We start from the raw sequence: 284,039 nt of genomic DNA, 5'->3' as shown, positions 1-284,039 counted from the left end.
GACTGGTATGAGGTGATATCTCATTGTGGTTTTGATTTGTATTTCCCTGATGCTGAGGATGTTGAGCATTTTTTCATGTGTCTCTTGGCCATTTGGTTGTCTTCTTTGGAAAAGTGTCTGTTCATGTCTTCTGCCCATTTCTTGACTAGATTATATGTTTTTTGGGGGTTGAGTTTGATAAGTTCTTTATAGATTTTGTTACTAGTCCTTTATCTGATAAGACATTTGAAAATATCTTCTCCTATTCTGTAGTTGCCTTTTAGTTTTGTTGACTATTTCCTTTGCTGTGCAAAAGCTTTTTATCTTGATGAAGTCCCAATAGTTCATTTTTGCTTTTGTTTCTCTTGCCTTTGGAGACATGTCTAGCAAGATGTTGCTGCAGCCAAGGTCAAAGAGTTTGCTGCCTGTGTTCTCCTCTAGGGTTTTGATGGATTCCTGTCTCACATTTAAGGTTTTTTGTCCATTTTGAGTTAATTTTTGTGTATGGTGAAAGAAAGTGGTCCAGTTTCATTCTTATGCATGTGGCTGTCCAATTTTCCCAACACCATTTGTTGAAAATAGTGTCTTTTTTCCATTGGATATTCTTGCCTGCTTTGTTGAAGATTAGTTGACCATAGAGTTGAGGGTCCATCTCTGGGTTTTCTATTCTGTTCCATTGATCTATGTGTCTGTTTTTTGTGCCAATACCATACTGTCTTGATGATTGCAGCTTTGTAGTAGAGCTTGGAGTCCGGAATTGTGATGCCTCCAGCTTTGGTTTTCTTTTTCAGTGTTCCTTTGGCAACTCGGGTTTTTTCTGGTTCCATACAAATTTTAGAATGTTTGTTCCAGCCCTATGAAAAATGCTGGTGGTATTTTGATAGGGATTGCCTTGAATGTGTAGATTGCTTTGGGTAGCATAGACATTTTCACAATATTTGTTCTTCCAATCCATGAGCATGGAATGTTTTTCCATCTCTTTGTGTCTTCCTTCATTTCTTTCATAAGTGTTCTGTAGTTTTCAGAGTACAGATCCTTCACCTCTTTGGTTAGGTTCATTCCTAGGTATCTTACGGTTTGTGGTGCAGTTATAAATGGGATCGATTCCTTGATGTCTCTTTTTTCTGCCTCGTTAGTGTATAGAAATGCAACTGACTTCTGTGCATTGATTTTATATCCTGCGACTTTGCTGATCTCCTGTATCAGTTCTAGCAATTTTGGGGTGGAGTCTTTTGGGTTTTCTACCTAGAGTACCATGTTGTCTGTGAAGAGTGAGAGTTTGACTTCTTTGCTGATTCGGATGCCTTTTATTTCTTTTTGTTGTCTGATTGCTGAGGCTAGGACTTAAGTGTACTATGTTGAATACCAGTGGTGAGCGTGGACATCCCTGTGGTGTTCCTGACCTTAGGGGAAAAGCTCTCAGTTTTTCCCCATTGAGGATGATACTTGCTGTGGGTTTTTTGTATATGAGGTATGTTCCTTCTATCCCTATACACAGAGAGTTTTTATCAAGAAAGGATGCTGTAGAGGCACCTGGGAGGCTCAGTCGGTTAAGCATCTGCCTTCGGCTCAGGTCATGATCCCCAGGGTCCTGGGATCGAGCCCCGTGCCAGGCTCTCTGCTCATCAGGGAGTCTGCTTCTCCATCTCCCTCTCCATGCTACTCCACCTGCTTGTGCTCTCTCTGTCAGATAAATAAGTAAAATATTAAAAAAAAGAAGAAAGGATGCTGTCCTTTGTCAAATGCTTTTTCTGCATGTTTTGAGAGGACCATGTGGTTCTTGTCCCTGTCCTTTCTTTTACTAATGTGGTTTATCACATTGATTGATTTGCGGATGTTGAACCACTCTTGCAGCCCAGGAATAAATCCCACTTAGTTGTAGTGGATAATTCTTTTAATGTACTCTTGCAGCCCAGGAATAAATCCCACTTAGTTGTGGTGAATAATTCTTTTAATGTACTGTTGGATCCTTTTAGTTAGTATCTTGGTGAGAATTTTTGCATCCATGTTCATGAGGGATATTGGTCTGTAATTCTCCTTTTTGGTGGGATCCTTGTCTGGTTTTGGGATCAAGGTAATGCTGGCCTTATAGAATGAGTTTGGAAGTTTTCCTTCCATTTCTATTTTTTGAAACAGTTTCAGAAGAATAGGTATTCATTCTTTAAATGTTTGGCAGAATTCTGCTGGTAGGCCATCTGGTCCTGGACTCTTGTTTGTTGAGAGATTTTTGATTACTGATTCAATTTCTTTCCTGGTTATGGATCTGTTCAGGTTTTCTATTTCTTTCTGTTTCAGTTTTGGTAGTTCATATGTTTCTAGGTATGCATTCATTTTTTCCAGATTGCCTAATTTGTTGGCATACAATTGCTCATAATATTCTCTTATAATTGTTTGTATTTGGTGTTGGTTGTGATCTCTCCTCTTTCATTCATGATTTTATTTATTTGGGTTCTTTCTCTTTTCTTTTTCATAAATCTGGCTAGGGGGTTTATCAATCTTATTAATGCTTTCAGAGAACCACCTCTTAGTTTCATTGATCTGTTCTGCCATTTTTTTTATTTCTATATCATTGATTTCTGCTCTAATCTTTACTATTTCTCTTCTGTTGGATTTAGTATCTTAAAAATAAAATCTTAAAAAAAAATTTGTTACCTGAATTTTCAAATGTATTGACATGAGGTTTTGTGTATTTTTGTCTTACATTTTTAATGTCTGTGAGATCTATACTGATTCTTTTTTAAAATTCATCATATTGGTATTTGTGCTTTAGTTTTTTTCCTTGACCAGTATTTCTGGGTCAATAAATCATTTTTTTCTCATAATTTTTTCTTATTGCATTAAAATTTTAAAATTATGGTAACATACACATAACATAAAATTGATCATTTTAACCATTTTAAAATGTACAGTTCAGTGGCATTAAGTACATTCACGCTGTTGTGCAAACATCGCCACTGTCCATCTCCAGAACTTTTTCATCCTCGCAAACTGAAACTTTGTACCCATTAAACACTACACAACCATTCCATTAACCCCACAGCCCTGGAAACTATCATTCTACTTTTACTCTATGAATTTGACTAGTCTAAATATTTTTTAAAATTTTTTTTAAAGATTTTATTTATTTGAGAGAGAGAGAATGAGAGAGAGCACGAGAGGGAAGAGGGTCAGAGGGAGAAGCAGACTCCCTGCTGAGCAGGGAGCCCGATGTGGGACTCGATCCCGGGACTCCAGGATCATGACCTGAGCTGAAGGCAATCGCTTAACCAACTGAGCCACCCAGGCGCCCCTAGTCTAAGTATTTTATATATGTAGAATCACAGGGACGCCTGGGTGGCTCAGTCGGTTAAGCGGCTGCCTTCAGCCCAGGTCATGATCCCAGGGTCCTGGGATCGAGTCCTGCATCGGGCTCCTTGCTCAGTAGGGAGCCTGCAGCTCCCCCTGCTTGTACTCTCACTCACTGTCTCTCACCTGTGCTCTCTCTCTCTAGCAAATAAATAAATAAAATCTTTAAAAAAAAAAGAATCACATAGTGTTTATCTTTTTGTGATTGACTTATTTCACTTACTGTAATGCCCTCAAGGTTCATTCATGTTGTAGCATGTGTCAAATTTCCTTCCTTTTTAAGGCTGAATAATGGTCCATCTTTCATAATTTTTTATTTCAAGTATGAGCACATAGTAATTCATGTTAAATACTTATTAATTTGTTAGTTAATATATTTTTTAAGTTAGCAAGGGTATTAGAAATCACTTTTTCTATATGCATGGAATCTCCTTTTATGGATTAGAATCAGTGAATAAAGTTGCCCTTAATTGCCTTGTTTTGTTTTTGCCTAATAGCTGCCTCCATTCCCTTGAGCTACTTGCACATCTGTGCTTTGGGGAGATGGGAGGAATGGAGTTTCCATGTGTCGGGGGTGGGGGGTGGGGATGAAATGATCAGTATTGTTTAAAACCATTACTGAAGAATTTATACAGCTGAGGATAATTTGGCTTGATTGGGTTTGGGTTACAGCCACCTGCATGAGGAGGAGAGTACAGACAACTCTAACCACCCAGCTGGCAGTGAAATGGGAAGAGACAAACATATATGTATTCCTGCTCTACTCCTTTCGAGTCCCCTCTACTCCCACACTTACAGCTGCCTCTGATGACTAATGTTAAGCAATTTGGAGGGTCCTGTGTCTTTTAATAGTAGTAAAGAGGAGTTGTATCACATGGTCTCTGATTTTCCACTTAAAATGTGTTTTAAATTTCCAGAAATTTGGGGTGCCTGGCAGTTGGAAGAGCATGCAGCTCTTGATTGCAGGGTCATGAGTTTGAGCCCCACCTTGGATGTAGAGATTACTTAAGTAAATAAGCTTAAAATAAAATAAATTTCCAGAAATTCTATTTTGTTCCAATATCAAATTCTATGTTGTTCCAAATTGAGGTTTTAATTTTTTTAAAAAAGAATTTACTTGTTTGTCTAAATGAAAAGCTCATTTTCCAAAATAAAATTTATGGTGATCAGGCCTTATGGTTATGGGAGAGTTTTTAGATTAGAGTGGCATATTGATTAGAAAGTTAGTGCCAATGAGTAGACATTTGTTAAGAAAACAGACTTACGGAGAGGTCTTACATTCACTTTTTTGACCTGAGGATATCATTTTTGTTTTTAATTATTTTTTAGAATATATCAGTATATTATTTTGGGTCTCCTTTTTCATATTCATATATAAAGCTAATGCGAATGATATTTATTGGTAAACTGATGACATTTTGGAAGAGGTTACTTTTTGCAACCAAAACCCTTTAAATATCAGAAAAAAGTTTTTATTTGGAACTTCCCATTTTCTTGTTTTTGGTTGGTTATCATTATGCAGGTCTAGAGAGTTAAGTGTTTGTAGGTTCTTATTGACACATTTCTTTTTTCTTTTTCTCTTTTTAGATTTTATTTGTTTACTTTTAGAGAGAGCACACAAATGGGGAAGAGAGCAGAGGGAGAGGTGTAGAGAGAGAATCCCAAGTGGACTCCATGCTGAGTGGAGAGCTAGAATCGGGGCTTGATCCCATGACCCTGAGATCATGACTTGAGCTGAAACCAAGAGTTGGCTGCTTACCCGACTGTGCCACCCAGGTGCCCCTTGACACATTTCTTGAACCTGTTGATTGGGTTACTGAGTTGGAATAAATATTTAGATTCAACTGAGGGTTTTCAGCTTTGATTTAATTTACTGTAAAGGGGTCATTAAAAAAAGGTATTAAAAATTTTCAAAGAGATGTTTATACAGTTACAGTGTCAAAATATTAAAGATTTGAAAACTTAGTTTCCTATTTTTTTGTTTCCATTCCTCAATGGATCATCACTGTTGCAAGTTTCTTTTTATTCATTCAGATCTACAATATTTATGATTATGCAATACAGTATAAATATAGTCTTCTCCATCACATTCCTTTAACAATATATTTTACTTATAATAATAATTTTAAAAAAACAGTCCCTACCCCTCTCTCCAGCCCATTCCCATTTCTAGCTTTCCATGGATGTTCATTAGCATTTCTTCTGGTATTAACCTCCGTATTTCTGAATAACATGGTTATACTGACTTTTTAGTCTTTTCAGGGGCAATCCTGTTATGGAAGATGAGGATTTAGTTTTCTTATATTTTCTTCCTTCCTCACCTGTCCTCCCTTTTCCCTTGGTTTTGTTGACAGATAGATTTTGTAACAATCTGTATTTTAAATTCAGACTAATTATAAGTACCTTCATGTATAGCCCAGTTAATCCTTTGTTAGTCCTTATAATGCTTGCCAATGTGAAAAGTTACTTACCCCAAGACTTGAAAATTATACCCACTCTCTTTAGAGTGCTTCAGATCATTCCAGTTTCCTAATTGCACATCATCCAAATTTAATGGAGTTACCGTTCTAAGGCTCTAACTACACCCGTAATTATGACCTGTTGCTTGTAAAACCATAGTATTAGTAAAGTTTCCATTTGTTTGTTAAGTAACTTGTATAAGCTAGATTCTTGGAACCTTTTAGTTTTAGGGGACACATCTTTTGTTGCAGTTAATGTCAGCCAGTGTTTATTGAGTGGTTTTCAGTAAGTATTAGGCATTGTTCTAGTGCTACATCTGTATGAACTCATTTAAACCATGTAACAGCCCAGTGAGGAAGATGCTAGCATTATTTGCATTTTGCAGTTGAAGAAAGTGAGACATGGAGAAGGTAAGCAGCTTGCTTGAAGTCATTTAGCTAGGAAGTGGTGGAGCTATGATAGAAACCCAGGCAGTCTGGCTTTATAGACCTCACTTACGCACTGCTACACTGCTGTATTAATGATATACTATATTAATGATAGACTGTATTAGTGATATACTCAACCTCAGCAGTAGAGCATGTGCTTCAGTTGGGTTTTCCACTAGTGGTGATGGATTATGCTAATCCATCCACGTTTAACATTTCTCGTGGTTTGTTTTTCTTTCCAAATCACTATATTTCTGAAAATGTTAAAAATAAATTTATTTTTAATTGTGGTAAAAAATAATATAAAATTCACCATCTTAACCATTTTTAAATATATGTTAGTACTGTTAAGTATATTCACGTAGTTGTGCAACAGATCTCCAGAAATTTTTCATGATGCAAAACGGAAACTCTGTACCTACTAAACAATGTCTCCTTTCCCTCTTCTTCCCTTGGCAACCACCATTCTGCTTTCTGTTTCTATGAATTTGACTACTTTAGATACCTCATGCAAGTGGAATCATTACAATATTTGTCTTTCTTTGTGACTGACATTTCATTTAGCATAATGTCCCCAGTCACCATGTTGTGGCGTGTTGACAGGATTTCCTTTTTTTTTTTTAAGTTTTATTTATTTTAAGCAATCCCTACACCCAACACAGGGCTTAAACTCACGACCCCAAGATCAAGAGTCACATGCTGTTCCGAGTGAGCCAGCCAGGCACCCCAGGATTTCCTTCTCTTTAAAAGCTGAATAATATTCCATTTTGTACATATGCCACATTTTGTTTATTCGTCCATCATTGGATATTTGGATTACTTCCACCTCTTGGCTATTATGAATAGTGCTGTAATGAATATGGGTATGCAAATATCTCTTTGATATCCTGCTTTCAGTCCTTTTGGTTGTATATCCAGAGGTGGGATTGCTGGATGATAATGGTAGTTCTGTTTTTAATTTTTTGAGGAACCTCCATACTGTTTCCATAGTAGCTGCACTATTTTACATTCACATCAGTAGTGAACAGGTGTTCCTTTTTCTCCACACCTTTGCCAACAATGATCTTCTGGGGTTGTTTGTTTGTTTGTTTTATTAGCAGCATTCAAATGGGTGTGAGATGATATCTCATTGTGGTTTTGATTTGTATTTCTCTAATGATGAGTGATGTTAAGTAATTTTTTCATATATCTGTGGTCCTTTGTTTATCTTTGGAGAAATGTTCAAGTCCTTTGACCATTTTTAAATTGGGTTGTTTTTTGTTAAGTTGTAGGAGTTTTTAAAATATATTCTGAATATTAACTGCTTATCAAATATATGACTTGCAAATATTTTCCTCCATTCCATAGGTTCCCTTTTCACTCTGTTGTTTATTTACTTTGAGGTACAGAAGTTTTTAAGTTTGATGCAGTTCCATTTTTTTTGACTGTACTTCGGATGTCATACATAGGAAGTCATTGCCAAATCCCATATCATGAAGTTTTTCCTCTGTGTTTTTTTTCTTCTAGGAGTTTAGGTCTTATGTTTAGCTTTTTAATTCATCTGAGTTAATTTTTGTTAATATAGTGTAAAGTAAGGGCCCAATTTCACTCTTTTGTATATAGATACCCAGTTTCCCCAGCACCATTTGTTGAAGAGAGTGTACTTTCCCTATTGAATGATCTTGATACCCTTGTTAAAAATCATTTGACCAGGGGCGCCTGGGTGGCTCAGTTGTTAAGCATCTGCCTTCAGCTCAGGTCATGATCCTCGGGTCCTGGGATCGAGCCCCATGTCTGGCTCCCCACTCCGCGGGAAGCCTGCTTCTCCCTCTCCTGCTCCCCCTGCTTGTGTTCCCTCTCTCACTGTGTCTCTGTCAAATAAATAAGATCTTTAAAAAAAAAATCATTTGACCATATATGAGTTTATTTCTAGGCTCCCTATTCTATTCCATTGGTCTAAATGTCTGTCTCGGGTGCCTGAGTGGCTCGGTTTGTTGGGCGACTGTCTTTGGCTCAGGTCATGATCCTGGAGTCCCAGGATCGAGTCCCACATCGGGCTCCCTGCTCAGCGGGGAGTTTGCTTCTCCCTCTGACCCTCCCCCCTCTCATGCTCTTTCTCTCTCAAATAAATAAAAATCTTTAAAAAAAAAAATAAATGTCTCTATGCCAATACCACTGTTTTGAATACTATAGCTTTGTAATATATTTTGAAATCAGGAAGTGATTTTTCTTCTTTTTTAAGATTGTTTTTGGCTGTTTGAAGTCTATTTCTGAAATTGAAAATATATATGCAAAATATAATATTTGTTATTTTAACCATTCACAAGTGTACAAATCAGTGGCATTGAATACATTTACAGTGTTCTAGAATTATCACCACTATCCCCAAACTTTTTTTCATCATTCACCACAAAAACTTTGTATACCCATTAAACAATAACTCTCCCTTTTCTTCTTCCCCCTAGCTTTTGGTAACTTCTGTTGTAGTTTCTCTATTTCTCATCCCTTTTTAACCCATGTTCCCATTCTGATGAATAGAAAAACCTTGTGCTCTCTTTTGTTGTGATTTGAAGTGAAAAATAAATATAACAATAAGTCAAAGTAATTGGTTTTAAAACTGTGTCCACCCTCTTCCCATTTTTCTACCTTGAGAGCCACTGTGCTGTACAGGGTGCCTGCAAACCAGCAGCATATGTCTGTATAGCTGGGACTAGGGGTGTGGTCTGTGACAATGGACTTCTTTAGGAGGAGATGAAGATGAAATCTGGTTTGTTGGTTTTCTTAGCTTTAAGCTGTAGCTAATCCAAGACTGACCATTTTGAATTTGCTTTTCTATTTAATAAGCAGCAATAAATTAATATAAACATCCAGATTTAATGTTTTAAAATTTTCTTTGATTACTAGTTTTCCCACATTTCAAACTAAATATAATATGATATTCCATGCCTCTTGTTCCCATTTTGGATTTTGTTTTGTTTTGTTTTGTTTTTTAAGATAGCGTGGTGGGAGTCAAGGGGGAAGGAGAGGGAGAATCTTAAGCAGACTCCACGCCCAGCATGGAGCCCAACCTCACAACACTGAGATCATGACCTGAGCTGAAATCAAGAGTCGACACTTAACCGCCTGAGCCACCCAGGTGCCCTTGACCTGAATGGTTTCTTGTGTATAAATGACTAGCTTGGCACCTGGGTGGCTCAGTCGTTAAGCGTCTGCCTTCTGCTCAGGTCATGATCCCAGGGTGCTGGGATCAAGCCCCCTTGATCTCCCTCTCCCACTCCCCCTGCTTGTGTTCCCTCTCTCGCTGTGTCTCTCTCTGTCAAATAAATAAAATCTTAAACAATATATATTCTTTGGGTTTTTTCTAGTTTTTATAGAAAAAAATTATGTTTTTGAGGTTTTCATAAGGTAAAACACACAAATCTTAAGAGTAAAGCTCAATGAATTTTTACATATGTATGCACCCATGTGAGTACCACCTGGATCAAGATATAGAACATTTTCCTTCTCAGAAAGTTCCCTCATGGTTGTTTTCAAAGGGACACCCTCCTTCCAGAGGTAACCATTCTTCTTCTTCTTCTTTTTTTTTTTTTAAGATTTTATTTATTTATTTGACAGAGAGAGAGACAGCAAAAGAGGGAACACAAGCAGGGGGACTGGGAGAGGGAGAAGCAGGCTTCCCGCTGAGCAGGGAGCCCAATGCGGGGCTCGATCCCAGGACCCTGGGATCATGACCTGAGCTGAAGGCAGATGCTTAACGACTGAGCCACCCAGGCACCCCGGTAACCATTATTCTGATTTCTATCACCAGATACTATTTTTCCCTGTTCCTGTGCTTCATATAAATGGAATCATACAGTATATACTCTTTGGGTTTGGCTTCTTTGCTTAATGTAATTCCTATGAAATATATCTGTGTTGTATATAGTAATGGTTTATTCTTTTTTTCTTATTGCTGAGTAGTATTCTGTTTTATTAATATACTAAAATGTATATTTTTCTTTTTTCCATATTGGGGCTATTATGAATAAAGCTGCTGTTGATATTCTTGTTTATAGACATATTTACTTATTTCTTTTGGGTATATAAGCCTAGGAGTGAAATTGCTGGGTCATAGGGTAAGTATATATTTAAATTAGTTAGTGATTTACAGATAGTTTTCCAGTGTTTGTACCATTTTATATTCCTACCAGCATTATGTGAGAGTTCTAATTGGTCCACATCCTTACCAAACTTGGTACTGTTTTCAATTTTAGTCATTCCACTGTAATTCTTTTTTTTCAAAAAAATTTTTTTATGTATTAGAGAGAGAGAGCATGAGTTGGGGGGAGGGAGAAGCAGACTCCTTGCTGAGCAGGGATCCCGATGTAGGACTTGATCCCAGCACCTCAGATCATGACCTGAGCTGAAGGCAGATGCTTAGCCATCTGAGCCACCCAGGCGACCTCCACTGTAATTCTTAATTTTGCATTTCTCTGGTGAATAACATTAAATCTCTTTTTAAAATAAACCTTTAAATATAATACATACAGGAAAATGCACACATTGTAAGTATACAGCCTAATGAATTGTTTAATACAAAGTGAACTTTCCCATGTAGCAGTCATGGTCAGGGGTACTCTTCATTCAGTCAGCCAACAAACTTTTTTCATATCTACTGTGTGTTAGATATAGTTCTAGGCCCAGAGATACAAGAATGATCAAGACAGGGGCGCCTGGGTGGCTCAGTCGGTTAAGTGTCTGCCTTCAGCTCAGGTCATGATCCCAGGGTCCTGGGATCCAGTCCTGCAGCGGGATCCCTGCTCAGCAGGGAGCCTGCTTCTCCCTCTGCCTCTCCCCCTGCTTGTGTTCCCTCTCTCTGACAAATAAATAAATAAAATCTTTAAAAAAAAAAAGAATGATCGGGATAGTAAAAATTGCAGTCCTCACGAGGTGTACATTCTATTGGGGAAGAAAGACAATAAAGAAATAAATGCTAGGTGGTAAATAAGGTGTAGAAAAAAATAGGACAGGGTAAGGGAACGTGAGTGTCAGGAACTACTGTTCTAGTTAGGGTGGTCAGAGAAGGCCTCCGTGCAGAGATGACTCACCCCCCCCAGGCTTATTAGGGTGGTCAGAGAAGGCCTCCGTGCAGAGATGACTCTCCCCCCCAGGCTTATGCAGACTGTTGGCAGAATTCAGTTTCATATGGTTGTAGGACTGAGGTTGTAGGACTGTTTCCCTGCTGGCTGTTGGCCCCAGTGTCATTCTTTTTTTTTTTTTTTTGCCCCAGTGTCATTTTTTTTTTTAACTAACATCTTTTTTTTTTTAATTTTAATTCAGTTAGCCAACATACAGTACATCATTAGTTTTTGATGTAGTGTTCAATGATTCGATAGTTGCATATGACACCCAGTGCTCATCAGATCACGTGCCCTCCTTAATGCCCATCCCCACGCCCCCCTCCCTTCTGCAACCCTTAATTTGTTTCCTGGAGTCAGGAGTCTCTCATGGTTTTTCTCCGTCTCTGATTTCTTCCCATTCAGTTTTCCCTCCCTGCCCCTATGATTCTCTGCACTATTCCTTATATTCCACATATGAATGAAACCATATAATTGTCTTTCTCTGATTGGCTTATTTCACTTAGCATAATACCCTCCAGTTCTGTCCATGTTGATACAAACGGTAGGTATTCATCCTTTCTGATGGCTGAGTAATATTCTATTACACACACACACACACACACACATACACACACACACACCCCACATCTTCTCTATCCATTCACCTGTTGAAGAGCTCTAGGGACCACCTGCATTTCCTGCCTCATGGCCCCTTTCAAAGCCAGTAATGACAGGTCACATTACTCTCACACTTTAGATCTCTCTGACATTTCCTTCTTTCACATTTCTCAGATGTATCTTTCTTTCTTTTTTATTTTTAAAGATCTTATTTATTTATTTATTTGAGAGACAGTGCGTGGGAACAGGGGAGGAACGGAAGGAGAAGGAGAGAGAGAATCTCAAGCTGACTCCCGCTGAGTACAGAGCCTGATGTGGGGCCCAATCTCACCATCCTAAGATCATGACTCGAGCCAAAATCAAGAGTCCGAGGCTTAACTGACTGAGCCACCCAGGCGCCCTTCTCAGATACATCTTTCTGAACTCCAGCCAAAGAAATTTCTCCCCTTCTAAGGGCTCATGCAATTAGATTGGGCCCACCTGGATAATCTAGGTTCATTTCCTTATTTTAAAGTCTGTGACCTTAATTACATCTGCAAAGTCCCTTCACAGCAGTACTTGGATTATATTTGATAGAAAAACTAAGGGAAAGGAATCTTGGGGAGATCACTTTAGAATTCTGCTTAATACATAGGCCTTATTAAATTAATTAGGGAGTATTCTTTCCTCTACTTTCTAAAAGAGTTTGTGGAGAATTAATATTTCTTTTTAAAATACCTGATAGAAGTTCTCTGGCCTTGTGCTTTGGAGTGTGGCAGGAGGAGGTTTTAAATTACTGTTTTGGTTTCTTGCTACGGGTCTGTTGAGATTTCTATTTCTTCTTTAGCTAATCTTGGTAATTTATGTCTTTCTAGGAATTTGTTCATTTTATCAGAGTTGTCAAATTTGTTGGCATAAAGTTGTTCATAGTTCATAATCCCTTTAATTTTTCTAGGGTCTGTAGTAATGTTCATTCTTTTATTTCCAATTTTGGTAATTTGTATCTTTTTTATTCTGGTCAGTCTATCTAAAGGTTTGTCAGTCTGGTTGATCTTTTTAAAGGAACTAACTTTTGGGGGCACCTGGGTGGCTCAGTCGTTTTTTAAGTGTCTGCCTTTGTCTCGAGTCATGATCCCACGTTCCTGGGATCTAGTCCTGGGATAGAGCCTGCTTCTCCCTCTGCCCCACCCCCCCACCGCTTGCTGTGCACTCTCTTGCTCCCTCTCAAATAAATAAATAAAATCTTAAAAAAAAGAGAATGAAACACAACCCTGGATGCTCTGACTTTATGGGTCTCTGTTTTTCCTCCAGAAAATAAAAAGAACAAAGTCACCACTCTCACAATAACTGGAAGAAAACTCAGTAGAAACTCAACACTCTTTTTCAATGAGAAGTACCTGATGTATATTTTGTTTAATAAAGACTGCTAATATCTGCTTAGTGTGTCTATACACTAAGCCAGTTTAAGAATGTGATCTGTAATTTGCAGTCTTAATTACATGGAGAAAAAGTGAATGGGATTATTAATGCTGTGAAAAGCAACAGCGACCTACCCACCAAGTGGCAAGGTGGAGATAATTAATCTGGTCAATTAAAAAGAAATATATAATTTAAAATGCAGAGGCTTCCAGATGGTGAGTTAGTCTCTTAGTTGCCTGCTCTGGACATTATAAAATGCATCTTAACTTATCATAGTCTGCTTTAATACGAGTTTAATTCTATAGGTTAGCTCCCCCCCCTTGTACAATTGTTGCCAGATATGTTACATCTATATTTGTTATAAACTGAAAAATACAGTATTGTTATTACTGCTTCATACTATCTTTTAAATAAATTAAGAGAAAATAAAAATATATTTATTCAGTCTTTTATATTTACCAATATATTTACTTTTTCCAGTGCTCTTCATTTCTTTGTGTAGATTTAGGTTACCATCTGATGTCATTTTCTTTCAGCCTGTGAGATTTTTGGTAGTATTTTTTGTAAGTCAGGTTTGCCAGCAATGGATTCCTAAGTCATTGGGGTGTCTTTATTTCACTGTCATTTTTTTCACCTTCATTTTTATTTTTTTTCCTTTCCCCTCCACCTTCATTTTTTAAAGATGGTTTTGCTGAATATAGAATTCTTGCTTTTTTCCATTGCATGTTTTTTCCTGCTTTGTTGAAGATTATTTGACCATAGAGTTGAGGGTCCATATCTGGGCTTTCTATTCTGTTCCATTGGTCTATATGTCTCTTTTTGTGCCAGTACCATGCAGTCTTGGTGATCACAGCTTTGTAATATAGCTTGAAATAGGGCAATGTGATGCCCCCAGCTTTGTTTTTCTTTTTCAACATTTCCTTGGCAATTCGGGGTCTTTTCTGATTCCATACAAATTTTAGGATTGTTTGTTCCAGCACTTTGAAAAATGTCATTGGAATTTTGATCGGGATGGCATTGAAGGTATAGATTGCTCTGGGTAGCATAGACATTTTAACAATGTTTATTCTTCCGATCCCAAGACAGTCTCTTCAATAAATGGTGCTGGGAAAATTGGACAGCCACATGCAGAAGAACGAAACTCGACCATTCTCTAACACCATACACAAAGATAAACTCAAAATGGATGAAAGACCTCAATGTGAGACAGGAATCCATCAAAATCCTAGAGGAGAACATAGGCAGTAACCTCTTTGACATCGACCACAGCAACTTCTTTCAAGATACATCTCCAAAAGCTAGTGAAACAAAAGCAAAAATGAACTTTTGGGACTTCCTCAAGATAAAAAGCTTCTGTGCAGCAAAGGAAGCAGTTAGCAAAACAAAGAGGCAACCCACAGAATGGGAGAAGACAGTTGCAAATGGCACTACAGATAAAGGGCTGGTATCCAAGATCTATAAAGAACTTCTCAAACTCAACACCCAAAAAACAAATAATCAAGTCAAAAAGTGGGCAGAAGATATGAAAAGACACTTCTCTAAAGAAGACGTACAAATGGCTAACAGACACATGAAAAAATGTTCATCATCATTAGCCATCAGGGAAATTCAAATCAAAACCACATTGAGATACCACCTTACACCAGTTAGAATGGCAAAAATGGACAGGGAAAGAAACAACAAATGTTGGAGAGGTTGTGGAGAAAGGGGAACCCTTACACTGTCGGTGGGAATGCAAGTTGGTACAGCCACTTTGGAAAACAGTGTGGAGGTTCCTCAAAAATTTAAAAACAGGGCTACCCTATGACCCAGCAGTTGCACTCCTGGGTATTTACCCCAAAGACACAGATGTAGTGAAAAGAAGGGGGCCATATGCACCCCAATGTTCATAGCAGCAATGTCCGCAATAGCCAAACCCTGGAAAGACCGAGATGCCCTTTAACAGATGAATGGATAAAGAAGATGTGGTCCATATATACAGTGGAATATTACTCAGCCATCAGAAAGGATGAATACCCAACTTTTACATCAACATGGATGGGACTGGAGGAGATTATGCTAAGTGAAATAAGTCAAGCAGAGAAAGTCAGTTATCATATGGTTTCACTTATTTGTGGAACATAAGGAATGGCATGGAGGACGTCAGGAGAAGGAAGGGAAAAATGAAGGGCGGGGAGAATTGGAGGGAGAGATGAACCATGAGAGACTATGGACTCTGAGAAACAAACAGGGTTTTAGAGGGGAGGGGGGTGGGGGGATGGGTTAGCCCGGTGATGGGTATTAAGGAGGGCACGTACTGCATGGAGCACTGGGTGTTATACGAAAACAATGGATCGTGGATCGCCACATCAAAAACTAATGATGTATTGTATGGTGACTAACATAATATAATAAAATTTTTAAAAAAATTCTTGCTTGACAGTTTTTTATTTCAGCATTTTGAATATGTCATTTCACTGCCTTCTGACTTTCCTTGTTTCTGATGAGAAATTAGCAACCGGTTATATTGTTGCTTCCTGGTAAATGAGCTGTTTTTTTTTCTTGCTTCTGTCAAGACTTTCTGCTTTAGGTTTTCATCATTTTTACTATATGTCTCGGTATGGGTCTCTTTGTGTTTATTGTAGTTGTGGTTCATCGAGCTTCCTGAGTCTGTAGATGATTATTATTTTTATTTATTTTTTTTAGAGAGAGAGGAAGATAATCTTTTTTCTTTTTTAAAAATTTATTTATTTGACAGAGAGAGAGGCAGAGAGAGAAACAGGCTCCCCATTGAGCAGGGAGCCGATGAGCGGGCTGAATCTCAAGAGTCTGAGATCATGACCTGAGCTGAAATCAAGAGTCGAACACTTAACCAACTGAGCCCAGGAGCCCCTGTAGATTAATTTTTTAAAAAAATATCAGTTTGTGGGGCACCTGGGTGGCTCAGTCGGTTAGGTGTCTGACTCTTGATCTCAGGGTTGTGAGTTGAAGCCCTGCATTGGGCTCCACACTGGAAGTGTTGGGCTCCACGTTGGGCATGGAGCCTACTTTAAAAAAAAAAAAAAATCAGTTTGCATTGTTTTTGGTCATTATTTCTGTCCTTTTTCTCCACTTCTGGAACTTTAAATTGGAACTCCACAATTGTTATACTCGCTGTTGTTCCTTGGGTCTCTGGGGCTTTGTTTTTCTTTATTCTTTTCTCTCTTCAGATTAGATACCAGTTTTTCTGATATTTTTTTCTTCTACTCCAGTGTTCAACTCTAGAATTTCTGTTTACCTCTTTTTATGTGATTTCCATCTTCTTGTTGAAATTTTCTGTTTAAGGCACTGTCCTCATATTTTTCTTTAGTCCTTTAAAGCAGTTTGAAGATTTTGTTTAGTTTGGCATTTGGGGCCTACTCACAGATATTTTCAATTCCATGATAGTTTTTTCCCCCCTCTTCAGTTTGGGTCATACTTCCCTGCATCTTTATCTGTCTCATAAATTTTTGTTGAAACTAGACATTTTACATAACATATTGTAGCAACTTTGGCTGATTTGTTTTTCCCTTGGTGTTTTGTTTTGTTGCCTGCACTAAATCTGTGGAATGTTTTTCCTGAGTGTGTGGCTGCTAATATCTGCTTAGTGTTTTGCATTTTTTAAATTTGTTTTTATTTTTAAGTTTGTCTTCCTGGAATCACACCTGTGTCTGTATAGCTTAGTGGTCAGTTAGCCACTTGTCAAAACTTGTGCTGAACACATTGACCTAGTAGAGTTTCCACTTTCTGCGGGTAGAGCTTTGTGTGTGAAGGGGAGCGCCTTCAAAATTCAGACATTTTAAAAGTCTGCTCAGACTTGTACTTTCCACTGGGCCCTCTCCTGTTTTTTCTTCCTGTTTTTGCAGGCTCCTGGTGGATCCTCTCTGGTCTCTCTAGTATGGATGTGTGAGCACTTATCCTTTATAGTCTTGTTTCCAGATTTCCCTTTAAATTCTGTCTAGTCTGCTGGCCCATTGCTTGTACCAACTATGACAGCATCCTCAGGTCCTTTGTCTTGCTTGTTCATTGCCATCAAGAATACACATTGTTACTGACGGTGACGATGGGTGTGGGATTCTGTGCTTTGCTTCAAATTAAGTCATCCGTCTCTGTGAGTGAAGCTGCTGGTGTTTATGGCTTTCCCTACCTTTGTAGAACTACCTTTCCCACTGACCTGGGGGTGATGGGAACAGCCTTGGGCAATAATGCCCCAGAGTCCTGCTCTTCTTACCCCAAATTCAGTAGTTTTTCTTGAATAACCACAGAGCAAGTAGCATTTGAGAAAAGACCTGAAGGAAGTGAGGAATTATTTCATGTAGATATCGAAAGATGAACATTCCTGGCAGAGGGAACATCTTAAGGGCCTGAAGGGGAGAACATAACTAGGGTATAAAAGGGACAGTAATGAGGCCAGTATGGCTAGAATGGAGTACCTGAGGGGGAGAGTAGTGGGAAATTATGTCAGAGAGGTAAAGAGAGGCAGATGAGACCTTTTAGGCCACTCCCTGTAAGGACTCTGGGTTTTACTTTGAATGAAATGGGGAGCTGCTGGAGGGCTTTGAGCAGCAAAGTTGAGACAGTTCATCTTATAATTTTAAAAGCAGCTTTAGTGAAATGGAAGCTGAAGCGTGGCGGGATAGAAGACTCAGGATGCCAGTTAAGAGACTCTTACAGTCCTGGTTATAACAGTGCAGGGGAAAAACGATCATGGCTTAGATGAGGATAGTAGCAGGAGAGGTAGTAAGAAGTGGTCCAGTTCCTTCTGGTAGATTGGAGGTGGGGAGTGAACAGATTCAGATCCCTTATTTCAAGGGAATTTTTCTGCATAGTATCTTTGAGTGCTTTTTTTTGGTTCCTTTTATTGAGTTCTATATTTTTGAGCCCCTATATTGATTCTAATTATGCTCAGATTGGATCATTTTAATGCTCTTGCAGTCTCTTTTTTTTCTTCTGAAGGCTTTCCTCCATTCCATTCATTCTATTTTTATCTTTCTTTTTTTTTCTTTTAAGGAGGCTCCATGCCCAGTGTACAGCCCAATATGGGGCTTGAACTCACAACCCTGAGATCAAGACCTGCGCTAAGGTCAAGTCGAACGCTTAACTGACTGAGCCACCCAGGTGCCCCTCATCCTTTCTTTAAGCTGAGGACATGAGGGTAGAGAAGAGCTTGCCATTGAAGAATTTAATCCGTTGTGATAGATCTATCTAAATTCTGTTCTTGGGGCGCCTGGGTGGCTCAATTGTTGGGCGTCTGCCTTCGGCTCAGGTCATCATCCCAGGGTCCTGGGATCGAGCCCTGCATCGGGCTCCCTGCTCAGCAGGAAGCCTGCTTCTCCCTCTCCCACTTCCCCTGCTTGTGTTCCTTCTCTCGCTGTGTCTCTCTCTATCAAAAACTAAATAAAATCTTAAAAAAATAAATAAATTCTGTTCTTGGCGCCTGAGTGGCTCAGCTTGTTAAGTGTCTGCCTTCAGCTCAGGTCATGATCTCAGGGTCCTGGGATCGAGCCTGGCGTCATCATGCTCCCTGCTCAGCAGGGAGTCTGCTTCTCCCTTTCCTTCTGCCCCTCCACCCACTTGTTCTCTCTCTCTCCAATAAACAAAATCTTTTTTTTTTTTTTAAAGATTTTTTTATTTATTCATTTGCGGGAGAGACAGAGAGAGAAGAAGCAGGGGGAAAGGCAGAGGGAGAGGGAGAAGCAGACTCCCTGCTTAACAAGGAGCCCGATGCGGGACTCGATCCCAGGACCCTGGGATCATGACCTGAGCCGAAGGCAGACGCTTAACCATCTGAGCCACCCAGGCGCCCTCCAATAAACAAAATCTTAAAAAAACAAAATAAAATCTCATAAAGTGTTTTTATCAGATCCACTCTATGCATTGGTAAATTCCATGTAATTCCATAGGCTTTGGCTGATTCTCCCAATTTGGCTCAATTCTCTGAAAGATAGTAAGCCCCAGAGGTTCAGCCTGTCTTTCCTCAAGTCCCATAGTGGTTTGTAGAGAATCTTACTCTTGGAGTATAATTGATACAACATATTAGTTTCAGGTGTACAATCTAATAACTCAGTATTTGTATATATTGCAAAATGATCACCACGGTCCAGTTAATATCTCTCACTATACAAAAATTTTTTTCTTGTGATGAGAACTTTCACGATCCACTTTCCTAGCTACTTTCAAATATGGAATATGGTATGAACTAGTCACCTTGCTGTATGTGACATCCCTGTGACTTACTTTATAACTGGAAATGTGAATCGTTTGACCCCCGTCACCCATTTTTTCTACGCACGCTGCCTTGGGTAATGACCTATCTGTTCTCTATATCCACAGAGACTCATTCTTTGTGGATTTTTTTTTTTTAACTTTACCAGGGCTGTCTACTTATTCATTCTCCTCCATTCATATTGGAAAGTATTATACATAAGGTTGCTCTCATTTCCTTCTTGGGTTGCACCTATCAGGTGTCCAGATATAAGAGTCCTTTGATCATGCTTTCTTTACCCAGAAATCTTGGTCATATATTTTTTAAAGTTCAGTAATATATGGAAAAAAATAGCATTTGTATCTTTACAACTTGCTTCCTGTACTAGTGACTAATTGAAATTTTGCTGTTTCCAGTTTTTCTTATTAAAATTCCTTTGTGATCTCCCCATTCACCCACCCCCTTCCCCAGTTTTCTTGCAGCTGTATTTGAGCTGGGAAATAGGAAGAGAGGTTAGATACAGGATATCCTAGAGGCAGAAAAAAGACCCTTGATTTGGGCAGGAAGAGCAGGTGGTAAGAAAGTTCTTAGGGAGTGATAAGAGGTAATACTTTGTGAAGCAGAGTTGGGGATAAGATTTTTGAGCTAGATACAAAAGATAAGAGTAAGACAATTTCTTTCTGAACTAAGAAGATGGTCTGATTTTAAGATTAAAGTTTCTCTTTTAATTCCAGTATAGTTAACATACACCGTATGTTAACTTTAGTTTCATAACATTAGTTTCAGATGCATGGTAGAGTGATTCAACAATTGCATGCAACACATGGTGCTCATCACAAGTGCCCTCCTTCATCCCCATCCCCTATTTCATCCGTCTCCCCCACCCACCTCCTCTCTGGTAATTGGCAGTTTGTTTTGTATAGTTCAGAGTTTGTTTCTTGGTTGGGTCTCTTTCTCTAAGATTAAAGTTTCTTATGGAGCAAAATAATGCTTTTAATGTGACTGTATTCTTTCTAGAGTACTTTCCTTTTAATAGCTAGTTTTGTTTAGAAAAAATACAAAGTAAAACCTGTGGGTATCTGTTAGAAATTTTGTACAGATAGCTGTTACTGTAATAGTGAATGTGTTTGTGTGTTTTCCCTCCAGAATCTCCCTGGAGAAAGAGACATGAATATCTGCAATGATATTTCCTGACAAGAAGTTGATACAAAAGAAGGAAAGGAGATCAACAGCAAGTGAGCAGAATTTCAGATAACCACAATTTGGTATTTACCACCTCCAACTACAGACTTCCGTTGCCTACTTTTAAATCAGAGATAACTACGGTCAGAACTCAGACAAGGCAGAAGGATACTTTTCATCTATATTTTTTGAGATCAAAGAAACCACAATGTCTAGGAAACAAAACCAGAAGGGTAAGACTACATGCGGGCATAAATTGTAACAGCATAGTTGTGAAATAATGATCTGTATATTTTTAAAAGGTTCTCTTAATGTGTTTTGAATGGTTATATTTTCCCTTTCCCAGGGCAGTACTACTGATAGGTATGATTTATCTCTTTGTCTTGACTGCAGTTAATTTTAGAAGAGTATAGGACATTCACAACTTTATCTGTTGTCTCTTTAATTATCTAAGTATTTGTGGATATTAGATTATAGTTTTGTGTGTTACTAGTTTGGGAATTAATTCATATAACAATTGCTTTTCTACTTCTATAAATGTATTAAATTGGAATATATTTGCAGGAAAGCCAACTGCATCTAGAAAATGCACTCTCTGGAGTGTGAACATATGTTAGGGGGCATGGCGGGAGATAACTTATTGCAGGATAGTCTATATCCTGTGCGTTGATGTTTTTTTCATTGGAGACAGGAAAAGAAGCAAGAGTAAATGTTTCAGCTTTAGATTCTTTCTTTAGCTTTCCTTCTGGGATTATTACTCTAGCTTCTTGTCTAAAGTAAAATATAAGATGCAAAGATCAAGAAATACCAAGAATAGTTACAAGAAGGGCAAAGACAGTAAAGACTATAAAATCACTTTTTCACCTTTTTTAGAATAGCTACAAAAATGCAAAGGGACAAATTTAATGGTAGCACTAGAACTATTATACATAACTGGAATATAGTTGTTAAAAGAATGACCATAGCTATCCTAGTTTTTTTTCCCTCATTGAATTTAATTTTCAATTTAAAGTTAATGTTCTTTAATTCAAAACAAAGGTGTAGATCCAGGTGTCATGTGCTAAGTATGAAGGGAAATGCTTTTAAACTTAATTTTGACTTAGTAGTTCACAAACCTTATTTTAAGAAAAATAACGTACCAGAGCTGCTTGTGGTTTTGAAAGTATGTGGTTACTATACTCATTGTATAGTAAGTCTGTATAAAGGAAATCTGAATTCTAGGGAATGGTTAGATTACTAAAGAACTGTTTTATAGAATGAGATTATCAACTGAAAAGCTTTTATAACCAAAGTTTTTTTCTTCTTAGTCATCATGATTCAGTTTGCTTTCTTCCCAGTTATGTTTGAAATGTTGAATATGTTTTCCTCCTACAGATGAGAAATACTATAGTAAAAATAGCACTCCAGATTTTAAAATAAAACAATTTCATCTGAAAAGTTTAGTTTAATTTTTCCTTAAAAAGTTAACTTCAGAAGATTGCTTCGACCTTGTTAAAACTAGAGTCTTTGTTTAATTCATGTCTGTATTTTGCCAGAACTGTAAGAAGGATTCATTGCTTTTTGTAGTTGGTATTTAATTACTATAAAATGAATTTGAATTTTTGACCATATCATAGGCATTAAGTGCTAACTAATTTTGATTTGAACATAGCCAGGATTTACATGTAGTTGGAAACAAAAGAAAGCTTATTGGTTGTTAGGATTTTCTCTGAAATAAATCTATATGTATAATTTGTTGAACAAAAAAAGCACAAAATACTTATAAAAGCTTGGAGAGAAGCATTTAGTCTCTCACTGTTAAGTATGATGTTAGTTGTAGGGTTTTCCTAGATGTCCTTTATCAGTTTGAGAAAGTTCCTTTCTATTCCTGTTTTGCTGAGTTTTTACATGAATGGGTGTTGGGATTTTTGTCAAGTGTTTCTTCTGCATTTATTTCAGTCCTCCTCAGACAGGGATAATTTTGCCCCTTAGGGGATATTTGCCAATATCTGGAGATGTTTTTGGAGGTCACAACTTGCAGGGGCAAGGTGCTTCTGGCATCTAGTGGGTATAGCTCCAGGATGCTGTAAACATCCCACAGTGCACAAGACAGCCCTCCACAACAAAGAATTGCCTGATCCAAAGGTCAATACTGCTGAGGAAACCCTGATCTATTAATATAATTATGTAATTTTGTCCTTTATTAATATAGAATATTAATTTTCAGATGATAAACAATTCTGCATTCCTGGTATAAATCCCATTTGGGGGGCACCTGGATAGCTCAGTTGGTTAAGCGTCTGCCTTTAGCTCAGGGTCCGAGGATCGAGTCCCGCATCAGGCTCCTTGGTCCGCAGGGAGCCTACTTTTCCCTCTGCCTCTGCCTCTCTCTCTCTCTCTCTCTCTGTCTCTCATGAATAAAATAAATAAATAAATCCCATTTGGTCATAATGTATGATCCCTTTTTTATGTTACTGGTTTCTGTTTGCTAATATTTTGGTATAGAGTTTTAAAACTAATATTCATGAGGGCTATCAGTGTATAGTTTTCTGTTCTTGTGATGTATTTGTCTGGTATATGATTTGTCCTGGAACATACCATGTATGCTTGAAAAGAATGTGTATTGATCTATTGTTGGGAGATTGTTCTTATATATGTTAGATCAGGTTGGGTGATCATGATCTAAATTATCTATATCCTAATTTTCTGTTTAATTGTTCTGTCATTTACTAAGAGAAAAGTATTGAATCTTCAACTACAATTGTTGAATTGTGTATTTTTCCTTTCTGTTTTGTCAGTTTTTAATTTACGTATATTGGGACTCTGTTATTAAGTATATACACATTTATGATTGTTTTATCTTGTTGATAGATTTATTTTCTTATGAAATATTCTTTATAGGAATATGTCTTTGAAGTTTTAGTTTTTCTGATATTAATATAGCAAATCCAACTCTCTTATAATTACTGTTTTCAGGAATTATCTTTTTCATCCTCTTTTTTTTTTTGGTGGGGGCTGGTGCTGAAACCCTCATCCTTTGGTTCCAGTCTATTTGCGTTTTGAACTTAAGAGGTGTCTCTTGTAGACACCATATAGTTGGATCTTGCCTTTTTATCCAGTCTAACAACTCTACATTTTGATTAGTTAGTCCATTCAACATTTAATGTATTTATGAGCATGATTGGGTTTATGCCTGCTATTTGCTGTTTTCTACATCTTATTTTTTTGTTCCTCTGCTACTGCTTTATTGCCTTTTTTATATATTTTTTATATTTTGTATATTATATATTATTTTATATTTTATACTTAGTGTATTAATTCCTCTGATTATTTTAAAGCTATTTCTTTTTTTTTTTAAGATTTTATTTATTTATTTGATAGAGAGAGACACAGCGAGAGAGGGAACACAAGCAGGGGGAGTGGGAGAGGGAGAAGCAGGCTTCCCGCTGAGCAGGGAGCCCCATGCGGGGCTCAATCCCAGGACCCTGGGACCATGACCTGAGCCCAAGGCAGATGCTTAACGACTGAGCCACCCAGGCGCCCCTAAAGCTATTTCTTAAATAGTTATTTTATTAGTGGTTGCTCTAGGATTGCAATATGCATCCTTAACTTGTCACAAGCTACTTCCAGTTAATACTGAATTCCAGTTAAATAGGGGCACCTGGGTGTCTCAGATGGTTGAGCGTCTGCCTTCAGCTCAGGTCATGATCCCAGGGTCCTGGGATTGAGCCCCACATCAGGCTTCTGGCTCAGTGGAGAGCCTGCTTCTCCCTCTCCCCCTGCCTCTCCCCCTGCTCATGCTCTCTCTCTCTCTGTATCTCTGTGTCTCAAATGAATAAATAAAATCTGAAAAAAAAAGAAATCTAGTAAAATATAGTAGCTTTGTTCCAATATAGCCTTGTTTCCTCTCCCCTGCTTTTGTACTATTATTTCACATATATCACATCCATATATAACCACAACAATATGTTGTTATAATTATTGTTTTAAACAGTCTTACGCTTTTTGAAGAAATTTGGAGAAAAGAAAAAAATATACGTTGTCTTTATATTTACCCAAATATTTACCATTTTGAGTACTCTTAATTCCTTCCTCTGGATTTGAGTTACTGTTGGTTTTCCTTTCAGCCTGAAGAATTTAGTTTTTCTTGTACACAAGTCTGACAGGAATGGATTCTTTTAGACTTTTCTTTTTTTAATCTGGATATCTTTACCTTCATTTTTGAAGGATAGTTTTGCTGGCTATAGAATTCAGCACTTAGAATATGCTTTTCCACTGAATATGTCATATTGTTGTTCCTCTGTTTGCAATGAATCATTTTTTCTTGTTTTTGTTCTCTTGTTGTTTTCTTGTTCTCTTTGTCTTTAGCATTTGGACTGATGCAATTTGGTATGGATTTCTTGGGAATTTCCTTAAATGTTCGCCATTATTTCATCAAAAAATGTTTTTCCTGCTCCTTTCTCTCTTTCCTCCCCTGCTAGGAATCCTGTGATGTGTATATTGGTAATCTTAATGTTATCCCACAGGTGACTGAGGAACATTTTTCTTTTGTCTTCTAAATTTTTTTTCATATTGTTCTTCCTTTATTTAGATTAATTCCTATTGATCGTTTTTCAAGTTCACTGATTTTTTTCTTCTGCTATCTCAAATTTGCTATTAAGTCTATCTGGTGAATTTTTCATTTGGGTATTGTATTTTCAATTAGAATTTCTTTTTAGTTTTATCTTACAGTTTCTATTTCTCTATTGAGATTCTCTATTTGTTGAGTCAGTATGACTATATTTTCCTTTAATTCCTTGAATATATTTTTATTAGTTGTTTTGAAGTTTTGTTGGTTAAGTCCACCAACTTGTGGATGCTTTCAGAGTCAGTTTCTATTGACTGGTGTTTTACCTATGTATGAATCTTTTTTACTTTCTTGGCTTTTTTTAAAGTGGATAGTTAAGGTAATATATTAACTCTGGGTTCTTAATTTATTTTCTTGAGGGTATTTTAAAAATAATTAGCCTGGACATAAATTGAGGCATCTACCTGTCCCCATGTGTACATCACAAAGGTACCTGCACATTTTTTTAAATTCTGATTTTTATTTTTTATTTTTGCTTTTTAGGGATTGTCCCTGTGTCTGCAATGTTTATTGGTCAGCCAGTGATTTGGACTGTTCTGTTAAACATCTCAAATGCATAAGCTTTTATCCTCTGCTGATTGAACTATGCAGGTTGAGGAGGACATTCAAAATTCAGGCAGTTCTTAAGTTTGTTTTCACTTTTACTTTCCACTGGCCTCTTGGGTTTCCCCGTGCATGTGCATAGTTTCTCATTTAGCTAGGGATTTGTAGAGAGCTAATCTAGCTTTTCTATGGTTCTTTCATTTCCAAGATTTTCCTGTTAAATTTCCTATTTGTTTACCACTCACCTAACCAAGACTCCAACTTCAGGCTAGCAAAGCAGCAAGTTTTTCAAAAAAAATTTTTCTGAGTTCTCCACTTTAGCCTACTTTAGACAAACCCCCTCCTCTCTAGTTAGCCTTCTTTGGCAATAAAGCTGCTGGTTTTTATGGCTAGCCTTGCCCTGGTAAAGCTGTTGTCCTCCACGGAGCTGGAGATATGAATGGGAGCAGTCCTAGGCAAGAAAGGTAGAAACTTCATTGTTCTTACTTAAGGCTCTAGCAGTTTCTCAATAATTTGTTGTGGCCTTTGATTGATTTCTAGAGCCCTGAAATGGTTGTTTTTGACAGTTTTGTTCAGCTTAATACTTGTGTTTTAAGGAGAGGACTTGCCCAACCTCTTCCCACCACCCTCAAGCCCAGTTTTATTGTTTTATAAAAGCACTGGTCTTCAAAGATTAGAAATTAAAACAATAAAAACAACAACTAGTTCTTTATACCTGGTGGTTTGAATAGCTCTGAATTAAATAGTGGCAACAGGGGGCAGGTCTTTAGACTTAAGTAGCCTACTGGTTCATGTGGCTTACTAGTTAATTAGGTAAAAAATGCTTCTGCCAAAAAATCTCTTGTGGGCCTTACCCTTGGATTACTTGAACCGTTTGTTGGGCACCCAAATGTTGAAAATCAAATAAGAGAACTTTTGAGTAGAACCCATAGCAGGTATTTGGGAACCTATGAGGTTCAGGATATGAATTTATAGTGGGATAATTACGAATAACTTTTTTTCCTGACTGATGTCTGAATTCAGCACTAGATAAAAGAAAACCAACTCTGGAGGTAATCCAAGGTTGGGAATAGGTTTAGTTCTGATTCCCACAGATTACTAGTGATCCTAATTTTCTCTCTAAATAGTCTTTAGAGACCAGAGAAGGATGAGACCAAACGATTGTAATTTTTAAAATTTTAGGTGCCCTGGTTTTGGTCAGGTAATCTCTTTCTCTCAGACTTGACTGTATCTCAGAATCATCATGGAAATTAAAAAAAATTTTTTTTGGGAATCACCATCTCTGGGTTTGGTACACTAGACTCTTTTCAACAGTCAGATTTGCTAATATTTTTCTAGACATAAAAACCGTGTTTGCCTGTAAGTGTCTAACTCTATTTATCAAGTTACAATGATAAGAGCAAGTTCACAAGTACTGTACTTTTTTTGTTGACTTCATTTTGCACTTAACTTTAGTTCTCTCTCTTCCTCTTTTCCCACTTATGAAGCTATTCAGCTACAAAACACCTTCACATTTGATATTTAAACCTCTGAAACATTAAAATAGCTGACTTAAATTTCATAGTTGATCATGCATTAACAGTTTCTCTATCTCAGTACTGTGCTATTGCTTAATTGCTTCACTACTTCTTGTTTTATATAGATCTACCTAAATGTTTCTCTCTTCTTTTCCTCTGCCCTCCCCAAATTTTTTTCATTTCACAAAACTGAAACCCTGTATCCAATAACTCCCTACTCTTATCCTAATCCCTGGAGACTACCATCCTACTTTCTGTTTTTTGGTTCTGTGAATTTGACTATTCTTGATAAGTCATACAAATGGAATCATATAGTATTTGTCCTTTTATGACTGGCTTATTGCACTAAGGATAATGTGTTCAGAGTTAATCCATGTTGTAGCATGTGTCAGAATTTCCTTCCTTTTTAAAGCTGAGTAATATTCCATTGTATGTATTATCACATTTTGTTTATCTGTGGATGGGGCACTTGGGTTGTTTCCACTTTCTGACTGTTGTAAATAATACTGCTGTGAACATGGGTGTACAGATATCTTTTGAGATCCCTGCTCTCACTTCTTTTGGGCTTATAGCCAGAAGTGGAATTGCTGGATTAATGGTAATTCTGTTTAATTTTGTGAGGAACTGCCATTTTGTTTTCGGTAGCAGATGTACTGTTTTACATTCCCACCAGCAGTACACAGGGTTCTAGCTTGTTTACATCTTTTCCAACACTTGTTTTCTGTTTGTTTGCTTTTTAAATAGCTATCCTAATGGATGTGAGGACTTCCTTTTAAAGAAAAGAGCTACAACCTGTTTTTATTTTTAAATTTTAATTAAAGAATTTTTTCATGGAATACTTCGTGAATTGTTTTTTTAAAGATTTTATTTATTTATTTGAGAGAGAGAGAGAATGAGAGATAGAGAGCACAAGAGGGAAGAGGGTCAGAGGGAGAAGCAGACTCCCCGCCGAGCAGGGAGCCTGATGTGGGACTCGATCCCGGGACTCCAGGATCATGACCTGAGCCAAAGGCAGTCGCTTAACCAACTAAGCCACCCAGGCACCCCACTTCGTGAATTTGCATGTCATCCTTGCCTGGGGGCCACACCAATCTCTTCTGTACCATTCCAGTTTTAGTATATGTGCTACCAGTGTTAGCACTACAGACTTTTTATAAAGTCATAGAATTTTTAAATTTAAAGGAACCTTAATAACTGTCAGAACTGACCTCTTTATTCTTTGTGCCTCCCAGTTCATCTGTGATACCTACAAACATTCACTGTATGCCTGTCTTTCTTTGCCTATTAGACTCTGAGCCTGTTGGGATAATAACTGGGTTTTATTCTTATATGTCTTTCCAACAACTAGCTCATTACTTTGATACACTGTAGATTGTCTAGAAACAAATTATGTTAGTTTATAATTTAAAAAATATTTGATTTTTTTAAATTAAATTTTTTAATTGAAGTATAGTTGATACACATTGTTACATTAGTTTCAGGTGTACAACATAGTGATTTGAAAACTATATATAATGCTATATGTTCACCACAAGTGTAGCTACCATCTCTCACCATCTTCAGATGGGGAGATTATCCTGGATCATCCAGGTGAGCCCTAAATGGCAGTCACAAGTATCCTTACAAGGGGGAGGCTGAAGGAGATTTCAGGTAGAAGAGAGGGCATTATAACTATGAGGGCAGAGATTGGGGTGATATGGCAAGCCAAGGAATGCTGACACCTACCAGCAACTGGAAAAGGCAAGGAACAGATTCTCCTTTAGAGCTTTCAGAGGGAGTGTGGCCTTGCCATTACCTTGATTTCAGCCCAGTGAAACTGGTTTTGGACTTCTAGGCTTTACAACTATGACAGAATAAATTTCTATTGTTTGAGCCACCAAGTTTGTGGTAATTTGTTATAATGGCCATGGGAAGTTAATACAGAACCAAAGCAAGTCTTTGGGCCTTTTAGGTTCATTGTTCTCAACCACATTCTTTTTGTTGAAAGTCATTTACTCACTCTTAATACACTTTTTTATAGAAATCTCTTTTTAGAAATTCAATAAAGAGGATATTTTATTTTAGGCCGTAGCTGACTGTTCTACAAAAGATAACTGGAAATAATTGGCCACATATTTCTCTTTTTTCTTTCCTTTTAGGGATAAAATATCTAATATATCTAAAATATCTAATATAAAGGTGAGAAACAAGTAAGTAAATGTGGCTTATCTTTCTACCCTGGGCAATTAAAAAAATAGGTTATTCTTAGAACCAATTTAAGTTGTTTCTTATACTGCTCATTTATGTGCTTACTACAAAAAAAAGAAAACAACAACAAAAACTCCCCCCACATTTTTCAAACGTGCATTTTTTTTCAAAATTAGCCCAGAAGGGTTTGTTTGGTGCATGCAAGAATCTGTTAGACCAAAGATAGGGAAGGTAAACATTTTGAAGGGAGAATAACATAGGCAATTACTTGGGTGAAACAAATAGGCTAGAGCAGTTGAAAAGCTGAATGGTGACACATTCCTGGAGCCAAGAGGACAGTGATGGATGTTCAAGGCCTTCTGGGATGTGAGCGGGGACTGGTGACCATCCCCCTTTGCTCTTGCATAGGACCCCAAGAGACTTGAGTCCTAGTAATAAAGATGAGTGGAAATAGACTCGCCCTTGTAGGAATTGCAACTTAGCTTCAAATTATTTCAATACCTGAAATTGGTTTGAGGTAACATAAGTGCCCTGGTACAAGTAAACAATCCTCTCTGGATATCCTCACAGATTACTTTCATTATCAGTTTTTTAAATAGGTTGTTTAGTACACAGTAAAAAAATAATTAGAAACCTGAGGGGATGAAACAATAAGAATATGGAACAAGAAACATTAGACAATAGAACAAATACACAGGAGGTCCAAATATTGGAGTTATCAGATTTAAAATAACTATTCTTAAAAGGTTCAAGGAAATAAAAATAAGTTGGGGAAATTCAACAGATAACTGGCAAACTATTTTTAATGCATATTTTAGATTTGAAAAATACGGTAATTGAAACTGAACTCAATGTATGGTTTTAAAAACGGGTGTCTGGGTGGCTCAGTCACTTAAGGGTCTGCCTTTGGCTCTGGTCGTGATCCCGGGGTCCTGGGATTGAGCCTCGCATTGGGCTCCCTGCTCAGCGGGGAGTCTTGTTCTCCCTCTGCCCCTCCCCCGCTTGTGCTCTCTCTTGCTCTGTCAAATAAATAAAATCTTTAAAGAAAATGAAAACAGATTGATAGTATATGAGAAGAATCACTGAACTGCATTATAAGTTAGAAGAAACTAAATCATGCATGAAAATTCAAAAGATTAGGAAATACAGAAGAGTAGGTGAAAGACTTAGAGAAAACAGAGATTAGATATGTCATATGTGTAATGGGAACTCCAGAAGAAAAAGAATAAGGAAGAGTATTTGAGGAGATATTGTTGATAACTTTCCAAAATTCATGAAAACCATCAAGCCACAGATTCAAGAAGTGCTACAAATCGGGGCGCCTGGGTGGCTCAGTCATTAAGCGTCTGCCTTCAGCTCAGGTCCTGATCCCAGGGTCCTGGGATCGAGCCCCGCATCGGGCTCCCTGCTCAGCGGGAAACCTGCTTCTCCCTCTCCGACTCCCCCTGCTTATGTTCCTGCTCTTGCTGTGTCTCTCTCTGTCAAATAAATAAAATCTTAAAAAAAAAAAAGTGCTACAAATCACAAGGAGAATAAATGTAAAGAAATCCACACCTAGGAACATTATAGTAAAATTTCTAGGAAACAAAGAAAATCTTAAAAGCAGCCAGAGAAAGAAAATATACAATTTTGAGGGTGCCTGCGTGGCTCAGTTGGTTAAGCGTCTGCCTTTGGCTCAGGTCATGATCCCGGGGTCCTACAGTCGAGCCCCGCATCGAGCTCCCTGTTCAGCGAGAGCCTGCTTCTCCCTCTCCCTCTGCCATTCCTCCTGCTTGCACTCTCTGTGTGTCAGGTAAATAAATAAAAGCTTAAACAAACAAACAATTTTGAAAGGATCACAGAGCTAGAGCTAACTTCTTAACAGGAACAATAGAAGACAGAGTACAGTGGGATGATATCTTTAAAGTTCTGAGTTAAAATAACTGCCAGTCTGCAATTCTACACACATCATATACAGTGAAAATATCCTTCTAGAATGAAGCGAAATAAAGTTTTAAAAAACAAAACACAAAAATAAAACCAAAAAGAAGTCGTCACCATTGGAATCCCACTGAAAAAAATCCTAAAGGTGTTCTGAAAGATGACCCAGTTGGAAGGTTGGAGATGCAAGAAGGCATGAATAGCAATGCAAACCACAAATACATGGTCAAGTCTAAGTGAATATTGATTGTATAAAACAATAAGAATGTTTTATTAGGATGTTAGAATTTTAAAACACATAGAGAGGGCGCCTGGGTGGCTCAGTCAGTTAAGCGTCTGTCTTTGGCTCAGGTCATGATCCCAGGGTCCTGGGATCGAGTCCTGCATAGGGCTTCCTGCTTAGCAGGAGTCTGCTTCTCCCTCTGCCCCTCCCCTCACTTGTGCACTCATGCTCTCTCTCTCTCTCTTACAAAAATAAATTAATTAATTAAAATACATCTTTCATAAAAAAAACACACACACACATAGAGAATGAAGGAGTACCTGGGTAGCTTTGTTGAGTGAATGTCCAACTCTTGGTTTCGGCTCAGGTCATGATCTCATGGGCTGTGAGATCAAACCCCATGTCATGTTGGGCTCACTCCTCAGTGGGGAGTCTACTTGAAGATTCTCTCCCTCTGCCCCTCCCCTGACTCCCTCTCCCTCTCTCTCTCTCTCTCTCTCAACTTTAAAAAAACACATAGAGAATTAACATACACAGTAGTCATGGCCTGTACATTAGGAGGGGCCTAAGCTCCCTTGCTTTATCAAGGAAGAGGGGTAAAACTGCCAATCAATAGAATTTTGCAAGTCAAAAATAGGTGTTATAATCTCCAGGGAAGCTGTTAAATTAAGAGAATAGTCACGACATGCTGCAGCCTGGATAAACCTTAAGAACATTATGCTATGTAGTGATCCAAAGGGCCACGTGCACCCCAATGTTTATAGCAGCGGTGTCCACAATAGCCAAACTATGGAAAGAGCCTAGATGTTCATCAACAGATGAATGGATAAAGAAGATGTGGTGTATATATATACAATGGAATATTATGCAGCCATCAAAATTTGAAATCTTGCCATTTGTAACGACGTGGATGGAACTAGAGGGTATTATGCTAAGCGAAATAAATCAATCAGAGAAAGACAAGTATCCTGTGCTCTCACTGATATGAGGAATTTGAGAAACAAGACAGAGGATCATAGGGAAAGGGAGGGAAAAATGAAACAAGACGAAACCAGAGAGGGAGACAAACCATAAGAGACTCTTAATCTCAGGAAACAAACAGGGTTGCTGGAGTGGAAGGGGGTGGGAGGGATGAGGTGGCTGGGTGATGGACACTGGGGAGGGTATGTACTATGGTGAGCGCTGTGAATTGTGTAAGACTGATGTATCACAGACCTGTACCCCTGAAACAAATAATACATTATATGTTAATTAAAAAAATTTTAAAAATTATGCTAAGTGAAATAAGCCAGTCATAAAAATACAAATACATGATTCCACTTATAGAAGGTATCTTCAGGAGTCAAAGTCACAGAAAGTAGAATGGTGATTGTTAGGAGTTGGGGGTTATGGGGTATAATGGGATATGGGGAGTTTAATAGATACAGAATTTAAGTTTTGTAAGATGAAAAAGTTCTGGAGAGTAGGTGTATAATAATGTGAATATACTTAACACTACTGACTATATACACTTAGAAATGGTTAAGATGGTAAGTATTATGCTGTGCTTTTTTTTTTTTTTACCAGAATAAAAAATAGAATTAGACACTTAACAAAAGAAAACTGTTCTGAATGTGGATATATTAATATTCAGCCAAAGTAGATTTTAAGGCAAAAAAACATGATTAGGGATAAAGGAGGGGCACTTCATAATGATAAACTATTTAATTTAACAAAAAATAATTTTAATAACAGATTTAGATTTTTAAAAATTATTTATTTGAGAGAGAGCACAAGTGGGGGGAGGGGCAGAGAGGGAGGAGAAGCAGACTCTCTGCATAGCAGGGAGCCCAATGGGGTTTGATCCTAGGACCCTGAGATCAAGACCCTAGCCAAAGGCAGACCTTTAACTAACTGAGCCACCCAGGCACCCCTCTAATAACAGATTTAAAACAAAGATTTACAGAACTAAAAGAGAAATACATAATTATAGTAGGAGATTTTAATACAGATCTCTCAGTAACTGACAAAACAATCAGATGAAGAATTAATAAAGATATAAAATAAAATATTTGAATGATATGACTAGCAAATGTGATGTAATTGTCATAATTAGAACAGTATATCCAACAACTAAGTATATATATGTTTATTACTTCTTTTTTTTTTTTTTTTTTAAGTAGACTCCATGCCCAGCATGGAGCGCAGTGTGGGCCTTGAACTCACAACCCGGAGATCAAGACCTTAACTGAGATCAAGAATTGAACGCTCAACCGACTGAGCCACCCAGACACCCCTGTTTCTTACTTCTTAGGTGTGTCTAGAACATTTTCAAAAATTAACCATATACTGGGCCATAAAGCAAATTTCCACCATTTTTAGAGAATGAAAATCATACAGATTGTTATTTGACCACAGTGCATTTAAGCTAGTTATCCAAAAGTTGATTTGAAAATCTCCAAATATTTGGGTATTAAGAAATAATACGTCTAAATAACAGATAAAAAAATCAAAATGGAAATTAGAAAATATTTTAGCTAGAGCAATAATAGAAATTTATACAGAAGAACTTATAATGTGCAGCTAAAACCATGTTTAGAGGGGTTTTTAAAGTTTTTTAGGTTTAAATGTATATATAAGAAAAAGAAGATAGGCTGCAAACCAGTGAGCTAAGTTCTAAGGAAGTTAGGGAAAAAACAGAAAATTAAATCCCCCAGAAAAATAGAGAGGAAATAAAATGATTCTTGAAGAGTTGGATTCCAGTATTTATGATATTCTTCCCTTTTCCTTGCTTTGTTGTAGTTGTTAGATTTCCAGTTGTCGAGAAGTAATGAAGCAGAAGAGTTAACTATGCGAGGTGATGATTAATTGTTTTGGTCTTGGTCATTATTCCAACAGTAGATATGTATATCAGCTCATTACATTGTACACTTTAAATATATATAATCATATTTGTCAGTTATTAGTAAGGTTGGGAAGAAAAAAAGTAATGAAGCAAATATTTTGGTCTTGTTTTCTGGCCTTAAAGGAAAAGGTGTAAGCATTCACCATTACATTGATGCTTGCTGTATGATTTTTGTAGATACCCTACATAGAAAGCCCACAGAATATTAACCATTAGAATTAGTGATTTTAACAATGTCGTTGGATATAAAATCATTCTACAAAAAACAATCACACCTACTTATACCAGCAGTAAGTCATTAGAAAATGAAATTTAAAAACAGATGCCATTTACAATTGTACCAAAAGTATAACATAGAAATAAATTCAATGAAAGATATGTAAAAACACTATTAAAAATGATAAAGCATCATTGGAAGAAATGAACACTTAAATCGAAGGGTATACCATATTCATGGATCAGAAGACTCAATATTTTGAAGACAACTGTCCTCCGAAATGGATTTATAGACTTAGTGCAATCCTAATAAAAACCCCAACATTATTTTTTTTTAAGTTTTTATTTTTTTTACTAGTAATCTCTGTACCCAATGTGGGGCTCAGACTCACAAGCCCAAGATCAAGAGTCGCATGCTCTTCTGACTGAACCAGCCAGGCACCCCACCACCAATGTTATTTTTTTGTGGAACTTGACAAAGTGATTCTGAAATGTATATGATAATGCAAAGGGCCAAGAATAGCTGAAGAATTCTTAACAGCATAGTCAGAAAACTTGCCGAATTCGATACCAAGACTTATCGTGAAGCTACAGTAATTAAGACAATATGGTATTACCATAAGATGGAAATATAGATAAATGAAACAGGCCCGAAACAGAGCTATTCATATATGGAGATTTTATTTACCTAAAAGGTAGTACTGCAGGGGCGCCTGGGTGGCTCAGTCGGTTAAGCGACTGCCTTCGGCTCAGGTCATGATCCTGGAGTCCCCGGATCGAGTCCCGCATCGGGCTCCCTGCTCGGCAGGGAGTCTGCTTCTCCCTCTGGCCCTACCCCCTCTCATGCTCTCTCTCTCTATCCCATTCTCTCTCTCAAATAAATAAATAAAATCTTTAAAAAAAAAAAAAAAAAAAAGGTAGTACTGCAGAACTTTGAGGAAAAGGTTATCTTTTTTCACTTAGAAATCCATATGGAAAGGGGCGCCTGGGTGGCTCAGTTGGTTAAGCGACTGCCTTCGGCTCGGGTCATGGTCCTGGAGTCCCGGGATCGAGTCCCGCATCGGGCTCCCTGCTCGGCAGGGAGTCTGCTTCTCCCTCTGACCCTCTTCCCTCTCGTGCTCTCTATCTCTCATTCTCTCTCTCTCAAATAAATAAATAAAATCTTTAAAAAAAAAAAAAAAAAAAAAGAAATCCATATGGAAAAAAATACAACTCTTTTCCTTTACTTCATACCTGTAAAGCAATTCAGGGTTTAGATGATAGACCTAAATGTGAAAGGTAAAACAATAAAGCTTATAAAGGATAATTTAGAAGAATATCTTCAAGACCTCAGAGAAGGAAGTATTCTTGTGTTTTTAAACATTTCTTATTTATTTATTTATTTATCTATTTTAATGATTTTATTTATTTATTTGACAGAGAGAGACACAGTGAGAGAGGGAACACAAGCAGGGGGAGTGGGAGAGGGAGAAGCAGGCTTCCTGCTGAGCAGGGAGCCTGATGTGGGGCTCAATCCCAGGACCCCGGGATCATGACCTGAGCTAAAGGCAGACGCTTAACGACTGAGCCACCCAGGCGCCCCTGTTTTTAAACATTTTTTAAAATGTCTTAATGGAGTTTGTTTTTTAGAACAGTTTTGGGTTTACAGCAAAGTTGAGGAGAAGGTTCAGATTTCCTGTATACCTCCTATGCCCAAACATACGTACCCTCCCCCATTATCCATATTCTCCACCAGAGTGACACATTTGTTACAGTGGGTAAACCTACATCGACACAGTATTATCACTCAAAGTCTATAGTATACATTAGGATTCTCTCTTGGTGTACATTTTTTGCATTTGGACAAATGTTTAAGGACATGTATCTGCTATTATAGTATCGTACAGAGGAGTTTCACTCCTCTAAAAATCCTCTGTGCTCTGCTTATTAATCTTTTATTCCACTTAACCCCTGGAAAATACTGACCCTTTGACTGTTGCTATAGTTTTGTCTTTTCCAGAATGTCACATAGCTGGAATCATACAGTATGTAGCCTTTTCACATTGACTTATTTCAATTAGTAATAAGCATTTAAGTTTCCTCTGTGTCTCTTCATGGCTTGTTAGCTAATTTCTTTTTAGCACTGAATAGCATTCCATTGTGTGGATGTGCCACAGTTTATTTATCCATTTACCTACTGAAGGACATCTTGGTTGCTTCCTATTTTGGCAATTATAAATAGAGTTGATATGGGTATTAAAGAGGGCATGTGTTGTGATGAGCCCTGGGTGTTGTATGCAACTAATGAATAGTTGAACACTACATCAAGAACTTATGATGTACTATATGTTGGCTAACAGAACATAATAATAAAAATAGATAGGTAGATAGGTAGAGTTGATATAAACATCCATTTGCAGGTTTTTGTGTGGGCATTAGTTTTCAGCTCCTTTGGGTAAATACCAAAAAGAGTGATTGCTGGATATTATGGTAAGTTTTGTAAGAAACTGCCAAACTGTCTTCCAAAGTGTCTGTACCATTTTGCTTTTTTACCAGCAATGAATGAGAGTTCCTGTTGTTCCACATCCTTGCTAGCATTTAGTGTTGTCAGTGTTCTGGATGTAGGCCATTCTAAGAGATGTATAGTGGTATCTCATTGTTTTAATTTACATTTCCTTCATGACATATGATGTGAAGCATCTTTTCATATGCTTGTTTGCCATCTCAGTATTTTTCTTTGGTGAGGTGTCTGTTAAGGTCTTAGGCCCATTTTTTAAATTATGTTGTTTCTTATTGTTGAATTTTAAGAATTCTTCGTATATTTTGAATAACAGTCCTTTATCAGATGTCTTTTGTAACTATTTTCTCCTAATCTGTGGCTTGTCTTTTCATTCTCTTGACAGTGTCTTTTGCAGAGCAGGAAGTTTTAATTTTAATGAAATTCAGCTTATCAATTCTTCCTTTCATGGATTGTGCCTTTGGTGTTGGATCTAACAAGTCATTGCAAAACCTAAGGGTATCTAGATTTTATCCTGTTATCTTCCAAGAGTTCTGTGGTTTTGCAGTTTACACTTAGGTCTGTGATCCATTTGGTGTTAATTTTTGTGAAGGATGTAAAAGTCTGTATCTCGATTCATTTTTTGCATGTGGATGTCTGGTTGTTCTAGCACCATTGTTGTGAAGACTTTGTTGCATCCATTGTATTGCCTTTGTTCCTTTGTCAAAGATCAGTTGCCTTAAATCCATGTCAGTCTGTTTCTGGGCTCTCTATTCTGTTCCATTGATTTTTTTTTTTTGGTCTATTTTTTTTCCACCAATACTACACTGCCTTGATTACTGTAGCTTTATAATATGTCTTGAATACATGTAGTGTCAGTTCTTCAACATTGTTCTCCTTCAGTATTGTATTGGCTATTCTATGTCTTTTGCATCTCCATATACATTTTCGAATCACTTTGTCGATACCCAAAAATATGTTGCTGGAATTTTGGTTGGGATTCCATTTACTCTATAGACCAAGTTGGGAGGAACTGACATCTTGACAATATTGAGTCTTTCTATCTATAAACATAGAATGTCTTTCATTTATTTAGTGCTCTCCTTTTTTTCCTCAGAGTTTTATAGTTTTCCACATATGGGTCTTATGCATACTTTGTTAGATTTATATGTAAGCATTTTGGGGGTGCTAATGTAAATGGTATTGTATTTTTCATTTCAAATTCAAAACACTTCTTCGTTGTTTTTATATGGGAAAGTGATTGACTTTTGTATATTAACCTTGTAGCCTGTAACTTTGCTATAATCACTTAAAAGTTCCAGGAGTTTTTAATAACATTTTTTAAATTTGTTATTGAAATTTTTAAGCTTATAAAAAATAGAATAATATAATGGACTACCAAATACTCATAACTCAGGTCCAATAATTAACAACATATGGCCAATCTTTTTTGTCTGTACTTTTATCCACTCCCAGTGGATTATTTTGAAGCAAGTTTCTGACATCATCTCAGGGCAAGAGTTTTTAAGTAGACATAAAAAGCACTAATCATAAAGGAGAAGATTTAATATCAATGCAGTATTACATTAAAATTAAGAATTAGGGACGCCTGGGTGGCTCAGGTGGTTAAGCATCTGCCTTCGGCTCAGGTCATGATCCTGGGATCAAGTACCACATCGGGCTCCTTGCTCAGCAGGGTGGCTACTTCTCCCTCTGCCTGCCATTCCCCCTGCTTGTGCTCTGACAAATAAATAAATAATTTTAAAAATAAATAAAATCTTTAAAAAAATTAAGAACTTCTGTTCATCAAAAGGTACAGTTAAGAGAATTAACAGGCAAGTCACAGAATGGGAGAAGAAATTTGTATCATGTTTAAATGATAGAGAACTACTACAGATCAATAAGAAAAAGACAATTCTCCCTCCAAAAACTGGACAAGAGTAGGAAAGAGAATAATGAAATGGCAAATAACATACTGTGAAGGCGCTCAGTCTCTTTACAAATAAGTGAAATGCAAGTTGAAACAGTGAGATACTATTACTCTTGCACTGGAATGGCTAAAATTTAAAAGATTAACGATACCAAGAATGTGAGTATATGGAGTAATAGAAACTTTCAAAAACTGCTAGTGGAAATTTAAATTGGTACAGCTACTTTGAGAAGCTGTTTGACATATGTGCTAGAATTAAAGATATGCATACCTTATGACTTAGTTCTGTTCTTGAGTATTCAATAGAAATGCATTCCCAGGTACACCAGGAGATTTGTACAAGAATATTCTAAACAGCATTTTTTGTGTTGGCCAAAAACTAGAAGCAACCCAGTTGTCCATCATTTGTCTAGCAGAAAGCCCAACTGTTCATCATTTATCCCTCGGTTGTCTAACAGAATAGATAAACAATGACATAATCATACAATGAAATATCATTCAAAAATATGCATGAATCTTACACAGTGTTGAGCAAAACAATCCGTGCACCAAAAATAAAATACATACAGAATTATTCCTAAGATAAAAGTAGAACTGTACCTTAATATTTAGATATATCTTTTTCGGTGGTATCAACTATGAAGAAAAGAAGTTTGGAGGGTGGTACCTTTGGCGAATAGGGAGATAAAATGAGAGGGGGGCAATGAAGAAGACTTCTGGGGTACTAGCAGTTTTATTTCTTAACCTGAGTAGTAGTATTTGACTGTTTGTTTTGTGATAAATTATTAAGCTGTGATACTTTGTGTGTGCGTGCTATAAATATTACATTTCACAATAAAAATTTTTACTTTTTATTTTTTAAAAATATGTATTTATTTATTTTAGAGCAAGTGTGAGTTGGGGAGAGGGCATAGGGAGAGGAGAGAGAATCTCAAGGAGACTCCGTGCTGAATGTGGAGCCTGGTGCAGGGCTCGATCTCATAACCCTGAGATCATAACCTGAGCCAAAATCAAAGATTTGGATGCTTAATCGACTGAGCCACCCAGGCACCCCCACAATAAAAAATTTTTTTAAAAAGATGTTTTATTAGGACAGAATGAGCTTAAGTGTATTATTTAGGTAACATGTGCCTTACCTTCACAAGTATAACACTTAAAAGCTAGTATCTGCCTTGTGGTAATTGTAACAATTATTTGGAAATAGAAATATTTATAATCAAAGTAGATAACTGATACATTTTTTTTTTCAGTTTAAGAAAGAAGAAACAGACAGATTTAATTCTTATTTGCATGAAGGCTAATGAGTAAAGAGTGACAGATTTTGCCGTGCTGTGGTTTTTTGAGACAGGTTGTTTTGTTAGAGATAGGTTATGCAATTAGAATTACTTGTTCATTTCTGTACTTTGAAGCACGGGGATTGGGATGGGCTGGAAAGGGAAGGTATTCACTGTTTTACAGTGCTAGCAGGAACATCTAAAGCAAGGTCTTTTACAGTGACAAAAGAATATCTCTCAGATCTAACTGAAATTAGTTCTACATATGAAATGAAACACACTGTTTAAAAAATTATTTCCTTCTCCTCGCTCTTCTTCAGATTCTCAGGAATTCTGCCAGCTAGTCTGTACTGAGCTTAGTAATTAAAGATTTGTTTGACTTTTAAATAATCATGGCTCTTAAATATTTTAATTACATTGACTTATTGGAATTGAGTTTCTTTCCTAAGATAGCTGTTGAATTCTTTTTTTTTTTTTTAAGATTTTATTTACTTGTTTGACAGAGAGAGAGCACAAGCAGGGGGAGTGGCAGGTGGAGGGAGAGGGAGAAGCAGACTCCCCGCTGAGCAGGGGGCCCGATGTGGGGCTCCATCCCAGGACCCTGGGATCATGACCTGAGCCACAGGCAGATGCTTAACCAATTCAGCCACCCAGGCACCCCAAGCTAGTAGAATTCTTGAGAATCTGAAGGACAGTGAGGAGTAGGAACTATTTTTTTTTTTTTGATTGTACATTCAGTTCACCCAATCCATCTTAAAGCCCAGAACTATGGCATATATGGTAATAATATACAGGAATTAACAATCTCATTAAATAGAGAAATTTTATTGAAATCTAAAAATGAGGATTTGACTTGTAAAAGAGACAGAAAATAGGCCATTGGTAGCTAAAACTATGTTTTTCTTCAGACTTAAGTGACCAGCTCACACAGAGGCATTTTATAAGACTTGATTCATTTGCAGACTGATTTTCTAATTTTTAGATTATCCAGAATCCTTGCTTTCTCTTTTTTCTCCTGTTTTTACTGGCTGTTCATCTTTTAACCATGTCACTACTTTTTTCTTTAAAGATTTTATTTATTTATTTGAGAGAGAGAGACAGAATGCTTGGGAGGGGTAGATGGGGAGGAAGAGAATCTCAAGCAGACTCCACGCTAAGTGTGGAGCCCGATGTGGGGCTCAATCCCAGGACCCTGAGATCATGATCTGAGCCAAAACCAAGAGTCGGCTCCCAACCAACTGCACCACCCAGGTACTCCACAATTTATTTTTCCCTTTCCCCAAAAGCAGGGAGAGATTAGCAAGTAGAAACATAAAACTCCTGACAGTCTTTCTCGCTACTTGGAAATAAAGATTTAACTAAATATTTAATTTTTATTCTATTTTAGTGCCCCATTCCATTAAAAAGTTTGCAAGTTGGCTGTAAATAGATATCAAAATAATCATCATGTGGCTTCATAATTTTTTAAGTAACTTTGAATTCATGTAATCTCTGGAACTATATATAAGATATTGTGAATAAGACATTAGTTCAGAGATGATCTAGAATCAACAAAGAATGTGTAGTGATCTCAGTAATTGATGATTTATTTGTTCTTTTAAAAAAAAATCACAGTTCTCAAATGCTTTAATTTTCTTAATTTATGAAATTGAGTTTTTTTCCTGGAAAAGGTGGTAGAATTCCTGAGAATCTGAAGGACAGGATGGAGTAGGAAAGAATTTTTTTTAAGCTATGCATTTAATTTTATATGTGGGAGAACTAATTCCAAACTAATGGAAGATGGCATTAAGATGGAAGAGTTTGGGTGTTAAAATCAGTATCATTGCCCCCTGGCAGTTCTCTAGAGTACATTACTAAGAAGGTTTTTGAAAGGTGGATAGAATTTCCTATCCAATCACCATTCGTGGAGGAATTTATTATTTGAACCAGTAAACCTTTTAAACAAGACCCTCAAGAATTCTTGGAACTTAAAAAAAAAAAGAAGCTTATTCTGTTGCACTTGATGGAAACCTAGGAAAATCTATTGGTGAGAGTAAGATAGGCTTCAGTTGCTTGTTTGTGTCTTTAATAAAAACCCTGACTTTCCAGCAAGCTCTACCTGGAAAAATCAAAACTCATTCTAGAAGTTTGGAAATTTCCCAGTGTAATTGCTTTGTCTTATAAGAAGAGTCACAACATCCTTTAGAATGTAGTTGAAGAAGCACTCAAAGGGGCAAAGTAAAGAAAAACATTAACCAGCTGTTAAGGCTGTATGACAAATAAAGGAAAATAAAGCAGGAAAATAAAAGGCCACTTCCTTTCATTGAAGAGCCACTTAGCAGATGACTGGTAGTTGAAGTGTGGATTTTTCTGAACATGTAAAACATAGCAGTAGTCATCTGAGATGCCTAGGAAGGCCAGTTGATAAAACTGTAAGTCTGTATCCTTGCAATCTACTGAGAAGATTGTGTTTGGCCATCAGCAACCAAGATGGAAATTTTTTTAAAGATTTATTTATTTGAGAGAGAGAGCGCACGCACGCACGCATGAGCCAGGGGAGGGGCAGAGGGAGAGGGAGAAGCAGACTCCTAGCTGAGCAGGGAGCCTGACACAGGACTTGATCCCAGGATGCTGGGATCGTGACCTGAGTTGAAGGCAGACACTTAACCTACTGAGCCACCCAGGCGCCCCGCACAAATAAATTTTTTAAAAATTTCTGATTTTTCTCTCTGTCAAATAAATAAAATCTTTAAAAAAAATTTCTGATTAAAAATGATGTTAAGAAAATAACTTTTTCTAAGGTAAACTTAAAAATTTTAAATAGTAGGGATCCCTTACTGAGATTCCAAATTAATTCCTGCAATAAATATTTGGTAAACACCTACTGTGAGCCAAGTTAGGCATTGAGAATACACTGGTGAACAAGACAGCTATGGTTTCTGCTCTCTTAGAGTTTTATAGTCTAATGCAAGAGACCAGTAAAAAAAAAAAAATCATCTCAGTAGGATAGCAACTGTGCATTTAGTTTATTAAATTGCACAGTACTAAATACATATAATAGCCCCCCACAATTACCTACTATGAGGTGGAGATTATTAAAAGCTCTACTACTTAGGGTCCTAAAAAGGTTTAGCAGAGCTAATATTATGAACACACAGAGAGGCTCTTTGAAAGTACTGAAGTGAATTCAATCTGATTATGAGCAGGTTGTCTACTTTGTTGGAAAAACCTATCCCCAAAATTCCAGGTTGCTTACAGTAGAGAGAAGTATAGAGGGGACTCAAACCCAGGCATGGATTCTTACAAGAGCTACTGAATTTGTATCTTTGAATTTAACAACTAAAAATTTACAATTTTAGATTGCTTATGTGTTTTTCCATTAACATAGATGATGGCAAATTACTGTACTACCCCTTCTGACAAAGTAAAAAAAAAGATGGAATTATAATCCCTCCCAAAATACTTCAACTTAATTTTACAGTTATGAAAAATCAGTCATGGTACCATTTCTTACCCAAAGTCACACAATAAGAAACCTACAGCAGAATCAAGGATAGAGTCCAAGCTTAATGCTATATAACCTTAGTGCTGAACTCACCAAACATACTAGTTCTCAAGTTGCCATTATTTTAACAGTACGTTAGTATATCACCTTTCTTCTAAGGATCTCAGATTCTTGTTATTACTCACTGATACTCCTTACACATGCACAAAACAAGCTGGATAACAAAATTATTCATATTTCACCATGGTCAAAGAGAGGCCATAGAGGTAAGATCCTCCAATTAAATGCAAGTAAGCCCACAGGTAAGAAAGCCTAGATGTACAGATAACCTAACAGGGGTGATGATCACTTGTCATATTTTCTCGAATTGTATCAACTTCCTCTTAAAAATTAAAAGGTAGACTCAAGAGAAGAGGTTAAGTGCCAATTCTTACAGAAATGTATCTCATGAACAATTAAATAACTCCTTTAGCCTGAACACAGCCAATCAATACTCAACCACCTAAAAGAAAATAAACAGTCTTTTTTGTTTTGAAGGTTTTATTTATTTATTTGACAGCGAGAGAGACAGCAAAAGAGGGAACACAAGGAGGGGAGTGTGAGAGAGAGAAGCAGGCCTCCCGCTGAGCAGAGAGCCCGAAGCGGGGCTCGATCCCAGGACCCCGCGATCATGACCTGAGCTGAAGGCAGACGCCCAACAACTGAGCTACCCAGGTGCCCCGAAAATAACCAGTCTCTTGAAATTGTTTTTTCTCATGACAGTTTTGAGAATAATCCACACATAAATCACGAATAAAATGACAAGTGGAGTTCAGTTTCTTCATGTGCACTAATGACAAATATGGGGACAGGGGTTATATTATATAAATGTGAGTGCAAGGAGAAGAAAGTTACTGTCACAGACATGACTAGCTAAAGTTTAGAGTGTATTCACAACTTTGAAACTGAAGAGGTCACCAACTTCAGTTTCCTAGGTCACAATTTTCTCTTCTGCCAATTTACCACCTAAGCTTGGAAGAATTGTGACTGTTTTTGTAAGAAAAAAGATACATATATATATATCATATATATATTATATATATATATATATATATATATATGATAAAATGTGTAGATAATGAAGAATCAGGCTTGGAAGAAGAGCAAATCCTAGATGGGAAATTTAGAAAAACAACTATGTCAAAATGCCGTTTTGTAAGATGTCCAGTACGGGTATAGCCTTCTGGAATGCTAACACTTTTTTATATTTATTTCTTGAAGTTATTTAATAAACTTCCATCTTGGGTCACCTGGGTGGCTCAGTCAGTTAAGCGTCTGCTTTTGGCTCAGGTCATGATCCCTGGGTCATGGGATCGAGTCTCAGCTCCCTGCTCAGTGGGGAGCCTGCTTCTCCCTCTGCCCCTCCTCCCTGCTTGTGCTCACATACTCTCTCTCTCATTCTCTGTCTCTCTCAAATAAAATCTTTAAAAAATTTTTTTTAATTATTTGTGGTAAAACTTACATAAAATTTACCATTGTAACCATTTCTTCATGTACAGTTAAGTGGCATTAAGTACATTCACATTCTGTGCAACCATCACCACCATCCATCGCCACAGTGTCTTCATCTTGCCACACTGAAACTCTATACCTATTAAACAACAGCTAACCGTTTCCTCCTCCCCCATCCCCTAGCAACCACCACCCTACTTTTAATTTGACTATTCTAGGTATATCATATGAATAGAATCATACCGTATTTGTTATTTTATGACTGACTTATTTAGCATGATGTCAAGGTTCATCCATATTGTAGCATATGCTAGAATTTCCTCCTTTTTAATGCTGAATAATATTCCTTTGTGTGTGTGTGTGTGTGTGTGTGTGTGTGTGTGTGTGTGTGTACATAAACACGACATTTTCTTTATCCATTCATCTATTTATGGACACTTAAGAGTTGTTTCTGTATCTTGGCTAATGTGAATAATTCTGCTATAAACATAGATACATAAATATTTGTTTAGGTTGCTGCTTTCAGTTCTCTTATGTATATACTCAGAAGTGGAATTGCTTGATCTTATAATAATTCTATGTTTAATTATTTAAGGAACCACCATATAGCTTTCCACAGCAGCTATACCATTTGAAGTCCCCACCAGCAGTATATGAGAATTCCAATTTCTTCACGTGCTTGTCAACACTTGTTCTCTTTCTCTCTCTCCCTCCCTCTCACCCTCTCTTTTCTTTTGTTGATGGTCATTCTGATAGGTATGAATATAATCAGAACTTTTAACCAAATGAATTATAAAACATTTAATACAGTATGGTCTTCAGGTTAAATTATAGATTATCAACAGAATCAGACTGTGTTTCAAAGTTTGTAAAGATAATGTATTTAAAAAAGACACAGGTTCAGTTCCAGAGAAGACTTACAGATCGATGGTCAACAGGTACATGAAAAGGTGCTCCACCTACTAGATATCTACTCCAAAAGATAAAAATGTAGTGATCTGAAGGGGCACCTGCACCCTAATGTTTATAGCAGCAATGTTCACAATAGCCAAACTATGGAAAGAGCCCAGATGTCCATCGACATATGAATGGATAAAGAAGATGTGATATAGGGGACTAGGAAAGATGGCGGAGAGTAGGGGACCCTATTTCAACTGGTCCCTGGAATTGAGCTGGATATCTACCAGACCACTCTGAGCATCCACGAAACCAGCCTGAGATGTAAGAAGATCTGGATCTCTACAAACAGAATATCGCAGGCGGTTGGTTTCAAGGTACGAAGTGGGGAGCCGTGATTCCGCGGGCAGATATCAGAGGATAAACGGCAGCGGGAGGGTGCCTGGCCATGGGGATCCTACACCGCCTGTGAGCGACAGCCTCGTGCGCTGGGGACGGGGCACAGACTCGCAGACCAGTAGTGGCGGGGAAGGACTTTAGGGCAGCCCCCGGGGCGGAAACCCAGAGGGGCGGAGTGACGCGTGCGAACTGGGAGCAGCTGGCAGTTTTAGAAGCACAAAGGGCAGAGACGTGCCCCAACCTGGAGGCAGGACTGGGGGCACTGCGGAGGGGCACACAACCCAGGCCGCTGCAGTTTATGTCAACATGGACAGAAACAAAGACAGTGTGGCCTGGAGAGCTCACTGAAGAACAGACTGCAGTCTCTCTGCTCTGAGGCAGAGGGCTGGAAACGGTCTCTTCTGCTCTGACTCGGGGAAGAGACGCGGGAAGCCGCCAGAGAACAAAAGCCCCAAAACTGATTCCCGCTGAGCCCATCCCCCGCTACAGGGGGGCAGGGCAACTCTGCCCAAACAGGGTTGCCTGAGTAACAGCGCAGTAGGCCCCTCCCCCAGAAGACAGGCTGGGAAAACAAGAGGCCAGCAACCCTAAGGTCCCAAGAAAACAGGTGCATCTTGCTTGGGTTCTGGTCAATAATTTGGACTCTATACATTCCCTCAAACACCCATCAACAGAATGACTAGGAGGAAGAACCGCCAAAATAGAAAAGACTTAGAGATTATGACTTCTGCTGCAGATTTACAAATGGATGCAGATATAACCAAGATGTCGGAGATGGAATTCAGGCTAGCAATTGTGAAGACAATGGCTAGAATGGAGAAATCAATTAATGGCAACATAGAATCTCTAAGGGCAGAAATGAAAGCTGAATTGGCAGAACTTAAAAATGCTATCAATGAGATCCAATCCAATCTAAATAATCTAACAGCTAGGGTAAGTGAGGCAGAAGAACGAATAAGCGACCTGGAAGACAATATAATAGATAAAAAGGGAAAAGAGGAGGCCAGGGAAAAACAACTCAGAATCCATGAAAATAGAATCAGAGAAGTAAGTGACACCATGAAGCGTTCCAATGTCATAATAATTGGAATCCTGGAGGGAGTGGAGAGAGAGAGGACTAGAAGATGTATTTGAGCAAATTATAGCTGAGAACTTCCCTAATCTGGGGAATGAAACAAACATTCGCGTCCTAGAGGCAGAGAGGACCCCTCCCAAGATCAAGGAAAACAGGCCAACACCCCGGCATGTAATAGTAAAACTTGCAAATCTTAGAACCAAGGAAACCATCTTAAGGGCAGTTAGGGGGAAGAGATTCCTTATGTACAGAGGGAGGAACATCAGAATAACGTCAGACCTATCCACAGAGACCTGGCAAGCCAGAAAGGCCTGGCAAGACATATTCAGGGTACTAAATGAGAAGAACATGTGGCCAAGAATACTTTATCCAGCAAGGCTTTCATTTAGAATGGATGGAGAGATGCAGAGCTTCCACGACCAGCAGAAACTGAAAGAATATGTGACCTCTGAGCCGGCCCTGCAAGAAATATTAAGGGGGGTTCTATAAAAGGAGAAAGACCCCAAGAGTGATATACAACAGAAATTTACAGGGACAGTCTATAAAAACAACGTCTTCACAGGCAACATGATGACAATTAATTCATACCTTTCAATAGTCACTCTCAACGTGAATGGCCTAAATGCTCCCATAAAACGGCATAGGGTTGCAGATTGGATAAAAAGACGGGACCCATCCATATGCTGCCTACAAGAGACTCATTTTGAACCTAAAGATACATCGAGACTGAAAGTGAAGGGATGGAGATCCATCTTCCATGCCATTGGACCTCAAAAGAAAGCTGGGGTAGTAATTCTTATATCAGACAAATTAGATTTTAAACTAAAGTCTGTAATTAGAGATACAGAAGGACACTATATCATTCTTAAAGGGTCTATCCAATAAGAAGATCTAACAATTGTAAATATCTATGCCCCCAGCATGGGAGCAGCCATCTACATAAGCCAACTGTTAACCAAAATAAAGAGTCATATTGATAACAATACGTTAATCGTAGGAGACCTCAATACTCCACTCTCAGCAATGGACAGATCACCTAAGCAGAAAATCAACAAGGAAACAAGAGCTTTGAATGATACACTGGACCAGATGGACCTCATAGATATTTACAGAACATTCCACCCTAAAACAGCAGAATACTCATTCTTCTCGAACGCACATGGAACTTTCTCCAGAAGAGACCACATACTGGGTCACAAAAATCAGGTCTCAACCGATACCAAAAGACTGAGATTATTCCCTGCATATTCTCAGACTACATGCTTTAAAACACAAGAAAAAATTTGGCAGAAATTCAAACACTTGGAAGCTAAAGACCACTCTGCTCAAGAATGTTTGGGTCAACCAGGAAATCAAAGAAGAACTTAAACAATTCATGGAAATCAATGAGAATGAAAACACATCGGGCCAAACCTATGGGATACTGCAAAGGTGGTCCTAAGGGGGAAATACATAGCCATCCAAGCCTCACTCAAAAAAACAAAAATCCCAAATTCACCAACTAACTCTACACCTTAAAGAACTAGAGAAAAAGCAACAAACGATGCCTAAGCCATGCATTAGAAGAGAAATAATTAAAATTAGAGCAGAGATCAATGAATTAGAAACCAGAAACACAGTAGATCAAGATCAACGAAACTAGAAGTTGGTTCTTTGAAAGAATTAATAAGATCGATAAACCACTGACCAGACTTATCCAAAAGAAAAAAGAAAGGACCCAAATTAATAAAATTATGAATGAAAGGGGAGAGAGATCACGACTAACACCAAGGAAATAGAAACAATTATTAGAAATTATTATCAACAACTATATGCCAATAAACTGAGCAATCTGGATGAAATGGAGGCCTTCCTGGAAACCTATAAGCTGCCAAGACTGAAACAGGAAGAAATTGACAACCTGAATAGGCCAATAACCAGTAACGAGATTGAAGCAGTGATCAAAAACCTCCAAAAAACAGGAGTCCAGGGCCTGATGGATTCCCTGGGGAATTCTACCAAACATTCAAAGAAGAAATAATACCTATTCTACTGAAGCTGTTTCAAAAAATAGAAGGAAAACTTCCAAACTCATTCTGTGAGGCCAGCATTACCTTAATCCCCAAACCAGGCAAAGACCCCATCAAAAAGGAGAATTTCAGACCAATATCCCTGATGAATGTGGATTCCAAAATCCTCAACAAAATCCTAGCTAATAGGATCCAACAATACATTAAAAGAATCATCTACCACGACCAAGTGGGATTTATCCCTGGAATGCAAAGGTGGTTCAACATTCGCAAATCAATCAATGTGATAGAACACATTAATAAGAGGAGGGAGAAGAACCATATGGTCCTCTCAATTGATGCAGAAAAAGCATTTGACAAAATACAACATCCTTTCCTGATTAAAACTCTTCATTTTGACAAAATACAACATCGTTTCCTAATTAAAACTCTTCATTTTGACAAAATACAACATCCTTTCCTGATTAAAACTCTTCAGAGTATAGGGACAGAGGAAACATTCAAGTTCATAAAATCCATGTATGAAAAACCCATAGCGAACATCATCCTCAATGGGGAAAAACTGAGAGCCTTTCCCTTAAGATCAGGAACACGTCAAGGATGCCCACTCTCGCCACTGTTGTTCTACTAGAAGTCCTAGCAACAGCAATCAGACAACAAAAAGAAATAAAAGGTATTCAGATTGGCAAAGAAGTCAAACTCTCTCTTTTTGCAGATGACATGATACTTTATGTGGAAAACCCAAAAGACTACACCCACAAATTACTAGAACTCATACAGCAATTCAGTAATGTGGCAGGATACAAAATCAATGCACAGAAATCAGTTGCTTTCTTATACGCTAACAACACAACTGTAGAAAGAGAAATTAGAGAAACGATTGCATTTACAATAGCACCAAAAACCATAAGATACCTCGGAATAAACCTTACCAAAGAGGTAAAGGATCTATACTCTAGGAACTACGGAACACTCATGAAAGAAATTGAAGAAGACACAAAAAGATGGAAAAATATTCCATGCTCATGGATCGGAAGAATAAACATTGTTAAAATGTCTATGCTACCCAGAGCAATCTATACCTTCAGTGCCATCCCAATCAAAATTCCAATGACATTTTTCGAAGTGCTGGAACAAACAATCCTAAAATTTGTATGGAATTAGAAAAGACCCCGAATCGCCAAGGAAATGTTGAAAAGGAAAAACAAAGCTGGGGGCATCACATTGCCCGATTTCAAGCTATATTACAAAGCAGTGATCACCAAGACTGCATGGTACTGGCACAAAAACAGACATATAGACCAATGGAACAGAATAGAGAACCCAGATATGGACCCTCAACTCTATGGTCAAATAATCTTTGACAAAGCAGGAAAAAACACGCAATGGAAAAAAGACAGTCTCTTCAATAAATGGTGCTGGGAAGATTGGACAGCCACATGCAGAAGAATGAAACTCGACCATTCTCTAACACCATACACAAAGATAAACTCAAAGTGGATGAAAGACCTCAATGTGAGACAGGAATCCATCAAAATCCTAGAGGAGAACATAGGCAGTAACCTCTTTGACATCGGCCACAGCAACTTCTTTCAAGATACATCTCCAAAGGCTAGTGAAACAAAAGCAAAAATGAACTTTTGGGACTTCCTCAAGATAAAAAGCTTCTGCGCAGCAAAGGAAGCAGTTAGCAAAACAAAGAGGCAACCCACAGAGTGGGAGAAGATATTTGCAAATGACACTACAAGATAAAGGGCTGGTATCCAAGATCTTTATAGAAAGAACTTCTCAAACTCAACACCCAAAAAACAAATAATCAAGTCAAAAAGTGGGCAGAAGATATGAAAAGACACTTCTCTAAAGAAGACGTACAAATGGCTAACAGACACATGAAAAAATGTTCATCATCATTAGCCATCAGGGAAATTCAAATCAAAACCACATTGAGATACCACCTTACACCAGTTAGAATGGCAAAAATGGACAGGGAAAGAAACAACAAATGTTGGAGAGGTTGTGGAGAAAGGGGAACCCTTACACTGTCGGTGGGAATGCAAGTTGGTACAGCCACTTTGGAAAACAGTGTGGAGGTTCCTCAAAAATTTAAAAACAGGGCTACCCTATGACCCAGCAGTTGCACTCCTGGGTATTTACCCCAAAGACACAGATGTAGTGAAAAGAAGGGGGCCATATGCACCCCAATGTTCATAGCAGCAATGTCCGCAATAGCCAAACCCTGGAAAGACCGAGATGCCCTTTAACAGATGAATGGATAAAGAAGATGTGGTCCATATATACAGTGGAATATTACTCAGCCATCAGAAAGGATGAATACCCAACTTTTACATCAACATGGATGGGACTGGAGGAGATTATGCTAAGTGAAATAAGTCAAGCAGAGAAAGTCAGTTATCATATGGTTTCACTTATTTGTGGAACATAAGGAATGGCATGGAGGACATCAGGAGAAGGAAGGGAAAAATGAAGGGCGGGGGGAATTGGAGGGAGAGATGAACCATGAGAGACTATGGACTCTGAGAAACAAACAGGGTTTTAGAGGGGAGGGGGGTGAGGGGATGGGTTAGCCCGGTGATGGGTATTAAGGAGGGCACGTACTGCATGGAGCACTGGGTGTTATACGAAAACAATGGATCGTGGATCGCCACATCAAAAATAATGATGTATGATGACTAACATAACATAATAAAATTTAAAAAAAGATGTGATATATTTATACAATGGAATACTATTCAGCCATCAAAAAATGCAATCTTGCCATTTGCAACCGGTGTGGATGGAACTAGAGGGATTATGCTAAGCGAAATAAGTAAATCAGAAAGAAAATTATCATGTGATCTCACTCATATGTGGAATTTAAGAAACTAAACAGAGGATCATAGGGGAAGAGACGGAAAAATAAAACAAGATGAAATCAGAGAGGGAGACAAACCATAAGAGACTCTTAATCATAGGAAACAGACTGAGGGCTGCTGGAGGGGAGAGGGGTGAGGGGTGGGGCAACTGAGTGGGCATTAAAGAGGGCATGTGATGTAATGAGTGCTGGATTTTATATGACTGATGAGTCATATGAACTCTACCTCTGAAACTAATAATACATTATGTTATTTAATTGAATTTAAATTAAAATTTTATTGGGAAAAAAAAGGTGCTCAACATTACTAATCATCAAGGAAATGCAATCGAAACTACAATGAGATAACACCTTACAACTGTTAGAATGGCTATTATTGAAAAGACAAGAAATAACAAGGGTTGGGGCGCCTGGGTGGCTCAGTCAGTTAAGCATCCGCCTTTGACTCAGGTCATGATCCCAGGGTCCTGGGATCAGGCCTCATGTCAGCAGGGAGTCAGCTTCTCTCTCTCCCTCTGCCCCACCCCTCCCCCTGCTCGTGCTCTCTCTCTCTCTCTCTCTCTCTCTCAAATAAATAAATAAAATCTTAAAAAAAAGAAAGAACAAGTGTTGGCTAGGATGTGGAGAGAAGGAAACCCTCACATACTTTTGGTGGGAATGTAAATTGGTATAGCGACTATGGGAAACAGTATGGAAGTTCCTCAAGAAATTAAAAATAGACCTACCACGTGATTCCACTTTTGGATATTTATCCCACAAAAACAAAAACACTAACTTAAAAAGATATATGCACTCCCATGTTTAGTGCATTATTATTTACAATAGCCAAGATATCAAAACAACCGTTAAGCGGCCATAGACGGATGAGTGGATGAAGAGTATGTGTACACACAGATACACACAATGGAATATTATTTAGCATTAAAAACGAAGGAAATTCTGACACAATGGAATATCATTTAGCCATAAAAAGAAGGAAATCTTACCATTTGTGACAATATGGATGGACTTTGCAGGCATTATGCCAAGTGAATGTCAGAGAAAGACAAATACCCTATGATCTCACTTATATGTGAAATCTTAAAAAGCAAAACCAAGCCCATAGGTACGGAGAACAGATTGGTGGTTACGGGGGGGGGGAGGGGAGTGAAACGGGTAAAGGGGGCCAAAAAGTAGACTTCCAGTTATAAAAAAATAAGTTGTGGGGATGTGATATACAGCCTGGTAACTCTAGTTAATCTGTGTTGCATGTTTGCAGGTTGCTAAGAGAGTGGATCGTAAGAGTTCTTGTCACAAGAAAAAAAATTTTGTAGCTATGTATGTATGGTGACAGATGTTAACTACAGTTATTGTGGTGATCATTTCACAATATATGTAAATAGTGAACCATTATGTTATACACATGAAACTAATATAGTGTTTTATATATATGTCATTTATACCTCAGTTAAAAAGAAAAACTTGTTCACGTTTGGTTTGACACATGGTATTATCAGACTCAGATATTTCTGTGTCATCCTCAGTGCCTAAAACAACTTTTGTCTGATTTTTTAAGCCAGCAAAAACAATAATAACAAAGCCTGCAGCATTTGCAAATGTCAGTGATACTGTAAATAACATACTTTTTCCAAAATGTTCTTAAATGTGTTATTTGAAATAATTCCAAGAAATTTCCGAGGTGGTTCCTAATAGAGTGAAATAAATGCTAAGAAAGTTCAGATTTCCTTGTATCCTTTATGAGCCTTGTGTGAGAGTAGTATTTAACTGAATTGTTCTTTAAAGATTTATTTCTTGGGACACCTGTGTGGCTCAGTCGGTTAAGCGTCTGCCTTCAGCTTCGGTCATGATCCCAGGGTCCTGGGATTGAGCCCCATATAAGCTCCTTGCTCAGTGGGGAGCCTGCTTCTCCCTCTGCTTGCCACTCTCCCTGCCTTGTGCGCTCTCTCTCTCTGACAAATAGTCTTTTAAAAGAAATAAAAAAGATTTATTTCTTGCAGAGTATACGTGCTCTCTGTCATAGGATAGATATCAAAGGTTGAGACCCTGTCTCATTTCCTACCAATGGAATTAAGTAAATCTTAGGCTTTCTTTGCATGAAAAAATAAGAAAATTGTTAAATTACTAAATATTATTGATGGGAACAAAAAATGACTTTATCTGTAATGCTGAGAGGCACTTAAGCACCAGTTCATTGAAGCAAGGTTTTGAATGTACTTGAGTTGTTGGTTTTAAGTTGAAAGAGGCAATATTAGCTGGTGAGTAGGCAAGTTAAGATGTTGAATTACTGCTTTACCTTTTTGGAGAACTTGTGATTTAGACTATAAATATGAAATTGGCATTTGTGCTGTGAGAGGCTGACCTGTATGCACTACCTCAATGGCTCTCTTTTGGACTTCTAGTTGGGTTTGGCCATTAGTCAGGCAGCAGAAGCAGGAGATCAGAGGCAGGGAGGAGAGTGAGGTAGTGGTTTTACTTCCCAATCTTTCCCTGAGGGAGGTCACTGTGGGCTTACCTTGTGCTTTGGCCAAAGGTCATAGCTATGGTCCTGTGGCCCGTTCCATACCAGATGAAACAAAGATGAAAGAGCCTTGTATATTCCAGGAATTGCTTTCTCCTTACACCTCTTTAAAACCTCAGAGTAGCAGGGTACATTGCTATTATTAGCCAAGGGTATTGCACTATATCTTTTCGTTTCCCTATTCCTACTAGCATCTTTGAAAATAGTCCCTTTATTAAACTCTCCTCAGATTTCCCAATTTGAGTGAGCCATTTGTTTCCTTCTGCGATCCTGACTGCTTTATATATTTTTAATCATTATCCTAACCGGTATGTATGCCAGATAAACCTAATAATACTTATACTAATTGGGGGGCAACAGCTGAAGGTGTTTATAGAACTAACCTTTGTTTTCCTGGTACTTTGTCTAATCTAATGTGTTGTTAAAGGAAAAAAATAAAGTGTTAGATGATGTGTAAGAATACTAATAGTTCATTTAAATACAGACCCAAAAACAAATAAATACAGATTCCAAAATGCTGTTTTGCTTCCACCTTAAAAGAGGTTGATGGTTTGATTCTTTATTTTTATTTTTATTTTTAAGGATACACTTTTTTAATGACAAAATTTGTCTTAGGTATTATGAAATAGCTTTTCCATTGCATTAGCAACTTTCAAAACAATGTAGATAACAAATTATTTTAGAAGCTAGATTCTTTAATAAGATTATTGACATCCTTTTGTATCATCTCATTGCTCATTAATTTGTCTTTAGGGGAGAGTACTTATAACATCCAAGTTAAATCATTTGGCTATATATGGCTATATCATATAGCAATTCAGTAGGTTGCTGGATAATATTTTGACTATATAGGATTTTTGACTATATAGGATTTTCAAAATGTATCTTTTTTCAATTAATAAAGATAATTGAGAGTTAACCATTTTATGTAGTCATCTGGAAAACTCAGACTTAAATACTGAGTGTCTTAAGTGCAGCCAATTTTTAATTTAGGTAACAGTCTGAAAACTGCCAGTATTACAGAGGTTAAATCTAAATTAATTCACAGTTTTGGGGCGCCTGGGTGGCTCAGTCAGTTAAGCGTCTACCTTTGGCTCAGGTCATGATCCCCAGCGTCCTGTGATCGCAGCTCTCTGCCCAATGGGGAGTCTGCTTCTCCCTCTGCCCCTCCCCCTGCTCGTGCTCTCTCTCTCTCTCTCTCTCTCTCTCTGCTCTCTCTCAAATAAATAAAACCTTAAAAAAAAATTCATGGTTATATTGGCAATTGGCAATCACAGTTTTTCTTGGAGTGACATTGACTCTCGTCATATCCTCTTTAACACTTTTAGTACCAAAATGCTGTTAACCATTCTAGCTTTTGAACTACCAGTCTTCCATAGGAACTAGGAAGTATTTGAAAACCCAGGATTAAGCTGTAAAAGAGTCTTTATTTATTATTTTTTGATTGAAGTATAGCTGACACGTTACATTAGTTTCAGGTGTACAACATAGTGATTTGACAACTCTATACATTATGCTGTTCTCACCACAAGTGTAGCTACCATCAGTCACCATGCAACATTATTACAATACCATTGACTATATTCCCTATGCTGTACCTTTTATCCCTGAAAAGAGGCTTTAATTAAAACACATCTATAATAATAGCAAAAGAATTTGGAAAGTGTACTAGAATATTACTGCATTTTTTATACCCCTGTTTTATTCTGTTCTAGCTGCCATAACAGACTGGGTAGCTTATAAACAACAGAAATTTATTTCTCACACTTTGTGAGGCTGGAAGTCTGAGATCAGAGTGCTAGCATAGTCAGGTGAGGGCCCTCTTCTGGGTTGCAGACTACTTCTCATTGCATCCTCCCCCGGTGGCAGGGGCTGGAGAACTCTGTGGGGTCTCTTTTATAAGAGCACTAATCTCATCATGAGGACTCCAGTCTCATGACCTATTCACCTCTCAAAGGTCCCACTCCTAATACCATTATGTAACACTAAAACTTAAGGATTTCAACATACGAATTTAGTGCTGGGTGATGGCAGGCGGGAGTAGGGGATGGGCACACAAACATTTAAACCATAGCAACCTCTTTTCTTAAAATTTCTCCTTTTGCTTGCTTTGTTGAAATTCTAACCCCCAAGCTATTCCCAAGTATGGTGCATGGATCAGCAATGTCGACACCACTGGAGAGTACAAATCTCAGGCCACAAGCCCAAACTACTGAATCAGAACCTGCATTTTAACCTGAGATTCCCCAGATGACAAGTATCCACATCAGAATTTGAGAAGTACTCTAACCATTTCCTGCCATTGCATCTCATTAGATTAAAACAAAGTTGTCAAGTGTTAAAGCTGAGGTAATTTATGGATTACATAGTCACAGGTAAAGAAATTGATTAAATTTACAGATAGCCTTTTCTTTGTAAGCATAAGAAAGCCAAACTCTTTTTTGTAATCAATCGCATTGTACTGTTTTCCCGTGTTGTGCTTGTAGTGTAAGCTCAGGTACGTTGCTTTGTCAAGAATTATGTTGGGGATACAAACATGAATGTATTCAGGGATTTTGATAGTCTAAGAACGTGCATGGTGCAATCTAGAAGATGGAAATTAGTTTCATGTGTTAATAATGGTACAGAAGCTCATATTCACATTTTCAGATTCATTAGTGTTAAATTTTACCTTGGGGAACTATTGTAACATTTCTAAAGGGCCTTTTAAATTAGGATAGTTAACAAAGATGTCAAGGATTACTGGACAGTCTAATATCGTTGATGTATTGTCTTTCTGTAGCTTGTGACAGTTTCTATTAAAATCAAATTTTATAATTTTAACACAAGTGTAGTTACCAGTTATATATAGAATAGAATTTACAAAATAGCAACTAAGTTGTTCACTGTTTATGAGAGGAAAGCAGATGGTGTGGCCCTTCCATTTGGGGAATGGATCACATGTTAGTTTTGGATCTTGTTGAATATATTTTTTCATTCTTATTCTTGCAGATACATCAGGATTCATTTTTGATTTGCAGTCCAATACTGTATTGGCCCAGGGAGGAGCTTTTGAGAACATGAAAGAGAAGGTATGACTAGTTACTATGGATAGTAAGCTTGAATGTCAGTAAAATTTAGATGCTAATACAATCAGTGGCTACACAAACTCATTAAGAAAGTGAAATATGATTTTGTTTGCATAACTAATATCATAAATATTAGTTAATATTATAACAAATAATATATATGTGGCTAAGTGTGTATCTCATTTGGCAACGTTCTTTAAGGAATAAACTGAGTAAGATCGTTCCATTCATTTGGAGAGTTCAGAGCAAGAAGAGAAATAGATCTTCCAAGTAATATTCCTCTGGAAGAAAACGAAGTGTTTTTAGTAGTATAGCCCTTAATGAGTTTTATTGAGAAACACATAAAAGCTTTATGTGCTTTCTCTGTGTTATTAAGAAAAGTGTATTATTGATTATGGAGTCACAGATATACCATATTGGTTGAATAATATAAACACTTTCACATTTTAAGTTATCAGAATCTTACTTTTATCATTGAATCTGTAAGTTTTGCCTAAAGTCCATTTTGTAGTGATCAGTACTAAGTTTTTTGCTCATCTCAAAAATGTGTATTACCAATTAGCCCTCTTTGGATTATACATTATATACCTTCCCACTTTGTATGGTTTTAAACCTTATCATTGTTCAGGTAAGCCTGGAAAAAAAAGGGTAGAATGATATAAAAGTAAGTGTACTAAAGAAGACTTAGATTCTGGGCGCCTGGGTGGCTTAGTCATTAAGCGTCTGCCTTCGGCTCAGGTCGTGATCCCAGGGTCCTGGGATCGAGCCCCACGTCGGGCTCCCTGCCAGGGAGCCTGCTTCTCCCTTTCACACTCCCCCTGCTTGTGTTCCCTCTCTCTCTGTGTCTCTGCCAAATAAATAAAATCTTTAAAAAAAAAAAAAAGACTTAGGTTCTAATACAGACTCTGCTTATTACTTAGACAAGATACTTTATCTCTCTTCATATATAGAACTTCCTTTTTAAGCAGTATGGCTAACTAAAGAACCTGGAAACATTCCTGTTATAAAATACCTAGAAATACAGAATGAAAAATAACATTTATCATTTAAAATGCATATACCGTAACACAAAAAGTAAAGGATATCTCTAGGGACTAAAAATATAGAGGGCACTAAAAACCAGAGTGGTAAGCCTGAGCTAGGTAACTCTGATGTGTTTTGCCAGTCTCAATAAAAATTGGGTTTTACCACGCAGGGCCCTGAAGCCCAAGGCTTGTCCTGGGTTAGGATTTGGGGCTAAGGTCTTTTTTTTTTTTAAGATTTTTTTTATTTATGTGAGAGAGAGAGAGAGAGATCACAAGTAGGCAGGCAGGCAGGCAGAGGGAGAGGGAGAAGCAGGCTCCCTGCTGAGCAGGGAGCCCGATGCGGGGCTTGATCCCAGGACACTGGGATCATGACCTGAGCGAAGGCAGACGCTTAACCAACTGAGCCACCCAGGTGCCCCTGGGGCTAAGGTCTTATATAAAAGTGAGATCCTAAAAATATTTCACCTTCAGGGAATGGGTGAAGTAGAACAAATCTTCCCACTGACTTTTGAACACAATATTCTTCTGTATGTGTTTAGAGGGATATTTTAAAAGACAAAAAGAATTGCAAATCTTTAATTGTATTCAGTGTTTTATCATTAGTAATATGTTGTAGTTTATTAGTAATACTTTTTGAATATTATAGAATAAAGCAAGTTAATAAAAACTTATAGTATACAGAAAAGAAATACATGTTTAAAATTATTTAAGAAAAAGCCTTTTAATGTTATATTTGAATTGAAGATGTTATTATGAACTCATGTTGTAAAAAACAAAATCTCCTACCTCTATCCACTGAAAAAACCTAGAAATAATGACTCCCCAATAACAACAAACACAACCAGCTCCTAGATTTTGGTTTCAAAGTACTACTCCCCACCAAAAAGAGCCAGGAGAAATAGTCAATTTCACATTATGCAGTGAGACGAGAAATGAAAATTTTAAGGACTGGAAAGAAAGAAAAAAACTTATTATTTATAGACAATACAGTTATTTTCTATCTACATAGAAAAACCAAGAAAGCAAGAAATTATAAGAATTCATCAAGATTGCTGGATATTAAATTGATATACAAAAATGAAAACAGAATATGCAGTTATGGGCGCCTGGGTGGCTCAGTTGGTTAAGCGACTGCCTTCGGCTTAGGTCATGATCCTGGAGTCCCGGGATCGAGTCCCACATCGGGCTCCCTGCTTGGCGGGGAGTCTGCTTCTCCCTCTGACCCTCTTCCCTCTCGTGCTTTCTATCTCTCATTCTCTCTCTCTCTGAAATAAATAAATAAAATAAAAAAAAAAAAGAATATGCAGTTATTCTCAAATCACCCAGAGCAGAGGTGGGTGGGGGGGAGAATGGGTGAAATAAATAAAAAGTATTAAGAGTACACTTATCTTGATGAGCACTAAGAAATGTATAGAATTGTTGAATCATTATATTGTAATTAATACAACGCTGTATGTTAATTATACTTGAATTTAAAAAAAAAAACCTTAGGAATAAATCCAGCAAAATTAGCATATCTATTTTATTTAAAAAAATTTTTTTAAAGATTTATTTTATTTTAGAGAGAGCATGCACGAACAGGGGGGCATAGAGAGAGGGAAAGAGAGAACCTCCAGCAGACTCCCCACTGAGAGCAAAGCCTGCTGCGGGGGGCTAGATCCCACAACCTGAGACCATATCCACATCTGAAATCAAGAGTCCTCCAACTCAACCAACTGAGCCACCAGGCGCTCCTTGGCATATCTATTTTAAAGAACAACTTGGTGTTATGTAACGAATTTGTAGATGCCCTAATATTCAAGAATTCTAGTGGTTATACACACTGGAGACCTTCTCTCACTCTTCACAGAAGATGTGATTTTTTTTCTTTTTTAATTGCTTACAATGTGATAAAGTTGTTTTAAGCACTGACGATTCAGCAGCAAGTAAGCATAGGAATGTTCATTCCCGCATTTTTCATAGTAGCCAAACATTGGAAACAATGTAAGTGGCCATCAACAGGAGAATGAATAAATTGGCTATTTTCATACCATGGAAATGTTACGTAGCAGTTAAAATAAATAAGAGATGCATTTATCAATGCACAAAAAAAATCTAAAAAAACGATGTTATGTGAAAAAAGCAAATTGAATACAGATAAGTATGATAATGATATTTATGTAAGGCAAAACAATAGTATATATTACCTATGGATATATATATATATACATCATAATAGTGCAAAAACATGTATCAAGATAAACCAAATTCAAGGCAGAAATCTCTGTGAATAGGAGGGGATGGGATTTATGAGGGACTTCATGGGGGCTTCAACTGCCATCTATTTTATTGTATTAAACCGACTATCATGTAGTGAGTGTTCATTATGTTTTATATGCCTGAAACAGTTTATAATAACTTAAATTATAGTGTTATATTACAATTAAATGTTATGAAGTAAAAATTTTTTTTGAAGTAAAAATGATTTGAAAAATACTACTGAAAAGTGTAAGTTGTTACTGTTGGTGCTTCATTAAACTTTCTACCTTTCTCAGTAGGCTAAGATGAGGAAATATTGATGCTAAATTAATACCTGATACTTAATTAAACCACCCTTTCTTGAAATAAAATCTAGCACATACCTTCTATTTCTAGAAATGTTCTGCTTTTCTAAATTTTGAAATTAATTTTTTATGTGCTGTTATCACTCGTGTATTAATCATTCCCAGTGAGATGGTTGTATGGACTCTCACTGACACTAAAGAGTGATACATACCATTTTTTCCGTTACTCTCTATCATAGACGTCAGTTGCCAACTGACAAACTGATGCCAGAATTAAATGATCCTGTTGTCTTTTCCAGATAAGTGCGGTGCGTGCAATAGTTCCCAATAAGAGCAATAATGAAATCATCCTGGTTTTACAGCACTTTGATAATTGTGTGGACAAAACAGTACAAGCGTTCATGGAAGGTAATCCTTGTTCGGTTTTTAAATAAGTTTGTGTTTGTTCAAACAGAAGTTCCTTCAGACTTTTGTAACATTCATTCAGCAATCTGGTGTTTCATAGATGATATAGCAGACCCCATGATGACGTGGCATTTTTTTTTAAAGATACCTCTTAAAGATACCTCTTTCAGCCCTAGAAGTAATTCATTCATAAGCTGTATGATATCTTAGAATGAGACACAAGCTGAGAAAACGCCACCATTTTATTCAAAATGTTCTCTATTGGTTTTAAGAACAAATTGTGTGGCTAGTGGTATAAGGGACTTGATTGGAATTGGGTTGAATAAGAATTTAAGAAACTCCTAGTGACAAACCAGTGATCCAGCGGCCCAGCAACAGATGACAAATTCAGGGATTCAGCATTCTCTTCCAGGATCCTATACCATTTAGTTTGGTTCCTGCAAGTGACTAGAATGTTTAGGGTTTCAGTTTCCTTATCTAACATATAGAAGAATGGTGTGTTTAGCCAAGCTTTCAGTTTATAGAGTTGAGGAGTGTTTTATAAACTTCTTTCTACATAACTTGTTTGGGAAAAACTTTGCCTGAAGCTATTGCTTCACTGAACAGCAGCACCAGATTAGGTCTTCCTGTTTCTGTTCTGAATTTGTCCATGTATAAGAAACAGACCCAAATACTGTAAGATTTTTCTTTATCATCATCTGTTTTCTTTATCATGTTAGTATTGGGGTCTAGGGTAGTGTATAGCTCTCTCTAAAACAACATAGCCAAGGTGATATGTGATCTTCTAGAGGGGAGGGGATGGCATATTTGGGCTGAAACCAGTTATCTTTGTATTTGGTCTAAACTATATAAATAAAACAATCTTCAAAATGTTCAGGCTACATTACTCTCTTCTTAGAAGAACTTACTAAGGAAATTACATGGAGAACGGGGATCTAAATGGACAGGTGTTCCATAAGTATAGTGTGATTGTCTTACTACATTAGCTCAGAGCCTTGAACCTTAATTCTTTCCCTATTAGGAACTTTGGAAATTGTCCAGCAATTACAAAATGCAGGGACACTAATTCCTGGTTGACCATGCATGTGGCAGGAGAGAAAATCTGTAATTGGTTTCTTTTACAGGTAGTGCCAGTGAAGTACTCAAAGAATGGACAGTAACAGGCAAGAAAAAGGTAAAAATGAATTAAATTTAAAACCATGATATTGGCATTTGTATTATTAAAAAAATTTAGGCCCTGCAAAAATATTTGAAGAAAAGATTTACCTATGCCACTTCACTTCATCTGGTTTAAAAAAGTCTTCAGTGACACTGAAACACAGCTGTGTACGTAGAGTACCACACAGTCTCTTCCATGTGATTTAAGGCTTGAACTGACGACCCTGAGGTTGAGAGTCATGCTCTAAAGATTGAGCCAGCAAGGCCCCCCTCTGTTCACTTTTCTTCCATATTTTTTCTTTCTGTTCCTCAGACTTGACAATTTCCATTCTCCGGTCTTCAAGTTCACTGAGTTTTTTCTTTTGTCTGCTGAAATATGCCTTTGAATCCCTTTAGTGAATTTTAAAATTTCAGTTACTCTACTTTTCAGCTCCAGTATTTCTTTATTAATTTCTTTTAGGTTATCTATCTCTTTATGGATACTTCCATTTTGTTCATACTTTGTTTTCTTGATTTTCTCCACCATCTTCTTGTAGTTTTTTGAGCAACTTTAAGACAGTTATTTTCTTTTCTTTTAAGTTTTCAATTAAATTCCGGTTAGTCACCATATAGTGATTCGACACTTCCCTACAACTCTCAGTGCTCTCATCACAAGTGCTCTCCTTCATTGCCATCCCCTATCTCACCCACCTTCCCTCTGGTGACCAGCAGTTTGTTCTCTATAGTTAAGAGTAAGACAGTTATTTTCGTCTTTAATGTATCTGCCAAGAGATCTTTTTCAGGGGCAGTTTCTGTTGATTTTTTTTCCCTTTAAATAGGCCATACTTGTTTTTTGTGTGGTTTTTGTGCCTTGGGATTTTTTGTTGAAAACTGGACATTTGAATCTAACAATGTGGTAACTTTGGAAATCAGATTCTCCCCCTTCCTCAGGGTTTGCTTATTTTTTGTTATTGTTAGTTTTCTGGGGCACTGCTCTTTGTATTCCCCTGGCAGTCACTCAGCCCAAGAGGGTGGGGCTTGCAACAATGGGAGGAGGTCCAGCTGTGGCTGCCTGCCTCTTTGTCTGCACCTCTGTAATCAAAAGCGGTAGTCAGTGATCAGAGCCTAGATCACCAGTATTTGGAGGACGGGGTTCTTTTTGTCTACCCTGGCTCCCATAATTTGTGCAAGCTGCTCCAAGAACAGGTGTGCAGCTGCTTGTCCCCTAGGGTAACTGCTTCTATACTAGGAGCTGATACTAACTGAAATTAACCACAGTTTACTATCCAGGTCTTCACCTGCAAATTGCAAGCCTTCAGTAGACTCCAGAGTTCCAAAATAGTTACATCAGATGGGTCCTGCCAGCGTGGTTGTTGTCTAGGGAGACAGATTACTGGTGCTTCCTCCTCTGTCATCTTCCCAGAATCCTCTGCAGTGCAGTTTTAATTTATGTCTCTTACTAGACTGAGGTTGCACTTCGTTCCGTATGTTTCTATCCTATACCATTTTTTTCTGTTGGGTTATTGTTTTCTTTGTTTTTTGTTAGAACTCTGTATAAATTTAGTTCTTTGTATATAGGTTGGACATTGTTTTTCACATTTTAAAATTTACGTTTTGATTTTGCTTATGGTAAGTTTTACCATGCATAAATTTTTGTATTTATGTGTTTGAATTCATCCAAAGCATTTTACATAGTTATTTTAGTCAGTAGCTCAACATATGCAAAAATGTGTTCAATTTCTGGAAGAGCATATGAGAAATTGGTAACATTGATTATCTTTGGTAACTAGAGTTACCTCTCTGAATTGTGGGCGTCTTCTTTTTCTTTTCTTTTTTTCAAATCTTTAATAATCATTAGAACAAAAAGAAGAAAAGCAAACCCAAGCCTGCAGCAGAACCAAGTAACAGTATCCCAGATTCCGGTAAATCAGTATCCATTCAAGAGGAACAGTCTGTGCCTTCTTCAGAGAAAGGTGGTATTAATGGTTACCATGTCAACGGTGCCATCAATGATACTGAGTCTGTGGACTCTCTCAGTGAGGGTATGGAGATACTTTCAGTAGATGCCAGAGAATTGGAAGATCCTGAGTCGGCCACACCACATATGCTGGATAGAACAGGTGAGTTTATTAACAGGTCTTGGAAAGTTGCCTTCTGTTGAAAAATACAAGGGCTTCCTGGTTGAGAAAGCAATCAATAAATTACATTTAGTTTTAGTCTTTTACTTTTTAGTTTTTGTTGCCTTTTATGTGAAAGAGTCTCATTTTGTACAGTTGATTCTTGAACAACATGGTTTGGACTGTGTGGGTTTACCTATATGTGGATCTTTTTTTTTTTTTTTTTTTTTTCAAAAAATACAGTACTGTAAATATATTTTCTCTTCCTAATGATTTTCTAAATAACATCTTCTTTTCTGTAGCTTACTTTATTGTAAGACTACAGGATATAATACATATAAAGAATAAAATAAATATGTGTTTATCAACTGTTTATGTTACTGGTAAGGCTTCTGGTCAACAGTAGACTATTAAGTTTTGGGAGAGTCAAAGTTATATACAGATTTTCAACTGTGGGGGGCTGGGAGGGTCAGTGTCCCAACGCCCATGTTGTTTAAGGGTCAAATGTAATTATCAAAGGCCAAGAAAAATATAGGTTTTATTACATTGTCTCATATTTTAATTTTAATTTAAGTCAATCTTGTGGAAATCTTCTAACTTAATAATCCCTTAGTAGTTAGAGATTACAGAAGGTGACCTTAAGATTTTTTTAATTGTGTACTTACTAAGAAAATGATGATGATGAGATGATGTCGATGGCGTTATTCTAAGACTCAACACAGTGAGGAATGTATAATAATAACTGCAATCCCATGGCTTTCATGAGAAGTAGATTGTTGGTTTTTATAGTCCCACATTTGTTTTCTAGTAAGGATTTAAGATTAGTGTTGTAAATTCACGTATCTTGCACATTTATTAATTATTTTGAATGTTGGGAAGATATTGGGAATATCTCTTTTATTTTTTTTTAAAGATTTATTTATTTGAGAGAGGGAGTGCACACATAGAAGAGGGGCAGAGGGAGAGAGAAAGAGAAACCTAAGCAGACTCGTGCTGTGCTTGGAGCCCAACATGGGGCTCGATCTCATGGCCCTGAGATCAGGCCCTGACCTGAAACCAAGAATCAGATCCTTAACCGATTATGCTACCCAGGCACCTCAGGAATATCTCTTTTAAAATTGGTTTTTTAATTACTTATTTGTTAATCTCTTGCCCGTTGCTCTGTTGCTGCTAGCCTTATTAGTGTAATGACAATTTAAGAATTATTCCATACTTCTTAGATGTTCTTTTATTGATTAGTTTGCTCATACAAAAAGACTTAGAGAAAGATATAGCACCTATGCTGACCTCAACCAAACCAAAGATAGTGGCTTCCTTTTTTTTCTGAGCTGGCTCTCTTCTTATTTCCTCTTTGCCCTTTTCCTAAAACATTTAAAATTCTTCGTTCCCTGGAACAGTGTAAAATTCTTTTTTCCTCAACGTAACTTACAGAAGCTATCAGAAATTAGTGCTATTGACTCTCTTCACTTCCTTGTGCCCAGAGCTACCAAGATAGAGGGAACAAGCTAGCTTATCTAGCGATGTGTCATCTTCATTCAGGATGCAGCTTAGGGCTGAGCCAGATGCTACTTGTAGCCTCGTCCAACTGCTTCTGTTCTTTGTTCTATTTTGTCAGTTGTTTTTGTTCACAGCCTTTAAGAGGCGTAGTTTTGCCTGAAACATTTTTACCTTCCTTATTTGTTTATACTTAAGACTGCTTGATTGATATACCCTAAATTTTACTCTAAAAATACTGGCCTCTTTCTTTGACAGGGTCCATGCTGGAGAATGGCATCTCTGATTTTGAGCCCAAGTCTTCGACTACGCAGTCTACTCAGAATTCTCAACAAAATAGGAATGCTGCCAAAATTCTTTCAAGACCTACCACAGCACCTCAGTTTTCAAATCTGGGGATGGAAGATGTTCCGCTCTCCTCCACCAACAAAAAGCTAGGTAAATCAGAAGCCTACCTTTGAAAGAAAACAAAAAAAATCTGTTTTTGGCTAGCGAGGGCAGATTATCTCCTTGTTCCCACAGATAAGGTCTCAAAATGGTAGCAGGTAATGCGTTTTCTGTTTTTAAGGCAGTAACTACCCCTCTCTAACTCCATGTGCACAGTTGGAGTTTGGTACTATTTTAGATGTTCTACAGTCTTGTTACAATGACAGAGATCCTTTTAGTGAATGAAAGTCAAACTCTACTGGTCAGGATGACTTTTCTGCTAACATTAACTTGTTTCTTTTATTTGCTTTACTGCAACATTTTTGTACCGTTTCCTTCCTTTTTATCTCCTGGTTGACTTAATAGTAAAAAGATCTGCCATCTCTGACATGACATTTTAAAAAAATATTTTCATTTCTCTTCACAACTTCGTGCTCTTAGTAATATCTGTCAGACTTTAGCTTTAAACAAGATCATTTCCTTTTAAGTAAGTACTCAGCATTGACTTGTGGTAGCTCTTTGCCTTTTTTCTTTAACTGTAATAATCATTTAAATAATCAGCCAATAATTAAACAGGTAGAGATGATAGAGTGTCATACATCTAAGCAAGGTGGTCCACTCCACTAAACAAATGAAACATAGAAATGTAAGACACTTGTAACCTGTAGCGCTTTATTGAATTATTTATTCCACACGAGCTAAATTTAGTGAAGCTTTCCTTTTAAATCTAATGTAACCCTCAGCTTGGTGCAGAAAAGCACATCAAAAATATTCAGTCATACAAAAAGAAAAGGATGATGCTTGAAAACTTTTAAGTAGATTTGGAAAGAAATGAAGAGGAATTTAAATAAAAAGTTGAAAATCTGTATCTTGGTACATTATAAACTTCTTAGATCCATGATCCCACCTATCAACTGTATATATAACTTTGACATTAGTGAATATAGAGAGGTCAGTAGAACTCTTAGAAACTGGTTAGAGGGCGCCTGGGTGGCTCAGATGGTTAAGCATCTGCCTTCGGCTCAGGTCATGATCCCAGGGTCCTGGGATCGAGTCCCGCATCGGGCTCCCTGCTCCTTGGGAGCCTGCTTCTCCCTCTGCCTCTCTCTCTCTCTCTCTCTCTGTCTCTCATGAATAAATAAATAAAAAGTTTTAAAAAAAAAAAAAAAAAAAAAAAAAAAGAAACTGGTTAGAATGTGTTGGGTAGGTAAATATATTTCATCTTTATCTACAAAGTTGGCTTATCCACATATAATGCTTCAAACTGTACTACAGAGAGAGAATTTTATTAATTTTGTAGTGTCTACATGGTGAATTATATTCTACTGAATCCTGTCACTTAGAGAGTTTTGAAACTTTGGTACCTATTCAAATACTTATATTTTAGCCTTTTTTCTATGTTTTATTTCATTTTGAATAGTTTTTGAAGTTGCTGTCTTCAAATTCATTAACCTTTTTTTTCAACAGTTTCTAATCTGCTGTCAGTCCCATCCAGTGTATTTTTCATCTGAGACATTGTCTTTTTTTCATCTCTTAGAGGTTCAGTTGGGGTTTTTTAAAGTATCATCCATGTCTGTCCTTAACATGTTTATGCTTTCCTCTACCTTCTTGAACATATGATACCTGATTATATAGCTGTTTTGATGTCCTTATTTACTTGATTCTACTACATCTGTGACATTTCTGCATCTGCTTCTGTTAGTTGATTTTTCTCTTCACTATGGGTCATATTTGTCTGCCTCTTTGTATGCCTAGCAATTTTTTCTTGGATACCAGACGTGAATTTTTCTTTTTTGATTGCTAGAAATATTTTTTTTTTAAGATTTTATTTATTTATTTGACAGAGAGAGACACAGCGAGAGCGGGAACACAAGCAGGGGGAGTGGGAGAGGGAGAAGCTGGCTTCCTGCTGAGCAGGGAGCCTGATGTGGGGCTCAATCCCAGGACCCTGGGATCGTGACCTGAGCCAAAGGCAGATGCTTAATGACTGAGCCACCCAGGCGCCCCATGATTGCTAGATATTTTTGTGTTTTATTCAGGTGTTCTTTTTTTTTTTAAGATTTTATTTATTTATTAGAGAGAGAGCACAAGCACAAGAAGGGGAGCAGCAGAGGGAGAGGGAGAAGCAGATTCCCCACTGATCAGGGAGCCCAACTCAGGGCTCCATCCCAGGACCCTGAGATCATGACCTGAACCAAAGCCAGACGCTTAACCCACTGAGCCACCTAGGCGCCCTATTTTAGTATTCTTATGATTTGTTCTGGACTGTTATTTGGTAACAGTTTGAGGCTTGCTTTTAAGTGCTGTTAGGCAGAACTAGAGTAGCCTTTAGAGAGAATTTTGCCTCATTACTGAGGCAGTACCCTTCCAAGTGCTCTACTGGTGCCCCATTCTGGCTGGTGTGAACACGAACTATTTGTGGTCTGGGTGAGGTCTGGGGATTGTTCTGCCTGTTCCTTTCTACTGGTTCTTTTTCCTGTCTCAGTAGTTTCCTCACACCGATGCATTCAGAATTCTCTGTAGATTCCTGTACAATTTTCTCATCTTTGTATAGCTCTCTCCTCTCCAGTATTCTGCCCTTAGAATACTCGCCACCTTGGCCTCCCTGGTTCTCAACTCTGTCCCCTCAATTCAGGATTAGGATTTCTCCTCCTTGCACTGCAGCCTGGAAACTTGCGGCAGTAGGTTGGGGCAATCATAGGCCTCACTTCGTTTCTGTTTTCTCAGGGAAAAAGTACTGCCTAATGTCTGTTTTATGAAAACCCAGTTTCATATGTTTTGTCTGTGTGTATGTGTTTAGTTGTTTAAGACAGGAGGATAAATCCAACTCCTATTACTCCATCTTGGCCAGGATACCTTTTTTTTTTTTTTAATTTTATTTATTTACTTGAGAGAGAGAGAGCATGAGAGGGGGGAGGGTCAGAGGGAGAAGTAGACTCCCCGCTGAGCAGGGAGCCCGATGCGGGACTCAGTCCCGGGACTCCAGGATCATGACCTGAGCCGAAGGCAGTTCCTTAACCAACTGAGCCACCCAGGTGCCTCACCCCTCTTTTTTTTAAATCTATGAAAACATCAATTTTTTGTCGAGGAGGGTGGCCACTTAGGGAACTTTCTTAGTCCATGTGACATGTGTTACGTGACATGCGTGGGTGTTCATATCCACCTTTCAAGTTACCTGTGCTCCTTTTTTATATTAATTCTTGGGGCTTTTTTCCCCAAGGTTCCAATATTGAAAAATCTGTGAAAGACCTCCAGCGCTGCACAGTGTCTCTTGCACGGTATCGAGTTGTAGTTAAAGAAGAGATGGATGCTTCCATTAAGAAAATGAAACAAGCTTTTGCTGAGTTGCAGAGCTGGTAAGTTAAGTTGCCTTTGATCACAATGGCACAAAAAGGATCACTTATGAAGATGGTCAGCCACTCCCAGGTTCTTTAATTCCTGACTCTTAACTGCTCTATATAGTAGGGAGAAACTTAGAAGTCCTATGGTATATTTAACTTTCTGCTTCATTCAACTCCTTTTGGTTGCAGTGTGGGAATGGGTGGTACAAAGAACTCATGTTCTAGGAATGGGCCTGAGGTTGATAGTGTTCGGAAAGGGATAATAATTATAGAATAGATCATGCATCCTTACTTTAGGGTCTGTCTCTTAAACCAAGAACCTGCAACAAATGACATGATGTTTTTGAACAAAGTTATGAAGTAGAAAAGATCTGTTTTTGCTTTCCTACCTCCTGTCATCCTTCCTAATTGAACCTGCCTGAATTGTCTCTTCTGTGCCTTATTATTAGTCATTGACTTATTTTAATTTTGTGTTTTTCAAACTATGTTCTAAAAAATACTCGTATCTTAAAATATATTAATATGTGTTCTATAGGGGAAATAGGGTTTGGTAATTAAAGAGATTTGAAAACATTTTACTACTGGACTTCTTCAGTGCTTTTCCAATGCTGATGTGCGCTGCAAAGCTGCAAGAGGGAGCTATACTGTGCTGTTTCTCAGGTGTATTTGATTATAGAATCTTTTGGGGGGAGAAGTATATTCTAATGTTTTTGAACACTGCAGCTGTTTTAACTATCAGATATTAAGGTGTTAACTAATACTGAAACCATAACTCCTTTCTGGGGAGGTATTTGTATTTTATAAGGGACTTTTTTGAAAACAGAAAAGCCCTGAGGACCGAATTCAGTAAAGTGGTTGAAAGACAAGCAGCTAGGTTGATGTTTGGGGATTTAAGACTGTCTACTCTGCTTCTTTGTAAAATATACCTAGATCTGAAATGTGAGAGGACGGGTTCATGAATACAGAGAACCCTACCCCACTCTTCCTCCCAACGCTCCATCTATTTTCTTGCCTGTCTGTAGTCATATTCAGCCATGTCTCTGTTCATAAACTTAGTTTGGTCACTTCATGCCACAGAAAACAAGAGATAGAGGAAATGTAGATAGCCTCAGTCCTCCAGCAGAATTGAAGATGGGGTGAATTAACGAAGATGTAGAATAAAGCCTCCAAAAAGTTGCTGACGCCTACTTTTATCATTTGCAAAATGTAGAATGGTCCACTAAATCATCATAACCAAAAAGTACTTTTAAGATAGATAATTCATCTGTTGATCTACCCATGCTTTGTCCCGAATCCTGAGTTTTCCCTTTCAGGTTTTATAGCTAGAAACTTAATGTTATATCTTCTGTTTTTCTTACATACATGTTTACTTCAGCCAGATTACTTGTCTCAAGACTTAACATTCACATTTCCTCTTCCATATAATTGTTAATGCCCCTTTTCTATCCTAATATGTTCTTCTATATCTTTATACTTCTCTAAATCCAACCACTTCTCTCAAACTTAAATTAAGCTCTAATTCTTCTGGAAATATTTCTAAGTAATTGGCTTCTACTCTTTCTGAACCATCTGGGAGGAAGCATCATGCCCTTTGACCTGGATTATTATCATATCAGATATTATTGACTCATTTTGAAAAGAATAAAGAGCTAAGAGTAGGTCATCACAACTTTGCTTTGATAAGCCTCTGGTCTCCATCATTGTTTAGCTTACTGATTATTTAGCCACAGGATCTGATTCTATTCAGAACCAGCCTGAACCAGGAAACACAATTCCGGGAGAGAGATTTGTGAGTTCCTGTTGACTTGGAACCCAGCCAGGAGGAGCCTCCTTCAATAAATGACAAATGAAATGGTTTCCTGTCTGGGAACTGTGTATTTAGGATTGATTAGCAGACGTGGCAACCAGGTCAGTTTAACTTGAGGAAAGAGATTTACCTGCCCTTTCCTGCTGGTGCCCTTCTCTCTGGCTGATTGGGTTTTATACTACCTTATTTCAATGCCCCTTGTAGTTACTACTTCGAGACATAATTGGCAGGTGAGCTAACTCCATTTGGCACCGAACCAGAGCTTGGAGTTATTGTCACTTAGGAAGCCATTTTTTTGTATTGGTTATAGTATAAAAGAAAAGTAAAGTGTTTTTAACAAATTTGCAATGATAAGATTCCATTACCCCGATGAGGCACTAGGGGAATTATATGGATAACTGCTTTCATTTTGGGGCCAAATGAAAGCTGACACATACCTGTAGGATGGTAAAATCAGAGGCTTTCCAGTATATAAAAACTATAAAACTTAAAATCTGTTTGTTGGTGATCCAGTAATAATCTAGACCCAAGTTTACTTTTCTTGTTCATTCATAAAATTTGTCTGACTTACCTTGTTGGAGCTATTAGTTGACTTAAATTTAAGGCTATTAAGGAACAGGATATGGAATGGAACATGAAGCTAAAGTAGATAAATTATTTTTTTTAAAGATTTTATTTATTTAAGAGAGAGAATGAGAGAGAGAGCACATGAGAGGGGGGAGGGTCAGAGGGAGAAGCAGACTCCCCGCCGAGCAGGGAGCCCGATGCGGGACTCGATCCCAGGACTCCAGGATCATGACTTGAGCCGAAGGCAGTCGCCCAACCAACTGAGCCACCCAGGTGCCCGTAGATAAATTATTTTGGATAGTTGTCATGTAATATGTTAGTGAAAATGCTAACAGGAAACACACTCAACTTGCCTTTTAAATAAAAACTTCTATTTTATTGAAAGTCAAAAGACTCATTTAAAAGGAGAAAATGCATAAGAAATTTGAAATTCTACAATACATAAAGTCAATGTAAATTTATGCTTAAGATGGAAATTTTTCCTAGCTGATTCCCCATTTATCTTAGAAAAGTTACTTCCTTTTATTTGAGCTTCCCTTTTCCTCTCATATTAAGCTACCAGTAGTCTTACTTAAGGCTTTTAGATGCTTAAATCTAAAGTCCATATAAAGATGGTGGAAATTTAGGTATCATTTTATGAACCAAAGCATTTTCAAAAATGTCTAAAAAGCATAGAAATAAAGGAATGGGCTGATATAATAATGTGTTACCAAAAAATGTCCATAGCACTCTATAGGTTTAAATTATTCTTCAGTTTTTGCATGTTTAGTACAATGATACCTTATTTCTATTAGTACTTGGCCTGCATGGTTTTCGATGTTCTTTAATTTAAAATTTTAACTTTTTAACCATCTGTGAAAATAACTAGTAACATGAAAATTACAGTTTACCAAACATATTCAGTCATATATGATTTATTTATCTGGATTTCTATCCTGCAAAGTAGGAATTTTAAATTTAGCTCTACTGTTTAAAAGGGATTTGAGTCTTAGGTTAAACAATTTGTCTAACGTGACATCATAAGTTGCAAACTGAGTGTTTGAATCTCTGTATTCTAACTCCCAGTAACCTGTGATTGTCATCCCATCACTGATAGCCCACTTCTCACTAAAGCTTGTGAAGAATGCTAGAGACTTGGTACTTGTCATATATATTATTTCCTTCTCAGCTTTTATAAAGTCTATGTGATAGAATGTAGGGACTAAGGAATTTTGTTATTATGGAACAGGGTAGAATGAGTAGGACCAAGATTTTGACTGAGCCTGTAAAAGCCTTTGTAAGTATTTTTTTAGTTCAATAAAATAAATCTATAAGAAGGAATAGTCCATCCAAATACTACTTTGTAATTCAGAAGCCCTAAATCACTCTTCTTAAGTCACAACTTAAAATGACTTATGATTCACATATCCTTCAGGTTGGATCCTAGTTGTGGGGAAGGTATGAAGATTAAGGGAAAGGTAACTATGGAGTGGGGTCAATTAGAAAAGATTTCTAAAAGGAAATGAATCATTATTAAGCCTTGAAAGACAGGATTTACGTTGGCAGAAAGGATGGGACTAGAACACTGCATTTAGGAGGCCTGATCTAAGCAGAGAGAGGCACAGACGGGACATGTAGGGACTCTGTATCGTGTAGCTACCGCTGAGGGACGTGTAGGGACCCTATACCGTGTAGCTACCGCTGAGGGACGTGTAGGGACCCTATACCGTGTAGCTACCGCTGAGGGACGTGTAGGGACCCTATACCGTGTAGCTACCGCTGAGGGACGTGTAGGGACCCTATACCGTGTAGCTACCGCTGAGGGACGTGTAGGGACCCTATACCGTGTAGCTACCGCTGAGGGACGTGTAGGGACCCTATACCGTGTAGCTACCGCTGAGGGACGTGTAGGGACCCTATACCGTGTAGCTACCGCTGAGGGACATGTAGGGACTCTATACCGTGTAGCTACTGCTAAGGGGGCAGTAGTTGAAAGTAATAAGGGATGAAGTCAGAGACCAAGGTAAAACGAGAGCATTTGATGAAAGAATCTGAATTTTGTGTTTCTTTTTTTTTTTTTAAGGTTCCATGATTCCTTTTTATGTTTACTGTATATCCCATCATTATAACAGTTTTTAAAAATAGAAGCAAAAGTCCTATAACTCTACTAACTTAACACGTAATTAATTTTTTACTTTCTGTGTTTCCTTGTGTTGCCCATCTACATGCATACATAATCTTAATAATTGTAATCATAGTGAGCATAATTTTGTAACATATTCTTTTCACTTGAAGTCATCTTTGATTCACCTCTCTATAACTGCCTACACTGTGCTAGTGTGTGTGCATGTTCATTTAAGAATTTCTAGACAATGGATCTGGAAAGTATAGTGATTTACCAAAGTTAATATGAAAGCATTTTACTGAGTAGATATTCTGCTGAAATTGAGGAATCAAGATGAGTACAGAAATTAGAGTAATAGTTGCTGCTGCCATTTATTGAGCCATTATTGTATGTCAGAAGCTTTTAGGCACATATTTCTAATCTGTTTAACAATATCACTTACAGTATTATGCTCACTTTATAGATGAGAAAAGATGGGCACAGAAAAAAATAATCAGCCCAAAGTCATATTTGGTATTAAGTGACACTTTTCTCCTATACCCTGCTTCCTTTTTCTTTGTCTTACCAGGTATCTCTGTTTGCCTTTATTTTTCAGTCTTTGCCTTCCTAGGCTATACCTGTCTCCCTTTAGACATTGCTATCATAATTTGAGAGAGAGGATTTAAAAAAAAACATACAGCCATACCGTTTCACATGAGGATTTAGTCAGCTACTGGCTAGATGGCTTAACACTCTAACCATTTTTCCTTACCAGCCAGAAACTTGAACAATAAACTCCTTGGTAATCTGGTTTGCTACTGGTTCTTTTTTTCCTAAATATATTGTAAAATATCATTGAGTTATATGGTCTGTAGTATTACTTTAGAATTGAGACACTTTTTACCACTGGAAAAGATGAGAAAGAAAAGTTATCCATTGAGGTCCTGTTCCAAATGAACAGCTTGTATTCATATCCTAACTTCTTAAAAGCTACTTCAGACGGTTGAAATATGAAATCGCATGTCTACATGCTTTGTAAAGGACTCCAGACAAAGAAGAACCCACCACAACTTTCACAAGATCCAAATTTGATTTAGTAAGGTAGTTCTTTGAATTAATTTTACCTATTTTGTTCAACTCAGTATGATGACCTGGCTACTTAGCTGGGGTTTTTTGTTTTTGTTTTGAGCCTACATGTGTGTACCATACTCCACCAAGGCCAGTGCTTGGGAGTATGGGGTTCTACAAAATCTATGAAACAATCAGTTTTCTGCTAATAAAAACTACTGACAGTTCTCTCGATTGTTTTTATGAGAAGAGGGAAGTGTCTTTGGAGAAATAAAGGTGTTTGCTTTGACTTCTGCTTTGATTGGCTAGTGGAGTTAGAATAAACAAGTTTTAGGTTTTCAGCAAATATAATCAAGTACAAATATTTTCTAACATTATTGAGTGGTTTAGAGTATTGTCCCTTAAAATAATTAGCTGTGGAATTGCCAGAGATGTGTTTCCATTATAACATTGTTTTCTAATGTAACAACCATAAGCAAATGATAGTTAACAATTTTTTGGTACCAAGGAATACCAAAGGCAATAGCTAGAATCAGTAATCTACATGTTAAATATATTAATCAAAGGGTTTGCTTCAAATGATGGACATACAATATATCTGAGAGATATGAATGGTAATACTACAGGAAAAACTATTCTGAGCAACTAAATAAATTACATAAAAGCTGTAGAATAAATTGAGCAAATGGGAAGATAGTAAAAAGTCTTGGTAAGGAGGGAAGGAGATACAGAACTTCAGACATTTACCAATCTTTTCCCTTAGTAACAGTGACAAATCATCTAAAACCATTTTTCATGATTGAAGAAAAGATATGGAAGTTCTCAGCACTGTTATGAGGCTCGGGCTTAATAAGACCTGCTGTCTTTCTAAATAAAGTTCCAGCCGTATTTAGCTGAATTTCATTAGCAGTTTCAGAATCCAGTGTATCAGATGTTTATTGTGGTGTGTTTCCATTCAGGAGAACCTTGAGAGAACAGTTGCAAACTTAGTGCCCTCATGTATTGGCAGGAGCAAGGTAACAGAAAGTCTGACCTTCTGAGTGAGCCTCTCATCACTCTCTGAGAGGACTCCTTGCTTGCATTTATGGCCTCTAAAACTGTTACCTCAAACCACAGGTACTTTTGAATCTCTTGGCCACAGATCTATTCAGGGACTACCGTTTAGCTTAGGAACAGATGAAAAACTTGAGCTTAAGTTTCCACGTTGTTAGAAAGCTGTATTACAATAAACTATAGTTTTTAATTCTTAAAAAAGCCTCTGATATTTATCTTTATGCTTAACATACTTTCCACTTTTGAACTCTTCCCACCTTCTCTGTTTATTTGGTAATGTACATATTTCCCCAACTTTTTTTTTTAAGAGTTTATTTATTTATTTGACAGAGACAGAGAGAGAAAGAGCTTGTGAGAAAGCACAAGCAGGGGGAGCCACAGAGGGAGAGGGAGAAGCAGGCTCCCTACTGAGCAGGGAGCCAACCAGGACCCTGGGATCATGATCTGAGTCGAAGGCAGACGTTTAACCGACTGAGCCACCCAGGCACTCCCTCCCCAACTTTTTATTATGAAAACTTTCAAAGATACAAAAAGGATGAAAGGATAGTACTGTGTGTGTTTGTGTGTGTTGTGTTTTTGTGGAACCATTTGGAAGTTGCAGACATCATGACATGTCACCTCTAAATGCTTTAGCCTGGATGACCTAAAAACATGGTCATTCTACACAATTGTAATACATTATGTGATGTACTTTTAATTAAGTTGTTATTATATTGTTTTGTGTTGGTCTCAGCCTATCTGTGGTGATGCTGTCAGCTAGGAATGCCTGGGGGGCACTCACCTGGGTCCCACATTACTTGTGATGAGCCCGTATTTGAGCTAGTATTGTGACTGGATCAGCCCTGGAGGTTCTTATGATTGCAAGACACACCTCAGCAACAGCCATCAGGGAACTTTAAAAAAAAAAACACAAGGTTTATTACTTACATGTCCTAGAGGGTGCATGGCATGCCCAGGGCCACGTGGCAAGGTATGCTAAAACAGAGCACAGATTGGGGTTGACAGTGGGTTGCCTAAGTTTTTGTGGGTTCACTCTTTATTGGTGAATTTAAAATATAAGAGCAAGATTTAAAGAATGGGAAGAAAAGTAGGGCCACTCAAGTTATGTGGGTCACTCAGGGCTTTCTAAAAGAGGAGCTTCATGTGTGGGGCAGCCTGGCTGTGTTGTATAGCTGGCAGTCTGTTTATTTGAGATGTCTTTGAAATGGAGGTCTTGGCAATCAAAAGCTTTAATGTCAGGCGCTTACATCCAATCAGAAAAGCTAACTGTCAGGCATTTATATTTTAACATTGATTCATTTTTATATATTAAAGACTTGTGAAAATTTTAAGGAAAATTGGAATTTTCATCAGGCTTTTTTTTTCTGAGAAAATATCCCAACAGCCTGAGTTAATGAGTGGATTTCTCTGTTTAATTCTTGGCTGACATCAGGACCTCTCAATAAATGTTATCAATAGATGGCAAGACATTACAAACAACAAACAAGCAATAGAAGCGCTTACTCCTTTTCAGTGGGGGTTTTGGCATGAGAAAGTTAAACTTTTTTTAATGGCGTGGTTGGATGGTTGTCTGTGCAACTGCCTCTGGATTTCTTATGATCACCAGTGAGTCAGTTGAAAAACAGAGTTTATTTAAATGGATACTAGTCATTCCTGCAGGGGAAAAAAAAGCGAACACGATGTACTTCCTAGCTCCTACTGCCACAGAAAAGTCTGATTGTGACGGTGCAGAACTTTTTTCTTGCTAAATGTGTCACATGACATTCTACTTTTTCATAATAAAGCTTGTAAGCTGCAGAAAGCTTACTTGTTTGCTGAAGTCTTTTAATAAATATTTTACAAGCTTTGCCAGAGACATATTTGTCATCTGGTGGACACAGTGTCTGCATCTTAAGGTGATTCAGCAACAGAAAAGAAGTGTCAAAATCGAGGCCTGGCAACTCCTGTCTCCGTTGTGCTTTTGTTTTGCTTTTAGGTATTCCAAATGCTGCTAGAGTTCTTGGAGCAAAATATTGTCAAGGTGTGGGAAGTGCTTTCTTAGCAGAGTATTGCTACCCTACAATAGTCGCATCTTCTCTCCAGTCTAGTGCTTTTGGATTAATATGCCCACCAAATCTGTTTCATTACAAGTCTGTTTATTAACATCATGCGTAATGATGATCAAACCTATGTTCTCTGGCACTTCACTATAAAGGATTTTGCTCCTTGAGGGGATGACCCCGCCTTATCCTTTTTTTGTGCCTCACACTGTAGTCTCTGTATTAACTACTTTGTGCTAACATCACTACATATTGAGCTAAGTTGAATCAGTGTTCATATGTATGTGTTTATATATATATGTGTGTGTGTTTATATGTATGTGTGTGATTAGTTTTACAATGAGAAACAAGAGTACAACTTTTGTTAACCCTATAGATATATTCCTATTCAAAAGGAGAAATGGGAATGAATAGCAAATTTGAAGAAAGTTGGAACATTTCATGTCTATGTAGGTATTAAAATTTTAGATTTTTTTTCACCACTGATAAAACCTATATGGTAAGGAAAATTACTTGGTTGAAAACTAGGGCAGACTATTGCCTCTCTATATGTTGAAGGTGGTGGGCTCTTTTATAAAGACATAGAAAGCTTTATGTGCCTGCAAACCGTTTACATTTGCAGTGGAGAAAATTCTAATTACCCATTTAATATTCTTTTTCTGTAAAAACCTACCAGAAACCTTTGATTTCCTCTTTTCTGGATTACTGTTAAATGTTGACCTGGAACCAGCACAATGTATATATACCTTTTAATTATTTTTTCTTCTAAAGACTAAAGCACCAGAAACAAAACAAATGAGCAAAGGGAAAAAAATAGAGGGAGAGAGAGACACACTCAGAAACAGACTCTTAACTATAGAGAACAAACTGATGGTAACCAGAGGGGAGATGGGGAGGAGAGGGGGTGGCTAAATGGGTGATGGGGATGAAGGAGGGCACTCGTAATGAGCACCGGGTGATGTACGGAAGTGTTGAATCACTATATTGTACACCTGCAACTAGTATTACATTGTATGCTAACTCACTGGAATTTAAGAAAAACTTTAAAAAAACAGACTAAAGTGCCAGTGACTTGGCACAACTGTGGTAAAATGTTGAGAATATACAGATTCTTATTGTGAATAAATTTACCATGCCCCAGAAGGGGTATTGCCTTGTAAAATATATTAGAAGCAAAGCTGTCCAATTTTATAGACCAAAATAAAAAATATGTGAGCACAAATGTGGAAATATGTAACTTCCATAAGGACTTTTGCTTTAACACAAATTTAGTGAGAATTGTTCTGTAGCTTGCTACTGCCACCTATTGGTTTTCAATTCTTGGTCTTCACCTACTGGTTTACTGTAATACATAGAGATAAAAGGAAATTAGGTCTATTTATTGGAATCCTTAAAATATTCTTTGCTTAGGGCGAGACAGAATTTTTATGTGGTCCACACAGGGTTTACTTGGTAGTATGCTTTTAGTGAACAAACTCATAAGTCTCTCTCCACTGTTAACAATGTGCTATTTCTGTTTGAGTTTCTGACAAACCTTTTTCCCTTTGTCATCTTTTCCTAGTTTAATGGATCGAGAAGTGGCATTGCTTGCTGAAATGGACAAAGTGAAAGCTGAAGCAAGTAAGATTGATCTGTAGTTAAAGCTATTACCAGTTAGTACGTATTTGCCTTTTGACCCTCATAACAAAAGCTCAATATAAATGCCACTAGAAGAATTTATATATTTATTTAAACAATCTTGAGCAGTTGTACTGCCCTGGCATATGAATCCTTTCAGGTGAAACAACCTTACAAGAACCTGTTTCTTAATATTTTTTAATTTTAATATTTTGAATGTAAAATTCAATGTCTAAGGGAGTACTTCATGGTTTCTGCCACCACAGCACCAACTTAGGAAAATAAAGTATCCTTGCAGGTGCCTGGGTTTTGTTTTATTTTGTTTTTAGCTTCCAGTGAGTGAACAATTCCATCGGGTTTTTTTCTACTTGGCAAAAAACGTTTGGCATAATCAGAGGAGACTTGACTGGGTTACCTACACGTTAGTATAAACATTCCTGTCATTACCTATCCCCGAACTTTCTCTGTTTTCTCGGTTTTAGAACAGTCTTCACTCAGTGGCTGTGATCATTAGGTAGGGGAATTCAATGAAATTAAGTTTTAGGATATCATGACTAGGGTTCCTTGAAAGCCTACTAAAAGATTCTGGAAGAATAGACTCTAACTTGGGTAATTTGTGGGGTTTTGTAGCAAAGAACCAGATACGTTTTTTGTCCTTTCTGTTAAAGGTTAGGTAAAAGATACACAGCTGTAGGGAAAGAAGCGCATGTCAGTTGCAGCTTCCACAATGGCACTGACTGGGGCTTTTCAGCAGTGGGTTTTACCTCCATGTGCTGAATGCTAGATTTGTAATTAGGAGGGTGTTTCTTTTAACCTGCTCTCAAACTGGTAAGAATGGAAATGGGTTGAGATGATGACTCACAATTAAATCATTTGTGTTTATGGTCATGGGCCAGAGGAGACACGGAGCTGAGTTCAGTTTTGATCTGAAATGTTGAACAGGTACTCTCCACTGTTTTTCAGAAGTGAGATTTCATTTAAATCGAGTGGTATATCCTGAAATGTCTAAATGTGACAATTTCGATCCATTCATGTACCTTTGTGTTCTATTTTGAAGAAGTTTCAGATAAAATAAAACTAGTGAGAAGACATAGTCCTTTTGAGAAGGTGCTTTTTAAAAACAGAACTTTTACAGAAAATTCCAAACATATTTCAAAGAGATAGGCTAATATAATTAACTGCCCTCATCCAATTTCAACTAATTATCAATTCGTGACCAATCTTTTTTTATCAAATTAAGAGCTACAGAGTTTTACTTAATTTCATCAATTGTTTATCTGTATCTCCTTTCTCTCATGCTAAAAATCCTGGTTTTCTCTCTCTTTTTTTTTTTTTAAAGATTTTTATTTATTTGACACAGAGAGAGAGCACAAGCAGGGGGAGTGGCAGGCAGAGGCAGAAGGAGAAGCAGGCTCCTCACCAAGCAGGGAGCCTGACCTGGGGCTCAATCCCACGACCCTGAGATCATGACCTGAGCCGAAGGCAGACGCTTCATTGACTGAGCCACTCAGGCGCCCCAAGAAACAGTTATTGTTGCAGTGCCCTTCCACAGACACTTAGTACGACAAAATCTTTGGTTAGGGGCAGCCGGGACAACCACACTGATCAAATTAATTATATAAACTTTGTCACCCTGATTTTCTACTTTGATATACAGCAGGCTGGGGTGGAGTTAAATCCAAGTGTCCCCTTACACACTCTTGGATTTTCAACCTCTGCAGTGATAGCACAGTCCTCTTCCACAAGTTACGCTCCTGCCCATAGAGCCCCTTCCCTTGTAGCCCGCCCTGCTTCGATGGGCTCATCCTGCCTGGGCAGTGCGGCTCCTCCAGTAGGCCGTGCAGAGCCTTCTGGCTGCACCGATGACCGTGCTCCCTCGGGGTTTCTAAGCCCGCTCTCCCCAGTCTTCTTGTTTCTCTGACCAGCCCTCCTCCATCTCCTGAAGTTCTGCCCTCAAGCCTCCGCTCTTTCCCCTACACATTCCTCCTGGACCATCTCCCTCCTGTTTGAAACCCTCCCACCAGCTCCCCATGACCATGAGGACAAACAGGAACCTTTTCTTCCTGTGCCCTAGAAGACTCTGCACACCTGATTCCTGACCCCTCACCAGTCTTCTACACGTCACCTTTAAAAATCCTCGTTCTCAGGGCACCTGGGTGGCTCAGTCGGTTAAGCAGCTGCCTTCAGCTCAGGTCGTGATCCCAAAGCCCCAGGATCCAGCCCCGCATCGGGCTCCCTGCTGAGGGGGGAGCCTGCTTCTCCCTCTGCTCCTCACCTCTCTCATTCTTTCTTGCTCTCTCGCACTTTCTCAAGTGAATAAATAAAATCTTTAAAAGAAAATCCTTGTTCTCAGTGTCACTAAATGTAATTACTCATTTACCAATACTTTCAAGAATGTGCTTCTTTTTCTTTTTTACACATAATCGTTTTATTAATTTATATGTTCACAGTACTTCACAGTTTAGAGTTTTTTCACTCATTCGTCTATGATCTTCACATTAACCTTATGAGATAATTGGGTTTTCCTATTTTTGTTTTCATTTAGTAAACGAAGAAACTAGTCCTTTGGAAAAACTGTGACTGATCCCAGGTTATGTAATTAGGTCCTCCCATATGTGTGGAGATCTTGACTTGACACATTTCCTCCATGTTGAGATCTATGCTTTTGTCTTAGAATCCTAGAGTGTAGGAGCTGAGAAGCAAGTGAATTTGGCAGACAGGTTTTATCTTGGGAGCCAGATCAAGTAGATCATTTGTAACTGTTGGGCCTCGGTGTCAAGAAACTTTTGTAGGCACATTCCTCACTTACTGGGAAAGTTCTTACTGATTAACTTGCTGTGGATAGGGGTACCCCATAGGTGGCACACATGTGGCAATCATGCTCAGTAAAATTGCTAAAGACATTCAGCTCTCTGGAATACCTGATGTAGCTCTTGGAAAATTCTATTTATTTTCTAACACAAATTTGGCTAATTTCTAAGTAGGTTACAGGATTCTATGTATAACAGTTAGGAACTGAGTTTGACTGCATGCAACAGAGTGGCCTAAATAAATGTGAGTTTATTTTTCTCTCATGAGATGAAAGGTCTGGAGGTAAGTGATCAGGGCTGGCAAGACATCTCCAAAATGACACGAGGGACCCAGGCTTCTTTGTCTTTGTACCCAGCCATCCTTAGAGTGTGCTTATGGTCAAAAGATACCTCCTAAGGCTCCAGTCGAGGAGAGGCAAAATGTTACCTGCTGGCTAAGACTCCTTTAAAGAGATGTCCTGTAAACCCCGCCCCATGAGTTCTGCTTAGATCTCAGTGACCAAACCATGTGATAACATAACCAAGTCATGTGATAACACAATTATCTTATCTGTAGCAAAGCCAAGAAATGTAGATTTTTACCTAAGCAGATTGGTACCCAAAACATTGGACTTCCAGTAGGAAGAAGAGGAGAATGGATATGCAGTGGCTAACAGTCTTTGCTACAGTCCACCCCTCAACTACCCGACATCCTTCTTTTTTAAAAAGTGGGAACACACTCACCTCCTCCTCAATGGCAACACCTCCAAAGACTCATCTAGTTAGAATATTCAGCTGAAAGTCCAGGACTGCTGGGTAATTTCAGATCTTTCAACAGGTCTGAATATGGCATGTTGTGGTCTGGGGTCCCATAAGTTAAAAGACAAGTTAAATTCCCCCTCCTCCAATGTTATACAGATAGAGAAAGTAGAGGATAATTATAGTAAAAAATGCCCACCTGGAAAAGCAGTGATCCAATCTTACTGGACAGGAATAGCAGAGTCCCTGCCCTTCTAATAGAGAAAGTTCCTTGGTTCATATGGCAGCTCCTAGTTCTGCTTCCTTGGAGGATTTCTTTTGCTCACATCCTCTGTAGCCCCTGGTTCTCTACTCAGAGATTTTTTCCCCCCATATTGTCTCTTGTCCTCCATGGCCATATCTGAGTTATATATCCAGGAGCATGCCAAAGAATATACTTCTTACGAGGCTGTAAACCATCTAAATATCCACCATTAGGGGACTTGGTAAATAATGATAGTATAGCCACATAGTAGAATACAATGTGGCTGTTAACCAGTGAGGGAGATCCAGCATATTAATAGCGAATGGACTTTGAGATATGTTAAGTAAAAATAGCTAAGGTAAAGGAGAGGACCATGTGTATGATATACTCCCATCCATGAAGAGGGGGAAAAGGGAAGAAGATTTGCTGTGTGTGCCTAGAATACATCTGGAAGAATGCATACGAAATTGTTAACATTGGTTTCTATTGGGGAGGCAACTACAAAGTCAGAGGTAGGAGGGACACTTTTACTTTTCGTCTTACACCCATTTATTCTAGGTGAATTTTTTTTACCCTGGGTACATATTTCTGTTTTAATTCATAGGTTTCTTGATTCAAAGAATTTTTTTTGACTGGGAAGAGGAGAAAGAGAAATGACAAATGATATATGAGTCTTTATGATTCATAAAAAGTGTTTACCATTTAACTGCCTTCAGAGTCCCTCAAGAAGGTGGAAACTGGACCTTTGGTATTTTCATTTTCTGGATGGGTGGGCAGCTAAGGCTTTGGCTGTCCAAATACATACTGCAAGGCCCATATTTCCAGTTCTTCTTTATCCTACTTAGCAGAACATAAAACTCATACTCTCCTTTTCTCCACAGTGGAAATTTTGTTGAGCCGACAAAAGAAAGCTGAACTTCTAAAGAAGATGACTGATGTGGCTGTTCGAATGTCAGAGGAGCAATTGGTTGAGCTGAGAGCTGATATCAAGGTAAAACTTTCTTCTCCTCTCTGCCTTTCTTCTTACCCTCGGGGACTGAAGCAGCAGATCTCCATAATTCATGGCCATGTCTCATATATTGAACTCAAGATCTTCCCTTTTCAAACCTGGCCCTCTCAATGTTCCCTTTCTCTGGAAGCGGTACTGTCATCTACCCAGGTGTCCAACCTGGAAACCTTAGAAAATTTCTCCTTTCCCACATTATATCTATCAGCAGACCCTGTCCATTTGACCTCCTACCAAATCTCAGCTCTGACCTTTTCTCCTTATCTCCACCACCACCGTCATGGTCAAGCCACTGTTATCTCTCATTTGGCCTTCTGTCATAGCCTCTTAACTGATTCCACCCAGCCACTTTGCCACTGCCCCACTTTCCCCAGCCCTCTGTTCCTCACACCATAGTAACCTGCTTCAAACCTTCCATTGCTTTTAGGATAAAGACTGTAATCCTTAACATGGCCTATAGGGCTCTGCAGGGTCAGGTTCTGCCACCATCTTATTTCACACCATGTCCCCCCTTGTTCTCTATATATGCTGGCCATCTTTGCTTCTCCTTTCCACAAACATATTCTGTTCCCTCCTGCTAGAGGGCTACTGCATATGCTTTTCAGTCTGTACAAAACACACCCCCCACCCACTTCCAGCACACAGATAACCAGGACCTACTCATGCTTCCTAACTTTCCTGTCATATTCCCTATTTTGTGCCTTCCTAGCATAGTTACCATTTTGTGTTCATCTGACTGATCTGTCTTTCCAGCTAGATGGTGAACTTTACAATGGCAGGAACTGGCACGTCTCCAGCACCTAGCATAGTGCCTTGGCACATAGTAGATAATCAGTAAATATATATATTTTTTAAGATTTTATTTATTTATTTGACAGAGAGAGAGACAGCGAGAGAGGGAACACAAGCAGGGGGAGTGGGAAAGGGAGAAACAGGCTTCCTGCCGAGCAGGGAGCCCGATGCGCGGCTCGATCCCAGGACCCTGAGATCATGACCTGAGCCGAAGGCAGTCACTTAACCAACTGAGCCACCCAGGCGCCCCATCAGTAAATATTTAAATGGTTGGTTGATTCTGATTTTTTTTTTAAAGATTTTATTTATTAGAGCACAAGCAGGGGAAATGGCAAGGAGAGGGAGAAGCAGGCTTCCTGATGAGCAAGGAGCCCAATGCAGGGCTCGATCCCAGGACCCTGGGATCATGACCTGAGCCGAAGGCAGATGCGTAACTAACTGAGCCACCCAGGTGCCCCTGATTCTGATTTTATAAGAAAAATGAGCAGTTTGATTACATTGTAATCTGTTTATAACGGTGACCGAGGTTCAACACTCATACATTTTAAATTCTTGTATAAAGAGCAAGTGTTTCTGAGACTAAGGGTGGAAACGTGAAAGAGGTTGAGGTGTTCATGGGTAGTGGTAGACATTGGCTTTCTAAATGATAACCTGTGAGCTGTGGGAACAAGGGGAGTTGGCCGACCCTCTTCCTAAGCCCTTAACCTCTGCTCTTCTGGAACACGTGAGACTTTCTGCTATCTTTAAGAGGGGCACTTGCTGTAGAGGCTGTTTCACAGTCTTTGTAAAGTGAAAACAGGTGGAAGATCAAGTAAGCCCTTCCAGGTATCCTTGTCACCATTCTGAGCCAGTCTTTCATTCCTTCCCCCTTAAACTCTATTGGGGTGAAATAGCAAAACAATGCCAATATGAAATTACCGTTTCTGATTAACTAGAACTATATTACTAAAAATTATAGAAAGTCATCTTCACATTGATGCCAGTCAGTCTCATTCAACTATCTGGGAGAAGCCGGAAACCCCTTTGGAATTAGATGAGAGTTCTGGCTCTCACAGGCTTCATCTGTTCTCCTTCCCACGTGGTTAAAAAGCTGCTAGAAATATTTCTGCAGGCTGACTAAGGATCTGTTTCTCTCCACGTTTTCAGTGTACCGAAGTGGGTGTGGTGCAATTTAAATGTCTTATTTCCAGATCATTTTATTTCTGTCATTCCTGTTATGTCTCTGGCTCAACAAACCATAGAATTTGTTTCAGAATTACTCTCCGACTAATATTACATGTCTGAAGGCTTTATGTCACAGAGGTTCATGTTTCCTAAGCCACAGTGTACTCTGAAGCTTTAGGACTTCAAGGCTCAGAGGGAATTTTGATGTCTCCTTTCCCATTTACTGCTTCTAGATCCATCCCAAGGATTCTGATGCATTTGATTGTACCCCTTGAAAATACAGAGTGGAATTAGACCACCTGCCAGAGGGCTGCTCTGAGGAGTTCAGTTCTTGTAAATTATATCTAGGCCTTTAACTTGTCTTTTTCACCTCCTTTTCATCTGGGGAGAAAAAAAAAAAAGATCCCAGGCTACCTTGGAGATTGTTTACTGAAAGACACCCCCAGAAGCACTTTATTCCTGACATGTTTCTTGTCCCACAGTCTCTAGTTAGTTTTGACCCAAGGGGTTGATTACTTTTCAGCTCAGTCTGCTCAAAAGGATTAAATTACTTGCAGCACAAACCCTTCTCATTTGCAAGGTTGGCTTTTCACATGAATGATTTTCCATCTCAGGAAGTTGTCCCCATTTTGAGGACCATAACAAATCCTACTTCATAAAGGGATGAAGTGGATTTCCTAAGGAAGTTCCTATTAAAGAACACCAAGCCATCTGTTTACATGGAATCACTGTTGTAACTTATGAGCATTTTTGCTGCCTCTGCCTCTGTATAAAATGGAACAATGTGGAGAGTAGTCAACAGTGGAAAGATGGCCCTCTACTATAAACTTTTTCTTCTATCTCTACAATTTATTTCTCTTGATTATACCTAATGGGCTTTGGCCATCATGGAGCATTTCATAAAGCTCCCCAATAGATTTCTCTTTGGGCCTTAAGAAAATGACTGGATTTCGTCGGTCACCCAGCATAGGTAATATGATGGCCATTTTGCAAAATTTGAAGCAGTAAAAAAAAAAGGCAGCAGGAAATAATTCGATTTCATCTCTATATAGCAAGCTGTGGGTTCTGCTTGTCTTAGCGCTTGTCTCACCTGGAGGTTCTCCTTTGTCCTTTCCCCAGCACTTTGTCAGCGAGCGTAAATATGATGAGGATCTGGGACGAGTAGCCCGGTTCACCTGTGACGTAGAGACCCTAAAGAAGGACATTGAGTCATTTGGACAAGGTAAGATGGTGAGGGATTCTGGATGCTAGAGATGGTGATGAGAAGACCCTGCTTGTCAGAGACTGAAGTTGTGGCTTCTCCACTGATTCATCTTTAGTGCCTCTTGGGTTTTTATTTGCTTGTTTTTGTGAAAAGTAATTCTGAGATACCTAAGAAGTCACCAGATGCAGAGTCTTTGAGCTCAGAAGATGGGCGTTTTCCAGCTCTCTAAATCTGCAATGTTAGGGGGCTCTGGAGTCAGACCAAGTTTGAATCGTTGCCTTTACATTAACCTCTAGAGCTTCACTTCACTCCTCTCCCAAGTGGAGATAACAATATCTGCCTGGCCTGGCACAGAATAGGTGCTTAAATAATGGCTGTAAGGGTAGGGGGATCCCTCCCCTAACTTGAGAGCTTATAGGGACACATCAGTCAAACATTGAGCTCAGCTCCTTTATTCTTTCTGTGTCAGTAGAAAAGTGAAAGGTTGGACCTAGAGCAGTGGTTGTGAACTCAGCATCAGTCCAGGCTTAAAACCAAGAAAAAAATGTAAGAGGTAGTTTTAAGTCATTGAATTCTGACAAAATTTGAAGTGAAAATATTCATATTTTTCAGTTACATTAGTATTTTGAATTTGGGATTATTTTTGCAGAAAGAACCTTGGGAGGATACATGTTTGTTATAAAGACTAGTTCTGTTCATGTTTAACTAATCTTGATTATTTATATCTTGCATCATACAAATTTTTTTAGAAAACGATTTAGCTTTTTATTCAGCTTTTTCTTTCTTTGTGAAGTCAGTACTTCAGAATGTTCCCTCATAGGAAACTGAGCATATGGCCCATACTATTGTTCCTAGGCTTAGTCAGCTGCTGGAGCCATAACCAGGAGTTTAGTAGGAAATGCTGAGAAGTCATTAGTTGGTGGGGGAACGATTACTCTGCTCTTACACTGTTCTCCTGTCTCTGAGCGTTCCTTTACAAACCAATGGGGATTCACTAACCGGAATTTAAATAAAAACTTGAAAAAACAAAAAACAAAGCAGTGAGGATTTGGAAGGAGTGGAAGAGGGCAGAAGGGAGATTTTCCTTCCTGTTACCCATTTTATAAGCTTACCTTTACAACTACTCAGGTAGACAGTTCTTTATCTTAAATTGCTTATTGTGAAATGAAGAAATAGGGAAAACCTTACCCATCATGCTCATCCATCATATGACAGCATACTCCTCATGTTTTCATTCAGTGTCCCATCCAAAGAACAGCTATTCAACCAGATCCCGATGCAGCTCAGTTACATCTGTGTCCTTGAGTAGCCCGTGTGACGCCTCTGCTGCTTCCTCGTCCACCTGGGCCTCTGCTCCCAGCCTTACAAGTGCTAACAAGAAAAACTCGGCACCAGGAGAGACTCCTGCAGCCACGGCAAACTCCAGTGGCCGACCCTTCCAGCCTCATCGAGAGGTAACCCAGCTGCCCCACTAAGCCAGTGATGGAGAAAAGTTACCAGATTGTCACCATTTAAATGCTGACAGCTCAGTCCATTACCTTCCTCTCTTGATGCCCATTCCACACCTATTTTGAATCCCTTCAGCCCCAGTTAGTTCCAGAGAAAGCATTTGGTATGTCTGTTCCGAACCACCAGCTAGCTTAGATTTCCTGTTGCCAGGACTGCTGACTTTCTCAAGTTGGTGGCAATCCTAGCTATTGTAGGTAGTATTGCCTGGTAATTAGCCGTGCCCCCATCTCAAGGTGGAGGAACAGCATAGTGGCAGGCTCTGCAGAATGTGTCGGTGGCAGCAGCTCTCTGGAAGCACAGTGTGGAGTATCTCAGGGAGAGAGCGTGAACCTAGTGGTGTGGGGGGCGAACACCAGGAAGTTGAAACATAATCCGTAGTTTCTTTTCCTGGTTTGAAGAAGATACACAAGAGCAATCCAAGGCAGTGCTGTGCAGAACTGGGATTACATTGGAAGAGGAGGACAAAAATAAAACCCTGGGCCGTAAGCCTTCTGGGTTGTAATGTGAAAGATGTCCTAAATATCACAGCAGCAGGATTTAATCTATGGCTGGTGATGTATAGCAAAGCAGATTATAATGATGTTTCTTTTATTATTCCAGATGTTCATTATCCCTGCAAATGGCTTGTGATCCATAGAGTTCAGCCATGTGATAAGATCCTTGCCCAATTGAGGGTTGGAACAGCCCAAAGAATGTTCTTTCTTCCTTCTTAGCTTTCTTCTTGTGCCCAGCTAAAGAAAAGTGAACTCTCCTTTCCAGTGGACAGCCTAGGGGTGAAAGGTGGGGCAAAAGTAGTGAAGGATTTCTTAATTCTGGGGTAGTGGCTAGGTTGGATTGGCTGACACAATTCTGGGAGTCTTGAGAGATAACTGAGTCCCAAGTGTGGGATACCACAATTTAGGCTTTCAGAATACTCCTGTAAGCTGAACTGGAACAGACAGGGTGTCATAATGCCAGAGTGTTTTGAACACTGTAATCTTTTATTCTCAGGTATTGCCGGGGAACAGACGAGGAGGACAAGGCTACAGGCCACAAGGCCAAAAGTCCAATGACCCCATGAACCAAGGGCGACATGACAGTATGGGTCGTTACAGAAATAGTTCATGGTATTCATCTGGTTCCAGGTATCAGAGCGCTCCATCCCAGGCATCAGGAAACATTAGTGAACGGGGCCAGGCCCACTCTGCAGGGACCAATGGAACTGGAGCCAGCATGGAGCCCAGCCCACCCAAGCCCTCATTCAAAAAGGGGCTCCCCCAGCGCAAACCTAGGACCTCTCAGCTTGGGGCTGTGAACTCTTGAGGTTCCAGTTGGCCTCTCTCCTCTATCCTACACAATTCAACTTGGTAACTGGACTTATTAGGAAACTTATAGTTAGATGTAATAATAAAAAGAAGTTTACACATATCACTTTTTATGCCATTCTAAATATTTTTGGTTTTTTCTCTCCTCATTTCCTCTTTACCATTTTTGGAGGGGAAGCTGTTTCTTCCCTTGACCTTTCCCAATGATATGGATTGATTCTGATTGGTCATTTCCACCCGGAATCACAGGCCACTGATGCCAGGTTTCCCAAGGGTCAGCAGTGCCTTTCCCGGTGCACAGGGCCTTTCAGTTGCTGGAAGAGGCCTTCCTCAGCACCTTCCTGCTGTTCAGGCTCTCAGGAGGAGGAGGTGGGTCAGAGCTCGTCCAGCTGCCTCTCCAGGCTAAGCAGAAGCCACACGTTCCTGTCAGGTGCCCTCTACCTGGCAGTGTGACCAGGAAAGGCAGTGAGGGGATTGTGTCCTGCACTGAATTAAGCCAGAGAAGGGGACATTTAATTGGTGAAACGGAAGGAACACTAGAAAACGTTTGAGAATCTGCCTCCGCTCTCAGAACGTACCTGAGATTGACCCTCAGATCAGGGTTCCAGTCTCTGGCTTGGCCCCATAGCTTTACCCGCTATCTCTTCAGAATGCCCAAAGCCTTGTTTTCCTATCGCCTTAGACTGCAGACCAGTCTAAGGAAATCGGTGGGAGAGTAGCATTTAATTAAAGGAGAAAACAAGTATTTCTTGGTTTCAATGTTTGAAGATTTTTGTTGTTATTGTTCTCCCTTGTTCCTGAATCCTCTTCTGATCCTCAACCACATTTATAGCAATATAATTAGTGTTGATCTAAGGTGTTACCCATCAGAAAATTGCCGCAGTCTTTATAGTTGAATAAATAAAAACAACTGCATAAATGTTCCCACCTTTGTCTCACAACAGCGAATGCCTTCATTTCATTAGCCGGGTTTCTTTGGGCCTCGTGGGGCAGAAGTCACTTGGGCAGCTTGTTTGGGCCTTAAATGAGGGTGGCTGATTCCTAAGTCATTTGTCTACCGCCTAGCTTCGGCACCAGACGAAAATGTGAAGGCCAGCATGAGCAAATGCAGCTGTTCCCTGTGGGAAAGGATTCTTGTATAGGGAACGGTGACTTTCCAAAGGAAGCTTGCCAGTTGAGAAAAACCCCACTGCCAGCAACTCTCCTGGGCAACCCCTCTCCTCCGAGGCCTGCCTGCCCCTTGACAGGCATAGCAAGTGTAATGGTGTAATTGAGCGCCTGCATGTAGCAGGTAGCACTGGGGCCAGACCCCTCCACCCCACACCACCCCCAGCATCTATGATTGAGTAACAGCAGAGCTTTTTCCTTCTCCGGAGTCTGCAGGCCGGCCTGCAAGCGGCAGTGGGGCAGAACTTAGCCGCCTCAGGGCTTCCCTTGGCTCTTTGGCTGCAGCTCAGCTGCCGGAGTTCAGGTTGGTTGAACAGATTGAGAGAGGGAGAGAGAGAGAGAGAGAGAGAGAGAGAGAGAGAGAGAGTGTGTGTGTGTGTGTGTGTGTGTGTGTGTGTCAGTAAAAAAAACAGTAGTCAGGGAATACTGGGAAGCCATTTTCTTTCTTTTTTTTTTTTAAAGATTTTATTTATTTATTTGAGAGAGAGAGAATGAGAGAGAGCATGAGAGGGAAGAGAGTCAGAGGGAGAAGCAGACTCCCCGCTGAGCGGGGACCCCCCCCCCCATGTGGGACTCGATCCCGGGACTCCAGGATCATGACCTGAGCCGAAGGCAGTCGCTTAACCAACTGAGCCACCCAGGTGCCCGGGAAGCCATTTTCTAAAGGGCTGATCACCTCATTTTGGGGAATTTGTCCAACAACACCATCAGCCTGCTGGGTGTCAGGGAGAAGCCTTCCTTTTCTGATTAATTGCTTCCCTTTCTATACTTGATAGAAAATCCAGAGATTGAAGTGACCTTGAAGGATTATGAGGTCTTTCCCTGTATCCAGGCAAGACTGTATTTAACCTCCTAGGTGGATGAGGGGCCTCATGTTTGTCAAAACCACCTTGAAGAGGGGCACTGGGCTGGCTTAGTTGTAGAGCATGTGACTCTTGATCTCAGGGTCGTGGTGCCTGGCTGGCTAAGTTGGTTGGGGCTCCTCCAACTCTTGGTTTCAGTTCATGTAGGTGATCTCATGGGTTGTGGGATCAGGCCCGCATTGGGCTCCTTGCTCAGCGGGAAGTCTGCTTGGGGATTCTCTCCCTCTGCACGTCCCCCTACTCTCTCCCTCCCTCTCTCTAAAATAATCTTAAAAAAAAAAAAAAAAAAGGTGCCTGGGCGGCTCAGTCTTTAAGCATCTGCGTTCAGCTCAGGTCGTGATCCCAGGGTCCTGGGATCGAGCCCCTCATTGGGCTCCCTGCTCAGCAGGAAGTCTGCTTCTCCCTCTCCCACTCCCCCTGCTTGTGTTCCCTCTCTCTCTGTGTCTTTCTCTGTCAAATAAATAATTAGAATCTTTAAAGAAATAATAAAATTTTAAAAAATTTTTAAAAAGAATGTATACAACTTAAATCTCTTTCCATGTCAGTATTCATAAATATACCTTGTTCTTTCTGTGGCTACATAATATCCCATTGTATAAACTTAACATAATTAACCAGTCCCTAATGATGGTTTTCAGTTTTTTGTTATTGTAAGTATTGCTGAAATGAGCATCTTATAATACATGTATAATTTTTACTTGTGAGTATATCTTAAGGGTAGATTTCTAGGATGGAGTTGCTGGGCCATATAGTTATTGAAAAAGGCCTTTTAAAGATGCATGGATTTACACTCTTCATCAACAACGTTTGGGGGTGCTTTGTACAGCTGCTAAGCTGGAAGCTAAGGAGAGGTAAAGATAAGTAAACTACAGCCCTTCAAGGGGCTGATACCCTAGTTGGGGCGACTGACACATTGAATAAGATACTAGGAGGTAGTAGTGTTACATGAAAGAGCCCCCCTGTCTGGTGTGAGTACAGTGGAGGAAGCACTGTGCTGAGGGCTGGGGCCTGTGCTTACAATAGGACTAGACCAAGGAATGGTCAGGCCTTTGTTCAGTGACTTAGAGATACGGTGACCTCATATTTCAGAATCCCAAGCCAGGGTGCAGTCATGTGAGTACGAATGTATGTATGGGGAAAGGCAAGATAAACTATTTTAGGTTGGGAGTGACCTGGAGAAGCCAGCCAGCAGTGATGATTACCAGTCTGTGAACGAACCTGTACTTTTGGAGATCAGTGAAGTAATGACATGCTGCCCCCTGGAAATTCTGCCACTTGATCTAACAAAATGAGGATCTGTCTTGCCTGATTTATAGGGTTCAATCCACCTTCTTATCCCACCCGGTGGGGTTATATCTATAAGGCAGCACAGTTTGTGGGAGAAAAAGTTGTTCAAATCAGTACATATTTGGAGGTCACCCACCAAGAAGCTCTTGTCACTGTTTGGCCCGCTCGGAGTACCAGAGCAAATCCTGGTAGCCGGAACAATGTGACTGTTCAGTCAGTCAGGCCCGACTTCTGGTTGCATTAGCCACCTGAGCACATTCTTTCCTTCAAACATTGGGGCACCTACTGTGTGCTGGGCACTATGCTGAGTTCTGAGGCAAAGATAAATGGTTCCAGCTTTTTCCTCAGCCACTTTGCCAGTGAAGGAAACAGAGCTCTTAGCTCTTTAAACTCTTGGAAGCCATGGGGCGCCCGGATGCCTCAGTTAAGCGTCTGCCTTCGGCTCGGGTCATGATCCCAGGGTCCTGGGATCGAGCCCCGCATTGGGCTCCCTGCTCAGCGGGGAGTCTGCTTCTCCCTCTCCCACTCCCCCTGCTTGTGTTCCTTCTCTCGCTGTCTCTCTCTCTATCTCTCTCAAAATAAATAAAATCTTAAAAAAAAAAAAAAAACTCTCGGAAGCTGTGCCTGGTGGCTACACAGTGTGGTGGAGGTGAAAGACACGGGACTTCTGAGACATACACTTGGATTTTAATTCTGGCTTCCCAACTTGCTAGCTATGTGACCCACTAGCCTTGGGCAAATTACGGCACATCTTCCTGAACTGTAAGTGGACACAATGGCAACTACTTCCTGGAGGGGCAGGAGGGGTTCGCTAACAAGGTGCTGCAGGTCAGCACCCTGGTGCCTGAGCTAACCAGTGACAAACTGAACATCCACTCAGCAGAACTCCTTTGCTTTTCTGTCTCTCCTGCCCTGTTAAAAAGAGTATGAAAGACTTCCCCTATCTCCAGCCAGACAGACCTAGTAAAGAAGGTAAAGAATGACTCCGTTATCCTATCCCTTCTGTAGTTTTTCTCCTGGGTGCTTACCCTCCCCAGCACGGTGTGCTCTGTACCCCTTTTGTCTGTCTGCCATACCCGTCAGAGAAGCCCGCCGTCACCTCCTGTTTCCGAGCTCTCAGGGGGCTGGGGGGTGCATGCCAGAGACCGACGGTGCTGACCTGGGTAAACAGCAGCATAGCAGTGCGTGGGAGTGAGGCAGGAGCTGGGGCTGCCCAGCGAAGAGCCAGGGAACGTTCTTTCCGTCCAGGTGCTGAGGCCGCCTTGTTACCCACTCTACTCCTCACCCAGGGGGAGACGCTATCTGACGATGTTACTGGGGAAGGAAACTCACCCACCATCACTGCCACCAGCACAACCATTCCCCAGCCCGCCCGCCCCTTCACTGCCGTCAAAACAGCAGGAACAAATACCACCCACTCTGATTCCTCAGGGAAAAGTCAGGTCTCCTTTTTATGTCTCTCTTCAACTTAACCCAGTTAGGCTTTCTCTATAACTTGATTTCAAACAAATCCGTTTTCTGGTGTTGCTAGAACGCGCAGATTGAGATTGAGATTTCTCAGACTCACTCCGTTGCCCGCCACAGGTGGGACTGCTGTAGACTCCCCTCCCCACAGGGCTGGGGAGCCAGCAGTCAACCACAGTAGCTCCCCATGGTTCAGGGGGGTGGGTTGCTGGGCACTGTGGGCACTCACGACAGGTCACTATCTGAACGCTCGTCAAAATGACCATGCTGTCCCCTTTGAATAGGCTTTTTGCCAAAGGAGAGGACAAAGCACTCCAGCAAGATGGCACAGTAACAAACTGTCAACATAGTCAAATCTTGATTCAGATCTGGTTCCTCCACTTACTAGCCGTATGATATACAGCAGCTTCCGTATATGTAAATAAAACCATGTATCTTCCAGGATTCCCTCGTTTGAAAATGTATTATGGTTTACTCACCCTAGCTAGGATCCTCCACTAACAGAAAAGGAATGACCTAGAATGAGATCACCAAGGAGTGGCCAAGTACTGGAGGCCTCAAAATTTTCCAAAATGTTTGTTTTGGTGGAAATGGGGAACCTTCAGTGAGGCTTCCTCCTGAGCTCATTTCTGCATTCCCAGCACCCACAGCCAGGGCAAGCACTTAGGGGGACTTTGATAACAATCCCAACCATCTACTAAGCTCATCTCAACAGTCCTTTGAGGAGAGATCATTTCACAAATGAAGGAACTGATGCTCTTGGAGATTAACACCCACCTAACTCATATCCCCATCCAAGGTCATCAGTGGCAGACCTAGAATTCAAATCCAGACTCGCCTGACTTGGAAACTTGAGATTTTCCCACCGTTCAACACAGCCTTGGAAGCAGAGCCTGGCCACATTGGCTGAGAGAGCCAGGCTGGAAACAGACCTGGGGACCTCCAGAAAGGAGGGAGAAAGTGGGAAGAGGAGAGGGGAGGGGCCCAGGGCTCTGTTCCTCGACAGCCACCTGCTCTCACCCCCTGCACACAGTGACTGACTCCGCCTGCGCTTTGGGGGATGGGGTGCTTTTTCCATCTTTTGTGTCTTGAGCGGTTTTTCCCTTGCTTTGCTCTTCTCTCTCTCCTAGTTCCTTTTGTAGATAATACTCCCACAGGCCTCCCACGGCAGCTCCAAAATGCAGCCTCCTGAATTTCTTCTTTTTGATAATGGCTTTGAGCTGTCTCTGAATAGGGCTCCCTCAACCTTCCCCTCCCTGTGACTTCCCACTATGGCCCAATGAGTCAAGAGTTGGGGAAATGGAAGAGGAAAGGGGCTTACTGTGCTCCCTGACCTCCCAGTACCCCTGTTCACTTCTCAGCTCCTCCTCAACCCCCATCTGTCCGTCTCCTAGACGTGGGTCCCCACCCCTCATTGTATATGTATGGTGGGGGGGGCATGGAAGGAGGAGGCAAGGAATCCATTACTGTTAGCTGAGGGGGCCTTAGGCTAAGTCCAGCAGGAAGACCTGAGAGACTAGGTAAAGTGGAAGAGGGAGGAGAGCAGGAGGCCCTATGCCTGAACACTTGCCTCTGGGCCAAAAGGTCACCTTAAATCAGGTCAGACTGAAGGACTTGGGCAGTGTCCACACCCCCATCCCATACTCACATTCCCACAAATTCTTTGAAGGGCAGTGGGGGAAGGGGTTTAAAGTCCAAAACATTATAGTTTCATTCTGGTATAAGAAGAGTGATCGTAACATTCAATAAAGGTTAGTATGTTTTCTAGTATATTTGGGACCAGGGCACCAAATCAGTGATTCAGGCATTGATTCTGGAGCTGCTGGAGGAGGCAGTGCATCTTATTTAACCTCTCAGCCTCAATCTTTTCATCTGGAAATTGGCAATTATAACAGTAAATGCTTCATAGAGTTATGAGGAACATTAATCCAAATAAAGCATTTAACACAGCACTTGGCGCAAAGTTAATGCTCAGTAAACGTAAACTATAATTCTTTGCAGCCCCTCACATTCCATCTACCCCCTGCTCACCCCGACCCGAAGTGTCTGCTTTGGGTTTGTCTAAATATCTAAACCATTGTCTCTAATAACCCAAGTCAGACTAGGCTGACAAGCTGGAAGCCTGAAAATCTGAACACTTAAATGGGTGACTGCAGGGCCACCCGGATCTGGTGCACAGTCCTCATGAGTGCCCACACAGCTAGCCTGAGGTTCTGGGTCCCCGGTGGGAGATGGCTGTGCTAGAGTGAGGCCGACTCTGGACCTGGGGGTGGAAAGCTGTCAGGGTTGGAACCCTAGTTCTGCCAATTACCATCTTGGTTACCTTGAACAAATACCTCCCCTTCTCCCATTCTTTCTTTCTCTCTCTCTCTGCCTCTGTTTCTCATTTGTGAATGGAGTGTAAGTAGTATCTACCTTGCTTATTTCAAAATTCAAAATCAGATGACAAACTTTTACGTGATGCAAATGCCACACGCTGTTCTAAGTCCTTTACTCATGTCATCTTCCCAACAGCCCTCTGAGGTAGTTATCATGTATTACCATCCCCATTTCACAAAGGAGAAAATGGGGCCCCAGAAGGAAAAATCACACAGACAGCAAGTGGCAGGGCTATTGTCAGACTAAGTTGGGCCCTTTCAACCACTGCCTTGTCTGGTCTCCAAGTGAGCTGACTGCTAAACTGCACCCTCTCCTAGTAGAATGTTTGAACATAGTGGAGGGCACGTTGATGGGCTCGGGGGGAGAGCTGACCTTGCTTGCAGAGGTGGGCTTGGGGAGCATGATCTGCAGCTTCCTTGGGGTCATTCTTCCTGGGAGCGGGATTCCGGGATTCAGAGGGTTTGGGTAGGAGAACCCTTCCTCCCCTTTCTCCTAAAGTACCAGCTCGTTTAAATACAGGTGTCTGGGGTTTTGGCCCTTGTAGCAGCTGGACAGAGGGGTGGGGCAGGTGACACTCCTTTCTTTTCAATGCTGGTGGCTGTGGATGTGTCTTCTAGAGTGGTGGTGGTGCTGGGCCTCCCGCTTCCCTCGGGGAACAAATTGCTGTGTTGGCCCGGCGGCTCCTCTGGGCGCGGGCGGTAGCCGCGCTCCCTGGCAAATCGTGGGAGGGAGGAGGAGCGGCGCTGGCAGAGCGAGGCTGGGGGCACCGACGCAGCGCGGAGACGAGCTGCAGACTGTCGCCGCGGCCCCGCACCACTCCGCCCCGCCCGGGCCCTCCCCCGAGAGGGTCCCTGCGGCCACCGCGCCCCCTACAGCGCGGAGCCCAGTTCCCCGGGACTGGAGGGGGTGGGGCAGCGGAGGCTGGGTCCCTCTCACTCCCCGCTCGCAGGCACCCACGCACGGGCTTAGGAAGTTCTCCCAGTGTCTGACGTCCTACCCGTCCGCTCTATTTGCAACCCTGACCTTCTGGAGCAGCGTGACAGAGGCCAAAGGTGACAAATAATAGAAATAGAGGGGCGGGACCAAGGACCTAGGGCTACTCCCCTCTCTCCCACACCCTTCTCTCTCTCTCTCTCTCTCTCTCTCTCTCTCTCTCTCTCTCTCTCTCTCTCACACACACACACACACACACACACACACACACACACCGGCACTCACGGAGAGCGTCTCAACCCTACTTCCAGGGCTGCCCACCCTCCAGTCTCCTGACAGTTCCTGCCTGCAGCTGTACCTCCCAGTGATGAGGGTCAAGTTGAGGCTGAGCATGGCCTGGATGCCCAGAGGCTGTGTTTAGACACCGCCCTCCCCAACTCCTTTTAGACTTTTATGTACAGTTGGGGCCCCTCCAGGGGCCGCAACCTCCGCCAACTACCGGCCTCCCCCACCTCCGCCCAGTTGCCCAGCCCCCCTTTCCCACTATATTTTTCCTCGGGGAAAGCGTCTTCTAAAACACCCCCCACCCCAGCCGCTCACCCCCCGCCGGAGCTCTCCTCTTGTCCCTCCGGGGGAGGAGAGTCTGCGAGGCTCAGTGCGAACCCCCATGCTGCAGAGAAAGATGCCTCGCCCCTGCGCTGAGTCAGCCCGAGCGGGACCAGGCGCTCGCCGGTCTTCTCCGAGGGGCGGGCGGGGCGGCTTGGGGCGGCTCGGGCGGCCGCCGCGGCGGGGGGTAGAGGGACCGCCGCCTCCCCTGCCCCCCACCGAGGTCCCGAGGGGAGGAGATCCCTAGGCGGGAGGCCTGTCCCTTTAAGGAGGCGGCCCTGCCTGGGTGTGCCCGTCTCCATGGTTACCCCGGTGCAGGCGGCGGGCGCCGGAGGGAGGGAGGGAGGCTGCCGCCTCTCCCCGACAGACGGAGGGAGCTGCGGGAACCCGGCGCCGAGCGGAGCCCGAGCGGGAGCCGACCCGCAGCCGAAACAGGAGCCGCTGCCGCTGCCGCTGCCGCCGCCGCCGCCGCCGCGAACGGAAGGTGCAGAGAGCGCAGCGCGCGACGAGCTCGGAGCCCAGGATTCGTGGGCGGCCAGGACGCGAGAGGCCGCGCGCCATGCTCCGGGCCCCGACGGCGGGGACGCCCCCTCGCGCACCGGCTGCTGGCCGGGCCTGCGAACCCGGGGTGGGCTTCGGCCTCCGACGGCTTCACTAGGGGGCGCGGGGCCGGGCGGGGGGCGGCCGAGCTGGGCGCCCTCCCCCGGTGCTGAGCCCCCGCGCCCCGGAGGGATGGGGCGGGCGGCTACGGCCGCCTAAGATGCCGGCCATGCGGGGACTCCTGGCGCCGCAGAACACCTTCCTGGACACCATCGCCACGCGCTTCGACGGCACGCGTGAGTCTGACCTTCGCCCCACTGGCTCCCAGAAAAGCCGTTTCCTGCCAGGGTTCCCGCAGGTCCTGCACCCCGACATCTCGGCCTGGCGCCCTCTGTTCTCAACTTCCCTCCCCAATGCCCCGCTTTTAGCCGGGACCACCATCTCCTTACAGACGCCGTTTCTCAAAGGTTCAGGGTCCACTCTGCCCCAGGTTGGGCAAAAACAGCCAGAAGTCTCCGGGTTTGGGGCCCAGGATGCCATTTGTTGGCGAGGGCGCGAACCCCGACCTAGTCAGTCTAACTGACCCCATCCCTGTGTCTGGCGCTATCCTACCGACTACCATGGAAGTGGCGGGGCGGGGGGGTGGGGTGGGGGCAGAGGAGCGGTGCTCAGGGATACCCGGAGGGTTCAAAAGACGGATTTAGAAAAGAGGTTTGCAAAAGGAGAGAGTAGGCGGGATTCGGAGCGCAGTGTTAGTCCAAGCTCACCTCACCGCCTAAACTCACCACCCAAACCTACAGAGCCCCTCTAGACCCAAAAAGCTAGGTTTGGGTACTCCCACCAAGACTGGGGAAGTTTGGAGTAGGTGACCAGAGCTTCTGGATGCTGGGTTCCCAGGGCTCTGAACACCTGGAAAGTGGTGCAAACCCCCTCCCTTCTTCTTCTCCCTCACACTCACCCCCCAGTGGGGCTTCCCAGCTCTCTGCCTATCCTCCTCTCTGGTCTTGCATTTCCTGATAGGGGGTGGGAGCCCATCACTGAGCAACCCCTCTACACACACACACACACACACACACACACACACACACACACACACCACACACCACACACCACACACACACACACACACACACACACACACACACAGGCTTCTCCATCTGCTTTGCCCTGCGCTTGGCTCCTGCAGCCTGCTGATTCAGTGCCCTCCACTCCCCAATACATTCCGGTTCCAGGCTGTGCTGTTCAGCTACCATTCTTACACCCCCATTCTCAATCACATCCACTAATTCCTGAGCCAGGTCTGGCAGCTGGGGTTCACACAGGGGGTGCAGAATGGAAGGTGGCCTGGACTGCCTCCCATCCAGGTGGGTCCCAGTGAGAGGAGCCAGACAGCCACCCTGGGTACCTAGCTGATGAGCAAACCTGGCAGAAGTAGGAGTAGGGCTGAGGCTGTCTAGAGCTGGTTGTGCAGTTCTCCCTGGGGCATCTCAACCCTACCCTTACCCCAAGCTGCTCAGGACACAGTCCAGAGGACACAGTTCCCACACAGGGCTGTATTCACCAACCTCCGTGTTCACATGTGTTGAGTCCTGAGTGCATACATACACATACTGCTAGGAGTGGACTCTGTACATAGGTGACACACTGATTCCTGTTTATAAACAGTGCCTTCCCGAACCCCCAGGCTCACACATACACACACACACACACACACACACACGCATACACACAGGGTTCTTGGGCTTTGTGACACCCACCCTTTGCTTGCAGGCATTTAGGAAAGGAGGGGTGGTAGACCCTGGGCCCCTTCACCCCATGCCTCCTCTGAGAGGTGCTCTCTTGCAGACAGTAACTTCGTGCTGGGCAATGCCCAGGTGGCGGGGCTCTTCCCCGTGGTCTACTGCTCTGATGGCTTCTGCGACCTCACGGGGTTCTCCCGGGCCGAGGTCATGCAGCGGGGCTGTGCCTGCTCCTTCCTCTATGGGCCAGACACCAGTGAGCTTGTCCGCCAACAGATCCGCAAGGCCCTGGATGAGCACAAGGAGTTCAAGGCTGAGCTGATCCTGTACCGGAAGAGCGGTGAGGGGCCACCTGGCCAGCCCACCTCACTTTTGAGGTCTCACCCAGCCTGGCACCTACTCCATCTATGGTCCCTGTGTTCCATCCCCATCATCTCTATCTCCCCATCTCCCCCCATCTTCCCACTTACCCATTTCCTTCTCCACCCCATCCACTGCCCCTGGCTTCTCTCTTCCATCCTCACCTTAGCCTCAGCCTCTACTCAATTTCCAATCTTGGGTTTCTCACCCGAGCAGAGAAATGTCCCCGTCTCAGCAGGACAGATCTATGGACACACATGTCTGATGGTCATCTCTGCTCTCCTTTGCTTTCCCCGACCCTGTTCCATCAAGCCCTGTCCTAAGTGGAGCCAGGCTGCCGCCCACCCCAGGAAAACCCTGATCCTGCCTGTGTCTTGGCCAGGGCTGGCAGTGGGACCTCTATCACCTCGGGCAAGGTGACGATAGGAGCTGGGCTGAGTCTGTCTTTGTGCCCAGGGCTCCCATTCTGGTGTCTCCTGGATGTGATACCCATAAAGAATGAGAAAGGGGAGGTGGCCCTCTTCCTGGTTTCTCACAAGGATATCAGCGACACCAAGAACCGAGGGGGCCCTGACAACTGGAAGGAGACAGGTGGGTGCCTGTGGCGCTATTCATTTAGCTGCTGTGGCTGGCTGGCTGGCATGTTGGGCACCTCAGGCCTGGGCGGGGCCTTGGCACCCAGCTCGAGCTTGTGGGTCCCCCCACCCTGTTGCATTCATTAACTCCCGCTTTGCTGGGTGAGAGGCCTATGCTGCCCTCATTTCCAGGTGCCCAGGTATGGAAAGCTTGTTTCCAAAAGTCCAGTTGAGACAAAGTTGGGAGTTTTAAAGTCCGCTTTGCTAAGAAACTGAGAGCAAACAAACTCCCCTAGTGCCACTGAGGTACCATTTTCTGATCAATTCTTGGGGCTGAGCGCAGATCCACCTGGTTCCTTTCCCTCCCACAGACCTGACTGGGAGCCCCAACCAAAGCCTGCTTTTTTTTTTTTTTTTTAAGATTTTATTTATTTATTTGTCAGAGAGGGAGAGAGCACAAGCAGGGGGAGTGGTAGGTAGAGGCAGAGGGAGAAGCAGGCTCCCCACTGAACAAGGAGCCAGATGCGGATTCAAGACTCAGTCCCAGGACCCTGGGATCATGACCTGAGCCGAAGGCGGATGCTTAACTGACTGAGCCACCCAGGCATCCCTAAAGCCCGCTTTTATCCTCCTAAAAGGCATCCTAAAGCCCTCTTGTATTCTCCAAGGGCTGGCAGAGGCCTTTGACCAACTCAGAAAGCTGTCATCAGAAGCTGGCTTTGCCACTGGGGATGCCGGGGGTACTCTCCATTCCCCACTCCCGACCCCCAGCCCTGGGAACCATCTCCCTACTCCTCTCTCAGGCCTTTCCCTATGGCGATCCTCTCCTGCCTTTGCCTTGATCCAGACCTCCTTCTGCTGGAAGCAGGCATGGGGAGGAGTGTCTATAAGTACCCACAGGACTGCCCATTGCTGGGGCTGGCGAATGCCCCTAGAAATGAGGATGCTGGAGCCCCCAATTCTAAACAGACTAACTGGTCCATGAGTCAGACCAGCTCATGGGCCAGCAACTGGTGTCCTACACCCAAGACCCTGGCTGGGGTGTGCAGGCACTCCCGCCATCATCCTCATGGGCCCCTCTTTTGCAGGAGGTGGCCGGCGCCGATATGGCCGGGCAGGAGCCAAAGGCTTCAATGCCAACCGGCGGCGGAGCCGGGCTGTGCTCTACCACCTGTCTGGGCACCTGCAGAAACAGCCCAAGGGCAAGCACAAGCTCAATAAGGTGGATTGCGCACAAGGGTGTGTGTTTGGGGGGCAGGGTAGGGGCAAGCTGAGGAGATGGAGGAGGGGAACAAAGCCCACCAGAGAGAGGATGTCCAGGGGACCACCCAGGCCCCACCAGCGCTTTGGGGGTTGTGAATGGGGGAGGGAAGGAATGTCACATGCCTGATCCATCAAAGATACAGTCTTGCCCTGGTGGCAGATGGGCCTTGGATCAATATTGGCTCCTCCCCCAAGCAGTGGTGTGACCTCAGCTAAGTCTGGCCTCCCCGATCCCCAGTCTTCTGATCTCTAACATGGGGACTCTAATGCCTGTGTCAGAGGTAGCTTTGAGTATGCAGGGAGAGAAGGAAGGTGGATGCCTGTCCCAGGCCCTATCCAAACTCAGCCTCTGCCAATTTCCTGTCCTCCCGGCCGGACCTGCCCTGCCTCACTCAGGGGGTATTTGGGGAGAAGCCAAACTTGCCTGAGTACAAAGTAGCCGCCATCCGAAAGTCACCTTTCATCCTGCTGCACTGTGGGGCACTGAGGGCCACTTGGGACGGCTTCATCCTGCTCGCCACCCTCTACGTGGCTGTCACCGTGCCCTACAGCGTGTGTGTGAGCACAGCCCGGGAGCCCAGCGCTGCCCGTAGTGCTCCCAGCGTCTGCGATCTGGCCGTGGAGGTCCTCTTCATTCTTGGTACGTGTGCCCTGTGCCTCCCACCCCATCCTGTACTGGGCACCCCTCGGGCTCTGATGGGGAGAGTCTGCATGGCTTCTGTGCCTGCTGACGAGTGTCCCCCATGCCCTCCCCGTTTGAGACCTGTGGGCTTTGACATCAAACCTAAGTTACAAACATGTCTCTACTGCTAATGGGTTATAGGACCCTGAGCTGATCGTTGCCTCTCCAAGGCTCAGCTTCTCCCTCCATCAAATAGGCACAACAATGTCCACCCTTTAGAGTTCTGTGAGAAGGAAGATGGTCGGGGGCCCAGGACAATGTCAGATACTGAGCAGGTGCCCAGTAAAGTGTGGCTCCTCCTCTACCCCATGCTAAGTCCCACCCGGACTTCCTGCAGACATCGTGCTGAATTTCCGCACCACGTTCGTGTCCAAGTCCGGCCAGGTGGTATTTGCCCCAAAGTCCATCTGCCTCCACTACGTCACCACCTGGTTCCTGCTGGATGTCATTGCGGCGCTGCCCTTCGACCTGCTACATGCCTTCAAGGTCAATGTGGTCAGTGCGGCCGGGCTGGGTGGGCTCTGGGGCAGGATAGGTGGGGCCGGCCCTGGGGTGACCTCCCCGCGTGCCCCCCACCTCAGTACTTTGGGGCACACCTGCTGAAGACGGTGCGGCTGCTGCGCCTCCTGCGCCTGCTCCCGCGGCTGGACCGCTACTCCCAGTACAGCGCCGTGGTGCTCACCCTGCTCATGGCGGTGTTCGCCCTGCTCGCCCACTGGGTGGCCTGCATCTGGTTCTACATCGGCCAGCGGGAGATCGAGAGCAGCGCCTCGGAGCTGCCGGAGATCGGTACTGGAGGCCTCTGGGGCGGTGGGGCGGGGAGCTGTATGTCCGTGTCAGGGGAGCATGTCTGCTCAAGCATATATGTCAGGAAAACGTGAGTCCAAGTGTGTGTGTGTGAGCTGATATGAGCAGTCAGGGATATGTGTGCCAGTCTGCCTCTGCGGGGGTATCTGGGGCATTCGGGCAAGTGCGGATGTGTTTGTGAGGGGAATGGGGGCCCGGCGCGCACGCACGGGTGTGAGCGTGACAGAGCCACCCCCTTGAGGCAGGCCTGCTCTTCAGCAGTTGGGTGTAGTGGGGAAAGCCCAGTGGGCTGCCCAGGGGGGTCCTGTTCACCCATCATGGCCTCCTTGTGGCCTTAGCATTCCCCAGGCCCCTGCCCAGCTGAGAACCGCACCCCTCTCAGGAGAAGGCTGTTCGGGGAGCCGCTGCCCTCCTGGGTGCCTCTGATGCCTGGTGCTTTGCCACCGCCCTCTCGGAATCTCAGCCCGCGCGCCCCGCTGCTGAAGCCCGGCCCCGGTCTCGTTACCTCTAGGCCCGTCTCTCTCAGCTGCTTCTCGGCCCTCCCCCAGGCCTCAAATGCAGCCTTTCTCTGCGTCCCGCTGGTGTCTTCACTCTCCTTCACTTCACCTCCACTGCCACTCTCCCTCTGCTCGCCTCCCACTCACATCTTAACTCCTGCCAGGAAGGCTCCCACCCCCACCTCTCCACCCAAAATGGCAACTGGCAGGTCGCAGGGACCTTCTGGGGCCAAACCCTCATCTCCTTGAAGTCCTGTGGTACCCGACTCTGCTAACCACACTCCTTTGAGCTGCTCTACTTCTCTGCCCTGAGCAACGCGGCCCTCGCCAGCCTCGCCCGCGCCGGCCCTCACCTTCCCCTCACCTAGTGCCCTGTGATCCCACCGGAGCCCCTGCACCGTCTCAGCTTCCATCCTCCCCCTAACTCCAAACCCTTCTGTTCCAGCCTGTTCTACTTCTGCATACCCTGAGGCCCCAAAACCGAACACACGTCCTTCTTCCCATGCCCTCCAGCCTTCTGGTGGCTTCCCAGTAACTGGCCTGTGGTGCCCGTTCTAGTCAGCAGGCAACAGGCCAGCTGCTCAACGGGCCTGGCATGACCATCGGCTCCTTGGTGGGATCATCAGGAGCGCAGGTGGGCCTTAGAAATGTGCTCTGATCGGTTCCCAGGGACGAGGAGGCTCCTGCAAATCCTCTCTCCCTCGCCAAGCCCACGGGGACAGGTGTGTGGCCCAGAGGCCCAGTGCATATTCCCCAAAGCTCTAGTTGCTGAGCACATGGAACCGGGATGCTCCCGGCAGTGTCAGCTCCTTGGCACCTGCCCTTCCCAGAGGGAGGCTGTGGTGGAGGCGGCTCTGGGGTCAGATGGCCACCCAGCAAACACGGTCAATGGGCTGGAAGATAAATTGTGATGCAGGACCCTGATCCCAAAGTGGGCTGAGACACCAAATCCCCAGGTCAGTTTGCTCCCAAACAGGACCCAGATGCTCTGAGTCATGCATCCGTGTGGCTCCTTGTTCTGACCCCCTTACAGGGGCTGCTCAGCTGACATGAAGAGTATCTTTGGCTCCTGGAGGGGCTCTGAGTCCCACCATGAAGAACATGGGCAGGTGGGAGGCAGGCTGTTTTGCAGATACACATGTTAATTCTAGCACCCTTGAACCCTAAGCTTTCAAGTGATTTCATTCTATTTTGGGCTGATTCGAGCTCACATTAGGGGAGTTTCCAAGTCCTTCATATCATCGGCTCCTCTTTTCTCCAGAGAAACTACTCCCCAGCGAGGTCAGAGCCACACCCAGACCTCCCAGAGTCCAGCCCCAGAAGGGATGTCTGGAGGGCGAGTGGCGCCCCCTCCTGGTCCAGCCCTGGTGGGAGGCGCCTTCTCCTGGCTTCCCTGCCTTGGTTCTGCTGCTCCTCTGGCCATGGTGTGGACACAAGAGTCCCTTCCCTCCATTCCCATTAGCCCAGTGGAGATGGGCTGGATTTTCAAAAGACGGTACTAAATACTGAGGGAGATCCCTCAGGGCATTTCTCAGTACGAAAGCCACCGGCCTCCAGAACAGCCTCCCCACACCACCAGCTCCAGGAGCTGCCAGTGCCCCACAGCCAAAACAGAGAGGACAGCCCCCTCTGCCACCCTCCCCTCATCCTCCTGCTTCTCACCCCTTGCCCCCGACCCTCCTCACCTGGCAACTGGCTTCAGGTCAGGGGCCCAACTGAATAGCGGCTGAAGAGTTTTTGCACAGGAGGACGAATCCTCACCTTGGCTCAGGCCTTAACATATCTTACCAAATTCCGAGAATTTGACGCCCCCAGTGTGAACCCCACATTCTAGCTAAGTGGAGCGATTTGCCTGCACTTGTCTCCATCTCTAGGGTTGGCCCACTGTGGCCTTTCCCTAGGTCAGGAACAACCTTCTCTCAGTTTCTTTGAATCAAAACTCTACCCGTCCTCTGAGACCAAGCACCAGTGTCCCCTCTTTCGGGAAGCCCTCTAGCCCTTACCCATAGCATGTCAGTTTGAGCCCTATCATATGGTCCTCAGGTTTGTGCATAGGCACGTGTTTGTGAGACTGCTGAATGAACGGCTCCGGGGGTGAGGAGGGCTGTGGAGATCTCGGGGAGCAGAGTGTGTAAGGTGTTCGGGAGAGTGTGGAGCAGGGAGGCTGGGTGTGTGCAGGTGGGAGGCGGCAGAGTGCATGCAGAGAGGCGAGTTCCACTGCAGCCTGAGGTCCTGAGCCCACCTCTGCACTTGCCCTCTGTTTCTCCACTCTAGATCTGCCCTCTCTCCCTTGCTCCCCTGACTCCCGGCTCTGCCAGGACCCCTGGGACCTCTGTGGACCCCAGGAACCCCCATCCAACACCCAAGAATTCCCACAACCTTCCGGCTAGGCTCCGAGTGACTCTGAGTAGCCAGAGCTCCTGAGAGGCCCCAGTACACAGCCCCACTTCCTGCCAAGGCCAGGCCAGGGGACGTGGGATTCATGGCGAGACTGGAGCAGATGTCCCAGGCTGGCCCGTGTGCGCAGGCATGCTCAAGAGCCTCTGTGGGTGCACAGGTGCCTGCCTGCCGGTGGCCTTCGAGTGTGCTCACCTGTGTGCTCGTGCTCACCTCTCCTACCTGGGTGTCCGGGCGCAAGCACCCGTGTGCCCTTGTCTCTCTCCCAAGGGTGCACAGGCTTTTTCCATGTGAGTGGCTGTGCCCGTGCACCTGTGAATGTGCTCACACGTGTGTGTCCTCCTCCTTGCGACTGTGCCGAGCACGGCTGTGGCCTTGACGGTGCGCACGCACGCGTCCACATTGGCGTGCCTGAGAACGCGTACGTGGGGTTGGGTGCTTTGTGTGGTTGTGGGGACGGGCGAGGGTGAAGCGGCTCTCAGAGCAGGTGAGCTGAGAGAAGGAGCAGGAGGGGTCTGGGTGGACGAGGTGGAGGAGGTGGCTTCCAGCTGGGCCTGTTTCCTGGGAGTCGTGCCAGCCACGGGGGACAGGGTGTGTGCTCCTTGCTCGGCATCAACAGACCCCGGCCGAGGAGGCCGCAGCCTCGTGCTCACGTGTTTGCCTTGGGGAGGGTTGAGGGGGTGGGCAGAGCTGTGCTGGACTGGCAGAGGAGGCAAGCGGCGGGAAGACATGGGCGGTGGATCTGCCATCCACGAGTCCCCCACGGGGCTGGGGCGGGGGAGGGGACGGCGGGCACCCCGGGCCTGCAGGGCAGGCAGTGCGGCCATCGGCTCAGGCACGCCCGTCCCCTCCCCCAGGCTGGCTGCAGGAGCTGGCCCGCCGCCTGGAGACCCCCTACTACCTGGTGGGCCAGAGCCCCGCCGCAGGGAACAGCTCGGGCCAGGGTGACAACTGCAGCAGCGCCAGCGGGGAGGCCAATAGGACTGGCCTGGAGCTCCTGGGCGGCCCCTCACTGCGCAGCGCCTACATCACCTCCCTCTACTTCGCGCTCAGCAGCCTCACCAGCGTGGGCTTCGGCAACGTGTCCGCCAACACGGACACTGAGAAGATCTTCTCCATCTGCACCATGCTCATTGGCGGTGAGGCCCGCTGCTCTCCCGGCCGCCCCCCTCCCCCCCCCCCCCCCCCCCCCCCGCCCACTCTCAGACCTCTGGCCCCAGGCGGCCTCCATCCCCACCTCCCCCAGGGTCTCCAGGTCCTTCCTAGAGGTTCTTCTGCTTTGGGGGACCCGAGGAACACAGACCCAGGGCCGGGGGAGCCCCCCTGGACTACAGGACTCCGTGCCACACAGTGGCCTGTGGGGGCGGGGGGAGAGGACAGATGTGCCCAGCGTGGTGTCAGGCCTGGAGGTGACCCCCTGTCGCCACCCTCCCCAGCCCTGATGCACGCGGTGGTGTTTGGGAACGTGACGGCCATCATCCAGCGCATGTACGCCCGCCGCTTTCTGTACCACAGCCGCACCCGGGACCTGCGCGACTACATCCGAATTCACCGCATCCCCAAGCCCCTCAAACAGCGCATGCTCGAGTACTTCCAGGCGACCTGGGCTGTGAACAACGGCATCGACACCACTGAGGTGCGCAGGCCTCCTGGGGGGCCCTGCCAGCCTTCACTCCTTGGAGGAGTGTGCGCTTGGCCTAAAATCCCCAGGAGTGGGCTGGGAGGCAAAGAACACAGAATTTTGGCTTCCAGCGCTACCCGGGGAGCGGGGGGAGACAGTAGTACGAGGCAGAGGGCGGTCAAGAAGGCTTGCAGGCCTTTCTCCACCCTTGCTAGGCCTGAGGGCTCTGCTCGCTGACATCCAGTTGCGGGCCCGGAGGAGGAAAGCCGAGCTGCTCACAGTGGGCTAAAGTGATTGGGAGCGAGGCCGAGGCGGCCCCCCTCACTGACTGTACCCCGTGTGGAGCCTCGGGTGGCTCCCGAGGCCTGCAGGGATGTAAAGGAGCTGGCTGGAGGCTGCCCTCCATTCTGCCACCACCGACCTCCCCGCGCCCCGCCACCCCCCCCCCCCCAGCTGCTGCAGAGCCTCCCGGACGAGCTCCGCGCAGACATCGCCATGCACTTGCACAAGGAGGTTTTGCAGCTGCCCCTGTTTGAGGCTGCGAGCCGCGGCTGCCTGCGGGCACTGTCCCTGGCCCTGCGGCCCGCCTTCTGCACGCCTGGCGAGTACCTCATCCACCAAGGGGACGCTCTGCAGGCCCTCTACTTCGTCTGCTCCGGCTCCATGGAGGTGCTCAAGGGGGGCACTGTACTCGCAATCCTAGGTGTGTGAGGGCGGGAGGGGACGCAGGGCCTTGTGGGAGGCGGGTGGAACCGGGGCCCCCTCGGCAGAAACACGGAGAGAGGACACAGGTAAGGCAGCCCCCGGGAAACAGCCAGGATGGAGTCAGGAGGAGCCCGGGAGCCCCGGGCAAAGCTCACAGCGGGCCCACTGACCACCAGGTGGCAACACAAGGAGCTGGAAACTGTGCTGCAGGTGTGCGAGACTCCCTGAGTGAGTGCGGGCCCAGCCCGGAGCCGAGCAGGGGGTGGGGGGATCAGCATTTCCCCGTCAAGGAGGAAAAGCAGTGCTGGAGAGAGAGCTCAGGCAGGGCTGCGAGGGGGCAGTGAGAGCTCTCCTGGCGGGGCCCGGCCACGGCCGGTCACAGAGCAGGGCCCAGGGCGCAGGTGGGTGACGGCAGGGCTCAGACTCCACCTGTATACTTCCCTTCGTGGCCAGAGAAGGAGGTGGAGATGGGTCAAGTCCCTGGACAAGGAAGAAGAGCTTGCAGGCGTGGAATGGATGTTGTAACAGTGCTGACCCTTAGGTGCTTCCACTCACACAGACCTCACAAAACCCATGGCAGGGGCGCTCGTGTGCCTGTTTTGCCTGGAAGGAACGGAAGGCTTGGAAAAGTTCATGAATTGGCAGGAGGGGTTAGAGCCTCATCTGCCAACCCTAAACCTCAGGTTTCATTCACTGTGCTCTCAGGTGCTTTGCTAAAGGGAGAGCAGTGTCCCGAAGAAAGGGCACGATTTCAGGGTGGCAGGATGCACACACAAGGCTTTAGGAAGGCAGGTGCAAGCACTTTGGGAAACAGGGCTGCATAGCTCCCCAGCCATGGGAGGCTCTCAGCAGTGAGCCCAGGAGGTGCGAACTCTGGGATCTGCTTGGGTCATGGGGGGCCTCGCCCAGGAGATGGAAGGGAGATGAATCCTCAGTCAAGGACTTGTAGACTCACTGTGGAGATGGCTGACCCCTGGAGGGGCTGAAGTTTGTCACTAACCTGGAGAATTAAGAAGACCAGACACCCGGCAGCTACTGTGTGTCCCTCTCCTCTCCCTTGAGGAGGGTGATCTTCCAACAGGAAAAAGAAACACCATAAAGGGGGTCTGGGAGGTAAGAGAGGCCAGCGGCGGCCACACCTTTCACTTTGAGTCTTTTGTGAGTTTGGCTTCTGGGCCTAGATGCCCCTCATGCCAGGACTCTGAGCAGATGGAATTATGGCCACTCACGTATTGCTGGCATCGTTAAGAAATGAGGGAGAACCGGAGAGATTCAGAAGGGCAAACAGATTTTGACAATCGCAGACTGGTCAAGACTGTCAGGCGGATTATTAAACAGATGGTTTTCAGCTCGGAGCCGAGGAAGCCGTGAGGCTGGGAGCTGGCATTGGGCCTGCAAGAACGATTCTTCCCTGATGCCAGGAACCAGGGTGCAGAATAATCATGTTCACTATTAAGACGGAGCCCTAAGGATGTCCCCCGCCTGCGCCCCAGGCCTCTGCCTCACTGCCTGTGTCCCCAGCACCGGAATTTTGCCACCTTTGATCCCTCCTGTCCCTGCCCATGTGTTCCAGCCGAACTGTTTCACCTGTTGACAAGGGTCTGGATGCCCTGGTGAATCCCTGGTTCCCCACCAGCCAGTTTTCTGCTTTGCCTTCACCCCGCCCCCACCCGCCTCCTTAGCCCAGACATCCAGGGGCTTCCTGCCTGCTGCTGGCCGCGGAGGCTCACGGCGCAGTGAGCGGCGTCGATTCTGGCCCCTACCTCCGTGTCTGAACTGACAGCTAAGCACGCACAGTCGGCTGTGGGGGCAGGAGAAGAGGCGGACTGGGTGCCGGCGCCAAGAAGACCTGAGGGGGCCGGAGAGCTGAGAGGTTCCAGCTGAGAGGCCAGCCTACAGAGCCGTCTCTGGTCTGAGACCAGTGGCACGGAGCTCTGTCATTGGTCTTGTCCTGTTTCTCAATTCTTTCTCACCTTTTGGATGAAGACAAAAAAATACACACTTCTCCTATTTCCAGATGACACACACGAGGAGAGAGAGCTCATTCATCAGATGAGCACATGGAGATCCAAACAGCTCTCAGAAGGAACCAGAAGGATGGCCCCAAACCAAGAAAATACGATTTAACAGCGATGCCTTCTACACTTAAGTTTGAGCAAAAGTCCACGCACATTTACAGGAGGCTGCTAAGCTCGGTTCTGCAGCAGGAGGCGGCCCGCGGCAGGGGGTGGCAGTGATCCATCTTTTTCCTTGAGGGTAAGGAAAGGCTTTCCAATCTTGTGAGCTCGGACAGTGGGTTGAGCTGCCTCGTGAGGGCAGTGAGTGGGCTCTGCTGCAGCGCCCACAGCATGCCAGCCCTGTTGGGAGCCGTCTGTAGGGCACTCTTCTCCAGAGGGCGAGGAAGGAAAGGAACTTTGATTGGCCGGCTCTGTGTCAGGCACTTTACCTGCACTAACTCGTTTAATCCTCACGTGTCCCTGATTGGAGACACCCTAGTTCATTGATTTTTTTTTTTAAGATTTTTTTTTTTTTTTTTAATCTGACAGAGAGAGACACAGCGAGAGCAGGAACACAAGCAGGGGGAGTGGGAGAGGGAGAAGCAGGCTTCCCGCTGAGCAGGGAGCCTGACGCGGGGCACGAGCCCAGGACTGTGGGATCGTGACCTGAGCCGAAGGCAGACGCTTAACAACTGAGCCACCCAGGCGTCCCTAGCTCATTGATTCTAAGATGCACATTTCTTCCCTACAATTTAACCTCTCCGAGATGGGGATGCAGACTCTAATTGATGTCATTTTACAATGCTGTCAGCCAGGTGGCAGCCTCAGCTGGGTGGTGGGAAAACCCTCCATTGACACCTTCTGGTAAGATCCAGAAAGCACCACGACTCAGTCCAACACAAAATCAGTCCTGCAAGCACCAGGGCTCAGGGAGAGGAAGTCATGTGGCCGCCTGACATCGCTGTGCCGCACGGGCACTAACCTCCGGGTTCCCTGACAAGCCCTGCCTGAATCACCTGTGAGGCTTGAACAGTATCGGATTATGGGTCTCCTGTAGATACTGTGGTTCCGTAGGTAGAGATGGGGCCTACGAGTGATTGGCTTAGCTTTCGTAAGGGATTCGGAGCTACAGGCAGCCTGGGGACTGCTCAGTTGTCTCAGAGCTAAAATTCAAACGGGTCCAGCACAGTGCCTTCGATCCCAGATGTGCTTGAGCACCTGGGTCTCAGTGCGTTTCACTCCAAGTCTGCCCGAGGAGCCGGGGGCAGGCAGCAGGGGTTGGCCAGGGCCTGGGCAGCCTCTCTCTGCTGGCTCTCAAGGCCCCACTGAGCTCGCAGGGGAAGCTCAGCTGCCTCTGCTTGACTCCCCTGTCCAGGGCCTGAGGGGCAGGGCTCACTGACCTCTGCTTCCGCTTCCAGGGAAGGGTGATCTGATTGGCTGTGAGCTGCCCCGGCGGGAGCAGGTGGTCAAGGCCAATGCTGACGTAAAGGGGCTGACCTACTGCGTCCTACAGTGTCTGCAGCTGGCTGGGCTGCACGAGAGCCTCGCACTGTACCCCGAGTTCGCCCCACGCTTCAGCCGGGGCCTCCGAGGGGAGCTCAGCTATAACCTGGGTGCCGGTGGAGGCCACGCAGAGGTGGGAGCGCTGGGACTGTGTGCAGGGGGGGCTGGGGTGCCAGGGGCCTGAGGAGGTGGGCAGAGGTTGGGGTTAGGAGGCACCGTGTGAGCGTCTGGCCTGGTGTTAGCAGCCCCACACGTCATGGGGCGTCTACACTCTCCCGTCTCCTGCCCCTTCACACCCACACTGCCCTTTGGATCCCACCAGCCGTCGTGGCTCCCCCTGGCCCATCTGAGACGGCCTGGCCGGGTCCGCAGCGAAGTCTTAAGGGATGGAGGCTGAGGGCTGCACATGAGGGATGGGGACCCCCCGGTAGGGCCAGGCGCTTGTCCTCCGGGCCGCCTCTGAAGGGAGCCCTGTGGCTCCCCCTGCTTCTTCACCATGAGAGAGAACTGTTCTGAGGCGCTTTGAATTTTCCTGGCTTGTATCATTACTTCCAAACCTGTTTTTAGCACGATGTTCTCCTGGATAGTTTGGTTAGCCTGAGGGACCAAGTAGAGGGGTGGTGTATCCACACTGGGCGAGAATTTTGAGAGGCAGCAAATTCCTTCAGGGCTTGGTGGCTTTGTGGTGGCAGCAGAAAAAGTCTCCCCCGCCTCCCAATACACACCTGAGCCTCTTCCTCTGAGGGTGGGAGATATTGGGCATCCAGTTTAACAAAGATGGCTCCTTCTAGGGAGAAGAGGTCGGGGTGGGGCAGGTGAGTGGGGCACAGTAGGGCTATCCATGCCGCTTCCCTGTCCCCCACTGTCCCCAGGTGGACACCAGCTCCCTGAGTGGCGACAACACCCTTATGTCCACGTTGGAGGAGAAAGAGACGGATGGGGAGCAGGGCCCCACGGCCTCCCCAGCCCCAGCCGATGAGCCTTCCAGCCCCTTGCTGTCCCCCAGCTGCACCTCCTCCTCCTCAGCTGCTAAGCTGCTATCCCCACGTCATCAAACGGCGCCCCGGCCCAGGCTAAGGGGCAGGGGACGGCCGGGCAGGGCAGGGGCTTCGCAGGCTGAGGCTGGCCCCTCTGTCCACCCTCGAAGCTTAGAGGGTCTGCAGCTGCCTTCTGTGCCATGGAACGTACCCCCAGATCTGAGCCCCAGGTAGGCAGGCTCTGGGCCTCTGTACTCTGGCAGAGGTGGTGGGGATAGGGCTGGGGCCTCAGCCGGACACAGTCCTCCCCATCCTTCCATCCTAACCCATCCCTGCCTCCTCCAGGAAGCCTTCTTGGACTCCACCTTCCTGTGCCCCCCCCCCCCCGCCCCTCCCACCCCACCATTTGGTGCCTGGCTATTGACTGCTTAGAATTCCTGCTGTGTCATGTTGCTCAGGTTTGGATCCCTAGCAAAACTGCAAGCTCTAAGGAAAGGGCCCAGGTGTTCCCTGCCCTGGGCCCTGAGCTCCAGGCTCCTGCAGCTTGTGTGTGTGGTTGCCGGGTACTGCAGTGGCTGCCTGTGGACTGATCTGTCGCCCTGGCCCGTGTCCGCAGGGTAGTCGATGGCATTGAGGACGGCTGTGGCTCCGACCAGCCCAAGTTCTCCTTCCGTGTGGGGCGGTCTGGCCCGGAGTGCAGCAGCAGTCCCTCCCCTGGGCCAGGTACTGGGGCCCGGGTTCCAGCGGGGCTGGGGGAGGTCGGCAGGCCTGCCTCTTGGCCCTGTAAACCTCTGAGAAGCTGACAGGGTCCAGACTTCTTGCCCTTCTCAACCCACACGGTTGGGCGGGGCACTTCGGTGGTGAAGACCAGCCCCTTGCTGTCGGAAGGCCGCTGGGGACGCGGTTTGGATCCCTGCGGTCAGCTCTCCGGCAGCAGGGTCTTGGTTCTCGCCCCAGCTTCTGGTCTGTCATACGGTGGTTGTGCGTGTGAAGTAAGATGAGGTTGCTACCACCCTGGGGGGGACAGAGGGCTGTGAGTGGCCCTGAGAGTGGACCAGGGAATGAGCGCCCTGGAGTGCTCCCGTGTCTGGAGAAGAGGCACAAAGAGCAGCTTCCCGAGGCGGGAGAGTGCCGGGCAGCGTGCCCGAGGCCCCCCTGGCGGTTTGGGCAGAATTCCGCAGCCGGGGCAAGGCTGGAAGTGGCCGCTGCTGGCGTCAGGTCCCGCCAGGCCACAGCGGTCTGTGCTAACTGGGGCTGGACGCTGGGCCATCCCCTCTTCCCGGTGCCGGCTGGTAACTCATCCTCCTGTTCGCAGAGAATGGCCTGCTCACTGTCCCCGTTGGGCCTGGCGAGGCAAGGAGCACAGACACCCTGGACAAGCTGCGGCAGGCGGTGGGTGAGGGGTGAGCTGGAGGCAGGGCGGGGGTAGGGGCGGGCACTGCTCTCCGTGTGAGGTCCGGACTCCTCTAACTTCGAGCTCTTTCCTCCTCCCTCGCTCCCCAAAGGTGACAGAGCTGTCTGAACAGGTGCTGCAGATGCGGGAGGGCCTGCAGTCACTTCGCCAGGCTGTGCAGCAAGTCCTGGCACCCCATGGGGGGGCCCCTTGCCCTCGAGCAGCAGGAGAGGGGCCATGCCTAGCCAGCGCCTCTGGGCTCCTGCAGCCTCTGTGTGTGGACACTGGGACATCCTCTTACTGCCTGCAGCCCCCAGTTGGCTCTGTCTTGGGTGGGACCTGGCCCCACCCTCGCCCAGGGCCCCCTCCTCTAGTGGCACCCTGGCCCTGGGGCCCCCCAGCATCTCAGAGCTCCCCTTGGCCTCGAGCCACAGCTTTCTGGGCCTCCACCTCTGACTCCGAGCCCCCGGGCTCAGGAGAACTCTGCCCCGAGCCCAGCACCCCTGGCTCACCACCTCCTGAGGAAGGCGCTCGGACTGGGCCCCCAGAGCCCACGAACCTGGCTGAGGCTGCTAGCACTGGAGAGCCCCCACCAGGGTCAGGGGGCCTGGCCTTGCCCTGGGAACCCCACAGCCTGGAGATGGTGCTTATCGGCTGTCAGGGCTCTGGCACAGTCCAGTGGACCCAGGAAGAGGGCACAGGGGTCTGACTGCCAGCCCCGGACCTCCGTGTTGCCAGACATGCTGCCATCTGTGGCCCGGCCTGAACTCGGGGCGGAGGAAGGGGGGCAGCCACCACCCCACCCCCCCCGCCACCCCCGGCTCAGGGTGGGGAGCCGGAGAATTAAAGAGCCTCAGGGGCAGGCCCCAGGCTGGGCATCTCTGGGCCCCTCCTCAGCCTACTCCTGTTTCCCTCTGCAGGGTGGGGGACAGAGGCCTGAGGCCAAGGAGGGATTTTGCCACCCCCTGCATGTGTCCCTGCCTTACCAGTTTTTATATTAAAAAAAAATAAAATAAAAGGAGCTACTTTGGAACTTGGTGCTTTTTATTTACAAAAGAAAAATAATAAAGGAAAAGTCTGAAGCTAATCAGCTGGAGACAAAGGGGCAAAGGTGGGAATCTGAGGGGAACAGGAGGGTGGCCTGCGGGGGGGGGGGGCGGGGGGGAGGGGCCCTGGCTCTAAGGAAGCCGGAGGGTTCCAGCCTCTAGGGGCTTCCCAAGGACCAGCCCTGCCTTCCCACAGAGGCTCGGATCAATGGGCCGGCAGTTGGGTCTCCTCCTGCCCGCTGCGGTTTTTCCAGGAGCCTGAGTTCCCAGCTCCAAGGGGCTGGGATGGCAGGGACACAGGCCAGAGAGAGCACACGGGTCCTGCCCCCACTCCTCACTGTGGCGTGATCTTGGCCGCCTCGGCCCGGATGAGGGCAATGAGGTCCTGGTTGATGAGGAAGACGAATCTGAGGCTGGCGATCTATGGGCGGGAGAAAACAGTGGCCTGAGGACAGAGGTGGGATTGGGGGCCAGGCCCACGGCCCGGGTCCCCACGCCCCTGGTCTCACCCTGACCTCTCCACCTCCCTCTCAGCTCACCTCCACCACGGAGTTGTTGCTGAGGCGCCATTTGGAGCCACACAGCACAGGCCGCCCATCAATGTAGATGGGCCGCCGGCCCTCATTGGCAATGAAGAAATCACCGTTATTTTTCAGCTTGATGACTCCTGTTGGGATGGAGGAGCAAAGGCGGATGAGGAGACAGGGAAGGCCTGAACACGGCCTCAAGTCCCCACCCACACTGCTTCCCGGGGACAGGCCAGAAGGCCCCCATGACCCCCAAGTTAGAGATCTTGAAATACCAGCTGCTCAGCCCCAGCTGCTCCATGAGGGCTCCCAGGGAGAGCAAGCCACAGGGACGGAGGGCAGCGAGAGGCTGGGAGGAGCACCCTCGCACTGCTTCCTGCTGGTACCTTGCTTCCGGGAGATCTTCCAGGCTGGACCCTCCAGAGACAGGTCCACGTCAATCTGGTTATCCTTGGTGGCTCTGCCCAGGGTGATCTGGGGAAATGGGGCAGGTGAGGGCTGGGACCTGAGGAATGGGTCTACACAGGCCAGGGAAAAATGAGAAGTCCGGGACCAGAACCAGGAAGGTCGGCGAGGGCGAGCCCGGCAGAGGAGGGCAAGCTGCGGGAGCAGACGGCCTGGGCCCGCTTACCTCTCGAGAGCGCATCAGGTACCGCACCATGCGGCCCCGCAGCACCGCCAGCGTCTGGTTGTCGAAGTCAGGAGAGCTCATGCCTGGGGGAGGAGCAGAGCCCGTGTCAGGTAGGGCCCGGGAAAGGAGGGGGCACCCAGCCACGCAAGCACAGGGGCCCAGGGTGGGGCGAAGGGAGGGGAGGTGCGGCCTCCCCGCCTCCTCACCTGTGATGCTGTCCACCAGCACCTGCCACTTATGCAGCTCCTGTTCCAGCTGTCGGATCTCTCGTTTCTGGCGCCGGTCGGCCACGGTCAGCTCTGGGGGGGGGGGGGTGAGGGGGGCCGGTAAGGAGGGCTGCTCTGCGGTCACCAGCACCTCGTACTGGCCCTCTGTGCTGGCACAGGCTTCTACCCCCTAACCGTGCCCCCGGGGTACACTCACCATGCTCCAGGACCTCATCTCGCATGTCCCTGTGGGGGAGAAGGACGAATCAGGATCCACTTCCAGCTCACCTGCCACTACCAGCAGGGCCTACTTGGCTCATTCGGGGGTCCCCCAGCCCCTTAGGAGGCTGCTCCTCTGGCCTTGGGCTAGCCTCCTTCCCCAGGGGTGGGGGGTGGGGGGGGCTTGGCAAGGAGACCAGGTAACGAGCGGAGCATGGGGCTGAGAGTGGGCTGGGCGCAGTTCTCTGCAGCAGGAGGTAGGGCCGGGCAGCCCCGAGCGCTTTGTCCCCTGCCTGGGGCCCCAGCCACTCACTTGAGCTTACTGTCATCAATCAGGTCCTCTGCGTCAGAAAAGTTGAGCACTTGGTCCCCCTTGGGCAGCGGCTGCACTGAACAAAGGACAGAGAGCTGGTCAGCGCCGCCGCTCCCACTCTACCCGACGCTGCGGGCAGTGACTGAACCAAGGAGCCCAACTGGGAAGACTGGGCCTGTGGGGACAGTTCTGCGCCGAGGGCAACAGGTAACAGGGCACAAGCCCTATCAGGCAGCGAGCTAGTTTGACACAGAGCGTTCCTGACGTTAGCTAAGGGCAGAGGTGCTTCTAGAAAGAAAAGGGAATTAAAGTTGACCTCCTGTGTGTGTTTTTCCGAGCGCAGAGGCTCTGCATGGCCGTGAACAAAGGAGGCCAGGCTCTGCTGTTCGCACCCCTGAACCCGTGACCAGACGCCTACAGGAACGAGCGCTCGCCATGGACTTGGGCCAGGACAGACCCAGGATTCAAGCTCTGCTCTCCTGATTCCAAACCCACACGGCTCCTCTAGCCCATCACACGCTCCCCGACACTTTCTGCCACACGCGGCGGGAGGAGAGGCGCGGCCCAGCCAGCCCCACCACCCAAGTGCCTCCCGCTGGCCGCTCGCCAACCGCGGGTCAGGGCGTCTTAGGGGTCACGAGATGAGTTGTCATTTTTTCCAAAAATATGAAATGGAATAGAGTATCAGAGTCCATCAGATATGTCGAGGATAGTTTCATGCAAGTTCTTCAGGTTTTTCACTGACCAAACTATCAAGGGGCTGGGGCCCCCAAACTCTGAGAGCCACTGCTAGCTGCTCCCAGGACCGCGGTGACAACTAGCTAGTGGCCAGGACGCCACCGGTTGAGGAGTCTGTCAACCCTGAGGGTGTCATCACTGCCTGCCCGGGAAGCGAGGGGGGCTGCACAGGAACCACAAGTGCTCCACCTGCCCCCAAGCTCCCTGAGGTCAGACCGTGTGGGAGACAAGGGACTGGGGTGCTCCCCGCTAGCTGGCTCCCCCCGCCCCCCACCACAGCTGCCTAAAACCCCACTAACCTAATGCTCAACCGACTCGAGAGCGAAGCAGCGTATATGCCCGTTCTTAGGGCCTCCCGGCACCAGCCAGCCAAGGAGAAACCCAATACCCACAGACAAGCCTCGTGAAGAGAAAAATTAAATCTCTAAGTTACACGCACCAACTTTCAAAGAAGCTAGCTCTAGCAGCAAAAAATAGACTTTATCCAGCGGCCACTCTGTCTGCGGGAATGCGGTGACGCCTGCCCTGAGGCCGAAGCAGAGACGCAGAAGTCGCAGGAATGAAGAGAGCAGCCCACTAAATGCAGAGATCCCCAGGAAGAAAAGACAGGGCCCTCCCTGAGAAGATTTCCTAAAATCCTCTTGCAGGAGTTTCTTTGAATAACCAGGAGCAGGAGGACCCAGGGAGTAGGTGGAGGGCATAGGCACAGCCTCATTTCCAGAACAGCGGGAACAACTCTGGAGATGCTGACGGGCAATACCGTCCAGAAGCGAGAGCAGGCAGCATCTGCACTACGACATACGGTGAAAGGCTGGCCCCGAGTCCCAGCCAGAACTGAGGAGTTGCACCCAGTTCCGTCACCTGCCCTTCCCAGTACCTGTCATTGGGAGTGAGAGCCCGCTGGTGAGGGAGGGTAAGCAGAGGGCCTTCGGGCCCCCGGGAGGGGAGGAAGCCAGAGGGCCTGGGTGTGAAGGCCTAGTGGGGATTTCTGAATGGCTCCAAAGCAGCGAGAAGGAACAATGAATGTGGAAAGAGGGAAGGGGCAGAAAGACTTAGAAAAAGTACCATCTCCAGGATCCTAGCATCTCTAGGGAGGGAAACGGGGAAGGGTAAGGAGTGAAGGGGACTTTCACACTTTATTCATGTTTCAGTGTCATTACATAATAGTAAAATAGGTCAAAAATGACAACACACACAGGAAATGGGATACACCTCTGCCATTTGGACTTTTTGCTCGGGATTCCAGGCAAGGCTACCCTTACCATGCTGCTGAGTATCATTCTAGCCACCTTCCTTCCTTCTGGAAGGCAGTGGTTTTGCTGCAGAGAGGTGCAAAACACCAGGGGCCACCGAGGGATCCGTTCCTGGGCACCTGAGGGAAGCCAGGCCCAGACAACCTCACGCACACGCAGTGCACCCACTCTGCCAGCTCCCGGAGCCAGTTACCTGTCTGGTCCTCCAGCAGGTAATACTGCTTCATGAGCTGCCAGTGGGCCTGCAAAGCCTTGGCGGTACGGGCCAGGTAGAAGGCATCGGGGTGTCTGTGCAGCAGGTCCTGGAACGTCTCCAAGGTGGGCTGGCTGGTCTGGAGGACAAGGAGCCTGTTCTCAGCATCTGGGTTTTCTCATTCTCGTCTCCGCCTTACCACCCCCACCCCCTGCCCCCACCAGGAGCTGGAAGAAGAGGGAGCCAGTCTTGGCTCTTCCTGAGGACCCCATCCACAAAGGCCCCTGCAGACGTATGAGCACCTGCAGGGCATGTTTCCAGGCAATGGGGCCTCCCCGCATCAGTAGTCTTCCCAGTGGTCAGGCCCCTACCCTGTCAGCCTTACCGATCCCACTTTGCTCAGCAGCTGTTCCTCAGCCTTGCTAAACAAGGCCTTGCTCTGGATGGCGGCAATGGCTTCTGGGTGCAGCTGTCTCATGGCTTGGCAGGCCAGCCTGGGGGGCGCGGGGGGGGAGGTTGTGAGAAAGAGGGTAGGTTTGAAGGGAGGGTGTCTAGCAATGTGGGGTTCCTGCAGGCCTTTGAGATCCAGAACTAGAGACCAGGCCCTCAACAGAAAGAGCCCAAGGCTTAGCACAGCACCTGTGGCCTCATGGGTTTGTTGAAAGCATAACACACACAGGCAACTCAGCCAACTGAGTTTCCAGTGTTCACTCCCTTGAAGAGACTCAAAGGCACAGCCCGCAGGGGCCAGTTGAGGGAGACCCTGAGACAAGCTGCTCCCTCCCCAAGACCTTCCTCTTTACTTGGCCAAAGCTACCACCCACTGCCCACCACATCCTCTTTCCAAAACTGAGCCCCGCCCACTTCCTGGCTGTCAGGACTGAGGCTACAGCTTAAGTGGCGCTAGGGACTGCGGAGCAGAAGACGGGTGCTAAGCATCCGACCAACTCTGACGATGATAAACGAAGTGGCTGAGCAGGAAAAGTGCACACTGCATGGGCGCACAGGTTTACTTGGAACTTGGACTTTTAGGGGCCTTCGTGTTCTTTTGTTCCAATTCCCTCTCATGGAGAAAGAAATTATGGGAGGTCAGTGTGGAAAGGTTGGGAAGAGACCTGCCCCAAACCACAACGCATACAGTGGTGGAACCAGGGCTCCTGGCACTCATTCGGGTGTTTTTTCCCATGCTACTTCTTCAGCTTCCAGAGCCCCTTGCCGCCGGCATCAAGCCAGGACCAGCAGGGTTGGCAGCAGGAAGAAGCTTCCCTCCCAAGCCTGGCTGGTTTCAGTATCATCCCAGAGGATGCAAGGTCCCATGAGCCCTGCTTCCCAGGTCCCTCCCTTGGCCCTTTGTGTAATTCTGTCTGTTCCAGGAGCCAAATTCTGCTGCTCCCAGTACCTCCCTGCTGCGGGAGCCAACCCCACTCACTTGGAGATGACAGGATCGTAGAGCAGGGCGTACCAGCGCTCCTGGACCTCCCGGAGGGTGAAGCGGCAGCTGAACTTCACGCCCAGGTGGACCGACGTCAGGTCGTTGGTCTGCAAGGCCCCCGATGGGTTGGCCCCAGCCTGAGAGCTGGGAAGAACCCTTCGCTTGCTACCCCCAGGGTGCTGCTGGGCTAGTCTGGGGGCTGGGGACCGCAGGCTGGGGAAGGAGGGGAACGTGCAACCTGCGCTGGGAAGCACTACCTGTAGCACGGCGTTGATGAGCAGGAGGTCATCCGCCGGCTTCCAGCGGCCCAAATCCTTGGTCACCTGAAGCGGCTGTTTGCTCTTCTTCACACGCTTGGTAAGTCCGGGCGTTGGCGCTGGGCTGGGCGGCACAGGAGTGCTAGGGGCCTTGGACACCTGGGCAGAGGACAGGAAGAGACCGCGCTCAAAGCCAGCATTGGGGCAGCTTGGGCTTCAGGCCCGGAGCTTCCCATACTGTGTGTGGCAGCCCAGCCCTCTAGTCCCCCCCATCCCCGAAATACTTCTACATGGTCCTTGACCTTATGGGGTCTTCTCTTTGCTCATGGCACCCTCAACCCCAGAGTGGAGGGTGGGTGGGGAGGATACCAGAAAACCACGCTGACTGGTATGGTGTCTAGGGCCAGAGCAATGCCACCTGGGGGTTATTTTTACACCCAGCAATGCTGGGAACAGGCTGTCTGCTCCCAGAATAGATGCACACTCTACGCCTCCTACACAGAATGTGATACAAGACGCACTGACAGGGTGGGTGGGTGTGTGTGTGTGTGTGTGTGTGTGTGTGTGTGTGTGTGTAGGGGGGCATGCGGCAAGAAAGGGGGAGTAAGGAGAAGAGACGGGCTCCCAGAAAGGAGGGAGCTGAGGATGGGGCTGGGGCCACCGGATGTCCTCACAAGTCTCTTCTGCAGGGCTTTTGCCAGCTGGCAAAGGTGGTGGGGAAATACAAAATCTGGCCCCCACCCCCATACCTCGCAATCTCTCACCTTCTTCTTCTCACTGGAGGAAGGTTCACTCCCTGAACAGCGCCCTGGTTCCACCCCACTGGCCCCCTTCGCCCGGGTAGAGGACTTAGCCAGGCTGCTCTCCACCAGCTCATCATCAAACTTCTTCCTCTTGATGAACCTGTGGAGAGTCCAACCCAGTGAGCATCCCGTGTCCGTTCCCCTCGTACCCACACACACACCCCCAGCCTCTGAGACAGCGCGGGGTTCTGGCTGGCTGCTAACTGCCCCAGCGCAGTGGACGGGGCACAGAACTGCTACGCTCCTCCCCTCTGAGATGAAAGGGTGCCACGCCACAGATTTCATGTCAGAGACCTAAGATCTCCCTCCCATGCCCACGTCCCACAGAGAGGGACTTGGCAGGAAAAGCACAAAGCTCTGCCATCACTTAGGCCCCACAGGGGCTCAAACAGCCATTCCCAACAGTGGCTAGGGCATGCAGCACCTAACGTCCTTGCCCAGGCCCTGGCCCTCTGAACCCTTCCTACCTGGAGGAGCTTCTCCGTTTAGGGATGGTGCCCAAGGCCTGAGAGGAAGCCCGCTTCTGCCCTGCCAGCGACTCCTCATCCTCTGAGCGGCTGGCAGTGCCTGATGCCATCAGAGATGAATCTAGCAGTCCCTGAGAATCTAGAAAAAAAGAAGTGGTGAACTCAGGTCTCCTAAGTGCCCAGCAGAGCCTTGAGCCTCTGAACATGGGACCCCTCCTCTGCCCCTCCCTCCCCACCCCCAGCCCTCTACCAGCCCTCCTGGCCCTTCCCCTGCTTCCTTGACATTTGAGGTTTTATGGTGGGAGTTCCTTGGCCATCCAGATCCCATCTGGGCTCAGACCTGGCCCAGACCTTCCACGCTGGGCAGTTCTCCCGGTGCCACGTGTCATGTCGTGCAGCACATGGTGCTCAGGTCAGACTGGTGATGCCGACACACCGGGCTCTGGGCATAACTGCTCCCTCTGCCATCAAAATGCAGCCATGCCAAAGAGCGGCAGCTCAACAGCAAGTCAGTCAATTGCGGCCTCTGCCGAGAGGTACGTGGGTGGTGCTGGCCCAGGGGGAGGTGGCAATGCCCAGCCAGGATGAAAAGACATACGTGCCAGGCACGGGGTGGAATCAGCAGATGCTTGGCGCCTGAGCGTTTGGGGAGCTGGCCCGGCCTCATACTACCTTTGTCCATCCTCTTACAGTCCCAAAGCCACTGGTTCCAAACCACAGGGCTAGGAGGAAGGGTCCCACAGGCTCATCCAAGGATTCTGACCAGGTGAGCTTAGAGGCTGAGAGGAGATTCTGCAAAGGAGAAATGAGGCTACCTGAGGCTCAGGTTTCCAACGGGCCAGCCTCACCTCCTTATACTGGAGCAGCTCCCCCCAGGATCCCATAAGCTAGGGAAGACACAAGAAGAGACACAAGGTTCTGTTCTGCCAATATGACACTGATAAACCAACAGCTTTCTAAAGGTCACCAGCATCTTTGAGAAAATAAAAGCTATGCACTCCAGAAAAATGTACAAACACATAGCATTTTACGGGGTCCACAGACCTCTATGATTCTACTCCGAGTCGCTAGGTGAAGGGCCTCGACTATAAACGAAAGCACGAAACAAGAGATTACTGGCTCACTTCTTATCGCCCGTCGCTGCCCACTCAGTTCAGTAGCACCCCCCTTGCCCTCCCAAGCCAAAGCAGGGAAACGGAGATAGAACTCCGATTAGTCCATCTCTCTCTTTTTTCCATTTGCAGCTTTGGCTGAAGATTTAGTGGGTGGTTCCGCGTGGAAGCTAAAAAACGCGGTCTGGGAACTGAGCAAGTATCAACCGCCCTGGGGCGCCTGCTCCTAACCCCGGGAGAACTCAGGTACTGGGGACTCTCTGGGGCGTGCCGCTTGCGGGCCCCGCCCCTTCAGACCAGGGCGGCTCTCAGCACAGCCTTCCCGCCCTGCCCCAGGTGCGCTAGTCACGCCGCTCCGCTCTGTAGGATACGGCTGGATATCCTGACACCTGGGGAGCAGGTGAAGGGCCTGATTACGCGGGCCGAAGGAGGCTAGGTCTGCACCCCCTGCCTTCCCCCACCCCCGTTCTCCCCCGAGTGCACACCCAAGGTGGGGGATTAGTGCAGGTCTGTTCTGGAAGCTCGGGATGAGAGTGGTGAAGTCAGCCCTGCAACTCAAAAGCAAAGCACCGAGTGCACCCCGATGCTTTCGCAGCCCTGGTTTAAGCCCCACAGGCTGGTGGAGAGGGAGGGGGACTAACTCCCAGGCCAAGTCTCACCCCACCTTCGGTTTGCCACCTTTGCGCATGCGTAACATCTCGGACCAGATTCTGGCCCTGTCCGGCCCACGCATGCGCAGATTTTCAGGGCGCTACCGGGGCGGGGCCCCAAACACTGTGGGGGGTCTTCCCCCGCGGCACTCTGGAAAACTCCATTTCGTCCCAAACTCTGCTCAGAACCCTCGGAAGCGAACCGCGAGGTCTCACCATTCCTAGGCTGCCAGCTCCAACAATTTCTCCGCGGCGACAGCAGCAGCCGCAGGGCCAAACCCGGCTTCCGTGAGGCACATCTACTTCCGGGTCTGCGAACTAGGGGCTGCGCGATCCCTTCCGGTTCGCCCCGGGAACGTGACGAAGGGGGCGTGGTCACCGCAGTGACCGGATCACCGTTTTGCTAACAACCGAAATTAAAGGTTTTCCCACTTGGGACAGCATAGGGGGAAACATCAGGGATTATAGGCCCCAGAAAGATTACTCGCTTGGAGAGAGCGATTAAAGGGAAAGACGAGACTTGGGGAGGGATAGGCTGAGGGGCGGGTCTGGGGTAGGGCTGGGCGGGACACTCGACTTCGGTTTCTGAATTCCCACGGGATATAGGAATCTGGTAGTTCAGGAGCTGTTGTGCGTTGATTCCCCCAGCGATTTTAGAGAAATTACTCTGTGTTGGGCTCTGTGCTACGCACAGCACGGGGAGATGATGTGGAGCTTGCTCCAGCCCAGAGAATTTTGGCGTACTGAAGGCGGGGAGGTTGATGTCTAAGGAACGGATGGAGGGTCGTGGGCCCGATTCCTAGAGGGAAGAGGCCCTGAGGAAGGCCAGTGTCAGCCAGATCCCACCAGGACTGCTAGAAGCTGTTGTGGACCCCGGTAGGTAAGAAAGAAGTGCAGAGGAGAATGCCCTGGAGGGAAGCTTGGGATGGGAGAACAAGCCTACCGGAAAAGTTTGGGGATGAGAAACCAAACAGACCTCTAAAAGAGGGTTTCTGTTTGTTTTAGGTTTCCTTGGAAGGGCACAAAAGTGTAGTAGCTCCAGAGAATCATTGCAGCTCGGAATGAGGAAAATCCTAATTCTAAAGCTGTCCAGCAGTTAGGGCGGTCCTTTCAATGGAGGTGTCAACCACATGTCCCCTGGACATTGCCAGTGGATTCAAGTGTCAGGGAGGAGGCTAGCCCTTCTGGCCCTGACAGTGTATGATAGCTCTTTGCTTCCAAAATCCCCAACTAATTTACTGGCCTGTGATCTTACTTAATAACCTATTTTGTCTCCCCTGAAAGACTGAGTTTTCTGATAAGAGGCGTGTAGACTATGCGAGATATCAAGATATCGTATGGTATCTTTACTAGATGAGAGTTATCTAGGAGGTTTCTAAGGAGAGGACAGTTGAGCTGAGATTTGACAGTTGATAGGAGGTCAGTCATGCAAAGAGCTTGGGTACCATGACCATAAAAGGGGACAGCATAGCTGCAAAGCAGAAATGAATTTGGTGAGTTTGAGACACAGGAAGGAGCCCAGTATGGCTGGAGAAGGATGATCAAGAAAAAGAGGGCTGGAGATGAGAACAGAGGTCATCAGGGGCAGACCACAGTAGCTGTTGTAGTTCATGCATGGATTTGGGCCTTTCTTCCTAATGCTTTGGAAAGCTCTTAAAGGATTACAAGGCATCCTTGCTGTGGTATTTAATTTTTAAGATGATTCCTCTAGCTTTGGAGAAGGATTTTAAAAGAGGAAGCAGAGAGATCAGGTAAGAGGCTATCTTGGAGCAATCCACGTGAGAGGTAAGTCCAGGTAGTTAGCTGGGTTGCAGGGGCAGTGGAGATGGACAGAAACAGTGACTCTGAAGTACTTTTTGGAGCTAGAACCACAAGGACTTGCTGATGGATTGGATATGGGATATGAGAGAAGGGGAAGAATCAAGGATAAGACCTAGGTCTTTGGCCTGAGAAGCTGGGTGGATGCTGGAGCCCCCTTTAGAATATATCCAGAATCTGGCCCTATCTCATTGGCTTGCCCACTCTCTCCTGACCCAAGTCCCCGTGATGCCGGCTGGCTGGGCCTGAAGACCCAGAGGAGATCCCGCAGGACCAGTCAAGAGGATCCTTGGCTTTGCACAGGATAGAAATCAAACACAGCTGAGAGGAAATGAGAGCTGTTTATTGAAGATAAGAGTGTGGGTACACACACAGCATCCAGGAGACTCAGAAAGCAAAGAGTGAATTTCCTTACTTAGGGCCTGGGGTTTTTATTTGGGGTGGTGGTCTGGTATTCCCGCATCCAGGAACAAAGGCAAGTGTTTAGGTGTCTTCCATAAGTTACTTATGCCCTGGAGCTAGGGGTCTTGATGAGTCAGTGGTCTTGGGAAGTGTTCCTGACATCCCGCCCAGTCACACCTTAGATGTTATCTATTGTGAACTCGTTAAATTCTGGACCTTTACAGGGAGTGTCGTGTCTCCGATCAGAGCTCCCCCCCTCCATGAGGGGTGACCAATCAGGTGGAAGCCAGAGGGGTGGCACAGGCAGAGAAAGGGATTCACCCAAGATAGAACAAAAGAGATAAAAGTTGATTGAATACACTGCAAGCAAGGGGGGGGGGGCAGGATAGCAAAGGAGACTCTGGATTGAGGCGGGGGGGGGCTGTATTTAAAGGGGGAAGATGAGATTTGGGGTTCTATGGAATTTCCCCTTTTTTGACAACTTGCCTGGTTGTAAGTAGCCCATTGGTTAGTTAGGGCCTGTGGCTATTTTGAGGTGGATCACCTGATGGACCTGTCTGTATTCCGCCAAGGGGTTGCTCTGGGCCCTTTTTACATTCCGTTGCTCAAGCCTGTTCCCTAAAAGTGGCCTCTACTAGGAGGACATACATTATCTGTCCTATATGTATAAGGCAGGGGTGCAGGTCCTAGCGAGGACAGGAGGAGAAATGGGACAAAAAAAAGCAGTTTTTCATGGAGTCTCTTTAGTTTCCCTGTCTCACCCTGGATCTGTCATCTCTCACCTGGACCATTGCAGGAGCTGCCTACCTGGTCTCCCCACATTCAGCCTCCTGCCCCTCCCCCAATTTCTAGCTGCTAGGGTATTCCTATTAAAATGGAAATCCCCTCATGTCAAGCCTCTGTTCAAAATCCTCTGTTGTCTTTGGGTTAAAACTTCTGGTCTAGCCTTGTTACTCTAACCTCATCTCCTGCTCTTCTCACTTGCCCCTTTTAAAAAATTTCAGTCCCCATCCCTTGCACTCTCTGCCCCTTCCCTGCTTTGTTTTTCTTCTTGATGTGGGAAACAAAGGCAAAAGAAAAAAACTACATTTCCTTGCTACTTAGCAGCTCATTGACAAGTCCTTGAAATAGGCAGAGTGAACTTCCTCTAGGAACTCCGCTGCCTCAATGTTAATACTTTGCTGAGGGCAAAAGGTGATCTTAGCTTAACATTACCCTGACCCTGCAGGCTCCTGTGATTCTACTTTAAACATAGAGAAATTCCTTTGGAACTTCCTCTGTCTCTACTCCGCAAGATATATGTTAGCAATCATTCTCCAAGCATATGGCCCACTGATAGGCATCTGAAGGGTCACACGACTGAGGGTTTACTAAACAATAGTAAATGACCACTAAAGGTCCTGGAAACCTTGTTTCCAAAATTCCTTAGAGACTTAACGCTGTCCCTAGCCCCCTCCCAACTTAAAAGTATATAGTCAGTCACCAGTCACAACCCCAATGCAGTTCTTTCTGCCTATGGGTCCTGTTCCCGCCCTTTAATAAAACCACCTTTTTGCACCAAAGACGTCTCAAGAATTCTTTCTTGACCATTTGCTCTGAACCCCAACATTTCACATCATGCTTAGCCCTTATCTTCTAATGCGTGATGTAATTTGTTTTTTCCAATTTATTGTATGTCTCCCGAGAGTAGAATGTAAATTCTATTAGGGCAGAGGTTTTTGTTTTATCCACTGTTACAGTAGGTGCTTAACAAATATTTGTTGACTGTGTTAAATAAACTCACAGTAAAGGGGAAGTCAGTGGGAGGAGCAGGGTCCTGTAGGGGTAGACAGGAAGAGTTCTGTTTAGACATGTGCAGTTTGAGATGCCTGGGAGGTGTTTTGGTGGAAGTGTTGAGTGGGTAGGTGGACACACCAGTCCAGGGGGGGGAAGAGGCCTAGCCTGGAGGGACACAGGAGGGAATCATTATCGTGAAGATCTAGATATTGTGCCTAGGAAAGAGCCTAGACAGAGAATGAGGAAGGTCCAAGGCCAGTGCCTGGGGCACTCCAATGTTTAAGGTTAGGTTTGAGGAGCCAGCAAAGGAACACAAAGAAGAGTGTGGATAAAAAGAAAAGCTAATTGGGCGCCTGGGTGGCTCAGTTGGTTGGGCGATTGCCTTCGGCTCAGGTCATGATCCTGGAGTCCCAGAATCGAGTCCCACATCGGGCTTCCTGCTCGGCGGGGAGTCTGCTTCTCCCTCTGACCCTCTTCCCTTTCATGCTTTCTATCTCTCATTCTCTCTCTCTCTCAAATAAATAAATAAAATCTTTAAAAAAGAAAAAAAGAAATTTCATACCAATTTAAAAAAAAAAAAGAAAAAAAAAAAGAAAAGCTAACAATAGCACCAATCATCCAGGCCCCAGTTAACCGTCCCTGGCTCTGGAGTAGTCTTTCACAGTTCGGCCTCTTTCCCTGCTTTACAATGGAGACCACACTCCTGATTTCCCCTGGATCTTTTTTCAGCTGCTCAGGGCCCCAGGCTGCTGCTCCTGGGGATTAGAATATGGTGGCTGAGAACACAGGCTCTGGAGTCAAACTGCCTGGTTTTAAACTTCAGCTCGGGGCGCCTGGGTGGCTCAGTCTTTAAGTGTCTGCCTTGGGCTGAGTTTGGGATTGAGCCCCGCATTGGGCTCCCTGCTCGGCGAGAAGCCTGCTTCTCTCTCTCCCACTCCCCCTGCTTGTGTTCCATCTCTCACTGTGTCTCTCTCTCTCTCTCTCCGTCAAATAAATAAATAAAATCTTAAAAAACAAAACAAAACTTCAGCTCTATCAGCTACCAGCTTGTGACCTTGAGCAAGTTACATTGCTTTGCCTCAGTTTCATCATCTGTGGGGAAATAATAGTCCCCACTTCATAGGAGCGTTCTGAGGAGTAAATTACTATTTAAACAAGCAGATAGCATATAGCAAGTGTTTGAAAATGTTAGCAGTTGCTACCGTTCTTAGGGCTTGGGTCTTAGCGTCACCTGCCAGGTCGTCGGTGTAGGACCCAAACTGTGATAGCACAGCCTATCCCCATTCTGTCCACTAGAGAAAGTCCAGTTTCCCTCTCACCTAAAGCCGATACCTTCTGGGCACTCAGAGGACACAGGATCTATCTGCTATTGGCTCAACTGTAACGTCTTAGGAAGTCAAGTTTAATAAAGCTGTCGACCAGCAAAAAGTTACCTTTGGATTCACAATGCATTTGAAGTCAGCATATACTTGATATCTGCACACGTTTTTGTCTCCAAGGGAAGAGAAACCATCTGCCAAGGAGGAACCTTACACACAGACTGGAGGCTTCTGAAACAGCAGTTGCCAGGGCAGAGAACCACAGACACACTGTGAAACACCCAACTTCACGAACAGGACAAGGTGTACGCATCGCAGTCTAAAAGCCAGAGTCACACTTAATGAGAAAACCTAAATTATTCCCATTAAAGTTAGATATGCCACAGGGATTGCCCCTGTGACAATTTTTATTTAATACTGCTTTGGAAGTACCAGCCTGCTTAACTACAGAAGAGAAAGAAACGAGGTAAAAAAACTGGAAAAGAGGTCAAAGTATCATTATTTATTTATGAAATGATAACCTACCTGGAAAATCCAAGGACAGCAACTGCAAAACCGATACAAGTAAGACATTTTAGCAAAGTAGGTACAAGTTAATATACAAAAAGCCAGTGAACAACACCCAATTAGAAAATATAGGGGAATAAAATATATCCTTTACAATAGCAACAACAAAGTAAACTAACCAAGAGTAATCTTAATGTGCTAGATCTAGGTGCCCCAATACTAAAATGCTAGCAAAGAACACAAAAGGAGGCTTGAATAAATGGAAAGGCATATTCTATTTTGGGGTAGAAAGACTCACTACCATAAAGATGTCAGCTCTCCATAAATTAATCTATAAATTTAACACAATCTAATAAAAATACCAACAGACTACATAATCTGAATATAAAGTTCACATGGAAATTTCTGCATCATGAAGAGCCATGAACATTCTGAAAAAGGTTAGTGAGAGAAATAGTTCTACCAGATATAAAACCATTAAAAGCTACAATAATTAAAATAGTATAATCCAGGGGACATTAGCACATACACAGGCAATATGATACAGAGAACCAAACAGAGACTCCAGAAATAGACTCAAGACATTTAAAATGTTAGTGTATGATAAAGATGGCATTGTCTATCAGCAGGGGAAAATGGATTATACAATAAGTGGTATCAAAACAATTGTGTAACTGCCTGAAAAAAAAAATGTATCTCTGCCTTGGTTTTTACACTAAAATAAATCCATATGAATCAATTGTGTTTTAATAAATGTAAAAAGATACAACCATAGATGTATAATGTCATGGTGGGGAAAGCATTTGTCAGAATAGCATAAAATTTCCCAAAGCATAAAAAAAAAAGACAAATTCTGTCAACATGAAAATCTATAATTTCTGCAGAGCAAAAAACCACCATAAATAAAGACAAATGGTACGCAGGGGGAAGTATCTGCAACTCGTATCATAGACAAAGGGACTAATTTGCTTAATATATACAAAATCCCCTCAAATCAATATGAAAAAGAACAAAAATCCAATAAGAAAATGGGATGGTTAACATAAAAGGAAAGATAAATGGCTCTTAGACATAAGGAAAAATAGTCAACCTCACAAGAAAATTGAAACTACATTTAGATAGCATTTTTAAGCTACAGATTGGCAAAAAATCCAAACATCTGATAATATACCCCTGGCATTGTTGTGGGGAAATAGGCCCTCTTTATGTGTTACTGGCAGAACTGTAAATTGTTGATACTTGTCAAAATTAAAAATGCATATAATTTCTGATCCCATATACTTACACATACAAGATAAAGTATGTACAAAGTTATCAACTATAGCATTGTTTAGAGTAGCAAAAGTTTACAAACAACTCAAACATCTATCACTAGAAGACTAGTTAAATAAGTTATGGCCTTGGGGTGCCTGGGTGGCCCAGTCGGTTAAGCATCTGCTTTGACTCAGGTCATGGTCCCAGGATCTTGGGATCAAGCCCTGCCTTGGGCTCTCTACTTGGCGGGGAGCCTGCCTCTCCGTCTCCCTCTACCTACCACTCTGCCTACTTGTGCTCTCTCACTCTGTCAAATAAATAAATAAAATCCTTAACAATAACAACAACAAAGTTATGGCCCATCCATACAATGGAATATCATACAGCCAGGCTGAGGAGCTGTCACAAAAATCTTTGTAGGCCATGATTAAACCCATGAAGAGTCATTAAAGAATTTCTTTGCAGGGGTATGGTATAAGATCTGGATTTGAGAAAGATCTCTCTGGCCTAGTATGGAACATAGCTTGCAAGAGTAATACTACAGACAGGGAGGTCAGTCAGTGGCCTCAACTAGGGTGGTCACCAAAGACAAGACATATAAAATGTAGACTGGTTAGGGCTTGGGGATAGACTGGGTATAGAGGTGCAAGAGATGAGGCACTGATGAGACCCCAGTCTCCAGCTTTGGGGGTAGATAGAGAGCAGTGGTTACACATTGAGATATGGAGAGCAAGTGGAGAAGTTGGTTTGATTGGGGAGGAAAGATGAGTTTTATTTGGAGGACTTGAGTTAGAGGTTTTAGTGGGCAACCAGTTGACACATTCAGTTGGGTGTTTGGGTATACAGCTCTAGGACTCAGGAGAGAGACTGGAATTATGGATAAGTTTGGGAGTCGTGATCATACAGTTGATGTTCAAAGCCATAGGGGAGGATAAAGTCATTTGGGGACATCCTGTGGCATGAGGAAATGAGAGAGTCCAGGTATTGGAGCAACCCACAGAGTATGCTGGCAGAAGACAATGAGTTTCTAGAGGAGCCACAGGAGTATAGGGAACATTGGAGGGAAACCAAGTATCACAGGACAGAAGTCAAGGGAAGAATGTAGAAGCATTTTTGTGGTCTTTGTCTCTTACTTGATTATAATATCCTTGACATAAACTGGATTTTATTTTTCTTTGTTTCCTCCCTGTCTGTTCCATCCCTATCTTCAATCAGTACACGGTCTTGCACATAATAGATGTCTGTGAACAGTTAAGGGCATAAATGAGTAAATCCAATCAAAGCTGGTTTTTATACTACTTGGGTTGAAACCTTCGTTGTTACTCCCCTAGTTGGGTTTCCCAGCATCCACTGTGTAATGTCTCCACATTGCCACAGCTGCCTCTCGAAAGCACAGATCTGGAACTACCACTCCTTGCCTTGAAAATCATCAGCTTGGCCTTCAAGCCCATCCAAACTCAATCCCAGTTTAGCTTAGCTCCTACAACACCTGGTTTCTACCCAACGAACCACAGCCACAGGGACCACTTTCTGCCCCATAAACATGGTCTAAGTAAGCTCACAGTGTTCTGTGCCCTTGGATTCCCCGATTCCCCCACTCCTGCCACCCGTGGTAGTTCTACGGTTCTTCCCTTCAACATTCTATTGAAATCCCACTTAGCCCTGAAGGCCTTTCCAGACCTTTACTGCAAAGAACATCTCCTTCCCCTGTTCTCCATTTTACTTTGCACCTGTACTACTGTATCACTTGCCCTGAACTGTGTTTGTTGTATGTGCCAGCTCCCCACTATTTGCTACTCTGTCTCCACACCGGAGTGTGAAGAGGGATTGTGTCTCAAGATCATCATTACCCATCCAGCACTCAGGGCAGTACACTCAGTACTTGCTAAATGAGTGATAGATGGATGAGTGGATGGTAAGTCCTTGGTGCAGTACAAGGACCTAATTCTATTTGAGCATGCCAGTGCTTTGCATATGGTCTGTATCCTATGTTTGCAGTGAGATCCTGGGAAATTTGTTTTATTCACTTTTATACCCTCACTGCCTAGTGTAGAGCACAGCCCCACAGCAGGTGCTCAATGTTTAAGGACTCAATAAATAATTACTCATTTAATTTGCTCTCAGAAGCCTCCAGAGAGACCAATGGCTTTGGCAAACGATGTTTTGTATGTGCTTCCTGCCAGTTCTGAGAGCCTGCCTTTGCAGGGCAGTGACAAGTGTGTCTTGTAAACATGGCGCTACTGAGGGACTGTGAAGTGTGGCCGACACACCAAATTAGGGCTGTTATATTGGTAAAGAGTTTAACATGAATATGTGGCTCTCTGGGCAGAAACACAGCCCAGAAGAAAAAGTAGGTAGCTCAACTAAAGAGGGATGGGATCACTTGTTCCTTAGGGAGAGTCTGACTTGGTTTCTGTGTGCACAGCCCTCTGTGCTGGGAGAAGCTGTGAAAGCAACTGGGCATCTGCTTTTCCAGAGTCTAAGGTCTGGTGGGGCTGAGGACAGGGCCGTCACTAATCCCAGAACAAAGGCAAGGTTGACCAAGGCGGGGTGATGCCTGAATAAAGGGGGTCTTAGGGAGGATTAGGAGGGGCTTCCTGGGCGGAGGGCATTTGAGCTCCCTTACTAAGCTTTCCTGAATGGGATGGGAATTGTTTTTTGTTTTTTTTTAAGATTTTATTTATTTGACAGAGACACAGCGAGAGAAGGAACACAAGCAGGGGGAGTGGGAGAGGGAGAAGCAGGCTTCCCGCCGGGCAGGGAGCCTAATGTGGGGCTCGATCCCAGGACCCTGGGACCATGACCTGAGCCGAAGGCAGATGCTTTTTTTTTTTTTTAAGATTTTTATTTCTTTGTCAGAGAGAGAGAGAGAGAGAGAGAGAGAGCACAAGCATGGGGAGCAGCAGAGGGAGAGGGAGAAGCAGGCTCCTCACTGAGCAAGGAGCCCGATGTGGGACTTGATCCCAGGACCCTGGGATCATGACGTGAGCCGAAGGCAGATGCTTAACGACTGAGCCACCCAGGCGTCCCCGAAGGCAGATGCTTAACGACTGAGCCACCCAGGCGTCCCCGAAGGCAGATGCTTAACGACTGAGCCACCCAGGCGCCGCTGGGATGGGAATTGTAATAGCTTCCGACTGGTCTCCCTGCTTCCCCCTCCCAGCCTTCATCACTGTTCTCGTCACTGTAGCCAGAGTGATGCTTTTGTCCCCCACCAGTTTGGTTTTTTTTTTTAATTGAAGCATAATTGACGCACAATGTCACATTAGTTTCAGGCGTACCAGAGCCATACTCTTGAAGTGTTGCTCAGATCATGTCATTCATTTGCTCAAAATTCGGCAGTGGTTCCCATTTCATTCAAAATAAACATGGCTCCTGTTCGTTCAGAGTGAAAAAGAAGTCCTCACCGTGGCCTGCAAGGTGCCGATCACTGCAAGGCCAGTCATCTCTTCCTCATCATTCCTTCTCTTCTCCCACTCATTCACCTGGCACCAGCCACACCGGAGACTTGCTGGAACTTGAGTTTGGTGGACATGCTCTCACTTCGGCTGTTCCCTTGCCTGGCATGTTCTTCTTACCCCATGGCTCACATCTGACCTCTGCAAGACTACTCAAATGTCACTTCATTGAGCCCTGACGGGACCTATTTTAAATGGTAACCCCTTTATTCTGGTACCTTACCCTCTTGAAACGTGTTTCTCCGTGGCCTCTTTTACCATCTAATATAAGGTGTATTCTATTAATTTTTAATTTCTTGTCTGTCCCCCCCCGCAAAGGAATGTAAACTCCATGAAAGCACTTAAACATTTTTTTTTTCTTCAGAACTGTATCCCTCATGGCTAGAACAGTGTCCAGTATTAAGTGGCCAATAGATATTTGTTGAATGAATGCGCATGTGATGCAGGTTTGAGGAAGTCTACGGGAAGGGCCTCCTGGCAGAGTTCCTAACAGACAGTTGCCTGAAGAATCATTTGCAAGGAAAGCTCTCTGAACTGCAGAGCTGAGGACCCTGCAGGGGTGCTCAAGGGAGGAGGTAGTGGCCCCCACTGAGGGAGAGGATTCCGGCTACCAGGAATTATCTGTAGGATCCAGACGTGCAAGGTGGGTCAGGAGTCTCTTGTCTCTTTCCCCTACCTTTGCCATACTTGCTCTCCACACTCAGCCGAGCACCTTCTCAGGGGAAGCCCACCGGCTTCACTTTCAGCAGTTGCCATATTTTAAATCCAGCCCCTCTGACTCCAAGCCAGCTGAGGCCCTGAAGCAAGCTCTTTGCCGCCTCCCTGTGGCTCCTGTCGTAAAGGAACTCTCTTCTGGAAAGAGGCCACAGAAGGGGCAACACAGTGGGTGAGGGGGAGGAAACATGATTCTTCCTGATCCCATGGCGACCCTGAATGATTGGCAACTGTCCACCTCTCACAGACATTGCCACCCATGACGATGACCATGCACTCAGCAGAGCCCTGACAGGGGGCCTTTTGTTGTTCCAGGTTGGTCATGTTTGGGGAAAGGATTTGGAGGAACAGGCAGATCCCAGGGCCTACCATGATGGGCACTGAGGCCGGTCAACTAGCATGTCTAGCCTCTACCTACTCTGCCTTTTTTTTTTTTTTAAGATTTTGTTTATTTATTTGAGAGAGAATGAGAGATAGAGAGCACGAGAGGGAAGAGGGTCAGAGGGAGAAGCAGACTCCCCACCGAGCAGGGAGCCCGATGGGGGACTCGATCCCGGGACTCCAGGATCATGACCTGAGCCGAAGGCAGTCGTTCAACCAACTGAGCCACCCAGGTGCCCTACCTACTCTGCCTCCTTCCAACTCACAGCCAATCAACAGTCTTTGAGGGGTGATGTGGCCACAGTCAGCTCAAGGTGGGGTGTGTGTAAAGAGGGGAGGGCCTGGGTGTGGCCTGGGGTGGGGAACAGGGGGTAGGGGGTTGCAGATTGTGAACTGGGGAGCTGGTGCCCTGCAGGATGCTGCTCACTTGCAGCCCACTGTGTTTTGCAGGTAACAGAAACCTGCCCAAGCTGCTATCAGTCTCCAAATGGGGAAACATCCTGCAATGCTCCTGGGTTGTCCTGTGGACCTATAAGGCAGAGATACAGCCTCAGGAACCATCTGGTTGAGTTTCTAATAAGACTGTTTCTTATTTTTCTATGTAATTTGTTTTACTTTCTGGCTTCTTTCTTTTCCCTCCCTCCCTCCTTCCTTCCTCCCCCCCCCCCTTTCTTCCTTCCTTGAGAGTCCGCAAGTGGGGTGGGGGACAGAGGGAGAGAATCTTAAGCAGACTTCCCACTGAGTGCAGAGCCAGACAAGGGACTGGATCTCATGACCCTGAGATCATGACCTGAGCCAAAATTAAGAGTCTGAAGCTCAACTGACTGAGCCACCCAGGCGCAACAGCTTTCTGGCTACTTTCAAGATGTTCTCTGATCTTTGGTTTCAACAGTTTGACTGTGATAGGCTTAGTTATGTTTTTCTTCCCATTTATCCTGTTTGGGGTTCTCTGAGCTTCTTGGAGCTGTGGTTTGTTGTCTTTTGTTAATTTGGGAGATTCTGAGTCATCATCCCTTCAAATATTTCTTCTGCCTCATTCTGTCTCCCCTCTTCTCCTGGGACTTCCATTACATATGTGTTTAGCCAGTTGTCATTGTCCCATACATCTTGGTGCTCAGTTTTGGGTTTGCTCAATTGTTAGTTTGCTTTTACTTTTTGTGATACAGTTTGGTTCATTTTTGTTGATCTAACATCAAGTTCACAGATTTTTTTCCCCTCTGCTTTTGTCCAGTTTGATAAACCTGTTGAAGGAATTCTTCATCTCTGACATTAAGGTTTTCATTTCTAACATTTCCATTTTTCCATTTCTTTTTTATAATTTCCTACTCTGCTCAAATTCCCCATCTGTTATGTATGTTGTCCACCTTTTCCACTAGACTATTTATAGTAAATATACCTATTTCAAAGTCCCCAATTGATAGTTACATGTCAGCCATGCTTTTAATTTATTGTTTATTTTTATTTTTTTATAAGATAACACCTCCAGGGGTAGCTGGGTGGCTCAGATGGTTAAGCGTCTGCCTTCGGCTCAGGTCATGATCCCAGGGTCCTGGGATCGAGCCCCACATCGGGCTCCTGGCTCGGCGAGGAGCCTGCTTCTTCTCCCTCTGCCTCTCTCCCTGCTCATGCTTTCTCTCTCTCTCTCTCAGTATCTCTGTGTCTCAAATGAATAAATAAAATCTTAAAAAAAAAATTAAAAAAAAAAAAGAAGATAACACCTCCAATCATGGAGTCACAGTCATCCTTTCTCTGACTTTCCAAGTTGACCTCCCCAGTACATGGAAGACAAGACCAGGCATGGCTTTCCTCTCTCTGGCTCTTTGGCTGGGTTGTCTTCAAAAAGGTTTTTGTCCTTTCCACTTTACCAACACCTCCTTGCAGGTCACACTTAGGACTTAAAGCAGACCCTTTCCTCATGTCCCCTTCTCCACATTAGTGTTGGTTCATCATCTTGGAGGCCCCCAAGGCCACAGGCCACGCAAGTAGAGCTATGGCCAACCCCCAAATCTGGCTCAAAGAAATATGCCAAGAAGTATTCCTTCCCATGCCTTGGGCTTCCTGGAGTTTTTTGGGGGGTGGAGGCGATATCTTATTAGACCAAGTACATCAAGTTTGCTCTGAAAAAAAAAGTGAAGCTTATGTATAATATCAAAAACCTAATAACTAGAAATACACCATATATATTACATATCATCATAGAGAGACAGAGGTAGAAATGTCCCTCCTTGGTGTCCAAACCTCTTGGCTTCCCAGGTGGGACAATCCACAACTTCTTTGCCTTCAAGGAGATGAAACTGTCAACAAAGCAGAAGAATCTGTCAGACACTCAGCTCGCTTGCCAGGGAGCTTGCTAGAGGATGTCCAGAAAGTCAAAGTCTGCCATCACTAGAGCGGGTGTAGCCACTAGGCACCTTAAGCACAGTGCCAAGGGCCTATAAAAATGTATGAAAGCCCCGAAATGTCATTGGCTTCAAAATACAAACATGTAAAAATATTAATATGCAATTGTTGACAAAACGTAATACTGTCAGTTTCATTACCCTGTCAAATTTAGTATTAAAATATTCTCGTTCCATTTACAAAACTTGTTAGATTTCATCCCTATGCATGAAGATCGTTGAGAAGTCACAGCCAACAACATGTTAAAAAAACTCAAGAGCCAGTTATTTCCAAAGCAAAGTTATATAAATCCTTTCAGATTATGTAAAGCAGTACATTTAGCGTGAGGGCATTTTATTACGTGGGATACAATTGGGGTGAGGCCTCTCAAGAAAGAATAAGCCCGGGACCTGAAAGGCCAGGAGCGGCATGGCCGCCACAGCTGTTCTGTGTAAGACCTGCGTCAGGAATGCCCCTCACCTTCCTCCCCGGCCAGGCATCCTTGCTGTATGCTAAGCCGTTGCTCAGTAGTCATTTTCTACTCTGACATCATCCAAAGGCCAGCTGTTCACGTCCCATATCCTCCTCTTCCTTCCAGAGTCTCGACCTTGAGTAGAAGCCAGGATGGGGACCATTCCTGATAAACAGAATCACTGGATTTCGGGTTTTCTGAGGACAGGGTCATTTCCTGACCAACGTCCCTAGGCCAGGTGTGGCTGGGCCAGTGGAGGAAAGGGGGAGGGACAAGGCTGAGTGCAAGATGGGCAGATGGCTGGGTGCCAGGGAGAGTGGGGTGGGCGGTGGTGCTCGTTAGCTGAATGAACTCATGGAAGTAGCGTTGTCACTGGATCGAAGACAATTGCCAGAGATGGCCTCCTTGGCCCACACCATCTAGATTTGGAACCTCTGTGTCTCCATTTCTTCCACCTGTGTCCTCACTCCTCACAGCCCTACACGCCTCTGCCTCCCATCCAGTGGCACTTGGCCTTGCCTGGTACTCGGTATCTCCTTTTGTTCTTATCTTCTGAGCATTCTGGCTAATCATCAGCACATCAGTTACTCATTTGTCCATGTCTCTGATTCAAAGAAAAGTTACTGGTGCCTACTGTCTGCCAGGCACTAATCGTGGCCGTCTCAGCTTGGTGGCTCCCAAAGGGTGGAGACACCACTGGCGTCCAGGTCAGGGGCCAGGTAGTCATGGAGCTGGTTCCAAAAACGAATTGGGGAGGTGTGGGTTTCAGCAACAACACAGAAATCTTTAAAAATACACACCTCTGTTTTATTAAAAGTGTAGTTTGGGGACTGAGGGAGGAAAGTAGTGTTTCTCAAAGTTCTAGGACTACTTAGCAATACCCAGGATGTTTGTGTAAAAACACCAGCTGGGAACCTGCATTTGAAACAAGCTTCCATGTGATGTTTAGTCACCCTGAAGTTTGAGAATCACTGACGAAGGGATGGAATGGGGACTGAGATTGTCTCAATCCTTCTGGCTTTTTAGGGTTCCAGGAAAGGACTCATTTGACTTTTTACAAACAAGCTCAGCTGACTCATCTGGGGCTTCCTGGCGTTCCTTTCTGTCAGCCACCAAGACACTGAAAGAGTTAATTCAATTATGGGTTGGAGAGCGCTGAGACAAGGCCCCAGGATGTGAAGGCCCACCCAGCCCACCCAAGAGCTTCCCTCATAGCCTCTGGGAGACAGTGCAGGGCGGTGCCCAGACTGGATCCGGACGTGGAGCTGCTTACTACCATAACACTTTTGCCACATCCGAGGGGCTCTGCTTCTCTTCTTGGCATCTGCCTCTTGGCTCACATCACAGAGTACTTCATCTTCCCTCCCCTCATCCTTCCCTGGTCCTTCCTTTCCATCCACATTCCTTCCTCTCCACTCCCCTCTAATCTCCTTCCCCAGGAACCAAGCTACCAGCCCTCTCCTCGGTCTGCAGCAGGTTGGAGGTCTGTGTGGGTCTGTGCTCACTGCGTCTTGGCCGTGCACGTGAACCACTGTATGTTAGCGGTGCAGGAATAGGCCACGGGCCACAGAGGGCAGAGCACTTAGAGTCGGGCTTAAGATTCTTCTGCAACTGCAGACAGTGTTTGGTGTGTGTAGGTTCACAGCTACCTCACCTGTCAGACAGGGAGCCCGGGGGGAGATGTGTATAAGACAAAGCAGAGACAGCTCTTGGAGGAGGGGGTCTGCTGGTTTTTGAGGGACAGGGCCTTTCTAGCATCCCAACCCATGGAGGGAAGATGAATAGCCCTTCCCCACATTCCGAGGGGACACCCCAGGGGCCTGTGGATGCGACAGGCTGTCCATGGCAGGCAGGAGAATGGGGCAGGTGGTGTGCAGCCTGTCCTACTTAAGAAACTAGATGGTGCTGTGACCTGGGCCTCGGGGAGCTGGTGAGGGTGACATGATCACAAAGAAGTGAGGGACCTGGGACCGCATAGCAGCTGGCTGTGAGGATCCTTGGTGAGCCAGGGGCAGGCAGCCAGAAAGAAGGCAGGAGTGGAAGCAAAGTGTGTCTCCATGCATGGAGCCCTCACAAAGAAAGCAGCATGGCCACCTCCCCGCCGCCCCCCAGGCAGCAGTAGCCTGGGCGAGCGGCAAAGAACTTTCATTGGAGAGCGGCAGATTCTCACACCACAATAATGGGGTCCCAAGACAACACGGGGAGCCCCTGCACTGAAACATCTAGGACCAGCCTGACACACAGGGAGGGGGAGCCCACCTGGGATGTGGAGCAAGACAGAAGAAGCAGGGCTTTGTCTCTACACCTGATAGTATGATACACTGAATAAACTTGTATGGAGTTAAGAAAGGGGGGAAGAAAATTGTATTCACCTAAATTCCCCTGGAAAGGGGAAGCTGTCTTTGCCAGGAACAATATTTTGATAAGTGCGTAAGCCTGAAGCTGAGATCCCAGTGGAGGCCTGGGTGTGGGTGGAACGGCTCTGCAGGAGATAGGAAGGAGTCTTTGAGTTTTGCATGTTATGCCAGAGAGAGGGGGAAGAAAGGAAGCTGTTGTTTTGTGCTGTTCACTGTGAATCCTTTTCCCCATCACCACCACCCCCCCTAAATTTTCAAGGGTCAAGTGGAGTGTGTATTCTTGATATTTATGTACACATATTTATGTGTGTGGGAAGAACAAAGGGGTTGGGGCCTTAGATTCAAACAGATGCCAAGCAAAGCCCAGGCCCTGGCAGGGATGCAGAGAAAGGAGGAGCTCGGAGAGAAGAGACTCTACTATGGGGGGGGGGGGGGGGAGGCTTGGGCAAGTTTAGCCAAATCTTAGCGGGGCACAGCCCCAGCTGACCCCTGGGTTCCTGAGTTCTGCCACAGTGTTGTTTTGGTTACTCTCAATTAATTCTGTTTGCTTTCTCCAACTCAGTAGACAACATACACATATACAGACACACACATACCTCTTAATCATTCTCCAGGAACTGGAAACCAGGTGTCTATGTACTAGCTGGGACCCTCAGGCCCACTTCAGAGCAGAAGCAGAGCCAAGGACCAGGCTTGTTTGATGTTACCATGTCATCCTGTCTTCTCTATAAGTCCCCGTCTGGAGGACAGGACAGCAGCAGCATCTTACAGCCTTGGTTCTGGTTAGAGCTAGACTGGCAAGCATCAGTGCCCTCTCCCTGTCAAAGATCTGTAATTGGGGCAGGGCCAGGGCTGCAAGAGGCAGCTGGGATTGGTTCTAAAAATCTTAAAAGGCTCCTTGAAAGAGCCTTGAGTCTTCAACAAGTGACATCTTCAAGCCCAGAGAAGCAAAGGAGAGTTGAACCTTCCTAACTAGAAAAGCCTCTTGTTGGCCCACTGAGTCCCACCTCTTCCCCTCAGCTGCTCTTCCCGGGAACAAGGCAGTAAGGAAACGAGAATGCCAAAGACAGGCCCAAGCCCGAGCCTCAGGTTCATCACGGGATTCTTGGTCTCCCTCATCTCGCCATTCCTGCATCTGGTTCTCCTTGAGAACCACCTCCAGGCCTAGGGCAGAATTCACCTCCTGAGCCAACTCATGTGCAGCTCAGGCAACAAGTGGGAAGTTAAGACTTGTGCAGTGATCTTCTGAGATACTACGTGAAGTCCTCTGAGAGAATTAGAATGGTGGCATGGGGACCCAAGCTGATGGCTGATGAGGTAGGTGAGCATCTCTCTGTCTGATGTGGTACAATAAATGAGGTGGTTATGAATGTCTGGAAAGAGATCTCTTGGGCAGTTGGACAGAGACAGTATGCATTCTGCCCGCTGCCCCTGGTGGGAAGGTGTCCCCGAATCCAGACTAACTGTCCAGGCTTGCACCTTACCCGGCCTTGAGGGACCTTAAGCTTCTGCGGTAGGAAGAATGCACATCCAAGGCCAACAGCCGGGGAATGTCTGGGCACCCTCCTAGCTGGTCCCAGGGCAGGCTGGGGGGAGTCCTCTTTTCTATTGGGTGACTGGAGGAGGCCACGTCAGTTCTCCAGATGGCCTCCATCTGGTTCTCCTGTTGGCTGGGGTGTGGAGGTTGAAAGTGTAGAAAGAGACAAAGAGTTAGATACACAGAGGGAGATGGAGAAGCAACAAGCTCTCCAAAGCCATAAGGCCCAAAACATCAGGTCTTGTTTTCGTTCCCTCTCAAATAGTCGTCACCACCGTCCTGTCACCTCTCTTCCCCTTCACCCTAAGCCTCACCTCCCTGGGGCTCCTCTGGCTGAGATGCTGCTGGAAGAGTGCTGGGATAGCCTCTGTTCTTCCAGGCACATGCCCCAGGGCTGCCCTGCAGAGGGCCATACGAGGGGAGGATGTGGGTCTTCTTGACCACCCAAAAGCTCATGGTATCTCTTTCTGAGCCTGGAGGTTACACGGTGGGAAGGTATCAGGCTTATTTATATGGGCAGGTCAATAGCAGGTGCTGGACCAACAATGCTCAGGGCAGAAATGGTTCTAAGCCCTCAGCTGTGGGTCCTCAGAATCTTTCAGTTGCAGTTTGAAACCTACTTGGCCGGGCTTCTGAAGCCCACTTCATCTCATAACACACACACACACACACACACACACACACACACACACACACACACACACACACACACACACACGCCGGGCTTCTGAAGCCCACTTCATCTCATAACACACACACACACACACACACACACACACACACACACACACACACACACACACGCCGGTTGCAGTTTGAAACCTACTTGGCCGGGCTTCTGAAGCCCACTTCATCTCATAACACACACACACACACACACACACACACACACACACACACACACACACGCGCCGGTTGCAGTTTGAAACCTACTTGGCCGGGCTTCTGAAGCCCACTTCATCTCATAACACACACACACACACACACACACACACACACACACACACACACACACGCCGGTTGCAGTTTGAAACCTACTTGGCCGGGCTTCTGAAGCCCACTTCATCTCATAACACACACACACACACACACACACACACACACACACACACACACACACACACACGCCGGGCTTCTGAAGCCCACTTCATCTCATAACACACACACACACACACACACACACACACACACACACACACACACACACACACACACGCCGGGCTTCTGAAGCCCACTTCATCTCATAACACACACACACACACACACACACACACACACACCCTGCATCTGGACCAATGGCCAGAGCCGAGCAGGGCGGCTGAGGAGACAGGCGTCTTGCAACTCATGAGGTGAGCTCGGCCTGTCTGTGCCCTCACCAAGCTGCCAAGTCTCCCCAGTCTGGCCACCCCCAGTCTCGCTCCCTGTCTCCCATCCTGCAGGCTTCCCGTTAGCTTCCCGGCACATACCGGGCCAGGTGCAGGGGCACACATTCCCAGTGCTTGGATGTGAGGTGCTCTGGGGACAGCTTGCAGGAGGGGCCACAGGAGTGGATGCGCCGGAGAAAGGAGCGGGGCGCCTTATTTTTCCTCGACTTCGGGTTGGTGGTCACCGGAGTGTGCAGATGAATGTTCCACTCCAGCTGGAGCTAGAGGAACCAGCAGAGAGGCATCAGGGAGACAGGCATGTATCCCCTCTCTAGAGCATAGCCTGACCCAGGGCTGAGAAGAAAAGGTAAGCCCCAGGGAACCCCTCCAATCAGAGAGCCCTGGGACCCCCGAGTATCAAACTTCCTAAAAATTCCTTGAATTATTATTTGCTAGGTTAGTCCCTGTTTTCTCCTTTGCTGTGGAGAAGCTGGACAGGGAGCGAAACAGCAAGGAAATAAACTAAAGGAAACCAGAGCAACGGGAACTCGAGAGAGCACTCAGGGTTCATGACGTGAGGCCAAGTTGTGCCTAGAATGCTCTGGGTATCTTTTTCTGGCATTGTGTGAGGAGCTGAGGGAACCCTCCCAGCCACCCAGAGAACTGTCATAGGGTCCCTTTCCTTCTCACCCTCAAAACCAATGTAGTGAGACCCCAGCATGTGGGTGCAGAAGACAGCTCTGACCAAGCCGGGAGAGCAACCAGAACCCACAGGGGCAGGGGCAGAGGGACCCATGAAGGAGGGAGACCTTGAGCACGAAGCCAGGACTGCAGAGTCCAGCTGCCTCCCCTCTCCAGAAAAGTCTGTCTTCTACAGCTCTTTTTGAGGACTTCTCTCTCTCTCCCAGCCTCCCCCGTATGTGGAAACTGGAAAGCTGCCCTTCCCCCCACTCGGGTGCCTCCAGCCTTTGCCTCCTCCTGGCTCAGAGGCTTTCACAACTGTCCTCTTAGTTCCCTTCTGCTGCCCTGCCCCCAGTCCCACCCCACAGCCCCACTGGCTCACTTCCTGGCCCCATCCCTGCTGGGGGCACCGACCCCTGGCAGGGGAGGCCCACCTTGGGGAACAGGGTCGCCATGCTGCTCAGACACTCTTGGTGCTTCTCCTCCAGGTCCTTCTGCTTGTCTGCCCAGGGCTGCAGCCAGAGGTTCTGCAGGTGGTCGATGTTTTCCAGGAAGATGTGGAGGTTCTGGGCCTTGTAGGTAGTCCCAGTTTCTTGCATGACTTGTATGTGGTTGATCACTTCCTCTCTGGGAAACAAGGGAAGTGACTTAGTGGGTGAAAGAGCCTCCTGCTCCCACAAGTCTGTTAAGCAGGCAGGACTCTGTGCTTGTAATTCCTGACAGCAAGGAGAGCAACAGAGGTTGGTGAGAGCCAAGGAAAGCAGGAGGCAGAGAAGTGCCAGGTGGTGGCAGGTGGGGAGCCTCGGGGCCCGGCTGGAAACAGGAAGAGAGAGTAAGGCAAGCAGGGGAGCATAGTAGGTGCATTATGGACAGGGCGAAGGGAAGAGAGGAAGAAATAAAGTAGCGGGCTTAGAGGAAAAGCCCACAATGGAAAGAGCAGAGTGTATATGCAAGTGCCTGACCTCCCAAGGCCCCAAGGTCAGACACCCTTTGCCAGTCCCCTCCCTCAGGGGGCCTTGTCTGGGGTGACCTCTCCATCCCCATTTGCCCTGCGCTCTTCCTCTCCATTTGGGTGTTGGCTCTGCTCACACCCACACACGGCCATGGGCGTGGGTGCCAGGGAGTACCTACCGGAGGCTCTGGAAGCGCCTGTACAGGATGTACCTATGGCACAGGCACTGCAGCCGGAGCACGCTTAACTCCATGGTGGTGGTGGTGAGCTCCAGCACCTTGCTGCGCAGGGAATGGGGCAGCCCCAGCTCAGCCTCCTCACTCAGGAGCTGTAGGTTCTTCCTCAGGGCCTCTGCGTCCATGTGGTATACTTTCCCCTTAAGAGCTACCAGGGAGATTTGCAAAGGAGGCCGGGACACCTTTTGGATGGATGTCCCTGTGACAGGGAAGGAGGCTGATTTCTTGGGCTTCGTGAGACCCTGGGAGGCCCATGGTTTCTGGGTAGACTTGGCGGAACTCAGGTTCCTCTGCTTTCTGCGGGCAAGCTGCTGGGTATTAGGGGACCTGGGCCAGTGTGGCCTCCTGACTTGGTGAGCAGACTGGGCGCCGCTTGGGGGAGGCACCAGTGATGCCTCCGCCATGTCCTTCCACCGCCCGGTGGTCGTGAAGATCATCCCGTCCACGTCCTCCTCCGACCGCTCCGGCTCTCTCCGTGGGCCCCCCTGCTCCTTCGCCTGCTGGCCCAACCTCCGCTGCTGCTCCCTTGCCGCCTCCTCCATCTTCCACTGCTGCAGCTTCTTCTGGTGCTCCTGCTCAAGCAGGGCCCATTTCTTCTGCCGCTGCAGCCACATGGCCTCCTCCTCCAGCCACAGCTGCCTCTGCATCTCCCAGCTGAGTTCCTCTTCCCAGTGCGCCACCTTACTCTCCAAGGCTGCCTTCTTGGAGCTCTCTGGGGACAGCTGCATCCCAATATGGGACTTAATTTGGAGTTCTTCCTTCTCCTGGGCTGCTTTCTGGAAGTCCTTCTGGTTTTTGACTTGGTGGCCTGGGCTCTCTGCCACAGGGCCTTCCCATTTCTTAGGAAACTTGTGATCCACCAGGGACAGCAACACGGGCTGGAGACGTTCAGTGTCCTTGCTGCTGTACACATCTGCAATCCTTGAGTGTGTGGTCATGGTGGAAAGTGGCTGGGACGTTGAAGGCCTAGTACCACTGTCCCAGGCTTTGGCCATGGAACCTGGGGGCAGTGACAAAAACAACCACTCCTTCTTGGGTTCCTGTTGGGTTTCCTCCATGACTGTTTCTTTCTTTGGGAGGGTCTCTTTCTCAGGGGGCCCCAGGGAGTCGACCAAGATCTTGGCTGGCTCTTCTGCTTGATCTCTAGCAGACTGAGCCTTCTTCAGCTGGAACTCTAAGGCATGCTTTATCAGGAGAAGGTCATGGTATTTTCCCCCTAGAATTTCCACCTGCTTTAGTAGGGCATCCCTCTTGTTCTGGAGAACTTTGAGGGAATTCTGGAAGTAGAGCCTCTGGCTGCTGAGTTCTTTGGTCATCTCTATTTCCAGATTCCTGTATTTCGTCTCCAGGTTACTCTTCTCCTTGTGCTGGAGGGTCAAGGCCTTGTTGAGGTTCTCCACCACAGCAGACATGTACCTGATGGCTCTGACCTCCCCCTGGTTGAACATGGTGGAGTCCAGGAGCTCCTGCAGCATGGACGTCACCTCGGAGACCTTTGTGCACGTAGTATGCTTGTCCTGGAGCATCTGCTCTGGGCTCAGTGGCTGAGGGTAGGATGCAGATCTGGGGGGGCTTTGTTCCCACCAGCCCTGCCAGAAGGTGTGTTTGGGTACTAGGAGAGGTAGAGAGAACAAAGGCAACATCCCGTGGGTGCCACAGAGTATACTGATTCTCTACACCCTGCTTGGCCAAAGTCCCCATCCAACCCTCTTAGGCCTTTGGCAAGAATAAGGAGCTGAGGCAACACGTGAGGCCAGGGAGATGTTATCAGGAGAGGTCTCTGCCAGGCTCAGAGCTTGCCCAGAGCTTTCCCATTAGGGTCTGCCAGCTCCATGACACCTGCAGGGCCCACAGGGCCTGAAACTATTCAATTCAGTTCAACTCAGTTCAATGTACTTCTGATCCTACATATTTCCCTGAAGTAAAGTTACTTTTCTAATCATGCTACTTCCCAGCCTCAGTATCCATGTTTGGCTCCCTACTGCCAACTACCCAAACTCTGGAAGCCTACCTGGTACTTAGATTCCAGATCACCTCAGAAGCTTTGTTTCCCTTTCCTGTTACCACTAGACTATGTAGAGAATTTATCACATGGTTCTGCAACTGTTCACATGTTGGGTTTTTTAAGGACTAATATCTTTTTCCATTTGGGGGGTCATGAACTCCTTTGATACTTTGATGAAACTCCTTTGACTGGACCTCATCCCCAGGAAAATGCACATAAACACAGACTGTGCACTCTGTTCAAACCAGTTCATAGACCTCGGCTCCTCAGGGCTGGGTCATGGTCATAGCGGTATCCCCTTGATCTACATACGTAGGGCTGCTAGAGTGATTATCTTGGATCATCCATTCACTTGCCCATTTGACGAACATCACTGACAGAAAAAGCATTGGCTAACTTTGGATGAGGGGCTAAAGGGTATATGAAATTAAGTGGTATTGAAGTCAAGCTAGCATTTAGCTAATATTGTCAGAGGCCATATGGCCTAGTGGTTCAGAGCTTGAATTCTGGAATCATATACCTTGGGCTTGAATCCCATCCTTACTACTTGCTTTAGGCAAGTTTCCTAACTTCTCAGTGCCTCTGTTTCTGAAAAATGGGGATAACCACAGCATCTACTCATAGGACTTCACTAGATCATGCATGTTTAGTGGCAAGCACAGTACCAGGGACCTGGTAAGTGCTCAATAACTAATTCCTAAGAAACGAATAAAACACAGCCTTTGCCCTCCAGGAGTTTATAATCTAGCAGGGAAATCAATATACAAATAACTATATTTCAAGACTTGATGTGCTAAGGATTGTAGGAGAGACTGTCTCCTCCTTACCCACCCTTCCTTGCTTCTTCCCTCCCCCAATTACCGATCCTGCTTGATAAGGATCCTGGCTATGAGAATCAATGACAAAACACTAATGTGACCTACTACTTATTAAGCCCTGAGCATGTTCTAAGCCTGGTGTCAGATGCCTCAGGCCCAGTGGAACCCTGCACTTGGGCAGGATGCTCCTCACTTTGTATATGAAGAGAATGAGGTTCAGAAAGATGAAACAACTTGCTCAAAGTCACACAGCCAGAAATTGGCACATGGGATTCAAACTCAAGTCCATCTGACTGTGAAGCCCATGCTCTTGAGTAAGATTAAGAAGCCGGAAAACCTAAGTGTGGGGTCTGGTTTTGCCACAGTTTTTGTTTGTTTGTTTGTTTGTTTGTTTTGTTTTCTTTTGTGGTCCTTTCTCTTCTCTGAGCTTTAGTGTTCTCATCTACAAAATGTAGGAGGAGTTCAATAATCTCAGGTCCCTTCTAGTGCTGATATAAGTAAAATTTCAAGGTTGAGCTGTGTTGTTGACTGACCATTTCTGGAGCAGCCACAATTGAGAAGGTTCTGAAAGGGTCTCTGGCTGAGTCTTGCTAGACTTCTTGGCTCTGCAGCTGGATTTGGAGTAAGGAAGGGATGTTTTTCGGGCTCTAGCTACAAACTCCATCTAGCTTTTCTGGCTTTCTAGCCTTGATCCCCAGGACCTATATGAGGCTACAGCCCCAGGAAGCACCAACAGGGATCTGTCTCCACATTACTCCTCCCTCCACAGCTCAGAACTGCTCAGTGCTCAGCTTGGGTTCAACACCCCAACACCTCACTGTTGCCCCTCCATCTCAGATAAGGCTTTTCTTATGGAGGAGAGTCAGAAAGACCCCCATAGACCCCAGTATGTGACTTCTTCCCCTGAGATAGCATCCACTCCACCCAACCCCCCTCCCGGCTGCTCCTGCAACCTACTTTGTGTCCTTTTCTTTTGTCTTTCAATGAGAGTAGAGCAAAGGGAAATGAGAGACTCGATGCCTCCTTTGGTGGCAATGAGGGAGAGAGGTAACACCTTCTCCATCACCTCGATCCATTCATCCAGAGCTTTCTCTTCCTCCTTACCCTTCCTGTTCCTGAGCTCATAGGTCAGACTCTCACCTGGAAAGGGAGTGGAGGATACAGGCTGAGTGCAATCTGTCCTCTAGGGAGCCCCAAGGAGTCCCATAGCATGGGGGTTATACCAGCAGGCTTTGAGGTTGGATTGGATTCACCTCTTACTAGCTGTGTGATGTTGGGTAAGTTACTTATTTCTGAGCCTCAGCATACGTGCCTATAAAAGGGTTGGGTGGGGATTAAATGAGATAATACGTGTGAAATGATTAACATGAAGCCTGCTGTGTAGAAAATGTGCAAGAGACATTAAACTGTGTTGTTGTTTACCTATAAGGCCAGGGATGTGTCTGCCTTGTTATTGCTCTATCCCCATTGCCTGGTCTGGTATATGGACAGTTAAATGTATTAACTGGAGTGAACAACCCTGCTTAGTTCTTGGGGGCAGCTGAAGGACCACAAAACTGAGAGCTCCTTGGGGGCAGGGCAGTGCGAAGTGGGGTGGGGCACATCCCTATACCATCTTACTCCAACATTGCTGTATCTGCCCAACCTCAGAGCAGGGTAAGGTCTTGTGAAGGCATAACTCTGATCTTAATGGGGGTAGCACCTGGCTCTAGGGCTGCGTATAGTTGGTCCACACTCAAGTGCCTATACCGATTGTTCACAGTTGGCATCAGTGCTATTTGGCCCAGTGCCCATGAAGTCAGGGTCATTAAGGACTTTGAATATCACCGGTGGGTTCCTTTATAAACTACCTGGTATGCTCCACCAAAAAAACTGTTATATAACTAATAAACAAATTCAGTACAGTTGCAGGATACAAAATCAACATACAAAAATCAGTTGCATTTTGGGGTGCCTGAGTGGCTCAGTCAGTTAAGCATCTGACTCTTGATTTTGGCTCAGGTCACAATCTGAGGGCTGCGGGACCGAGCCCCACATCAGGCTCCACACTGGGCATGGAGCCTGCTGGGGATTCTCTCTCTCCCTCTCCTTCTGCCCCTCCCCCCGTCTGCATGCACACATGCACACTCTCTCTCTCTCTCCAAACAAATAAATAAAAATAAAGTTCTCTTTAAAAATCAGTTGCATTTCTGTACGCTAACAATAAACTATCTGAAAAAGAAAGACAATAATCCCATTTACAACAGCATCAAAAACAATAATGTACTTTGGAATAAATTTAACCAGGGAGGTGAAAGATCTCTACACTGGAAACTGTAAGACGTTGATAGAAGAAATTGAAGAAGACACATATAAATGGAAAGATACTCCACATTCATGGATTAGAAGACAATATTGTTTAAAATGTCCATACTACCATCTTAGAGCTATCTATAGATTCAGTGAAATCTCCATCAAAATCCCAACGGCATTTTTCACAGAAACAGAAAAAACAATCGTAAAATTCATATAGAACCACAAAAGGCCCCAAATAGCCAGAGCAATCTGGAGAAAAAGAACAAAGCTGGAGGCATCATACTATCTGATTTCAAACTATGCTACAAAGCTACAGGAATCAAGACAATATGGTATTGGCATAAAAAGAGATACACAGACAAATGGAATAGAATCAAGAACCCAGAAATAAGCCCATGCGTTAATGGGCAACTAGTATTTATTTTTTTTAAAGATTTTATTTATTTATTTGAGAGAGAGAGAGAAAGCTTGAGCAGGAGGGAGAGGCAGAGGGAGGGGGAGAAGCAGACTCCCTGCTGAGCAGGAAGAATGGGCAACTAATATTTGACAAGCAAGCCAAGAATACACAATGGGTGAAGGATGGCTCTTCAATGAGTGATGTTGGTGAACCTGGACATTCATATGCAAATTGGACCCCTATCTTAACACCATTCACAAAAATTAACTTGAAAAGGATTAAAGACTTAACTGTAAGACCGGAAAAAGCTTCTTGACGTTGGTCCTGGCTTATTTTGTGGATGTAACACCAAAAGCAAAGGCAACAGAAGCAAATATAAACAAGTGGGACTACATCAAACTAAAAAGTTTCTGCACAGTAAAAGATAGGATCAACAAAATGAAAAAGGCAATCTACAGAATGGGAGGAAATATGTGCAAACTGTTTATCTGATACGGGGTCAATATCCAAAAGAAGGAGCTCATACAACTCAACAGTGAACAAAACAAATAATCCAATTAAAAAACGGGCAAAGGCCACACAGAAGCCATGATAAAGACCAAAGGAGGATGGCCTGTTCCCAGAGATCTTTCCCTCCACGATGCAAGCACACAGCTTCCAGAAGGTGGCCCCTTGAAAAGTGACGACAACTTAACTGTCCAACCGTAGCTACTCCGTGACTGTGCAAGCGTCATACCCACATACCTTTGATCAAATTTACAGCACTAGCTGCAGCACACACTCCAAACTGGTTTAAATGTACACGGCACAGAATCAGTTACTGGGCAGCCTATCGACTTGGGGAGAAAACTATGTACAGGTGCTAACTCTCAGCGTTGTCTTGGAGTTTCGGAAAGCAGGTGAATGTGTGGTCCCCCGCTGTGCTGATAAATGTGTCCATGCCAAACACTGGTCAGTGTGGGCCTGGCCAGGGCTGGACCAACTACTCTGAGGATGAGGAAACAGCTGTCCAGAAAAATCAAATGGCTTGACTAAGTTCACACATCTACTAAATGGTGGAGATGGATGCACATCTCCTCCACAGCAAGTAATTTTAACCACAAGGGTATGGTGTCTCCCGAAGTTGTAAAGGAGGTTTAGTGAAAGTGACAAGGGTCAAAGGCCCTGAAGGGAGGGAGAGCAGGAGGCAGGGGCCAACAGCACCAGACAAATATTAAAATATGTATCCTGAGAGATTCGAGGGCACACTAACGTTAGAGATGATGCATTTAAAAGACACCAATTTGGACACACTTCTTTTGTTATTTTTAATTTTCTCATTTGTAATATTAAGGATGAAGAGCCAGATTATATTTATGATTCCTTTCAACCCTATGATTAAATACGTACACGAAAGAAAAAAAAGGCAAAGGACCTGAAGAGACATTTTCTAAAGACGACCTACAAATGACCAACAGGTACATGAAAAGGTGCTCAATGTCATTCATCGTCAGGGAAGCACAAATTCAAACCACAAGGAGATACTATCTACATACCTGATAGTATGACTATTATGAAAAAGACAAGAGATAACAAGTGTTGGTGAGGATGTGGAGAAAAGGGGACCCTTGTGCACAGCCGGTAGGAATATAAATTGGTATGACTATTTTGGAAAACAGTATGGAGGTTTTTCTAAAAATTAAAAATACAATTACTATATGATCCCACAAACCCACTTCTGGATAGATGTCCAAAAGGAATGGAACAATACCTCCAAGAGATATCTGTATGCCCGTGTTCACTGGAAACATTATTCACAAGAGCTGAGATATAAAACCAAGCTAAGTGTCAGTTGATCGATGAGTGGTTAAAGAAAATGTGGTATATACAATGAAATATTTTATTTTTTTAGTTTATTTATTTAACTAATCTCTACCCCCAACGTGGGGCTTGAACTCATGACCCTGAGGTCAAGAGTCACATGCTCTTCCAACTGAGCCAGCCAGGTGCCTTTATACAATGAAATATTATTCAGTCATAACAAAGGAAATCCTGCCATTTGTCACAACATGGATGGACCTTGAGGGTATTATGCCAAGTGAAATAAGTCAGACAAAGAAAGACAAACACTATATGATCTCACTTACATGTGGAATCTAAAGCGCTGAACTCACAGAAAGACAGTAGATGGTGGTTACCAGGGGCTGGCGGGTGGGGGAAATGGGGAGATGTTGGCCAAAGGCTACAAAGTTTCAGTTATAAAATAAAAAAGTTCTGGGGATCTAATATACAGTGTGGTGACTATACTAACAATACCATACTGTATGCTTGTAATTTGCTAAGAGAGTAGATCTTAAATGTTCTCGCCAGAAAAAAAAAGGGGGGGGTGGGTAACTTGTGAGATGATGGATGTTTTAACTAACCTGATTGTGACAAGCCTTGCCCAACATATATGTCTATCAAATCATCACATTGTACACTCTAAACTACACAATGTTATCTGTCAATTACATCTCAATAAATCTGGAAAAATTAAAAATAAAATAAAACAGCATGGGCTCGAATTCAGTTTCAACCCTGCTAAAAAATGAGATGTCACAATGGACCTGGGACTTAGCTTCATCACACATGCAGCTAATGTCACAATCTACTATGTTCTGGACAATTACATGTTTGTCCCTCTGGGGAGTAGATGTGATCGCTGTAACAGGAGTGGGGGTAAGGTCTCAGTGGGGAGGCCCTGCACCTGCTGCCCCACATTCCCCTCCCAGGGAGAGCTGACCTGGGGTGGGGAAAGGAGGAGACAGGAGTGAGTGTGGAACCATTGTCCAGCAGGGAAGTGCCCGCCCTCAGGCACCCAGGCTGCAGACTCACCCCAGTCACCCAGCCAGCGGAGAATTTCGTACAAGTGCTTCTCTTTGGTCTTAGCATCTTTGGAGAAGGAAGCAATTTTCTCCAGCAAGATGAATCTGTTCTTGCCCTTTTGCTCTGTCAGGTCAGATTTTGCCTTTTCTTTTAAATCATATCCCAATTCTTCCTGGAAGCGGTTGATGACACAGTTGACGTTGTCCAAGATGTCTGAGAGCTGGGAAGAAATATCCTATATGGGAGGCAATAGATTGTACTGTTTAGGGGTGTGAACTCTGGTGCCAGATACCATGTCCTGGTAGTGTGATCTCAGGCAAGTCAGTTCACCTCTTGGGGCCTTAGTGTTCTTACTTGTAAATGGGATTGTTATGGTACCAACGTCACAGAGTTTTTGCAAAGATTAAATGAATTAATGTTTGTAAAGTACTTAGGACAGTGCCTGGCACATAAAATAAGTGTTAGCTCTTCTTAGTGTCACTTTGATGATTAAGACCAGGTCAGGAAGGGAGAGAATACTAAAAATCCAGAGCATATATTCCTTCAGAATTTCATAATTTTCTAGGGACTTCTAGACATCTCAATAGGATCCAGAAGCAACAGACTGAAAAAATGAGGACCTAAAAAACCCTTAGGATCAGAGGCTCCCATAAAAAATATGCACTAGAGGCTCACGTGAGGGTGATTTCAGCCTTTGGCCATTTCCCTGTAAGCTTCTAGGGCTTAGCGTGAAGGATTCTGACAGGTGGCCAAGAACAGACCTGAATCAGGAACTCTGGGCCCCTCTTCTTGCCCTGCTAAGACCTATCACTATGTGTCTCAGGGCCATCCTTATGGGCTGTTCCCTTCCTGAGCCCTGTCTCTCAGGGGTGGTTTCATTCCAGCTCGCCCTATAGAGGCCAAGTCTAGAAGATGGATATTTTGGATTAATCTGTCTGCAAACCCAGCTTGCTGAGGATCCCAGGACCCCTGAAGGCCCAGAGCTGGACACGTGCCCCAATCTGGGATCAGATTCCAGTCCCCACATCAGATCCCGATAGAAGGGTGACTCCTTCATTTCACGTGTTACCTTCTGAGCCCGTGTTAGCTGGGCAGCCTCAATCTTTGAGATGATGGCTTTCACCGATGCAGGGGTCATCAACTGTGGGGGCCTGTCTTTCTCCATTTTGGATCACCCTGTTAGTTGCAAGGATGTCCTGTGTCTCTGGTACCCAGGCCTGGACATGTGATGCTAGCTGCTTTGGGGTTAAGGGCTCCAGGGCAGTTCCTGAGTACCCTTTTTCTAACCACAGCTCCCTGTAACTGCCAGGCATCAGGTTCCAACTGACCTTTTCTCCAGTGACATCATCAGTTTGACTAGAAGAATGGCTCCTTGTCAACTGCTTGGTTATCTAGCTTTTTTTTTTTTTTTAAAGATTTTATTTATTTATTTGAGAGAGGGAGAATGAGAGATAGAGAGCACGAGAGGGAAGAGGGTCAGAGGGAGAAGCAGACTCCCTGCCGAGCAGGGAGCCCGATGCGGGACTCGATCCTGGGACTCCAGGATCATGACCTGAGCCGAAGGCAGTCGCTTAACCAACTGAGCCACCCATGCGCCCAGGTTATCTAGCTTTTTATCCATTACCTAATATATATTAAGTCGACCTATTGTGGGTTTTTTTTTGTTTTTGTTTTTGTTTTAAAGATTTTATTTATTTGTCAGGGAGAGAGAGCACAAGCAGGGTAAGTGGCAGGCAGAGGGAGAAGTAGGTTCCCTGCTGAGCAGGACTCAGGGATCATGACCTGAGCTGAAGGCAGATGCTTAACCGACTAAGCCACCCAGGCATCCCGTGTTGACCTATTGTTTTTTTTCTTAAGTCCTTAAATGGTCTGCTACCAAACTAAATATTACTGGCTAAAAATAGGAAGAAGCAATTAGAAAAAGTTCTTTGCCCAGAGAAAAGGTTTTAAAAATTAGGGCCAGGGGCGCCTGGGTGGCTCAGTCGTTAAGCATCTGCCTTCAGCTCAGGTCATGATCCCAGGGTCCTGGGATCGAGCCCCGCATCGGGCTCCCTGCTTGGCGGGAAGCCTGCTTCTCCCTCTCCCGCTCCCCCTGCTTGTGTTCCCTCTCTCGCTGTGTCTCTCTCTGTCAAATAAATAAATAAAATCTTTAAAAAAAATAAAAATAAAAATTAGGGCCAATCAATAACTAATGGTGATCTGTTTGCATTTGCACCAGGGACCAAGGCTCTTTCAGCACTTTTACTTACTGAAGGTGATCACTATTGCAAGATGGCTTTTAGAAACAAATGTCTAAAATGGACATTGTTGTATGCCCAGGACCTAGAACCAAGTCTGGCACACAGTAGGCACTTAATAAACACTCGTTGAATGAATGCATATGTAAGAACAAATATATATAGTTGCAAATTATTCTCCCATGCTACTTAAAAGTATTCCCAATTAACAGATAAGGAATTAAATATTGTCAGTTCAGTTCTCAGCAGTGTCATGGCCATTTAATAACTTGTCACCTGACACCCATCTTTCAAAAACCATCATTCATTCATATACTTGAAGTTAGCTCTTTTATTATTGCCTCTTTCACTCAATGAACACTTATTAGGAACATTCTACATGCTAAGCCTGGGCCTACATGCTAGAAATACAGAAATGAGTGAGACCTAGTTCTGTCCTTGAGGCACTCATACCCTGGTTTACAGACACCTCTCTATCTATACATCTGGCACTGGATAGTCCTTTAATCCCTTAAGATTTCAGAGCATGTTGTAGTTTACAAATAACTTATTCTTCCTTAAAAACACGGATGAGGGGTGCCTGGGTGGCTCAGTCAGTTAAGCATCTGCCTTCTGCTCAGCTCATGATCCCAGGGTCCTGGGATTGAGGCCCGCGTTGGGCTCCCTGCTCAACGGGGAGCCTGCTTCTCTCTTTCTCTCTGCCTGCCACTCCATCTGCTTGTGCTTTCTCTCTCTCTGTCAAATAAATAAATAAAATCTTTAAAACACAACAAAACAAAACAAAAACATGGATGAGCCAGCTAAGGCTCAGAGGAGTTACGAGATTTACCTAAAGTACAGAGCTGGAAAGTCAGGACTTCACCCTGTTTTCCTGATTTCCCTGACTCCTCTCCTTCCTCCGCTTCCTCCCTTTTTTCTTTCTTTTGAACCCAATCATACTGATAATTAGATTACCTATAAATGACCTAAGAAAGCTAATTAAAAGATAGAGATTACAAGGTTCAATAACGAAAAACCCGAGACTGAATTATGTGCTCTCTGTAAGAAACACACTTTAAATAAAAACACACACATAGGTTAAAAGTAAAAGGACAGAAAGAGATAAACAATGCTAATACTAATCAAAAAGAAAGCTGGAGTGGCTATATTAATATCAGACTTTAGAATAAGAAATATTAGCAAAGATAAAAAGGGAAGGACATTCCATAATGATAAAGGTGTCAATTAATAAAGGGGATATAATCTGGGGCGCCTGGGTGGCTGTCGGTTAAGCGTCTGCCTTCTGCTCAGGTCATGATCTCAGGGTCCTGGGATCAAGCCCTGTGTTGAGCCCCACATCGGGCTCCCTGCTCAGTGGGGAGTCTGTTTTTCCCTTTCCCTCTGCCCTTCCCCCTGCTCGTGCTCTCTCTCTCAAATAAAGAAAGAAAATCTTTTTTAAAAAGGATATAATCCTATATGTACCCACACCTAATAATAGAGCTTCAAAATATATGAAGAAAAAAAAAACTTATGGAAGTGAAAGGAGAAATGGACAAATCCACAATTATAGTTAGAGATTTCAACACTTCTCTTGCACGAATTGGTAGAAGTAGAAAAAAATAAGTAAGGATTTAGAGGTTTTGAAAAACACTATCAACCAACTTGACTCAATTGACATTTATAGAACACCTCATCCAACAACAACAGCAGGACACATGTTATTTCCAAATGCATATAGAACAATAATCTGAGGGGCCCCTGGGTGGTTCAGTCGGTTAAGCGTCTGCCTTTGGCTCAGGTCATGATCTCAGGGTCTTGGGATGGAGCCCTGTGTTGAGCCCCACATAGGCCTCCCTGCTGAGCGGGGAGCCTGCTTCTTCCTCTCCCTCTGACGCTCCCCCTGCTTGTGTTCTGTCTCTCTCAAATAGATAAATAAAATCTTAAAAAAAAAAGAACAATAATCTGAGCCTTAAAACAAATATCAATACATTTACAAAGACTAGAGTCATATAATGGGACACCTGGTTGGCTCAGTTAAGTGACCAACTCTTGATTTCAGCTGAGGCCATGATCTCAGGATCTCAGGATCGTGTGATAGAGCCTCCATGGGTGCTCCTTACTCAGTGGGAAGTTGGCTTCTCTCCCTCTGCCCCTCCCCCTGAGCAAACCACACTCTCTCAAATAAATAAATCCTTAAAAATATATATATTCTCTGACTACAATGGAATTAAACTATAAATCAATAATTGAGAAATAGAAAATTCCCAAATATTTGTAAATTAAACAACTTCATATAATCCATGAATCAAAAAAGAAATCACAAGGAAAACTATGAAATATTGTGAACTGAGTGGAAATGAAAACATGACAAAATTTAGCTCTTGATTTCGGCTCAGGTCATGATCTCAGGGTCCTGAGATTGGCTCCACCATGGGTGTGGAGCCTGTTTAAGATTCCCTCTCCCTGTGCCCCGCCCCACGCCTTTTCTAAAAAGAAAAAAAAAAAAAAGAGCCATGCTTAGATGATCACTAGCCTAGGAAAGATGTTTGTAAACCTTTTTTTATTATTTATTTTTTTAAAGATTTTATTTATTTATTTGACAGAGAGAGACACAGCAAGAGAGGGAACACAAGCAGGGGGAGTGGGAGAGGGAGAAGCAGGCTTCCGCAGAGCAGGGAGCCTGATGCGGGGCTCGGTGCCGGGCTCGATCCTAGGACCCTGGGATCGTGACCTGAGCTGAAGGCAGACACTTAACAACTGAGTCACCCAGGCGCCCCTGTAAACCTTTTTTAAAAAGCAGTCAACCTCCTTTTCCAAGCAAAGCCTTTTGTAGAACCTCACTATCTAAAACAGATAAAAGCAATATCTTGCTAGAATATATTAATATTATAAGTTCAGTTTCATGATGTCTCAGTATTATGAAATTATTCAATGTCAACAAGGCTGTTTTGATAAACTGCAAAATTTGATATGTAGGACATTTGATTAATTTGATTAATTTTTTAAAGTAATCTCTACACCTAATGTGCGGCTTGAACTCACGACCCTGAGATCAAGAGTCACACACTCCACTGAGCCACAGCCAGGCGCTCCTTGAGTATATATATTTTTAAACTACTGTTTTAGAATCAGATAAAATATATTTGAAGTTTCTGGGTAAAAATGGTAGATTGAACACATGTATCTAATTTTGCTCTACTAAAAATACACTAAAACTATAGCAAAGGGATTTTTTTAAGCCCTAAATCTACAAAGACAGGGAACCAGGAGAGGAAACAGGAGCAAAATACTTTAGGAAGTTGGGAAGCATATGGATGAGGGGTTACTGACTTAGACTAGAGAAGGATGGGTCCTAAGGCAGCAGTGGGGCAACTGGATGGCAAACAGAATTGGTTGCACCAGACGGCTGGCCACCCCAGAAGGAAGACCTAAAGATGTTAGCATCAGAGGCTCCCTCAAGCAAAGCTCTTGGCTGACAAGCCCCACCCATATACCTGAGCTCATAGAGTACAGATGCTTCCAGTTGGCTTTTTGGTAACCCACCCTTTAATGTGAGCAAACAACCAAGGATTATAAGACCTCCAAGAAAAGAGTCTAACATGAAAGAGACCAAAACAACAGAAAAAGAAATTTAGAGCAAACAGATTATGCAGAAAGAAAAAAACTGAAACAAAACTACCATTAGTAGCTTCAGAGATAAGATAAACCATTGCGACACTGAAACAAAATAAGATGCTATTAGAAAGGAACACTCAGAGAATAACAGTAAAATGAGCATAATAAAAATCTTTACAGTATTGAAAAACTCAGTAGAAGAACGGGAAGATAAGATTGAGGAACTCTCCCAGGAAACAAAGTAATAACGACGGGAAGTAGGAGAGAGAAATAAGAAATTGTTAGAAGCAGTCCATCAGCTCCATCATCTGGATTTTAGGAGTCCCCAAAAAGAAAGAACGGGGAAAATGGAAGGGAAGAAATCACCAATGGGATAATTCAAGATTATTTCCCAGAAGTGAGAGGGCACTGAGTGCCCAGCATAATAAATAGCCTCTCACCAAGACATACCACTGCCATCCTAGAACACTAGAGACAAGGAGAGGTTCAAGAATGGGGGAAAAGTCACTTACAAAGGATAAGGACTTAAAAGGCTTCAGACTTCTCACGAGCAACAATGAAAGCTAAAAAGTAATGTCATAATGCCTTCATAACTCCAAAGAAATTCAATACCCAACCAACCAATCGATCAAGTGTCAGAGTAGAATAATGGCAATGTCAAACATGCAAAGTTTCAAAACAATTTACCTCTCCCTTTCTCAAGAAGCTTCTGGAAGATGGTCTCCAAAAAGAGGGAATAAATTAAACAACAAAAAAGACATGGAACATGGCAAATAAAAGATCCAACAAAGGAGAGATCAAAGACAATACCAGGAAGATGAGAGAGGAGAGGCCAGGTTGCCAGGTGTGCAGCAAGGGTCGGGGATAAACACTCGGATTGGAGCAGGTCAGAAGGCTCCAGCAGAGATCTCTTCAAGAAGATGAAGTTGATAGAGTATCTGCTGTGTCTAGATATTCCTTTTTTTTTTTTTTAAGATTTTATTTATTTATTTGAGAGACAGAGAATGAGAGAGAGAGAGCACATGAGAGGGGGGAGGGTCAAAGGGCGAAGCAGACTCCCTGCCAAGTAGGGAGCCCGATGCGGGACATCCAGGGACTCGATCCCGGGACTCCAGGATCATGACCTGAGCTGAAGGCAGTCGCTCAACCAACTGAGCCACCCAGGCGCCCTGTGTCTAGATATTCTGAGAAGAGATTCAGGCAACTAGGGGAAGATTTTGAGGCAGATTTTGTGATAAATACATAGAAAACTAAACAAATGAAGAAACAAGGTAAGTATTAATTCCAGGAAAAATCAAAAGTTGTGCAGGAGAGGAAGAGTCATCAAAGTTTTCTACATGGCTCAAATCTGAGTAGCAGGTGTAGTCAGTGCTGTAAAAACTGAAAACTGAACTAACAAAAATTATCACATTAAATTTGGCAGATGAGAATGAGGTGATCTCAGTGGGCTGGGGAGGAGACCTGAAGGAAAAAAGTTAAATCCTCCAACCTGCCCCTTTTATTTGTGGGAGCAGGGGCAAGACTACAAATGGGAAACTTACTCAAATATTTTAATGTTACAACTTAAGTTAACAAACTGTTAAATAAAATACCTTCTAAACTCCTAACTTTACCAATATACCTTTATAAGGACCTGGAAAGCCAGGTTCTAAATTAGAATTTTTGGAATCCTCAGAATCCACACTAGAAAATAGGAGCCCCCAGCCCCTGACTCTTGCTTCACCCGCTTCTCCTCTGCCCTTGCCTCTGTCCTACATTGAGAAAGCTGCACACAGGGTCCTGTGAAGACCCCAGCTTGGGCTCTTGCCTCTTGCTGCCAATAACTGCCCCTTGGCTATCCGTCAGGCCTAGCGATGCCCACAGGATCAGCAAGGTCTTCCTGGGGAAGAGAGATCCAAGGAGGCAAGCTGGGCAGGGAAATTCAGAGTCCCAGGTATTCAGAATATGGCCTATAAGGGGGTAAGTGGGCTTTGGATAGGCATATCCCCTTGACTCCTTTTATTTTTTTTAAAGATTTTATTTATTTATTGGAGAGAGAGAGAGATAATGAGAGATAGAGAGCACATGAGAGGGAAGAGGGTCAGAGGGAAAAGCAGACTCCCTGCCGAGCAGGGAGCCCGATGCGGGGCCCGATCCCAGGACTCCAGGATCATGATCTGAGCCGAAGGCAGTCGCTTAACCAACTGAGCCACCCAGGGGCCCTCCCCTTGGCCTCCTTACCCTGTGGGGAGGGATGCAGTTGGAAGAGGGCCAGGGTAATGAAGGTAAAATGCCCAAAGAAACAGCTTCAAAGAACTGAAAATGGCTGCCTCCAGGGAGGGAGAGATGATGGAGGCAGGGCTCTGCTGTTTTTATTAACAAACCATATACAATTATTTGATTCTTTAAAATAGGTGCCGGGGCGCCTGGGTGGCTCAGTTGGTTAAGCAACCGCCTTCGGCTCAGGTCATGATCCTGGAGTCCCGGGATCGAGTCCCACATCCAGCACCCAGTCCCACATCCAGCACCCTGCTCAGCAGGGAGTCTGCTTCTCCCCCGACCCCCCTCCTCCCTCTCATGCTCTCCATCATTCTCTCTCTCTCTCTCAGTAAATAAATTTAAAAATATTTTTAAAAAATAAAATAGGTGCCTACGTAGGCTAAGAAATACCTCACTTGGAAAAGAAAAATTAAAATTAAATGTGACTGGTAAAAGTTTATGGAACCTCTGACCACTTCTGCTAGAGCCCAGGGGTCTTGGTAATAAAGTCTGAAAATCACAGGACTAGGCCTTCATTTGAGGCTATCTAGGTATTGTGACGAAAACCACAATGAAGTTTCTCTCTACAATCATCCCCAAGAACGAATCCCTCTTCTTTTCCTCCCATTTGTCCCCTTGAGGAGTTCTGCTTCCGGTTGGTTGCTGTCCTACCTCTCTTCCGGTAGACTCCAAGCCCCTTGCAAACAGGGACCCGGCTCACGGAGTTCTGAATCTCCAGCACCTAGCAAAGCACCGAGTACAGAGTACAGGCTCAACTAAGTGTTGATGAATAAAGAAAAAAGGAAGCATCTTTACCCAGGCTCTGGGGAGAAGGTGCTCGATCCCTTTCTGCACCCTGCACCCGGATCAGGAGCCCTGTCAGTTACTAGCCTTGAAACCTTCTGCATATTCATTAAATAATTTTGGGTTGTAATTCCCTAATCTGCACAACATAGTATTTAGCTCATATCTCTAACGCCTATAAATGATTGGCTCGCTTTCACCGCTTGGTGGAAACCAAATCTTAAAAGAAGTAACTTCAGGCTCACCTAAGAAGCACGTACGCCTCCGAGGGCAGGGATTTCGGAGGATCTGTCTGCTTTTTTTTTTTCAACTGCCGTTTGCCCAGCGCCTGGAACAGTTCGAGGCACCTAACAGACGTTCAACAAATACTTGTTTAATGAATGAATTTTTAAAAAGTGCTAAAAAAAATAACTATGCAACGAATAAAAGAAACTCTTTGTGAGGTGCAAAGATACCCCTACATTCTGAATGAACACGTCGGTCCAGCCTCCGGGTCCTGGGAGCGAGCGCCCGTGCGCGGCGGACGCGCCAGCCGAGCCGCGAAAGCCGGGAAGCGGCGGGCCGGGGTCTGGAGGCGGCCGGCGGGAAGGGCAAGAAGGGCGGGAAGGCAGTAAAGTCGCCGACGCGCGCAGCCGGCCCGGGACGCGCGCTCAAGCCGCTTGGTGCAGCCCGGCTTCGGCGGCTGCGGCCGCCCGTCAGGAGCTCGGAGGCGCGCTCCGCCCCCCCGTGGGCGGGCCCCGGACCTGGCGGCGCGGGGGCGGGGCCTGGCTGTCCGCGCCGGGGGCGGGGCCGGACCCGGGCGCTCCGGGCCGGTGCTGGGCCCGGCTCGTCCGCGGGCGCGACCGGAGCCCCGGCCACCAAGGGGTGCGACCCCCCACTGGCCCCGCCTTCCCGGCTACGGCCCGGCCAATCAGAGCGGCTTTTACTGGCGGGTGGGCCGAGCCGGCCCAGCTGCTCGGAGGCTCTGGCATGGTAACGTCCCCGCGCGGGGGTGGAGGGGCCCGGGGCGGTCCCACAGCGCCCCCGGCGGCCCGGGCCGGGGCCGGGGGGGGCGGGGAGGCCGCCGGGGGTACCCGGGACCCCGGGGGAGGGCGAGGGGCATGAGGAGTTAGGGAAGGGAGCCCGGGAGGGGGAGGGGAGCGGGGATTTGGGGGAGAAGGGGCGGGGAGGCCATGATGGAGGATGGCGGGGGTGGGGGCAGTGGGGGGCTGAGGGGAGCGAGAGTTGCGGGACTGGGTGAGGAGGAGGAAGGGAAGGAGAGAAGGGTGGGTTTGTGGAGAAAGGTCAGGAAAGGAGAGGGGGCGGGAATGTGGGATCCGAGGGACAAGGGGAGAGCTGGGGGCCACAGTTTCCCCTTGTGGGGTATTTGGCGTGCACCACGCCCCCCCTCAGACCCAGTGCTTGTTTCCTTTGGAAGCCCTGGATGCCCCATAAGATCACTTGGAGATCCCCTCCTTCGTTTCCCCTGCATTGTCTCCTGAGGTGAGGAGGGGGCATTGTCTCCTGAGGAAAGAGAGGCCGCGGCCCCCATCTAGTCCTGGATAGCCCAAGAAATGAGAAAGCAGGGGACCCTTGGTCCCAGCTCTGGCTCTGCCATCAACAAACTGTGTTAACAAGTCTTTGTGACCTTGGGCAAGTCACTACCTTTCCTTGGGCCTCAGATTACCCATCGGTTTAAAAAAAAAAACAAGGAAAATGCATGAGAATGATACCCCAGATCTTTTCCAGCTTCAAAATGGGGTGGTGGTTCTTGAGGAAAGAGTTCAGGAGAATGGGTTCTAGGATGTGGGGGAAGCAAGGGAAAGCAGGCTGAAGATGGAGGCGAGGCCTTCAGCTGGGGCTGCAGAAAATCCCTAGGGATGTGGGGGATGGTAGGCACAAAGCCTGCAGGGCCGGGAGCAGGCTAGCCAGCGCCTCTGGCATCCTACTGGAGGGATGGAAGAACTCTGGAAGTGGTGGAGGAGGTAGACACCTAACCCAAGAAAATGAAGACCAGAATGAGGTCTTCATTCTGAGGAGATGGCAGGACCGAGAGAAGCAATGGAAGCTTATTTCCTAGTAAGACAGCCAATAACTTCAGGGAGAAGGAGGAATATACTAAGGCTGGTGTAGAGGAGTGGGGACTTGGATGGTCTTGAAAACAGAGGGGCTGGCACTGTTTGGGGGCAGCTGAAGCAGGGCAGCAGGTGAAGGTTGACTGCGGGGTAATCCTCTGGTCTCTTGGCCTCCATGGTGTTTTTCTTTTTGATGATAGGTACTCTTTCTGAGAGGTGTGCCTTCCAGCTTTCATTTTCCAACACAGATCCCTTTAGGGAGTGAGTCAGACCACACCGTCCTTGGGATCACCTGGAGGATTTCAGGATTGTGTGTGGATTGGGGTGAAAAGAAAACAGGAAAATCAATTTGTAAGAAATAGCTGTGGCACCATCATCCTTGCTGGGAGACAGCTTTGTGGAATAGTTGAAAGCACAGGCTTTGGGGTCAGGCTGCGTGGATTCTAAACCTGCCTTTGCCGTTTAATCCTTTGGAACCTTGATCAAGTTATTTAATCTCTCTGAACCTCAGTTTCTTTATAAAATGGGGGCAATAATAGCCTTTTAGATGGTTACAAGGATTAAATGAGTGTTTGGCATGATATTTGGCCTGTAATAAGCACTCAGTAAATATTAGTTGTTAGCTATTCCCTCTTTCCATGCTCTTCCTTCCATCTCTTCATTCTTGTTCTTTTCCCCTTTTATTCTTTCTTCTGAATCTTTAGTTCTGAGATGCTGCTTAGATTAAAGGCTGAGAAGAATTGATTGCACCTTTAGGGAGGGGGGTTGGTGTCGTTCCACTGGCCCAGGTGAGCACATGATGATAAGATGATCAGTTGTCTCTTCGTCTCTCTCCAGCCCACGGATGTGTTTTTATTCCAGGGAAGACACAGGATCTGCCCTCTCAGCCCCTTTCCTATTTCCCTCTGTCACATGAGTTCAGTCTCACCCCCAGGGTGTAATGAGACCCACAGTTGTCCAGGCACTGCAGCAAGTGAGATAGGGGCAGGGGTGTTTCAGGAAGAAAAGTATACACGTTGCACAGGGGAAGCTCAGGGAAGGGAGGGCTGTGGAAGTTCCATGGTAATTTATGTTCATTCCGTTGCTCTGTCCTCTGTGGGAACTGTCCAAAACAGTCCAGCGTCTGGATCCTGGCCAGGGGTCTCCATTCCAAGTTAAAGATGGTCAGTGCTCGCTTCGGCGGCACATATGCCAAGTGAAAGATGCTCATATACAGTGAGTTTTTTATTATTTAGGTTTGCCTAAATAATATACCATGCCAGTATTTGATTCCAGTTCCCTTTCCCCTGCCATACAGACAGCCTCTGCCAAGCTGTTCATCTCATTACAGGCCGCCTTTACCCAGAGAATTTATACAAATGTACCTGGGCACATGGTCGCACATGCACACATTTGCCTGTTTTAGGATATTCCCGTATGCAAAAACTGAATAAGGTTAAGGATGAGTCTGCATTCTGTCACAGCACTTTGTATGCAGGGCCCTGACTAGACACTCAAGAGGAGGCTTAAAAGGAGAAAACATAATCCTCCAATGTGGAGAAATCTCCCGTGTAGGGAGACAGGCAGTCCTGTGGGAAACACCCAGCAAACATCCACAGAGTAGCGTGTCATCAGTGTCAAGTAGTGCAGCATTTATCCTGAGGGGACACGAGGAGGTAGGAGTATGTGTGTGTGTGGAGGATAATCATAAAGGTAATCTGAAGGGGGTGAATATTGGATCATCTTGAGCAAAGTGAGAGGCAAAGGAGAGTAAAAGGAACACATGGTATATCCTAACAATTGCTGTGCAGGGAGGAAGAGGGAAGCCATTGAGTCGAGCTGAGCCAAGAACAGTAGATGGGTCCTGTTGAAAGGCTTTGAATGTTAGGTGAGATTCTGTAGGGGGAGCGATAGGGAGCCACCACTAGTTCTCAGGGAAGGGTTTGGATCCTTGCTGATTTAACCACATGGGTAGCCGGGAATATGCTAGAGTGAAAAAACAGACCTGCTTCCTGTGGCAAGGAGTGTGCTGAAGGGGGTAGGACTGGAGGGCAGATTGGATCCAGTCCTGGCTCTGTCCTGACTGCTGTGGAGCCTGGGACTGATAATTCCCCTTAGTTTTCTCATCTGAGAAAGGAGACTACCTTGGGTGGTTGCCAGAGTCCCCTCCAGCTCTGACATTCTGTGTTCCCTGAATAACTAGTAGGCCTTACCAGTGGCTGTGTTTTGTGGGACCTGCCAAGACCATTCAGTCAACAAATACTAACACCCGTGTTCCAGTGGGGGGGCAGCGAGGAAAATACAATAGGGGTAAGAGATCAGGGTGAGCCCAAACGGGCAAAGCCCCTGCCCCTTTAAATTTAAGATTTAGTGGAGGCAGGGGCGCCTGGGGGGCTCAGTCGTTAAGCGTCTGCCTTTGACTCAGGTCAAGATCCCAGGGTCCTGGGATCGAGCCCCGCATCGGGCTCCCTGCTCTGTGGGGAAGCCTGCTTCTCCCTCTCCTACTCCTCCTGCTTGTGTTCCTTCTCTCGCTGTGTCTCTCTCTGTCAAATAAATAAATAAAATCTTAAAAAAAAAAAAAAGATCTAGTGGAGGCAGCAGATACTTCATTGATCCTAGGACTCCATTTAAAACATTTCTTGTCAAGACATCTTAAAATCGATGGAGTATCATAATTTAAGTGGTGGCATTTGTTTTTTATTAGTGGCCACATAACATAATGGGACAGTCAGCACTGTGTAAGTAACTGTAAACTTCCAGTGGGTAATTGCTAACGGGGAGGGTGCGTGGGACGCGAGCATGTAAAAGAGGGCTCGACTAAGCCTAGACCACTGGCCTGGGAGGAAGCCTTTCCTGAGGAAGCGATGACTGGTAGATGTAGACCTGTAGGCTAGGTGTATGGGGTCGGCAGGAGGTTGTGCCAGGCAAAGATGCAGGCCTGTTATGGGAGAACTGAGAAGGGGGCCGGAGCACAGACCCAGGAGCTCAGCATGGATGAGGCTGGGAAGGCAGTTGGGAAGGAAACCTCCCACAGCCTTCCAGGCCCTGGGGAGGAGTTTTGGTCTCTACCCTAAGAACAGTCGGAGCCATCGAAGAATTTTTTTTTTTTTTAAGATTTTATTTATTTGACAGAGAGATAGAGAGTACAGATAGGCAGAGCGGCAGGCAGAGGGAGAGGGAGAAGCAGGCTTCCCGCGGAGCAGGGAGCCCGATGTGGGGCTCGATCCCAGGACTCTGGGATCATGACCTGAGCTGAAGGCAGACACTTAATCGCTGAGCCACTCAGGCACCCCAACCATTGAAGAATTTTAAGCAGGGGATAACATGATCTGAGGTGCATTTTGATGAGCTTGTTGTGGATGTGGGGAGACTACTACAGAAGGTCAGATGAAAACAAGAGGGGTGGTGGGGCGGAGGAGGAAATGGAGAGAAGTGGACAGATTCAAGAAATGAGTACGAGGTACAATTAGCAGGACTCAGTGACGTATCGACAGAGGGAGGTGTGGAGAACGACTCACCAGTTTCTATCTTAGACAGCTGTATGGACTGTGGTGCCAATCTGAGAGGGGCAATTCTGGAGCCTGGAAGGACCCAGAGATGGTTATGTAGCATCTGGGAGGTCAGAGAGGATCCTGAGGCGGCTTGAGGTGGGCAAGTGTGGCACAGAGAATTGGATTTCCTCCCACGTTGATTAATTTCTGACTTCCCACGCTAAGGACAGTTTCGGGCAGGAGCAGATCTGAATACAGGGCCGGAGTAGTTGAACACTGAGAAAGCTGATTCTAGGTAGAATAGTGTGGCTTATCCCCTTCTCTCCTTAGGACAAGATGGGTGGGAAAGAGGAAGGACAGACACTATGAGAGGCAGGGATTGGAAAGCATCTTTAAATGCCAAGCCCTCTCAGCATAGGGCTCATGGGGGAAGTAAGGAAGTTGGGCAGCAGTGAGGTAGCGCCTCTTCAGCCAGCTACCACCTTTCCCTAGAACTCCTCCCTGGCACCCTCTAACCCTCAAGCAGAAGGAGGAAGGGCAGGGCCTTTTAGCTGCATCTCCAAGCCTCAGTTCACTTGAAAAGATTTTTTTTTATTTTGAATGGGTAATATAGTCACATGGATGCATATTCAAAAGTTAGAAAAGGGCATACATACTGTGAGAAGTTTCCCTTCCCATCTCAGTCCTCCTTCTACTGATTTCTTTCTTGTATGTCGTCTTTAATCTCCAGTTTTCATACAAATGATCCCACTTTGCTGCACTTTGCATTTTTTTCTGCTTGTTAATGTATCTTAGAGATTGCTCCTGTTGAGACAATGAACTTCTTCATTCTTTTTTTATGACTGCAGAGTATTCCATTTTATGTTTGTGTATAATTTCATAGTTACTTAGTGATGGGTATTTAGGCTGATTCCAATCTACTGTTTTTACAAATAATGCTGGAATGGAAACGTTGTATACACATCATTTTGGCCATATCTATAGGATGACTTTTTAGAATTGGGAGTGTTTGTTCCTTCATTTGTCTCTTCTTGCATTCGTTCAATGTTTATTGAGTACCCATTATGTGCCAGACACTGTGGCAGGTACCAGGAGTCCAGCTTTCAACAAGTCCGACACATCCCTGTCCTCATGGAATGTTATTACATGTTAGTAAGGGGAAACGTAATAATTACAAAACCGTATACACCAGGAAGCTAAGAAGGGCAATCAGATAGAGAATAAATTCAACACTCAGGAAGGCTCTTGGGAGCAAGTGGTATTTAAGCCAACAACTGCGGGATGGGATGTGGCAGCTAGTAGGGCGTAGGACAGGGAGATCTAGATTGTTCAAAGTCTCAGCCATAGGGAGAGGAGTTCGGGATCCGTAGGGGAGGGGGAGTAGAGCCGTAGAGGAGGAGGTGATTAGGAGTGGGAGGTGTCAGAGTAAGCGAGGGAGGAAAGATGAGGCCAGTTGTGGGGGGGCCACAGTGAAGAGAGAGGGAGACAAGCACTTAAGAAGGCGTGGTGACTGGGTTTAGAGGGCTTTGGGATTGAATCTAATGGTGAATTCAGGTAAGGGGACGAGAAGAGAGGTCACTTCCTCCCTGGCTACTTTGGGAATGAGATACCCCTGTTTAAGGCTTGAGGGAGGCACAGCCTTGCCCACAGACGGGAGAATGGATGAAAAGCCTCGGGAAGAGCCAGACTGGGCCTGTAGGACAGCCGTCTCCCTCTTTTCTGTGGCTCGGGCACAACAAAGACGACCTGGAAGGGGCCCGGCCCGCTGGCTCCTGGCTGGTGGAAGAGAGCAGACCTAGCCAGGGCTTGGAGCTGGGCATGGGCAGGAAACCGGGCCAGGAGACCCTTCCTCTGAACTTTGTGCTCCTTTTTCATCCTCACCGCTCTGCTTCCCTTCTGCAAAAGCCCATCTCTTTGCCCGTCCTGGGTCCTATGACTTTTCTCTCCCTCAACAGTCGGTTCCCGATTCTGGTCCCCGGCCCCCAGCAGCGCCTGCCCCCTTCCCACCGGGGCCCCCCATGATGCCACCACCCTTCGTAAGTTTTATGTCTTTCCCTGGGCTTGGCTTTTCCAGCCTGCACCCCCATGTCCCCGGTCCCTAGCACCGCTGCATTGCCAGCACGGTTTTGTGTCCTGCCTCCCCTGGAAAAGGGGTGGTGTTGCTTGGGCATTGGGGTGGGAGGAGCTGCTGTTGAGCTCCCAGTCCCTAAAGTCGACAGCTCCCCTTTGTCTTTTTGTCCTTGGGACACACTGGGGCTGGGATAGGAGAAGTGGAAGGGAAAAGATCCTGTTAGTGTGAGGGCATGGTGGGGCTGCCTTTCTCTTTCACTACTCCTTCTCTGTTCTTTCAATATGCCACAGAAGTCAGGCTGAAGTAGCAGCTGGTGGTCATCGAGCTGGAGAACAAGGGATGGGAGGCAGGGGACTGGGGCATTTGGGAACCTGGAATCCTGCCTTCTGGCCCTGCCTTGGAGAGGCCTCTTTGGGGAGAGTTGCTGAAGAGATGGAGCCTTCCGCCACAGTCTGGTGGCAGTTAGACTTTTCCCTCTCCCTTCCCTACCTCTGAAGAAGCTGTGTGCTTGCCTGTTAGACCCAGAAGACCCCCCCTTCCCCCCCCACCCCCAGTTTTCAGTCTTTCTCGGTGGTGAGGAGCAGGCAGTTTCACGCTTTGTGCTTCTCAAACTAAAGCCTTGGAATTGCCTCCGAGCCAGGGTGGAGGGTCGAGAAGGGTGGGAGACAAGTGGATATTCCCTGACAGGTCCAAGGCGGGGTCTTCTCTGCTCAGTGTCCCTTCCTTTCCTCACTTCCAGATGCCCCCTCCAGGAATCCCCCCACCCTTTCCTCCGATGGGACTACCCCCCATGAGTCAGAGACCACCAGCCATCCCCCCGATGCCACCTGGCATCATGCCCCCAATGCTGCCACCAATGGGGGCGCCACCGCCACTCACGCAGGTAATCCTTTCTCCCGCACTAGTGCCTCAGGAAACCCCGGGAGTCCGGCTGGGGGTGGAGGTGAGAGTGGGCGTCTGGAGCTCAGGAAGTAGAGAAGTGAAGAGAAGAGTAGAGCTTTGGCTCGGCCCGTGTGGCTTTGTCTGCCGAATGATGGGAGAAAACTCTCTGGCTGGGCTGAGAGCCCAGAACCTGGGGATTGTCTGCGGTGGGGGGGGGGGGCCCATGTGAAGGCCACGGCCCTGCCCAGGAGCTCTCAGGAGCCTGCCTTACCTGTGCCTGCCCTCACCTCGGTAGTTGTGTCTCGTCTTCTTTGTGTCCCTAGATACCAGGAATGGTACCGCCCATGCTGCCAGGGATGCTGATGCCAGCGGTGCCTGTCACCGCAGCGGTAAGCACTGGGGGCCGGCAGGAAGCAGGCCGTGCCCTGCAGCCCTGTGGGTCTCACTTGGAGCACAGGGATCCGGCCTCCGTTCTTTCCCTCTTCTCATCCATCCATCCCGGGCCCGGCTGCACTCCCCACACTCAAGTCCTTCTCTCTGGCCACGTACTCTGCTCTTTTCATTTCTCACTTACCCCCAAAGGCATGTTACTCTCTCGTTACTCCTTTTTGTGCCCAGCTCCCGTAAGGAACACACTCGTGGCTGACACGCTTCCCCTCACAGAGCTAGCACTGTGGACACTTGAATACAGGCCCTCCTCACATCTTCTTTGTCGCTGGCGGAAGCAACAGCACCTGGGGATCTCACTGTACCTTCTTGTGCCATTGCTCAGTGTAGTAGAGTCTGGGTAGGATGTAGCAGTTGGCATCCACTGTGGAAGAGGGGCCTCGGAGGTTGACTGAACAAAATACTCTCACTTGAGGAAAACGAAGAACAGAGCTGCTATGCGGTTCCCCCTAGGATCCTACAGCCACGGCCCCAGAGGGTGGGGGATGCCTGTTAGGGAGCAGAGGTCCCTGGGAGCAGGACACATGGATCCTGGCCTGGCCTGCTTCTTCATCCCCCATGGCCTGGGTCCTGGGGGCCACTGGGCTTGGCCCCAACCCTTCCCCCTCCTCTTTCTTCGGCAGACGGCTCCGGGTGCGGACACAGCCAGCTGTGAGTCTTCTGGGGGTCTGCTCCCCCCAGGCTCGGAGGTTGGGGGGTACAGGGGAGAGGGGACCGTGGACTAGAGCCCACCCTGGATCATGCCTGTTGGGATGCCAGGGAGCCTGGGATGTTGATGGGACCAGGGGATGTTTATTGGGGACGGAGTAGGGGAGGAATAGGTGGGATAAGATGCATGTCGCGGCAAGGCCTTAATATTTCTCTTGGCTTCTTTTCTAGCTGCTGTGGCTGGGACAGGCCCTCCGGTGAGTTCTTCCAGCCCAGGGGTCTCTGGGTAGAAAAGCTGAAAGGTGGAGGGCTGATGGTTAAACCTTTGGGGTAAGGAGGAGAAGCTTTGGGGATGGGGCCTTGACCACCATTCTCGGCCCTCCCTCCCCCCAGAGGGCCCTGTGGAGTGAGCATGTGGCCCCTGACGGGCGCGTCTACTACTACAATGCAGACGACAAGCAGTCCGTGTGGGAGAAGCCCAGCGTGCTCAAGTCCAAGGCAGAGGTCCTGAGCGGGGCTTTCTGGCCCTTCCTTTCAGCTTCCCTGACCCTCCCAAGTCCTTGGCCTCCCGAGTCTTTACCCATACACACGGTTCCTCTGATCCCAAGATCCCTGACCATTCCGCCAGCCTCCCTGGGATCTCAGGAAGTCTGCCTTCCCCCATGTTGAGCCAGGCCAGGTGGTAGCCAAAAACTCCCGACTTGGTGGATCCCCTCAGCTCCCCCGACTGTAGCGAGAGGGCATGCCCAGCCCCCCTGATGTCCTCTGACCCGTCCTCTTGTAGTTGCTGCTGTCCCAGTGTCCCTGGAAAGAGTACAAGTCCGACACGGGCAAACCTTACTACTATAACAACCAGAGTAAGGAGTCTCGCTGGACCCGGCCCAAGGACCTGGATGACCTGGAGGGTGAGGAGGGGGTGGGGCCTGGGCTGCGGTGCTGGGGGGTGGCCCTCGCCACCCTGTGACCATGTCATGTTTTCCCCTTGCAGCTCTAGTCAAACAAGAGGCTGCAGGGTGAGTGACTTGCGCACCTATCCCCTGTACTTGGGGCCGCCAGACGGGTGGGAGTGGACCCTCTCTCTGTGGTCCCTGCTCTGTGGAAGAGCCAGCTCTCAGTCTCGTTGTGGAGTGGCCCGCTCGGGCCCCAGTCCGTCGCAGGCCCCTCTGACTGGCCCTCTCTCTGCCGCACGCCTGGACCCCGCCCTCCCGGCCCGCCTGCAGGAAGCAGCCCCAGCCCCAGATACTGCAGCCGCAGCCACCTCAGCCCCAGCCTGAGCCCCCGCCCGGGCCGCCTGGCCCCACCCCCATGCCCCTGGGCCTTCTAGAGCCTGAGCCAGGTGGGAGTGAAGATTGCGATACGTCAGAGGCTGCCCAGCCTGTGGAGCAGGGGTTTCTGCAGCAGCCGGAGGAGGGCCCCAGCAGGTGAGGGCTGCTCCCCTGAGGCATTCCAGAGGCTGGCTTCAAGCTCCCAGCCTAGTTCAACCCTTGATTTCTGCCAGGCCTCTTGGGAAAGGTGTGAAGATCTGGGGCATGGCCTCTGGAGGGCAGAGAAGGGCTGCTTTGGGGAGCGAGGAGAGAGGGTGGCGTACTCCTGACCACATAGGGCACTCAAAGCTGTGGGGCCTGGGAGATGCTGTGGCTGAGTTCCCTTTGCCCCCCAGTGCTGCTGGACAGCATCAGCCACCACAGCAGGAGGAAGAGGAATCAAAGCCAGAACCAGAGAGGTCTGGCCTCAGTTGGAGCAACCGGGAGAAGGCAAAGCAGGCCTTCAAGGAGCTGCTGAGGGACAAGGTGCGGGGGTGGGGTGCCCAGGGTAGGCCCGGAGGGGGCTGGAGGTGGGCAGGCCCCATGACCCCTGCCTGCTCCATTCTAGGCTGTCCCCTCCAATGCCTCGTGGGAACAGGCCATGAAGATGGTGGTCACCGACCCCCGTTACAGGTAGGCCTGGGCAGAGGGAGCCAGGCCCTCCAGACTGTGAGCACCTGGGCCAGGGCCTCCCTGAGAAGCCCCAGCTCAACACTCAGGCCCCAACAGGGCCCGAGTCAGGAGAATGGTAGAAGGGCCAGGGAAAGAGAAGCTGGAGGGCCTCCAGGAGGAGGAGGGGAAAGGTATCTGACATGAGACGTTCAATAAATGCTTGTTGAACTGAATTGATTCGAATTGAGTTAATTGGGGTGAGGGGGCTGGATAGGGTGGAGGCCTGAATGCACTTTGAGAGCTTCAGAGCAAAAGGGCTGTTAGTGTCTTGGAGCCCCGTCTTCCCTCACTGCCTCCCATCCCTCCCCTCATCCCAGAGACCCGTCTTGCCTCCCTGCAAGCCTGCTGTGCCCATGCATGGACCCCGCACTCAGTTCTGTGTGCTGTGACCCTGCTTGGCGGGCTGTGCAGGGTGCCTCCTCCACCCGCACCCCACTCCCACCCTTTCCACCCCAGTGCCTTGCCCAAGCTGAGTGAGAAAAAGCAGGCATTCAATGCCTACAAGGCGCAGCGGGAGAAGGAGGAGAAGGAGGAGGCCCGGCTAAGGGCCAAGGAGGCCAAGCAGACCTTGCAGCATTTCCTGGAGCAGCACGAACGCATGACCTCTACCACCCGCTACCGGTCAGGGGGCCAGGCTGGGGTGGGGGCCGGGAACCCGGAGAACACACGGGCCTGGGGTCTCTGTCCCCTGCCTGCCTACCCACGGCCCATATGCTCCACAGGCGGGCCGAACAGACCTTTGGGGAGCTGGAGGTGTGGGCTGTGGTCCCTGAGAGGGATCGAAAAGAGGTTTATGATGATGTCCTCTTCTTCCTGGCCAAGAAGGAGAAGGTAACAGTCATTGGCTGGATCTGTCAGCCTGCCTTACTTGAGGCTTTTCTGTCTTTGCATCCTTGTGGACCCCGGCCATTCATTTCCCCACTTGCCCCAGGGTCTCAGCTCTTTCCTCGGAAGCTGGTGTGGCACTTGCACATCCCCCCACTTCTGCTTGGGACCTACAGCCTGGGTGTGGGAGGGCAGGAGGGCATCTGTGAGGGGTTGATCTGTAACCTGTGCTCCTCCCCCTTTCAGGGGACGCGGAAGTCTTGAGTGTGGCCCTCCTAGGGTTCCCTAGCTGCCTGCTTTTCCCCAAATGCTCCTCTGCCCAGGCCCACTTGAGTAGCTCTGACCTGCCCTACCTCACCCTGACCCTGACGCTGTGGCTCCCCAGGAACAGGCCAAGCAGCTCCGGCGCCGCAACATCCAGGCCCTGAAGAGTATCCTGGATGGGATGAGTAGTGTCAACTTCCAAACTACATGGTCCCAGGCTCAGCAGTACCTCATGGATAACCCCAGCTTTGCTCAGGACCACCAGCTGCAGAGTAAGCTTGGGTCTCCGCTCCCGCCTGTCCCTTCCCCCTTTCCTCACTGACCTGGGACCCCAGAGCCTGCCTCCTATTGGTCCCCCACACTGCCTGCCCTCCTGGATGTCCAGGGGTCCTCAGCATTCGCCCCGTCCCTGCATCTCTCCAGAGTCTGGAGATGCTGGAATGCTGGGACAACCCCCTCCCTCCCTCTGGGGTCTGCTGTTGACCTGGACATCGTGTGTCCTTGGAGGAAGAGCTCTAGGATAGGCGTCAGAAGACCAGGAGAGGATGACTTTTCCAACTCCTGTGAATATGGTCTTAAACTGTCGTGGTGCTGTGGCCCTTAACTGGTCACATGTTGTTACGATGAGCTGTTCTTGGCCTGCAGTCATTGGCAATATCAGAAATAGACCTTCTGAACTTGCATCAAAGCCTGATTGATTTCCAGTTCCATAAAACATAAGACCTCAGATCCCGAGATTGCTGGTTTCATGTGATTACTTCCAGTAACTGAATTCCCAAGAGCTGAATGCGTGCTGATTTTGCTCTCATACGTTAATGAACCCTCCTCCAGAACCACCATTCCAGTCTCCTCTCCCACAGAGGCCTCTGCTCCTCTTGCCCCACCACCCTGGGTGACCCGGTGCCTACTGAGGCAGCACCCTCGAACATGGGGCCAGGGGGAGGTTGCCGGGGTCGGTGAGGGTGTCCCACGGGTGCGGTGCCCGCTGAGCCTTCTCCCTATGCTTAGATATGGACAAGGAAGATGCACTGATCTGCTTTGAGGAGCATATCCGAGCTTTGGAGAGGGAGGAGGAGGAGGAGCGGGAGCGGGCCCGCCTTCGGGAGCGGCGTCAGCAACGCAAGAACCGGGAGGCCTTCCAGGTATGTCTGCCGCCCGCTGGATAGGCGCTCAGCTCCGCCCCGGCCCGTAACCTCTTTGCCCATGCCCTGCCTCCTCTCGGCTAGGCCCGCTGTTTCGTCTCTGCCCGGTCCTGTGTGCCACCCCTGCAAGGCCGCTGTCCGCTCCTGCTGTGTGCCCTCAACCTGGGGCCATGCTCCGCTAGGGAGACTAGATGTATGCACCACCCGGAAACTGCCAGCAGAGAGCACCCGAAAGGCACCGCCTGCAGCTCGGCCCAGTTCATTTCCCTTTGGTGGGGAGCCAGATGGGCAGAGCTAGCTTGTCCCACAGCTTGGAGGTGGCGGCGGCGGTGGTAGTGGTGGGGGTTCCTTAGCTCTAACACTTTGGGAAGCTGAGAGCAAACCGCGGGAAGGGCACGTTGCAGTCAGGTTTCTGTTTCTCTGCCTCCCAGCCCTGCTGCCCGTCACGTTCGAGTCGGCCCCTGTCTGTATTTACATTCTCTCTGTTTCCACTGCTCTCTGCCTCCTTTGCCTGCATTTTCTCAATCTGGGTTGTCCCGGCCTCTCCCTCCCATCCCCTCTCTTCCTTCCCAGTCTCTGGCTCTGCCTCTCTCTCTGGCTCACTCTCCCTATAACTGGCCTCTCTCTGCTCAGACCTTCCTGGACGAGCTGCACGAGACAGGGCAGCTGCACTCTATGTCCACCTGGATGGAGCTGTACCCAGCGGTCAGCACTGATGTCCGCTTTGCCAACATGCTGGGCCAGCCGGGTAAGGCAGCCAGGCTCCCCTTGCTCTGTCCTGGCTTCCTGCCCTGCCAGCCTCTCTGCACCCCCCACTCCCTCGACCTGTCCTCGACCCCTCCCCCAGGCCTCGGGAAGCTGCCGCCCGCCAGGCCCCCCTCCCTCCCTCCCCTGCAGGCTCCACCCCTCTGGACTTGTTCAAGTTCTATGTGGAGGAGTTGAAGGCACGATTCCATGATGAGAAGAAGATCATTAAGGACATCCTTAAGGTGAGGGAGGCCCAGGGCTGTGGCTGGAGGCAGACTGGGTGCAGGGCGCCTTTCTGGACAGGACTCCCTGATAAGTCCTGTATTGCAGGAGCAGCATAGCTCCGTTCAGCAGACATCTCCTGTGATCCCTGACTGTGCGCTGGGGACACAGAAATAAGAAAGATGCAGTTTCTGTCCATAAGGAGCTCATGGCCTAGTAGGAAGATAAACATGACACCTATTCTACAGAGGGGCAAGTGCTGTTAGAGACGAGAGTCGACAGAATTGACCTTTGTGCTACGCCTTTAAGAACGAGTAGGTGGATGAGGCTGGTGGTTCCTGGGCATAGGGTATTACAGGAGCGGAGGCAAGGGAGTGGGAAGGGCCTGGCAGGCTTGAGGAGCAAGGGGTCCAGCTCATCATAAGCCAGCAGCTCACAGATATGTTCCTTCTGGCCTGTACAGTGTTTTAGAAACATTTCAACTTTGTTGCTAACATTTTAAAATTGGGAGATTATACAGAAAAACTTCTCTTAAAAATACAGATTATCTAGCAGCACTGCACTGGTTTTGCAAGGTGTTCAGTGGCCTCAGGCTGAGAGGCCATTGTTTTTTAGAAGGGGCATGCCATCTTTAACCTCCCGCTCCTGCCACCCCGCTGGCGTGGCAGCCACTTACGCTGCGCGCACACCTTGCTTGTTTTACACCAGAGAGACAGTTCTCAACGTCTGTGTCCAGCAAAGGTGGAAAAGGGATTGCTGCCCTAAGAGAGCCTTGTGTTTCAGGAGGAAAAACAGAGAGAAAGCATATTTCTTGGTGGAAGTGCAGGACGTGCAAAGGCGCTGGGGAGGCGGTATGCCCAGCAGTTAGGCGTAGCACTGTGGAGGCGGACTGCTTGGGCCACAAGTCCAGCTTACCACTTACTAGTTGTGTGACCTCCAGCAGACTATTTAACCTTTCTGAGCCTCAGTTTCCTCATCTGAAAAATGGGGGATTTTCGACCAATGTACACCTAATTACCAAGGGCGGTAACTTGGGACCTGGGGCGAGAAGCGTCTGAGAATAAATTAGGAATATCCCACTGCACACACAGCATTTCTTTGAAGTCCTGTGTTTTGCTTTGCAGATACAGGTGTTCTAATTTCATACCATATTACTTCTCTGTTTAATATAAACGTAATGTTTTAAAAGCCCTTACCATTAGGTAAGACATGCCCTATTGTCCTGTGGCTTCCTGTTTCTCTGGAACCTGAAGCTCCAGTTGGGAAGGAGAGCCCTGGGTGTAAAATGCCTTGAATGCTAAAATAAGAAATTTGGGTTTTTATCTTGTAAGTAATGGGGAGCCAGGGAATGATAGGGTCAGAGGATGTCCTGGAAGAGCCATGGGGGGAGAGTGTAGAGTAGCACTTCTCAGACCGAGTGCTTGTGTCCTTAGGGATAGGTGGTGGGAGGACAGTATTTGAAGCCTCGGGACACTGAAAAGTCACAGTGGCAAGTGATCCCACCAGATCTGGAGCTTGAGCCGCCCTCTTCCGCCTCACCCCCAGGTCCCCCCCTTGCTGTTAGGGCCCTTCGGTAGGAAAGTCGGAGCAGTACAGGACTTTGGAGTACAGGTTAGAGCATGGGAGGTGAAAAGGGAGGCCAGTTGGGCGGTAGTCCAGGTGGTAAACGAGCTCAACAGAGGCAGCAGGGATAGCAGACGAGGGAGAGCTGGGCTCCAGCTCTGTTTTTCTGAGGCCCCCGCCCCCACCCCTGGGTTTCCTCAGGGGTGCCTTGGGACAAGAAAGGGGGGTGGAGTTTGTGCTTCTTCCTCTGTTTTTAAGTACAGCAGTTTTACTTTTGTATATTGAGGTTCGGCATAAGATTTTTGTGAGGACAAAAATGTTTCTGCTGTTCAAAAAAGAGAAGTTTAAAATCAGGAGGATGGAGTTACTCAGAAGTTGAGTGGACAGATTTTTTGCGTGTGAAATGGAGGGCAAGGAAGGAGTGAGTTGAAATTGGCAGAGGTGGGGCGATGGTATCATTGGTGAGGATTCGGTAGGAACAGGGCTGGAGAAAATAGGAATTCCATTTGGGGAATCAGTCTCAAAAGTAACCTGGGGCAGGGAGGAATAAAGCAAAAACCACATTTTAAATAGGGTATTCTTGTATAAATATCTAATTCTAGGAGAGCTACGTTTTATTGGATGCTTACACTTTGGCCACAGTATGTGGCGGGTCCTGCCGACAGGCCTATAGGAGTCCCATCCTCGCTGTGTCCTGTCTCTCCACATCTCCTGCGAAAGAAGCTTCTTTAGACAGCTCCCTCACCTCTTCCCCCTTTTGGGCTCCTGCCTACAGAAGGCCGATGAACCCAGGAGTCCCTGTGGCCATCCACTAGCCTGGCAGACTGTGAGGGCACCTCTCACCCCATAGGATAATGCAAACAGCCTTGGACTTGGAAGAGCTGGAAGCCAGAAGATCTGGGCCTGGGAGATCCATGGGCGTGGGGAGAGGGGTGGCTCACAGAGAATGAATTCTCTTGGGCTCTGCTGAATTTGAAGTCTCTGTAAAACATCCAGTGTCTTAAGGGTCTGAAAATCAGGAGGGAGGTGTAGGGGCTGAGGTAGCTAGGGGTAGTGCAGATTGAAAAGCCCACGTGCTGTTCTTGGGGACAAGCGCAGGCAAGAGAGGCAGTAAAAGAGCTCAGAGAGACCAGAGGGCAGTTGGTGACGGGAGCAGTGCACGTACAAGGACCCGTCACGCGAGGACCGAGAAGGGGCCCTTGGAGTCGTTTCTGAGGACATGCGCACTTTTCGGAAAGTAGTGTCCGTAAAGAGGGCAGAGTAGTATAGCTCAGACCTCGGAGTCAGGTAACACCTGGCTGTATGTTGGTTGAGGCCTCTGCAAGGCGTATAAAGTCTGAGCCTCAGTTTCCTCTTCTGTAGAATAGGGATCATTTATGTGCACGGTTGTGGGAAGGGCTGATATTCGTGAAGTGCCTGGCTTGTAGTAGACTCACTAAATGTCGATTCGTTTTCCTCTGTGCTGCATTTGAAGATTTTGAACCAGAGGGCAAACAGCACAGGTTGTTAGCTTGAGGAAGGTAAGAGCCGGGTGGACAGGTTGTTCCCGGTGAGGTGAGGTACGAGCTCGATGGAAGCAAGCGGTGGAGAGGTGGGATTGAAGCCTTTCACTTCGCTGAGGGAGATTGGGACGGTTGAGAAGGCCTGGGGCGTGGGTTGAGGAAGTGCTCTAGGAATAGACAGGAAGAGCATATTCTCCATATCGCCCACCTGAAAACTAATACAACGCTGTATGTTAACTAACCGGAAGTACAATAAGAACTTAAAAACCACAGTCTGCCATGGGCGGAAGGCCGCAGCAAGTTCGTGCTGTGCGGCGGGAGGAGAAGGGGACTGGGCCTGTGTCCCCACTGACTCAAACTCCAGTGGCTCCACTTCTCACCAGATCCACTTGGGCCCAGTGAGAGAACTCTCCTAAGCCTCTGCTTTATTGAGGTGTTGGGAGGCATAGATGAGCAGCTTGGAGCCTGGCTTCTCGATGAGAAGCTTCAGGGGCAGGGGCGTATTTTTAATAGTATTCTGGAGTTGCACATGTGATGGCCTCACATTCCCCTGAGGACTGAGTGATCTGTGTGGCTGTAGGGCTTTAAACTATGGGCTTTGGTGTTAGAAGGACCCGGCTCAGCAGAGACCCCAGTGGCCTCCTACCCCGGGGCTGTCCTTGCCCTGAGGTCTGACGGTGGCCGGGAGCGGCCTGAGGCCCTGGCTTGAGAGAGTGGAGTTCTCAGTCAACCACATATTAGCTCTGAGACCGTGGGCAAGTGCTCTAGCTTCTCTAGACCTTGCTTTCTCCTTCCACATAAAATTAGGAGGCCAGGACCTATGCTTAAATTTTGATACTGAGGATTAAAAGAGATAAGGTGTGTGAAGCACTCAGCACAGTACCTGGCAGCCTAGTAAGCACCCAAGAAATAAGCCAAAGGATGGGACCAGCAGATGTTGACCGAATGCGAGGAAGTTACTGAGCAGCAGGAGGGCCCAACTGGGGCCCAGCCTTAAGCCAAAGGAACAAAGAATTACTTGTGAGAAACTCAGGCATCCGTCAGCAGATCCGGCGCGCGCGCGCACGCACACACACGCACACACACACACGCACACACACACACACCCTGCTCCCCCTCCCCACGGGATCCAGTGCCCCCCTCCACTCCCTGTGACATCCAGGCCAATGGGAGGCTTAGTCATCAGATCATGAGGTTTCAGAAGTGCACCTGAGTCCTGTGGGTCTCTTCTGGGGGCTGGGGGACTTCTAGAGCATCCTGTGGTCCAACCCTCCGCCTGCCCTGGAGGCCGGCTTCAGGCTTCGGGCCCGTGGTGGCCCCTGCTTCATGCGCCGCTGTGCCCACAGGACCGGGGCTTCTGCGTGGAGGTGAACACAGCCTTTGAGGACTTCGCCCACGTCATAAGCTTTGACAAGAGGGCGGCTGCGCTGGACGCAGGCAACATCAAGCTGACCTTCAATAGTGTGAGGGGCCGGGCGGGGCGGGGCTGTAGCCAGGGCTCCATTCTCCAGCTCATCCCCGTGTCTTGTTCCATTCCTTCTCACTCGCTGCCCCAATGTGACTGCACCCGCCCCCCCCACCCCCGTTTAGGGGGTGGCGGCAGGAGCCCAGACCCCAGCTTCCCATGTCCTGCAGTATGCCTGAGTGGGGCTTGGGCACCCACCCTCCTGGGTGACCCTGCTCCGCCTCCTTTCTGTCCTCAGTTGCTGGAGAAAGCAGAGGCGCGGGAGCGAGAGCGGGAGAAGGAGGAGGCGCGAAGGATGCGGCGCAGGGAAGCTGCCTTCCGAAGCATGCTGAGGCAGGCCGTGCCTGCCCTGGAGCTGGGCACTGCCTGGGAAGAGGTCAGGGCCGCAGCCTGGCACCAAACACCACCCCCTCGGTCCTGAGGGCAGCGGTGCTTCTCCACCACTGGGGGCCCACCCCGGTTCATAGCACAGCTCGCGGGCAGCTTCGGCTCCCTTCCTTCCTCTGCCCCAGCCCTGCGCTCCTGGCGGTGTCCGCGCCTTGCCGGGGCTGGTCTGATCAGCAGTGCTCTCCCGTTCAAGGTCCGTGAGCGCTTTGTGTGCGACTCAGCCTTTGAGCAGATCACCCTGGAGTCGGAGCGGATCCGGCTCTTCCGGGAGTTCCTGCAGGTACTGGAGGTGAGGCAGAGCTTCCGATCCTCTGCATCTGTCCCGCGCTCATGAACGCCCAGTCCGGCTCAGCAGAGACCCCAGTGGCCTCCTACCCCTGGGGCTGTCCTTGCCCTGAGGTCTGACGGTGGCCGGGAGCGGCCTGAGGCCCTGGCTTGAGAGGAGGCAAAACCTGGATTTTCGGGTGCAGGGTGCTTCCTGTGGCTAGCCCTGGTGTCTTCCTCACCCCTCCCTCTGCCTCTGCCAGACTGAATGCCAGCACCTCCACACCAAAGGCCGAAAACACGGCAGAAAGGGCAAGAAGCACCATCGAAAGCGTTCCCACTCGCCCTCAGTGAGTTGGTGGGCAGAAGGGCTGGGGGCAGGGCAGGGGGGGAGGCTGGATTGTCTTGGGGAAATAGGAACCATTTTTCTTGTTTTTTTCCCCTGCATCGCCTCCCCTTGGAGCGAGATTTGAAAATCCCTTTGGCCCTGGATCCTCCTCTCTGTCCCCAGTTCCCAGACTTGAGGGCTTCTGGAGCCCAGAGAACCTGTGCGCTGACATGTATCTGCTGATCTGCCCAGGGCTCTGAGTCGGAAGAAGAGGAGCTGCCCCCGCCGCCTCTCCGACCCCCCAAGCGGAGAAGGCGGAACCCCTCGGAGTCAGGCTCTGAGCCCTCTTCCTCCCTTGATTCGGTTGAAAGTGGGGGTGCTGCCCTTGGAGGACGGGGCTCCCCATCTTCTCGCCTTCTCCTTGGATCAGGTGAGCGGTTGGGAGTTGGAGTAGTTGACTCCGACGAGAGGAGGCAGCGCCCTGAGGGTGGAGCTGCTCGGGAGGTCTGCACCCATCAGAGTGGGAAGAACTTTCTGCCCAGCCCTGGCAGGAACTGGGAGAAGGAAGGAAAACTGCACTGACAGAGACTTCCTCAGCTAGCTCCCTGTCTAAAGAATGAGGACTATGGCAGAGAAAGGAATGAGCCCGCCCTCCTCCCATGGGACTTAACTGGGCATTTTCTATCTCCAGATCATGGCCTTCGGAAAGCCAAGAAACCAAAAAAGAAAACTAAGAAGAGAAGACACAAGTCGGTGCGTAGAGAGGGGGCTTCTACCAGGGCCCTGCTATGTTGAGAGAGTGCTTCAGCCGCCTCCCGGGCTGTCCTTCACAGGTGGGCTCTGGGCTCTTACAGAACAGTCCTGAGAGCGAGACAGACCCTGAGGAGAAAGCTGGCAAGGAGAGTGATGAGAAAGAGCCAGAACAGGACAAGGACAGGGAGCTCCGGCGGGCAGAACTCCTGAACCGCTCCCCAGGTTTTGGAATCAAGAAGGAGAAGGTGAGAGGCAGGCACCTGATCCCCAGCGCAGTCGGCACCCTCTGCAGGCCTCCGTGGCCCTCGGGGGAGGCTGGGGGTGAGCCGTGCCTCTGCTCCACCAGACGGGCTGGGACACGTCGGAAAGTGAGCTGAGCGAGGGTGAGCTGGAAAGGCGGCGGCGGACGCTCCTGCAGCAGCTGGACGACCACCAGTGACCCGACGAGCCGCTCTGCCTCGGGTCTGTGTGAGGCCGTGGATCCTAGGTCACCCTCACTATCTGCACTAGACTCCTTTCTCAGTCGGGTCCGTGTCCACTTTTCCTCAAGTAGCCCCGCCCCCAGCACCCCGCGGCTGGCACCTCCCCAGGTTGCTCGTGGTGTTCGAGGGTCCTCCACTTCCCAGGCAACTAGTGCAGTCCTTGCCCTCAGCCCCAAACCAGAGACCAGGATGCCACGTGGAGCGGGAGGTGCCAGTAGAGAAAATGTGAGAAGGGGCCTCTAGGGAGAATGACAGGTTGGTGACAGGCGGGGTCCTTCCCCTCTAGCACCAGTGCCTGTTCCAGCCTGCCTGGGCCCTCGGGCTCCACCACTCCTTCCTTCAGCCCCGGGACCCAGTGTATGTGTGTTTTGTTTTGTTTTGTTTTGTTTTTGTTTTTTAAATAATATTTATAACATGGCTGGTGGCTCTTATATCTTCTCCGTATCCTGCTGGGGCACACTGGGGGCTGGGCTGGGGCACGCTGGGGGCTAGGCTGGGGCACGCGTGGCCAGGAGAGAGCACTAGTGTCTTGTGGCAGGCCAGCCTCCCTTCGTGTGGTTGGAGCCCACCCAGCCCGGTTTGCCCTCCCCCAAGCAGACGGCGGCTCCATGTGGCCTCCTTTCTGTCCCCATGGTTCGGGTCAGGCCAAACGGCCACCCTAGTCCTCCCCCAAACCCCAGAAAGAGGAGACAGAGTCAGGCCTGGTGCTTCAAGCCTTTGTTGGGAGAGGGAAGGTCTGGGATTTATGTACACGAGAGAAGGAAGGTGGTACATGTACAGAAAGAAGTGGGTCCCTGCATTCCGCTGCAGGGGCTGAGGAGAAACCGGCAGGAGACTGAGAAAATAGTCACCTGAGACCACCGTGCCCCCGTCTCCTGCTAAAAAAGCCCCTAGCCGTGGAAAGGAGGTGAGGGTGCTGATGACACACCCTTTCTCTAGCGATCCAGGGAGAACCTCTACTCCTCTGCCCCCCCAACAACAGTCAGCCTAGAGTGGAAAGGGCCAAAGGCAGTAAGCGTGGCATCTCCTCTACCCTTATCACCAGGGCACAGCTGGGTGGGGACTAGGCTTAGGTGGGCCTTGCTCCTGGTAAAAGGCGATCTGAGACTGGTAGGGTTCTGGGGCCCCCCGAGTCTGGATACTTCCAGACCACAGCTGATCATGGGCCTGCGAAAGGGAAGGGAGAAAAAAATAGAGAAGGGATAACTGCTTTCTCCGCTTGTCCCTCTGGCCTAGTGACAGAGGAGGCTGTGGGCCCCTGTATAGGCTAAAGGTAGAAATGATTTTTCCCAGCTCTGGTCTGACCCTTGGTGACCTTTCAGTCAGGAAATGAAGTTGAAGACCCTGGGGTCAAAGTGCAGTCCTGGAGGCACCAGGCAAGTGCCAGGCCCCAAAAGACCTAGGGCCCCCAGTGGCGTCAGGCACGTACAGCTTTGAGAGCTGGGGTGGACACTGGGTCGAGAGCAGCATAGCCCTGCGCTGCGCCCTCGGCCAGTTCCAGGGCTCCAGGTCCACAGGTTGGAGAGTTGAAGTGCTTCTGCCTTCGGGGGGGGGGGTCTTAGTGGGGGCCTGGAGCCCGAGGGGGGCCACTGGGCGGTGCGGCACTCCTGGCTTGGTGGCGAATGACAAGGGGCTGGTGATGGAGGCCTGTGGGGAAGACAGAGGCCTGTGAACACGCAAGGAGGCTAGGCTGGGCCCACCGTCTGTCGGAACAGCCCCTGAGGAGCAGCCCCACAGGCAGGGCCAAAGAAGAGCCGGTTGTGAGGCCGAGGAAGGAGAAGCTTTAAAAGAGGCTAGAGGGGATGCTCAGGGAGACTGCTGGGGCTCTGCATTTTCAAGGGACCAGGTGGGGGTGACTAGAGGCCACTGGGCAGTGGCAGAGACAAAGTAGACTCAGCAATAGCCAGAAGCTGGGGAGAGATCCCAGGTAGACTGAAAATCAGGAAACTCATCAAGGGACGTCGGATGCCCCTGGGCAGAAGCTACTGCCAGAGCTCTTTATGGGGTGGGGGGGGGGGGGCGGTGAGGGGACAAGTCACAAAGGATACCTGGGCCCAGGAATGGAGCCTCAGCCTCAGCAATGAGTTGGTGGCTGGGTCTTGCCTGCTCTGGAAACTCCCTACCCCTTGGGTCTTAGTAGAAGCCAGGACAGCATTAGTGGGAGATACCACTTCCCTGAAGGCACATGCAAAGGGATAAGGCATGCTTCTCCGAGCATGGGGCATGCAAGTAGAGAAGCATGTGCCCCTATCACCGTGAGGCTGCCAGAGGATGGTTCCAAGTCATGCAGGGGAGGAGGTGCCTGTGGGCCCAGCAGGAGTCCTGGGAGGCGGGCATGCAGAGGGGGCAGCTGTGGTGCCCAGTACCTGTCAAGAGCCCCAGCCTTGGGGGTTAACAGTTTGACTCATCATGGTGGGCTGCATCGCAGAAGAAGCGTGAGCCCCGCTTGGCAGTACGGGCCGTGAAAGGGACACTCTTCAACACTGTGGCCCAGGAAAGAGACACAGTGGTCAGGCCTCATGGGGACGGGGTGGGAGGAGAGCCCAAAGGCGCAGGGTTGGAGTTTGGGAGCTGGGCCTAGCGGCCAGGCCCAAAGGAGAGACAAGGGCCCCACCTGTAATGATGTCCTCAATGGTACCATCCTTCCCTTCATAAACAGGCCGATGCTCCTTGGCCTGGCGCCTCCTCAACTCTGCAATTAGCTCCTGCTGTTGCCACTTGTTCCGCTGAGATGGGGTCTAGGGCCGAGCATTGAAGGGGAAGGGAGTCATCACTAACCTACCACGGGGCTGGTTCCTGCCCGAAGATGCAGTCTGAGGATGCCCTTAATTGTACACAGCAGCCCACCCCTGATCATTGCCTAGGAATCCCCTCCCAAAGCCCCTCTCCCCATCCCTTTGGACTCCAGCCTCGGACCCTCTGGGTGGTCTCTCGGTTCCAGTTTTCCCTCTCTCGAGTTCTCTCTCCACCCCCTCCTAATCCTCTTCTCCAGGCCCCAGCTCTTGGTCCCACCCACCTTGGCATCCAGTTTCTTGGCTTCCTGAGCCAGCTGCTTCTCCCGCATTACCTCCTCCTGCTTCTTTCTAGCTTCGTTCTCTTGTTCTGCTTCCTAAGAACCATGGGGGGGAGGGGGCAGGCAGTGAGGCTCACACAGGCTGTGAGGGGAGGGGCTGACACCGAGGGTGGAGAATGGGTGGTAGTGGGACCAGCAACCCCAGGTGGCCACCCTCTGGAGGGGCACTTCCTGCCCTGAACAATGACAGGAAGGGCCTGGGCCCCCACCCTGCCCACCAGTTCACAGCTGAGAGGCCTGTGGCCAGCTTCCATCGCTCCCTCCCAGGCCTCCGAGGAGGAGACAGAAAAGGCCCAGACTTGGAGCCCAGCCCTCCCTCTCCCTACCAGTTTTCTCTCAGCCAGACTCCTTTTTAAAAGCCTCTCTTCCGCTCACCTTGTAAGAACGAATGAATCGGACAAATACTGGGAAGAATACAGAAGGGGGTGTGGTCTTGGGACTCTCGCCGAAGTAGCGCACAACTGCATTATAGGCCTCCTGGGGAAGGGGTGGACAGAAGGGCTCAGTCTGGCAGAGAAGGACAAGCCTGGCTCTCCAGCAGGTACAGGATGCCCACAGAAAACAGGGTTTGGGGCCAAAGGAGGAAAACCAGCAGCCCCCAGCCCCTGTGGGATGGAAAAGAACCTGGGGCTCCCAACGCTCCTTAGAGTATGTCCCCAGAGGCGGCTGCTGGCCATCCCCAAAGCCCCCTCTCCCCCACATACAGCCAGCCAACCATGCGGTAAAGGTTCTTCAGTCCAGGGGTGCCTGGGTGGCACAGTCAGTTAAGCTCTGATCATGATGTCAGGGTCGTGATCTCGGGGTCATGATCTCAGGGTCTACTTAAGACTCTCTCTCCCCCTCTTCCTCTTCCCCTCCTCCCTGCATGTGCTTGCTTTCTCTCTCTCTCTCTCTCTCTAATAAATAATTCTTAAAGTCCTTTGGTCCAAGAACCAGAACAAAGCCCATCTAGAGGGACACAGTACCTTGGCCCTGGCTGTCCCCAGCTGCCTCCACCCTTTGCCCACCTCCGCCGTCTTGGCATCACGCTGCAGCTTGTCCAGTTTGCCTTCATTGGTGCTGAGAAAGTTCCGAAGGACGCTGTTGTCATGTATGCCGCATTCCCGCCGAATCAGCTCCATGCCCCGGCCCAGCTCCTTCACGTCTAGCAGCACGTTCTCCAGGGACACTGTGGTCACCAGATCCTGGGCTAAGGTCTGCTCAGTGACCGACATGCCCCCCTCCCGGCCCGGGGCCACACAGAACTTGGCCCTCCCCCGCAGCAGGGGCTCCCTCAGGTTCTCGTGCCCCTGTTTCCTGAGCCATCGGTGGACACAGAGGACACACGCTAACGGGGCCCTCACAGAGGTAAGGAAAAGGAATGGGGGCTGTGAGCTCATGACCCCAAAGTGCAAGGCGGCACAGGAAGGCAAGCCAGAGAGACTGCTGGGCTCCAAAATGGAGCTGCCTCAGGCCTGGGGCACAAATGTCAGCTGCCTTATGTCTGTGGGGGCTTCATGGTTTTTCTAGGCCCTTCACATGCATCACAGAGACACAGAATCTCCAGGGCCACCCAGGGAGTTGGGAGTGAAGAGCCACTGGTGCTCACTGCCTGCTCCCATGGCACCCCGGTGGGAAGGGCTGGGCTAGGCGGGCACCTGCAGGAAGGCTCCCCCTGGGGTAGCCCCTACCCATGGCCCCAGCGGAAAGCTTTGAAGTGGCCAGAAAGGAGGTAACAAAAGCCAGAAGCCAAGGGACCCAAGTGTTCCCTCTCCCAAGCTTCCTGGGATTGTCCTGGGCTACACACGAGGGCAGGCTCGCCGGGCCAGGCTCCCTCGGCCAGGCTCCCTCACCTGCCGCGGCCTTCTCCACGAAATGTAGCTCATGCCAGAAGTTGGCCAGGTCTGGGTATTTCTCCTTTACCGTCAAGGCGATGAAATGCAGCAATGTCATCTTCCTGTCGGTGGACTTGGTGTCCAGCAGCTGGCAGGGGGGTGGGTGGGGAGGGCACGGGGTGGTGAGAGAGAGCCGAACTCCATGGCTCCTCAGGCTTCCCGGCCCCGGGTCGCCCCCACTGTCTTACCAGATCCAGGCTCTGGAGCTTGAAGCCGTACACAGCTCCTCGCTTGCTGCTGTTCATATAGTTCCCCAGTGCAAGTATGATCTGTCCAAAAGATGCACGGGAGGAGGTCAGGCCAGGCCCTGCGGGCTCCTTCCTCCACCCAGGCCCAGGACCACAGGTGCCTGCCTCCGCAACCTCTCCCCACCTCCAACATCTGCTTCAGCTTCTGTGAGGACTTGACAGAGGCAGAGGCTGCAATGATGGCGTTGAGTTGCTGGAAGGCAAGATGAAGAGCTGTGTCGGCCCAGGCCAGGACGGGGAGAAGTTGGCCCGACGGGGCAGGCAGGGGAGGGGACCAGCAGGTGGGGGGACAGGCGGGGGGGTGGGATTCGGGCGGAGGCTGTACCGGCGTGAGCATCTGCAGGTTGTCCTGGAAGTTGCCCAGGAAGGCCATGCCAGCCATCCGCTGGGTCAGCCGCTCCACCTTGCTGAAGAGCAGCATGAAGCGGTCCTCGGCCGCCAGCTCGTCCAGGGGCTGCCGCTCCCGCTCGTACTGCCGCAGCAGCTTCACCTCGGCCTCCGTGGGCAGGAAGCGCATCAGGCACTCCACGAAGTCCACGGGCAGCGTCTGGAGGTCAAACCTGCGTAGGAGGAAGGAGCCAGCTCAGGTTTTGCATCTGCCCGTGATCCATCCCCCCTTTATTTTCCAGCCCCTAGAAGGCCTGAGGGTGGGGCCTGTGAGCAGGACGCAGCCAGAGGCAGAGGGCCCATTGCTTCATCTGTCAGAGCATGAGTAACAATCCTAGGGGAACATTCCATGGCCTGTTTTAAAACCCTTCCGTGTCTTCCCTCTACCCCCAGGGAGAAATCTTAATACCTGAACGTGGTTTATGAGGCTCAGCCTGCAGGACTTCTGCCCACCTGTGTTTACCATGTCTCTTCTACTCTCCTCCTACACTGAAGTCTGAGTTGATTTTCAGTACCTAGGGCATCATGCTTCTCCCTCCAGGCACTGCAGTGGACTTCATACACTTCCTCAGGTCAGGTTGCAGGTAAGACCTCACCTCCTCCCGGAAGCCTTCCCTGATCACCAAGCTCAGCTACCTGGCCTGCTCTGTTCCCTGAAAGCTACCTACACCTCCACCACCTTGGTGGTTATTACCCAGTGCTACTGGACTGTTCCCCCGAGACTGGCAGCAACTTAAGTGAAGGTTTGGGCTGAATCCCCGGCACCTCCCACAGTCCCTGGCACACAGCACAGATGCAATAAGTTCCGGCCAAACCAGGGGATGACTGAGGGGTGTGAGATGGCTCTGTTGATGCCCTGGAATCCAGGAAGGCCAGGATCCTAGGTGAACTGGGTTGCCAACTGACTGGGACCAGGGCAAGGTCAGTGGGAGCCTCACGTGTGGATGGCCCTGCAGATCTCCTCGGCCGAGCGGCCAGCCTTGCGTAGAGTGATGGCTAGGTTCTTGGCACGATTGGCTTCCAACAGGGTCACCTTGCTGGCGGCCTTTTGCGCTGTCTTGTTCTTAGAGCAGATGAGGTCAAGGGCAGGGCCCTGGGCTTTCGTCTTGAACAGTTCTTCAAATTTGTCTAGGTCTAGGTCCTGGCAGGGGTTGACGAGAAGGGAAAATGCAGTGACCTATCCTACTAGAAGACCTCTGGCAGCACGCCCAGCATCTGTTCAGCTCTGGCACATGGATGCCTGGGTCTGAGGGTGTTTCCAAGGCCAGGAGATCTGGCTAAAAGCACGGTCTGGTCCCCAGCCCTCCACCCCACCCCTAAGGGCTCCTGCTACCTCCAAGATCTTCTCATCGTCAAGTTCACTGAATACAGTGCCGCTGATCTGGTTGGGTTTCAGTGCTGTCCAGTTGAAGACTGGCAGCCGGAACTTGGTCTTGATAGGTTTCTTGATGCGAATGGCTAAATTTGAAAGGAAGATCGGTGAGGCGCTGGGGCTAAGGACACTCTCCCTACGTCCCACTAGCTCTGCCCAGAGCCCTGGGGGGACTCACCTGACAGGCCTACTGTCAACACCACAGAGGGAGCAGCGCCAGGGAGAGGTGGGGCTGGGGGACACTTGTCTGGGGGAAAAGAAATGCCACGGTGACCCAGGGCCCAAAAGACTCTCCAGAGGTCCCTTCCCCGATGCCACCCCACCTCTCTGCAAAGTCTCTTGGGGAAAGAGGATGTGTGAACTCCCTGCCCCTCCGGTTCCCAGGGGTCCTAGCTCTGGTGGGGCAGGTCTTGCTGGCCTCTGGCCCACTGTCTCCTGCTCTGGTCTAAGCCCTCTCCATGGCCATCCTCAGAGGAATCAGGAGCGGCACCTTTATGATCCTTAGAACAGACCCATGTCTGCCCTGAGATACTCCCTTCCCCAGTAACCTGAGCCTCCCTCAGATTCTCGCCCTCCCTCAAGCCTTTCCCACCCGACTTCACATCCTTCCACCCACATCCCTGGCTTCTCCCTAAGGGAGGCACTGCTGCCTGGGGTTTTGGTGTGGCCCTGAGATGGGGCTGCCCCTCGGGGCTCCCACGGCCCTCCTCACCTGGTAACGGGGGCGGGGGCGGGGGCAGGGGAGGAGCTGGTGGCGGGGGCAGGGGCAGGGCCTCCTCGGGCGGCGGGGCTGGAGCCAGGAGGTCCAGGTCGGAGGGCAGCATGGCCTCACTCAGCTCTGCGGGGCCTATCCGGGCCAGGGCCTCGCTGCCCGTGGACTCCAGGCCCCGCGCCCCAGGCTCCAAGTGGCACCGGCGCTGGAAGGCCTCCTCCTTCTCTTTAATGAGTCGCCGCAGGGTGTGTACCTGGTGGCTCGTGTTCTCGTAAGTCTCCTATCAGGGAGACAGTGCCAGTAGGGAGAGGGTCAGTGGAAGGCACAGCCATTGTTGGCCCTGAGAGTGACACTTCCTGCCCCAGGCTTCTCAGCGGGGGTCTCTGGGAGGGTGCGCAGGGGCAGAGAGCAGCAGGAACGCAGGTGGAGGCGAGGGAGGCTGGACTGCACAGGACGGCACCCTCCAGTGTGCTTCCTCTCGGACCCAGACTTAGACTCACTGGTTCCTCAAGGCCCAGGCCGGAGGCTGCTCCTGGGCACAGCTCCTGGGCCTGCCCTCAGCCCTCCAGGCCTCAACTGCTCCCACTGTGTTTGGCCTCGTATAACCACTCCGTTGGCAGCCCCCTGTGGACAAGACCCTGCCCTAGCCATCTCTGTATCCTCCATACTCCCTAGAACAGCACTTCAGACTCTCAGCAGGGACCTGACAGATGTATATCAAGCCCCTGGTCTCCCGACTTAGGATACCTGGTGGATAGTCCCTGAGCTACTCAGCCTGCCCATTACGCAGGGGAGGGAAAAGCAATAGGAGGGGCCGGTAGGAGGGGGCCTGGACACTGGAGGTGCCTGTGGGCGCCCCACCTGTTCCTACCCTCCTCTGTGTCCGGCCCACTCGATTCAGTTTCCCTCCCCAACTAAAACACGGGGTGAGGGCGCCTGGGTGGCTCAGTTGGTTAAGCGACTGCCTCCGGCTCAGGTCATGATCCTGGAGTCCCTGGATCGAGTCCCGCATCGGGCTCCCTGCTCGGCAGGGAGTCTGCTTCTCCCTCTGACCCTTCCCCATCTCATGTGCTTTCTCTCTCATGCTCTCTCTCTCTCAAATAAAATAAATAAAAAAATCTTTAAAAAAATAAATAAAAAATAAAAGATGGGGTGAAGTCATCAGCCCACCCTCCTCTGAGTTCCTCAAGTGTGAACCAAATAAAAGCCAAATAAAAAAAAAACTATGATTTTCAGATGCATTTCTTATAATAGGATGGAGCTGACTGTACGAAAAAGCAAAGAGATAAAAAATAAATTGATAAGAGATATATCGAAAGAAAGAAAGAAAAAAAACGAAAGAAAGAAAGAAAAGAAAGAAAGGGAAGGCCAGCTCCCCAGGCCCTGGAGCCCAGCCCAAGTCAGCGCTTCCCTTCTCCAGATTACTTGGTACCTTGACGCTCTCTAGTTCCTTCTCCCGCTGCAGCAGCTGCTTCTCTAGCTCGGCCACACGCATCATGTTCTCATTCTCTAGGTCCAGAAGCTTCTCCGTGAGCTGCAGGATGGGAAGAGCAGGTCTGGCGCTGGCCCTAAAGCCTGGGCACTTTGCACAGCCTGAACCTCCACCAGGACCTGGACCCGACCCCCCGCTCCCAGGGCTCCAAAGGCCGTGGAGCCCCATGGCTTCCCTGTATCACTCCCGTGGGCCCGGGTCTGAGACCCCGTGAAACAGACCACACCTGACTCTCTCAAGCCTGAGGCCACCTCACGCCCAGTCCTGGAGGTCAGTGTGTGTCCTAATCTGTGGATGACCCAGGGCCTCGGCCAGAGCGTGCTGGGTTCTGCGGCTTCCCTGGGCCTCAATCTGGAACTGTGATGGCCCCGTCCTCTCCCCATCCCCAGCGGTAGTTCTGGCAGCAAAAAAGGACTACCTACGTGGGACACATGCTCCTCCAGCTCCTCCACCTTCTCCAGGGCTACGTTCTTGGTCTCCGCATCCTCCAACAAGCCTCCCACATCAAACACATTGTCCAGGTACGCCTGGATCTGCACCTGCAGCTTCTCGCTCTCTGTGTGCCTTGACTTCTGGGAAGAGCAGACACGGTAGTAGTTGGGGAGCCTCCTGAGAGAGACGTGGTCCTCATCACCTCCATGACCACTTCCTAGAGCATAAGACCCAGGGACGTCCTTCTGCAGCCATGCAGTCTCATCCAGTGGAGCTGCCAAATTAGAGAGCGCCCCCTGCAGGAGGGCCCAAGACCCCGGCCGCAGAAGACAGGCAGGGTTCCAAGAGCATCCACGACTAGGCTCGTGTACAAGAAGAACCCTTCGTGATATGACTAAGCTGGTCCTCTGCCCCCAAGCTCCTCACCCGCGAAGACTCGAGCCCAGCTCACCTGCAAGAACTCCTCCAGCCCCAGCTTGGTGAACTCATACTGCAGGTGGACCCGGAAGTTCATGTCCTCTACTGAGTGCACCACGATGTTGATAAACTGCATGCAGGCCACCTGGGGAGAAGCCGCTCAGAGGGTCAGAGGCAGGGAGGGCCAGGAGAGACCGCAGAGCCAGGGTGTTAGAACCGGTATCATTGTGGGGGTAATCAAAGGAGTAAATAAAAAAAGTGAGGCTTTCTGAGAACAATAAAAGTATTTTAACTTAAAAAATATCAAACTTAAGGGGCGCCTGGGTGGCTCAGTCGTTAAGCGTCTGCCTTCAGCTCAGGTCATGATCCCAGGGTCCTGGGATCGAGCCCCACATTGGGCTCCCCGCTCTGCGGGAAGCCTGCTTCTCCCTCTCCCACTCCCCCTGCTTGTGTTCCCTCTCTCTCTCTGTGTCTCTCTCTGTCAAATGACTAAATAAAATCTTAAAAAAAAAAAAAATCAAACTTAAGATTCAGTGTACAGAGACAAGTAAATTACATGAGAAATAGACGGAAATGAAGATACAACTGATTTCCTTTGCACATCAGCAGGTATTTCTTGAGACAACACTATGTAACTAAAGACCGAAGGCTGAAGGGAAGAGAAGCTAGAGGAAAAGCTTGGGCAAAGCGAAGCAGCTTGAAAGGATCCAAATCAGGGGCAGTAAGGCCACAAAAAGGGAGGGAAAGGAGGTGGACCCAAGACACAAAACTGTCATTGTCCTGGAGTTTCTAAAAGCTCTCTGGGGTAGGTGAGTGGACAAGAAGCACTTACTGAGTAGAGAGAATCATTCCAGGTTCTAGACAGAATATCAAGATATGCTGTTGGCCTGGGCCTATTCGCAAGGAGCATGGGACCCTGCTGGGCATGCGCCTGACCCAGGCCCAGTTCCTCACCATGAAGTCGATGTTGCTGTCCTCATTCCGGAAATACTCCATCAGCTTCTCAAAGCGGTGTAGTTCCTTGCATACCTGAACAAGCAAACTTTCTCAGTGAGAAGCTCTATCCCATGCAGAACCTAAGCCCTTGAGCCCTGCTCCCAGGAACATCATGACAAAGGGACTGGTTCAGACTAAGCTTAACCATGACTCTTTCTATGCAAGGAACCATTTGCAACATATAGAAGAAATCCTGTTAGTTTAACAAGCTCTCCAAGTAGAAGAAAGCCTGGGACCTGCCATTACCTTGGGTTACTGGTCTCACAATAAAGCCTGGGCCATTAGTCTGGGCTTTAGGTGCCTCTGGGGGTAGGCCAAGGAGAAACACAGTTGCTCAGTTATTGAAGGAAGGAAGGAGGAAGGAGGAAGGTTGGAGGCCATGGCTGAGGTCCTAGTGGGGACACAGGAGAGAGGCCAGGGTGCAGGAAAGCCCCTGTGCTGAGAGGGGTCTACAGACTCTGTTGAGCCTCTGCCTTCAAGGAGGAAGAGCCATTTCCTGGCTTGAACAATGGACGCTAGGGAAGAGGTCCAAAGTGGAGGAAGGGGTGGGCCCAGCAGCTACGACTGGATGTCGAGGAATCCTTATGTTCAAGCAGATGAAAGTTTTAGAGCCAGGCCCAGAGGCTGGGGAAATTCCAAGTAGGAGCTTCCTCTCCCCTCACCAGTAACAGCCAACAACCCAGAAGGATGCTTGCTTGCCTTCTCCTCCCACCGCAAACACGTCTGTCTTGGGTTCTACCAGTGGGCTCTCTGCCTCAGAGCCACCTGGGGGGCCTATTAAAGCATAGGTACTCAGCCCCCCAGGAGTAAGTTTAACAAGATCCTCAGGCATTCTGATGCATGGCCAGGTTAGAGCCATCGTCCTGCAGCCCTCAAGTGAGGGTCTCTTGGGGCGCCTGGGTGGCTCAGTCGTTAAGCGTCTGCCTTCAGCTCAGGTCATGATCCTGGGGTCCTGGGATCGAGCCCCGCATTGGGCTCCCTGCTCAGCAGGGAGTCTGCTTCTCCCTCTCCCACTCCCCCTGCTTGTGTTCCCTCTCTCGCTGTGTCTCTCTCTGTCAAATAAATAAATAAAATCTTTAAAAAAAAAAAAAAGTGAGGGCCTCTTTAGCTGGCCGTTCAGGATCTGTCTTGCCATAAGATCTGGTAAGGCAGAAGTTCTGGTTTTGGTGTTAAGAAAAAAAAAGCAGAGGGGGCAGACTTCTTAGTTAAGCACAGGATGTTAAAATCATCACTGGGATGTGTGAGATCACAGGAAAGGGTGCTACCTACCTGGCTCCCCACCTCCTCACCAAACACACATACACACACACACACATAGGAGACTGACCTCTTTGAAATTGTCAAAGGCAGCAAGAATGATTTCGTGACCTCCCCGCACCAAACACACAGCTGCCAAGAGCTCCAAGACAAGGGCTTTGGTCCTAAGGGGTGAAGAAAAAAGATTAACCCTTTAGCTCCCCACCCTGGCCACCACACAGTTCACCTCCACAACCAGGCGAGTTCTTTCAGAGTGGAGACAGCCTCACAAGTGAGGGGAGTGGGTTTTGGAAAGAAAGCAGGGGTAGGAAGGCTTGCCCCCTCGCTGAACTGTGCAGAGGGAAGCCAGGGACACTCCTCCTCCTCTAGCAGAAGGAGCAGAACCAAGGCGCTGACCTAGGCCGCCGGTCCCTGAGACCAGGCAGGTGGGACTTGTTGTCAGGGTCAAGTGGAGCCCAGATCTCCAGAGCTCTGGGCACAGTGGGGAGGAGAGGGGAGGGAAGCAACTCACCTTGGGTTCTTGTTGTTGAGACTGAGTGCAATCTCATTGACGGCGTGGGGGTGGGACATGACCAGGTTGAAGCCGTACTGTAACAAGGAAGGAAGACCTTGATGGTGGGAAGGCAGCTCCCTGCTGGATCTCCTTGACTATCGGCCTGCCAGCAAACTCGCCTTTTACAAGCTGGTGCCCTCCCAGCTCTTCTAGTTTGGCAGATGAGGCAGGACAGGCAGAGCATCCGTGGCCAGTGCTGCCCCCTTACCTGATAGTTCATGATGGCTCTGAGGCAAAGGATACAGACATGGACATCATCCTTCTGGCTCACCAGGCGGGAGTTCTTCAGGGCCCTGCGCCCAGGGAGAGTGCTGTACCTGGGGAAGAGGGGGCCGCTGGTGAAGGGTCTAGGAGCGCTCACCATCACCCGGACAGCAGGCTGCACCTCCACAGCAGCAAGAGAGGGAGACAGGGGACCTTGAACCGACAGCCTCGAGAGTGGTGGGGGAGGCAGGGGCAGGGTGCTCAGCAGTTTTCACCTCTCTGCCACAGGCCTTTGTGAGTAACTACCTGGGATCCCAGCTTTATAATCAGGGCCCAAACCATCCTGAGCCCAGGGCCCTCCGAAATACAATGGCAGGCGTGCAGGCCTTTCTAGTCCTCAAGATGGATCCAGGGAGACGTTCATCTGAGCCTGCCCTCCTCCTCCTTCCAGTCGCTGCATCTTCCACAAATTCCCTGGGGCCGGAGCATCTTGGCTCCCATCCCACTTCTACAGCCCAGAAAGGGCACAGCAGACCCCAAAGGCAATAGGAGGGCCAGGGGCTACATCTGGCTTGGCCCCCAGTGATGTTTCATGAAAGAAAGAGGAAGCACAAATGGTGTCTGCTCATGCATGAATGACTAGAATGATGAGCAGGGTCAGAGCGACAAAAGGAGACCAGGATAAAAGCATGGCCACAAGAGGAACACAGACCACAGAAAGGGCCACAGGGCCCAAAGGAGAGCCTCCCTGCGTAGGAGGGGCTCTGAAAAGTCATCTGGTCTATCCACCTGCCTCCGGGAAGGACAGCTCCTACAATACTGCAAAAAAAAAAAAAAAAAAGAAGAAGAAGAAGAAGAAGAAGAACACAAGGCAGGCTTGGAGAGAAAAGGAAGAAGGGAAGGGAAGGTGAGCTGCGGGCAGGTTGTGGGGGAGCTGGTCTCGGAGCAGTTGATGGGGCAGAATGCAGAGCCAGAGGGAAACAGACTTGAGGGCAGGAGCTCATCACCCAGTGAAGACGAGGGAGCTGGATGAGGGCCGGCCCCACCTAAGAGGCCGGCAGGAGTGGCAGAATGAAAAAGAGGAATGGGGAGGGGGAGCCCCTAGAGGGGAGTGTGGAGAGGGGAGAACTGGAACCCCAGATGGGGTGGGCTCAGCCGAGGGCGATGTACTTACCCAGGACAGATTGCTGGGCAGAGTCAAGGAGACAGAGAGGACAGACCAGAGACAGACTGGCAGGCAGAGGGCAAGAGAGCTGAGCCTGGAAGCAAGAGTGGGGGGAGGAGCAATGAGCACTCACCCCTGGCACCCAAGACCTGGACTGGGGGGCTAGGGTGGGAGGCAGGTGGGCAGAGCAAGAGCGCACATACCGGAGCACAGACTGGCGCGCAGAGCGAGCGAGGCTGTTGGTGAAGGGGGCTGACAGGGCGCTGGGTGGCTGCAGGTCCTCGATGGACCTGCTCCAGGACCGGAGCTTGTCAAATGCACCATCGTCACTACTCTCCAGACCCTCAAAGTCAAACCTGGAGCAGGAAAGGACACACAAGCGCACACACAGGAGAAATTCAGTGCTAAGCCCCCTGGCCAGCCCACCCCGCCCTGTAGACCTCAAGGGCAATCAGAAGCAAGAACGGCAAGAAGAGAAAGCGGAATTGGGCAGCAGAGACCCAACCCTGGTCGGGAGAGCCACCCACGCAGGACAAGGGCAGCGGAGGCACAGACAGCAACCAGGAAGGGGATCTGAGGGGATGGGAATGCTGACAGGGGTGAGCTGCGGCGCCTCGCTGGCCAGGCAACTCTAGGAGTGACCTCTCCATGGGCCCAAAGGGAGGCTCTCTGCACTCCCAGCCTTAGATAGCACGTCTCAGAGAAGCCATGGCTCCCCATGGAGAATCCGCTCTGTGCAAGGGTGGTGGCGAACAGGCCAACGCAGGTCTTGCTGTTGGCAAATGGCAGTGGCCAAAGGGGCCTCTCAGTGCCCTGAAGGGGCCCGGCTGGTTCTGGATTGGGCTCACGAGGGAAGGGAACGGAGGTCCAAGCCAACCTAGAGTGGGAGAGTCCACTAAGTTCAACCTAGAGTGGGAGAGTCCACTAGGTCCAACCCAGAGTGGGACAGTCCACTAGGTTCAAGAGTACCACGGTCCCATCCCAGCACTGGGTTTTAATGGCTGGGTTTTCCGTGGTTCTACTTGAGACTGCTAGGTTTTCTGGAACAGAGGCTGCCTGGGGAAAGAAATCACAGGTCGAGGGTGTGGACTGGGGACCTTTGTCCCTACAGGAGTTGGGATGGTTTCTCTGTCACTTTCTACTTCTGTGATTGCCACCAGCAATTTGGGAGTGTGGCCAGGACAAGGAGGATGGCTTGAGATCACGGGGCACTGTCCTTTACGAATCCCCACATCAGGATATACCCACTCTGAGAAACCAGCCCCACTTGTCTTTCCTGTCCTCTTCCCCCAAGTAGGTCATTAAGGACTGAACGAGCATCTCCGACAGGCTCTTCCCCCGAGGAACCTTCTGCTCAGACATTCATAGCCCCAGGGTCAGAGGCATTTCTGAAATAGGAAATGATATCTGCAGGTGACTGAATGTTCCAAAGGAGCAGGGGTAGGCTGCAGAGTCCTGATGCTGAGCTGCTTAATGGGGCTCTCAAGCAAACATCAGAGGAGGCTCCCTGACAGGGAACCCAGCCAGTGGCCCTCCTCAGTCAGTAATTGTATTCCCTAGTGCCAGTGCCCGCAATTTACAGATAAATGCCTTCACCCAGCCTCTGTTTGGCTTCACCCTTTTCCTTTCAACCCTTCCCAAAACACACTTTCTCTCCCCTTCACACCCTCTCCCTGCCCTGAATCTTTCTTTCGAAAACAGAGTCAAAAGCACTGCTGTGGACACTACAGTCCGGAGGATCCAGCGTATTTTGGTTTCGAGCAGCTGGGATCTGTTTGCTTTTCAAACGGGATAGATAGGCTTATTTGGAAAAATGATCTGCATCTTTTTACTATAAAAGCTCTGAATTTTTTTTTTAAAAAATCACTTCAGCAAATGTTTTTCATTGCTTTCTATAAAAAGAGTAGTTTTTAAAGGGAGAGGAGCATCACGAGGCCTGAATTCTGAAGGGATGGGAACGGGGAGTAGGCCACTCTTGGTTTTAAGGGGGGGGGTGACCTGGGAAAAGCGAAAGGCCAAACTGAGGAGAGGCATTAGTTCGAACCCCTAAAGAACTAAGACTGAAGATCTGCTGGACCAAGGAGAATGGCCGTGGGGTAAGGACAGTAACAACAAAAGTGAAAGCCAAGGTTAGGACTGAGTCCCAGGACTAGGGCATTTCCCCAGGACTTGGGACTTTTGGTGCTAACATTGGGAAAAGTCATGGGCATACTGGGACGATTGGTCAGCCAAGGGCTGAAGTCTTGGCTCTAAGTCTGAAGCATTCATCGGGCATCACGTGAATGATCAGTATAATCCCTCTTTCCATATAGTCAGGCAATTATGGTAGGTTATACCACCTTGAATAACAAACAATAAAGCGGCTAGAGCAGTATAGACTTACTACGTTCTGAACACTACTAGTTGCTTTACACACATTATCATCTCAACCTTACAACAACTCTGGAACATGGATCCCCTTTTCTGTAAGAGGACGCAAATGTGCTTGAGGTCGCCCGGATAGTCACGGACGTAACTGAGACCCACAACCAGCTTTGCCGTTGTCGGCCCTTTTCACCACCTTATGCGGCCTTCTCATGTGTACTCCTGTGCTGAGGGACCCGCCCCACCGGACTGAAAAGGGCTCCGAATACCTCATTTTCAGTGTGGGTCAAAGGTCATGCTCACTGCTCCTGGGGCTCTTCTTCAGCAATGACCTGGAGTAACCCTCTCACATCTGGAGACCCAAAGGAGGTTCTTAAAGACTCAACTCTCCAAAGGCAAATGAATCCCACTGGGCGTCTCTCCCAGAAGCCAGGACATTTCCTTGGACTGCTCGCAGCCTGGAGTCTGGATCCTTTGGGTTCTAATCCTGAGCTCCCTTTCCATATCTCCCTCCTTCTGCTCCAGCCACCTGGCCTTCTTCACGGATCCCAGACATCTTCTTGGCTGCCTGTCCACTCCCACTGCCTGGGCTCTTCCCTCCTGGCCTGGGACTCCTATTCCCGTCTTCACCACTGCAGTCTCACCCTTCCTCAGCAAATCAGAATGGAACTGTGTCCTCCCTCGCCGTCCCCAACCCTAGCCCCAGGGAGGTACTCACATGACCGAACATTGGGCAAAGGACAGGTAATCCACGAGCACGTCCAGGCCTTTGTTTTCATCATTCAGAAACTCCCGCACCCACCTGCCAATAGAGGAAACATAGTGGAGGGGTCTGCTAAAAGCAGGTCGAGGGTGAGAAGGGAGAGGGGCCTCTGACCCAACACCCATTCCTGAATCCTCTGGAACTTAGCACCAGGCTGGAAAAATTCTGAGGTTCAAAACCCATGGCAGACCCATTCCGTGGTCACATCACGGGCCTAGACCTCCGCTAGGCCGGGGAGCCAGGGATGGGGAAAGGTACAAGGCCTTTCAATACCATGTCAGCCACACAAGCTTTCAGGAACCCTCTCTTAAATGGCCAGGGCCCCGGCTCAATCCTTTTCTGCGTCCTTGGTGTCTGGCACAACACCGAGTGTGCTGTCCCTGCTTGATGTTTATTGGCAAAATTGTGGGGACATGGGGGGGTTGATCAAGAGCATTTACCACAGGCCCTTGCGCACAGCTGTGCCTGACAAGGGCTAGCAAGTCTCCAATTGGACCGAAGTCTCCGTCGAAAGGCAGGCAAAAAAGGTCAAAGAGAGCTCTGGAACAGAGACATGTTGGGCCAAAGGGCCCTTCCACCAGGTTCAAGGAAAGATAGTCTCGGTCACAGTGAGCAAAGAGGGATATGCGGGAATTCTGTGTTTGGTCAGGGTGAGTTTGACAGAATAGGATAGGAAAAGGATGGGGGAACGGTCAGGGATTCGAGTAACTCCCTGAAGACTTAGGCTCCTTCAAGCCAGAGAGGCAGGAAGGTGGACAACAAAGACCGTAAAGACAATGGACCCTGGCATTTCCACCTTTCTGCCTTCAGGCCTCTTGGCCTGAGATATCCCTGGAAGGAAATTCAAGAGCCGATCCCAGGAGGGCTGTTACAGGACAGGTTCATTCCACAGCATAGAGCAACATAAAACTCTCAGGATAAAACCCCGACTCTCCTCAGTGCTCTGTTCCCTCGGATGTCTGGGGGTCTTTATAGGCAGCTGCCCCCAACAGCCCTGCAGGGCCGCCTCTCCCCCACAGCTGGAACACCAGCGCCGTGTTTGCTGGCCACACCCTGGGACACAGTGAGAGGCTGGGCCGGAGCACCAGGCTCAGCTGAGGCTGACTGACACCGGAGCTGCCTGAAGTTAGCTTCCTCTCTGGGGGCCGACAGGCCTCCCGTTTCCTGTCTGTCTGCTCTCCAGCTCCCCACCCCCTTCTCATTTCCTGTCTGAGTCTACACTGCTATTTTCGGGATCTTGACACTTTGAGGAGAGGTTAAAGGGCACTTCGGCAAGGCAGAGAAACCAATACAAACCAGAGGGAGGAGGAGCTGGTGAGGCTCTGGAATCCCACTTCCCAGCCTGCCCCACGCCAGGGCCTGAGTTCCCATTGGGCTGCCCCTACACACCCAGCTTCGGCAGGCCCTGGGGCTGATCAGGCTGTGACAGAAGCAGGATCCTCCTCTCCCCACCTTGCCCTGGGCTCCTACCACCCCGGAGCACCCACACCCCAGCCTGACAGCCTGACAAACTCTTCCGGCCTAGAAATCTGGGAAGGAGCCTGGTCCTCCCCCACAACTGCCCAGAGAAGCCACAGTTCAGACAACAGCTCCTAAAATGCCAGACACGAAGCTGTTCCCTGGGAACCAAGGGCCAGGTCCAGACCTCTAACTTGTGTGCCAACTGCCAAGAGGCCCCGGGCCTGGGAACCATGCTGCTCTCGCCCCAGCTCCTGGCCAGTGGCCAGAGAGGCAGGCACCAGGTGGAAGGGGTGAGCAGAGGGGAGTGTCACACACGGCTCTGTGGCCCTCTCCTGAGAAGAACAGGCTCCCATCCTCATGCGGCAAGACCTACTAAGAAAGAAAGGGGGGCCTGAGAGGGAAGTGAGTAGTGGAAGGCCCTGCGGGGTGGTGTGCAGGGTGGTAGGTGGGATTTGGAGTTGCCATCTGTTTCACTCCCCCCCTCCCCCAAACACACAGGGTAGCTAAGGAGGCCCTGCCACTCCTGTGACGATTCACCAAATACAGCTGCAGGCTGAGTTTCACGTTTGCTAGCATGTCAGCTTTCACTCTGGTTCACGGAAGAGGTGTGGAAGCCAATTCTGGCCACCAAGCACAGCTGCCGAGGCCAGGAACTATCCCTTTCCTGTTCTCTCCAGTGCCATTTCCCCCATGACTGCTACTGCCACGGCTGGCTGCACACAGGTAGCCTCTGTAAGAGCCCCAGGCAGGCCTGGCCCGGCGTGGACAAGCGGGCAGCCACCACAGGCAGGAGGGGAAAGGCAGATGATGTCATTCGGCTCTTTCCACCCCTGCTCTCAGGAAGCCCAGGACCCTGGGGATGGCCCCTGCCCAGCCTCCCCCACCCCCACCCCCGGCTCGACTTCTCACTCATGCAAGCTCTCAATATTTGTGCTTGGCCCCTTGGTCAGGATGGTAGCCCCGCCTGCAGTCCTCCATCAGGTTTCCCTCACTGTCCTTTGTGTACACTCTCTCTCTCACTTTCACTACATATGCTCTGACTGGTTATGGTTTTATAAAACCAAGACCACTGCCATCTGTCACTGTACCTTAGGCATTAGCCTGCGGCCTATTCAGCAAGTGCTGGTTCCCTACTCAGAGACTAGCAAACAAGACTCACTCCTAGGAACTCCCATTCCTAGGGACCCTGTCAATGGGCCGGCAGTACCAGGGTCTGTAGATACAGAAGATGTTTAATTCCTGGCCCCTGCCACCTTAGATCGACTTTCTTGGTGCCCTAGGAAGCTGCTTCTGCTCATGAACTACAACTGTCTTAGAATCAAGAAAATAGACTTGTGGGCACTAAACAGTCCAGGAACAAGGTCTCAGCTATCTGAGGCAAGGTGCTCCTCCGCCCCCAGTACGCTCTGGGCCTCCCTTGGTCCAGCCCCAGGCCACAGGCAGACTCGAGTCTCAGCTGTGATGGGAGAGACTTCTACTTAAAGCCACAGGCTGAAGACCCCAGGAGGGGCCCCAAGCTTGCCAACAGCTGGCAGAGCTGAAAGGGAGAAAAGCCAGAAAAAGAACAGTCTGAAGCTCCGGGGAACCAAAAGCCGTTCAAGGGGTGACTGTGCCTCACAGCAGTGAGATAAACAAGCCACCCATCCTCAGAGGTCGCCGGATCCTGATGGCCGATTCTGACTCACCCAATGTGGTTGGTACGAAGTGAGATCTCCAGCTCCCTCAGTACTTTGGTTGACTCCTGCACTCTCCTCCTGAACTTCTGTAAACATGGAATTTCCTGTCACTATTGGCAGCCCCCGATCCAACTTTATAGTACAAACAAAAGGGGTAGAAAAGGAAAGGGAGGGGACACAAGAGGGCAGCTACAAGCCTTCCCTCTGTCAGGAGCCAGCCACTCCAGGCCCATGGCCTCAGAACCCAGAAACCCAACTCCCATTGCTCAGAAGCAGACGTCCCACCCCAAGTCACAGGGGTTGCCCCCCAAACCCCACAGGACTATAACAGGCAACAAGGTGGGGCCTCCCTGCCTCACTTCACCTTCCGGGTTACGCTGGGGTCCAAGAAGCTCTGGAGTTTCTGGATGTAAGTGTGGGGAGGATTCTTCACCTGGAACCGTTCCTGTGAGGGAAACACGCGTGTGCGCACAGACACCCAGAGTTCTGAGGACAGCGTCGAGGAAGTCGAACCCTCCTAAAGTTGTCAGCTGGCCCTTAGCATCATCCAAACCAAAGGTTCTCTTCCTTGGCTGATTGTCAGACGCTTCTCATCTACTGCCATCTTCCCCTTCTCCGATTAGTGATCTCTGAGCCTAAAATATTTTTCTATGTTGAAAATTATTTTAAGAGCCTGTTGCTTTCTAAGACGTGGGGATTAAAGAGCTGGGAACAGCACCCAAAATAAAGATACAACTGAGAAGTGGTGTCCACTGCCTAGCTAACTGATGGCCCGGGATTAGGAGGGCCATGGAGAGAGGAGCTAGGCCTTGTAGAATGCAACCTCGTCAGCCCTGCACCCAGACTTGGGATTGGACTGGCTTCGCAACACTAACACATTCAGGGCTACAAACACACATTCTGTTCCTTGCCCAGACCCCAGGCCCCGACAATCCAGGCAACCTCAAATGCTAAACCTGCTTTTGGCAAAGTCATCCCTCGATCCCCTTCCACGAAGACCATGGGACCATGCCCTCCCCATTTTGGTCCAACCCCTGTATTAGACCCAAGCGAAAACTCAGGGAAAACTCTTAAGCATTCTGATCCTGTTAGGGCCTTCACAACTGAGATATCTGAAGAGTTGGAGGGCAGGGGTGCTGCAGAGGGTTCAGGGAGAATGATCTAATGTTAGGAAGTAGAGCCTAAACACAAAATGAAAAAAAAAAGAAAGGTGTGAGAAACAGTCAAAATTATATGACCTGGAAAAGACTGGGAGATCATCAATTAAAGAAACTCAGTACCAACAAGCTACTGTTCTCCAACCCCCAAGCAGGAGCTCACCATGTTCACCAGCTCTCCTTAATGCAGAACACGAGGAAACGGGCCTTTCCTAGAGAGGAAAGGACCCAGACTAGGAGCTCTGAAGCATAATTCTACCTTATGTCAAGCAGCCTGATTTGGGAGGCAGTGGAACATAATAGCTAGCACAGATGGAGTCGGCTGCTTCATCCTGGTTCCAGTGTCAGGCACGGTACTGAGTCTCGAGTTCTTCATCCATAAAATGTAACAGTGCCTTCCTCAGGGGGTTTTTGTGAGGATTAAATGAGATATTTCAATATATGTAAAGTCCTTGGTCCCCTATAAGTACTTAATAAATGTTAGCTGTTACGGTTCTGTCCAGGGCTTGAAAAGAAATCATAAATCTGTGACCGCTCCATCACAAAGTGCTGGGTAAGCACACTGACTATGCGCGGTGCCAGGCGCTTCCATGCCTCCCAAGAGGTAAGGAAGTAAAAGCAGACTCTCCTAACTGAGCAGACAGGCCTGTCGGATTTCAGAAACTCATGATCTGTGAAATTCGAATGTGTGCAAGGGAAAGAGCCAGGCCATGGGTCCTGGTTCTCAGTTCTGAGCTAAGTAATAATCTCTCTAGTCTCTTCTAGCTTGAAACACTGTTCATGTAGGGAGAGCTTCCAATCCTCATGTTCTGAGATTTGGGAACAGAAGACTATAGGGGACTGGGTCTTCTCATTCCTAGAGGCCTGTCAATAATGAGAAAAACCTGAGGTGCCAGGGCTGGGGCAGAGTGAGAGAGAAAGGGTCCTTTGGTCTACCATGCCAGGCAGAGCCCTCACCCTGGGGAAAGGCAGAAACAGGCTCTGCTGGGAAAGCTACCCAACTCCCTCTGCAGACAGCCAGACAGCCAGACCAACACAAACTTCCTTCAGGCTACTGCCCATCAGGAAGAAATCAAGACAGCTCTTTGCAGGCATTAGAGGGGAACTTAGCCTGCCCGCCCCATCTCTGTTAAAGAGAGCCCTCTTGGGACAGGAAGTGAGCACGGACTGAGGCCAAGCCCAGGCCAGGGTTTCTCAAGGGACCCCAGGACTGTGGTCAGTGCCTTTGGCCCTGCTGCCTCGTCCAGCCCACGACACAACCCCTACTCCTGGGCCTCGCCCCAAACCCCATACCTGGTCACAGATCAGATCCCACTTCTTCTCATTGTCATACTGCCGCAGGAGCCGGGCCTTGTCGGGAGGCAGGTTCATGGAGCTCTGAGGAGAGAACCTGAGTCAACAGGGCTGAAAGCTCCCTGCACCCAGAGGAGAGAAAGGGAGAGCGCGCACACCTTTTCCCTCCAGGGCCCTCGGCTTCACCCTGACACTCTGTGTCTGCTAAGGAAGGCTCAGAGAGGTGTGACAGTCCTGCCTCCCCTTCATATTTAGTTCAGTTTGGTTGAACAATGTTTTCCAATTTAGTGAGGCAAGATTAACTTTATTTTTAAGAAAACAAACAGATTAAAATAGAAGAGGCTAGAAGATACCAGAAATCCCTACAAGTAGGAAATGGAATGTTTCACGAAGCTTTTGTTTCTTTTATTATTTCTTTTAAGTATATACGTATACATATGCACACACACTAGTCATATGCCATAAAATGTGTTTCTTAACTTGGGACAGGGCAAAAACGTTACAAAGCCACTGTCTAAAACAGCAACTCTCCATCTGCTTCTCGCCCACGGCCTGAGGGATGCACGGCCTTCCTGCATCACGCACGACTACGGGTGGATCCTGAGCCAGCCGCAGCCTGTGTGGATGCCATGCGTTTACCCCTATGCCCCAGATCAGGATACAAGTACATGAGAAGGACGTTAGCATAAAGGTAACAGCTCATTTTTAAGGAAATGATTTACAAAATATCAGCATTTTAATTATTAGTAGCTAGTTACTTATGACACACCTCCCAATTAATTAAGACACAGGAAAGTGTCCTAACGCCTTCCTGAAAGACACTCTAACCTGGAATATGGAAGGGCAGACCAGGAGTCATCTTATTTCGCTCACTACTGTTTGCTGAGTGAATAAATAAAAGTGGGCAGGAGTGAGGGAAGCCCAAGGCACCCTCGGGCTAGTCCTACGCAAGCCAGCAGCCCTGACTCCCCCTCCTTTATCCCCACCCAGCCAAGCTTCTCTTCTCTCCAGTGTGGCTGTCTTTGTTATAGGTCACAGCCCTTGCTTCTCAAGGCAGATCACTGCACCTGCCCCTCGCCCCATATTCCCGAATCAAGTATGATCTCCTACCTCAAGTGTCAGAGCTGTGACTTCCCACAAATCCAGCCCCTACCCCCAGCAGGCTACAGGCCACCTGGAAGGCCTTCCTCTCCTCTTTCTCTTCCTTACTTGCTGTTCCAAGTTCAGCTCTAATTCCCTGGGCACCCAAGCATGGCCAATGGGTTTACATCTATCTGCCCACTCCTTGATATTCTCATCCCTGGGGACACGAATTGTGCGCACCCAGGATCCCAAGGAGTCACACAGCCAGGCATTATTCCAGAAGTGGGAGCATCCTGGGAGTGGGCCTTCCACTTTCTAAGAAACTGAAAGAAAAACCTTAAACATCATTTATTTCTGTTAGACATGTCTATTATGCATTTACCTACACACATCCTATTAAACACTCATCTAGCCCCTCGAGGACTGTGTCTATTCACATGGTCTCCAACCCCTGATGAGGTGTGATAGGCACCTAGTGGAGAGGAAGCAGACGGTAAACCTGAGGTTAGGGCATCCTGGTTTGGAGTAATGGGCCCAGCTCTGGGCTGGAAACCTGGTCACTATGGCTCAAAAAAGGAGTATGGTTGGGATTTTTGCTCAGTGTCTAGGAATACCAAAATGGGGCAAGGAAGAGAAGAAAAGAAGGGGAAGAGAATTACCCATCACACCCCTCTTCACAATTTCTGCTGCCCTGTGAATCTGCCTGCACTCTTGCAGCAAAGAGGGGCTAATCAAATCCTCCCCCCCCCCCCCCCCCCCGCCGACTGCTGATGCAGTAGGGATGGCTGGTTGGGCAAATACAATCCCGAATGTTCTCTCTGAAACCACTTGGCTAAGGGCCATTCTCATCATGTCTGTGTGGAGAGGAGGACAGAGGCAGGAGGCCACAACAAAACAGGGACCCAAAAGTTGAAGGTGAGCCCGGACCAAGGTCTCCCTCCTAACCACAGCCAGGCTGCTGCTGGCTAAGCCCAAGTGAGACCAGAGAAGAAACAGACCTCAGGCCTGGTTCTGGCTCTGGGCACATCTTGAGCACTTCATTGTCTTCTGCCCATTTCTCCCAAGTCCAAGCCATGGAAATAGAAAATAGTTGTCTCCCCTGGAAGAAAGCAACTGGTGGAGAAGGGGGGAGCCTGTTGCTACTGTGGCAGACATCACATCCTGTCTACACCAACTTCCTCAGCCACCCACTGTCAGCTGCTGCGGCCTCACGTTTCCCCACAAGGTGAACTGGGGAGAAGATGTCGGTGCCCCGGGGGCTTTGAAGATGGAACAAAGTCACCCCCTTTGGGAACCCTAGCATAAGAGCACAGAAGAGTGGAAGAGGCACATCAGGGTTCAAACTTTAGATGCCCAGGAGAGATTGCCCCCCATCCCCAGAGTATGGACACAGATGGCAGAAGCATGATTCAGCTCTGACCACAGACCCACGAGCTCCAGTCTCAAGCTTTGGGTGGCACTTTCTGGACAGTGATGCCAGCTTCTCTGTTTCTTTGGGGCCCAAGTGTGACTGGGAAGGAAGTGGGTAGGGGAATTCCCCCCAGCCTCCAGCACTCTCACACGATGTCGGTCCCCGACTGCAGAGCGGGAGCCACCCACCACGGGCTTCTCTCCGTGCCAGACAAGGGACTAGGGCTTCTGCAGCCACCCGATAACGTGTGTGAGCTCAGCAGGGCTCTGACGTCCTGAAGAAGGACAGATTCCTGAGTTCCGGGGACAGCCAGGGAACAAACCTGATACGTTCAGGTCTCTGTCAAAGGTGTGTTTCCTTGACATTTTTGTCCAGTGGCTCTGCAGCGATGGGGAGTTCTCGTAAGGCAGAAGCCAGGCTCAGTCCTTGCTACCTGCTCCCTGAAACCCTTGCTGAACAGAAAGGGGCCGTGGCTGTTTTGGAGCAGAGGCACTGAACGTGGAGTCAGAGAGCCCAAGATCAACTGTGCGATCTTCAGAGCTCATCCATAAAATGGAGATAATCTCACTACTTCACAGGGGTTTATGAGGATTAAATGATAGATGTTTTATATCCGGATGTGTCTGGAACACCGTGGGTGTTCCGCAGTCTCCTTCCCCTTCCTCCTGAAAATCCCGCGTAATGCTCTGACAGCCCAAGGACCCCTCTTGCTTCTGGGTTGTCTCGATCTCTGCCTCTGTCCCTCCTTCAGCGCTGCTTCTCAACCACTCAGGACACAGCCATCCTTTACCCCTACCCCCAACCCCCTCGTCCCCCACCAACCCTAAGACTAGGAGGCAATTAAATACCAACGTCCTTGAGGAGGGAGACCCTGGAGAGATGGGGGAGAAGAGGAAGATGAACTCACACTGAAAGCAACTCTGAGACTGATTCCTACATCAAGCAACCAGCCAGAAATCTAATAATAAAAACCTATAACGGGAAGCAGCAGAAAGGGGTGGATCTGATGCTTCCCCAGCAGGGCTGTTCTGGTTTACTGCCAGTTTGAGGTCAGGCACAGAGCCCTGCTCAGTGCCTAGCCCCGTCCTGGGTTCTGTGGGAGCAAGGCTTCCTTACTCCCCACCCAACCCCTGTCAGCCCCAGTGAAGCCAAGGAGGAAGGAGGTAGCTCTAGTCACAGAGGTTCCCTTCCCTTTCCTGCTCTGTACCCCTAGCCAGTTAGCCCCTCCTCATTTCCTTCCCATCGCAGGGGAAGGGAAATGCCGGTGGGGTTGGAGTTTCCTTCGAAGGTGTGGGTCCTGCGCTGGGACTCACCCCTGACGCTGTCAGTCTCCTTGGGTCGGGCTTGGGGAAAACCCAACCAACAGAAATAGGAACCACCAAAACTCCCAACTGTTTCTGTCGGTCCCAGTCAATCACGATGAATCTTAAGAACAGAAATGAACACAGGCATAGCTCCGCTGAGAGGCAGGGAGAGGGATGTCTGAAACTTTCCCGTGAAGGGGATTCTAGAGGCTTTAAGGAAGTCAGGCAGGGACTGTTTATTCTGAGCAAATACAGAATGTGAGTTGGTTTTCTTAATGTTTCCCCCCTCAGAACCGTCTCCCCACCAGGTCCATTATGGCTGACATTTCTCCTAAGTGTGGTAGGCCCGGTCCCCATGCTCAGCCCACGGGGGTGGGGAGCCTGGGAAGCTGAGTCTAGAACTTCCCCAGAGACGAAATGAGACACCGTCCTGGGGACCACATGCCGCTGAGCCCCTGGCCACAGCTGCCAACAAGTCCTCTTGGGCACCCACAGATCAGCCCATTGTGCAGATGGGCAGAGGCAGAATGTGGTGAGGAGGCACAAGGTTTGGGAGGCCAGGAGACTGCTGTAGGAGGAGCTGGAGCCCTGCGCTCCCTCACAAACCAACGACCCTGCCCAAGCCAACAGCAAAGCAAGCAACACCAGGCACAAAGGCCTGTCCCCAGCTGCCAAAAGGACAGAGCGCTAGGAGTGGCCCAAGCCTGCCCTCCACGGATCTCTACTGGTGGGCAGTAGGCACAGCTGTGGCCAGCTGGGCATCGCTCCCAAAGGGCAAGAGCCCAAGGAGGTGGGCGGTCCCCGCTCCTGCTGCCTCGGCCCCCTTGGCGGCCACAGCCAGCCTTGCTGCAGTAGCAGCTCCCAGACAATGAGAGTTATTTTCAGCCCGCGCTTTAACACAAGCCAGCTGGCCAGTGTCAGGGCTGGAGCCCCCACCCAGCCCGCCCAGACAGCAGCCGCTGGCCCAGCCCACTGCCTACACCGCTGTCGTCTCTGCGTCACTCTATCTCCTTTCAGCACTGCTCCTCCTAACTGCGCGTCCCCCCCCGCCCCCCCAACTGTAATCCTGTCAAAAGGAGACCAAAAAATCCGACAGTTTGATCAAAGATCCCAGGAGCTGAAATCCAGAAGGTCCAGATCCAGGATGCGGAGCAGCCCCTCCAAACACCCCCACTCTTCCCACTCTTCCCCCCCACCCCCCCCACCCCACCCCCGGTCCTGTGACTGGCGGGAGTAGCGCAGGGGAAGAAGCGGAACGGATAGGGGGCCAGGTCTCCCTGTAGCCCCCAAGGGCCGAGGCCCAGGCCAAGCCTGGCTTTGCTACCAACCAGGAGATGAAGCTCAGGACGGCTCTCCTGGCCTCCCTCCCTCCCATCCTTCTTTCCAGAACTTAGGTTTGGAGATGATCACTTGAGACAGCCTGGAATGAGCTGGAGCCAACTGTGAAAGTTCTGGGAGAAGAACCGTATCCTGTGGCAGAAAGGCAACCTAAACTGGGTTTAGGACACTAAATGATGGAGTGGGGATGAACACTTCACTCAGCCCCCTGCACATCAGAGAGTTCAAGGATAGGAAGGGGTGGGCTCCAGGCCTCCAGCCCTGGTGCTGCCACATCCCACAGCCTCAGCAGCATGGTTCCCCTCTGTTCCTCATCTCCCTCCGGCTCCAACCCCCTGCACGGGAGCTCCAGTGTGCGACCTAACTCTAGCCACACACAGCTTCCTCTAGGCCTGAGCTGCCCGGTTACACTTATGGGAAAGTTGCCGGGATACCGCATGACAGAAGCCATCAGAAGAGTGGGTGCTCCTTGACTTAAGTGCCCGTAGTGGTTAGGTCTAGCTTTCTGTTTTTGTTGACTTGGAGCTATCACTCTGGGGACAAGCTGCCAGGGGAAAGCCAGCTTGCACATAGGCAGAGTCCTGTCTGGAGAACGTGCTTCTGTGGTCACTGATGACTCTATAACCAGAAATGACTCGCTGAGCAGTTATGGGCCAAGTCCCAGAGCAGCCTGGAGAAAAAAGAGATGGGTTCACCAGATGTCTCAGGCTGAGCTCTGCAACTCACTCACACCAGGGAAGTCCGATGAAGGAGAGGCCCTAGAAGGCCAGCATCAAAGAGGTGGCTTTTTCCCAAATACAACCGTACCCCCGAGGCCTCTTCTTCACCCTGGAGGCCCCCTCCATTGGATCATGAGAAGGCAAAGGAAGTTGGTCATCTCTCCAGTGCCAGCAAAACCCCCAGCTCTCTCTCTGCCACACTGTCGGCCTCACACCTAGTATCAGATAACCTCTGCACGTAACCTGGCCCCCAGATGCTAAGTGAAGACATCCCTCTGGCCTCCTCGATCAAGAAGCACACAAGCTCAGACAGAGGAGCTCATGTTGGCTCTTCCCAGCTGAGCCCCCAGGCCCTCACTAAACAGCCACTGCCCCAGCAACCTGATCTGTCTGCTGGCTCCTCAGCCCCTCCTCGCGGTTAGCCAGACCCACACACTCCCCAGTTACGCAAAATGGAAACTATTCTGCTGGGGGCAGCCGGATTTCCAAAGCTAAGGAGGCTTGGGGCAGAGCCTCACATTCTTCCTGTGGCCAACCAAGGTCCCCCCTTCTCCTCATGATATTCTCCCCTCCTGCCTGCGGAGCCCTGAGAGGCAGTGCTACCACTCAGAGGACACAGTGTTTCTGGGGTTACATCCCACAAGGGGCATTTTCCTCTCTCTCCCCAGACCACAGCCTGTTACTCACTGAGACCCAATACGTGTCCCTCCCAGGATCTCTCATCCATACTTTCCCTCCCATTCCCACTTGTCACCATCAGATAGGTCGTTATTGTTTACTCCTGACCCTCTGGGATAAACTTCCAGCTAGCATCCCTATTTCCTACTTCCAGCCCTCTTTCCCTCCAACCTGCACAAGGATGAAATTTCTCAACTTCTCAACATCTAAGAAAAATCATGTCTCTTCTCAATTCAGAACTCTTCTGACTCCTTATCATTTACACAAAAAAACCCTGAACTTGGCCTGCTGTTCTCAGCATCTTAAAATAAGAAAGAGCTTTAGAGGTAAGATTCTCCCCCAGGCTGGCCCCTGCATCTCTGACCAGCCTTGTCCTCTTCTGGACTCTCTCCTGGAACAGCCACTCTTGCCATAGGAGCTGCTTGTAACTGATGTTTCCCCAATCTCCTGAATCCCCACCTATTACCAACTGACTCAAAATCCCTCAGCTCTGTGACCCCACCTCCTAACCTAAAATAATCAGCCCCTCTTCTGAGCTCCAAAGCCTAATCATACGTGAAGAATGAAATGGCAGAGACCTTGTTTATCCCTCACCCTCTTCTCATCTTCCCTATTAGTGAACCTCCAATGTTCAGTTGAGCACTTGGCAGCCCAGAATTAATGTATTTCTCATCTTCCCTTGCATTTAGGTATGGCTATGTGACCATGTGGGACATAAACAGAAGTAGTGTGTACAATTTCTGAGAGGTGTCATTAAAAGGAGGGAGCATACCCTTCTTTTCCCCTTTCTGCTTCCACTTGGTTGAAATGCAGAGGTAATGGCTGGAACTTCAACAGCTATTCTGGACCATGAAGTGACCTTGGAAATGAAGTCCAGATGGATGAAGCAACAGGAAAGAAAATGCCTGGTCACTGATACCACTGACCTCAGCACAAATTAAGTGTGTTCCATATAGTGTCTTTCATGTGTGTGTTTCCTCTGTTCACAACTAGAACATGAATTCCTTCAGGGTAGGGGTCATGCATTATCCCTTTTTGAATCATGTACAGGTGCTTAATAAGCAACCGACTGATCTTGCCACCACCTCTCCTACCACCAAGTTCTTTTTTGGCCCCTGGTTATTTTTGGAGAGGATTACCCACTTTCTCACTATTGTCCTTTCTTATTTCTGGGCTCTCTCTCCTATAATCTGCCTAATCTACTGTAGCCCAAATCACTTTCTTTATACGCTGCATTTCCTTCAGCGAACTTCCACTCCTCATTCTGAGTTTCAACTCTGCCCTTCAGTTCATGCCATAAATCTGAGCCACTCCCCCGCCCTTCTCTTTAATCAGCCTCATCTATACCCTGCTAGACCCTAAGCCCCTGAGCACAGGGATTACCACCAGATTATTTACCACTGTAGTGCTCTGCAAAGACTGGGCAAATAGAATTTCCCCATACATATACTCCTCTTCCTCCTATGTTTAAGTGTTCTGCTCCATGACACCCTAGAGAGATCATTCCCAATTGTCAGCAATGCCTCTCCTTCAATTCAAAATACGTGAAATCCTGCCTTTTCCAGCAAATCTTTCATAAGTGAGAGTGCTAAGATTCCCACCCCAACCCCCAACAGCATCTCCACACATTTACTAATGCCTTCAAAAATGTATTCAGAGACCTGTGATTTACGGCTAATGTCTCCTCACCTTTTCTTGGACATCCAATAAATATCTTATCACAACCTCAGAGTGTGGTGAAAGCAGTGAATGATGAGCCACACTGCCCTGGCATGAATCCTAACTCTACCACTTACTAGTTACGTGGCCTTGAGAGAATTATTTAATCTCTATGAGCCTCAGTTTCCTCAGCTATAACATGGAGGTAGAAATAGTATCTCCTTCATATGGTTGCTATGATGATAAAATACGTTAATATATGTAAAGTAATTATTTACTCTATGTAAAGCATTAAAATCAGAATCTAGGTAGTAAATGTTACATATCATGCCAGCAACGTTTTTTGTTTGGGTTTTTTTATTCAACACATAGCTGGAAAACAACCATATGCCAAGCACTAAGCTAGGAGCTGGGACTACTAAAATAAACGGCAGGACCCCTCCATTCAGGAAGTTCATTTCCAGAGGGCAAGGTAGATAAGCAAAGCAGGGGTGAGTGTAGGTAGCACGCGGCTGGGAGAGAGCTGTGCACGGCCCTGCGGGGGCCTGGGGAGGCAGCATCTAATTGGACAGAGGAATCAAGGAAGGTTTCCTAGAAGAGACCCTGTAGGGTTTCGTCTTAAACATCGAGCAGGAGGGAGTCAGGCAAAGGCAATGAAGGAGGGAAAGATGGAGATATTCTAGGCAAGGAGACAGCATCTCCGTGACATGGAAGCACAAAACGTCCTAAAAAGTCCAGAAGTCCCTGAGTGATTTGCGATGATGAAATGACAGTGTATAGGAGGAAATTACAGTAGGTAGGGAACAGCCAGAAGACAAAGGGGCTTAGGAGCTGAGGTAAGTAGGCGGCCATGAAAAGGATAATAATGATACCACTATTAAAATGAAAATAGTAATAATGACAAAAGCTACCATTTATTCACAGAACTGTGATAAGAGTTATCCATGAATTATCTTATTGAATTCTCACAACAAGCCTATGAAGTTGGGAAGTTGGGATTATCATTACTCCCATTTTAGAGGTGAGTTAGCAAAGGCTTGGGAAGGCTGTGAAACCTGCCCGGAGCAAATATGGGGTGGAGCTGGGATTTGAACCCAGGTCTGACTCCACAGCCTGAGCCTGTAACCCCACACAGTGAGGCAGTGAATTATGTCAGGCCTTCTCTGTGCCTTTTCAAATTGTATGCATCCTTTAGGATCAACACAATCAACCTTCCTCACGGAACCTCCCCCAAACCACCCAGAGTTCACACGCTCCTTCCTCCGAACTTGCACGAGGTTTACTGCCCTTCACCTCCTATTGGCAATCGTATTCAATCACACCTTCAACACGCTAGGTATCACACACTGTGCCAACGGGAAGACATGTTCTGCTTTGTGGTCACTCCTATGTATTTACAAAGAAAGGGGAAATTGCAGTTTATAAACATCTGCTCTGGGCCAGGCGCTGTGCTAGATCCTTCAATTACAAGATGTCATGGAAAAATCACTTCTCTCTCATATTGTTATTCACCTTTCACATTTTGGGCTCTTTCCCAAACCACACGGTAAGCTCCATGAGGCCATGGACTTTGCCTTGAACACACTCTTCCTAGACAAGAACGTCCTAGACAAGAATGTCTGTCCCAGGAGAAGCTCTGTAGATACCCCGGGCTAGCCATGTGGACAGCGGAGGCCAGCTGGGGGCAGCACGCCATCTCACCGAGTACACTGGTGGGGGACCCAGCTCCGGCTTTCCAGAAGTCTCATTATAAAACCAGGAGCTTATTAGCAAACCATAAAACGTAATGAATCCTTTCCTACTTCCAGACTATATGTGGGAGGGGCACGACTCCTGCTTTATGGAAGGATAAACTGAGGCCTAACATGGGCACACATCCGTCACAAGTCATATAAGCTGGGGAGGGGCACTCCAAGTCTTCTGTCTCGCCTTCTTTCTCAATTGCTCTCAAATGTGGGTCTGTCTTCTTGGGAGAGAAACGACAATGACCCCAGTGTACTCTTGACCTATGAGCTCTCTTCCCAACACTGTCCCCCTCATGCCTTTAAGTAAGGCCAGGGCCTGACAGGGGTGTCATAGGTGCCCACACCCCAATTCCATCTTTGAGTGTCCCAGATTTTTTACGTCTCATTTGATCATCCAGCTAGAAAAACAACAACAACAACATCTCTTTGGAGTTAGCCTTCTGAGAGTTCCCACCCCATGACCCAAAGAGACCTTGATTCTTCTCTGCTTCTTACAATGTCTGGCTCTTTAAGTACCATATCCACTCAGGGCCACAGATGTGGAGGAGAACGTTCCTGAGCATCTCTTACATGCCAGGTACTTTTCTCACATAATCTCCCCTACTGCCTTCAATAACCACTGCAGGGAACTGTTATGCCTGTTTAATTGGTGAGAGAATTAAGAATCTGAAACCAACTGGCTCGATATCACACAGCATATGGCAGGACCCAGATTCAAATCCAGATATGTGGTCTCCAACATAACTTTTGCCAGACGTGGCTCTTTCTACCACGTCCTGCCATCTCTTTACCAAAAAAAAAAAAAAAAAATCTCTCTAACTTGGGAAGGTCCACCCGGATTTGTCTGACTGGCTTTGGTTGATCATTAAACAGTGCTTCCCTGTCCAGCACAACTGGGGTAAAACCAGCTAAACAAGGTGTGCCAGGCACCTGAAGCTCAAGGCTTCGGTCTCAGAGTAAGAAGGAGACCCTGCAGAGCCAAGAGACAAGGGAAGTGCCTTCTTGAACACCACATGGTGACAATGCCCTCGTATATGAATGGCATCTTAAACATTCAGAGCGCTATGGGTAACAGCATGGACTTTGGAATCAGGGACGACCTAGATTTGAATCCTGGTACTTTTTATGAGACAGTGGGAAAGTTATTAAATTTCTTTGAACCTAAGTTTCTTCATCTACACAATGTGAATTATGGTATCTACCTCTTATAAGAATTAAGTGAAGGGATGAATACATGAAGAGGATTTTGCATGGCACCTGGCACGGGAGAAGGGCTCTATAAATGGTACATGGGGTGAGCTACTCCAGGAGTCACAGCTGACTCGAGTTAACTCCTAAGCACAAATTCAAAATACAGTTTCACAGTCCTTTAAAATACATAAAGGGGAGAGTATATAGATAGAGCGGAACAGTATTGGTTAAATATATTTATTTATATGTTTCTTAACTTTCTAGGTTAGAGCAATTGCACACACTCCTCCTTTGAAAGATAGACTGAGACACCAACGGCCACCCAGGGGGTTCACAGGAAAGCTGGGACCAGGGTTTGGGGAGACACAAATGAGTCACTGATGAAGGCACCCCGCTGAGTGATCTGGGACAACTCCTCTAACCTTTTGCAGATTTTGCTAAGCTGTCTTTAGTGTTCGACCTTATCTCAAATCCCTCATTTCCCCGTTGTCTCCTGACTTCCTCAGGTTAAATCCGCAGTCTGTAAGCCTGAGGTCTGATTTCTACCGCAAATCTCCATTTTTGGCCCCCTCAACTAACCACCCCTCTAGCGAGTCTGTCTTCTCTCTCCCAGTCACTTGAAGGGCTGGGCTGTCTGTGGGGACAGAGAGAAAGGCAGGAGAAGGCTTCGGACCCCAGTTTTATTTGACCAGTAGACACTGATGACCTCAAGTGTTTCCTTCGATCCCAGACTTCTTTGGGTTTCAGCTTTAATCATCCAACTGTCCATTAGACGTTCCACCTGGACTTCCCCAGTCTCCATGACCTCACGTGCCTCAAACTGGCCTCCTCACTTTTCCTTCTATGTTATTTTCCCTCCTGTGTTCTCAACCAGTAGCACCTCCATCTAACTCATCCCAGCGAGCTGGAAACCTGGGTGGCATCCTGAATTCCTCCCCGACCCCTCATCTCCATCTTCCCAATGTCAAATCTGATCAGTTGCCAAGTTCCCTACATTTAATTTTTGCAACCCCTTGGCGACTCTGTCTCATGGTCTCCATCACACACGCCAGCCCTGGTTCAGGCTCCCACTGCCATCATCACACTACCCAGGCGTCCATGACCACTCTCGCCTCTCCCCCCACCGCTCAGCTGACTCCTCACACTCCAACAACCCTGAGTTGCTGCACGAGGATTCTTGATGTATCTGCTCTGCCTCACCTTGCTGTCTCTGCTCATGCTGTCCCCTCTACCTAGAACGCTTTCTCTCCCACACGTCTCTCCAACTCCCAATTACCCCTTTACCCAGAGTAGATTTCCTCCCACAGGCAGTATTCCCCGAGCCCCACCTCTCCTCTGTGCCCCCCCCAGATGCTCCTGCAATATCTATACCATTGCACTCCCAAGCTGTAGATTGCAATTATATGTTTAGTGTGTTTGTCTCCCTCTCTAGACTGCACTCCTGGGGGCAGACGCTGTCTTAGTCATCTTTACTTTTCTGGCACTTAACATAATTCTAAGTGCTCAGTAATGCTTACGGAGTGAATGAAGGCTAGGCTGCAGTCAGCGAGTCTCTGAGGGCCGGCACTGGGTCCTTCTCTCCCTCTCCAGGCAGGGAAGATGACACCTTAACCATTCTCAGTTCACAGCCTCAGGCCCTCCAGAGTACTGACATGAATCTTCACCTGCCTTGCCATAGAGTAAGGAGGGAGTAAGCTGTCTGCCCTCTTGCCTCCAAAACAATCAGAAATAACTGGTAGTGTTTTTATACTGTTATGACACCACCTTGATATTCCCCTGGGCCTCTGCAGCAACAGGTACGAGATGATTTCTTTACAATTCTTGGAAAGAATTAACCGAGAAGTCAAATGTTGCCATACACTGTCTAGCTGGCTACCCCTCACCTCCTGAGGTTATGCTCAAGACTTTTAACAAGGATATTCTGGAGAAATGACAAATAAATGCTCTGGGAGCTCACCAGGACCAGTTGCCCCATAAAAGCACAGATTCTTAATTCCTTAGTCATCCACGATGCCAGCAGTAATTAGCCAGCCCAAAGGGAGCAAGTAATAGCTGCCATTGGACCATCATTCTGGAACGCATGCCAGATGCATTGGAAAATAATCTGCAGACGTGAGCACTTTACAAGGGATTCACCAAGTGCCCTGACTGCCAAGGGCCTGAGGATAATGAGTCCTTCTGTGATGCTGATTCCGCTTAGCAGCGAGTAAAAACAAAATAACCACAACCACCAACAAGAAGCCTATCCAAAGTAAGGGGCTCAAACATATCCTGGACACATAAGGTTCAAACAGAGACACTCCTTCCCAGTTAGCTCTCATCCATCCATTCTAGGACACCATCTGGGCCTCACCCTGAGGCTGGCATCGAGGGGAGGAGAGTATGTGATCTCCAATCTGCAAACGAACCCACAGAAGAGTGGCCCCTACCACCCCAGAGTTCACTACTGTCCCAGGAGCTATGTTAGCTGTTCTGGCCTTGGTAAATGCCCCAGTCCAGAAGCCTCTTAGCATCCAATCCTCCTGGGGCGCCTGGGTGGCTCAGTTGGTTAAGAGTCTGCCTTCGGCTCAAGTTGTGATCCCAGGGTGTCCTGGGATCAAGTCCCGCATCAGTCTTCCCTGCTCAGTGGGGAGCCTGCTTCTCTCTCTCCCTCTGCCTGCCTCTCTGCCTACTTGTGCTCTCTATCTCTCTGTCAAATAAATAAAATCTTTAAAAATAATAATAAATAAAAAAAAATTAAAACTCTACTTCTATCCCAGTGGGCTACGTAAGAAACAAGACTGAATAATACCGACTTCACAGGAAGCCCTACAAACCTGTTGTTGGACCCTAACATCCCTTCCAAATACCTCCCTAAAGTCCCACACAGCTCACCCCCAGGCCTATGAACCCCAACCCTGCCCAGAGCAGGTACTAAAGAGAGAAAATGGAACAGCGCCTAGGGAGGAGACACATTTCTCCTCCACTTAAATACAGCCCAGGACCTCTGCAAATTAAAAGCTCCCTCTTTACTGAATCCACTCAGCTTTAGTTATAGGTCGCACTTTTTATTTTTGTAACCAGCTAACCCGCCAAATTATAGGCTCAGGCCACTGGTAGGCACGCCAAACACTGGGGCCAGCACAGGCACTGCCCTTTCTGGCCTGAGGGTGGGTAGAGGAGTGAGGACTGAGCACCAGTCAAACCTGAAAGGACAGAGGGGGCATGATCACTCCGCTGGGCAAAGCTGAGTGAGGAGCCTGGTCTCACTCAGGCCACTATGCTGCCCAGAGGGGAGCCGGATTCCAGGATTCCCCATACAGCAGCCATAATGAACTCTTAATACTATAAAGCAGATCAAATCACTCCGCCTACAATAATATCCAAACTCCTTACCAAAGTTGACACGGTCCCCCATGATCTGGGCCCCGCTCACCTCTCTCCAGCATCTTGTCAACCAATCTGACATTCCTTCAGGTCCTCAGTTGTGCAAAGCCCCTTCCCACTCCATGGCTATGCACAGACTGTTCTCTCTTCCTAGAAAACCCTTCCCTGAGGTCTTTGCATATGGCTACACGATGGATCAGGGCAGGTGGGTCTGCAGGACCAGAGTAGAGAGACCACTAAGGGATCTATAACAATACACCAGGCAAGTGATGAGGACCAACTAGGCAGTGGTAGTACATACGGAGAGGAGGTGGGAGGAACAGTAGCCTAGTGTGACTCCTAGGTGTCTGGCCTGGACACTCACCTGAAGAGGGTGTGATGTTATCCATCCACCCTCTATGCCAACGGCGTGCAAGAAAACACTAGCAGGTAGAAAGTGGCTCACAAACGCTGGACCCTATTACTATGCCACAGATGAGCTATAGTTATTGAGCACCTACCATGAACAAGGCATTGCTAATAACACAAATTATTTAGTGCAAGACAACATTTCACCCTAAAGGAAGGCAAGATAGATTTGGCAAAGGAAAGAATTAGCCCTAAACCTGGTAACTAGAAATGAAGTCTTCTGAATTTTTGGACTTCTGCAGTTCAGGGGTAACAAGGATCATCCTCTATCCAGTTTTGCTTACATCAAATTATTCTGCAATTTTGTGACCTCTAAGGACTGAGTCGCCATCTATTTCTCCTATATTACAATCATTCAATTTAAAGAGCCAACCCATGAATGGCCATGAACCACTTACCAACTAATCTCTATTCCCCATTGAAAGCCAGGAAAGAAGGCCTCCACAGGCTTTTCTAACAATCAGGGACACTTCAGACAAAACTCTCTGTGAACTGCCCATCTGTCCTGATCCAAGCTCACCTTCCTGTCTGTACCTGGGCTCCTCTGTCCCAGCAGCAGGGCTCCTGGCTGCCCCTCACATGGCTGGCTCAATCTTCCCTTTAATCCTCTCCCCTATGCTCTGGCCTACAACAGCCTCCTGGTTCCTTAGCCACGCCTGTCCCCCACTGAAGACCTGACCCCTTAGAGCACTGCCTGGTCAGCACCCCCCTGCCACAGTGATCCTTCCCTAACCCTCCAATTCTTCTGTGCTTGTAGCTGTGTGACACCCCGTCACTTCGGGGTCTCACTTGGTCTTCCCAAATGCATGGGACTGGGCAAGACGAAGAGCATCCCCAGGTTATGGATAAGATAACTGAGGTACACAAGGAGTTTTGTAGACAATCTGAGGACACACAATTGTTTTAATTCTCCGGCTGTTCAAAGTACAGTTCTAAGTATATAGCCTTGTCTCTCCAACTTAGTGAGCGTTGTCTTCTATTTCTTGGTATTCTCCAAAGTACTCAGGCAAGTGCCGTGTTTACAGCAGGCACCTAAGACCTATTTCCTTAATAAATCAAGAAAACAAGAAAAATGAAATGAAAGCAGAAAACCTCTCATAAACTTCCAAGGCTATTTCTGGCTTTCATTTAGAGGGAGCCTTTGTTATGCTCTCTCCTAACAACTTGTTCTTTGCCTCCCAAGGACATATCATAATTTGCGATTAAGTATATATTTGCTTAATATCTGTCTTTCCCCGTAAACACCAAGGCGGAGGTGATTATTTGTTTTTCACCATTGTATACCCAATGGCATTGCTGGCACATAGTAAATAAAAAAAACAAACCAAAAAAACCCTGCAAGAAACCGAAACCTAAAACCAAAACACTTGAATAGCCCATGTCCTAGTGGGATAAGCCGGCTGACTCCAAAGCCCAAATCTTCCTACCACACCTTTTAGCAAAGGAAGAGTTGTTCTGGAACCTCCCGTATATTCTGCCGTGATCTACACAATCCCCTCCAAAGCAGCACGGAGGGCAAGGGGGCTGACCCCAAGAAGAGAAGGAAACCCTAGCTCGCAATGTGGGCTTGGAATCAGACGGCTTGGATTCAGATCCTGACTTCACCCCTTATTCACTGTGTGATCCTAAGTGAGCTACTTAACCTTCCTGGACCTTCCTGGTTTCCTCATCTGTAAAATGCAAATAATAAAACTACTTCATAAAGTCGTGATGATTAAGTGAGATAATGTGTGAAGAGCTTTGCATGGTGCCTGGCATACCATTAGCACTGGAAATGGTAGCTGTGAAAATGATTAGCTATCTGTATTCCTGGGAGATAGGAATCTAGAGAATGTGGCTTCCAAGGGGGGTCAGGGCTGCTAAACTGACTTGACTTTGAGAAACTTAACCGCAGTGAAGTCCAGAGCTCACATTTATTCTCTTTGCTCAAGTCACCTGCTACAGCTCTGCTAAGACTGGAGGTGCAGCTTACACTGGCCTAGAAATAAAAGAGGCTAAAAATATACAACCTGTGTCTGGGGTACCAAGATCATGCCTGCATTAAAGAATTTAAAATGCAGCCTCAGGGCAGAAGAGCATCTCCTAGGATTCTTTCTACTCTAAAAACTAGTGCCAGCTCAGCACAGGGCAGGGAATGGGCTGTGGCCAGTTGCTGACCCCACTGGTGTCCTTTCTCCTTGCTCTCCTCTTCTGGCTCAGTGCAGAGAATAAGAAAGAGGAGCTTTCTTTTTTGCAAAAAAAGTTGAGTCCTTCTGCCCTATTTTTTTTCCCTCCTTTTCCCTCAGAAGAGGAATAAATACATGAGTATATATTGTAAAAAAAAAAAAAAATTCAATCAATGTGAAAGCTTACAGAATAAAAAGAGTCACTCTTCAGCCCCCAACTCTATCCACTGCCCCCAAGGGTCACCACAAGTAACAGTTTGGTGTGGATTCTTCCAGGCCTTTTTTCTATATGTTTACATATAAACATACATGGCTTAAAAAGCATTATGCACAGTCTTCTTTTAATTGCTTTTTTAGATGATTATATTTACACACACACACGTCTTGGAGATTCCCATCAGCCACAGCCATTTATTGAAGGTCGACCCAGTGCCAGTTATTTGGCTGGAGAGTGATAAGCATCCATAAAGTCTCCACCCTCCTGGAGTCAACAGTCTCAGGAGATGGATAATAAACAAGTAATCAACAAATAATTTTAAAATGAAAAGTAATACAAAAGAAATAAGTAGCATGCTAAGATATAGAATAATAAGTGAGGGAGGCCTGAGAGGTGGCATTTATTTTTTAGAGGTGGCATTTTTTTTTTTTTAAACTGAGACCTGAAGTATAAGCTGGATCAAGCCACTTGAAGATCCAGGGAAAAGGCATTCCAAAAGAGGAAACAGCTTGTGCAAAAGCCCTGAGACAGAAAGGAGCTTGTACTGAAATGAAAGAAGGCTAACGTGGAGCTTGGTAAACAGGAGGGTGAGTGGGGTTGAAGAGGTCAGCAGGACCAAATAATACATAATCTTAAGGGCCAAGAAGGCCAGGAGTTTGCCTTTTTTTTTTTTTTTTTTTGTATGTACAAAAGGAAGCCATTAAAGGTTTTAGGCAGGTGGAAAAAATGAAAAATAAAGGTTTTGGCGGGAGAAAAATGCTATGCGATTTGTATTTTGAATTTGCTTTGTGGAGAATGAATGGGGGGATGGAGAAAGGGGCAGTAGAGGAAGCCAGCTGGTTGGATATAATAGAAGCAAGAGCTGATATTGCTTGGACTGAAGCCATGGTAGTAGAAATAGAGAAAATGGGTAGATCTGAAATATATTTTTGGAGATGGTATCAGCAGGGCTTGCTGATAGGGTGTGGTAAAGGAAGAAGGAAAAAATTAAAGATAACTCCCAGCATTTGCCTTGAGTAACTAGGCGAATGGAAGAGAAATCGATTTGGGCACAAAATAGACCATCAGGTTTTTCCCAGTTTTTTACTGTTAAACAATGCAGCCCTGAGGATCCTTTATATGTACCTTCATGCACGTGTATAAACAGTTCTGTAAGGCAGTTTCTTAGAAGATGGCCTGGTCAGAGGGTACAGACATTTGAAATTGATAGACACTATAAAATGCCTTCTAAAATACCTGTACCAAATTACCCCACTATTAGTAGTGTATTAATGTACCATTAAAGACACCCATAGACATTATCAATCCCTCAAATTTCACCTAGATGATTAGCATAAAAAGTATATATTTTAAATGTTTATTTCCTTGACTTCTAGTGAGATTAAGAATTTTTTCTTTAACTTTTAATTACGTAATTAACACATAAGTACATTCTCCTTGTAAAAAATGTAAACATTATAAAGCTAAATTAAATTCCCTTTGACTTTCTTGTTCCTCCCACTCTCCAGAGTTCCTTCACTCTCCATCCCAGAGGTAACTGCTGTATATCTCCAGAAATGTTTCTATGCATTTAAAAATCTATATATGAAGGGCGCCTGGGTGGCTCAGTCAGTTAAGTATCTGCCTTCAGCTCAGGTCATGATCCTGGGGTCCTGGGAATCGAGATGCACTGCGGGCTCCCTGCTCAGTGGGGAGTCTGCCACTCCCTTTCCTTCTGCCCCTCCCCTCGCTTGTTCTCTCTCTCTTTCAAATAATAAAAATAAAATCTTTAAAAATAAAATGAAATAGGGTGCCTGGGTGGCTCAGTTGGTTGAGCGACTGCCTTCGGCTCAGGTCATGATCCTGGAGTCCCGGGATCGGGATCGAGTCCCACATCGGGCTCCCTGCTGAGCAGGGAGTCTGCTTCTCCCTCTGACCTTCTTCCCTTTCGTGCTCTCTATCTTTCATTCTCTCTCAAATAAATAAATAAAATCTTTAAAAAAAATAAAAATAAAAAAATAAAAATGAAATGAAATAAAAATCTATATATGTAATCCAGGATTAATCGTTTTTTGGAAGTGGTATTTCTAGCAGTCCTTTTAGCATAAGCAAAAAATCTAACTGAAAATTTTTGCTTAAGGCCTAAGTAAGTGACATTTAAGTTGAGACCTTCTCGAGGTTAGTTAACCGCTCTGAGCCCTGGTTTCATCACCTGTAAAACAAGTGACACAAATGCCTCACAAAGTTGTTGACAAGTTAACTGATTAATGCATGCAAAAGCATGCGGCATCTACCCAACAAATGTTAATTCTCTTTCCTTAACCTATACAGTTAAACTGAGGCATTTGGTGGAGACCAGAAACTGAGCCATTCCTATAAGGATGAGACAGAGACTATACCCAGAAAAAAAGCACTTTTAATGTTGTCTTGGAAAAAAAAATTTTCTTTCACAGTAAGGCTCCTAAAAACTCTGAATTTTCCTTCAAAAATTTTCGTATGAAATATTCTGAGCAGTCAAAAAGAATATAGGTCATTTAAAAATTATTATTCGTTTTTTCGGGAAGGCAGAAAGCAAAAGGATTTAAGCATAAAAGTAACTGCTAGAGACTGGTTGTTCCCAGCTCCCTCTCAGGCACACCCTAGGGAGCAGACTGCCTGGATATCCCCAGAGAATTTAGGCCTGCAGGAGACAGCTACCGCTTGAGGCAGGTAGTACCTCCAAACACAGGATGTGACCTAACATTTGGGTCTCACTGCAAGGATGCCACTGGTTCCCCTGGCTGGTCATAGTACATCCTGTCATCCCTACCTAGACGTTCCTGGAGGTTGAGGGTGTAGTTCAAAAGGGCAGACCCCAACACAAAGTGTCCTTAACCAAAATTAAATCTGGTCCGGGGACCAGAATATCTCCCTCTGAATGGGAGTCAGCCAAGTTTCAACAAGCTCTCTTGTTTGGAACCACCACCAAGAGACATCATTTTATCTGAACTGATAACCAGGGCTTCTTCTCCTTACAAAATATCAAGAGTACTTGTATCAAGGAGCTTCTGCTACCTTCTCACCCAGCTCTACCTTCCCATTCCTCTAGGCTCAAAGCCAGAAATTCCTTAGCAGATGCAAGAATAAGCTTTAAACCCCCAAATACCATACTGTGTGTGTGTATGTGTGTGCACATATGCATGAGGGCAGGGAGACTTAGGGGTCACAGGTCTAATCAGATTTTCAAAAGGGCCTGTTACCCAAAAGATTCAGAAGCATTGTTCAAAGATCTCTCAAACATATTCCCAACCTAAAAGAATTTTTACTTTGGCTTGAGGAGCTAACCGGGCGTGGGTAAAGATCAGCAGTGGAGTATGCATACCCCAAACTGCTCCTTGATAAAATTTACTGTAGGGCCCAAAGTACAGAGGGAATCAGGGAATCAGTCCTTAAACCTAGAGACAGAAGTCCTAAGAGAGGTCCATTTCTTGCCTGAGGGTATAATAGGAAATGGGAACCAAAACTACGTACCAAAAACTACGGTTCTGCCTTCACTTTTACTGCTCCTGAAGCACGATCCTCAACTGGGACACAGGACAATGGAGGTACAGATTAGTAGAAGATGATTCTCAGCAGGGGTGCTATCAGCAAGTGGACAGGACCATTCTTTACAGTGTGGCACTGACCCAAACACTGGGGGATAGTTAATATCCCTGGCCCTCAGTCACGAAATACCAGCAGCACCACCCAGTCAGCATGATAACCAAAACATCTTCACTTATTTCAGAAAACCCCTTCCTGGGATCATACCTCCCCCACACGGCAACCACTTTTCTTTATGGGAACAGAGGTTGGTGGAGTGGGTAGTATATATGCCACAAACATTTATTTGTAGAACCTTTATAGGTTATAGAGTATTTTCACTATGTTTTCTACTTTAAACATCCTCAAAACCCTGTAAGATAGGTATTATCATTACCCATTTCATAAAGAATGAAGTTTGCTCAGAAACATTTTTAAAGATTTTATTTATTTTAGAGATAGTGTGTGCAGGAGTGTGGGGAGGGGCAGAGGGAGAGGGAGAGGCAGCGAGAACCTCAAGCCGACTGCACTGAGCGCAGAGCCCGATGCGGGGCTCGATCCCAAGACCCTGAGATCATGACCTGAGCCGAAATCAAGAGTGGGATGTTTAATTGACTGCACCACCCAGGCACCCCGGTAGGCAGTTAGTTCTTAAAACAAGATAACCATCTCCTAAAGTACGGAGCCAGGCTCATCCCCAGCTCTTCCTTAAAGAGGCACTGAGCAACTGGAGGAGGGCTACAACATTCTCCAGTCTAGACCTGAGTAGATGAGCAAGTAGGAAAGGAAGAGAATACATACCAGCTCTGTTAATGTTTTTAGGGACCCAGAGGCAAGACCACCAGCCCCAACTCTAGCCCCCCTGGCGATAACTCTGGGTGAAGATGGGAAGGTGGTAAAAGAGATGGGGAGGGGATAGGAGGAAGACATGAGGACAAGAACTGAAGCATCACATTGTAAACAGTCTAAACCTTCCTCTCCTGGCAAGATTCCTCATGTAAATAATTCTGCTAGCCCCTTGTGGTTCTGAATATTATTTACAACACCATTCAAGGACCTCAAAGTACTTTATAAACTGAGAAGAATATGCAAATTCGCAAAGTATGTGTGTGGCGGGGGCTACCCTACCCAGGTCCTCTCCTGCCCAACACACAACCTCCCAGCCCATGACTTTGCTGGGAGGGGATGGAAGACAGAAAATGTGAGAGAATCTGGAAAGAGGGGGATTCTGAAAGATAAAAAGAGAAGGAGAGAGCAGGGTGGGAGGCAAAGACAACCAGACGATCTCAAGGGCAGAGAGGCAAGCGTGACAGTTCCTTGGGTGATTCATTCTCCCATGTGGAAGGAAAACATACAAAGATGTGGCTTTGCTGAGCGAGGCAAAAGACTGGAACTGGGAACTCGGGAATTCTAGCTGCTCAGTTCATCTCTATTCTGGAATACACTTTTCTTTGTGGATGACAATCTTAAAGTCCCCACCTGGTACTGTTCAAAGAGGGAGCCCCGAAGTATCCAGCAAGGAGGAGGAGGTGGGGGTGCTGTGTGGAGACAGCACCCTCTCTTATCTTCAAAGTAAAAGGTCCTTCCTTTTCTCTGAAGTGCATTTCCGAACTGGAATGAACCCCCGGCCTCTCCCTGGCACTGCTTCAGCTTAGCTCAGACTTGGGAGAAACGCTTCCCCCAGAATGGAGGTGACCAGCCTGGTCGACCAGTTAACACACTGACTTCAGGCAGCCAGCGCTGCTGTCCCCTGGGCCCACTGCAGTCGGTTCTGGGGCGGAACTCTGGTCTTGACCACAGAACCAGGGCCCTGGCTCCAACCAGCCTTTTCAGGCAACCTCAGGGGCCGGGGAGGATCTGTGGTCTCATTTCCTCTCCACCTTGGCTTCTTTTTTCACTTCATTGAAGATTAGCTATTTCCACCACGACTAGTTCCTGTTCTCAGCAGCTGTAGGGGTTGTTTCTCCGCAAACAGAGCTCTGAAACACTGGTGTGCCTGCCACCTGGACCATCCCAGCTGCAGACTTGTCCCAGGCCCAACAAGTCCTGAGCTCAAGGGTTTCTTCGTCCCAGATAAAACAGCAGGGAGAAGAAATTAAGGGATAGGAAGCAATTCCAAGAACTCCATAGTAGATATACCAGGGTCCATTTTTTTAAGTTATTTTAATCTTATATAATATGATTTTTCCTATGTGAAAAAATTTTATAATAAAAATGTGGAAATGGATACATTTATTACATAGGAATATATATATATATGTAATAAATCCCCAACAGAGAGCAAAGATTACAAACAAAAGATGGCCAAACCATTTATGATGAAATGTTGAAAGAAATGCAAGGTAAAACAAGACACCATTTCTTATTAATGAAATTGGCAAAGGTTTTTTAAAATGTTAAACCATCCGGTAATGTTTAGCTTATAGAGAAAGGGGATGCACACTGTCAGTGAAAAAGCCAACTAGTACAACTTTTTTAGAAGCATATTTCTCAGAGGACTTTAAAAAGCATATCCCTTTTGACCCAATAATTATACTTCTAGCAATTTATCCTAAATAAATATTCAGACATGTACAGGATATTCTTCACAGTGTTATTTTTAGTAGCAAAAAAAGAGAGAAATAAAAGATAAGGCAATAATAGAGTACTATACTATGGACTACTATCCAGCTATGAAATCATGATACTAAAGAATGTTTAAACAAAGGAGAAAATGCTTAAGAAAGTAAAATAAAAATCAGTTTACAAAACAATTTGCACAGTATGATCCTAATTGTTAAGATATATATAAGTACATCAAAATGTTAATGGTAGACAGTGAGATTACAGGTGACTTTAATTCTCTTCTTTATACTTTTCTATATAGCTTATACTTGTTACATTTTTAACTTTTTTTTTTAAGATTTTATTTATTTATTTGACAGAGGGAGATACAGCAAGAGAGGGAACATAAGCAGGGGGAGTGGGAGAGGGAGAAGCAGGCTTCCCGAGGAGCAGGGAGCCCGACGCGGGGCTCGATCCCAGGACCGTGGGATCATGACCTGAGCTGAAGGCAGACGCTTAACGACTGAGCCACCCAGGTGCTCCACATTTTTAACTTCTAAATTTGCTTAATAAACATGTATTATTGTCATAATCAGGAGAAAAGAAGCTAGTCTCAATCCTCCTCCCCTCCTTTGAGGAAACTCACATGCATGACTCCTTTTTTAAAAACCATTTGGAAATATGTATTGAGGACCTTAAAAACTTTATATCCTACAACCTAGCCGGTTCAATTTTGGGTTTCTATCCTAAGGAAAACTCTAAATATTGAAAAGGTTTTGTACACCAAGATGTTCATCACAGCATTGTTTTCGATGGCAAACAGAAGCAAACAACCTAAATGTCCAACAATAGAACAGTTAAGTACACAATGGTACATTCACTGGAGGGGCCACTGTACAAGCATTTAAAAATGTTTACAATGACTGGCTTGGGAAAACTAGTGAAATAACAAAGCCAAAGGAAAAGAAAACAAACCCCAAACTGGATTAAAAAATATATAGCAATATTACAACATTGTACAAAACCTTATTCAGAGAAAAAAATATGAAAGGTTTTAAAACACATTGGCTCCATTTGGTAAAGGAACTAGAGAAAATACGGATGTTTTTCTTCCGTATAAATCTTTAATCTTTTCTTCTTTCTAAATTGCCCATACTTTTCTTAGGGAATGAGTATTACTTTAAGAGAAAAAAAGAAAAAAAGCTGAAACTCCCTCTGAGCAATGAAAACACTCCCAAATGACAAGAAGCCCACTCCGTCAGTCCTATCCCGCAGCCCCCCCACACCTCCCCCAGTCTAAGGAGGGTCATATGGGAAGGTCAAGGGAATGAGGCTCCTTCCTGGTGGCCCAAGGTCTTCTCGGTGAGGTCTCTGAGCAAGGGGGGTTCCTCTGACCAGCTGCTGTCAAGGGTCCTCTCCCTCCCCCATGTCCTATTCCAGCCTGAACTAATTCACCACAATCCCCAGGGCTGGGAAAAAATTTCCATCGTAGCCATTTGGAACTTGATATTTAGTCCAAGTTTTTCCCAGCCCCTTTCTGTGTCACAGTAGGTCCTCAAAGCCTCTTAGACAACTAGCACCCATACCAGCTTAGCTCCAACATCAACGCTGTACTTACAGCAAAACCCAAAGCCATCAGTCATCACCAGGGAAATGTGAGCGAAGGACCCATGGCAGGGACAGGCTCTGTCATACAACCCCACCCTTCTGCCCTGAGAGCCTCCTCCTGAGGGATAACCAGGGCTTTTTCTGGCATCAGAAACTTTAGACTCCATTTCAAGTCCATAATAAGTCAGCAAAGAGAAAAATGAGGGTGCAAACACAGCAAGGGCAGACAGCTATCCTTTCAAAGCCCTTAAAGCCCTCTGCCTCCCCTCTCTATCTTAGCAAAGGCCAGTACTGGCCAGAATACTAGCTCTGAGAAATTGAGGTTGGGTAGTAACCTAGTTGGGACCAAAACACAGACTGTGGCACTATCAGACAGACCAGAGATGGGTTCTCATTCTGATATGGATAGAGAAGCTCCAATAATTGCACCATCCCTAAACTTCTCAGTACTCAAAAGAATAGGAGCTGCTGTTCAGACAGGGGGTAAGGAAAGATCCCAGAGGGACAGCATAACACAGCTTCACAACCTTTTTCATATCGGGGCACACCAGAAAAATAATATTTGTACAGCACACCAGAAAAATGGTAGAACCGATCCCAGTCAGAGGTGACCAGTCACGGACCTTGGCTGCCCCCAGGGATGAGTGGATCAGTATCCCAGCAGAGCAGTAGGGGGAAGCCTTGGATTCGGGCACTGGGCCAGGTTAGGACTCTTGGGATCAATGTCCTGAACAAATCACCTCATGGCCTCAGACCTTGAGCTCTCCAACCTCGGCTGTCAGGCTGTGTGTCAGATCATGTGTCTACACCAGAAAGCTGGGAGCCTGTGCCCTTGACTCACAATGATACAACTTCCTCAGCCAGTGTGGTTTTCGGGTTTGGGGGCGGGTATTCCACAGGTACACTGGAACTGGGGGAAGCCCTCCCTCTGACAGCAGAAGGCATATCCTGAGACTAGCTACACAAAATATGTAATTGGTTTCATCATATTTCTAAACTTAAAATCCTTTTTGGGAATACAAGTGATCTCAGATCTGAGTCACTGCTGAGAGCTACAAATTTAAAAGCTACCATTTACTGAGCATATAGTAGTTGCCAGACTCTGCTATCTAAGTACTTGGCTTCCAGTTTCATTATATCCACACAGCAACTTCATGTGGCAAATACTATTATTATCTTCATTTATAAGAAGAAACCGGGACTCAAAGAGATGAAGCAACTTGCTTAAGGCCAAACACTTTTCTAACTAGAGATTGTGAAGAGGCCAGTATTTGAGCCCACTTTGACTTGAAAGTACATATGTTTAACCAGGACACCAGTATGTCATCTCAACAGATTTTCAAACAGCTTTTTCAAAAACCAAATCTATCATAATGATGCTGACAATCTGGGAAAGAAAAAAGAAAGGAGCAGCTTGTCTGACTCACACAATCAAGAAAAAAAGCTAATCTATACAGAGTACCTACAAAGTACCAAGGGCTTTATTATACGTGGCTCATCTAATTCTCATAAACCTACTACGACAGAAATTATTACCCTATCTTCTAGGTAAGGAAATCTATAAAATGTACAGATGAGGCTTAGAGAGAGCTTGAGACAGTTACTAAGACAGCCCTTGCTTTTTCTACTACACACACTCCACTTCTCCTGACTATTCAGGAAATACACCTGAGCTTGCTCCAGGGTCAAACATCCAACAGCCAGTACCGTTCCCAAACAGTAGGACAGGAGAAAGAAGGATAGTAAAAAGGGCATGTTTCAGAAGCAGAGGAAGGAGCCCCCAGAGAAGAACTCAAATCCCCAAGAAAGCATGATTTCCCTGTGTTGGAAAAGTGAGGTAAAATCCCCTCCTCCCATAAGACAGCTAACTAGCCCTGGCCTGCCCTGTTCCAACCCCCCATCAGCAGCAGCTCAGGCACACAGAAACAAGACCAAAACAAAAGCCCAGAGGAAACAAATCAAAACTTTATACAGAAAGTATAACTTGCAAGTGGGTGGTCCCGGCTCCCGCTTGACCTGTGCTCTCTGGGTGATGTGGTTAGTAATCAGGACACCACGTGCATTTTGTGGATATTAAGCCATCAGTTTGCCAACTAACTAAACAAACTTGTCAACCAAGTTCCAATGAGGACTCGATCAACTCTGGTTCTGAGCTCTCACGACCAACAGCCTGGCAGCCCCTACCTAAGGCAGCTCCCCACCACCCAGTCCACCTCAAACTATCCCTTTCTCTCCAATTTCTGTAACTACCTCGTGCCAGCTCACTGGGGTGGGGTGGGGGGGATTCACACCCCCACTGGAGTGCAGATTCCCTCCCACTCTTTTCCCCAACAGTTGAGCTCTTGTTCTCAAGGGCACCAAATCCCAATCTCTCCTCCTCAGCCTCTGAGTTGGCCACAGCACATTAGTAATCACTGACTCACCCATCCCCTTGAGGAGGCTGGGGGAAATGCAGAGGGCTACAGGATGTGTGGCCCAGATCCCTTTGGCCCTCTGCAGAGCTGGTGGGCAGAGAGGTTCCAGTAACATCGCTTCCCCTTGGAATGCCTCTGAGCTGGCTGCAGTGCCAGTGTGGGCTAATGTCAGGCTCTCCACCATCGGAGAGGCCAGGATCTCTAGACAGTCCCACTGTTGCCAACAGATCTAATCTCCCTATTCCAAGGCAGATGAAATCCAATAAGGCTGCCAAGTCCACAACTATTCCCTCCGCATGGGCAAAGGCAAAGCAGGCCCTTCAGGCCATACCAACAATAACAATAACAGCAGCATTAACACTGCCCCTTTAGAGAGTTCTTTGAGGGACTGGGAACTATTTCCCCAAATTTCTCAAAGGTTTACCTCTGCCAGCAAATGTTCCATCACTTCGTTCATTTTCTTTCCCCAAAACTTCATTATTACCTCCAACATATTTTCTGGCTCCATCCCAGTGATACCAGCTCAGATCCTCCCTATCCACAGAGCCACTGAGACCAATGTCCAGTTCCCACACCAAAGGAGAATCCCAAAGCAGGCTTAAAATTCATCTATACAGATCTTTGGGGAACCTACAGAAAGACTAAAAGGAAGCACAGGCAAAAGAACACAAACCAGCCACTAGGGTTTAACATAAAAAGGGAGGAAAAAAAGGAGGCGGGATGGTTTGTGTATTGTTTCAGTTGGAAAAATACACTAGTGAAATGGCTTATCCACATGTTCAGCCTTTTAGACAAATCCACTATAACTTTGCAGGATGCCTGCAGGCCATTCTGAAAATAAGTAGAATGGCATCACTCTTTATTCCACCCCCTTCGAGAGCTCCCAGCCCCCTCTCCATTCCCCCACCTCTCCCCCAAACATCTGGTCTGGGCTGGAAGTGGGACCCACTCCCTGGGAAGCCTCCATGTTAACACGAGAGGCGGTCTCCCCAGTCAGAGAACCCTAACTTGGGCTGAAGAGTGGGCCGGCCCCAGGTTTCTGAATTCCCCGGCACCAGCAAGAGGCTTAGAAATGAGAATTCTAGGGACCTGGGAAGGCTGTCGGGGAAGTGGGGAGAAGTGCAAGGGCTGCAGAAGGGGTAGGGAAGAGGAAGAAGTGTGGATCCTGGGGAGGTCCCACGCTGAGGACCCCTCCTCCTGTGTCCAGCGGTTGAGGCCGCGGTCGGAGGTCCCCGACGGGGCTGTCGGGCGACCAGCGGCTGCTCAGAGATTGCCAAGAAGACACTGTGTCTATCGGAACCCCCCCCCGAAGGGGTGGGCCGGATAGGGGCACCCCGGCAAAGTCCTACCCCGGGCACTGGGACCTCGGGGACGGTAGGAGGGGGAAGGGACTGGGCTCAGCTCTCACCAGCACCAAGGCGAACCTCTCTTCCAGTTCACAGGGCTCAGGCATCGGCATCTTGCCCGGCGGCGGCAGCAACGAGACTGAAGGCGGCTCGCCCGGGCCCCCCTCGGCGCTCTCCAGGTTGCCCATCGCAGCGGGGCCCCCTCGGGGGCCTCAGCCCCCCACCTCCACGCCCGGGGGCCTTGGGCTCGGCCGCTCCGACCCGGCTCCTCCCTCAGCGTCGGCTCCCCTAGTCTCGACTCTCTGCCCCGTCCGGGGCGCTGGGAGCTCCTCGGGGTCCCGCAGGCGGTGACGCGCGGCAAGGGCGGGGGCAGCGCAGCGGACAGCGGCACCGAAGCGACCGACCGGGTGGCCACCGCTCTCGCTCACACCCGCCGCCTGGCCGCTCTCAGCTCGCCGCTCCCGCGCTGCCCCTCCCCGCCCCCTCGCGCTCTTTCCCTTCCACCCCCCCCCCGCCACTTCGCTTCCTCCCACCCACTCCCGGCCGAGACTCCGGCTTCCCCACCCCCGAACGCCGACTGCAGCCCGCGCGCCGCGCGCCCCATTCATGCAGGGCCCGCCTCTCGCCTACAGGCCTCCTGAGCATCCCGCCCCGCCCCCCGCGCCTGATTGACGACCGTACCTGCCAATCACAGCGCCTCCCTGCCCCCCCCCCCCCCCCCCCCCCCCCCCCGCCCCGGCGGCCTCGCGCCTGGCGCCTAGCGCGCCCTGGCGGCTCCGGTGCGAATCGAATCACCGTGGTTGCTGAAGGTGTGAGGCGCTGGCCTGGACATCCGGGAAATGGACCCGGCCCTTTCCACAAGGAGCTCGTAAAACATACAAATATGTAAAATATAGGGCACAGTGTGTAAAGCTAGCTACACGAGAAGTAGAAACAACTAGGATGGGGTGCCTGGGTGGCTCAGTCGTTAAGCGTCTGCCTTCCGCTCACGTCATGATCCCAGGGTTCTGGGATCGAGCCCTGCGGCGGGATCCCTGATCCCAGGGAAGCTGCCTCTCCCTCTCCCACTCCCCCTGCTTGTGTTCCCTCTCTCGCTGTGTCTCTCTCTGTTAAATAAATAAATAAAATCTTTTTAAAAAAGAAAAAAAGAAACAACTAGGATGCTCAGGAGAGGGAGAGAGACCACGTCTGTTAAGAGTTATAAGGAACTCATTTGAATTGGGCACTGAGGGGCGAGGAAGACTTTAACTGACAGGTGAAAAGGCATTTAGAAGGAGAGAATCTTACGAAAGTTCAGAGGCTGATCTGGCTGGACGTAAAAATGGAGGTGCAGAAGAATAATGCTGTTCTGGGCTAGGTCTGCTGGTGGGTCATCACTGATGATGTGATGAACATCTGTTTTTTCTGCTAGCCTAGCTTCCATTCCTTTTCTTCAAGTAATAGCACCCCATTTCCTCTTAGGGAACCACCAATCCCCTCTTCTCAGTCCAAGTGGAGCTGAACTTCACCCCCTTTCCAGGGGGCCTTATGACCTAGACCCTGCCAGTCACAGTATTTTCTTCCCCTACCCTCAGAGACTGTTTTAGGGATCAACACTTGACCCAAACCCAGAATATAAGACTCATTTCCAAGGCTTTCTTTTACTGGAACAGTCAGGAAAGAGACACTCTGTTTCCATTAGGGCTGCTGGATCATTAGGATGTAAATCTGGAGCTGCTGGTAGCCATCATGCCTTCACCCATGACACCTCAAGTCTGCTGGGGAAAGCAAAGCTAAGAGATAGGACAGAGTTCTAGCAACATCCTGAAAACCTGAATCTAACCATGCCTGAAGTTATCACCTTGACTTTTTCTTTATTTATTCAACAAATTTTTACTGAAAAGCTTATTATATGTCAGATACTGTTTTAGGTTTTGAAGATACATCTGTAAACAAAAAAGGCATATACCTTGCCCTTTCAGAATTTACACTTACAACTAACAAGTAAAATGTACAGATGCTAGTGATCAGTGTTAATGAAAAAAAAAACTAAAAAGGGATAGAGGTGGAAGAGAGGTTAAAATTTTAAATAAGACGGTCAGAGAAGGCCTCCGTAATAAGATGACGTTTGGATTTGGATAAAGATCTGAAGAAAGTAAGGGAGTAAGCCATGTGGATATCTGAGGGAAGAATGATCCAGAGAGGATGGCAAGTCCATACTATGTGTCATGTGTTAGAGGAACAGCAAAGAGGCCAGTGTGAGATAATACAGGTGGAGAGATGGTGGTGGTTTGAACCAGGATAGCTGTACAGACAGAGAGAAATGGTCAGATTCTTTTTTTTTTCCACATTTTGTCTATAGATACATAGTTATCTCTAAACTTTATTTATTTATTTATTTATTTATTTATGTATGTATGTATGTAAACTCCATGCCCAGCGTGGGGTATGAACTCACAACGCTGAGATCAAGAGTCACATGCTCTACTGACGGAGCCAGGCAGGAGCCCCGGAAATGGTCAAAGTGGGACCAATAGAATTGTTTGGCACTTTGGAATTATCTTTTATTCACCCCCCACATTCAAAGTTTTTATTTGACCTGAGCAACGGGGAGGGTGGTGTTTTCACTAACCAAAATGGAGAGAGGAGTAGGTTTGTTGAGGGAGAGCCAGAAAGGGAAGATTAGAAACAGGGTGTTGACTGTGATGAGTTTGATTTGCTGACTGGACATCCAAGTAGAGTTAGCCACTTGGCAATTGGATATAAATGAATCTGGAGATCTAGGTTGGTAGTATCAGTTTGGAAATCATCATGTGGATGCTATTTAAAGCTGGTAAATTCTCTTTTGTGAGTCAGTCTGCATTGTTTCTATTGCTTACAACCCAAAAGTGGAGGAGTCCCTGTCTTTTCAGACCACTGAAACTCTCTCCTGTGAAGATCAGCCTCTTCCAAACAGTTGGACAAATTGGGGCGCCTGGGTGGCTCAATCGTTGAGCCAATCTGCCTTCAGCTCAGGTCATGATCTCAGGGTCCTGGGATCAAGCCCCACATCGGGCTCCCTCCTCAGCAGCGAGCCTGCTTCTCCCTCTCCCACTCCCCCTGCTCGTGTTCCCTCTCTCACTGTGTCTTCCTCTGTCAAATAAATAAATAAAATCTTAAAAAAAAAAACAACAGTTAGACAAATCAATCAACTCACATCTTATCCCCTCTTTTCCTTCCCTCCCCCCAAACACATATTTTCCCAATTGCTGTGGCAGACTCTTCTAAAGCAGAAGAGTTATAATATACTGAAGACTTCTACTAGACAAAAAACTGAGAATTCAAAAGGGGAAATAATTCATCAATCACTTTTTTAACAGTTGCTTAAGGAACATCCAGCAGAAAGAAGAGACTCAATAAGACAGTAAACAGCAGTGTATTTACCCTTATGTGGTCTTTTGGTCCCCAACATTTTATTTTTGGTTTTGCTTGACCACCAGATCTACATACTCTACAGACTTCTGGAGTCTGCTAGATTAGTGCTTTCATTGTTAACTCTCTGCTCACCCACCTTCAAAGTTTCCAACTTTATACAAGATAAAGCCAAAACTTAATCTGATATTCAAAGGTCTATATCAACTCTAAACCCCATTGCCCTTTCAAACTACTTTTCCTATCTTACCTGGCTCTAATATTTTATGAACCCTTTGCTTCAGCTGGAAACGTCCACCTCCAAACATTTGTTGTACATTCTTACATCTTCAGCTTAGTTCTTTGTGCTAAGCATAATAATGGCTCTCCAAAATGCCCATGTCCTGATCCCCAGAACCTGTGAATATGTTATTTTACATGCCAAAAGGGACTTTGCAGATGTGATTAAGTTAGGGATTTTGAGATGAGAAGATTATCACGGGTTATCTGACTGTGTTCAATGTAATCGCAAGGGCCCTTCTAAGAGCGAGGCAGAAGGGTCAGAATGAGAGGAGACATAGCAACAGAAGCAGAAGTTGGAGGGATGCAGGGCCCTAAGCCAAGGAATGCAGCAGCCTTTAGAAACTGGGAAAGGCAAGGAAATAGATTCTCCCCTAGAGCCTCTGGAAGGAACACAGCCCTGTTAACACTTTAATTTTAGCCCTGTAAGACCCATTTTCAGACATCTAACATCTAGAACTGTAACATAATAAATCTGTGTTGTTTTAAGCCACTAGTTTGTGGTAATTTGTTAAAGTAGTAATAGGGAATGAGTTCACCCCTGCTGTGTCCCTGTTTTAGATTTCTGCTTTCTTCTATGTAGCCTATACACATCCCACATGCACTAAGCATAATCTTTAGTTTTTTAACAAAAACGCAACAAATACCTATTGGATGCCTATCATGTGCGAAGCATCTGGCTAGATACCAGTAAATAGATAAAGAATGCGAGATACAAAGATGAATAAGAGACACCCTGACTTCAAACGAGCTGACAGGCAGGGGAGGCAAGGTAGAGAGGATATGGACTGAGTTTGAAGGCATCAGATGGAATCATTGATGGATACCAGCTTCTAAGTCCCATCCTTGAGTTCTCCCAGATTTAAATGATCATGACTCTTATTTTCTCAACTTTTCATTTGGAACATTTACTGAGAGTCTACTACTATATGCAAGACACTGTGCTAGGGGCCATGGAGGATACCCAGATACATAACTCCTGGTTCCTCTACTGCTTTCTGTTGTTCAATTTTGTGTCTGTGTCTTGTCTGGACTGTGGGATTTTTTGTTTGTTTATTTGAAACGTATGTACCCAGCACCTCCTGTTTCATAAATATGAAGGGAGATTCAATGATGACTAGGTGTCTTTCTTTCAGGTGCTCACTATCTCCTAGGAAAGAGTCTCAACATATTTACAAAACAGTGTAATAAGTATTGGAATAGAGGGATGTGCAAAATGTTCCCAAGAGAACTGAGGGTGGAGCTATAAAGGGGGGCTTCGGAGAGCAGGTGACACTTGAGCCAGGGCTGAAAGATGAATAGATGTGCCAGAGGGAAAGGTGAGACAGTGTGATGAGAAGGTGATGGAAGGAGGGGTGATCAGGAGGGGAAGGGGCATTTCAGGAAGGAGGAAAAATTACGGGCCAAAATAGAGAACTGTGAAAGAGCATGGAAGTCTAAGCAATGGTAAGAATTTCGGCGAGGCTGAAGCAAAGGATGTGTGTATAGCAGGAGGATAGGAGACAAAGCTGGAGGGGCATGTCAAATCAAGTTGAAGAGGATTCTTGTGTTCCGCTGAGGAGTTTGTCCTATGCTGTAGATAGTTCTGATTCCTAGATGGTTTTCCAGTATGCCCTTTGGAAAGATTCCTTTATCAGGATTGAGAATACAGAAAGCTCTACAGAGATGATATGGAAAAGAGAAGGGCAGGAACCAAATCAGAGCAGGGGAATGAAGAGAAATAAAGTCATAGGTAAAGATTACATTAGCCTGCTTGGGTTGCCATAACAAAATACCGCAGATTGGGTGTCTTAAACAACAGAAATTTATTTTCTCACAGCCCTGGAGGCTAGAAGTCCAAGATGAAGGTGCCATCAGTGTTGGTTTCTGGTGAAACCTCTCTTCCTGACTTGTACATGGCCACTTTCTTGCTGTGTGCTCATATGGTCTCACTTCTGTTCGGACTTGGAGAAAGAGGGTTGTAGTGTGTCTTTTTAGTAGGATGCCAGTCCTATTGCATTAGGCCCCACCCTTATGACCTCCTTCAACCTTAATTGCCTCTTTAAAGGCCCTATCACCAAATACAGTCATCTTGGGGGTTAGGTTTCAACATATGAATTTGGGGAGGACACAATTCAGTCTATAACAGAGATATACTGGAGACAGAATCAAGAAGACTTAGTCACACCCATTAGATGATAGTGACTAATATTTTTACAGTGCTTTATAATTTACAATATTTTTTTCACATCCATTACCTGATTTTATCTTTACAACACTGTAGGAGGGGGATATTATCATTATCCTCATTACACAGATGAATAAATGGACTAAATGAAGTTAAATAATATGTTCAAAGCCATATGCTAGTAAGTGGTGACCCTGGCGCTGAAACTGAACTCGGCCTTGGAATCCCATAACATTCTGATTCTCTTGTAAGAGGTGAGGGAATAAAGAAGATTGAAAAGTTGAGGCCAGATTGAGGATGTGTCTTACCCTTAATCTCTAGGGAAGCCCAGAATCTCTCTTAGATCAACTGCTTCCATCTCTTTACTCGAAACACTTTCAAACTCCTGCCTCCACCTGCACCCTCCCTACCGAGGCAGTTCCTACAGTACCTCCAGTCCCATCCTCTAAAATCTTGAGAAACATACACTTCCTTTCTCCTTCTCTTTCCTGGGAAGGTGTGGAGGGTGGGGGAGGGGAATGTGAACAGACATTTAAAAGTTTTTCTTAGGGTGCTCCTGGGTGGTTCAGTCGGTTAACCATCTGCCTTCGGCTCAGGTCATGATCCTGGGGTCCTGGGATTGAGCCCCACATTGGGCTCCCTGCTCTGCGGGAAGCCTGCTTCTCCCTCTCCCTCTGCTACTCCCCTTGCTTGTGCCCTCTCTCCGGCTCTCTCTCTCTCTCTCAAATAAATAGCTAAAAATCTTAAAAAATAATAAGTAAAAGTTTTTCTTGATAATTTACACTTTTACACATAGAATGCTCTTTCCCTCTCTCTTTGCTGGCTAATTCCTCTCATCCACTAAAATAAAGCTTACAGGTCACCTCTTTCATGACTTTCCAAGTTTAATTGAGAACATGTCCATGAGCACATAGTGTCCCAACATATCTTTATCATCATACCATGAAATCATCAAATTGTGTAAGCTCCTTCAGGGCAAGTAGATATTCCTAGTATCTAGCAATACCACCCACTTCATGTCTGTTACATGCTCATTGAACAGATGAATGACTTCATACATTGTCACATTCTTGCCACACAATGGCAGTCCCTTTGTTCTTTACCATTCCTCCCAGATACAATCTGTCTGCTTGTATCACTCAGGGTTCAATGCAGGAGACAAAAGTTCCTCCAAGTATTGTAAGGAGGCTAGGACACAGTGCTTACAAAATCAACTGGGAAGTCTAGAGGAGCCCACTGTAGGCTGAAACTCCACCAAGGAAGCTGCTACCTTTCCCACAGTCAGGGAGCGTGGTGTATCTGGAGGTCTCTGCCGATGACTGGGTCTAAGAACAAGTGCCTACAAGTGTGATCCTGAGATCTGGAAGCTATGATCAGGACATTGCTGCTGTTACACTCTGATGCAACCACCTCCCAATATTTACAAAGCAGGAGACATCACTGAATCACTGCTATACAAATATATCACATCTCCATGAATTTGCTTGCCAGGAGAAATAGCCAAAGCTGCAATACAATGGCCTTTGTCTCACTTCTGCCTTCTAAATCTCACCCAGATACATCAGACTGCCTGCAAGGCTTTCTGAGAAATATAATCCTTAGCTTTTCAGCCTCTGCAGTGTGGGAAAGCACACCAGAAGGAGATGGGAATATACGATGAACGCGAACTATCCATACCCACAGCTCTGCTAGTCTGAAATCCACCCAAAGTCTTGTCCTCTGCAATTGGGTCTTTTCCTCCTTCCCCACCTGCCTTGCCCAATGCCTATCTTGGTGGCCGGTTTGGTCTTTGGTCTTTGTCTCTTCAGTCACCTCCTTCAGGCTATAGTTCACCCTTTTCTGTGATGTGGGTGAGGCAAAATTTATTAGCTATGATTCTAAAAGCACTATCTGTAAAAGAATGAATTGACATATTGGGCTTCATCAAAATTAAAAACTAATGCTCTTTGAAAGGCTCTTTGAAAGTTCTTTGAAAGGTTTTTTGCTTTTGTTTTTTGTTTTTGTTTTTTAAGTAGGCTCCATGCCCAATGTGGGGCTTGAACTCACAACCCTGAGATCAAAGTTACATGCTCTACTGAGTGAGGCAGTGAGGCAGAGGCACCCCTGAAAGGCATTGTTAAGAGAAGTAAAAACAAGCCACAAGCCCCAGAGAAAATATTGCAAATCACCTATCTGACAAAGGACTTGTATCCAGAATATATAAATAAGTCTCAAAAATCAATGATAAGAAAAATAAACAGCCCAATTTTTTTAAAAAATGGGCAAAAAATTTGAACAGATCACTCACCAAAGAAGATATATGGATGACAAATAAGCACATGAAAGGATATTTAATATCATTCATCATTAGGGAAATGCAAATTAAGACCACAATGAGATACCATTACACACCTAAAATTAAAAAGTCTGATCTGAGTGTTGGTGATGATGTGGAGAATCTAGACTTCTCACATACTATTTGTGGGAGCATAAAATGGTAAAACCACTTTGGAAAATAGCAGTTTCTTAAAAAGTTAAACATACACCTACCATGTGATGTAATCATTCTACTTCTAGATATTTACTCCAGAGAAAAGAAAACACATGGGCACACAAAGACTGGTACACAAATGTTCTTAGCACTTTGGAATAGCAAAAGACTGGAAACAATCCCAAGGCCCATTGCCAAGTGAGTGGATAAACAAATTAAATATCCCATTATATTATCCATACAATGGGATAACAAAATGAATAGGAAGAGATCAAGTACGATACTATAATGATGGATAATCTCAAATAATTATCTTGATTAAAAGAGGCCAAACGATATGACCATACAGTATGAATACACTGTTTATATATATGTATATATGTTTATATGTATATGTATATATGTGTGTATGAATACACATATAAAATTCTAGAAAATTCAAACTAATCTACAATGATAGAAACCAGATCAGTGTTTGCCTAGGGATAAGGGAGGATAAAGGCAGGAAAGATTATGAAGGAGCATGAGGAAGTTTGGGAGGCATAATGGATATGTCCATTATCTTGATTATGATGATGGTTTCGGTGTACCTGGGTGGCTCAGTTAGTTAAGTGTCTGCTTCGGCTCAGGTCATGATCTCAGGGTCCTGGGATTGAGCCCCACATCGGGCTCTCTGCTCAGAGGTGAGTCTGCTTCTTCCTCTCCCTCTCCCTCTGTGATCTCTCTGGCTCTCGCTCTCTCTCAAATAAATAAATTAAAAATCTTAAAAAAAATATGATGATGGTTTCATGTCAAAACTCATGAAATTGGATGCTTTAAATATATGCAGTTTGTTATATGTCAATTATACCTGAGAAAAAAATTAAAGCAGAGACGGTTGGACTGGAAAGAAACCTCTTGTATATATTCACTTACGTGATTTTTGGTTTGTCTGTCTTTCCCACTAGCATGAAAACTCCACGGGGGCTGGGGCTGTACCTATTTGCACAAGCACATCTCTAGTGTTTACCATAGCATCTGGTGCATGGGGGCACCTGGGTAGCTCAGTCGTTAAGTGTCTGCCTTCGGCTCAGGTCCTGATCCCAGGGCCCTGGGATGGAGCCCCACATCGGGCTCCTTGCTACACAGGAAGCCTGCTTCTCCCTCTCCCGCTCCCCCTGCTTGTGTTCCCTCTCTTGCTGGTCTCTCTCTGTCAAATAAATAAATAAATAAAATCTTTAAAAAAAAAATGTTGCAAACTATATTTTTAGGTATTTTTTTTCTCCTGCCAGTCTTCAGTAATAATTGCCCATAATACTGAGGTTGGAAAACAGAAAACTCAATTTTCTTCATTCCTGTCCTTCAGGTGTCAATGGATATGCAAATGAGATCTGGGAAGTGAGAGGCCTCCTCCTGAATCTTAAACAGTATATTAAATACTCACACACACTTAGAAGTGATGGTGTGGATTTTAATGTGTTTCATTCCTGTGAGCTGCTTGTTCTCATAACCACTGGGCAGAACAAGGTCAGTGCATTTGAGATCAGAAGGAGGTATTGAGGCTGTAAAAGTAGCCAAGGAAAGGTGTGAGATACAGAAAAAATGACTTCAGGGAAGCCATGTTTATCTCTACTTGTTGGGAAACCACAGTGGTTCCCCTAAAGTTGACTTTAGACCAAGGGCCTCAAGTCATTCCCAGCTTGCCCCCTCTTCCTGTTCTCCTCCTCATCCTTGCCCTAGGCTCAGGAACTCAGCCTGCTTTCCATCTCCTTAACTCTGCCACATTCTCCTCCTCAGCTTCTGGAATGTAGAACCTATTCCTATCTTCCTCCCTTCCCCCCCACCGTCTTATACACCCCTAGCACTTCAAGTCAGGTAGAACTGTCATTTTCTTTCAAAGCTTTTATTAAATTAACACACACACATCTTTACAAAATTACATTAACAATACATGTCAATTTTACAATGAGAGGCTGTACAGCTTCATGATTAGGAGCATGGGTTTATACCCTTTAATCCCCTTCACCTATTTCCTACCCCCCATCCCTACGCCCCACCCCCCACCATGTTCCTTATGTTCTTTATTGTCAAATATGTCATTCCTGGCTAATTTCATATCTCCCACCAGGACAAAATATAGTAACACTAAACACAATGCCATTGCTCTTTGGAAAATTTTTATATTGAAACAATAAAGATAGTCTTGTCTCTGTAGTTCTTCTATACCATTTATTTACTCTTGGCTACATCATCACTCATGACACCACAGCATTCATCATGTTGCCCTTGACTCTCTCAAAAATTATTACTGTGCTCTGTTGATGATGACCACAAATGGAAGTCTTACCCAGAATATGCAGGAAATTTTGAACAATGATTTTTTCGTACAGTCACATTAACTTTTCATTCAGAGTTTTATGCCATAAACATAGAACAACACCTCTTCCAAACGTGTCTTCTCTTGTATTCTATAATCACAGCATTCCCAGACTGTGTTCTCTTTCAGTGTTGACCACATCCCTATCTTCCATACACCACCACCAACAGGAGTATATGTGGGGGACTCACGGGTACAGCAAGAGGAGTGATGCCATTTGTGCCTGTCTCATATGGCATGACTTAAGACTAACATGAGGAGGGCATTTTATCACCACATCATTCAGAAGCAAAAGAGGACATCAGTTGGAAAAGGCCTATTGGTACTGTGAAGTGATGGTCTCAAAAGCACCTCGAAATTACATTGGAGGAGAAAGGTGGGGCTACTCCCAGATGACTGCCTGATATGTGTCCCAGGGTGTTTGGGGGGAATGGAGTTAGTGCCCTGGGTGCCAGTGGGGGAGTAGACAGTGGGGTGGTGGTATGCGATGATGTACAGGAGAAAAGATGCCTGCTGCCAGTCTACTGTCCTCTGGTGCTATGGACCACCGGTAGCTCCACATTCAGAACACTGAAAAGAGAGGGTCAACACAGGGACCCATACACACGACTCAAGTCCAAGAGCTGGGGAAGCTCTGTTGGTAGCCCAGAGGCCCGAACTCATCTTCCATGTGACTACAAATAGGCTTATTAGCACCATCCTGGAGACAATTTCACCTGATTCCCCAAAAGGAATACTGTGCTGTCCAGAAAGAGTAGTTGGCTCATCAGGATGCCCTCTTAAAATTGAGACCTGGTCTCAGGGCCTTGGGATGACCCCATAGATATGAGTTCCAGAGTTTCTCAGGCAACGTGGGATTGGAGAGTGCCACGAAGGAGAGAAACTGGGACAAGGGCTCATTCAGGGCCTGGTCTGGGCTCAGCTTTGATAGCCCTGCTGGCCCTGGCTGGTCCCAGGCACATAAGGGACATCTAGAACATTTCCAGGAAGGCCCTCCAAAGCTGAGGCCCTCTGAGGCACAGGATCCAGGGCAGGAGCCTAGGAATAGGATGTTATTATAAGGAAGTGATTGCTATGTGATTTATGAGGATAAGTTTTAAAGAGAGTTTCCATCTAGCGCTCCTTGTCACTGGGACTTCTCACTCTGGAAGAGAAGCCAGCTCTCATGCTATGAGAACGTTCAAGCAGCCCTAAGGAGGAGCCCACAGGTGGAGGAACTCAGGCCTCCAAGCTAACAGCTAGCACCTAATTGTCAGCTATATGAGTGAGCTACCTTGGAAGTAATTCCTCCAGCCCCAGTCAAGCCTTTTAATGACTGCAGCCCTTGCTGATATCTGACTGCAACCTCATGAGAGACCCTGAGCCAGGAGGGAATGAATAATCTGTCACCAGTGAATAAGTAACCTATATTGGTCAATACCATACAGACCAAGCCCTTAGCAACTTACTCTTCTAGGCAGAGAATTCAACATTAGCCCGACAGAAATTTTCTTATTCCTTTTTTTGTAAGATTTTTTTTAAAGATTTTTATTTATTTATTGAGAGAGAGAGAGAGAATGGTAGAGAGAGAGCATGAGAGGGAAGAAGGTCAGAGGGAGATGCAGACTCCCCGCTAAGCAGGGAGCCCGATGCGGGACTCGATCCCGGGACTCCGGGACCATGACCCGAGCCGAAGGCAGTCGCCTAACCAACTGAGCCACCCAGGCACCCAGTTTTCTTGTTCCTTAACTACGGCACGGAATAGAACTGCTGCACTAGTACAAAGGTAAAAACCTCTGCAGCAATGACTGTGGATTGACCACCAGGAAGAGGATAGGCTCTGTTTCCAAACACATTAGCCCAAGAAATGTGGCAGACATTAGTGTGGGGTGGGGAGAGAAACCCCAAGGAAGATAATAATACATTTTCACCCACTCTGATGGAATGAGTTTCAGAGTAAATATTAGGTTGTACTGTAGAAAGTAAAAATATATTTATTGCATACCTGAGTTTGGGTACTGAGAATCACACCCTGCACATTTGTATTCTTTACTGAAAGGATAACTGTTCTATCCTTCTAGAAGGACAGATTCTGATCTCATCTCCACTCATCCAATGCTTAATCGTTGTTTCTTCCCTTACTTTGCAAGAACCTTTTCTGTCAGGGGCCTGTTTCCTCATCTATAAAATGAGAGGCAGGGGTGAATCTATATTCTTTGCAGTGTAAAAAACATATAATTGTGGGGCTGTATTTAAGAAAGAGAATATAAAATTATATAATAGTCAATATTTATTTAGAATGAGAAAAAGAAATCACTGCCTATTTTAAAATGCTGACAAAACGAAAACCATCACACGATCCAGAACAAACAAAACGAAACAAAAAAACATTTTTAACTACCTGGCAACCACTATAAGCTCTTTTTTTCTACATTTTTTGTCTGCATACTCTTTGCCTCTTCATATGTCAATTTTGTACTATTTTTATAGAGATCTAGATAAATTAGTAAAAAAGTAATTTAAAACATTGATAGTATAGGAACTTTTTTTTTTTTTTATCGGCTTCACAACTCCTTACTCTAAGTTCTCGCACAGGTGGGGCTTCTTGCCCCGGACAAGCTCATGGGAAGCTCCAGCCCTTTGATTTCCCTTGATTTCGTTTCTTTCGGGGCTGCCTGGGCAGCTCTGCCAGGTCGCCGCCCTCGTTCCCTCTCCCATCCACCCCACTCCACAGGCAGAAGTGACTATGAAGTTGTCGCCTATCTCCACCAAGCAGGCAAGGTGATCCTGGAAGCCCGCCAGCCTCGCACGCTGCCCCAGGACCACCACTTGGGCTAGAGCGCGTCGGTGCTTCGGCTGCAGGACTGGGGCTGCTATGTCCTCCTCGAATTCCTGGACAATTCGCTGATCCTTCAAAAGTGCTCGGAAGCCTAAGCCCCAATCGATTCAAGGTAGATTGCCCCCTGTGAGAGCCCTTTTTTACGTGTTATCTGAATCTCTTTCTCCCTTTAACATTCCATGGGAAGCCTAAAACCAGAAACCCGGGACTTTGCTGCGCTATCCCATCACGCATCGCGGGGCTCGGTGACATGCCAGGTATCTTGGGTGGGGTCTGTCCCTCTTCACTTTCTCCACTAGGGGCGACTTTAGACCGCGGTCCTACCTCACTATGGGGGAAGAGGCGGAGACCTTTTCTACGACGCCGGTTGGCGGCCAGAGTCTTGATCGACAAGGGCATTAACGAATGGCTCTGAAGTAAGCAGCCGTTGTTTACGCACGTAAAGCCAATGGGAAGGCAGAGGCCCGGCCAGGGGCCAATGAGGACTGGCCTTAAGCGGACCGCAGGGGCGGAGCTTCCCTCGAGGGGCAGACGCTTAGGGTAAAAATTCTGGAGCGGACCTTGGGAGAGTCAGAAACACATCCGGTGTTAGAAGAGCTGCGTAGGCCCCTGGAGGCTGGTAAGAAGGTACGTCTGAAGCCGGGACTGTAAACTGAGAGTGAGAAATGGAAATGGGGTTGGCAATTATTGTTTGAGCAAGAGTGGGAATAGTCTCGGTTTTCGGACAGACTGCACCTTCGGGGAATGGGGTCCTACTCTGCGACGGGACTCGGAAAGCTGCGCGGGGAGGGGAGAAGCTCGGGAACTAGTACCACGCATGCGCAACCGTACCGGAGCGGGGGAGGGGCTGGGGTGCGTCTGCTGCGTTTTGGGGGACGTCGAGGCTCCCGTTCTGCGCGCGAGTGCTAGTGAAGGGTCCTTTTTAGTTCCTCTTTCTTCTTCTTCCCACTCTGCGTTCCTTCTCTTTTTCACCCCGCCAAGAGTAGGCGCAGGGGCCCTTTCGCACAGCCTTGACTACTTAAAGTCAGGCCACGTCCCCCACCCCTTCCTTCCGAGGCTAATGAAAGCGAAACCTCACGGGTTTGAGATCACCCCTGCTTCACCCGACTGATTGTTTCTCTGCTGTGGGCCCTCTGGCTGGGCCCCTTCTGGGTGAGCAGCGAGGGCCAGGACTCGACAAAGGGCCTGGTCAGGCAGGCTGCCTGCCCTGTCACGGCCAGGCGGGTGATGTCACACTCCTCTGTGACACGCGAACCTTCTTAGTTACTTGAAGCCGAAAGCAGAGGCGGGAGGTGAGAAGATCCTTCCTGGTTTTCCAGCGCCGTTCTGGTCTGATTGATTACCTTTGGACAGGTGAGGTGGCCTTGGCTTTGCTTGGTCCTGAGCCTTGTGGGCGTCTTTCTCGAAGTCCGCGCAGGAAAGGCGTCGTTGGGCGGTTGTTTTTTTCTTGGACCTACTTGCTGGAGCTATGATAGTAAGTAGGCTTTGGTATTTTTGTATATCTATTAAGTGCGGAATTGTTATTCAGTACCAGCCCAGACTGCATTGCCTACCCCACCAGACTTTCCTTGACCAAACAACAGTAACAAAACCTCTCTGAACTTGAGACTGTTCTAGCAATAGTTAACTTGTGAATGTGTAACTCAGTAGAAGAGCTGACTGTGCCTGAAACACAAGATTTTAAGGTTAAAAGTTAATGGCGAATAGACTTTTCTAGTTATTTATTAATACTTAGTTTTAGTTTATCTTTTGGTTGAATGTGTAGTTTAAGAATTCAGTTCAAGAGAGATTATTCACGTTGTATAACCAAGTTATTATGGCTTCTACAAATACACTTATTTCTGTAATTATTAGGTTTACTCTCTTTGGTGGCTTATTTCTCTTGTCTAATATTTTTTGTTCTGGCTTCAAGAATATGTTAATACTTAGATTTTCTACCATTTTCTTCCAAAAGGGACAGAGGGGTTAAATCCTTGAGAAACACTCTCTGTAATTTGTATTTAGAGTTTCCTTCTTCCATTATTCATCTTGTGGAAACATGGCTTAGTGAACCCTCTTTCTTCCCGTCTCTCCCTTCCCCACTGTTGAAGTGACTGAAGTCTTACTCTCCTAAGAATAGGAAAGGTAAAATTAATCCAGATATTTAGTTAGCATTTTAATTTTTTTCCTGGTTATTCATATAGTTCATGCTTATTGTAGAAGTGCTGAAAAATACAGAGAAGTGTAATAGGAATCAGCATGTGTTAATACTTTTTTAAGTTTCTCTTGGCCTATGGCTGGAACTGTCTTAATGAAAACTTGCTTTTCCGGCGCTGGGTGGCTCAGTTGGTTAAGCAACTGCCTTCGGCTCAGGTCATGATCCTGGAGTCGCGGGATGGAGTCCCGCATCGGTCTCCCTGCTCAGCAGGGAGTCTACTTCTCCCTCTGACCCTCCCCCCTCTCATGTGCTCTCTCTCATTCTCTCTCTCAAATAAATAAATAAAATCTTAAAAAAAAAAAAAACCCCAAACCTTGCTTTTCTACTGTAGGCTGTAATAGTAGGAAGAGCACCAGGCATTAGAGGTCATAAGGCCCCTAATCTGGTTCTGGCTCTACTATTTAACTTCGTGGTGTTGGTCAGGTCAATACTAATGTCGTTTTAGCACTTTACAATGATTTCACACAGCTTTTCATTTTCTTCCTCCTTTTTTTTTTTAATTGAAGTATAGTTGACACACAATGTTCCATTACTTCAAGTGTACAACATAGTGATTCAAGTGTATAGATTATGCTCACCACTAGTGTAGCTGCCATCTCACCATACAGTCAGTGTCACTGACTCCATTCCCCTGTGCTGTACTTTTTATCTGTGTCCCACAGATTTTTTTTTGCCGGCATTCAGTCAGCTTGGTAGAACAGGTGTTATTTAATCATCCTTATCTTACAGATAAGGAAGCCTAGATGACCTTAGGTAAAATGATTTTCCCAAAGTTACATGGTAGAAAATGGCAGGATTTGTGACTCCAAAGCTAGTGCTCCTGCCACTATTAACGCTGCCTTTTTGAGCTTTCTTTTTAAAGTGAGATTAATCATTTTTGCCCTTTATTTATGGATTGGTGTGAAGATCAAAGGAGATAATGTATATAAAAGCACTTTAAAGTTGTAAAGTGAAGGTACTACTGCTGGCCTGAAGTTTCATTTTATTTCATAAACTACCCAAGGGTATTAATTTCCTTTATTTCATAAACTACCCAAGGGTATTTATCTCCTTTGGGAAAATACTGAATATTCTCTTGATGTTCTGTCTGCTAAATTTTCCTTTGCCACTTTGACTTGACTGTAGAAGCTGTTAGAAGTGTCCCCCACTTTACCCTGTTTTGTTCCCCCAGAGTTTTTTTTCTTCTTTTTTTTTTTTAAGATTTATTTATTTGAGATAGTGCGAAAGCACGCACACACAGAGGGAGAGGGAGGAAACAGACTCCCCGCTGAGCAGGGAGCCTAATGTGGGACTCGATCCCAGGACCCTGAGATCATGACCTGAGCCGAAGGCAGACACTTAACAGACTGGGCCACCCAGGCATCCCGCCCGCCCCAGCCCCGCCCCCAAGTTTCTAACCAAGTTTCACGAAGTAGCTTTTGTATTAAACACATTTTTGTTTTCCAAAGACAGTGTTCAAACCAAGGAGAAGAAAACTAGAGATTGGCTTTTTGGGCCACTGAGTTACTCCTCAGGGTAGCTTCCCCTTTGAACCACCTGGGGAGTGTTGATTTGAGGTTGCAACACTCCTGATGAGATAATGGGGTCTGCATTTGCTCTGGGGACTCCTGGTTGTATGTAAATATGGGGGAACAGAAAGCTGAATCACATGCAAGCTCTGCTCTCACGGTGCTTACAGCCATCTATGCGAGAAGTTCCAACACAATTAACTGGAATCCAAAACACTTAAAAAGTTTGTCCTCATTTATGCCTGCTTTCATTTGGGCTAAATATGTTGTTATTGGGAAGGGATTACTGGTTTACACTGGAAACTGAGTATGTATTTAGGACATTGGGGCCTCTTTATGATTCAGTCTGTCAAACACTTGTGGTTACAGAGAGAGGTTCAGTAGTGTGAAAGTTCAAAAAATCATTTATTGAAGGCAGTAGGCATTCCATCTCCAGTTACTAGCTTGGTTCTGAAGCAACACCCTAGAGAGACCGGATCCGGTGTTAGCTAGCTAATCTCACTAGCCAGGAATTTGGGCCCAAGTTAAGGGAGGGGCTGGGACATCTAGGGTTCAAATCTAGGACCACCAGAGCCCAGGCCTGTCAAACAGTTCTTTGGAACTTCCTGAAACTAAACTGACCTACCTTCTAGGGATGACAAGGAAGGCATCAAGCTAATGACCATTTACTTCATCAAATTCTCTACCACATCGGATTATCACTTAGTGGTTATTAGGCTGTCTCAAAACGCCTTGTGGCCCTGTGGGACAGGAGGTACAGTGTAAATGCGCCCAAGGAGAGGCCTGCCATTTGCACAAAAGTAATTTTAGCCGGTAATAAGATTTATCAAATTCCTTTAAATTCCAGTTTATAATTTTCTTAGACTCTTCCCTCTTCTCCCAATTTAATTTTGTTCATGTGGGTAAATATTAAGTCTTCAGGATACAGTTAACTGTGGTTGAATTTAGAATGAATTTACAGGGCATATGTAGATTAGACCTGCAGTAAATGTTTTATAAAACTAGGGGAAAATAATGCACTGAAGACATGAGAGTAATGAGTATTTACACTGGTAAAAACGATGGCTAACATATGGAGCCAGTCTTATGTATGAAGCACTGTTCTTTTTTTTGGAGAGAGAGCAGCACGCATGCATGAGAGAATAGGTGGGGGGAAGAGGGGCAGAGGCAGAGGGAGAGAGAAAATCTTAAGCAGGTTCCACACCTGGCACAGAGCCTGACACAGGGCTCGATCCCATGACCCTGAGATCATGACCTGAGCCCAAATCAAGAGTCAGATGCTTAACTAGCTGAGCCACCCAGGCGTTCCTGTATGAGGCACTATTCTAACCACTTTGTTTGTATTATCTCACATAATCCTCAACCCTATGAAGTAGATATTATTATATATTACTATCTACAAATGAGGAAACTAAAGCACAGTGAGGTTCAAGTGCCAGAAACTTGCTGTGTGTTACATAGCTAAGGCAATATCAGGATTCAGGTGCAACAAGCCAAGCTCTTAACCACTATTCTAGATACATGGTTATACAGAGTCTGAAAGCTATTCAATAGGAAGAACTACTAAAAAAATACAATTCTGCTACCCACCCCCCTCCAATTTTTTAACCACATGGGGTTTTTCTTCTCTCAAGTATCAGTTGGTTCCTTCTGGATATGTGGGAAGGGGACTCAGAATGGTTGAATGAGGAACCATATAATTCACTACTAAATGTTTAATTAAATGTGTGAATAATGTTTCTTTGACTTGCTCTATTTTTAAAAATACTTACTTTAGGTAGGCTCCACACCCAATGTGGGGCTTGAACTCATGACCCTGAGATCAAGAGTTGGATGCTGTACCAACTGAACCACCCAGGTGCTCCTGAATTGCTGGTTTTGTTGTTAAATTGTAAATATTAAGGCAGCCTTCTGCCCAGTAGTCAGCAGGCTTTTATCTTTCAAAGGCAAGGATTTTTAAAAAAATTTGTGATTGTTTCTGTTTTGCATAGCTTTTGGCCACTTGGCTGTGTTTCATATGGACTATACTTAGTAGGTATTGAAATAAGAATGTAGAGAATTTTTTTTGTTGTTGTTTTCACATCTTGGCTCCTGATGATAATTATTTTAGGGCAAGGGTAAGGAAGATACCTAGAACAAAACAAGAGATTTAACAAGACCTAAGACATAGATGTTAGTTGATGAGAATATCTGTCAAGTTTGGTATTCCTGCTCTTCTAAGGATGAAGGCATTAAGTGAAGCTCTGAACCAAATTAAAGGAATTTGATTATGATTAACGTCTGAACATTTACTTAATGCGGTGCAGACAAATTTCTCATGAGTCTAGGAGGCGCTGTCTACATTGTATTCTAAATAAATAATCCCACTTCCCTGTTTTACATTTAGAACTGGGGGGTGGGGTGGGAGAGAGGATGCAATTTCTAGATTTTTGTATGAGTTGGTGTCTAGTTTGATACAGACCGGTGCTGGTATGGATTTCATAATGGACTGATGTGTGTTAGGGGAACTACTGTATTAAATAATTTTTGAGCAACTTGTAATATACTTTTTCCCTTTATTGTGGTAAAATATACATAGCATAAAACTTGTCATTTTAATGTCCTTTTTTTTTTAAAAAAAAGATTTTATTCACTTGCCAGAGAGAGCGAGCACAAGCAGGGGGAGTGGCAGGCAGAGGGAGAAGCAGGCTCCCCAAGGAGCAAGGAACCCGACGTGGGACTCGATCCCAGGACCCTGGGATCATGACCCAGGCCGAAGGCAGACGCCCAACCGACTGAGCCACCCATGCGTCCCTAATGTCTTGTCTTTAAAACAAAGATTTTCATTTAACTGTGGGGCCCTTTTGAAATGTTAGCTGAGTTACTTGATTAATGATTTTGAATACTTCAAGCTCTGTTAGGAGCTAATTGTTCCCTGGGACTGAAAATACTTGTGGTATGGGAGCTGCTATTTTTTAAAGATTTATGTATTTGAGAGAGAGTGCGTGAGTTGGGGGGGAGGGACAGAGGGAGAGACTCTTAAGCAGACTCCCTGCTGAGCTCAGAGCCGGACCTGGACTCCATATCAGGACGCTGAGATCATGACCTGAACCATAATCATGAATTGGACGCCCAACTGACTGAGCCACCCAGGCTCCCTGGGAGCTGCTGTTTTTGAGTTATGAATGCAATTGAATCTTGTTCAGCTGCGTTTGCATATAGACTTTGAAATGTAGATATGTTTTCTCTGCAGCTTCTGAGTACAAGTAGTTGAGGGTAAGTTAGAAACTTGTTTAGCTTAATCCCTCTGGCAAAACTTGTAAGAATCGTTTTGACTCTTTACTTATCTGTGCATTCGTTCTTGTCTGTTTGGAACAGACCTAGAGCAAACTATCATATTTCCTTGATTCTAAGACCTAACTTTTTCCTTCTTACGTTTTAACAGTTCTGAAATAAATTATGTCCTATACATATCATGTCATTTATTAAATGTATACTTCATTGTGTTTTTTCCCTACAAAGCTATTATTAAAATTGCTGTGTGCCTTGGAGCGCCTGGGTGGCTCAGTCAGTTAAGCGTCAGACTCCTGATTTGGGCTTAGGTCATGATCTCAGGGTCATGGGATCGATTCCTGCATCAGGCTCCACACTGAGCTTGGAGCCTGCTTAAAATTCTCTCTCCCTCTGGGACCCCCCCCAACACACTTGTGTGTGTGTGTGTATGTGCACACTCTCTTGCTCTCTCTCATAAAAACTGCTGTGTGCCTTTGTATCTAGAAAATTTGGTACTTACATATCTCACTTAAATTTTAGAATAAGTACTAGCGTTAGAAAACTGGTTTTATTTAATTTATTTTTTACTTATTTTAAACCACAAAGCACTACTAAATCATGGAGAAATACTCTGTCCCTGTCCTCACAACTTTGATAATTTTGGTTTTTCCATCTGCGGTTGTAAGAGGCAGTCAGCACCCCCCGGGGAATGTCACAGAGCAAACTGGGAAAGAGGAGTTTCTGCCATTATCCCCTCCCACTGTTTCACTTAGCGGGGTCTGGTTACAGGGTGTTGCCCCTTTCTGACTAACAGTTGCCTGGGTATTTGAGGATTTACACTGCGATGCCCATTCACCACCCCCTCCCTTCCTTTTTTTAACTCTTGAAATTGGAAGCCTTGGAAGCAAGAGGTGCTTCAGTGTTGTTGTGAATCCTGAGAAACTTGGCTCTGCAGGTTGCTTCAGAACGATTGCAGGTTCTATCTCGGGATGTCATTAAGGGTGTTAATGGAAGACTTAAACAAAGACACTTTCCAGGTGCTGGATTCTGCCGTCCTCTAAGTGTGCTCTCTAGAGGATGTGAGTTCATCATGGTTATGAAAGGCTGTGGTCGGTCTTGCAACAGCCTGCAATAATTGCACCATCTAGATCAAGAGGGCCCAGAGCCCTGGGACTTAGAGCTGTGAGCAGTAGCTTTAGTAGGTTCTTCAGCTTCTCACTGTATCCATCCTTAAGAACAGAACTAACAAAAAAATTGAGGTGAGTAGGATGTTGGTGAGAAAGGAAAGAGGAGATCAAGAGAGAGCAAGCTAGCCATTGTAATTGTTGCACTTGTGAGAGAGTGAGCCTCAGGAAACAAATGGTAATGATGCATGTGAACTAGAAGAATGGCATCTTTCCACTGGCCCAGGATTTCTGAGGAGTCCATTTGGGATTGTAACTTCTATTGCCCAGACTGATTTTGCTGAGTATTGGGCTAGGTGCTCATTAGAATAGGCGTGACTAGTTGACTTGTCTTTCAGACTACTTAGTTTTGTGTTTTAACACCACCCCATTCCCATTTTTGGTCAGTGTGAAATGAATAGGCATTATGGGTCTAATAAGAATCTGGATGATTGTGGAAGATGGGTATTTAGGAAAGATGAAAATTCTTGATTAGATTTTTTTTTAAGCCCTGTAGATTGAATGTGTTTATTTAGGATTGCATGTGAAATAGAGGAGGGAACAAAATTTAAGAGCCAAACTTGATGGTATTGATGGCATATAACCTGGGTACAGTTCAATTAAAAATGTCCTTTCTGTGACGTAATTGGGACAGTTAGCAAGATCTGAATAAGGTCTGTAGATCAGATAATAGTATTGTGTCAGTGTTAATTTCCTGGTTTTGATTATTGTTTTCAGATGTACACACAAGTATTTAGGGGTGCCTGCATGGTTGGGAAAAAAACATTTTTGTGCCTTCATGGTTGGGAAAAAAATATTTTAAAGTCTGTATATACTGCTATATAGAGAGGGGATAAAGCAGATATGGTGAAATATTAATAGGAAATTTGGGTAAAGGGTTTATAGGAATTCTTTGTACTATTCCATCTCTTCTGTAGGAAAATTTCTGAAATTATGTAAAAAAAATCACAAATTCCTTTTTCATGGAGGAACTTTTCTCTTTTTAAAATTGTAAATCCCTTTCAGTTCAGTTTTAACATGCATTGGATGGAAAGTTTCTACATGCGTATATTTAAAACTCAAGACCTGGGGCACCTGGGTGGCTTGGGTGGCTCAGTCAGTTAAGCGTCTACCTTGGGCTCAGGTCGTGATCTCAGGGTCCTGGGATTGAGCCCCACGTCGTGCTCTTTGCTCGGCGGGGAGCCTGCTTGTCCCTCTCCCTCTGCTGCTCCCTCTGCTTGTTCTCTCTGTCAAATAAATAAAATCTTTAAAAATAATAAAAATAAATAAAATTCAAGACTTAGTACCAGGCCCAGCTCCTTCCTTCTTCCCTCCATCCCTCCCTCTTTGAGGTTCTGTGCTTTTGTTGAGAGAATTCTCTAGCATCTTGATACAGTGACATAAAATTGCTTTATGTTGCAGGGGTGCTTAAGTGTTCCAGTATTGATTTTGACTCAGGTCATGATCTCAGGGTGGAGGCCCCGTGTGGAGCCTGCTTAAGACTCTCCCTCTTCCTCTGCCCGTCCCCCCCCCAAAAAAATAAAATAACAATAAATATCGCTTTATGTTCAGTGACTGGATCCCTTTAATTGCTAACTGGTAATTTCTTAAAGAAACTTATCAATTGTCTTTTTTTAAAGATTTTATTTATTTATTTGACAGCGAGACACAGCAAGAGAGGGGACACAAGCAGGGGCAGTGGGAGAGGGAGAAGCAGGCTTCCCGCGGAGCAGGGAGCCCGATGTGGGACTTGATCTCAGGACCCTGAGATCATGACCTGAGCCGAAGGCAGATGCTTAACGACTGAGCCACCCAGGCGCCCTCAAAGAAACTATCAAAAGGACAAATTACTTTCTGAAAGAATAGAAATCAAATGCTAGTAACAAAATAGGGAGAAGAAGATGGCTTCATTTCCTCTGTGTCCTTTAAAATGGTTGAGTATGATTGCAAATGTATCCTCGAAGGAAATGCATAGAAATGAAAATGGCTGTGCTAGGACAGTGGGATTTTAGATAACTTTCATTTTTCCAAACCTGTATGTTGCTATTTTTATGAGAAAGTTGTTTATGTTATTTTGTATGTCTATATACCTGTAAAATAACCTTTTCTTCTTTTTATCCTTGATTCTACAGAGCGGAGGCTGTGTCCCACAGACTCTGGCATCATGAACATATTTGATCGGAAGATGAACTTTGATGCACTCTTAAAATTTTCCCACATGTAAGTGTTTTGATCTTGACTGTAGTTTCTTACTGCATTTCCTTTCATATCTTACTTTTCCTAGTTTATTAACTTTTGTATGTATTAATTGGCATATTAACTTTGCTAGAATCCAGAGGATCTGCTAAAAGCACCCAGATTCTAGGGTCTGCTCTGTAGTCACTGAAAAACCATTTAGTTATTCTAGTTTGGGTACTGATTGTTCATAATGTGGGACCTTTGGCTCCTCCCCAGTATTTAAGATTCTCAATTCATCTATTTTCAAAATATGTATTTTTTTTTTTATAACTTAACACATATTCCCTGAGAAGAAGAGAGGGAAATGATTATTAGCTTAGAAATGAAATTGGTCCTAGAATAATGGCTGTTACTAACGTTCTTTCCCAGAACCCCCTCGACACAGCAGCACCTGAAGAAGGTCTATGCCAGTTTTGCCCTCTGTATGTTTGTGGCGGCCATGGGGGCCTATGTCCATGTCGTCACTCATTTCCTTCAGGTAAGAGCACTTTCTCTCCTAGTTGCTGTGGCACAAATTCAGTAGGTAGAAACCAGCTCAGCAGGGTGGTGCCAGCTTTGTACCCTCCTTAATCCTTTTCTGTAGTTTGCAATCTGAACTCAGCCAGAGCTGGCTGGTAACTAAGGACATGCAGAGCCTTATTTAAATTTTCTGGCAGCTGGGTCCTCTCTAGGTACTGAAAACAGAATGTCTTAACCTGGACACTGAATGGTGTAAGACCCCAGCCCGCTGGGTCATGGCATGGAGTGTGTGCTGGGGTTTGCACAGTAGCCTTTTTATCTTTTCCTGCCTCCTTTCTCTTTTTTGCTTGTGACTGTGGGGTTCTTAGATATAGAACACTGATTGTATGATAATCAGGAGAGGCAGGGTTGAGACCTTCAAAGATTTGATCTCTTTTGTTCGCGGATGCACTTACATCTGCATGGTTGCGTGAAAACCTTCAACAGCTCACTTTCCTCTGTTGAAAGAGACGTTGGGTTTGGCCAGTAGGAATAAAAGGAACAGTGGACAAATAATCAAAAAAGTTTGAAGTTCTCACTAACCAAGACTTGCTCTCCAAGTGTCCTTTTCAGTGTAAGTACCAGGAGTGTGTCTCTGTTGGCATTTGCATCTACTGAGAACTGTCCCTATGCTCAGGCATCTCCTGGCAGAGGTTGTGTGAAAAATTACTCAAGATTCTCAGAGGATAAAACTTTGATCCCTGGAGTTGAGACTAAAACATACTCCACCTTCTAGGCAAGAGTGGCCATTTTGGTTTCTGGTTGTGTTTTTGTTTTTGTTTTGTTTTTTAAGCAATGTAGTAAAATGCAGTTATCCTCATTATTCGTGGATTCTATATTTATGAATTGCCTACTTGCTAAAATGTATTTGTAACCTGAAATCAGTACTTATGGTGCTTTTGCAGATATTCGCAGTCCTAAGCAGAACGGCAAAAACTTTTGAGTTGCGCGTGGCACTGTGTTCCAGCTGAGGTTGAACAAGGCGCCACACTGCCCTGCTTCAAGCTCTTGTACTATAAACAAGGGTCTTTTTCATGGTCTGTGTAGTGCTACATTTTTTGCATTTTTGTGATTTTGGTGGTGATGTCAGTATTTAAAATGGACCCCAGGCATAGTGCTAGAGTGCAGTCTACTGTTCGAAAGTGCAAAAAAAAAGTACACTAAGACTGTGATGTGTCTTATGGAGAAAATACGTCTGTTAGGTAAGCTGTGTTCAGGCTTGAGTTAGAGTGTGTTGGCCATGAGTTCCAGGTTAATGAACCAACAGTATATGTCAAATAGTGTCCTTAAACATAAACACATGTAAAACATGTATTTTTCGGTTGAAGAAAATGTAACCAGAGGTGCATGAGAATTTAACCCTTTATTTTTCTCAGGAGCAGTTGTTCAGTATTCATTAATTCATTATTCACAGTGACTTTATAGAACATAACTATGAGAAAAACGAGGATCAGCTATACCTTTAAAGGAAGGAAGGAACTTCACTGTCTACATACCTCCTTGATGATTTTCTTCTTTTTCTAATTGCCTGCAGCTTTTCCCACTTGCCTTTTTTTTTTAAAGAATATTTTTCTTCTTACAAAACTAATGCACTTTCATTTTAGAGATTTTGGAAAACTGACTAGTGATGAGAAAGAAATAAAAACACCCAGACATAACATTTTGATTCTTACTCTGTCTCGGTCCATTCAGGCTGCTCTAACAGAAAACCAAAGACTGAGTAGCTTAAACAGCAAATGTTTCACAGTTTGGGAGGCTGGATGTTCAAGATCATGGCACCAGCAGATATGTTGTGTGGTGAGGGCCTGCTTCCTGTGTAAAGACTGTCTTCTCGCTATGTCTTCACATGATAGAAGGAGCAAGGGAGCTCTCTGGGATCTCTGTTGTAAGGGCACTAATGAAGGCTCTACCCTCATGACCTAATCACCTTCCAAGACACCCCCCAACCTCGAAATATCAGCACATTGGGGGTTAAAGTTTAAACATGAGTTTGGGGGGAGCATAAACATTAAATCTGTAGCACCCTCTCAGTCTTTTTTCGATGTATGGGTATATATATTTGTGTGTGTGTTTTAAAGTGATCAAAAAGGGATCATTTTTACTTGTCCTGCAGATTGGAATGTGCTTCAAGCACTTGTCACTCTGATTCATCTTTTTCTTGGGCAAGACTCATAGTTTGACTTGGGTACTTGTAGCTGATGGACTACCTGCGTCAGAAGAGCCTCTAGCATCCACCATGGTCCTAGCCCTGTCCTACACGGCTTCTAGTTTCTCCTTAGTCCCCTCTGCTTTTCCACTGCCTCCAGATTAGAAGGAAATACTAGGAAGTTCAGATGAATATTTGATCCCAGTAAGGTCTGCGGAATAAATTTGCTCTTTTCAAGTATTTCATTATTGACTCTGGATCTGACAGGCTGGCCTGCTCTCTGCCTTGGGCTCCCTGGGGTTGATGATTTGGCTGATGACAACACCTCATAGCCATGAAACTGAGCAAAAAAGACTGGGACTTCTTGCTGGATTTGCTTTCCTTACAGGTATGTTAGGAACTAGGCTAATTTGGGGTGGGAGAAGGGATACTGGGGGTACTGTATCTAGTATCTCTGTAGACTAAGGCCCCAGGTTTGTATGTATTCTGATTTCATCCCAACTGGCACAGTGTACCATTCAGTCTTGTATTTGAGTATATTTTGCCTTGTATTGCTTTTTTATTTCATAGAGGTGCATCTTGCTTTCCCATCCAGAGGATTAGCTCTTCAGTGACTGTGACTTCTACTTTTAAATCCAAAAATAAGCATTTGTTGCTTGAATGAATGAGGTCCAAGCTTAGGTAGCATAACTTGTTAATGGTCGACGTGACGTGGGACTAAACTTGGCCTGAAACTCTAATTTAGTTGGACTCACACTGGCAGCTATCACTCCTGTGACCATTTATTCTGAACTTTGCGGACAGTTAATTAAAGCCATACATTGAAATCCATCCAACAGAGCGCTTTGCTGATTCTCAAGAAAGAAAGAAAAGCACAGGGCGCCTGGGTGGCTCAGTTGGTTAAGCGACTGCCTTTGGCTCAGGTCATGATCCTGGAGTCCCGGGATCGAGTCCCTCATAGGGCTCCCTGCTTAGCGGGGAGTCTGCTTCTCCCTCTGACCCTCTTCCCTCTCATGCTCTCTATCTCTCATTCTCTCTCTCTCAAATAAATAAATAAAATCTTTAAAAAAAAAAGAAAAGCACAGCTCTTCTAGAATTATCATTAAGGGAAACAGGACTCAAGCTACATAGTAAAAATACTTGCAAAGCAGCATTTGACTTAGTACAAATTTTTTTTTTTTAAGATTGTATTTATTTATTTGACAGAGACACAGCGAGAGCAGGAACACAAGCAGGGGGAGTGGGAGAGGGAGAAGCAGGCTTCCCGCTGAGCAGGGAGTCCGATGTGGGGCTTGATCCCAGGACCCTGGGACCACGACCTGAGCCAAAGGCAAGACGCTTCACGACTGACACCCAGGCGCCCAGTACAACTTGTTTAGAGTGTGTCTAATCTATGTAGTGTTGTTGTAGAAAGGAAGGGATTTAGAGATTAAGATTTTAAAATAGGGAAAGCTAGTTTTTGAAGGCAGTAAGGGGTAGAATTACCAGAAGGGGAGAGAGAGTAGCAAGAGTGGGGGAAATGTTGGGGCTGGAACAGGTTGCCACTGCATCCTCCTCTTGGCAAGTGTCCACCCCCAGAACCGGTCTGGCCTTTTTACAAAGGAAGTCAGTCCTGTGTGACTACAGGTTGCTGGCCACAAGGCACTGGTTTGCTCTTGGTGTTCCTACTCCAGTTCCTGATCTGGCCCACATCATAGTCTCACATCACTCCTCTTCTGAGTATTGCAGCCTTACAGCTTTGCTCAAAAAATGTCTGACATGCCTGCTTCCCTTTTTTTTTTTTTTTTAAGATTTTATTTATTTATTTGACAGAGAGAGACACAGCAAGAGAGGGAACACAAGCAGGGGGGGTGGGAGAGGGAGAAGCAGGCTTCCCGCTGAGCAGGGAGCCTAATGCGGGGCTCGATCCCAGGACCCTGGGATCATGACCTGAGCCGAAGGCAGATGCTTAACGACTGAGCCACCCTGGCGCCCCTGCTTCCTTTTTCTAATGTGTTTTCATCCTGGGCCATCCATGATTTTCATCTAAGAGAACAGTTTTGTAGCTCTGTCTATAAATAAATAACAGTCAAGTAAACAGTTAAGGCACATAGAGGAGAGAGATTTAATTATTTTAGTACACGTGTTTTGGTTTTTTAGGAGCATGGGCCTGCCTGTGCTTTTGATGGTCAGCTTTGGACAAGGGTCCTCTTTAGGAATTGATGGTAATACCATGTTTGGGGGCTTTTTGTTTTCTAGGAGTTGGCCTAGGTCCTGCTCTGGAGCTGTGCATTGCCATCAACCCCAGGTAACTATTTTAATAGCATCTTAGGTCTTTTTATCATTGCAGATATGCCTCCTAAATATAGGTTTGCAGACCTGTAGCCCTCAGTCTAATGGTCTTTTCCTCTAACAGCATTCTTCCCACTGCCTTCATGGGGACAGCAATGATCTTCACCTGCTTCACCCTGAGCGCCCTGTATGCCAGGCGCCGGAGCTACCTCTTTCTCGGAGGTAAGTGTGGGCTGGAAAACAGAGAGTCTCGATTTAGCCAGAATTCACACTGGGACTCTTTCCCTACCTTCTAACTTCTTGTGATTGTTGGGTTGCAATTGAAAGCCTTAATTTGGGGGTGGGGGGTAAGTAAGGATGGCTTTAATGGGGTTGTCTTACTTCATTTTGGCTTTTCTCAAGATGGCTTTTTGTCATCTCTTACAGGTGTCTTGATGTCAGCCATGAGCCTGATGCTCTTGTCTTCCCTGGGGAACCTTTTCTTTGGATCCATTTGGCTTTTCCAGGTGAGACTTTGCCTGTCACTTTCTAGCAGCCATTTGCCTTGTACTTCTTGTATTTGCTTCACCCTAAAGGAATGTAGACTAAGAATCCTCCAGAATGCTCACTCCCGGGCAGTGCAGAGTTGTGCTTAGGGAAGTCATGTGGTCTTTACCATAGGCTTCCGTTCCCGAGAACATTCCTGCCTGTAGGGTTAGCATTTGTTTAATTTCAAACAGCCAAGAGCCAAAAAGAGGCACAGCTGGCTTTTCCCCTCTGGCGTCTCCCACATGGTAACCTTATCTCATCTTCTCCTGTTAGGCAAACCTGTATGTGGGGCTGGTGGTCATGTGTGGCTTTGTCCTCTTTGATACTCAACTCATTATTGAGAAGGCTGAAAATGGAGATAAGGATTATATCTGGTGAGTGAAAACTGGTCTTGAACGCCTCCCTTTCTGTGGCCGTCGGGAGGGGTAAGAGTGGTCTAGGTGGCACTGGCTGAACTTCCTGGCCCGCTTTCGGGGGCATATATGGTAGGATGCCTGTGGTTTTGGATCTGTGCACCAAATAGCAGGCTCCCTTGATTCCTGGAAGACATCAGCTCTTTTTAAAGTTGAACTACTAATATGCGTTTAATTATCCTTACTTTTAATAGTGGTTATCTCTAGGCATAGAGGGAGAAAGGAATCTTTCCCCTTTTACTCTTTATTTTTATATTAAACCTTTAATAATGAAGATACACATTCTTTTTAATGTATAACTTTTGAAAAAATGCAGTAATTTCAGAGTCTCTAACTAGTTAATGGTAGTCTGGGGTTCACATGCGGGCCCTGCAGAGTCTAAAGCTCAGTTTTTCTTCTCCCTGTGCTGCATGGCTTTGTTGATTTGGAAAGGATCTCGGACATCAGAGTTACACTTGGTGGTGGAGTGTTGGTGAAACTCACTCATGGGGTGGGCGTGGGGTTTTTGTGCTCTGCCCCTCTGTGGGCTGTGGATAAAGGAAGGTGGGACATCCCAGTTGGTCATCTGGTTCTTCTGTTTCAGGCACTGCGTTGACCTCTTCTTAGATTTCATTACTCTCTTCAGAAAGCTCATGATGATCCTGGCTATGAATGAGAAGGTTAGTCCACCTGCTCCCTGAGGATTAGAGAATGGCCCCTGAACTTAGCATCTGTGTAGACTTCAAATTTGAGAACTGACACACTGTGTAGGTCCAGGTTAACTGTAAGGCAGACTGCTGCATAAGAGGTAAACCAGAAGTCTTTTAGCCCATGGAGAAAAAGGAACAAGTTAAAAAAAAAAAAAAAATCCTTAAAAAAAACAAGGGGTGCCTGGCTGGCTCAGTTGGTGGACCATGTGACTTTTAATCTCAGGGTTGTAAATTCAAGGCCCACGTTGGGTGTAGAGATTACTTAAAAATAAAAAAATCCAACAACAAAGGAAAACAAATCGCTGAGATTAGTATCAAAAGAGAAAGGGGGCTTAAGTGGCAGCAGGAAACAATCTATATGAAGAATTTAAAGGCTGTGAAGATGGTTATGACTCAGGGAAAGATATTCTAGGGAATTTGTTTAATATTGGCTGTTACAAATATGTGTCAGAAGTAGACCAGTTTTATGCGTGTTAGTCTTGTTTTCAGAGACGCATTCTGTATATGGTTAACATAGTCCACTCCAGCAGTAGGGGAACAAATGAAACCAGGAGGGTTTTTATAGACCTTCTTCGGGAGCGGGAGACAGTGTGGTGGTGGTGGAAGCTGGTGAGGAGGTGGGATCGGTGGCTGTCGGTCATCCCTGTGCTGCGACTAGATGGAGCTCCAAGCAGGTTTCAGCCAAAGCAGCTCAACTCGCATCTGTTTAATACACAGGGCTTCCACCTAGGATGGAATGCAGAGTTCACTGGGCTAGATTATTTCTGGGTTTTGGTTTGTGCCCAGGATTTATGCTTCTCAGGCTAATGGAAAGTTGATCTTGGCCTCTTGTGTAGTTATTTTAGGGTGGACTACCAGTCTCCAGCCTTCACGGGTTAGGATTAGAGCTGTGGTGGTTATGAGTAAGCCAGGAGTGGTCAGGCAGCCCAGTTGGGTACTCTTGGGGTGGAAGTGGGAGCAACTGCTTAACCTTTATTCTTGTCAGGTCTGTCAGCAACTTGAGGGACACTCAGTGGAAGATGGCTAAGATTCAGTTCCTATCCCACTGAATGAGTATTTCTGCTTCCTCTTATCGTCCTGTTCCCTTCCAGTCCCTAACCAAAGGCAGCCAGGTACTGGCTCATTCAAGAGTTTGAGCTTGAATGTCAGATGCGAAAAATTAATTGGGCAATTTTTCTCCGTTTCTAGGACAAGAAGAAAGAGAAGAAATGAAATGACCATGCAGCCTTTCCCATTTTGACCTCTGTCCCTCCAACCCTCATTTCCTCTTTGCACACATTGCAGGTGGTGTGTTCTGTGATAATGAAAAGCATCAGAAAAGCTTTTGTACTTTGTGGTTTTCTCTATTTTGAATTTTTTGATCAAAAAACTGATTAGCAGAATATAGTTTGGAGTTTGGCTTCGTATTCCTGGGGTTCTTCCCCACTCCCTTTTCTGTCCAGCCCGTCCCTAGCCTCTTCCTCTGCTCAGGCAGCCAGCTGGTCACCGCGATGAGGAGTGGGACCCACAGCAGAGCAAACTCCAGGAGTCCGCTTTCCACCCGAGCTTCACCAGGTGCACCTGAACTGTTGGGTAGAGCTACTTTAGCTCTTTTCCTCAGCGTTGTGTGGTTTGTGCATGTTCCTGTGGGGCTGGGCAGTGTGCTTTCCATCGGAGAGGAGTTTGGTGGTCCTGTTGTAATTCAGGCTCATTACATCAGAGCTACTGTCAACCCCTACAAAGAAAACGAAGAGCCTCTTCTGTTGGTTGCTTTGCTTCCTCTGAGCTGCCCAAGCTGCTGCTGGTCTGGCAAACACACCGTTCTGTCTTGCTATCCCAAAAGGAATGTGGATTGACGTGTTCCCTTTCCCTGTCCCTGGTCTGACCCTCAGGGAATCTGCCGCTTTTCCATCCATGGGGCGGGAGGATTTCAGCACAAAGGAAAGACCGATTCTTGTCAGGTATTTATGAAAAGGCTGGTTATGTATGGCAAGAGAGAGCAGAGAAGTCCCAAACTTCCCCTGTCTTTATTTTTTATCACCTTAGTTGCTGAGTGGGTTCCCCCACCTGGCTTCGAGTACAGATACCAGGAGAGAGGAAGGCTAGGGAAGGGGAATGGTTGAGCCCGGGGGTAATCTTAGGGGGTAATCGTAAACTAATCCTGCCCGACAGACCCAGATGAGGACCTGTTTGGGGCAGTGGGGGAGAAGAACGCTGCTAACTGAATGGTTCTTTGTTTTGAGCGGCAGAAGTGGGTTGTGATGACTCGGGAGGCAGCATTCATAACAGTCCAGTGCATTTCTGTCTTCTCCTGCCTGGACGCCAGTAGGGTCAGGCCGGAGATGTGGGGCGGTAGATAAACGTTCATTTTACAGATGCACTTTAGTTTTTGGTCTCTTCACCTGTTCCCCGAAATCTGTAGCCTTCCAGCCAGGGACAGGTGACCAAACCTGCAAGACCTCTGATTCCCTCCAGCTTGCTTGGTGGTGAGTGTGGGAGGCCAGCACTAATGGGGATCACCAGCGCTTTTGCAGGGCGCTGCCGCAGGGCACTGGCGGAGAAGGGCAGGCAGCCTGGAGAGCAGTTGTGGCTCCGGCTCTTCACAGGGCTTCCGTGGCAGGGGCCTGAGCCATCAACAGCTCATTGCCGGGAGGATACCAGTTTTGGCTCTCCCATTCACAAGCAGCACACAGTTTGACCCAGCGGCTGCTGGTTCGCAGTGCACCATATCACCGTGCCACCCCGAGAAGCGGTTCCCAGGGAGTGTGTGTATTCCTGGAGTGGCGCACTGCCCGGAATGGCTGGCTTCTGCAGAGGATGCTACCCTCTGACTAGCTACCGCCTCCAGCCTCTGGCTTGAGAACTTTTAATAAAGGGACTTCCTTCCCATTAAACGCCCAATCGCCCTCTCCGTAAATTTGTTGATTCTCTCCAAGGCCTGAGAATCTTCAGTTACATCTCTTGAAGCCAAACTCCACCTCTTGTGCTTTTTTGCTTGGGATAAAGGAGTTTTTCTTTAGAAACAGTGCCAAGAATGACAAGATCTAAAAAAATAACTTTTAAAGAAAATGCCTAACAGGTTTTTAATACAGTAATCACTGTAATTATAACTTTCTCTTCTAGTTCCTTGGTTTTCAGCTCAGGCTGCATTCTCTAACTCATACTGTGAAGACAAAGGTGTTTTTGATTCAGAAATATATGAAATCTACATAGTCTTAATTTGTAAAAAATAAAGAAAATTCTTTAACCTTTCCTGGTGTAAGTGTGTGTTAAATTCAAGGCCACAGCTGAACATGGGCTTGGGTACTGTCTCACTTGCCTTAGAAGCAGGGCCTGGGAGTGGAACAGGATTGAGTTTCTGATCTAGACTTAGCAGACTGGTGACTAGAAAGAAACAGGGACTCCCCTCTCCCCCCCGTAGGCCTCCCACGCTAGCCCCAGTTTGCCACAACTTTTGGGAATTTCCTCTGTGCAGTATAGAGCCCAGGCCTTTTCCCGTCCTCCTGCCCTCCACCCCCCAGCCTTTAGGCACTTTGTGGTAGCAGCATGTGCCACCCGTTCCAGTGGAGATGGCCAGGCTTTGGAATTTTGGATGCATAATGGGAAAGGCATCATATTCTACTCGTTCTGCAAGTCTTTTTGGTCACCTGCTGTGGCCAGGCTCCCTTCTAGGTGATAGGAATCATCAGTGAAAAATACAAAAATCCTTGTCTATAGACATATGAGATTATAAGCCAGTTTGCATTATAATTAGGTTATTCCATTTCAGCATGCTTGCCCTCTAGTTGCCATGTTCATCGTAGACACAGAGCTTCCTCTTCGGATTTGACTGTTAACCCTGCCTGGTTCAGGTTACTCCCAGTTGACCTCTTGGATTTCACATACCCGCATCCCTTAGCCACTCTCCCCAACTTGGAAAGTGTACCTTAAGCTCTCTTCTCAACCTTTTTTCTCTTACTGACTTTGAAAAACTCCAGTCTCAGAGACTCTAAAGGCCTTCTGTTTGGGGGAAGTTGCCTTCACTTACCAGGCACAACATAGTGCTCACAATAAATCACTGCAAGGTGCTTTCTGTGTTTTGTTTAATACTCCCGATAGCCTAAGAAGGGGGTGTATTTACTACATATGATCAATAACTTCCCAGGTCATGCCAGCAGGTGGCAAATCTGTCCAAAAAATCCTGGCACACTGTCTCCAGAGCTCCTGTTCATTGTTGCTCTATGTGGGCGACGTTACACTGTCGGTGTCTCCTGGCTGGTGTCATCCTTTCCATCCCCACCTTCATCCTGCTGGGGCTCCAGCTGGCTCGAGTGGAGAAGGGAGTGTGACGTGGTTTGGGCAAAATCTTCCCCATCCCCAATCTTAGTAACTCGAGTAGGAGAGTGAGCTCCCTTTTGGTCCTCCCCCAGCCCCCAGTGAGCCCACCAAATACAGATTAAACAGATTAACACAGCAGCTCCTTCCATGCCTAGCAGACGTGCAGGCCTGAAGTACAGTGAAGAAGGCACTGGTGGGGGGCAGAAGGGAAGGACTTATGCACTGGGAAGGGACAGTGTCCTGCCTAAGCAGGTGATCAGATGGGGGCATCCACTAGGCACCAGACGATGTACTCCATGTTGGGAGTAAAGCTGGATAAGGCAATGACTGCTTTTGAGCTCTTCACAGCTGAGCAGGGCAGGAGAGCTGCGTGGAGACGTTGGGTGCTTACACTGGTGTGGGCACGGTGGCCACGAGACAGTGGGAGACATTCCTGCCTGGCGGTTCAGGAAAAAGTGTTTTGGAGATGACACCTGAGAAAGCTGAATCTCCAAGATTGAGTTAAAGCGAGACAGGCAATGAGGTGAAGTGGGTACCGGAGCAACAAAACATTAGGTTCTGCGGGATTTTAAAGTTTAAGGAGACTGGGAGGAAGTGGGAGGGAGGAGGAAATGGGGAAACAGTACAGGACTGGCTGTTTTTTTTTTTTTAAAGATTTTATTTATTCATTTGAGAGAGCACAAACGGGGAGAGGCAGAGGGAGAAGGAGACTCCCCGTTGAGCTGGGAGCCCGACAGCGCTCGATCCCAGGACCTGGAGATCATGACCTGAGCCAAAGGCAGACGGTCATCCATCTAAGCCACCCAGGCGCCCCAGGACTGGCTATTCTGTGCTTAGGAACTGGCTTTGTCCTGAGGGCGACAGAGTCCCTTTTAGGACTTTTGAGCAGGGGAGTGGTCAGCTTTGCATTTTTACATCTCAGGTGACTGGAGGATGGACGGGGTTGGGTGCCATTGAAAGGTAAAGATACTCCACCCAGATTGTGGTCTTTTTCCTTTCCCACTAAAAAGAACCAGAACTTCTTGGGGACATGGTTCTGAGGGGTCTGCTTAGGAGATGTGCAGGATGCACCCAGAGCATAATGCTATGGCAGAGAGTAAACAAGTCAAAGGTGGCTGGTATAAGTCAGGGATGCAGGGGCTAACCTGAAGAGGTGCCTCCTGGCTGAAGATGTGATCATTTGTCAAATGTTTTAAATCTACAAGTTCATGATGATATTTTAAAAATATCTTATTGGTCACCTTTGAAGGATGCTAGTACTTGTTAATAAAGAGAAAGAAGCATGTATCTTTTCTGTATTAACTGTGCAGCAAGGTAGTCAAAAAGTGAGTGAAAGTTTCTATCTACAGAAATATTCCAGCTATTAGATGATGGAATTATAGGGTTAATTTATCACTATTTTGTAAACCTCTAATGAAATAATGAAAACATTACCATTGAAGCTTTCTTGGGGGGAAAAAAAAAGAATCTGAATCATATTAAGTTCTAGATTTAAGTACTGGTTTACAGGAAAGACATGAATCAGAGGACTGTGTTAAATGACATCATGGGGATGTAAGCAGCAAAATCCAGTAAATGTAAAACTAAGGACAAACAACCTGGCTTCTTAAAAAAAAGGGGGGGGCAAAGAAAAGACAAAATGAAAAAACAAGAGGGAAAGGAACCTAGAGAATAAGACTTATGAGCCATATCAACAAAATGCAAGCATGGATCCTAATTCAAATAAACCAACTATAAATGAGAGAGAGACAGACAACTGGGGCAATTTGAACCTGTGGTTACCATTCTCTAGGACGACCTCCTAAAATCCTAGCCTCCTGGTATTCCCACCCTCTCACAATGAAGCAGGCTGTCATGTGTGACCCAGGAAATATTGTAGACGTGTGTGTGACTTACGAGGCTGGGTCATGAAAGTCTTGCAGCTTCCTCCTTGGATCCTTGGTTTGCTTGCTCTGGGGAAACCAGGCAAGGTTGTGAGGCCATTCAAGCTGCCCTGTGGAGAGCCCTGGTACTGAGGACTGGAGCCCCTTGCCAATAGCCAGCACCCACTTGCCAGCCAGTGTCGATGTGCTGCACGGAAAGCAGATCCTCCGGGACCTGTTGGATTTCCAGGTGACTGGCATCTCAGGAGACACTGATCCAGAACCACCTAGCTCATCTGCTCTCAGGTTTCCAGCCCATGGGGACTGTGAGCAGCAATAAATGTTTATTATTGTTTTAAATCACCCAGTTACACAGCAGTGGATAACTAATGCAAATATGATTAGTTAATGATTTAAAGAAATACCTAATGCATAATGTGAAGAATGTTACTGTGATTTTTTTTTTTTTTAATTTGAGAGAGAGAGAGCATGAGCAGGGGGAGCAGCAGAGGGAGAAGGAGAAGCAGACTCCCCGCTGAGCAGGGAGCCTGACATGGGGCTCGATCCCAGGACCCTGAGATCACAACCTGAGCTGAAGCAGACGCCCAACCGAGCCACCCAGGTGCCCCTGGTATTGTGATTGTTATTTGAAAGTTGTTTTAGAGACTTATACTGAAATATTTATAGATGCATTAATATGCTGAAATTTGCTTCAAAATAACGCAGTTAGGCGGCAACAGGAAGTGAGCGGTACAGATGAAGTGAATGGCCATGAGTTTATACTGGTTGTAGCAATGGGCGTATTCATTGTACTAGTCTCTACTTTTTTGCATTGTTGAAATCTTCTATAATAAAAAGGTTTGTTTTTTTTTTTTTAAAGGTACTTACAGTGGTCCAGACAAGAGAAAAGATGGCTGCACCAGAGCAGTAGTTATAAGGGTTGGAGGAAAGATGATGGAAGTAAAATATTCAGAAGGCAAATGCGCAGGTTTTAATGACTGAACAGACATGGGGACGTGAGAAAGACAGGAGAATCAAGGGTGACTCTGGGATCTAGATAGACCCAACCGCCAACTGCCAGCTGTGTAAGCTTGGGTGAGTTACTCAAGATCTCTGTGCCTCCTTTTCCCTCTGCTCCTTCCCCACCCCAATACATAAATAAAATCGTTATATTTGAGAGAGAGAGAGAGAGAGTGTGTGTGAGAGAGCACAAGCAGGGGGGAGCCGCAGAGGGAGAGGGAGCCCGATATAGGGCTCGATCCCAAGACCCTGGGATCATGCCCTGAGTTGAAGGCAGACGTTTAACTGACTGAGCCACCCAGGCACCCCAGAATAAATAAAATCTTAAAACAAAACAAAACAAAACCCAGTACTACCTAAAGGATCGTTGTAAGGATTAAGTTAATTAAAATATATAAAGCACTTGGAACAGTGTTTAGCACAAAGTAAACCCTCTAAGTGGTAGTTCTTCCACTGGGGAGGCCCAGGACTCCTGTGGGATGGTGGTTTTGCCTTTGGCCATATTGGGATTACAGTGGTGGGGGGGACTTCCATGAAGATGTCAGGAGGCATTTGCAGCATTTACATCCCCATTCTGAAGTCCTGGGGGGAAGTTAGAGATAGAGATGTGGATGATTCGGCACATTTTAAAACCAAAGTGAGGCAGCTCTTTGAACAGACACTTCTTCAAAGATACACAAATGGCAAATAAACACATGAAAAGATGTTAAATATAATTAGATATCAGGCAAATGCAAACTAAAGCAACAATGAGGGCGCCTGGGTGGCTCAGTCGTTAAGCGTCTGCCTTCGGCTCAGGTCATGATCCCAGGGTCCTGGGATCGAGTCCCACATCGGGCTCCCTGCTCAGCAGGAAGCCTGCTTCTCCCTCTCCCACTCCCCCTGCTTGTGTTCCTGCTCTCGCTGTCTCTCTCTGTCCAATAAATAAATAAAATCTTTAAAAAAAATAAAAAAAATAAAGCAACAATGAAATGCCACTCTACACATACTAGAATGACTAAAATTTTAAAGAAATAGTGATAATACCAAGTAGTTATAAAGATGTGGAGCAACTAGAACCCTCATACACTGCCAGTGGTAAAGTGAAATGGTACAACTTCTGGAAAACAATTTGGCACTTTCTCATAAAATTAAATACCTATTAACCATACAACCCAGCAATTGCACTACTGGATGTTTATCCTAGAAAAATAAAAATGTGTGTTCACACAAAAACCTGTACATGAACATTCACAGAAACTTCATTTGTAATAACCCAAATCTGGAACAAGCCAAGTATTCTTCAACAGGTGAATGGATAAACTAACTGTGGTACATCCATACAATGGAATACTACTCTGCAGTAAAATGGGATAAGCCATAGATAAATAAATAACAACCTGGATGGATCTCAAAGGCATCATTTTAGGAAGAATGATCAAGCCTGACAGAGCCCCGGGAACCTCATATTTCAGGAGCATATGGAAACCTAGTCCACAGCTCTCCAACACAGCAAGTGCTGCCTAGGTTCAGGACCTACTGAATCTTGTCTGGGTTACTGCTCCTGCCTCCTCACTGGCCTTAGCCCCCAGCACACTATTTCTAGATGGACCTTTCTGACAGTAAGCGCTGAACTTTTCAATGGCACCTCTTTGCTGTCAGGAGAAAGTTCAAACTTCTCATTGTATACTCAAAAATCCTCCCATCTTTCAGTGCTCCAGCCATAATAAACTGATCTTTATGCTATAGAATGTTCCATTCGGTCCCTCACTGCTAGGCTTTGGCGTTTACATTTTTCTGCCTAGAACTCTCACCCCCAGCCTCTGTGCGTGACTCAGTTACACCTACTCTGCAGGTCTGAGTCCTGATATCACCTCATCTAGGGAGACTGGTTTACAGCCCCTTCGGCGGCCTCCATAGCACGTGGGTACCCTCCATTACACCACCACCCACGTTCCCCTGTGATCACCCAGTGACTGTTTGGCATCAACCACTAGAACTGTGAGTCCCGAGGGAGGGGGCATGTCATATTCCCCTCTGGGTCCCTGGTTCCTAGCTCAGTGTCTCACACCCACTATGTGCCCAACCAATGTTCGTTGTATAAACAACAGTGTGATTGGATGAGGAAATGAAGGAAGGAGAGGGTAGGTCCAAGTGCACATATTCATATTCTCTGTACTTTGCGCAACTCTGTGAGGGCGTGGGGAGACCGGCAGCTGATTTAGGGCGTTGGTGACAAATGACGAAGGGAGGGCACCCTGCATTTCCTCTTCTCTCCACTGGGTGGCAGTTCAGGCCCGCGAACCTCTCCGACGGGCACGGCTGCCGTGGCGCCACTTGGTGGCAATATATTTCCCAACTGTTCTGCAGGAAATGATTTTTTTTTTTTTTCAGGATAAAGAATCGCGGACAAAGAAAATATGCGGCAAACTTAAATTGGGGCTTTTAAACTCCAACTCCTTGGAGTGCTCCTGCCTGAGAGAAGGCCCCCAGGGCTACCCTGTTGGTTTCCCCACGAGTCAATGACGAGAAACCTGCTTTCCTGATGGCTTCTGCCACCGTAGGCCCCAGTGGCCCTCTGCTCACTCTTCCCTGACCACCTGCTCTCCTGCAGGAAACTTTCTGTGTAGTTATTAGAGATCTGTCTCCAGTTGTCCTCTCCCTCCATGTCCATGTCACTTTGGGATACTTCAGTGCTCCGTGGATGACCCTCCACCACCCAGCTCCCGGGTTCCTTGATCTTCCGGTCCTCTGCCGTGACTTTTCCCTCTGCCTCATTTCAGCCAGCAGCACCGGATGTAAAAGTCTACTCTTCTGCTCTCAGACCACAACCACACATGGTTCCAACTCTCACTACCTCTCTCTGCTTCTCCCCAGCACTGTGGTTGTACCGAAACCCCAGCCCGGCCCCTTCACCCCTCCACTGTCTCCCACGCCTTTCGGGGCCCTCCTAGCGGCCCCTCCCTCTTTGTTGTGCTGTTGAAAGCACCCTCTGGAGCTGAACTGCCTGGTTTGACTCACAGCTCTTCCGCAGATAGCCTTGGACCTCGGACAGCTTCCTTGAGCTCTCTGAGCCTCACACTCTCATACGAAAGTGGGGATAAAAGACTGCGGTGGGGTAACTGAGTTACTATGGATAAGCACTTCGAACAGTGCCCGGCACACTGTAAATGATGTTTGCTCTGACTTATTATTATTCTTTTTTTTTTAAAGATTTTATTTATTTATTTGAGAGAGAGAGAGAATGAGAGATAGAAAGCACGAGAGGGAAGAGGGTCAGAGGGAGAAGCAGACTGACTCCCTGCTGAGCAGGAAGCCCGATGTGGGACTCGATCCCAGGACTCCAGGATCATGACCTGAGCCGAAGGCAGTCGCTTAACCAACTGAGCCACCCAGGCGCCCTGACTTATTATTATTCTTGCTCAAGCCGGAGCCTATGGCGGATGACCTCATCAGCCACCTCAACTCCCTCATCAGCAAAACCCACCCTTGCACTATTCCCACAATCTTCCTTCTCTAGGCTTAGAACCAGGCCTCTGCACCCCGGTAAGAAAAGAAACAGCCACCACAAGAGCTCCACTTTCCTGTAGATTGGTGCCACAAGACATTCCTGCTCTTCAGCCACCGCCGGGCTCCAGCCTCGTTTGAAAATCCTTGACTCGCCCTTAGCCTGGTCCCTCTTCTCAGTCCGCCGTGACCATTCCACATCTTCACCACGTTCCCCATCCACAAGCTATGAAATTCAAAGGGTACAAAAGGGTACACTGGATTGTGGTAAGTTGATAAAGATGGCCACAATATTTGGTAGATGTTTCCACTGAGGTGCGATGCCCACTCATCTCCCGCGCTCTGATCCTCATAGCCCCGGCACATTCCCTCCTCTGTTCCCGTCCCCTGAAAGCCTTCCCCTGGGCCCTCTAGAGCTCACCGCTCCTCGTCAGCGAGCTCCTTCCGGACATCGCCTCTGTGACGAGTACCTCTCCCCTCCCGCCTCGCCCTGAGGACGCTGTCTTCTTTCCCTCAGCTCACACGTCACCAGGCCAGAAGGTGTGCAGGTGCCCTCCTTGCTCTTCAGCGCTGCTTTCAGACCCTTCTCTTTCCCTCAAGCCCCTCAGCCTTGAGTCTCCTGTTGACAGACTATCCGTTCACTCTCCCTCCCTTTCCCGCTCACCTAACAATCCCCGGGTTCCTTCCTCTCATTTCTTGAAGGCTCTGGCTCCTGCCTCATGGTCGTTCCCTCTGATGCGAATTGTGTCCTAGTTCTTCGAGGTTTCAACAACCACACAGATAGTTCCATGATCTCTTCTCCTCCAACGACCTTGCCCTCTACCCTGTCTGAACTACTCACTGCCGTGGTCATTTCCTGGTCCTTGTCCTTCCCGGTAACTTCAACGCCTCTGGGTCCCAGGGCCGCTGTAACGAAGTACCACCGACTGGGAAGCTGGAACAACCGAAGGTTGTTGCCTCACAGTTCCGGAGGCTGGAAGTCCGAGATCAAGGTGTTGGCGGGGTTGGTTCCTTCTTGAGGACTGTGAGGGAGCGTCCGTGTCCTTCGGACCTCTCCCCTGACTTCTGGTGGTTTGCTGGCAGTCGTTGATGGGTATTCCTTGGCCTGTAGATGCATCGCCATGATCTCTGCCTGTGTCTTCCCATGGCCTCTCCCCGTGCGCCGGTCTGTCCTTATGTCTGATTTTCCACTTTTTATAAGGACACCAGTCATATTGGATTAGGGCCCACCCACATGACTTCATTTTAGCTGGATGACCCCTGTAAAGTCTTTATTTCCATTCTGAGGTACTGGGGGTTAGGACTTAAACATCTTCTTTTTTTTTTTTGAGGGGGGCACAATTTAACCCATAACACCTCCTATCATCTCAACCTCATGCGTCCCACCCTCTGATCACCACCTCATTTCTTCCCAACTCACTCCCTCTAGTACCCTATCACCAAAATTCCTTTGGTCCCGCCAGGACCTGCCATCTACTGATTGTACCTCTGTCACGCCTCCCCTTTATCATTCTCTCTTCCCTCTTTAACCAAGGTAAAGCCCACAGCCAACTAATAGAATCACTCCCTTGCATATACCTTTAATCCCCTGGCCTCTCTCTCTCTCCTCTATGTTGTAGTCATTTGGTAAATTGGCAGCCCTGGCTAATCCTGTCTATTCTGTACCAAACACGGCAGGAGAAAAACCCCAAAACATTTGTAAATAAAAATAGAAAGTTTGATGAAAATGAAACATTTACACAGTTTCAAAGTACCTCCCCATTATGTTCTTATTAATTATACAGGGAAAAATAGTAAATGTATAATGGATTAGTCTGGCAAACACCAACTTATGTAATGAAAATGAACATCCTTATTATTATTATTTTTTAAGATTTTATTTATTTGACAGAGAGAGACACAGCGAGAGCGGGAACACAAGCAGGGGGAGTGGGAGAGGGAGAAGCAGGCTTCCCGCCGAGCAGGGAGCCCGATGTGGGGCTCGATCCCAGGACCCTGGGATCATGACCCGAGCCGAAGGCAGACGCTTAACGACTGAGCCACCCAGGCGCCCCAGAAAATGAACATCCTTAGTAATGAGATAAGTCTCACTTGAAGGGACGCCCGGGTGGCACAGTTGGTTGAGCGTCCAACTCTTGGTTTCCAGTCGGGTCATGATCTCGGGGTCGTAGGATCGGGCCCACGTTGGGCTCTGCACTCAGCATGGAGTCTGCTTGGGATTCTCTCTCCCTCTGCCCCTCCACCCCCCATTCTCTCTCTCTCTCTCTCTAAAATAAATAAAATCTTTTTAAAAAGTAAGTCTCACTTTAAAGGTTATTTATTTATTTATTTATTTGAGAGAGAGAATGAGAGATAGAGAGCACGAGAGGGAAGAGGGTCAGAGGGAGAAGCAGACTCCCTGCTGAGCAGGGAGCCTGATGCGGGACTCGATCCCGGGACTCCAGGATCCTGACCTGAGCCGAAGGCAGTTGCTTAACCAACTGAGCCACCCAGGTGCCCAAAAAGAGTAAGTCTCGCTTTAAATTCCTAATCACCTCAAGTGGACCCTTCATGCGGCATGGTACCCCTACTCCATTCCCTAGTGTATTTACTCTTGACCTTCTAGATGACTAGTCATACTATCTCCTCTCTTCTCAAATCTCCAACACCTCATTTTCCATCCTCCCTCTTAGCTGATTATTGACCTCTTACTGATTATTGATTAGCTGACCTTGATTATTTCCTGGAGAAAGTGAAAGCAATCACAGGAGTACTTCTCTAAGTAGACACTCATACACTCAACTGCATCTCTGCCTTCCTTCCTCCTGTCCCTGTAGATGCTGCTTAGGGCCACACATGCCCTAGAGCCCAACAGTTCCCTTTTCTCTCTCCTGGAATCATCAAATTTTCTCTATTTTTTCTTTCCTATAAGAAAATGCCTTAATTTCTTCTATCTTTAAGAAATCCTCTCTTAAGGGTGCCTGGGCAGTTCAGTCAGTTAAGCACCTGACTTTGGCTCAGGTCAGGATCTCAGGGTTGTGAGATCTAGTCCCACATCAGGCTCTCCACTCAGTGCGGAGTCTGCTTCTCCTTCGGCCTCTGCCCCTCTTCCTGCTTGTGAGCTCTCTCTCAAATGAATAAATAAAATCTTAAAAAAAAAAAAATCCTCTCTTAGGTCCTAAGAACCCTAAGGAACAACTCCCCAGTAGCAATGAGCATACCCAGGCTCCAGATCTTGGTTTCCAAATATCACTCCCCACCAAAAGAAACCAGGGCTCTTTGGAGAAATGGTGGATTCCAGGGTTGGGTTGAGGAAAGTCCAAGATGACTCTTGAGCATGTTATGCCAGAAAGTACATCCTCAAAGAATGGTGGGGGTTTGTCAAAGCGAGTGATGGAAGCCAGCTTGAAGGGGCTCCTACTGGCCAAATCATGGACAGTTTGAGCACCAATGTAAATAATGATAGTAATGGATTACAAACCACTGACTAAAATAGGAAGTCATGAGTTCATACCGACATAAGCAAATGAATAAATAGAAAGTTTGATGAAAATGAAACATTTACACAGTTTCAAAGTACCTCCCCATTATGTTCTTATTAATTATACAGGGAAAAATAGTAAATGTATAATGGAGAAGTCTGGCAAACACCAACTTAAATAATGAAAATGAACAT

The 284,039-nt window shown here is 46.5% G+C and overlaps 7 protein-coding genes and 1 non-coding gene across 33 annotated transcripts in view; 4 read left to right on the top strand and 4 right to left on the bottom strand.

The window, feature by feature from the left end:
* The window catches only part of SPATS2 (spermatogenesis associated serine rich 2), a 150,835-nt gene extending 58,136 nt beyond the window's left edge, over positions 1-92,699 (top strand). For 4 of the 6 annotated variants that reach the window (XM_027594659.1, XM_027594656.2, XM_027594657.2 and 1 more), the window contains 12 exons: positions 20,655-20,923; positions 58,203-58,282; positions 62,147-62,255; positions 63,377-63,426; positions 65,248-65,509; positions 67,259-67,438; positions 70,647-70,782; positions 80,946-81,004; positions 85,675-85,784; positions 88,875-88,977; positions 90,199-90,413; positions 91,459-92,699. In XM_027594659.1, coding sequence (XP_027450460.1) covers positions 20,899-20,923; positions 58,203-58,282; positions 62,147-62,255; positions 63,377-63,426; positions 65,248-65,509; positions 67,259-67,438; positions 70,647-70,782; positions 80,946-81,004; positions 85,675-85,784; positions 88,875-88,977; positions 90,199-90,413; positions 91,459-91,770 — 1,641 coding nt within the window. In that variant the 5' untranslated portion in view covers positions 20,655-20,898 and the 3' untranslated portion in view covers positions 91,771-92,699. Of the gene's footprint in view, positions 1-20,654; positions 20,924-29,494; positions 29,546-34,500; positions 34,523-58,202; positions 58,283-62,146; positions 62,256-63,376; positions 63,427-65,247; positions 65,510-67,258; positions 67,439-70,646; positions 70,783-80,945; positions 81,005-85,674; positions 85,785-88,874; positions 88,978-90,198; positions 90,414-91,458 lie in introns of those variants that run through there. The other 2 variants (XM_027594663.2, XM_027594661.1) reach the window with 2 other exon arrangements.
* On the bottom strand, positions 28,391-28,497 carry LOC113923252. The gene has a single exon (XR_003520250.1). It is a non-coding gene; the product is annotated as a U6 spliceosomal RNA (small nuclear RNA).
* An 8,482-nt stretch (positions 92,700-101,181) lies between the features above and the next one.
* Positions 101,182-118,554, top strand: KCNH3 (potassium voltage-gated channel subfamily H member 3). Of its 3 annotated transcripts, none has more exons than XM_027595131.2 (15): positions 101,182-101,307; positions 102,857-103,090; positions 103,567-103,701; positions 104,774-104,907; positions 105,345-105,588; positions 105,968-106,125; positions 106,212-106,419; positions 110,189-110,470; positions 110,768-110,967; positions 111,406-111,655; positions 115,073-115,290; positions 116,030-116,364; positions 116,751-116,857; positions 117,450-117,526; positions 117,640-118,554. In XM_027595131.2, exons 1-15 carry the CDS (start codon positions 101,232-101,234, stop codon positions 118,234-118,236), a joined length of 3,255 nt encoding a protein of 1,084 aa, XP_027450932.1. In that variant the 5' UTR covers positions 101,182-101,231; the 3' UTR covers positions 118,237-118,554. The 3 variants fall into 3 exon arrangements, 2 of the variants coding, with proteins under 2 accessions (XP_027450932.1, XP_027450933.1); XM_027595132.2 differs by lacking the exon at positions 101,182-101,307 and adding an exon at positions 101,431-101,501; XR_003520077.2 differs by lacking the exons at positions 116,030-116,364; positions 117,640-118,554.
* Positions 118,551-127,732, bottom strand: MCRS1 (microspherule protein 1). 5 transcript variants are annotated; one of them, XM_027595135.2, is made up of 15 exons: positions 127,591-127,732; positions 126,211-126,404; positions 125,613-125,751; positions 125,107-125,245; positions 124,343-124,501; positions 124,083-124,192; positions 123,039-123,147; positions 122,654-122,792; positions 120,470-120,545; positions 120,155-120,183; positions 119,938-120,030; positions 119,732-119,814; positions 119,487-119,574; positions 119,113-119,240; positions 118,551-118,994 (listed from the first exon to the last, which is right to left on the bottom strand). In XM_027595135.2, the coding sequence occupies exons 3-15, from the start codon at positions 125,720-125,722 to the stop codon at positions 118,908-118,910; spliced, it is 1,350 nt and encodes a 449-aa protein (XP_027450936.1). In that variant the 5' UTR covers positions 125,723-125,751; positions 126,211-126,404; positions 127,591-127,732; the 3' UTR covers positions 118,551-118,907. The 5 variants fall into 5 exon arrangements, with proteins under 5 accessions (XP_027450936.1, XP_027450935.1, XP_027450937.1 ...); XM_027595134.2 differs by having other exon boundaries at positions 126,285-126,404; XM_027595136.2 differs by lacking the exon at positions 126,211-126,404 and having other exon boundaries at positions 127,591-127,708.
* Positions 127,733-141,635: 13,903 nt separating this feature from the next.
* On the bottom strand, positions 141,636-166,927 carry FAM186B (family with sequence similarity 186 member B). Of its 6 annotated transcripts, none has more exons than XM_027592139.1 (9): positions 166,675-166,927; positions 166,459-166,560; positions 157,350-157,575; positions 152,762-152,944; positions 148,925-150,593; positions 148,228-148,420; positions 147,215-147,393; positions 145,696-145,881; positions 141,926-144,336 (listed from the first exon to the last, which is right to left on the bottom strand). In XM_027592139.1, exons 4-9 carry the CDS (start codon positions 152,865-152,867, stop codon positions 144,021-144,023), a joined length of 2,649 nt encoding a protein of 882 aa, XP_027447940.1. In that variant the 5' UTR covers positions 152,868-152,944; positions 157,350-157,575; positions 166,459-166,560; positions 166,675-166,927; the 3' UTR covers positions 141,926-144,020. The 6 variants fall into 6 exon arrangements, with proteins under 6 accessions (XP_027447939.1, XP_027447940.1, XP_027447936.1 ...); XM_027592135.1 differs by lacking the exons at positions 166,459-166,560; positions 166,675-166,927 and adding an exon at positions 158,410-158,629 and having other exon boundaries at positions 141,926-142,974; positions 144,227-144,336; XM_027592138.1 differs by lacking the exons at positions 166,459-166,560; positions 166,675-166,927 and adding an exon at positions 158,410-158,629 and having other exon boundaries at positions 141,636-142,019.
* Positions 166,928-167,436: 509 nt separating this feature from the next.
* On the top strand, positions 167,437-188,145 carry PRPF40B (pre-mRNA processing factor 40 homolog B). Of its 3 annotated transcripts, XM_027592140.2 has the most exons (26): positions 167,437-168,271; positions 173,693-173,773; positions 174,548-174,691; positions 175,014-175,079; positions 175,761-175,788; positions 176,017-176,042; positions 176,179-176,289; positions 176,570-176,690; positions 176,774-176,798; positions 177,006-177,206; positions 177,446-177,575; positions 177,658-177,722; positions 178,218-178,382; positions 178,484-178,592; positions 178,972-179,122; positions 179,859-179,992; positions 180,626-180,740; positions 180,890-180,981; positions 185,373-185,489; positions 185,730-185,867; positions 186,072-186,167; positions 186,406-186,492; positions 186,723-186,900; positions 187,162-187,223; positions 187,325-187,468; positions 187,570-188,145. In XM_027592140.2, exons 1-26 carry the CDS (start codon positions 168,233-168,235, stop codon positions 187,660-187,662), a joined length of 2,718 nt encoding a protein of 905 aa, XP_027447941.1. In that variant the 5' UTR covers positions 167,437-168,232; the 3' UTR covers positions 187,663-188,145. The 3 variants fall into 3 exon arrangements, with proteins under 3 accessions (XP_027447941.1, XP_027447942.1, XP_027447943.1); XM_027592141.1 differs by lacking the exon at positions 187,570-188,145 and having other exon boundaries at positions 187,330-187,462; XM_027592142.2 differs by lacking the exons at positions 187,162-187,223; positions 187,325-187,468; positions 187,570-188,145 and having other exon boundaries at positions 186,654-186,795.
* Positions 188,146-188,407: 262 nt separating this feature from the next.
* On the bottom strand, positions 188,408-239,829 carry FMNL3 (formin like 3). Of its 6 annotated transcripts, none has more exons than XM_027592130.2 (27): positions 239,400-239,829; positions 210,602-210,685; positions 208,516-208,596; positions 208,161-208,237; positions 204,970-205,053; positions 202,091-202,243; positions 200,727-200,835; positions 200,477-200,553; positions 200,036-200,129; positions 198,667-198,741; positions 197,747-197,857; positions 197,286-197,432; positions 196,804-196,905; positions 195,372-195,651; positions 194,838-194,906; positions 194,621-194,745; positions 194,226-194,428; positions 193,226-193,460; positions 193,025-193,093; positions 192,841-192,921; positions 192,611-192,740; positions 191,786-191,946; positions 191,154-191,255; positions 190,722-190,814; positions 190,320-190,443; positions 190,072-190,188; positions 188,408-189,352 (listed from the first exon to the last, which is right to left on the bottom strand). In XM_027592130.2, exons 1-26 carry the CDS (start codon positions 239,523-239,525, stop codon positions 190,097-190,099), a joined length of 3,084 nt encoding a protein of 1,027 aa, XP_027447931.1. In that variant the 5' UTR covers positions 239,526-239,829; the 3' UTR covers positions 188,408-189,352; positions 190,072-190,096. The 6 variants fall into 6 exon arrangements, with proteins under 6 accessions (XP_027447931.1, XP_027447929.1, XP_027447932.1 ...); XM_027592128.2 differs by having other exon boundaries at positions 197,286-197,435; positions 239,400-239,525; XM_027592131.2 differs by lacking the exon at positions 202,091-202,243 and having other exon boundaries at positions 197,286-197,435.
* A 13,464-nt stretch (positions 239,830-253,293) lies between these two features.
* Positions 253,294-272,951, top strand: TMBIM6 (transmembrane BAX inhibitor motif containing 6). Of its 3 annotated transcripts, XM_027593208.2 has the most exons (11): positions 253,382-253,444; positions 254,171-254,291; positions 263,070-263,157; positions 263,545-263,653; positions 266,087-266,207; positions 268,058-268,106; positions 268,215-268,312; positions 268,517-268,596; positions 268,892-268,992; positions 269,615-269,690; positions 270,909-272,951. In XM_027593208.2, exons 3-11 carry the CDS (start codon positions 263,102-263,104, stop codon positions 270,930-270,932), a joined length of 714 nt encoding a protein of 237 aa, XP_027449009.1. In that variant the 5' UTR covers positions 253,382-253,444; positions 254,171-254,291; positions 263,070-263,101; the 3' UTR covers positions 270,933-272,951. The 3 variants fall into 3 exon arrangements, with proteins under 3 accessions (XP_027449007.1, XP_027449009.1, XP_027449008.1); XM_027593206.1 differs by lacking the exon at positions 254,171-254,291 and having other exon boundaries at positions 253,294-253,444; XM_027593207.2 differs by lacking the exons at positions 253,382-253,444; positions 254,171-254,291 and adding an exon at positions 254,134-254,170.
* Positions 272,952-284,039: the final 11,088 nt, after the last annotated feature.

The sequence above is a fragment of the Zalophus californianus genome, chromosome 9, assembly GCF_009762305.2.
Source record: "Zalophus californianus isolate mZalCal1 chromosome 9, mZalCal1.pri.v2, whole genome shotgun sequence".
Lineage (NCBI taxonomy): Eukaryota > Metazoa > Chordata > Mammalia > Carnivora > Otariidae > Zalophus > Zalophus californianus.
The sequence above is the reverse complement of the archived record's forward strand: the minus strand, read 5'-3'. Positions and strand labels throughout refer to the sequence as shown.

Coding starts and splice junctions, on each gene's coding strand:
- TMBIM6 (XM_027593206.1), top strand. CDS start 263,102: ATGAACATATTTGATCGGAAGATGAACTTTGATGCACTCTTAAAATTT. Junction 263,158..263,544: donor CTCTTAAAATTTTCCCACAT/GTAAGTGTTTTG, acceptor GTTCTTTCCCAG/AACCCCCTCGACACAGCAGC. Junction 268,993..269,614: donor GGAGATAAGGATTATATCTG/GTGAGTGAAAAC, acceptor CTTCTGTTTCAG/GCACTGCGTTGACCTCTTCT.
- PRPF40B (XM_027592140.2), top strand. CDS start 168,233: ATGGCAGGACCGAGAGAAGCAATGGAAGCTTATTTCCTA. Junction 173,774..174,547: donor CCATGATGCCACCACCCTTC/GTAAGTTTTATG, acceptor CCTCACTTCCAG/ATGCCCCCTCCAGGAATCCC. Junction 176,043..176,178: donor TGGCTGGGACAGGCCCTCCG/GTGAGTTCTTCC, acceptor CCCTCCCCCCAG/AGGGCCCTGTGGAGTGAGCA.
- FMNL3 (XM_027592127.2), bottom strand. CDS start 239,525: ATGGGCAACCTGGAGAGCGCCGAGGGGGGCCCGGGCGAGCCGCCTTCA. Junction 202,244..204,969: donor TTTGCCCAATGTTCGGTCAT/GTGAGTACCTCC, acceptor TTCCTGCTCCAG/GTTTGACTTTGAGGGTCTGG. Junction 191,947..192,610: donor CGTGGAGAAGGCCGCGGCAG/GTGAGGGAGCCT, acceptor TGGTGACCACAG/TGTCCCTGGAGAACGTGCTG.
- FAM186B (XM_027592134.1), bottom strand. CDS start 158,505: ATGGAGAAAGACAGGCCCCCACAGTTGATGACCCCTGCATCGGTGAAA. Junction 147,394..148,227: donor TGGCGACCCTGTTCCCCAAG/GTGGGCCTCCCC, acceptor TGGTTCCTCTAG/CTCCAGCTGGAGTGGAACAT. Junction 145,882..147,214: donor GTGCCCCTGCACCTGGCCCG/GTATGTGCCGGG, acceptor TCCACACCCCAG/CCAACAGGAGAACCAGATGG.
- MCRS1 (XM_027595133.2), bottom strand. CDS start 126,001: ATGACACGTGGCACCGGGAGAACTGCCCAGCGTGGAAGGTCTGGGCCA. Junction 125,752..125,952: donor GCGTGGAAGGTCTGGGCCAG/GTCTGAGCCCAG, acceptor CTTTTTTTCTAG/ATTCTCAGGGACTGCTAGAT. Junction 124,193..124,342: donor TCATCAACGCCGTGCTACAG/GTAGTGCTTCCC, acceptor GGGGCCTTGCAG/ACCAACGACCTGACGTCGGT.
- KCNH3 (XM_027595131.2), top strand. CDS start 101,232: ATGCCGGCCATGCGGGGACTCCTGGCGCCGCAGAACACCTTCCTGGAC. Junction 101,308..102,856: donor CACGCGCTTCGACGGCACGC/GTGAGTCTGACC, acceptor GCTCTCTTGCAG/ACAGTAACTTCGTGCTGGGC. Junction 103,702..104,773: donor TGACAACTGGAAGGAGACAG/GTGGGTGCCTGT, acceptor CCTCTTTTGCAG/GAGGTGGCCGGCGCCGATAT.